This window comes from Condylostylus longicornis, unplaced genomic scaffold (assembly GCF_029603195.1).
Source record: "Condylostylus longicornis isolate FDR11 unplaced genomic scaffold, ASM2960319v2 ptg000026l, whole genome shotgun sequence".
Classification (NCBI taxonomy): domain Eukaryota; kingdom Metazoa; phylum Arthropoda; class Insecta; order Diptera; family Dolichopodidae; genus Condylostylus; species Condylostylus longicornis.
Genome location: NW_026577995.1, coordinates 533,590 through 765,258, shown reverse-complemented (window position 1 = coordinate 765,258; position 231,669 = coordinate 533,590). Strand labels below are relative to the sequence as shown.

Below are 231,669 nucleotides of genomic sequence, written 5' to 3'. Positions count from 1 at the left end.
TAAATTCAATGCCATTTCTGTATAACATAGATTAATTTAATGCAGCGCACATAGACAGCGTTTATTTAAAATTGAAATTCTAGCAATATTTAAATAATGCTTTTATTAAGTTGCAATATATTTGTTAAGTTTTATTAAGTCAAACATTCATTTATATTCTCTTAAATACATGGTGAAGTATTGGGATTCTATTTAGCAGCATTGAGACTTTCAGGACCTTTGAATTTTCCACTTCAAAAGTGAAACTAATCGTATAGTCAATAAAAAATTTCTTTTCATATTGATTCATCCGGCTTACTTTTCACATAGGATTTTATTTACTAGTTTTGACAGCCTAGTATTTGGGCGAATCCGACAATTATAGTTTTAAATACTTAAGATAAACATTCGACAAAAATGTCCTACGCTATAAAAAATTTCATATAGGTATTCCACAATTTCTAACATAGTAAAATATAAAAGACTATTAATTCTTCATTATTTTTATATTAAATTAATAAGACTTTAACTGATTTTTCTTTTTATTACATAATACTAAACATATCTATATGTATTTCTACATAAAACTTAACACAATTTTCACTGTATTACTTTATTTTAATTTTTTTTTTATTCCTTTTTACACCATTATTGATTTGATATACAAAATATTCATACAAATTTTTAATATCTTAAAATTTCGATATATTGGAAATATAGATAATTTCAAATAAATATTCAAATAAAATTAAAGAAACTGATAAATTAAAAATTTTCTATTTATGATGTAATAATTTAATCTTGTGAATTTAAATAGTAAAACAATTAGGTATAATAATCAAGTTTTAATCAAACTATTATTTCAATAAATGTAATTTAATTTCTTTAATATTTAACAAAATGGTACTATGCTGGACTAAGCATAGATAAAATATTCTCAGAATCTTCTACTCGGATTTTCTTTCGTAATAAGCATTTTCTGCAAAAAATTATGGTCTGGTTTATCAATAGTGCTTAAAAAAAAAACAAATAAAATAAACTGAAATAGAACAGTTCTTATAAAACAATTTTATACACTTTTGAATTTAACAATTTAATTTAAATTTGAGGTAAGATAAAATAAATTTGATATCATTTTGCAGTAATTTCTTCTAATTTTTAACAATTCAATAAAGTAATAATGTTAAAAATTAAATACGGGGAACAATGTTAAGCAATATTTCTTTTTATAAGTAGTATGTACATATGCACGTAAATATTATTTCTATAATATTTGAATGAAATAAAATTTTAGCTTTACGTATTCCCTGACATCCAAAACGCAGTATAAATGTAGCACCACATTGTACCTGCGACCCAATACTATAGAATAAAAAATTTACACAATGTATAAATTGCTTAAATTATACAAATTGCCAAAAATGGTCTAAACAAACAGCGTAGTGAAAAAGTCAAGAATACAATACAGCCGTTTTAAAGATTTATACTGTATAAAAAAATATTAATACTACAGCTTAACTGTAATAAAACTTTTTTCACTGCATTTTGGACGTCACGAATACTATTGCTCTGCAACATACAATTATTGTACATATTTTACAAAAAGAAAAATTTAACCAACAGATTTTGCAATCCTCCAAAAGTATTCACAAAATGTGAATTATATAATTAAATTACATTCATTAAACTAACGTCTCCTTTTTTTTTTGTAAAAAATCGTTTACATTATATTTTATTTTGATAGTAATTAATTTTATAAATTTACATAATTAAAAGTACATACAATAAAATTCTCTTTTGTTTAGAAAATGAAAAAAGTTATAAAAATACGATCACAAAGTAACATAGATGTATGTAAATAATATTGCTATTTATAAAACGTTCTCTTCCTTTTTTTTAATTAAATATCAAACGAAAAACTATAATAAAACATGCAAAACAAAAACAAATGTGCGCAAAGCTGTAAAAAAATATCTATGTAAACATACATACATTCATATAAATATATATGTATATAAAAATGAAGTTATAGCCATATAAATATATATATGCATGTATATGTGTACAATCGTTATTCTTTAATTAATCTCTTAATGAATACTCGAATAAACTTAAATTTGAAATTTTAGTAAAAAATATTTAATCTTTCCTTTTTTCATAATGGCTTAAAAATTACATCAAAAAAGGATAATTAACATATTTATACTAGATCGAACAATCCAACTGTTCAATTTTTTTTTAAGTCAGTATTTTTGAAAATATTTCATTATTATTTTTATAGTATAATTTATGGTATATAATATATATGACGTAATAATATAAGTAAATTTTAATTAACTTTACATTTGTGTTTTATTCTATTGCGGTATATGGCAAACTGCTATGCTTAGGTTTTGTTTTATTTATAAATATTTTAATAGCGCCATTAAAATCTGCACTAACTAGTACGTATCCACAACCTTTTTTCCTTTGCTCTACTAGAGGATCAGCTTTTATATTTGGAAGCTAATCAAAAAATAGGAGATATGTATGAACTTATTGAAGTAAAAAATTAATATATAAAAAATTACGTTATCATTTGAAATTTCATCATCTGGTTCTGGTTTTATAACAGCTTCCGGATGAGGAGCGAAAATAGAACAGGTAACTTGGGCATTATGAGCTTTTATACCTTCCCAAAAATCACTTCGATCTCTTCGTACCTATTACAATAAATAATTTCATATTATTACTTATTTTTAATTAAATTTTTGAAATTGATTGATAAAATTTACCGAACTTAATTTAGCGCAATCATGATTTGTTTTCCATATATAAATACATTGATTTTCAGAACCAGCGACAATGTATTTACCGTCGTGACTAAATGATGCTTTTATTTGAGAAGAAACATTTAAATAACCTTTATATTTGCAACTCAAATTTAAATCTCTTAAATCATATAAGCGTATTCTACTATCATTAGATGTAACTAAAATTTTGTCTTCACCTGGCATTGGTTCAATACCACTAATTTTTCGGCCTATACGATTTTTACCCCTTGTTGAACGCACATTTATTTGTGTGTGATACTTTAATTGATCAGTATTATAAAAAATACAACGGCCGTCATATGTTCCAACTACAGCAAATTGCCCATTTTGACAGAAATTTGCTGCTGTTATTAGCTTTATTTGACCGTCAACTTCATTCCAAAGCGCCACTTTTTTATCTGGAATGTTCCACAGCCGAAGTTTGCCATCTAAACTACCACTAAGAAAATAACGATCATCACGTGGATGAAATGCTATCGCGGTTACAAAATCGATGTGTTGAAAACAACATAAACATTCTTTGCGTGAAATATGCCACAATCGCACTGTTTTATCCATTGAACTCGATAAAATAAAATAATTTTTTGACCAAGAAACATCTAACAAATCGGACGTATGCCCAATATATGAACAAAAAGCTTTCGGCATGAAAGGACCTGTTGTTTTATCAGCTGCAGTTGCAGCCATCGCATTTGCAGCTTCCAAATCTATTGATAATTGTGATACTAAAGATTCTTGACTCGGAGTTGGAGAAGACTTCTGATCTGTACTGTATTTCGTACGCATATCCTACGAAAAAACCGATAGTATACTCTATATATTCACTAAAATATACTTACCTGAAAAAATGGATATGCATCTTTAAGCACCCATATACGTAGAATCTTATCCTGACCAGCAGTAGCCAATAAACGAGCACAAGAACTAAATTTCATGCACCAAACAGCACCAGTATGTTCGCCGGAGAGATCCTTGATAAATAGTTGTTTTTTTTTTAATTTATAATCATAAATTCAAATAATTCTTTTTTGCTGAAATTTAAATAAAAACTTACTTGAACATGTTGCAGTTTAGCGAATTCATAGGGTCCTTTATTTGAGCTAGAAGCTTTAATTTTGATATTTAACTCAGGATTTACCACATCCACTATATCAGCAACATCCTCCTTGTGTCTAGCGTGAGAGACTTCAGAAGCTAAAGATTTTGCTTTATCTACTGTTTTCCGCACAGTTGATCCAAAGAACCTCTTAATTTTCTGTGTTCTTTTTTTTAACCTACCATTTATATCTTCCGTCTCCAGTTCTTCCTCTTCGCCTGGCTGAACTTCTACATTAGGTGGTATTCCAATTATACTTTCCTCATCAGATTCTTTTTGGTTAACCGGCAAATGACCGTACAATTTATGAATATGGAGAGATAGGGGGTTCCAACCGTCAGGTGTCGGTGGAGGTCGAATGGAAGATAAAGGCATATTTTCACCGGTATCTAAATTTTTTACAGGAACTTGATCTAATATTTCCTTGTCAGTCAATTGCTTGCCAGAGTCTGTTCTAGTACGTACGTAAATATTCATTTGCTTTAGTACATCCTCATCACCAGCAGATTTTCGTCGTTGTTCATTTGCTGAACTTCCTTTCTGAACTATTTGCGAATTGTATCTAAAATAAAATAATAATATAACTAATAATAACTTCCAGTTGCAGTAAATTTTTAAAGTTCATTAAACAACTTATATCTGATCTAAATACGCTAAAAGTATTTAATAAAGCTTTAATAAAGCTTAAATACTTTACCTGCTCCCACTTCCTAAGCTATTTGAACCAGTGCCAGCTAATTTTTGTCTTGGAGTGTCTTCATTCAAAAGTTTTTCAATACGCTCAATTTCTTCTTGAGAGGGACCTTCAGCTTTGTTAGCGACATCATCCATTGGTTGAACAACATAAACCCCTTGACTAACTTTATATAAATTAAGGCCTTGAGTAGGGTCGATCGAACTGGAAGATGCAATTAAGAATTTCAGTAACATTTAAAAAAATTATTTTCATAAAAACTTACAAATATCGCACTCGGCCGGGAGCTGAATTACTCTTTGCACTATTTGAAGGGCTCGGCTTTGAATATACGGAAGTTGATGAATTACCCAATGAGTGAGATATTCGATTTATGGAGCCGCTACCAATTGAAGAATTTACCTCGACAACAGCAGTAGAATTAGGCCAATTAGTTGTAGAAGAAGTAGTGGTGGTTACAGCAAAATTCCCAACATTTGAACTGGATGGTTGTTGTTGAAGTAAAGCTTGGAATTCTTTTGATTGGTTTTCTGCCACCTGACACCAAGTCTTTTCTAATTCTTTAACAAGATCCCCACATTTTTTACTGATGCTTATACTATGTAACGATATCCTATCATCTTTCTCTATGGGAGGTAACTTAAAACCTTCATTCATGTTAAACTGTTCTGAAGAGCTACTAGATATTTTTCTTGGCTTTTTCTTCTTCCTTGGTGGAGCTATAGGACCGCTTGAAGTAATGCTATCGGTTGTTTTTGAATGTGCCAGCTTTGTACTTGCAATTACGTCCGGTTCTTGTAAAACAATTTTATTGTTACTGTTTGAAATACTTTCACAAACACCACTATTGCTACTATTACTTGAGCCCTCTGGCGAAGTTTTAATCGTACTTTGTTCTTTAACACTTTTGCTTTGTTGACTCAATAATTGTAAATTACTATCTTTGTTAGATATTATTTCTTTTTCAGAATTAGGAACCGCAGATACAATATTTGACGTAGTACTAGAACCAGTAACTGGCTTTGAAGATGTTGTTTGCGTTACACTCAACGAATTTCCTAATAGAGAACTGTGAGCGGATTCCCGATCAATGCTTAACCCTAAAAATGAAAAATGAAAACAAAATATAATTGCAAAAGTAAATTATTCTATTATATTTTATACCTGATGGATCAATACTCCCAGCTAAAATTTTACCAACTCTCCCTAAAGAAGTCATACTTTGAATACTAAGCGTATCATTTTCAATTATACGAAACGGATGAGTCGGTCTGTTCGTATATACTCCATCCGAGGAACTATTCTATTTATGGTTCATTTTTTTTATAAAAAAAAATATATAAAAAAAGAGCTTGGTAAAAACATATATAGATACATATTTAGTTATTTATTGTGTACAAGTACTTGCAAAATAAATTGTTGAATATTTTTATATGTCTCCATATAAACACAGAGTAAATTTTAATTTAAATTATTAAAACAAGAAATAATAGTTAATATTTGCTGTCACACAAATATTTTTATATAAGTTTTCCATTATCATATAAAACTGAATTTCTGCCTCTGGCATAATATATTGTTTTATTTTATAACAGCTTTAAAAACAAAAATACTATGAGTTCAATATAAATACATATGTGATTTTAAGAAAGTGAAGTAACTCATAAGTCATACTGGTTTCAAAATAGTGAATGAGATGAGAGAAAGAGATGAGTTTCGTTTAAATTTATTATGAATGAAAATAAGAGTAAATTTTGAATAAGCTTGTATGCACTATAAATAATTTTATCTTTTATTTTTTTTTCTTTGTATTTTTGTTTAAATATTCTCTGCAACATTAAAATTAACGCCACAAATATGGTTAGAGGAACTCTAATTTGAAATTATATAAAGCAACTTATAAATTTTAAAACCAATTATATAACAAAAAAGTAAGCAATACCTGCGAATCAGGTGTCAGCGTATTTCCAAGATTTTCATCTTCATCATTTTGCATGCTATTACGAAGATCACGAAAGCGTTGTCTACCAGACTACAACAAAAAATAATTTTTGAAATCATTGAAAATGTGCACTTTAAAAAGCTCTTACTTAATAATTTTTTGTTTTTTATTATAAACTAATGTATTATAAAAAAAAATTAAAAGGACTGCCTTTGAGTTTAAAAAAAAATCTGTGCAATTATTAAAAATGGTTCTATTAATGTAGGTGTAAAATTTTTAAATACCAATAACTTTTCAAGGTAAAGTTTGATTTTAATATGATCTAGATAATATTGTTGACTTTAACATTACTTTTTTTGGATACATAAACTGCGTAGGAGATATCTTGCGTATTTCAAGCAAGGTAACCAAAAAGTTCGTAAATATGAAGGTTAAACTATTTTTATAGTAAAAACATCTTACTAGTTTTACATTTTAAACTTCTTACAAGTTTTATAACTGACGTTTATGTGACGAATTCAAAGAAATAATAAATATTTACCTATGTACATAATATAATTATAAAATGCAAATAAAATTATTCCGCAAAAACTAACTATAAAAGAATTCGTGTAATTAAATCATTTTAATATTTTTTTTGTCTTTTTTTAAATTTTACCAGTCCCAAGGGTTTTGGTTCCACAAACATATGTTGATCACTAGAATGTCTGATGGATAAATTAGGACTTCGTGTTGTTGGTGTTTTATTAATTATGTCATCTTCGGTAGTTTGTATTCGGATTTCAGGCTCTGGCTTAGATAAAGTATAGTCGTTTCCAGTTACTGAAGGTCTTTGACTTGACCTGTACAATTAAAAACAACTTTGTACATTTTATAATACAATAAAGTGCTAAAGTTTAGAAACCAATGTCATACTACATATTGATAATATATCTTTATTAAAATTTGATACCTTATTGATAGTCTTGTTGTGTCCTCAGCATCAAAATATTCCTCAGAACTACTATCCGAATCAACTTTTGCCATTGTAAGATTTAGTTTTTAATATCTTAACAAGCATTAAAATACACTCATTTTAAAAAAAATAAAAGTTATTATTAATCCTAATGAATTTGAAAATTTTCTGAGTCATTTCACAAAAATATGAGCTGTCAAAAAAAAAAAATTAAATAGAGACTGTCAATGTCACAATGGTTAACAGAACTGCCAACTTTTAACATACAACTGTAAACACAAAAAGCATATTTTCAATTAGCCAACTTTTTATATCTTCGTCTTTTAAAACAATTTTCTGCTACATTCAAACAATTTACAATTATAAGGAAAAAAAGGATACAAATTTATGATCTTAGATAATGTGGATATCACGGAAAGCTTCAACAGCTTAAAACTTCTAAGTTTTAGTGTTGTTTTTATTAAAAAATCTTATACATATGTAGTATTTAATTTTTCAAATTCATTTTTATTCATTACATGTTCCTCACTAAAAATGATATATACGTATTAATACGAGTAATAGCTCAGTGATCAATTAGGGTTAAACTGCATGCAACAATGATAACAAAAAATAGATCACATTTAATTACAGATCACCCATTTAATTAAAAAACCTATATTTACGCTATGTTTTATCTTATTTCTGTCAAAAATGATTGACAAAAATAGAACCGATTTCCATTTTTTCCTTAATTTAAATTTGGATGAAAATGATTGATCTATGATGTTTACAAAATCAATCTTCATCAATCTCAATCATGATTGTCATCTTTCATTGCATGTATCACCGTTTTCTTTCAAAACATATTCTTAAATGTATGTAGTCAAAAAATAGCTCAATTATTTTTTATTCAATTTAATATTTTAAAACTAGGCAGGAGGCTTTTTATTTATTGAAATTTAACTGAATTCAAAAAAAATAATTAAAGAAAATGTTGATAATTTTTCCGAAATACATATAATTGATTTTAGGCGTATGAAAAGAAAAATCTCTTTTATTCGGAATAAAATACTTTTATTTTTGCTAATATATTTCGTCCGCTACATACGCACTTCATCAAAGCTGATTTTCTCCTTAGAATGAAAATCAGAGGGATGAATTATTTTTTAACTTTTTTCTGGTGAAAAGGCTAGAGATTTTATACAAATTATTAAATGACAGAATAAGCTTTTATTATGTTTGTTTTAAAAATCAGAGATATCAGACCAGTGTTGTTAATTTTACTACAATTGTAGTTTTTTACTACATTTTGACATTCCGTACTACTATACTACGCCAAAGCCATTTTTACTACTTTTTTGCATTTATACTAGAAAACGTAGTTGTATTTTTCCTGCATAAACACTTGTACGATTCTATTATTCTATTTATTCTATTTCTTCTTTTATTAATTCATTACAATATTCTGTTTCAAACTTGTGCTTCTTAAAATTAAAAAAGTTAAAAATACATATAATTGTTTTTATAAACGAAATCTGATTTGAAATCAATTTTAAACAAAAAAATATATTTAGGCAGATTGCTTACTTTTTGTTCGGTGTTAATGATAACCTCAAATTACTACGCTCTCGGCACTACTTTTTTTGAGACAAAATGCAATAATATGCATTCTATTTGCAAAAATTCTTTTCACTCTTAAGTATTCTAAAAAATTTTATTTTCAAAGAGGGTTTGCTCAATAGAACAATATAGGAGTATTATACAATATAGGAGTTTATGTCATACAATAATATATAATATTATGAGAGAATATAATACTCTTTGTATATAAGACTATTTATACACGCTGAATAAGGTTTATTAAAAATTTTACATTTCTGAAGGAGAAATAAAAAATTTCGATATCTACATAATTTTTTTCTCTAAATTAAGGCATTTAAGGTCTTTTATTGCACTGGCGTTTGTATTAAACATCGTTGATTGCTTTGCGACATGTTCTATCTCTATATTCCAAATTCTGTATACATACATATGTATGTAAATACAAACGGCGGTAGGCCCGGTATTGTGACTTGTGTAGTTCACAGATGTTAAATGAAATATGTGTTTAAATAGGTTTTTATCACATTTGATAGAAAATGCATAATTATTAATTATTATGTTTTAAAATTATAAATAAAATACAAAAAAAGGTATAAAAATCTTAAATTAAAAGTATTAATTAAGGATCAAAAAATATGGCAAATAAAAGAAAAACTGATGAGATTGTGCCAGCGGAAGAAAGTGATTTACTTCTCATTAGGCCACTGTAAGCACAAAAAGCCTATTTTCAATTATACATAAAATTAATTGAATTTTAAATTGTAATAATAATGAAACTAGGGGTGCTGGACAAGAGGTTGGAAGATCTTGTATAATGCTTGAATTTAAGGGAAAGAAAATAATGTTAGATTGCGGAATTCATCCTGGTCTTTCTGGAATGGATGCGCTTCCATATGTTGATTTGATAGAGGCTGATGAAATTGATTTACTCTTCATATCACAGTATTATTTAAAAAAAAATCAATTATAAGTTATTATATCAGATATTTTTATCAGCTTCCACTTAGATCACTGCGGAGCCCTTCCTTGGTTTTTAATGAAAACTAGTTTCAGGGGTCGTTGCTTCATGACCCATGCAACCAAGGCTATTTACCGCTGGATGTTGTCAGATTATATTAAAATTAGCAATATATCTACTGAACAAATGCTATATACTGAAGCAGACTTAGAGGCAAGTATGGAGAAAATAGAAACAATAAATTTTCATGAAGAACGCGATGTAATGGGTGTAAGATTTTGGGCGTATAATGCTGGTCATGTACTTGGCGCTGCGATGTTTATGATTGAAATTGCGGGGGTAAAAATTTTATATACGGGAGACTTTTCGAGACAAGAGGACAGGCATTTAATGGCAGCAGAAATACCAACAATGAAACCGGACGTATTGATCACAGAATCTACATATGGTACACACATACATGAGAAGAGGGAGGACAGAGAAAATAGGTTTACGTCACTTGTACAAAAAATAGTTACACAAGGTGGTCGTTGTTTAATTCCTGTTTTCGCGTTAGGCAGAGCACAAGAGCTTTTACTCATTTTAGATGAATATTGGAGTCAGAATCCGGAACTTCAAGATATTCCAATATACTACGCCTCTTCTTTGGCCAAAAAATGTATGGCCGTATATCAGACTTATATAAATGCAATGAATGATAAAATAAGACGACAAATTGCGGTTAATAATCCGTTTGTTTTTCGTCATATTTCAAATTTAAAAGTAGGTGCTATTACTAAATGTTATTGTATTACTAGGCTTCTTGTTTACTGTCATTTTGAAAAAATAGGGAATTGACCATTTCGAAGATATAGGACCGTGTGTGGTGATGGCGTCTCCAGGTATGATGCAGAGTGGTCTTTCAAGAGAATTATTCGAAACTTGGTGTACAGACTCTAAGAATGGCGTCATTATAGCAGGTTATTGCGTTGAAGGCACTTTAGCTAAAACAATACTTTCGGAACCCGAAGAAATTACAACATTATCTGGTCAAAAACTTCCTCTTAATATGTCAGTTGATTATATTTCATTTTCGGCTCACACAGATTATCAGCAGACTAGTGAATTTATACGATTATTAAAACCAGCACATGTGGTATTTTAGTTTAGTACCTTACTCTATATCTCTCTTTTTAGTCACTCAAAAAAAAGATTTCGTAAAAATTTTTGAAACTATAATTTATTAAACTTGTTTTTCTAAAATATTGTGAACGAATTTTTATATACATAATATATACTCATAATAATAGTAAAGATACAATTTAATATGAGCATGCAATTGAAAATTATATCAAGGGTGGGTAGAAGAGAGATACAGAATGAGGCTTCGTTTTCAAATTATTTTTCTCAAACATTTTTCACGTGCAAAAAGGTGCTTGTTCATGGTGAGCAAAATGAAATGAGTCGATTGAAATCAGCACTTCAACGAGAGTACGAATCGGATCCTAACACAAATATTTGTTTTCATAACCCCCGTAACACCCATGCTGTAGAGCTTCACTTTAGAGGTGAAAAAACGGCGAAAGTAATGGGAAGTCTTGCTGCAACTAAGCCTGAGCCTGGAAACAAGCTATCCGGTATTTTAGTTAAACGAGGATTTAAATATCATCTATTATCAGCATCAGATATTTCAAGTAATGATATTAATTATAATTTTTGTTCAAATATTTTTTACTAAAAGAATTATAGAATCACAAAATTTTATTTTACTTACTTCTTATTTCAGAATATACTGACATGACTATTTCAATGGTTACTCAACGGCAAAGCATATCATGGACAGGATCGTTAAATACCTTGAAGCTCTTGCTGGATCGCGTAGGAGGACCGGGAACTGTCGAAATTGTAGAGCCTGACAAAAAAATTCGTGCATTTAATTGCATAGACGTGATTGTTGAAGGAAAAATTATTATTATGGAATGGCAAGCAACACCTGTCAACGATATGTTCGCTGATTCCGTACTTTCTTGCATAATGCAAACTGAAATGGGTGGCACAAATTTGAAAGGATCTACAACAGGAGGAAAACCCGACAAAACCCATTTCAAAGAATGTCTAATAGAAACATTTCAAGATATTTTTGGTGAACACTCAGTCCCAAAACTGTTTAAAGGTGATATTTTACCGGTCACAGTCAGTGGGAAGAAAGCTGAAGTTAATCTTGAAACCTTGGTAAAGTTTAATAAGAAAATTTTTAAATTACTTTTTAATTCCTTACATATTTAGGCTGTTACTTGTCCCGATGACGAATCTTTGCGGCAAATAGTAAATACGGCAGTTACAAAGTTATACCAAGCCTTGGTGCATATAACATAATTATTTTAAGATTTTTAATTGATACGATTTTTTGCATAAGAAATTGAAAAATTTAAAATAATTATATTTAGTTTATATTAATGTCATTTGGATGTAATACAATGAAAGCCTATATAAAAAATTTTATATTCAACAAATAAACAATTGTAAAAATATTGAAATTTATCGAAAATTCATTTAAAACAATTCTTTCGTTTTTTGTAAATTATAATTTTTAACAACTGCACAAATCAATTATATTACACAAACAGAATTTTATATTTATAGAGAGCCCGATACATTTAAAAATCTATTCTTCTTCGCTTTTGCTAATTTACAAGAATTCACTGATTGAGCAAACCTTAATGATTTTACAGATTCAACATAGCAGTCTTGCAATGGTGATACATTAATGAACATCAAGGTTTTAGAATTACCGCCTAAACTTGGCATTAGCAAGTGGGTTAGCTTGGAATTTCTATAAGGTATATAATCCTGCTTTTGAAGTAATGCCAAAATTACGTTTGTTAACTCGCTTAGAGAACGATTAATATTTTTCGTTTCTGTCATCCTTATACTTGTCTTTGGACTCTCAGATCCAGCTAAATCCACTAAATTTATAGTTCCAATAGAAATTTCAGATTTTTTCTCATGATTACCAATCAGATCAATCCTTGTCACAGCATGTGAACGAGATGATCTTTCATTACCAACTGTGGCTGCAGTAGCCCGATTTTGTTTAGCAATTATCATTAATTGCTTTAAGTGATAAGCATTTGTTACATGTTCTTCCGTTATATTACTTACATAAATATCGTTTTTGCTGTTTTTTACCATTCGAATTTCCATATCTTTTTGTTCATTACTTAAAAGGTCATACAGTACCTCGTTATATATTTCTAAGAATGTTGCTTTTATTTCATAAACCCATCCAAGTCGTTTATATTGCTCAATAGACTTAAATAGCAAATCAACTGTTCTCGGGATTATTCCTAAAAAATAAAAAAAAATTGTCATAAAGGTGTTTGAAAACTTATCTTGTAATATACTACCTGGATTATCTGAAACTCCATCCATTGTATAAGTTTTTCCACTACCAGTTTGGCCATAAGCAAAAATACATATATTGTATCCATCTAAAGCAGACTGAATTAAAGGTGATACCATTTCAAAGACATCCTCTTGTGTAGATCGAGGATGAAAGACGTGGTCGAAAGTAAACCCATTTGTAGCAATCTTATTTTTTACACTTGAATTTGCAAAATCCAAATTAGTTATTTCTAAAGAACATTCATCTAAATAATTCCAACCACAAAGAAGTTGTTCACTTTCATTTTCAAGTGGCGGTCTTACTCTACAAAATACTCGTATATTACCCCTTAAATCCATAATTGTGTTATGAAGCTCTTTTCTTTCCATGTTGTAGCGGAACAACTGCTCTACATTGATTTCTAATTCATGAGTTAAAAAGTCAACGTTTTCTGCAAGATCTTTATTGCTGCTACGTAGCTCTGTTACTTCTTTTGTTATTAATTCAAGTTGTTTCGAATTAGTTTCGAATTCCTTTTTTATTTGCTCGTAATCTCTAGTGATATCGCCAAGATTTTTTGTTAAGCAATTTATTTTTACTGTTTGTGCATTATTTTGCTGTTGTAAACATTGTAATTGAGTTCTCTCACGATGTAGTTCAGTTTCTAATTCAAAAATTTGATTTTGAGACTCCTCATATTTCTCCGGCAGACTGTCTAAATTACCAAGCTGTTCTTTTGCAGTTTCGAATTTTTCTTTAAGAACTTAAATTCAAAATGAAAGTTGCAACTTCAATTGTTTATAAATAAAAAAAATTTATTACCTTTATGTTTTTCCAATAAATCTGCAAATCGAGCTTTATAATCATAAGCTGGGATTTTTTTATTTAAAGTTACAACAGTTGTTGATTTATTTGGGGCTTTATTTGTTAATGATGTACTACTGGTCTTGTTTAATATAGCTTTTTTGTTTGTTAGTGAATTCATTTTTTCGTTTTTGGTTTTTGACATGTTTGAAATGTTAACAAGCTTCTTTGTAGCAGCTGTATTTATGGTTCCAAAGCGTGCAACTTTCGCTGGAATGTCAGGTAAAACTTGTTCATGCCTTTTGAGGGGTCTTGATATGTCTTTAATATCTCGAAGATCGCAGACAGAACGACTCCTCCTTAATCTTATACGTTCTGAAGCATTCTTCTTCGGAAGCTCGGGAGATCCCGCCCTTAAAGCTTTTAAAATATTTGGAAGTAAATTTAAATATTCAAATTAAAAGTACTGGGATCATTTACCTTTTGTATTTACTCTTTGATTTAAATTAGTCAAGTCTCTGCTTAGAGGCAAACATTCTGAAAATTGTTTTAAAATCACTGAATTTGATTTTAACCTGTCCGTCGGTAAAATTGGTTTTGTACTTAGAGTTGTAGGCTTCTTCAACCCAGATGGTTTAGGTAATTTGGATTCCATTTCACGCAGTCCTTTAATAAAATATTTCAATATTTTTTTTTAACAATTTGTTCCAATAAACAATTATTATTAGGCCAAAATTAATAATCTTATAATTTGAACCAAACGTTACATACAAACTCTTTTCAAATATAATTCTTTTGCTTTTGACTTTATTTACAACCCAACAAATAAGTACCTTTTTTGGTTTGTTGGGATTTAAATTTCAAATTAAAAAATTATACGGTTTTTATTTGACATTAAGCTATGTTGCAGCGGAAAACTAATGAACTAAATTTGCATATTTATATTAATTAAAAGTCTTTTTATAATTGTATACTGGGGAATACCTTAAAAACTAAGAAGCTAATTTGGCGAAAAAAGCAGTTGTTTTCAGAAATAGTGAATCTAAAATTGTAAATACAATATCATTGACACTATTTTGAAGCAAAAATTTCAAAAACTAAATCGTGTTGTTATAAAATAAATTTACGTCCAAATATCGATTTAAAAAAGATATTTTTGGTATCATCAAAAAACTTCGTAACAGCACATACCATCTACTTATTTGCGGTGTTGAGATCTTTGGTACAGCTAATTGGTGTAAATTGTGCTAGATTAGACAAAATACAATGCTATATTATGCCAAATTTCAAAAACTTGATAATTTAAAAATTTTAGCTAAAAATAAAAAAATATTTTTATTATTTAAATTTTAACCTGTAGATGTGTAATAAATTTGAATCAGTGCCAGTGGTTAAATAAAATAGATGTGATTCAACATTCACACAGTGGAAGGTGTCTATAAAAATGAAACGTTTAGAACCTTTTTTCAAAAATTTCTTAGAACGGTGTTATGTCAAAAATGTACTTGGCATCTTTTAAAAACTCAATGCAAAACTAAGATTGACTTAAAATCAATCTTAGTTTTGCATTGAGCATTATCTCAAATTTGGCATTAAAAATGCTAATATTTCAACTAAATATATTGGTTTGGATACTAACCCAGCATTTACACGTACAAGTTACTTGCAAGAAAGTTGCAATACATACAAAAATTTTACTAACACATTGAAATATTTCTACTTGCTTGTTTACTTGCAGTTCAACTTGCAAGAAAATTTTGCTGCCAGTAATTTGAGCAAGTAATTTGACATATTGAGAAATTCACAAAAAAAAATTTGTTGTTTTGATTTTTTTTTTTTTAATTTAAAATTTTTGAATTTTGTTTTGAAAAAATTAAACTTAGCAAACTTATGGTTTCTAAAATTTATAAACAATTATATATATTGCTAGTTGTTTTCTTCTCAAAGGAATTTTCAAAAATTAACTTGCTAAACGCCTACGTCATAATAGCAAGTAATTTGACATTTCGAAAAACTAATTGACAATTAATATTATACAAACTTGCGTGCAAGTAACTTGTATGTGTAAATGCTGGGTAAGGTTTGCGCAAGAAAATTGAACGCACGTAACGAAAATTCAAAAGTATTTTTATTTACTTTAAAAAAAATTTTACTGCTGTATTTACTTATAGATTACTTTTGATCAGAAATTTTACCCATGTTTTTAAGAACAATATTGTTACAGCATCCTTTATAAAGTGGAAAAATTTCAAAAGTACAATGTTTTTCACTTGTGGCCCGTGGGAGAAAGTTATTGTTCGATTGAAGCAGTTAATTTAGATTTTTTTACTATAAGCACTGGAAACATTGTTATTATGTTGAAATGGCAGCACATTTAAAATCATGGCGGCTTATGTCAATCACATAATTTCGTCATATTTGATATTACTCTTAGTTTTGTCTTTTGTTTGGTTTGTGTGATGTAGAAATTAAACTTCCATACAAATTTGGAGTGTAAGTTAAGTTAAGCAATTAAATGTAATTCAATGGAAGTTGCAAAGAATTTTTTTTTAAATTCGCAAAATTTAATTTAAGTATTAAATTTGTTAAATTATAATTGTAACTCATTACATCAGCTATGGATAGTTATACATCAAGCAGTAATATTTGTCCTACACACTCAAAAACCATAATACACATTGATATGGATTGTTTTTATGCTCAAGTTGAAGAAATAAAAGATCCTTCTTTGAAAAATAAACCTTTAGGAGTTCAGCAAAAAAATATAGTTGTTACTTCTAATTATAAAGCCAGAAGCTATGGAATAACAAAATTAATGCTTGTTGATGAAGCCAAAAAACTATGTCCTGATTTAATATTAGTGCCTGGAGAGGATCTTACACCATACCGACAGATGTCTGCAAAAATTTTTGAAATTTTACATAAATTTACACCGTTGGTTGAAAAACTGGGATTAGATGAAAACTTTTTAGATGTGACTAACATTGTTTCAGAACGTCTTAATGGAAATTTCAGTGATGTTGTTTTTGAAGTAAAAGGTTGCGTTTATCCACCGAATTTCAGTTTAGACGACTGTTCTTGCGGATGTGCACAAAGATTGTGCGTTGGGACTCACATCGCGAAAGAAATTCGTAGTGAACTATTTAGAACACTGGGAATAACGTGTTGTGCTGGAATATCTTACAATAAACTTTTAGCTAAAATTGTTGGTAATAAAAATAAACCTAATAATCAGACGGTGCTTGTTTCAAGTAAAACCGAACAATTTATGAGAGATTTAAATAATCTAATGAAAATCACAGGTATAGGACAAAAGACTGAATCATTACTTTTGGAAAATGGTATTGCCAACATTACAGATTTGCAGAGATGTGATTTAGAAGTTTTAAAGAAAAAATTTGGTTACGAAATGGCAATCAAATTGAAAGATTTATCTTTTGGAAGGGATAACAACTCTGTACGTTCAACTGGTAAACCGAAAACAATCAGTTTAGAAGACTCGTGTCGTCCTATTTCTGTAACAAAAGATATAGAGGAAAGATTTCGTTTGATGTTAATGAGATTAGTGGGACAAGTATCTGAGGATGGAAGAATCCCAGTTGCATTAAAAATAACAGTTCGAAAATTTGATCCTCAAAAAAAAACCAGTCATCGAGAAACAAAGCAAGCAAATATTTTGCCAACACTATTTCGTATATTAAGTGATGGACAAATAATGTTAGCTGATAATGGTCAGGAGAAGTTAATTAAAATCATCATGAGACTTTTCGAAAGGGTCGTAGATATGAAAAAATCTTTTAATATTACACTTTTAGGATTAGCATTTTCCAAGTTTCAAGAACGAAAACATGGAGTTTCCCCATCTATTGCAAATTATTTTATTCGAAAAAGTGATCTTGAAGTACAATCAATTACGAACTTAGTGAATAAAGGCAGCCTTAATGAAGAAATAGAACCAGATTTTCCGCAGAATTTAGAGAAGCCTCTTGAAGCAGGTAAAATTTTCAAAATTCGTACAAATAAACGACTTAGCATAATGTTTTTATCTTTATAAGCATCCACATCTAATGACAGCTTCCAAAAAAGACGTTCAACAACAACAGCTTCACCTATTCCAATGCTTTTAGATGTGGACTCCATGTCATCAGATTTTTCAGATATTTCGGAAGCGGAAGTCGAACCTTCGCCGAAGAAGAAAAGAAGATTAGGACTTTTAATAGCAAAAAGACGGCTTTCCCCTCCAAGTGAATCTGAAACATCATCCCCAAGTAAATTAAGAGTTTCGGAATTACGACTTAATTCCCGTGATAGCGATAAAGATAGTCCAATATCATCTCCAGTAGCTTCAGCCGTACCAATTCGTATGTTTAGTAAAATGAATCAAACAAGTTTTTTTACAAATGCTATCATACCGTCCTCAAAACAAATAACGCGGCCTAACTGCAACAAAAGTGGCAGTTTTAACGCTGCAAAGCCTTCACATAAAGAAACGCTGTCATTGGACAATTATAAAATGGAGCAAGATTTTCAATTATCAAATAAACAAGATCAAACTCAAACACATGTTGAAAGTTCTCTCGATGAAAAAGTGTTAGTTCCCCCAGGCGTAGATCCGGCTGTATTTAAAGATTTACCTCAAGATTTGCAAAAAGAATTGATTCAGAATTGGAGCAGGAATGCGCTTGATGTGTCATTAATGGATAATGTTCCTAATGCTCCTATTAACAGCAGAGCATCCAAAACAAACGGCGCTAATACATTGCATAGATATTTTATAAGAAATAAATAACTTATTGTTTATTCTCTGGAATCGTAGCTAATGAAATAAAATAAAAATTTCAATATTCATTGGAGATTTGAAATTTGCATCGAAAGTTGCTCTCATTTCTTCCCATTATATTTGTGCATGGATTATTTAAACAAAAAATAAGCATTTTTTAGTCTTGATAATAATGTATTGTTTAAATTTAAATACTTTTATTATTTTCAAATTATTTATGTAATTGATCTTAAAAATTGCAAAACTTATTAATTTATAAGATCTAATTTGGGCAAAAATTTATGTAACTAAATTTTAATCGAAAACTGCTTGTAAGAAGGAAATCTTTCAAAATATTCTTTAATATTACATTACGTATTAGATTTATGTCTATGTTTGCTTCAAAATATTGTTCCATAAGATAGGTACTATTGGCATTTATTGTTACTTTTATAGATATAAGTCTTCTTAATGCCTTACTTAATAAAACTTTTTTTATTAGTGCAAATTTGATTATTTTCTTAACCTGAATAAAAAAAATTCTAAAATATTGCAAGGTAAATTATAAATCTTATCAAGTAGCTAACTGTACGGAACCAAGTTTCACCCAATTAAACAAAAATTTTTACATATAATTTCTTTGCTTAAAAGCTTCAAAGCTTTAATAATTTATTTCAATATTTAGAAAAGGAATATCACAAAAATTTTGCAAAGTCTTTTACAAAATTGCAAAAAAAAAAAATTCAAAATAAGCGATTTAATTGAGAAAGTAAAGCAATAGGTTTATCCAATTGAAAAAATAAAGGCCACATGCTAAAGCCTTGAATTTTGTTTGCAATTACTTTACATTTGGGTGGGTGTTAATGCAACGATTGTAAAACGTACTTCATTTGGATCGCGCGCCATAAATTCTTTGCAAACCTTTGCAGCATCCTTCAAAAATGAAGTTTCATTTGTAGATCCATGTTCCACTGGAAATGATTTTCTTCCATCCAATTCGTAAAGAGTACCATCTTTATTAATTAGAGCTATAAAGTGATGATTCACTTGCATCTCTGGATCCGCCGCTGTTTGACCTTCCTGCGCAACTTCTTCATGAGTTTGTGTAAATGTTGGGTCATTCTCTAACATTTTTCCTCTTTCATCTGGATTAAGACCACGAGCTGAATCCAAGTAGTTCTTTAGAATCCCTTCCTTTAAGTGAATACTGGAAGAAAATTTCAAAAGTTCAAAAATTAATATTCAAACAAGAAATAAAAACATACTCTTTGTTGTTTGCTATGCTGTGAACCAAAGCTATGGTACCACATGCATTATGTATTATTTGTTTCATATAAAACAAATCTTCTACTGGTTTCGGTGGTTCTTTCTTCATTTCTTCATCTTGTTCTTTTCGATGCTTTTCGTAAGCTTCTGATACCGGGAAAAGTAATATTACAGCTTTGACTAAATACATGAAAACATTAGAATTACTTTTCGCTTTTAACATTTAAAATAGACTCACCAGGTTTTGGCACCCATTCAAGCATTTCGGGTTCGAGACCGTACACATCAACAATTGACCATTCATCAGAAACGCCCAGTTTTCTTAAAAAATTATTCATAACCTAAAATCAAACAATGAATAGCGAAAGTGGTCATTAAATTTTTTTATATTTAAATACATCAGGATTTGATTCCAATGGTAACCAAGTAGTCATTTTTTTAATTTCGATTAGCGTCTTACAAAAATTAATAATACTCTTTTTAAAAAAAAATTAATGGCTAATACAACTACGAAAAAGCCGAATAATGACTAATGAGATGAATTAAATGAACTAATGTGATGAATTTTTCCGATTTGCAATAAAAATTCTAAAGACAGGAGGGTTAAAATAAAATATGACAGACTTACCATCAAATTTCAATGATAGTGGATAGCAAATTTTTGATCAATAAGGATGAGAGTAATCAATGAAGTCTCTGGAAATTCTATGTATTATGAAAAGAAAAAATGTTTTTCCACTATAAAATAAAGCAAAATAATTTATAGAACTTAATAAAAAATTTAATACATAACAAGGGTTTTTTGTCATAAAGTTTAAATTTTTATAAACAATTTATAAAAAAATATATGTATGTATATTTTACGGTAACATTATTTTGAAAACTGTACAAAAACTATAAATATGAAAACAAGAAAGAAATACAAATGTACATACATATATGTACGAATTGTATTAATGCTTGTTTTGTATTGTATTAATGTATCATCCACTAGGCTCCCAAACGATTTTTAAACTCACAATTTACATAAGTTCTTCTTTATTTTGATGTGGATATGGTTTAAATTGGATAAATACAAAAACTACAAATATTTTTTTCAATATTCAATTAAAATTTTGTGATCAAGTAAGTAGATTTGGGCTGTAAATTTAAAAAAAAAATAAGTTTTATTTTTCATAATTATAATTTGACGCGTTAATGATAATAATGATAACGCCGCATAAATAATAAACCTTTCTGAGAAAAAAAGAGCGAAAATGATGACGGTCTCGTTTTCTCAATATTTAAAGTTTTTTTCAAGTTTTGTAAAGTAAAATTTAGTGTTTTAAAAACTTGTAACTGTCAAAACTTATATTCTTCTTTTTATGTTTGATAAATTTTTTGAAATTTGACGTTTTAAGTATTTTATTGAGTTTTTAAAAGCTTCTAAAACTTTTCCGTCTGGTTTATTAATTAATTTAAAATGAGAAGTTTTTTTCTTTTTGCTAGAAATTACGTTTCTGTTTCATCTTTTTAAAGTTTTTTTAAAGCTTTATACCAGACAGACCCAATATGTATCGTAAATCAAAGATTACGTTACTTCTTACATATGTATGACGAACTGGGCTGCCGTTTTATAATTTCAAAAAGTAGCCGATTTTGCAAAAAAAAAAAAACGGAACTTTTGTGATTAAACGAAGTCCAACATTCTAATACTATAAAACAATAATTATAACTAAGTAGCTACACTAATAGTAAAACTAAGTATAACTAATGTACTTAGTTATACTTAATTCATCATCTAAAATCTAAATTTACATCTATATAAAAGACACACAACATATTTTGTTTTTATTTGTTAAGCTATTATAAATGTAAAGTTGTAATTTAATTGTTCACATATATATGTAAAGGTGCAAAACTTTTCAGTTGAAGTCTCTTTCAAGGTAGCATTCCACTGGAATCTAATAATCCACTAATAGCAAAACTTGTTTTTGAAAGTCAAAAGTTTGGGTTTTTTCAGAAACCTGGTAAACTGTGGCAACTTGGTACAAAAGAGAAAACTTTGTTTTTTTGATACGTGTTTAATACACTTTTGCATGGTTTATTCAAATTTGTTAAATTATGATATTGAAAAGCAAACGCTTTTCCATATCAATTTTTTTCGCATATTACTACTCATATCGTTTTTCTAAAAAGTGCACGGTCCTAATAAAGAAAGTATACTTTCATACTCGTATAACGCATTTCGTAAAAAATTGTATAATGCAATTTTTAGGAATTATAATTAACAACGCAAATTTTTTTTTTAATAAATATTTTTATTCATAGCTATAATTAACAAAAAAAAAAATAATAAATTTAACATTAATAAATATACTAATAAATATACTAATCAAATTTATTATTTTTTTTTAGGTATATGAAAAGAAAACTCCCTTTTATTCGGAATAAAATACTTTTCATTTTTGCTAATATATTTCATGCGCTACATACGCATTTTATCAAAGCTAATTTTCTTCTCAGCTTTGATAATGCTCAGCTTCTGAATAATTTTTTTTTCAAATTTATTCATTGTAAGACAGAAAACGACAAATTAAAGTCAGCTTTATCAAATCTTAATCAAAATGACATGAACACTAACTTGTTTATTATTACTACTATTTTAATTATTCCTTATTCCCTTTTTTTTTATTATATTAGGTTATTTTTTTCCTATTGTCAGTGTTTTCCTTCTCACTTATTTTTTTTCGGGAAAATTTCCGCAGAAGTCAAAATAACTATTAAAAATAAATATTAATGAGTCAAATATAAATAACATACTTTTGTTTGGTACTTCATAGATTTATATAACCTAGGTGCTTTTAAAGATAACCTCATCATTTTTTATATATTCTTAAAATTGCTTTAAACAACCATTCAATTTTTTACGCTATTTTACAAACATCAAATCTTTAACGGTATTCCAACATAAGACTTTAATAATAAGACTAAATGTTGTGTTTCCACTTGAAAACCCCAAACTGTGTCAAATTATCTTAACTATAAACTACTAAAAGTTTCTTTTTTTTAACAAAAAACTGAATTAAATGAAGGATTATCCTTCTCTCTACAAAAAAAAAGTAAAAAAGCCTATTCTTCAAAAAAAAAAAAACAGAGTACTAAAATTTTTTTGGAAGAAAAGTAAAATAAACAAATGTTAAGGTGATGAAAAGTCAACATTTACACTTAAAAGTGTACGAATGGCAACCCTAAGCTATGTAATACTGACATACATACATACATATTCGTTCGAATAATTTCTTTTTATAACGAAACGTAACACATGCTTATATTATAATTCACCCTGTTTCATCTTTTTAAAGTTTTTTTAAAGCTTTATACCAGACAGACCCAATATGTATCGTAAATCAAAGATTACGTTACTTCTTACATATGTATGACGAACTGGGCTGCCGTTTTATAATTTCAAAAAGTAGCCGATTTTGCAAAAAAAAAAAAACGGAACTTTTGTGATTAAACGAAGTCCAACATTCTAATACTATAAAACAATAATTATAACTAAGTAGCTACACTAATAGTAAAACTAAGTATAACTAATGTACTTAGTTATACTTAATTCATCATCTAAAATCTAAATTTACATCTATATAAAAGACACACAACATATTTTGTTTTTATTTGTTAAGCTATTATAAATGTAAAGTTGTAATTTAATTGTTCACATATATATGTAAAGGTGCAAAACTTTTCAGTTGAAGTCTCTTTCAAGGTAGCATTCCACTGGAATCTAATAATCCACTAATAGCAAAACTTGTTTTTGAAAGTCAAAAGTTTGGGTTTTTTCAGAAACCTGGTAAACTGTGGCAACTTGGTACAAAAGAGAAAACTTTGTTTTTTTGATACGTGTTTAATACACTTTTGCATGGTTTATTCAAATTTGTTAAATTATGATATTGAAAAGCAAACGCTTTTCCATATCAATTTTTTTCGCATATTACTACTCATATCGTTTTTCTAAAAAGTGCACGGTCCTAATAAAGAAAGTATACTTTCATACTCGTATAACGCATTTCGTAAAAAATTGTATAATGCAATTTTTAGGAATTATAATTAACAACGCAAATTTTTTTTTTAATAAATATTTTTATTCATAGCTATAATTAACAAAAAAAAAAATAATAAATTTAACATTAATAAATATACTAATAAATATACTAATCAAATTTATTATTTTTTTTTAGGTATATGAAAAGAAAACTCCCTTTTATTCGGAATAAAATACTTTTCATTTTTGCTAATATATTTCATGCGCTACATACGCATTTTATCAAAGCTAATTTTCTTCTCAGCTTTGATAATGCTCAGCTTCTGAATAATTTTTTTTTCAAATTTATTCATTTTAAGACAGAAAACGACAAATTAAAGTCAGCTTTATCAAATCTTAATCAAAATGACATGAACACTAACTTGTTTATTATTACTACTATTTTAATTATTCCTTATTCCCTTTTTTTTTATTATATTAGGTTATTTTTTTCCTATTGTCAGTGTTTTCCTTCTCACTTATTTTTTTTCGGGAAAATTTCCGCAGAAGTCAAAATAACTATTAAAAATAAATATTAATGAGTCAAATATAAATAACATACTTTTGTTTGGTACTTCATAGATTTATATAACCTAGGTGCTTTTAAAGATAACCTCATCATTTTTTATATATTCTTAAAATTGCTTTAAACAACCATTCAATCTTTTACGCTATTTTACAAACATCAAATCTTTAACGGTATTCCAACATAAGACTATAATAATAAGACTAAATGTTGTGTTTCCACTTGAAAACCCCAAACTGTGTCAAATTATCTTAACTATAAACTACTAAAAGTTTCTTTTTTTTAACAAAAAACTGAATTAAATGAAGGATTATCCTTCTCTCTACAAAAAAAAAGTAAAAAAGCCTATTCTTCAAAAAAAAAAAAACAGAGTACTAAAATTTTTTTGGAAGAAAAGTAAAATAAACAAATGTTAAGGTGATGAAAAGTCAACATTTACACTTAAAAGTGTACGAATGGCAACCCTAAGCTATGTAATACTGACATACATACATACATATTCGTTCGAATAATTTCTTTTTATAACGAAACGTAACACATGCTTATATTATAATTCACCCCTAAAAGAAAAAAGATATTTTATTTCTTAAGAAATAATGTTATTTCCGTACAATTTATATAAATAAAAATTTTTCATATTGGAATAATGCTTGCTTTGGCAGGAAAAAATATTTAGTGTAGACCGATTTCTCTGAAACAGAATAAGAATTGGTATAAGTTTTGTGCAATAACTCCAGATCCAAGTTTGGAATATTACCGAATGAGGAGAGTAGATATCGTCATTTACAAACAATGTGACATACTGTACATACACACATGTGCATATATTTTACATACGATGTACGGTTTATGATATTTAATCTTAGTTAAACTAGGATGTATACATGTAACGTAAATCATGGACTAGGATACTAACAAAAATTTATAAACAAAGTACCTAAAAACAAAACATCTGTAACAAATAAATACTTTGGGATTTTATTTAATACAAGTATTTATTAACATTAATTTCTGAAATTCATTTTTAATTGATTTACTAATATTCATCACGAAATTATTCATTTCCTCTATATTCACGAATGTGATATACAACCCAAGCTGGTACAACAAGTAAAGAAGCAACTGCTCCTCCACCTAATACGACTTTTTCCTGATAATATAAAATTGTGTTCCTTTAAAATTTCTGTATACTCAAAAATGATTTACGTAATACTTACAGCAAAACTGATATGTTGGGTTGGTGGTCCACTTACAACAGATTGCATACGGTTTTGAACAGCATTACGAACTGCTGGCATTAATAAGCGTGCTGCGCTATTTCCGAACATTTTAACTTTTATTTTTTAATTTCCAAATAAGAAAATTAAGGTTTGTTAATAAATGATTCTACCAAGAACTTGCTGTTATGGTATCTGTATTCTGTAGACTGTATTAATAGAAGATAAAACAAATGTCAAATGTTCTGAATCTTGAAATTTGAAACTTCAAAATACAGGCTTGCAAACAATGTCATGGTAGTGATGACAACATCAAAAATAATCAGCCATCTGTCTTGTAAGTAGCAAATTAAAAATATATGAAAAATACTATTATATTTTTCTTCCTCTTGTTAAACCCATATAGTATTTTTTTTAACGTGATTTTGTTAACGTTTGCAAAATTACAACGTTTCAAACAGATTTTTTGATATTCAATCATATAATTTTGCAGATGCTCTATGCATATAATAAAAATAATGATGAAAGTAAATAACAAACATTTTCAGAGAAATGCGTTTTTCTCAAAAAATGTTAAGTTAAACAAGAATTATGTAACAGTATGTTTATACATCTTTTTACTTAAAAATTTAAAATAAACAAAATCATTTGCTATTAAAGCCGCAACTAATATAACAATTTTTTTTGAAAAGAAAAAAAAATACTCTATACAACTTGGATGCAATGATTTCTTTATTATCAGCCTATGCAAGTCATTTAATAAAAATATTCTATCTAAAAATGCAACGCAATTATTCATATATATATATGCATATTTTGGTTCGAATATTTTAATTTAAAAGTTTTATTAAATAAAAAAGATTTCAGTTGGTGAATTTAATATTTAAATTCCCCATTTCGACTAGAAAAATAAACACAGACATGTTAACAATGGTTTATTTCATATTAAATACTAAATTTGCTGTTTATTTGAATTGTCAAAATCTATTTCATTTAATGCCGCCCATCTATTCCATTTAATAAAGAGAAATCGGCTGGCAGTTCTGACTTTGTCTATGGAATGCTGCCATTTCAAATTGCATTTATTATTATGATACTGTATTTCTAACAGTATCAAATGTCAATGTCAAAATATTTTTCAATTAAATTTTGTTTACATAAAATATATTGTTTAAAGAAAAAAAAAGAAAAATATGTATTTAAAAATGAATATTTCATAGAAAATACAAAAGAAAAATCAATTGGGGTAAGAAACGAAATTAGTAATAATTTCAAAGACTCAAATGGATTTGAATTTAGAGAGTACGTTAAATTTTGTAAAAAGTAATTTTCTTAAGTTTTATATTATATGCATACATATTTCTAATTTTTTTAATTGCTTACTTGTATTTTGTTAATTTTATGCTAATTTTTCGTTGTTTATGTTTATTTGCGTGTTTATGTATACATACCAACAAAATATCAATATATTACTTACATATGTATGTTTAATAATGTCCTCATAGCGATTTCTTTAACATTAAACGTTAAAAATAGCTTGATGTATACAAATTCTGATTTAATTTTTATAAAATCAAAAACTAAAAATAAGATTTTTAAAAAATGACCTTGTCAAGGTTGTAAAAGAGAATAAATTAAAAAAAAAACAAAGTTAACAGTACGTGTATACCTACCATACCTAGTAAATGTGTAAAATTAATTTTAATGTTTAATTTATGTATCCATGTATGTATGTATTTTTTTAGATACCTATCATATACCTAAGTTACCTATTTACCCTTGTTATTTTAAATATGGTAAATCTGTACATAATTTTCAAGGCGAATTTTCTTTGTACAAATTTGTATTTGCAGTAGGTAAATAAAAAATTTTTTTTTGAAATTACTTAATGTAATATTAAGTAAATGTGAAGAGCACACCGTTATAGAACAAAGTAATTTTTAGGTTTAGCCTGCTTACCTATTATGTTAACTGGACACAGATTTGAAACTTAAATCAACTCAACTCAAAAACAATAGAGAAATATTTTCCTTTATCTTTATAAAACTTGAATTACTTAAAATATTCAAATGAATCTTTATAGGAGAATAATGGACAAAAATGTTACTGAAACACTTCTCATGAAAACTGTACTCATCATGAGCAAGTGATTCTGAGGTCAAGCAGTAATTGTTTTTTTCAGATGCATATCATACGCATACTATAGAAAATTCTATTATTTTTTTTTAAATTTTCAAGGAATATCTATACAAATCCATAATATGTCAGTGAAAAAAGAAATTATTTTCAAAATAAGAATGTTTAGAATACAAAAATATGAAGCAACCTCTGTTAAAACCGTACCTAATGCTCGGCCGTGTGAAACCAAAACGACTGAAAGTGTTAAACTTTTGATTTTTTTAACATATCAATTTTTCTCTTATTTTCCTATTTGGATGTATTTTCTGTACTAATTAACGGTTAAGAAAATCAAAAATGTACAATAAGAGGCAATAACGAAACTTTTTCCACACGAAGTTTCTTAATACATAACGTACATATATGTGTATATGTATGTATATATATATATATATATATATATATATATATATAATTAAGTTATAAAAACAAAAAACACTGTGATAGTATAAGGCAAATATTTGTATTTTTGTTTTTTTTTTGTTGGATAATTATGAATTAAAATATGCTACTAACATGCCACAATATCTTGTTATCTTATCAACATCATTTCCGTTTAGTATTACGATGTTTTATTTGACAAAAATCCGTGAATAACGTCATGAACAATTTGGTTCAATTTACAGGAACTTGAAAAAAATAGACCTGTGAGATACATAACTGAACTTTAACGTAGCTTTTTAATAATTCAACTATTGTTTTCAGTTGTAAGATCAACGGCATTCTTAAAATCATTAGCTGCCTTTCGCTTCAGGACTTCAGAACTCTTTCAATTGTTATCTAAATGAGATTATTAGATCTGGCAAGCAATGTTGTAAACTTTTTGGCAAGATTAGAAAACTACAGTTACATCATGTTAAACTACAAAAGTTTGGCCCACAGAAAATTTGAATAATTTTGGAATGATTTTTATAACTGGATACATCGGTCTTTCAAAAAATTCAATTGTGGCTTCAATTTGTAGTTCTTTTCCATTAAATCCATTTTATAATTGACAAAAAATGAACTGGTTTTTTTTAAAGTTGTATAAGTCCACTTTTTGAAAAGGCTAATTTAATGGCAATTTAAGTGAGTTATAGACACCTTCTCTCCACTATTTACAATCACAATTTGAACAGAGTTCTATGTAGACATAAAAGAAACAAATTACGTTATTATGATCAATATTTTTAAATGGACTCAAACGCAAGCCCCTAAATATATTAATATATAAAGAAATGGACTTATACCACCTTCAAAAAAACCAGCTCAAATATTGTGTGTCAAAGTATATACTGAAATTTTTAAGTTTTTGTTTCATAAGATCAGTAAAAAAAATTTTCGATTTTTTCTCTGTGGCAAGATTAATCTTAGTTGAATAAATTAGAAATATAAGTATGTATGCACATTATTTTCAAAAAAAAAATTATACTAAAGTAAGTTGAAGAAAATAGTATTAAACTAAATACTATCCAAACAATAATATGGATCTATTTTTCTGTAGAAAATATTAAGTAAAAAAAAAATATTTAATAACTAAGCCATGTACATAATATTATGTGTATTTTGTATTAAATTTTTTATCTATACTTTTGTTGATATTAAATCTAATTAAATTGCTCTAACGTAAATATAAATTTTGGAAACTTGTGACGTAAATTTTTAGTTCAAAAATTTTGACTTTATAATTTTTAGTTATATTTAAGCATAAGAATTTGCGTAAAAATTTATGCATTTTGGATTGGAGGGTGTACAAACTGAATGAGTTAATTTACGATAAAATTCATCAAATGTCTTAGCAAAATGTTTTATCATTGATTTTTTTATATTTTCTAAATTAACTTACATTATTTCAAAAGATTTGTTATTGTAATAAGTTATAAGTAAGGAACAATTTAGATCACGAACTAACAATTTAAACAACATAGAAAATTGAGGCTTATAGATCCGATTTATATAGGCAAATATTATCCGATATTTTTGAAATCGGCACTGCTCTACATATTCTTACTTATAATTGTAATATATTAACCTCATTCTATATAAATAGATAATTATGTGCACTAAAAAAACATTAATTTTTTCCATTAAAATTTAAAATTGATCGCAAAAATTATGATTAATAACTTAAAAACAGTTTTTTTTATTTTTGGCGACCTTAATGCACAGTATATTAATTAAAATGCATTTTGTTATGTATACACATATGTGTTGATAAATTGACATTAATTTGAGTTAATTCAATTAATATTTTACGGTATTATCGAATACGAAATATAAAAGAGATTATAAATACGATTACATATATTCGATATTTATAATATATTTTTGTATGTTTGTAAACTTCTATATAAATGACCTTTATATAATTTTTTTTTGCTTTTTTAAATCTGGCAAAATTTCCAATGACAAATCAGTTCAAATAAATTCACTTTGGGATTTAAATAATATAAACATAAACGCATATATGAACATAAGTAAAATCCAAAACGAATTAAGTAAATTATTGATTATACATACATACATATGTATAGTAGTTCAGTTGAGCAGTGTAAATCAAACTCTTATTGCCAACAGAAATATGAGATGACCACTTTTAAAGTCAATTGTTTAAATCAATTGTATTTTAAATGGAGGAATTTAATCTTATGCTATAAGAAAGAAAGGAAATTTTTTAAAATAATTTTTTAAGAAACAATAAGCTGCGTGCTTACAATAAGTTTCCAAATTCAAATATACAATTATATTTTACATAAGTACATACAAATATGTATATTATATACTGACTCATTAAAAGTATACAATATTTAAATTTTAATCGTGATTAATAACTATATATATATATGTATATTTCTTACTCAGCAAAAAATTTTCAAAACATGAAATTTAAAAAAACAAAACTGCAATTTCATGTTTTGGTATTAAATTTTCTAATTGAATACTTATTATTTATTAATAACTAAATAAGTACATTAATTTCAAAAACCACCCCATTTCAAGTCAAAGAAGCTTTAATTTATGAAGTATATAGTGTTAAAATAATTATAATTTCACGTATTTTTATTCAGCCATTCTACACTGTAGATGTTTACTTCAGTCGTGCAAAGAATTTATTAGAAGCAATACTTTTTTTTATATTTTTCTATTTCTATTTAAAAAAAATAGTCTAATGCATAACATTAACGCTAATTGCAATGTATTGCAATTTTATTAAATTTTAATAAAATTTTAAAACTCAATAATTTCGTTCTAAAATGTTAAATAATATTAAAGTGGTTTCAATTAGTTCTGTGCTTATGAAAATATTTTACAAAATTAAGAAGTGAATAAAATAAGAATTTTAATTTTTCTTTTTAAAAAATAAAAAATAAATAGAAAACAGAACAAAACATTAGATAATAGTTTTATGGTTTTGCAAAACAGAAACTGAAACAATGGTAGCATTTGTTATAGGTACGTGAAATACTCGTATGTATGTAAAGTAATTAATTGTAAAATTATTTGTCTTTGGTTTCAGTTGAATTTAAAAAATATGCAGCTACTATGCGTACATGTATTCAAGAGTCAATGCAGAACTTTACTATCAAGTTAATTAATTTGACAAAAATCTAAATTAGAAATTTCAAAATGTAATTTTAATTTTCATTTTTGATTTGTATAATATTTTTTTCATATTATTTTTGTATTGTACAACTTATTACAATAATGGTGTACGTAAAAAATAATAAAATGAATTAAATTTTTTGAAATTTACGTTAAAAAACTTTTTTTTTTTGTCAACATTTTGTTTACTTTAAATTAAGAAAAGACAATATTTAAAAGTATGTTTTGAAAAAGCAGAATAAAAAAATTATGTTTTTTATTTATTTTTAAACAAAATAATACATGTAAGCAATATCAATATTGATATAAATGCAAAACCATATTCTTGCTAACCACGTTGTATACTTGTTGATTACATACTAAGTTTTGCATGTCCAGTTTTTTCAGAAATGAACTTATTGATCAATGTCCGTGCCTTAATGTGCGCATTCGTGTATTTCATTTTCCTTTGAACCGATTTTAATTAAAAGTTCTTATTTGAGTTTGCTTTGAGCATGCTTGATTAATTAACATTTGGAATATGTCAGACGTTGGAAACCGGACCTTTACTACTATGTATTAAAAATTTTTAAAATATTCGTCAGATTATCTTGAAATCTTATACATACATACATAAGCTTCGTAATGAACTAGTGAATTTCAATATTAGGACTCGGAAACCGAACTTTTACTAGGGGCCAACATTTCTTACCATTTTTGAAGAAATTACCGTAAAAATATAAAAAATTAAAAATGTAGAATATATTGACGCAAATTATAAAAAACTAAACAAATTTCTTAAAAACGAACTAGATTTCAAACAGTAGGGAATGTTTGTGCCTTCTTCCTTAGCAAATATTAACAATCATGAGTAGATACATAATGAATAAAAATTATAGTGTGCCAAAGATTTGTATAATTTAATTTGTTCATATTTTTACAAATTTGACCAATCAAAAGGTCAATTTTGTAAAAGGGCGTGAATACTATCCAAAAGGTATTTCAAAAATCTTATGTAACTCCCATTTTACACGAAATTTTGCTATTTTATTTGGCTCTTCAATAGACACATTGAAAATACAGTTTTAATCGCATTTAAATTTAAAAAATTTTTTATCATATGATTCATTATAACTGACATTATTTTATTTTTATGTTTTTTTTACAGCTTATTTCCTATTGGAATAAATTGTTTTAATTTTCATCATTCATCTTTTTGGCTGATCAAATAAATAAAATACATAGATACATATAAGAAGCAAAAATTTATAAAGAAGATAATTTCTATTTAGAATTTTATCTTAAGACAACAAACAAAAGTGATATACTACTTAATACAGCACACTAAATGGAAGAAATATATAAATAAGATAATACCAGCATCATCTACTCTCATTCTGGCAATGAATCTGTAACATTTAAAAACGTAAAACAAAATTTAACGACGATATACATATATAATTAAAAAAAAATATTTTAATCAAGAGACTGAATTTTTGAACAACTTGAACAAAATAGTTACAAATAAATTTTTACCAAAGAAACCTCAAAATTTTGTACAAAATTAAATTTATTTAAGGCAAACAAACTCGATTAAATACGATACACAAAAAAATGGAATGCGAAGCAGTTAAAGTGTATTTTGTACGACATGGTGAAAGCGAATGGAATAAAATGAATTTATTCTGTGGATGGGTGGATGTTGACTTAAGTGAAAAAGGTAAAATGAAACAAAATTTAAAATGAAAAAACTATTAGGTATACATCCTTGCATATTTGATTAAGATAAATTTTAAAGTGAAATAAATTTTTTACTGTTTAGAATTTAAATAAAAATAAATAAGAATAAAAACATTATTTAGGTCTTCAAGATGCGACATCTGTTTCATCAGAAGCTTTAATTACTGAAAAAGTTAAGTTTGATATGGCATTTACATCAGCTTTAAAACGAGCAGATCAAACTCTAAGAATTATTTTAAAAAATTTACATTTAGACAATATTCCTGTTTATTCAGCTTGGCAATTAAATGAACGTCATTATGGAAATTTAACCGGATTTAATAAAAGGCAAACAGCTGATTTATATGGAGAAGAGAAGGTAAAGTATCGCAATACCGAAATCTAAAATAAGACCAAAATCCGAATGTATATATACACATATATTAAATTACATACAAATATTTCGATTTCGAAATTTTAAAAAAGTTTTTTTGGAATTCTCTTAAAAAGCATCTTTAAGCTGCATTCAGTTAACTCCTTTAAACAATAAACTTTTAACTCCTTTTAAATAAATTTTAAAAATTAACTTTTTTGTTCATGTTATAAAGGTTCAAATATGGCGCCGTAGCTATGATGTTATTCCACCGCCAATAACACCGAAGAATCCATATTATGAAGTTATACGCGCGAATCCAAAATTTAAATGTATACCAGAAAATGAATTTCCTGATTGTGAATCATTAGAAACAACATTAAAGCGAGTAGTTCCATTTTGGGAGAATGTTATTGTGCCAGAAATAAAGAAAAGGAAAAATATTTTGATAGTTCTTCATGGTACAAGTTTACGGGCAATCATAAAGCATATTGAAAGTAAGTGCCAATTTTATTTTAGATTATTATTAAGTATATATAAATGAACTTAAATACGTATTAATATATGTATGTTTTTCCTTTTAGATCTTAATGAAGATAATATTATTAAATTTAATGTACCAAATAGCATCCCATTTTTTTATGAATTTGATGTTAATACAGTGAAAATTATCAATAAAATAAAATTTTTAGCTGATGAACAAGTCGTTGCTAACGAAATGGCAAAAGTTGCTTCTATTGGAAAAAGTAACTGAAAAATGTAGAATTAATTTTAAAATCTATCAAGTTATTTTTTGTTTTTTTTTCCTGAAGTACATAATGTACATTCATTGATGTTTGTTATTTCTTACTCAAAAAATCAGTGTTGGTTTCTTATTTATTGTCGTACGATTTACATTGAATATAAGTTTTTACTAATATATATTACACAAAATATGTACATATATTTTTATATATTCAAAAATATATTTTAATTCAGGCTATATTTATTTATTTAAGTGAAATATTAATGTAAAATTGAATTTTAAGTTTTTTGTTTTTTTTTTCTTTTGTTCCTAATGTTAATTGTATTAGCTTTATTTTTGTAACTATGTATATATTATTAATAAAAACAGGAAAGCTTGAATATTGAAAAACAATTTTATATAAAATTCATTACAAATTATTAAACCTCCTAATTTTTAGAAGGTGCTAACCGCTTTTGAATTTTGCATAATAAAGTTAAGGAAATACCTTAACACATTGACTCTAAATCATTTTTGCTTGTGCTTACCAAGAAGCTCACAAAATTTTTTGGGTAATATTTATCTATGTATGTATATATTTAAAAATACGTGTAGGTTTCTAGATACTTCGCATTGCGACTTTGGCAATTAAAAACATCCCTTAAATTTCGTGTTTTTGGTGCTTGGACCTCGTTTCTCTTATTGCTTTTTCCTGAAAATTTTATAAGAGTTACGGCGAAATTAATTAATAAAGCAATAGCTTTTTTTGCAAATATACAAATTAACTAATTTTTATCGTTAATGTTAAAGCTAATTGTTTAAAAATGAATTAACACTGTTTTTCTTTGATTTCAAGTAACCTATGAAAAAATTAAAAAAGGGAAAGAATTAGGAATTATAGTGAAATTCTAAGTACATGGCTTAAAAATTTAAATTTTTTCCTTAAGAATACCGTTGCTATAAATAAGTACCGTTATTATAAATTTTCGATTATTAAAATTTTTAAAAAATAAGGCACAAATTTTATACAGAATACAGATTATATAATATAATATAAGGAATATAATTCCATACAAATTTTATACAAATTATATACAGACACATAAGGTACATGTTACATTTGAAATGAATACTGTATTGTGTATTATTTCTTTCAAAAACGTTCTGCTTTATTCCTTTCAACTCTACTTTCGTTGTGTTAAACGTGTGACGTGTGATGTAACTATAAAAATTTTATGAACAGATGTAGATCATTTACTGCATTTGTCTCTTAAATGTAAATTATCTGTTATGGAAACCACAAAATTTTGCTGTCATTAAATTGCAATATGTACTTGTTGTTTTTTATTAATTTTGACAATCATTGTCAAAACCGATTGTGCGTGTGTGTTTGTGTGTGTGACATATTTATATCAATTTATTATATTTTTCTCATCCAAAAAATTTAGTAAAAGAAAATAAAAAAAAACATTTAAAAATTTTAACACAGTCAAAAATTAAAAAAAAATGTATAAATAAAAAATTTATTCAGTTAATATTGATTTGGAAAATCTCTGTTTAATATTACAAATATAAAGAGTGTTATATTATTTTTATAGCTTTATAAAAATGGATTTTGGATAAAATTTCATATGAGTAATATCGTAAAATTAATTTAATTGGTAACGAAAATTTAATTTTGCATATGAGATACAAAATATGTATTTTGTTATAAAACTAATTGTAAATCTATTATTTTATGAGGGTGGGGGGATAATTCATAAATTTAATTTATTATATCTAAAATGAACTGATAAACTTTGTTTACAAAGGTTGTAAAATAAATTATTTGCAAAATTAATAAAATGATAAAATATATAGTTTCAAAATTTAGAAAAATAGAAGATTAAAAAAATGTTGGTGATTCAAATGTAGTCTAATTAAAAAAAAAAATCAACAAAAATATCTCTTATTTTCTTAATAAAAGGTAAGTAAAAAAAAATATTACGGAAAAATCAATTTACTTGATTAAACTCAAAAGTTTACATAAATTTGTGTACATAAGGACATATATTATGTCTATATAATGTAGAAATACCTTTGATGTGTCAAAGGGAGGTTTTAGTTATGCGCAACAATAAAGGGTTTACCCATCCTGCATATGGTATACTATAAGTTTGTAGGTACCTACCCTAGCTATGCACATACTTATTATTTTACTTTGGTTAGAATTATGTATAATTTACATACATATAGTCTTAGAAGATTTTATAAATTTTATTGAAATTAGCTTACGTGAATTGAATATTTTAGACCAAGTTGTTGTATAAATATCTATTACTATTCCAATTTAAAAAATATATCTTGGTAGTAAATATAATTGTTAGGTATTCCATTTAACACTACCTAAATATTATCTTCTTGTTTTGTAAATTCCACAAAACGATTAAACCTATTTATTTTTATAGCTATATGTATCTAGTTTTGTTCTTATTCTATCGAATAGACTCCAAGCAGAGCTACTACCTTTAGTATAATTTCCAGGAAGCATTGAATTAGTCATCATTTGTATACTGCGGCAGTATAATGAAGTTTTGAAAATTGTAGAAGCTATTAACATACCTACATTAGAGTTTCTGTTTTTTAGTTCTAGTTTACTTACATCTATTATATAATTATAAGTTACGTTGTGCAAAATTAGTTCGTGCATTAATTAAAATCGAAAAAAAAATGTTACAAGTTATACATATATACAAAAATTTTTAAAAATCAAATTCTCAGTACTTCACTAATACAAAATTAGATTTTAGTATATTACGTTAAGTAGGTATCTAGCTACTCAAATTTTAGCTTTCAAAGAATATCCTACAATATTTAAACCAGAAACAGGTTTTTTTTAATTTAAATAATTCCTGGAAACCAAAAATACTAATTTGAAATTTCCGCTGCTTTTAAATATAAACTCGGATTAAATAATTTCTTGATTATGCCAGGTCCCATATTTTAGCAACTTAGAATTAACTATTTCTAATTATAATGTAGATTATATATATGTAAATAAATTTAGTTAAACTTTTCAAGAAGTTGAAGATTAATTAAAGCAGTTTTGAGTATCCTCTTGAAAGTGTGTTTTAAAATAAAAGATGAAAATTTATAACAAATTATAAAACCTGCCAAATACCTATTACTTAAAAATCATAAATTGAAAATGCTGAGAATATATACTTCATGAATATAAGAAACATTATTATCATATTCGTTAAAATTTGAAAAAAGTTGGCACTATTTTAATTCATGTAACAATTTCTAATTTTTCTACGTATACATATGTCCTTTATTGAAATAACAAATGCAGAAGTTGGTTAAAATTTTAAAATTTTATTTTTTTTTTTGAAACACCGAATAAAAAATAATTAGCATTTTATATATTTTAAGTTATTTGTATAAAAATAATGTGTAAAAATTAATATTTCAAAAAATTAATTAGCCCATACATATGTATGTAATTATAACAAAAATCATTATCGAAGTTTTTGGTTTATATTTAGAATTTTGTGAAATTAAAATCATGTATGACTTCTTTCGTAGGCATACAAATTCAGTTTAATTTTATGAATACATTAAATAATGAATTATAAAAAATTTGTTTGGGAACATTAATTTGATTAATTCAAATATAGTTTTTTTATATTTTTATTTAAAAATTGCCTTAATTAAGATTTGTTACAGTAATTCTATTTGCTTTTTTTTTTCTGGAAACCGGTATTCATCTCCATTTTTCAATAATTATTTAAATCAAAATTAAAATCATAAAAAAGCTTTTTTATAAATAAAAGAAATTGATTTTCTTACAATTAAGTATATTACAGTAAATATCATATTTTCCCACTTTTATTTGCTCATTTATAATTTTGGCTTATTTTCTAAACACATATTTAACAAACCCACAATATCATTACAAATTCAAGTACATACAAATTATTTATTGTATTTCAATTAAATTACAATTATATTATATTTTGTGGTTTTCAATTGATTTTTAAAAATAGTTATATAAAATCGTAAAAATCATCCCTAAAAGAAGAGTTATTCTCGCATTGCTTACTAAAGTGTTTGCACTATTTCCACCTAGTTGAGCACTACTTTTTGGTGTAGCACATACTGTTTCATTTTTTATAAATTTGAACATGGATTCAATAATATTGGCAGGAGTAATATCTTCACATTTTTCAAGTACTTTCACAGTGCATTTTTCAAAAGCTTGAATATCATCACATTGTTTTGGCCCGATAACAAATTTTGGCAAAGTTTCTAAAGATTCGAAACCTAAAAAAATATAATAAAATTAGCTGTATAGATAAAAAGTGAAATACTTATTGTATAATATAGTATCTACAAAATTTTTTGATTCCAATTTAGTAAGTAAAAAATTAAATTCTTTTGAAAAATAAAAGATTAATTAATTCTAAATGATTAATAAATTTAAAACAGAGATAAAATGTTTTATTATCGATTTCTTGCACTTGAAGAATACAATGTACAAGATCGTAAAAAACATTTAAATCGTATGTACGTTTTATATTTTCTTTACTTATCGAATGTACATATTAAGTCACAATATATATATAATAACATTATTCATCTAATTGCAAACTGAGTTAATTTTTTATCAATTTCATATTATATAGGAAATTGAAATCTTCCCTTTCTTTTGTTGATTCATAAGAACTTTGAACCTTCAAAACGATATGTAAAATACTGATAAATATTAGAACTCTGATAATACATGAGAAATTAGGAATTTTAAATAATTATTTTCATTATTTACACTCATTTTAGAAGTGTTGACAAAGAAATATTTTTTTTTTTTAAATTATTATAACCTTCTTTTGGTATGTATCCTCCAAATGTGTTATTCAAGCATTTTCCAATTTCCTCCTTGCTAGCATTCAAACATTCTGGACCTTTTTCAGCAATAAACAATGCAATCTGATCTCCTCCCTTATAACATACAAAATTTAGTATACTTTTAAATATTCTCATTAATGTTTCATAATGGCCTTTTTCTTCTTCATCCATGCATGGTTTTAACGTAGTTTCAAATTCTTCAAAACATTGCATAGCTTCTGGTCTTTTTTTACAGTATTTGTTAAAAACCTCATCTAAACGTCCATGTGGGCGAGCTTCTTCAATTTCCTCTTGAATTTTAGTTACATTTACAATATGTGTCATACATTCATACAATTTAGTCCCACCTTCTTGAATATTATTAAAGGCATCAGGATCATTAGACACCTTTTTACATTTTTCTTCTAGTAATCTTTTTGTGTCATCGATTCTTTGTGTTATATTAATATTGGCTAGTTGCTCTGTAACATTTACATCTTTAATACTATTTAAATCGAAATTACTAATGTCTATATTGCATTTAATTTCTTTTGTTAAAATAATCGCAATAAAAGCACTAATCAGCAATTTTATCGATTTTGCCATTTTTTTTTTTTTGTAATTTTTTTTATAAAATTGAAAATTGTATTTTCCTTTTTATGTGGACTTTATTATTGTGTAAATATAAAAAAGTTCTTGAGGTAAAAAAACGATATTTACAGTAAGAGGTTTCTACTAAATAAATTTAAATCTATTTACTTATAGAAATTTCAAAACTAAAATAATTATTGTACTATAAATTTGATCCGTAAATTACGACTACAACAACTAGAATGACAACTTTTTTCAATCAAAATTTCAGAACTAAAATTTTGTAGCCTACCACTCTTGTATTGAATTAATGAAGTATTGTAGTGTTAAATAAAATATAGCAGGGGTGGTATACAGTCAGTTATGCTAAAATAATTTTGATTTCTCATGAAATTTTATAAATATTTGTTTAGCAAATTTTAATAATCACTTGAGTTTCGGTGAAAATTTAGCTTATAAAATTAGTAAATAGGTTTTGCATAAACATACATATAGTCAAAATGTATAAATTTTAAGTTGCAATTTTGCAATTGGTCTAAAATTTTACCTACGAACGTATAAACTGTTTTAGTATTTTTTTTATTAAAAACGGTAAAAATATATTTTCGGAATGAATTAATTGATTAATTTTAATAATAATTTATCAATCAAACAATTTGTTGATGAGATTTGGGATGAATTAACTAAATGATTTCTGAAAAAAAGTTTTTGCTGTTATTCAAATTCAAAAACAAAATTTTATTTCGGCTTCAATATATTTATAATATTCTTATAACCATTTAAAACTTTTACTAATTTTTAAAATGGACTTTCAAATTTAAATGAGTTCCTAAATTTAAAAATTTTTTTTTATGGAAAAGGGGAAGATAACAAATTGCATCAGAAAATAGAGAAAAAATGGTTTCTATTACATTGCCAGTATATTTATAGGTTTATAACTCTAAATAACCATATGTACTCCTAAATACTCCTAATCCAAAAGAATGGACTCACGAAAAGCAATTTCGTTATTTTCTCATACTTGCATGTCATTCGTGATAAGGTAAACGTGCATGAGCCGTCATTGAAAATGAATATAATTTACTATATAAAAAAGTAAATTAGGATGGAAAAGGATGAAAAAGAAGTTCTATTTTTTTTTTTTTTTTGTTTCATTTTGGAATTAAAATAAAATTTGCCGGTGATGTTACTATGCATTTGTATTTTTCTTTATGGTGACAAGCAAACCTATGTTAATTCCTGTGATTGTTTTGCTATATGTATTATAAAAATTAAATACGTATGTGCGTTTGACTCGTATATTGTAAGGTATGGTTGTTTGTCCAATATGCATAACATGTACACATGTATGTATGAATTTTAATTAAAAAGGAATTTTATAAAATAATTGTTTGCTTTGCCACTAAAACAAAGTTTCAATAAAATTTAGATAATATGTACATACATATGTATATTTATCAGAATACAAACATTTTTCGTATATTAGGCATTCATTATATTATTTCCCAGTAAGACTTTAAATAATTTTACTTCAATATAAATTTAATTGCTTTTTCTTTTTTTGTTCAACTATTAAATTTTATTGCTATGGTTTATTAACTACTAAATTTTATGTCTAATAAGTCAATGGTTTTTGAGCTATTTACTTGAGTAAAAATGAAACCAAGTAAGTGAAGAAAAGATATGTCTTTATAATGACTTGGCAGCGTGAAAATGACTATTACTTAAACAATGTTGAAATAAAACCTAAAAAGTCTAACAGGTATAAAGTTTTTGTAATGTAATTGTTTTTAACCTACCAACACATAAATATTGCCAATTATAAACTTCAATTAATACACATAGTGACCATCTGTCCTATACTCTAGAATTTGTCCTATAGTGTACTAGTCTCGTTTTAAAAAAAAAAACATGTGCAAAGTTTAAATTCTTGGGTAATCGAAGTTTACATTTTTTTATACTTTATATTATTACTTCCAGGATTTTTTTTAAGATTTTAAAGAATGCGTGGAATTTTGATTGAGAAAAACATTTTTTCATTTATAAGGAACGAACTTGACTTGCGAAAAACTTTTCAATTGAGAAGACAAATTTTGTACCCCTTTAAATTTAAATAGAACGACAATTTTTTTTTTCTGATTTGATTGAATGAAAAGCAAGCCATTATTACTTGAGAAAATATGGTAACTCTACGTAAGATAATGTTTTAGTCATATCACAAATCAAAATTCACATCAACATGTTATTATATATTAAAGCACATTTATAATTAACATGAATATGTGTATGTATGTATACATATGTACAAGATTCTGACGGTAGCTTGACCGTGAACATTGAACCTAACTTACTTTAATTTAATATTATAACGAACGTAATTTCATACATTTTTATGCAAATCTTTATAGGAAACAAGTAAACAATATTGTGTACATGTAGTACATATACCGTGAATCTACATTTATGCGTAGTGAGCAAATGCATGTAAATAAAAGTTAAATAATATGTAAGCATATTTTATAAAATACATATTATGTACGTTATGTATGTATGCACATAATAACTATTTAATGTTAAATAATATAAAAATTAACCGTTTTTGATACCCCATAAACTCGTAGAATCAGCAAATAGAATTTGCTGAATATTATGTTTTCCAAGCGGCTTTCAATTTCTGAATGTTCTGCCTTTCCTCTCAATAATGAAAAAGTTGCTCTGGACAATAATGATTCGTTTCAACTACTTCCGCATGTAAAACTGTGTTATAGTTTTTGTCGGCTGTCAGTATTACTTATTTACTTATATATGTTTAGTTTAGGTACTTATGTAATATCAAAAAATAAATTGAAAATAAAATGAGAAAATTTGAAACATAAAGTTCTGAGTATGGACAAAAAAATAACCATTACATTTATTTTTATACAATGTATGTATGTACCTATTATATGCGAGTCTACTACATTTTAGTGTTAAGTTTATATACATATGCTTAGTATGTTTCTAATTTAACTTCCTAAGAATAAAAAGCAAAATTAAAAATCAACTTGTGTTTGAAGCGATAAAAAAGTGATTTTCACTGATGTCATCTGTGCTAGGCATTCGGTTACGAATATTTTTCATTAAATAAAAGTTAAATAAAACTTTTTTATGATCCTGTTGTCATTGCATTTCATTACAAGATTTCAAAAAACCAAATAATGTTTGTACATAATATGATATATAGCTATATAGCTATACATATTGAGTATATTAGTACTATATGTGAACGAGTAACTCGTATTTACGTACATATACACATTGAAGCTATTTTGAAAGGTTTATATTATGAGTTAACATTGAATTAAGTAATAATGATCTTCAGAATCAAGAAATCCGAAATACATATTATACCATGTAGTTAAAATAATTTTGAATATACATATACATATGTATATGTATGTATTTGGTGTAGGTAATATGTTTGTAATTTTCGAAAAATTTAATATTGCAAATATTTAACAAAAAAAAAAATTATTTGAAATTAAGAATCGCAATGGAGCTACAATTTATTATTTACAAACAGCATTTACTGTCAACAAACAGGTTTTTTTAGTGTCAGTAAAATTTGCAATAATGTATTTCTTAGGTAAAGTTGTAATGTGAGGCTCTTTCACTACGCTACATTGAATTTGAAGTCCTTTCAACCTTATAATTTTAATATTAATCTGTTTTTACAACGAAACAATTAATAAATTAGAATTTTAAGAAATATTTTCAATGGTAAGATCATTTTCAATATAGAATGATGATTATTCGTTCGTGTACATACTTAAATTTAAACTTAATTCTATAAATTCTTGTAGGATTCCTAAATCAATGTTTTCTTTAAAAAAAATATAAAATAAATTAACATTTGTAATTTAAATTAAATTAATTATAACAAAATTAAATTAAGGTAAAATTTTGATTGATGAAACTTTAAAATAATTCTATTATCTCTACTCTCGTTACTTGAATTTTATTTCGTTAAAAAATTATTGATTATTAAATTGTATGCATTTGTCTGCCATTATAGGTGTAGGTGAAAACCGTAGTGAATTCATTACCAATCGCACATGTACAAAACTTTTTAAATATGTATAAAAGCACAACAAAATTTAAAAATTACTAAAAGAAGCCATAAGTTTTCAATGTTATATATTAAATGAAAAAAAAAACAAATTTGTAGTTTTATTTTTAAATCAACAATTATACATATATAGCATATTAATTGCTATCGTATTAGCTATACCTGAAATTACCTAAAAGTAACAAGTGTTTGTTATTTTTTTCTAAAAATATGTACATTTATATATTTTTAAATAAGTCAAACATTTCAATTACAATAGTATTTTTAGCGTTATTTTTAGAAAATATTTAAAACCTTTTAAGGTTCTGTATTTATATTTTTGTGTGCCGTTCTTTTTGTAATTCATGACAACATTTTTATTTATTTTTTTAATATAAACGTCATTTAAAAATTATAGTTTAATTGTGCGTATATTTTAAACTTATATAGATAAGAGATCCAAGACTTAAGAAATGAAATGTTATAGGAAGCTTAGTTAAATTTTTTAAGCAAAATATAATTTTTTTTTCGAAATATACGAGTAATATGTACTCCTTCTTTTACGTCATTAATTAATTAATTTTACCTTAATCTCTTAATTATTTTTGAACTTTTTTTATTATATTTACAAATTTTAGAAAGTTTCTTGGTTTTAACATAAGTGCAATTTCATAAAACTTAACGAAACACTTATAACTGAGCATAAGTACATATTCATATACATATGTCGATCTGTGTTTATGCGTAACTTTAATTCAACTTGAATAACATTTTTATAAATTTTTTCTGTCTTAACATTTTTTATTTCCGTTAATATCGTAATGACACCTTTCACCTTCAAAACATTTTTTATGTTATAAAAACCCAAAAATAGTGTTTACTTACATACATATATTATACATATGTACATGAATTTGTTTCACAAATTATATAGTACGTGTTGAGGTTCATCTTTAAGAGTGGCAAAATGATCATTTTCCAAAAAATAATATGTAATTAAGTATGTATAAGAAAAATATTTTACATTTTTATACCAGTACAAACGTATGTTCAAAGGGTATACTAAATTTGCCTTACCGTTCGTAACGCTAAGAAATAACGGTCTTAAATATAGACTCAAATGTATGTTTTTGATCAGCGTCGAATTCTGAGTTGATTTAGGTTTGTCTGTCCGTCCGTCCGTCCGTCCCAGCGATAACTCAAAAACTAATTGAGCTAAGTTCACCAAATTTTCGCAAATGATTTATTGTAGCAAGTGCCAGAACCCTATTGAAATTGGACATGATCGGGGTACCGGTTCAGGTAGCTGCCATACAACTTCAAAATTTATTTGGCTATATCTCAGGAACTATAAAACAATGTGTTTGACAAAAGTCGTTGAAATTGCTTCGCTCCTTCTGGTAGCTGTCGTACAACTTCAAAAGTTATTTGGCTATATCTAAGAAACTATAAAAGCTGTAATATTGACATTTCACACAAGCGAATATATTAGTAGGGCCGATGTGCTTGATAAAATTCGTTAAAATTTCTTGGCTCTTTCTGGTAGCTGTCATACAACTTCAATAGTAGTTTGGCACACACAGTATTTTGAAAAACACATAGTACTGAAATTTTGCATAAATTAATATGGTAATACGGCAACTTAAAGTCACAGTCTGTTTCATGGTCAGTTACGGCATATATATTCGCACATAGGATAACAAATTCGTACGGGTATCACAGAGTTGACAAGGTCCACTCTATTTTTTCTCATTTAAAATAAATTAGATACATACATGCATATTAAATGAAAAAATGATTTTCTATTTCTTTATTTCAGATCAAAAGTGCACACTTTAGGTTTGCAATTAAATTTATGTATGTATACATGTATATATGCATGTTAACTGTGCGAACTATATTACATACATACTTACTTGTTTTTCCCAAGTAGTTATTCACTCGGTTCCCTTTGAATCTACAATCTACAATCTAACTCACACAATTAAACCTTAAAATCGAGCATTATGGTAGCCCCACTTTATATTCATTTTTGCTTTATTTCAAAGACTGCATATATATGCATCTTCCTTAGCTTTGTATATGAATGAAAATAATTTTTATAGTGTGATAGGTATACATAGACTGTATTTAAAAGCAGAATTTTTACTTGTTGAAGGGAAAAGTGCTACAATACAAACCATTGGTTTGACCCAACTTTATTTATATTGAATAACAATAAGTAGGTTTTAGAAAACAATAAACAGATAAGATATCATAGTTCAATAAAATAAATTTCAAGTGACATAAGACTCAAAAATAAATTTTAAAAATAAGAATTTAATTTTCTTCTATTAGTACCAGGTACCTATTATGTTGAATTCTTTAATTAGTACTATATGGAAACTTCATTTATATCAGAGTGTTATTGATTTAAATTACGATATGTAATTTAGGTAAAATCTTGTTAATGCCTTATAGTTCCTATGATAGCAATTTAATGTTATATAAATTGAGAACTACATACATAAGTTCTTTAAAGGTATTTTACAAATCACTCATTTCATTGATTCAGATTATGGTTGTTGATATTGTTTAATTATTGCGTGTAATAGGTTTTATATATACATATGTGTAAACAATGCATATTTTGTTGTAAAAATCTGATGCATGTAATGAAGTATATATATGTATATGTACATATACATAGATGCACATACATTATATTAGAATTCACTTTTAATTTCCAATTAAAAATAGAGTCATTTTAAAATACTAAGTAACTATATAGCTAACCAATTATTCTCAGAAAATAAATGAATTACAAATGATCGAAAAAGCTTCTACGTGCCTTTGTTTTTAAATTAGAGAAACGAAAAAGTGTGTAAAATACAAATTATTGCAAAATATATTTGTATATATGTATTAAGTATCTAACTATAAAAAATGTATAACAGATGGGAAAATATACTACATATTTAATTTTGCACTTTGACTTCAAAAGTATAATATGATTAAATCGAAATGTTAATGTTCAATTTTAAGAAGAATTTTCTATTACTATTGTTTTTCGGAAATTTTTTTATCAAATTTAAGACATTGAACACTAATTTGTAAAAAATAATTAGGCATTATAATAAGTACATATGAGTACCTACGTGAGTATTTTTTTCTTGTTACAAATAATGAATGTTATCTTTTGAAAATCTTACGTACTTCAATCAATTTTTAAAGCTTATAAGCCTTTGCAAAAGTATTCGGCTCTTAATATCTTGGAATATCTTGGAATTAACTATAATAATAATTTATAACGCAATTTAAGACATTTGTACTATTTTTTTTTTAGATTAATTTTATTTTTAAACAATTAAGACGTACGTATGTATATGTAAGAATGTGTATGCGTAAAATTATTTCTGGTAATTGAAATCACATACGTATAACAATTTTATTAAAGGGCGTATAATTATGTATGGATGACTTTGTTAAAATTTTTTTTTTACAGTAAAACTCTTATAAACGAAAATTATTTTGGAAATGCAATAATGTACAAAAATTACATATTAATGCAAAAACCAAAAACTCTCGTAATTTATATCGATTACAAAACACAAATTTTGAAAGAATGTTCTTATTTTCTTAAAATAAATTTCGTTACTTAAATTTTAAAATAATAAAAACTCGTTCCGTATCAGAACGAATTTTTGCGTATTATTAGAAATAATAATTGCTAATATTGTTGGAGATCCAATATTGGAATTTGTTTCTAGCTATTTTATAAACTGATTTTCTAATTTTGATTCTTTCTAATATAATTATTGTAGTTAGTAAAGTATCCGAGTTAATTATAGTCTTCTTATATACCTGTTTTACTCGTATGTTTGATTTACACTGTTCTTTGAAAAAAAACATAAGATTTATAAGTATGTAAATCTTATGTTAAATGTGCGAAACATATACATGCATACCTAAGTATTTTTTTTTTTGAATTTCCAAATTTAAATATTTTTTAAACTTTTCCAAATAAATACCGCTTTCGATTTATGTTTACAGAAAATATTTATGTACTGTTGCATTTTCATGGATTTCAGAATAATATAGTATTTCGTGTAATGAAAATTTGTGATTTTGCACGTTTTATCTATTATTTAAAATATGTACGTTATGTATGTTGTTTATTTTCAAAAGTTCTATTTAACCACAACTGCATAATTTATTTTCATTGTTTGGTGCTAATTTTTTGTGGTTTTTTTCTCTTTTGTTTCTTCATTTAAAATTTAAAATCGTTTATTACATCTTAAATTTCATTAAAAAAGGGATTTATAAAACGACATAAAATATAATTCATAAAATCTTTAAATTGTGTTGAACACTGTCAAAGATGTAGAAAACACTAAATTGTATTTGGTACTCATACTAATAGTAGTATTAAACAATTTTTGAATAAAGAAGTTTTCAAAAAAAAATATTCCTGTCAAAAACTTTCAAATCAATATTGAATTACGAAAATTTCTACCTATGTATTTATCGAAAATCTGTTCATAGTTCGAAAAATTAAGACTTTATCATTTAGGTATGGTTCGAATGCATTTAGATTTTGTATACTTAATATGTTAATGTCTTATCCATTATTTTATTAATACATAATTTTATTTATTATTTTCCAGGTTTTAATATTTGCAGTATGTAAGTGTTTTGTTGCCCGAAAAACAGACAGGATGAGAGGTAAATATATTTTATTATTTTGTTATTTCAAAAATATCGGTTACATTACGTTACATTATATTTATATCTGCATATACATATACATATATGAACATTAAAATTTAAAAAATTTTTAAATAGATTAGGTCTTTAAGAAAATGTCAATTGTTTGTTAAAATCATTTGTACAAAATTAAGTTTTGACCAATAGCGCTGTCAAATTTCGAATGTTTGCAATAGATTTTAACACTAGATAGCAATAAATCTACTTGTACAAGATCTTATTTTTTCACTATTCTTAAAAATAATCACCAATAGGAAAATGTATATTGAATTTGAATTTAATTGAAAATAAAACATGTACATATTTCTAATTCATAAAGAATTATTTTTTTTTTACAGGAAGGCGAATACCTTTACCATTACCCAATACGGGTGCTATGTACAGAAGAAAAAATTCATTATGCATCCGCGCTATTTTATTAATTTTTATAATGCTCTTTGTAATTCTACAATTACATTTATTTAATTATAGTAAGTAAAATTGCAATTTAATACTAAAATTATTCAAGTAATAATTATGTTCTATATTTATTTTAATTTTTTAGCCGAAGTTCATGATAATACATTAGTAGATACAACAAATGACACAGCTGCTGCCATTTTATCTATGGTGCCATCAGTTTTCCATAAATTTTTAGCACATAAAAGCAGAAATCAAACTTATGGTAAGGCAAAAAATATCATTAAATATTTTCAAAACCTAATTTATTTGTATATTAAATTGGATAATAAAAATATAGATTGACATTATAATTAAAAAAACTATATATAAGAATATAAATTTCACAAATTTGTAATATCATAATAATTTTTCGTTATAGGCCATGGGAATGGTACACAAAATGGATTTGTTGAATTATACCATCCACCCAACATTTCTGAGATTAAGAAAATGATTGCCAAATATAATGAATTGCAAATAGTTTTAAATGAAGACATTTTTGGCCCACTTCAAAATGATTCTGTGATAATTGTTGTGCAGGTAAGTTATACTATACATATTTGAATATCATAATTTTTAATTTTAACATAAAATTTTATTTCATGAATTAGGTGCACACACGAATAACATACCTTAAGCATTTGATTGTGAGTTTGGCACAAGCTCGAGATATTTCTCGAACTTTATTAGTATTTTCGCATGATTACTACGATGAAGATATAAACGATCTAATACAAACAATAGATTTTTGCAAAGTAATGCAAGTAAGTATTATTAAAAAAAAATTTATCAGTTATTTATTTATTTCTATAAAACGTTAATTATATAATTGTGATTTCATTTATCATATTTCATCTATTCAACCATATATTTCTCATTCAAATTAATACTAAAGTTTTTACTTTTACTTTAATATTTTTTTGTTTATTTTAGATATTTTACCCTTACTCAATTCAAACACATCCTCATGAGTTTCCTGGTGTTGATCCTGGTGATTGCGCAAGAGACATGAAAAAAGAACAGTAAATATAACCTTCATATTTGTATTAAAAAGGATATTAAGGAAATAATTAAATATAAAAATATTTTAAGGGCACTTATTAAAAAGTGTAATAATGCACAACATCCAGATTTATATGGCCATTATAGAGAAGCAGCATTTACACAAACTAAACATCACTGGTGGTGGAAGGCAAATCGTGTTTTTGATCAATTAGAAATAACTCGATGTCACACAGGTACATACGTAAATAAATCTAAATTTAAATATTATAATGTTTTATATTTTTGCTACTATATCGTATTTGTATATATGTATTTTAGAGATTTATACACAAAAATTTTTATTTTAAATTTTAGGCTTGGTGCTATTTTTAGAAGAAGATCATTATGTGGCTGAAGATTTTCTTTATTTGCTAGAATTGATGCAAAAACGTGCTTTACAATTATGTCAAAATTGTAACATATTATCTTTAGGAACATATTTAAAAACTTTTAATTATTACACTTACAATAGTAAGGTAAAATTTTTTTTTGAATTTTTTTGATTTATTGTTCATAAGATTTCAACATGTCACAACCAAATTACAAAAATTATTTATAATGTTAAATTTGATGTGTATTTTAGTTCTGTAATTTTATTTTAAAAAAATCTACTTAAATTATTGTTTCTAACCAAATAGTTTCACAGTTCTTTTTTAGTTTTGAAAACTATTATAAGTTATATAACACTAAAATTTTTAGTTTTTTTTACTATTTAGATTATTTTATTACTACATTATATAATAATCTCCTTTGATTTATTACTTTGTTTTTTGGTTAACAAGAATTTTATAATTTAAATTGTCAATTTGGCTGAAGAAATTAAAACTTTTACATCGTTTAACAATTCACGTGAATTAAAACAATTTGAAAAATTTATAACAATTAAATTTCAAAATTACTATGAGTTAAAAAGTGTGAAAATAACTTAAAAACACCATCACGTTCTAGCATATCACATTTTGAAATCAATTTCAGAAATCATTTTGTTCGATGAACAGAAATCAATGTAATATAATACTTTAAGTTTTCTTTAAAGCAAAAAAAAAAATCAAATTTTTGTAATGGATGTTAATTTTTGTGAAATTTTAATAGGCATCATTAAATTTTTCATTGAAATAGTTTATGTTTTATAATATTGCAAATTACTTACATATATTATGCAAATTATTTGCCGTAAAAATTGAAGTTAAAAATAATTACATTTCTTCGTGTGTCATAACATTGAAGTTGAATCGTTTGATATTAACTTTTGGAAATCATTAATTCAGTAATGCTTCTTCATATTTTCAACATCTTTCACAATCTTTTATTATTCTATTATAAAAAAGGGTCATTTAGTAAGATGATTTGTAACAATCAATAGAAAAATTATTTGCATTTTAAATTTAATATTATAAATGGCATATGTATATTTTTCTTCATAAATATTATCGATAGAAATTTAAGTGATAATTGAATTTTTATCATTAAGAGATACAAATATGGTAGTAATTTATTTAATTAATAGATATTTTAATTTTCTTAATAAAACCATTAATTAAACCACTAAGTTAAGAAACAAGAAAAGTAATAATTTTGAAAAATGCCTTTTCACTTTTTGTTAACTTCCTTAACATTTACATATTTGAGTATTTTAATTAAGAAAAAATTATTGATAAGGTTTAGATTTAGAAATTTAAATCTATAAAGCTATTTTACCATTGTAAACATTATGCAATTAATTAATAGTCAAAACATCTTTGATTATTATTCTTATGTAAATGTTCACATTTATTAGTATTTTAAAGTTTAATATCATTTTTTTAATTTGAGATAATTAAAAATTTCGACTTATATTACAAATAGAATAATTTTATTATTATGTTAGATCAATTTTCACTTGAGTCAGTTAAATCTTCCGAGTTTTGTCAGTTTAATTTCCATTTCTTTTTAGTTCAACATTCATAGTTTTTAATTCAGCATTTTTTCCTTGAAAAGTAAGGCTATCTATGAAAAAGATTATGAGTTTGTTCATTTCTTAAAAAACATTGTTGCCACAGAAATTTACCGAATTCAATTCATATTTTTTCTCTATAATAATCTTACATTATAAACGTTAAAATAAAACAATGAACTAATAATGAATTCTAATAGACAATCATAATTTTAATTATGATCTAAAAATTTTATTACATTTTAGTTTTTTTCAAATTTTAATAATTAAAAATGTTCACGTGAATAAAAAATTTGATTCAAAATTATTGTCTTAATTTAATGTTATTTTCTTTTTTAAACTAATTTTTTTTTTATAAACACATCATGTATAATTATTTTTTATTTAAATCTTTGTAATCACTAACCATGTATAACCACCCACCTCACAGAATAAAAATAAAGCTTATTATGGTCAATATACTGGTTCAAGTGCATCTAACAACATATTAGGAAATTATGGTAATAAATTAAAAACTTATCAAAATCAAAATTCCTTTCATCTTGATCGAAAAAACAAACCAACTTCAAATGAATTAAAGAATTCGAATAATGTGGCACAGCAAACTTGGAGTTATCATGTATTACCATCATTATATTCTGTTTATCAAAAGGTAGAAAATATTATATCACTAATAATTGTCGATCGACTTATTTAACATATTTAAAAAATGTATAAAAAAAAAAAAAAACTCAATTTTGTAAAGTATAAATAGAATATTATTGTGTAATGAATAGTTTATCTTAGCGTATTTATTACGAGCATTTCATTATGTTATATAGAATATTTTACAATTAGAATATTTATGTTTTTGAAATAAACGTGTTTTTTTGATATTATTTTTTTTGAAATTATTAAATATACATTTTAAACTTCTTAATGTGAATATTGTATTCCACTTCATCTTTTAATTCTATTTGTCAACCAAAATTTAAAATTTCATTAAAATTCTTTAAAATTACATTCAAAATTGTGCCAATTGGTAATATCTTAATGACAATATTTCTAAATATTTTTTATACAATATAAAATATTTTGCATTTTCTTATTTAAATTTAAATTTGATGAAATGGTATGAAGAGTATTCAATTTAATTATTTTCTTAATATTTAAATTTACGAATTGTTCCTCAGTGTATGAAAACAGTGCTTAGTTGTAATATAAACAAAATGTACTTAAATTGTTAAAATGTTATTAACCATAATTATTTTTTTAAATAATTTAATTTCTGTAAATGCATGATTTAGTTTTTTATTAATATGTATATTTACTATAACTTATTTTAATATTAAGTACCAAAAATATTAATGAAATAATCGAATTCAATCACATATTTTCATAATTTTTTAATTGCATGGTGATTTGAATTATTCAAAAAATAATGTGAATTTTTATGGTAGTTAAAAATAGGTTAGGTTTTGTAAAACAAAATATAGAGTAGAATTTTTTTTTATAATATTAAGCAATTCACTAAAACTGAGGTGAAGATATAAAAAATATGAACAGGTTAATAATTAGGTAAAAAAAATTTTAAATGCAATTTTAAATTTTTTAATTTGTTTTTTTTTTTTTCCTATGTGGACATTTGCCTTGATTTTATAAATTATATAAGTTCACATATCTTTAGTATTTAAATTGAAAAGCATTTTATTAAAATCATATTTTTATATAAATTAGGTTTCTCCGCAATCCTACAGAATGCTAAAATTTAAAAAAGAAATATTATTTCCAAATCAGGTATTTATGAGCGTGCTGAAAAAATAATTGAAAAATCTGTTGTTTTTTTCTTTTAGAAAGAGTTTTGAGAGTGGGCTATGATAGCTAAATATTTAACAAAATATATTAAAAAAAATGCTTTCAAATTTGTTTGATTTTCCCAGCACTTTAAAAAAATAGTTTAATTGAAAAATGAAATACTACTGCTTTCAATCTGATTTTAATTTTAATACAGTGATGTTCCAATATAACGAATACCAAATATAACGAATGTTCCAATATAACGAACAGCTACGTTTTTTTAATTGTAAGTACTCCATATAACGAATATAAAAAAAATGAAAATTATTCATGATAGTTATAGTAGTCTTTTATTAGGGCAGCTAACTATCCATAACAGGTATCTATAACAGCTGTACAAAGCTACTTTTATTGAGTGGATTGAGCAAAATTATCGTGAATATGAAGATATTTTTTTCAAAAAAATTCAACTTCAAGAAAAAGTCCATTTTTTGCAGATTCCATGCACAACTAAAGAATTAAAAATTGACAGTTATTTTCAAAAAATAAATGATCATTATTTTTTTCTTACATACTCGTATGTACGTATTTAAATTTGAAAATAAACACAATTTACATTTGATTTTAGTACATACCAATATGTTCTTATTTTAGATTCGATATAACGGACAATCTCAATATAAAGAACATTATATCGTTCATTATATTGGAACACCAGTGTATTTAAAAAAATAATTTGGAATATCTTACATGAATAGAATTTGCAAAATAATTAGTTTTTACTTTTTACTAAATAAATAAATGAAATAAGATGTTTGGATTTTCTTATATCTTTAAAATTATATTTAGGTATTTTTAAATGAAAATTTATAAATATAACTCCTAGCCCTATCATGATTTTCCCTCGTAGAATTCCACGAATTACGAACTTAACTTCGATGTAGACTTTTGAATGTGCACAAATTATGAAATTATGTATCACCATTCGTAGTGATTATGAATCAACGATGGCAGTACCATTTTTCGGAGTGTCAAAATCAGTATTTTATTTCAACTATCAAATGTTTATTTATATTTTTTGTATTAAAGTTTTGCAGTTTCTTTAGTTTTTGAATATATTTCAAGAGTGGGAATTTTTTTTTGGCAAATATGAATTAATTTCCCTTCATTGGTATAATCCAAGCAAAAGTAATACAACCATTCTCTTTAAACGTGTGATTATTTCTTTCGTAGACTTTTGAGGGTTATTTGTAATACAAACGTAATTTATGATTACTCTGTTACGAACATTTAGAGCTGAAATTTAGAAATTCGTAATTTCCGAATTTCAGAGCTACGAACGAAATTCATGATAAGGCTGTTCTATTTCTTAACTTCTTTTGTTTTGAACATAAAATATTGTAGTTCTAGGAGAGCCGTTGAATTTTTTGGTGTTATTAGATTTCAAATATTATAGATTTACAACAGTGCACTTTTTTTTATCTTGTAATTTTATATTTAAATGTGTAAATGTTTTTTATTTTTTTATTGCACTTGTTTTTTATATTTACATAAATTATGTTTTATTAGTACTTATTAATAAGGGTTATTATAGTTGTATTGAAAAGTGTTGTTAACACTATAGTTTGTTTGAATTTTAAATTAAGTCTGATAACAAAACAATTGAATGTATATTTAAAAATAATGCAATCACGTTGAATATTACATAAAACAATAAATCTAAAAGTAGTTAAATTTTTCTTTTTTTATATTCTAACAACAAGTCATAATTAATTACTAAAAATATATTTAATTGAGTAAGAGGAATATTGAAATTTTTTGTCAAAAAATGCCGTCTATTGTGTTGTATTTTATTGTTATTTTATTTTTTAGTTTCAATTTTATTGTATTTTAAGGTTAGTTTTCAAAAAATCTGTCCTACAAACAGGCAATATGATATATATAACAGGCAATATGTTCTGATAATTATAACAATATGTTATAATTATCAGAACAAATTATAGCATACATTAATTATATAATTTTTTTTTATTTTACTAATATTTTTCTTTTAATAATTACTAATATTTTTCTATATTTTTATTAGTGTGAGCATATATATTTTTTTTATATATTAATTAAGATTTAAAATTTTAGGGTATTCAATTTTTCAATAATATTAGGTCTCATCATGATTTTAATTTCCTTTAAATGTAATATGTATGGTATAGGGTAGGGTATATTGATTACTTTTTTGTAATATCACGTACATATTTGCAATAATACTTAAAGAAAAAGTGAATTTAATGAAAAATTTTGTTTAAGTTAAGAAATATTCCAATTAATGTAACAATTTGAATTCTTTGCATGAAAAGTCATATAAATATTAAATACAAACTTGAATATTTTTTTATATTATTTTAAATTTCTTAAACACACAAAAAATATGTGTATATAATAGGTCTTATTCTTTGCATATTTATTGCAATTGAAATTAATAATTAGTTAAGATATGTATTTCGAGATATATACTTTTCTTTTAGATTTAAATTTTTATTTAAATTTGAATCTTATTTTTATATTGTTTATTTGTGTTAAGAGATAGAAGCATGTTTTTTAGTATAGAAAAAGAAGTCTAAAAATAAAATGTAATTTTATAATAAATATTAATTTTATTTTTGTATTTTTATTTTTTTGCAAAAGGTTGAAGTTATGCCTTGGATAAGCAGCAAACATAATATGGGATTTGCATTTAATAAAAATACTTGGCAATCGATACGTAATTGTGCTATACATTTTTGTAATTATGATGATTACAATTGGGATTGGTCCTTACAGCATTTATCGCAACAATGTTTGAAAAACAAATTACGTGCTATGATAGTTAAGGGACCAAGAGTTTTTCATATTGGTGAATGGTAAATAATATAGTTTTAAAAATAAATATATTTAAATTAATTATATTTTATAAAAATTGTGCTTTTATGAAATGTTGTAAATTTATTATAATTTTATTTTAAATTGAATCATATATTATTACATGTTTCATAATTTATTTATTAATATAATTATTTTTTTATTTTATTTTAGTGGAGTTCATCATAAAAAGAAAAACTGTGAATCAAATCAGGTTATATCAAAAGTTCAACAAGTTTTAAGAATTGCTAAAAACTCTGGTCAAATGTTCCCGAAAAGTTTAACTTTAACTGTAGCCAGTTTAATAAAACGAACGAAATTACGTAAAGGGAACGGCGGTTGGGGTGATGAACGTGATCATGAATTATGTTTAAATTTTACTAGGGTAAATAGATAAATTCATTTGTAATTCAACTAACTTAATAAATTTTAAATCGAAAAAAAAAAAATTATTTATTATAAAAATTAAAACAAAAATAAAATAACGAAGAAAAAAAAGAAGTATTAAAAAAAAACAAAAATGGAAAATCAATGCACATTTATTAAAAACTAAATTTTGAATAAAAAGCAAAGAAATGTACATATACATATTAAATATAAACAAAAAAAAAATAGTCCAATAGAAAACACATTTCTTTTGTATAATATACAATTATAATAAATAAATTAAATTTTATAGTAAATATAAAAACTAAAAAAAAATAAATGTAAGTTACACTTAATAAAGACATTAAAGAAATGCTTTATACAATATAATTATATAAAATTTAACTTTTGTAACAAGTAATTGCACTTTTTGAATATAAAAAAAATGGGTAAAATATAAATTTGTCACTTCAGGTATTTTTCTAGTTTTTTGTCCAAATGTAATTAAGCATTTGTTTTAAAATTTGATATATTCTAAAATATAAAATTAATAAGTTTTTTTTTACTTTTACGTTTACTTTTAGTTAGTAATGATAATTCCTTCCAAAATACAAAAAACAGAATTGAATTCTAAACATGATGTATAAAAATTATAAATATTTGAATGTCGATTTTCTAAAACACTACTTAATACTTAATTTTTTTATTTGTATAATTATATTAGACTATAATGATATATGTAATTAATATAATTTAAAAAAAAAATTGTATTACCAAAAAGTTCAACCTCGTTTATTTTATATAATATTATGTATTTTTAGTAAAAATAATCTGTTTGTTATGGTTTTTTTGTTTATATATGTATATATATCGCGATTTTTATTTTTTTAAAATTGAATATAAGACTCTTTTGAAACGACTACCTTTAAAAAAAAAATAAAGCGCCCCGAAAATTCAAAAAGTGCAATTATTAGAGTTTCAAAAATCATTTAATAAATTCATAGAAGCACAAATTATTAGCAAATTGTTGTAAAAAGTAAATAACGTTTATGTAAGCCTAATTTTATATAATATTTTACCAAAAACAAAAAAAAATATCTCCAAAAAATTCTAATATAATTTTAATAATATATTTTCTCGACTATAGATAAGATATAAAAAATAGTTAGAAGAATTTTATTTTTATATTTTTAAAATTGAAAATACCACAAAGTTAGCGCGAGAAAAAAAGCAAAAAAAAATAAAAATTTTCAAAACGGATATTAAAAATATTTTATGTTGTTTATTCAAAACACAATTAATTAGATATATTATTCCACCTATAAAAAGAAAGCAGGACATCTTGAATAGAAAATTAAGGAAAACTAAAGAAAAAATTTTAATTGAATATATATGAATGGAAGTTTTGGTTAATTTTAGATTTTTTTGTTTAATAATGACATCACCACTTTTTTTTTAATCTAAAAATTTTGAATGAATTCAAAAATTTCTGGGTATAAGATATTTGTAAAAAAGCTTTTTTCTTACTATTTCATTACGAATATTAAGATCACAAAAATAAGTTTTTATTCTAAGTTTTTAATTACCATATTTTACCAATTATTTAAAAGTAAAGTAAAAGTCCTATAAAACTGCTGCGCAGAATTTTATTTTATTTATATTTTTACGATATTTCTAAATTTTTTAAAATATTAAAATTTTTAAAATTATTAAAATTATTTCTGATATATTTTAATATTGATTTTTTGAATTGAAGATTTTCATTTAATAAGTTTTTTGTTATAAAAAAGAATAATGTATTTAATCGCAATTTATCATAATTCGTTCCTCATAGAAAGTAATCATTTTAACTGTTTTAAATAAACATGCTTTGATAAAATAATTAATTACATATAGTTAATGATTTAAAAAATGTTACACGTATAACAGATAAATTAAATATATAATAGAATAAATCAATAAAGATTTGACTGATTTAATTTGAAAATAAAATTAAAACAAAAGAAAAAGAAAACAAAAAATAACGAAAATAATTAACTGAAAATATAGAAATAGTTTTAAAACTTTTTAAAGCTATAATTGCATCTTGTTATACAGCGAAATCAAATACAAATATCAATTATTTTGGTTACATAATAAAAAAATTGTTTATTTTAAATTAAACAATATAATTGTTTTTATCTAAAAAAATTCACCACAAATTTTATGCAACGTAGGCCTAAAACAGTATATAGCAAAATTTAAATTATTACAATTAAAAAAGTTTGATTATAGTTTTAAATTCTAACATTATGAATATATTAAGAATTATTAATTTTATATAAAGACGTACTTTTAAACTAAATAAACCACAAATGAACATCGGGCAATACTTTATATTTAATTTCTAAAATTATTTATTGTTAATTCTTCATTCAACTCCATTATTTTTAATTTTAAAATAGTTTATAACCGTTTTACAACACATTTTAGAAATATTTTGTTCTTTTTATATTTAATTTACATACAATGGTATCTTATTTCATAAGATTGTAGATCTTATTTACATATAATGTACAATGTTAAATCTTTCTAAATTTAAACAGTTACAATTAATAATTCTTAATATAACATACATATTTAATTTCAAATTGCATTTCCAAAAAAAGATTTTAATTATTTCTATATAATTGAAATAAAATTTTATTTGCAAATATTCAGCAAAAATTTTATATAAAAAAAAAAATACTATGTTCCCAAAAATAATATTAAAAAAATTGCAAAAGACAAATAATTATTTTAGGAATAGGAAAAAAATTTGAGAAAAAAATTGAATTAAAAGTGTGAAAATTTGTTTTTTCTTTGAAAAATTGTTTTTTTTTTTTTAAAAAGGGAGTTTATAAATTCCTTTATTTAAATAATTCGCAAAATATTTATATAAAAATTTAATTTACATTTTTTTTTTAATATTTAAAATTTACATATTATATAAATGTAAAATTATAATCTATAATTAAAAAGCATCACGTAAAACAAAATAAATTTATAAAAAAAATATGTAGAATATTTTAATCAATTTGTGATGATATTTTTACACTAGCTTATACCAAAAATTAAATGATAATACTAGGTTGTGCAATTTAAACTAAGTTAAGTAAGCAAAAACCTAAGAAATTTTTTAGTTAGCAATAAAACATTGAATTATAATAATATTAATATTGGAAAGAAATATTTTAGTAGGAATATAATATCTTATTTTTTGAATTGGAACAATATTAGATTCGAAATAAATTTAGCTAATGAAAATGATACGTGATTTGAAATGAAAAGCGGCGACATTCTTTTTTATTGTTGTGAAAAATATTAATTAAGACTTAATTTACTTAACTTAGAAAAATTGCACAGCTAAATTCAATAATAAATTTAAAAAAAAATTTTATATTAAAACAATAAAGTACGATAATCATATATATTAAATTTTTGAATATTTGTTATTCAATTATTTTTAAGTATTTGCTGTAATTAGTGGAAAATTGCAAAAAAAAAATAAAAAGGTAAAAGAGAAATAAATAAAGTATATTAGTCGAAATTAAAAAAAAATCCATATTATTTCAGTAGAGTGAAAAATTTTAATTGGGACTTCGTGTTTTAAATATTGGGTTCAGGAAAGAGAGAAATACAAAGAACTAAGTGTTTTTAACATTTACCAGCTGCTATTTTGCAATTTTCTGTCGGAATGATATATTTTTAATTAAATTACAAATTTTTATTTGTACATTTATAATTGTAATTTTTTAATTTAAGATTTAATTTAGATTTATTTTAATATTGTTGTGTTATTCCTAATTTTTTTTTAATATTAATTTTGTTATTCAGTTTCTTTTTTGTTAATATATTTTCTCCTAGTCATAAAAATTACTAAATTGAAAAAAAAACATATGTAAAAGTAATGAAATAATAAAATCAATTACATACATATTATTATTTTTGGTTTTTCCTTTTACAGCTCTCTACTTTTCACTTTTATTGTATTTATAAAATTTTTTGAAAAATTTTCTACATCAAGTAATACATAATGTATATTTAATCAAAGAAACTTTTAGGAATGATTCAGGAAGTTGAAAACAAAATGCAGGTGAGAAAATGATAATGTTTGAATACTTTTCTAAAATGCAAAGAAGAAAACTTCGAAAATTTCGAAAAAATTATAATTTTCTGGTGATTAAACAGAGCAAGAGCAATATACATATTTGCATGTATATATTATTTGTATATTGCAAGTCTCGAAATTGTTGAATACATATATTTAGGTTTTTGGATCTCCCTTATTTTAAAATTATTAAAATATAATTGTCGTTATATTTATACCATTAGAATATTTGACACCGACCAATGGAAAAATTAAAAATAAAATATTCACTTTAAATAAAGATATTTTTAGGCAATTATATTTAAATTTACTAGTTTGTATATTCTACACATTTCAATAATTTTTCATTTTACTATTTTATAAAAAAAAATATATGTGATATGAATTATATGCTACATAACTATAGCTCATATCATACAACAATAAAATACCTAATTATACAATATTTTATAATAAAAGCTTGCATAATCATCCCTAAGTTTTACCTTATGCATCTAAATAAAATTGTAAATTTTCAAACTCTTTCAGATTTTAATTCACTGTTGGCAATATTAAAATTTATACTTTCCAACTGAAATAATTGACATTTAAATCTGATTTCTGACATTCTTATTGTCAAATTTTTATTTGACTGATAATAATCAGATACACGAGAATTGCATCGTAGACGATAATAATTTAGACTTCAATCAATGTTTTCAGTTGTTATTTTCGGCAGCCAGCAAGAACTAATTGTATTAAGGAAAGTTAAATATTTTTATTTTAGCGGAATTGTACTTTGAACTTGTTTATTTTTCTAGCAAAAAAAATTGCTTTATTTGATAAGAACAAACAAGAAAAAAAATAAAACGATTTTAGAATAATTAAGTTACAATGGCATTGTTGGTTAAAAGATTATCAATTAAGAATGGTGCTCCGGCAGCAGCATTAAATTTATTGAAATCAAACAATTTTTTCACTTACGTTAATGAGTAAGAGCTTTTATTTTTATAAAAGGGAGAGATATGCAAAATAAAATTACAAATTTACAGGCCTTCACATCCAATTCCTAATAAAAAACCAGATATAACAGATGATCCAAAAGTTGCTGTAAATTGCGTGAAATCCGGTAAGTTTTATCGTATCACATATTTGGCAATTATACATATATATATGTATATGTACCCTTTATTGTAATGTTAAAAATTTTTCAAAAATATTTATCTATTTTTTTATCCAATTTCAATATCTACAACAAATATAATAGATGGTTATGTAACATTTTTATTAACTATGAGCACAATATAAAAGTTATAATATGTATAAAAATTTAGAAATATCTACATAATGTACATAATATATATGTACCTACTTAGAATTTAGATTGCTAAGCAAAAATTCAAATCTGACCAAACGAGTTATTTTAGTATTATATTAAAAATATAATTTGCTTAATATGTAATATAAAATGAGCTTAATTTTTCATCAACAATATTCAGATACACATACAATCTAACTCTTTTATTGCTGTTCTGCGTTTTTTGACATGATCTTGAAACAAAAAAAATAGATAAAAACAAATTCTACTTCAATATAAATATATTACATTTGTCTTAATTACCGCATTAATATTTTATTATCTTTGAAAACAAGGGCAACGTGATTTGAATTTTCAATCACGTTCGTATGTACACATATGTATGTACGTAAAATACTCATAATATGCCTAGCTACTTGCTCATTACATTTTTCAGATTTTACCAAAAAGTTATTTTTGACTATGATAAAACTGTTCGAATTTTAAGAAGTTCAAATTTTATAAGAAAAAACAATCGAATTTCACATTTACATACTATGTACATTAAAAAATTTTAAGTAAAATTAAAATAAAAGTAATTTTTTTTCCTCTCTAATACCACATTACTTAATAGTAATTATCTATATAGGTGCCTTACCTATATATACATATATTATATGAATTAAAAATAAGGTCAATATTCTTAATACTAATTAATATTATGTATGTATGTATGTAAGTATAAAAGTGTTAAAACTTACGTAAAATAATGGACCGAATTTAGACTTGCATATTAAATTTAATTAAATCAATAAATTTAAACATTTTATAAACAATTTATACGAACAATGAGGTATATATAGCATAATCCAAAATATAAACTTTAAACTATTTTATCATTGAATCGTTATAACCCTATGTACCTAATAGTTTAAAAAATCTTAAAAAGCTTCTTCAATTACTCTACATATATGTAACGTACATATGTATTATTGGTACCTCATTGTCGTTATTAAATTTAATTTTATTGTTTATTTTCTTAATTGGTTTGTTAACATGTTGTATTTCATTCAACCTAATAAATTTATCTATTCTCAGATTCATTTTGTCATAATATTATTTTTTATAATTATTTTTTCATAACAAATAAAATATTGTCTGAATTAACAAATATGTGATAACAATTTGTCTAATTAGCAATATTATCATTTTTGGTATAAATTCCATTCCAATGTTTAGATAGATAGGTACCAACAAAGCTTTTTATATATGTATGTACCCACATTATTTATGATTTCTATATAATATTGTAAATATTTACATATTTTTGTACATATCTAATAGACATATAGATCATTTTGAAATATGATTCTGGTACATAACATTCTTATAACTTTCACTCTTACAATCTAAGATTGATTGCAAATCAAGTGAATAACAATAAAATATTTTAAAAAGCTAAACTTAAGGCTAAACTCGAAAAATATGCACAAATCGTTCATTCTAATATATTAATTCCAAAATTTAAATTGGAAATTTTCGAAAATTAGGTTTCAAAATTATGAATCTTTAATATGTATAAATTAAATACTTATACAACTAGTTCCAATTATTTGAATTTTGTTTTTGTCCTTTTGTTTAAATGAATTTCAATATATCACTAGTTGAACTTTACGAAAAATTTATTGTATTTATTGTTTTCATTGTAAAATTTTACTGTATATTGCAATATGGTGAACTTTAATTACTGAATATTTTTTTTTGTTACAGGCGATGTTGTATTTTGTTCTGGTGCTGCATCAACTCCTAATGTGTTGATACAAGCAATGACCGATAATGCTGTGGAAAAGAAACAACAGAATATTACGGTATGTCATATGCATACAGAAGGACCAGCTGCCTATTGCAATCCTGAAGTATCTCATATATTTAGATCATCATCATTTTTTATGGGTGGAAATGTTCGTAAAGCTGTAGCTGAAGGACGTGGTGATAATATGTCAATCTTTTTACAAGACATACCAAAACTTTTTACAACTGGAATCGTAAAACCAGATGTAGCATTTATTCATGTTTCACCACCAGATCGTCATGGTTATTGTTCATTAGGTACAAGTGTTGATTGCGTTCGAGCTGGATTAATGCATTCAAAAAAGATTGTCGGTAAGTTTGCAACATTTTGTATTTGTATTTTGTATTGATTTTTTTTTTCATATTTATTCTTATTGAATGTGTTATATTCTTTTCAGCTAATTTGAACAGCTCAATAATAAATCTACTGAAAAGTTCAATATGCTTTATATCCGGAACGAATAATAATTTGTAATCCTGTGTTTAAGTGGTCATTGTCTGTCTTCTAAGCAAATCGTAAATTTCTTTATGAAATAAGTTTATAAGATCCCTCTTTTAGGTCCTTCCTTGATTATGCTTTTCTTTTTTCAATGGGGCTTCGTGCCATTGTCGCGAAATTAGTTATACCCTGTAATTTCCTCAGGTATCTGCCTCTTTTTTATTTTTCTTATTAATCATTCGAGTCAATTCTTTTACACCATATTTTAACCTTTGATACACAAATATTTGTTGTACTGTTTGTAATACATTAATTTCTAATTCTTTTTTTGATATCTGGTCACAGATGCTTTTCTTTTTTAAATATTTTCTCTATTTTTTTACAACATTTTCAAACGCATCACTTGATGTTTTTCAAGAAATACGCTAAAACATAGTTTATCAGCAAGCTGTGAAACCTTTTTTTGATTATCCAAGTATTAACATAGTTTAAACCTCATTTTTTATTTTAATTTTGAAGAAGATTTTAAGAGTGAATGAATCTTTTGGAACAAAAAATATGAAATCATGATAAAATACAGAATAATTTGCATATTTATTACACGCTCTAATATTTTTGTTACTAAATATATTTATGTTTACAACATTTTTTTTAGCACAAATTAATAAACAAATGCCGAGAACATTTGGAGACTCCATTATTCATATGTCGCATTTTGACTCTGCTATTAACATTGATGTACCACTACCACAACACGGTGGTAAAGGAATATCTGATGTTGAAAATAAAATTGGACAAATTATTGCTGAAAACTTGGTCGAAGACGGTGCCACATTACAAATGGGAATTGGTTCTATTCCAGACGCTGTTTTAAATGCATTACATAATCATAAAAATTTGGGTATCCATTCTGAAATGTTTGCAAATGGAGTTGTTGATTTAGTTAATAAGGGATGTGTAACAAATTCTGAAAAAACAATTCACAGAGGTCGTATTGTCGGCTCATTTTTAATTGGTAATCAAGAACTTTACGATTTTGTTAACGACAATCCATTCATTGGTGAGGCATTTATCATAATAATAAAAATATATAGATTATAAAATAAACTTTTATTTAATTTACAGAAATGTTAACAATTGATTATGTTAACAGGGGTGCAATTGTTGCCCAAAATCCTAAAATGACTGCAATTAATTCCTGTATTGAAGTTGATATAACTGGACAAGTTAATTCAGACTCTATTGGAACCAGATTTTATTCAGGATTTGGTGGCCAAGTAGACTTTATAAGAGGAGCTGCTGAAGGTTTTGATGGAAAAGGAAAACCAATTATTGCAATGCCATCTGTAACAAACAAGGGAATTAGCAAAATTGTACCACTTTTAAAACCAGGTTCTATATATATATAAATTTATTAAAAGAGACAAATATTTGATTCTTAATTTTTCTTTTTTTAGGTGCCGGCGTTGTAACTTCTAGAGCACATGTGCATTATGTGGTTACTGAATATGGCGTTGCAGAATTATTTGGAAAAACCATGCGTCAAAGAGCACATGCTTTAATTAATATTGCTCATCCTGATCATAGAGAAGCGCTTGAAAAAGCCGCCTTTGAACGATTTAAGACTACTCCTTCCCCATAAAGATTATAAAAAAAATTTAGTGAGCGATTAAATGCATTGCAATGCGGAAAATGCCGAAAATGAAAATATTTTATTTTGTAAATTAAGAAGAAACGTAATTTGTACTCTATTACTTTAAAACGATATTAAGCTGTAATTAGAAATTATATATATATATGAACATATCTATATAGAAAATGCCTTTGATCAAAATTATTAGGTGTGTTCGAAATAATTAAAAAAAAAATGTTAAAAATTAGCTTTCCTGAAAAAATTTGATTTTATTATAATACTAAAATTATTGTCTGTGCTTTTATTCTGTTTAACCTTAAACGCATTTCAATTTTGATTCCAGTTTAAAAGTTATAACAGTTTTATATTATCTACATTTATTTATTTGAGTAAAAAATTATGTCAAACTTTTGTAATTTTAATTTCCATGCACATTTTGTATTTTAAGTTAATAAAGTTTTGATTACCTTTTATTTCTATATTTTATTACGCTAGTTCATATGTATTTTAAAGTTTAAAATTTATAAATTAGAAAAAGAAATCATTTTGTTTCCAAAAAAAAAAGAAAGAAATAAAATATTACAAACCAAAAACAAACAAGAGTTTTTAAATCATGTGCTCCCAGTTGTTATCAGATTCACATTATTATTTTTCCTTTATTTCATTTCAAAAATACACACCAACAATTTGAAAAAGTTGTTCAATAATTTACGATCGAGACTCGAAGTTTTTTGTAAGAGAATTATAGCGGCTTATGGTCTGTTTTTAAATTGCATAAATTCAGGAAATGGCTTTGTTGCATTAAAAAAGTAAAGGTTTTAAGAGAAAAAAATAATAGCCATTATTACATTATGTTACAGATTAACCTTTTAAAAAATTGCCATACAGATTAAATTTTAAGAAAGCTTTGCCCATTTCAAATTATAAAAATATAATAAATACTAGTTCTGAAATTGTTTTTATTTCATTTTCTTTGGAAATGAAATACCTACACACTTATGTATGTATCCGATGTTGTAATTTTGAGAATAATGTTTCATTAGGTCCTAAAAACCTTTGTGCTGCTGCAAAAGTTGCAGGTAAATCTTGAAAACTACAAGAAATACAGGTAAATTCTTGAAACGTATCTAAACTAAAAAACCCATTCAAATTTTTGGAAACCTGACATGTACATACATATATAATTGCTTTACCGTTCATTTAGGGTTTAGGCCCTTATTATGTTCGGCGAAACGAATGAGATTTTTGGCGAATATGGATTTTTGGTATTATTAGCGTATTCGCCCAAAATTTAAGCGAATGAGGATTCAAATCTGTCGGATGAAAATTCTGTGTGATAAGCTTCGCGAATGAAACCAGAAATCATAATAATACAAACTTTTTTTTTTCATTGGATATTATAGAATTTATATTGATATAATAAAAAGACCTAAACTATCTGTAAAGTATGTATCTAAAATTCTACAAATTATTGTAAAAATATTGATACATTTAAGCGTAAAAAAAGAACCAAAAACACTTTTGGTTCAGAACAATCAATTGTTTTTGCAAAAAAAATGTACATATATGTGGTATTAACCTTATTATTTTCGGTAGGTTTTCTAATGTCTTGCGGTAGTACCATTTTGGATATGGCAAATGAAAGCAATGGGGATTTTCGTTTATTCCGTTCAAGAATAGTTTCTAACTTGCAGTACACTAAAAATATAGATCATTCGGAAATTACTGGCTGCAATAAAGTAAGTGCCTTCGGAAATTCAATCTGCAATAAAGAATTGTTAGAACCCCCATTGAACTCGCCTAGTCAATTCAACTCGCCTACTCATTCGCTTCGGCGATCATAATAAGTGTATTAATTATTAAATGTGTTTCAAATTTACTATGTACTTAATATTTAAAATTAAATCACTTTTTGGTGATTTAATTTACCTACAATTTTTAGGAATAAATGAAATGTAACTCTAGCAATATATATAAAGTTTCAAAAATAAATGAAATCTTAAACAATATTTTTCATTGCTTTATAAGGGTTTACCCTTATAAGATGGAGGAAACGTTTATCTTCATCAATATCTTTATAATATGTATACCCACATTTTTTATTACAACAATTTTACTGCCACTAATATTAAAATTGAAAAAATAAATAATGAATTCAAAAAAAATAAATTAAAATCATCGTTCATAGACGTTTTAACTTTATTTTCGTATATTATTACTTATATACAGTTCTTTAATGCTTTTGCTTTTTTATTTTGTCTTGTTTAAGTAAAAATCATTCAGTTACACATTTTTTTTTTTAAATATTGAAAAGTCATATGAAACAAAATTTAATACATGTTATTTGTATTATTTATATTGTGGAAAGTAACAAAACTTTTACAAATTTTAGGTTTTCTTATAAAAAAAAAGTCAATATACGTATAATTTCAAATACAATAAGTATGTATGGAAGTATGTATATTAAAAATACATAAAAATTTTAAAATATTTAAATTTAATTGATATCAGTATAAAATTATCAAATAATCCTTTTTTTTTTCATTGTAATTAATTAAAAAATTTTAATTAAAAATCAATTTTTGATTATTTTAAATTGATATTACTGAATTATTTAAATAATCGCAACCATTATTTTATATAAAAGTATTATAGTAAGAAAAAAATTAAATTACAATTGATAAACTATAAAAATTTTGCAAAAATAATTTTTAATTTAAAAAAAAAAAAAAGATGCTTAAAAAAAAAGTTTTGTTTTTTTTTATTATCCTTCTACTTTTGACTTAACATTTATAAAGTAAGAATGTGTTAAAGGGTAATTTTATTAATTCAAATTTTTGTATTTTTTTGTTTTTTTTTTTTTTAATATTATTTTTTAATTAGTTTTTATTTGTTTTTTACTTAATATTTATATTAAAAATTAATTGTTTATTTCTTTTTGTTTTTTCCTTTTGCATCAGCATTGTTATCTAATTTTATTTTCTTTTTGGGTACTTCTTCTTCTTCAGCTTCATCTTCATCTTCTTCATCTGAATCCATATCAACTACTTCAACATCATCTTTTAGATTTTGCCCGAGAATATAAACTGGTCCATTACCCTGAATCAATTTGAATGTAACTGATGTGTCATAAAATTCAATATCTGGATTAACAGCACGGGTTTCACCAGCTTTTAATACAGCAATTGGAATTTTTAGTGAATCTTTTACAGTGTGTACCTAAAAATTAACAAAAAAAAAATTATTATTTTTCATCATTACAAAAGTAAAAAAGTTTATTTAAAAAACAACAGATTCTTATAATTAAATAAGGAACCGCCTCCACTTAAACAATTATTAAACAAAATTTATTTGTTATTTTTTTTTCTTTTGGAAAAACTGATGGTTATTGACAAATTTTATGGGCCTACCTCAAAGCAAAACAGATATTTCTTCAGTAACTGTACTTTAGAATACTTGTAATTTTAGAACAATATCATAAATATTAGAATTAATTAACTAGTTTACCTTATCTTTATTCTATCTCTATTAAAACTTTAATTGCCTCATATAATTTCCAAAAAAAAAAATTTTTAATTCTAAACCAACATTTTGAATTTTTCTTTCTGTAATTTTTACAATTAATTATCATCTAAAATCTAGATTCTAGATTATAAAATAACTGTTGGCACACTGATTATGTGTTTTTTTTGCTTTCAAAAAAAGAATCCAAATTTTATTCTATTTCATTTTCTTCAGTATTTTTTGAAAAAATAATTGATATTATAAAAATTAAGCAAATAAAAAATAAAAAAAATATTAAATTTAAAAAAATAAACAATGGTAAATATTTAGTATTTACGATATTTACAAAATTAAATTTTATAACATCTTTTCCTAAATTATTTGGATTTAAATTTTACAATGAATTATCGTCAACTTTTATTTTATTAACTGGATAAAGAAAAAATTTATATAACAGTCATAAAGTTTTTAGATTTTCTTCTTTTTTTCCTTTTTTAATTATGACAATAATTTAAATTTTATAATTGGTAAATATAAAAGAAATATTTTTCTCTTAATTAATTTTGGATATTATTTTTAAGATTTTAACTTGTTTTTTATAATTGCAGGAAAGTGAAAAACACACGCTAATACATTTAGAGGATTTTCGTTTATGCACGCTGCGCTGAAAGTTCTACATTAAAACTAAAATTTCTAAATCGCAACGTTAGAAACTATAGAAAAACTTTAGGTAAGCTTTTTTTTGTTTACGCAGTCTACAAATTCTGAAACTTCTAAATAATCAGTCGTTCGAAAATAACAGAAATGATATTGTTTATGAAATTGTATCCCAATACCTTTCGTCTTCTAATTCATTGTAAAATAAGGCAATTTTAACAAGATTTGAAGACTTAAAGAAAACTTACTTTAATAATCCTTCAACATCTTAATCTGCCATTTTGAAATTTAAAATTTTTAAGGAAATTTTATGAGCCAGCTACAAACTTTATACTAGAGGTTTGTGCTACATTTCTAACATTTCTTTATTGCAGATTGAATTTTCGAACGCACTTTATAGTAATTTTCGAATGATCAGTGTATGTAGCGTGAATTTTCGAACTTACTACAAAATAGAACTATTCTAGAACTGAATAAACGAAAACTCGTGAATTTTGTAGTATATAGGATCAAACAAAATATTTGGTTTGATCCAATAGGATCAAACCAAATATTTTGTTATTCTTTAAGTGGAAATAAACCTTAAGATTGATGATGTTTTCAAAACAATTCATTAATGTATAGGTTCTTCTGCAGCATGTGCGCGCAATTTAACTTAAAACTTTGTTGCATTAATTGACAATCTTTAACTAAGTTATTTTTAAAAATACACTAGGATTGACATTATTATACTACTAATTGTCATTATTCTATTTGTCTTAAATATGAAAATATGTGTAAAACGGAACTGACCCAGAATGAAGCGAAATTACACTCGCGTTGGCTATAAAATATATACCGCTTTTGTTCTATTTTAATAACGAAAATCGTTTATTTCGCCGCTCTGATTCTGTTTTTACAATTATTAGAGAATTAAATATGTCATAAATATTTCACTTGCAGTTGTTAATAAAGTTGTACATATTTTTAAAAGCACTGCTTTACAGTTTAAGTCGTTCTTGATCTAATCAGTAGTGATCTAATATTAAACTGAACCTCTGAGAAGTGCGTTTCCTGTAGAGCATAATCTTTGTCAAAAACTAATTTAATATGAACACAAATAATATTTCTTTAATTTTTTGTTGAATTTTTTATTATTTTGTAAAAAAAAAACGATAAAGCATTTTTTTTTTAATTTTATATTATTAAGGGAAAGCAGCAAATTTATTAATGAAAAATCGTAAAATTAATTTACAACTTACTACTAATTAGGTATAATTTTTTAATGCCTAAATGAATAAAATCTCAAAATGTCAGAGTAAGTCTGGATCCTATAAGCAGACAAATAAACAATATGGAAACTGAATAAATCTTGCTTAAAAAGTGTAAATTAAAATTTTTAAATTTCTATTTATAATACAAATGCAAATTTATTTTTCTTTTTTGGTCGTAGTTTTTTTCTTTCAAATTAATTACGAGATCACTAATCAATATTTGAGAATTATAATTAATAATAAAAAATTTAAAATTTTTTTTATTTTTAGGTAATATTCGAATACATGTTAATTTTAATTAAATATTCATTTAGCACTAATATTAACAAAATTATATATGTGTATGTATTTATCGATTGAATGATAAATGGGTAGGTTTAAATAAGGAGTGGGAGACAGAAATAAGCAGGAATTGATGCTAAAATTTTCTTTTAAAATGTTCTGCACTAAATTGCTTTCGTTTTTAACAATTTTAATATTAAAAATGTTTTATTTTTTATAAATTTTATTTGAAATTATAAATTAAATCTCAAAAATTACCAGAAATTCCTTTAAAAGAACAGATAAGAAAGTGTTCATAACAGGTATAACAGGCAATATACGTTGTGTATGTAATGAAAATATATTTCTTTTAGGAATTGGCTACAATATTAGAAAATTTATTTGACCTATTTTATTTGACTGAACCGATCGAGAGATCGATTGCTATTTGATCTCATAAATTTGCATAAGTTTGATTGATTCCAAAATAATTAATATTCATATATACACGCTTTAAAAAATGAAATTCGTGAGATAGTTTCAGCAACAAGCAAAACTCAAATTACAAGAAATTCCATCAATTAGTTTTGTAGATGTGGAATTAAATGTAAAATCAGCTCCTGGTGCGGTTCCCAATCCCAGATCTTAAATTTAGAAATTCATCGGTTCATCGTTTTAACATCTCTAATTTAAATATTATATTTCAGGGAAATTGAATGATTATTTCTCTTTATACGTGCAAAAATGAAAAATCGATCCGCAAAATGTTGATCGTGTGTCACACAACCAAAATAACATCGCCCCGCAGACAGACAAACAAACCAACATCTCTTCACATCTCTTCAAAAATAGTTTATTTACACTCCTCTATACCATGGACAAGCGTTTTCCCACCGAAAACTCGACATCCGAAATTTGGTCCCGTCACATGATTTCCCTTTTTGTACGAAAAGCAGTCGGTAAACTCTTTAAAACAACTGAGTTTTTAAAGTGTGAAGTTCTTTTTTATCAGAGTTATTCGAGTATAAAAATAAAAAGTTCTAAATTTTTCTAATAAAAACCCTGTAGAAAACAAAATATTTACATAAATTTAAAATTCGCAAATTTAATATTTAAATAAGTTTTCTTTAATAACTTGCGCTGCAACAATGATTGAAACTATTTTGTTCTATTTTGTTTCTTGTTTTACGACAGAAGAAAAAAAAAATGGTTTATGGTTATTTTTCATTACAATCAAAATATTTGACTACTTTGACACAATTATGAAATAAATTAATAAATTAAATAAAACATTGAAAATTGTTTAAAATAAAATTATAAAATAAAATTTAAATTTATTTACACATTTTTAATAATGATGATTTTATTAATTTATTATATTGCATATTATTTTTACTAAAATTTCAGAAATAATTTTATAACTGTAAGCATTATTATTGTAAGCTTGTAAATATTTATAAAGTTTTTGAACTACTTAAACAACAAAGCAAGGGTAAGAACAATTTTTTTAAATGAGTAGCTAATAAAACTTAATAACAAATAAAATGTTTATATTTACATAGAACTTTCAGGGAACTAATGAAAAGTGAATTCACATCCTGTTTATGAGTTCATGTCCTATTTAATATTTTATGTGTAACTGTAGCACATATTACGACAGAAAACTTAAAAATACTTTACATGTATTTTTAAATTTGTAATTATGAAATTAAACAATATTGCAAAAAAAAAGAAACTTTCAGCGAATATTTTTAAAATTAATTCACAAAAAATTTAAATTTCTCAAAGTAAATAAAAGTTAAAAATATTTTGAAATAAAATATTTTAGTTTACTTTAACAGCCAATGTACATTATAAACACAAAAATAAAATTTAATTAAATTTTATTGCAAATACCGACTAGTAATAAGTTAAAGAATAAAATAAAAAAAAAGGGATGTGTAAATACGTCGTTGTTTATATAACACTTTAAATGTATAACATTAAACATGTAAACATTTTAAAGCACACCAACCTACATAACCAATCTAGTAATTGAGAATAAAATAAAACCACAATAACAGTAGGAGGCTTATTAAAAAAATATTCTTAAAATAAAATATGTCCAGCTTTTCATTCAAAAACTACCCCCCTAAATACATGACAGATAAAGTGCTATAATGTAGTTTGTGGATAGTCAATCGTGCTACATAAATATTACCCAATAATTAGTTAGGCTTCTGATTTTGTTAACTTATCATATAAAAAATTTTAGAATTATTTAATGAACTTGTCACTTTAAACAAAATTATAAGTATTGGAATAAAAATTGTATAGGTTTTGACAAAACGAAAAACATAATATAAAAAACATTTCAATTACTTTAAGTTCTCAAATTTCTTTTCACTCACTTTCTTGCACCGCCCGGTGAATTAAAAATTAATATAGAAAATAAGTTCGAATTAAATATTCAGTTATACATAAATTAAAGGACAAATGTTGCAGATTACTAAAATTCTGATTCAGTGTTAACGGGATATAATGGCTAATATAGAATAGATTTTATAAATCACATGATTGCATTATATTTATTTTTAAAAAATTTAAATCGGAAATAAATTCGTTCTAAATAAATGTGATAATTTGAAAAAAAAATATTTAATAAAATTATATTTACATTATAATAAAAAAAAAATGATTCAATGTAACGAAAAAACCGAATAATCTTAAAATACATTCAAAATAGCAAAAGTATTTATACATACTAGCACTAGCACATTGAAAATAAATTTACTGTTTACCTCAAGCCAATAAAAATGATAATCGGATATGAATAGTGACAAAAAAAAAAAAGAATAATTGCAGTTACATATTTGCCTTTATCTTTAGAAATGTAAATATAAGTGCGAACAACAGTCTGAACTCTGTCTGAAAGAAATAAAGAAAGACTGCATAATATTTTAATATAATTATGACGGAAATATGACGCAATTAATATTATTAACGTATAAAAATGTGAACAAGGGGAGAATTGAAATATAGGAGGACAATATTTTCACCTTAATTCTCGGATTTTTTAATTAAATTTAAAAATTTTTCAATAAATTTTCAGCTAAGTTTTACAATTTTTTGTACATTTTAATGAAAAATACAAAGGGAAAATTAGGATCAATTAGGAATAAATAAAATGAGCTTTTTATATTGTCATATTTGTTAATTTTGACATTTTTTGAGATAATTATCCATTTTTAATTTACAAAATTCAAAATATAATTTGATAAAATTAAAAATGTGCTAATTATAATTTTTACATTTTACAAATTTAATAGATTTGCAGCTGTTTAAGTAGGAAATTAAGTAAAAAAAAATTATACGGAAAATTATATATGTATGTACGCTAGTCAGGGAAATTTATTTAAAAAAAAAACTTGGAATGAATGTCAAATGTCATATAAGTTCAACTACACACTAGTATACACAAATTTTTTTTAGTATATTCGATTAAATAAATATTATATTATGTTTCTTGAATAATTAATTATGTTATACGTTTAAAAATAAATAGAAAATCAGAATTATAATTTACACAAAATATGATTAAGTAAAAAAAAATACGTGAATTAAATTTGAATTTCTGTAAATGAATTTAATTTGAATTTCAGAAATTTTAGCAAATTATTTTAAAGCTTAAAAAGCAATTACTAATGCAGCATTTTGTTTATTTTTACATGGAAGTTATAGTGGAGATTTGTGAAACGAGGATAATTATGTTTTAATTTCATTATAGTAAAATGAATGTAATATATTTAAATAATCTAGAACTAGATTTTTAGTTTTAGATTTTCTATACAATTATTGTGAAAATTAAAACTACTTTTTTTACACTGTTTTAAATTAAAAAATGTAATATTCACTAGCACCCCTCAAAAAAGCAGTTTATCGAGTAATTAATTACAAAAATTATCTTATTCCATAGCATTATAAGCTATACTTATGTACACAATGCTACAATTAAAAATAATTTATTTGGCATCGCCACATGTGAGGCGCTCTGGATATTAGTGGCCTACTTGCAAATATGACATTTCTAGTAAATTGCGATTGAAATATTTAAATACTTAATTTTTAAGAAAATTTTTAAAAAGCAAAAATGAACTACATGAACAGAGTGAAAAATAAAGTGAATAGAGTGAAAAGAGGAGTAAACTAAGTATTTTGAAAATGAAGAACAATTCCTTAGGCCATTACAGCTCTATTGAACACAATAACGAACTTTTGTAAAAATGTTGGATTTCCACTAATATAAAAAAATCAAAAATTTACAATTTAAATGTAATAGCCTATTCAGACTACAGGAGAATAACGTGTTATACTGTACGATTAACATGTTATAGAGAATAAATTCACACTGCATAAGCTGTTTTCATCTGACAGTAAACTTGTCCCGATTAACATTTTGTTTATTTAAAAATTTTGAAAAAATATTTTGGTATTTTTTATTCATGTTCATTTTGAAATATTTTTCGATTTCAATTTACTAAAAATTATTACGGTTTGAAATTTTTTCAAAAACTTTTCTTTTAAAATTTTCTTTTATTTGACAAACAAAAAACCTAAAAAAAAATTCACAATATAAGGGAAACCTGGAAAACGTGTTTTACTTTAACAAATTTTTTCCATATAAAATTTGTAGTGTGAATAGGGTGAGTAAAATTTGATTCAAACTTCAAAGATGTCAGTACTCTTCACTTTACATTACAATATTGTAAATACTGTACAAGAAAAAAAATCATATTATTTATTTACAACTTTAATAAATAATTTCATATACATACATAATTATTATTTAAACACTAATATATAAAATGTAGGTTAATTTGATAAAAAATTACTGCACCATTTTTATTTTTTTACTATATTTATTTTTATAATAATATACGCGATTAATTGTCAATTTTGAAAATCAATTGAAATGAAAGACGTTCTCTTTACTTTTATGACATATCAGTAAATTTTACTATCATAATTCTTATCAAAAATAATTTAAAGTTGGGAAAAACTAAGAAATCTTAACAAAAAAAAAATATGATTTTAAAATTTACATATTTATGATTCTATTTCAAAATAATTTGCATCAAACTAATTAAAACTAATTTGCTTCTAGCTCTAGAATAAACAATAAATTTTAGTTAAAACTAGCATAAATTAAGTTGTATTGGAAATCAAATATCATTGGTCAAAGTCAAAACAATGTCTATATTTATTTAATAAAAAAGCAAAAAAAAATAGTTGACCATAACAAAATTGTGTTTTCAAGGGCAAGAAGAGACTGTATTGAAGCGATTCGTGTGAAAATATCGCATTGTATAGTGTAAAAAGGTTTCTGAAATCTAACTTAATTCGTTTAAATAAAATTTGGTTTCGTTAATACCGAAATATGAGCAAAATAAAATAATTGCGACAAAATTGGTGTCAAGAGATGTTTCAATGCTTTTAAGACGAATTAAATGTGCCCACATAAAACTAATATATCTGATCAATTGAATATATTTACAGATCTTAAAAAAATTTATACTAACATGTTATATAATAAAGTATAATTGCATAATAGAAATGAGTAAACAATGATATTTTTTGAAAAAAAACTTAATTTGACAATTTCTTTCTAATTAAAATCATGAGATAAAAAATTCAATTACTCTCTTAATTCACTTAATATTTTACAAATATCTTTTAGAAAAATGTGTGTATACATGTATGTATACAGTATATGTAAATTTATATATACTATGTAAATATGAATTTGTACTATTGAAATAATCATACAATTATTGTTTAATATTAATTCAGTTTTCCAAATATTTGATATCGACAAAAAAAAAAATTAATTTCAAATAAAGAATTATACCTTTACTTCTTTTAAAATTTTGAACATCACACTACATACATTCATATATACATATATAACAAAGCATTTTTTGCGAAAATATCTATTTATATTATTATTGAAATTGTCTATTTTTTCAAATGATGGAGTGGAAGTGCCACACGTTAGAAATCAGATAAATTGTTTCTTAATCGATCATGTCAACAGTTCTGTTTTAAAATTTAAGACTCAAAATATTTATGTATATTAATTTTAGTTTTACTATTTTATTTTTTATAATTATGTAAATAAATTTTTGGAAATGTTTCAACCATGACAATATTGAGCCCTTGCTTTAAGCGCGGTTTTCTATAAAAACAATTTATGAACTATTTACTCTAAATTGTGCCAAAAATAAACTCCAATTGAAATTTAAACTATAGTTTCTATCAATTTTAAAAATTGCTTGCGGCTTTTTTTTTTGTCGTAGAGTGTACTTATTTTTTCAACAATCCGACAAAGTTAGAAGTACAATTTTCTAAAACACGATCCCTTTATTCATTTCTTTTTATGCAAATTCTTTAAAAAATAATAAATTGCAAATTTTCAAACCATAATCCAAGCTTGCATGAATTTCTTATTGTTGTTTTTGGTTTTTTCCACACATATTTTCGGCAATAACATTTACTATATTAATATTAATCTACCATTAATAACAATAATTAAGCATACAAGCAAATTATTTACAAAAAAAAATCAAACTAATTGTATGATAAACGTATTCACGTAAATTCGATTAAATAATAGTCACTATATTTAGGATAGAATTTCGAAATATTTTATTAAAAATACAGAGTGTTCTAAAACACACTGAAAAAAAAATTTTTTTAATAATGTATTCAAAATGTCAAAAGCTCTATTGCAACTATAAATTGCTGTAAAATAAAAGTTATCAAACTAAACAGTACTAAAAAATATATACAGAAAAAAGAAAACAAAAATATGTAAGTATGTAATTGATTTAAAAATAATAGTGTGGTGCCAAACAACATACATATTGTTTTGTTCATAAGACGTTCAATAATTATTTTTAATTTTTGTAACTAGTTTTTAAATAATGTTCATATAACAATTCAAGAAACATTTATTTATTGCTATCAACTTTCACGTTATAAAAAAAAAATTTCAAATGCCTTTCAGCATTTTAAAAATAAAATATAAAATTACTTAAATAGCTTTGAAAGTATGCAATTGATATTATTTAAAAATTAGTTTTGATTAACTAAAATTATTTTAACAGAATGCCTTTTCTTTTATATTATAGATGTTATATTTAATTAGATATTAAATATAATTATTATTAAATATTATATTTAATAAAAATTGCAATAAATAAATGTCGGCGGTTTGAAAAGCTCGTGAGTTTTACTGCTTTAAAGCTTGCGATACACTTTTTTTAACAAATTCCGTAAAACTTTAATTCTTTATAGATATAAAATACCTAAGACATATCAAAATAATTTCTCAAAATAAGAATTTTGTATAGAACAATTTATAAATAATAAATTTTAAATAAGACATAATGTAGCGATCAGTGCGATTAGATCTTCCTAAAAGTCGCAAAATTTCCAAAAAGACTTCATACAGTTCAACATACTTGCATAATTATTTAATACTAATATATTCAGGATTAAGAGTAAATTAATTAAAATGGAAATTTGTAATATAAAATATTTTTAATGAATCTATAAATTTTATATTTGAATTACAGTTATAATTAATTAATTACAACTACTGCTAAATTATTTGAAAATTATTGTTCATTTATTAAATACAATGATATCTATTAAAGAAAATATAACAAAGTGTCCGAAAATAGGAGTTCGCAATGATGAACACAATATATTTTATTACAATTTGTATAATTTTAAATATTTATCGAAAATAATATAAAATATCAGTATTTTGGTCATACATTTTTTTAATAATATTATATTTTGAATTTTATTTAATATTTTTTAAATTAAACTATTGTATAACACTCTGTAAAATTTTATATATATACATACATTGTTGTCCGAAATTCAACAATGTACAAATAAATAAAAAATATGTAAGATAAAAGTAAAACTACTTTCTCTATATATAAGCAAGTTTAATAATAATAAAAAAAAATATAAAATAATAATATTAATTGTTATAGTAGTTGTTTTTGTTTTATTTTCTCTCCTTCTCTCTTTTTCTCTCTTGCTCCCTTTTTTTTTCTTTAATTTATTTTTAAAAAAAATGTAAATACAAATTTGAAAGATTTATGTCATTTAATGTCAAAAATATTGAAGACTTGAAAATATTGAAATATTGAACACCACACATAAGTAATTTAATAACTGATATACAAAAATTTATAATTGTTAGTAGTTTTTGATTTAATAACCAAATTAAAATTTATATATAAAAAAATTAATATACATAAATAATGTTAATTGAAATTGGAGTTAAAATACTACATTTATAGTATTAAAAAAAATATTGAAATAGAATTTTATAATTTTAATATTTAAAGATTATATTTTATTTAATTTAAATAATTGAAGTGAAATATATAAATATATAAATTATATAAAGTCAAACTAGAAAAATTTTAAAACAATTTTTTTTATTCAAAATTTATAAAATTAATAATAAAAATATTTGTATAAGGTGTAATTTATTTGGAGATCAATTATAATTTAAAACGAAATTTACAAAATAAATTGATAAATTTCTGAATCTGAAATTTAGCAAAAAAAAAATTTTAAATGAAGAAAATTCCATTTATTAAAATTTATTGGCAGGGTATTTCGCATCATGTTTCAAATAATTTCAGGGAGGATTTTTGATCAATTTTCAGCAACCCAGATTTTCTTTTATATAAATAAATGTTAATAGCTTCGGAGTCGTGCAACATAAAGTTACCATTATGCACTTCCATTTACGATTGTTAATAAAGCTGATAGATTTTTATTTTTGTTCCTACAGGTCTCTGAACTGTAGTTTTCGACAAAAACGTATTCAAAATGAGAATTTTGGAAATTCTTTTTTGAAAAAAATTTTTTTTTTTCGAACCGTCACAATCAATGGTAATAGTTTTACATACAATATTTTCTTCACTCTCTCATAGTTTTGTCAGTTTAATTGACAAAAACAAAGTGCAAAAATAATAAAAAATAGCATTATAGAATTGAAGAAAATCAGCTTTGATAATGTCCATTTTTATTCGAAATATACAGGAGGGTTCCAACAAGATTTCGAACCCCAGACTTTTTTTTTTATTGCCTTTTTTTCTCACAATAATAAAACCAAATATTTTCGTTAAAATTATTAAAGTAAGCACGAATCTGATAATTTTTTATACTAATAAATTTTAACTGAATATAAAATTATGTGGTAACAAATTATTATGAAAAAAAAAAAACAAAAAAACCAGAAAAATAAATAAATAAAAAAATATAGCATATTTTAGTTTCAAAATACTTTAAACGTGAAAACCTCTTTTATATTATCAATTATCAATTATTATCAATACAATTTTTTTCAACTAACTTAAATCTTTATCATTGAATAAAAGTAATATACTATAACTGTTATTAAGTCTTTATTTTAAGTCACCTTTGATAGAAAGTAATAAAAGTATTTTTTTTTTATTATATTTTCTTTATTTTTTTCCATTTTTGCAAAATATTTACAGGTAAAAGAAAAAAATAATAATTATTAAGTGTTTAAATATCAATATGTTTAAAATATTATATACAGACACTCATATCTATATTATATATTTATACATAGATATTAACACAGATAAAATATATATTAATAATATGAATGAAAAATATAAAAAAAAAAATAAATAAACATTTAATTAATTTATTGTAATGAAACCTTCAATTACTCAATTTAATTTTTGAGATTTTCATTCGCTGTTGAAAAGTTAAAGAGGAAAGAACGCGTTCTTGTATTTTTGTTTTTTAATAATATTATTTAATATATTCTTTTTTTGTGTTTTTTTTTCTCGCTTTACTTATATTATTTACTGTATTAATTCATACAAAGAAATTTATAATTAATTTTATAAAAGTATTAATTTACATTTTTCAATTTTTAAAATTAAAAAAAAAATAAAAAATAAAAATAAAAATATTAGTAAGGAAATAAATACAAAATAAAAAAAAATTAGTATTACATATTATTTTTATTATTATTGTTTACACAGAAAATAATTAAATAAAAATTAAAAGAAAAAAATAAATAAATTATCTCTATAATTTCTATTCCGAGCGCACATTTTACAATAATAAACAAAAAAAAAATCTATTACAATAATGTAATGATAATTATAACATAATTAAAAATATTAAAAATTTAATAAAAAAGAAAAATATATTAATTAAATTCAGAAATAATATTGTGGCAATATGGAATAATCGGTAAAGTCGATTTTAGTTAAAAGAAATTAGGTAACTACGCTGTAATGTTTTCAATGTTGAAATCTATGCCCGAAAAAATGCATACTTATAATTTATTTTGGCTAAGTTACTAGTTATTTCTTAATTACTACAGTTTGAAATATCGCTAAAATATAAATCTATCGTTAAATATTTACAACATTATTAGCCAAAATATCTTTATCAAACTTTCTAATAAGTGTTTGCTGCAAAATCAAATTTTAATCAAAGTCTTCTTACATAATCCAGAAATAAAATTAAGAAAAATAATTTATATCTAACAAAACTAAAAACAAAAATTTTAAATAAAAACCTAAATAAACTTTTGGCGTCTAAAACAATTTTCGAAACAATTTGGGAAAACTGGAGTTAATAAGCAAAAAAAAAAAAAAATCTTTTAAATTATATAAAATGTACGAAAAGAAAAATTGCAACCATAAGTAGGAGTTAAGTCCAAAATGTAATTAACAACTTTTGAGCCCTCGCTGTGAATTAACAGAAAATTAAAAAACTATAAAAAGGAGTATAAAAAATTATGTAAATTTTAATTCTTGTTTTCATGAAAACTAGCAATAATCAACATACTAGCGATTATTCCTTTTTGCCGCAAACGTGCACATCGAAAATGTTATTGAAAAGGAATTAAATTAATTTTAAATTTATTAATTTGGAATTTCTATATGAAAATTCTATTATTAAAGTCTTCAAAGAATTAATAAATTTTTAATCTACTTATTGTGATATTTTTTTAATTTTCACCCAAAAAGTGAATTAAAAGTAAAAACAAATAATAGGAAATTAAAATTCAATAATTAAAGTCTAAATAATGGATTAAAATAATAATCTATTTAATAAATGACGTATTTAAATAAATTTTTGTAATCGATTCTAAAGAAAAATAATTGAAATATGTAATTAAGGAATTTATGATCATTTCGATTATAATTCAAATAATTTTTGTAGATATGAATAAATTATAATGATAAAATTTTAAATACATACATACATATATTTGTTATATGATATTTTGATAGCCGACTTAATAAAAAAAAAAATATATGTGTAAAATAAAAAGAAAATGTGCTTTTAAGTAAAAAAAAGAAGAGAAATATTTTGTACGATAATTATAGTAAATGAGTAATTAGAAAAGAAAATATGAATGAAATTAAAATATCGTAGTGATCTGGATAAATTCGTTATACATGCTATAGTTGTCAATGTCAAATCTAATTAGTTTTATATTTTAAAAACCTCTTACAAACTGCATATTAGTGTTTCACCAAAATTATTATTAAAAATGTATTTGGTGAGAAATTATTTTCATTTATTTCAAAAGCTTGCTTTCTTGCAAACCCAGATTTTTATATGATTTAAAATGTCCTTAAATTATTTTCTTTATGAGGATTGCAATTTTACAAAAACACTGCAATTCGTTGATTTTTCCGAAAAAATTTTACGAAAAATAGGTTAATTAATTCTTTAAATAATTCCCCCCATTTTTTTTCTAAATTTCAATGAATTCGTAGAATAGAATTTTCGAAAGCCATAAATATATTTTAGAAATAGAAATATGAACTTAGATGTTTGAAAAATGATTTGATCAAATTTTAGAATTAAAGTCTAAATATTTTTAAATAATTTCCAAAATTTTAATTATCAAAAATTTTTTTTTCAATTCATTATTCATATATTTACAACAACAAAAAATTATTACATGTTCATTTTGTAGGAGACTTTACTGTAAACTTGTTCTAATACTTTATTTTGTTGTAAGTTTTATTTTTTTTGTATGTATGTTTATAATTTGTAAACAAACTGTACATTTGCCATATTAATCATTATTATCTAAATAATATGCAATACACGTGATCATAAATTGTACTTTAATATTCCAGAATAAAAATTATCAATAATTATTTTTTTTTTGTTTTGAATTTCTATTTAAAAAAAAAAAACGGAGCAAACTCATATCTTTAGAGGAAGTTAAGTTAGTGCAATAAAATATAAACTAAAAATACCAAATATGTAACATAATTAGATTTCATGTAAGATTCAAGTAAGAATTTATATGACGTTTTATTTGAGAAATTTCCAATTTTTAAATTTTAGTTGTTATTTTCTGTAGTCATTTTCAGATTAGAATATCTATCAATTCTAGTGCATTAATGTCAAATATAGTCTTTTATTTTTTTAAATTAAATAGTAGTAGCTTTTGTTTTTATACAAATTTTATATCGATATTAATTATAGTACCTGTACATAAATAAAATACATGTACATAAAAATTTCACTTTTTAAAATATCAATGCTTATCTGAGAATTCTACAAATACACCGCAATAATTTGATTAAAACTTTTTTCTAACAATATGACTATAACCTATTAGTTGATTTATAATTCAAGAATTAATGAATTTATAACTCATCAACTACTGGTGATTTTTGCAATAAAATATAGAGTATTTTATAATATTATATAATTATAATTATAATATAATTATAATTAATATGAATTTAGTAGTAAATTTGGATTAAAAAACAAATCATTGGACACAATTAAAATTAAAATAGCGGCATTTTAATTCATATTTGAGCAATGCGTTAGAATTCGGATATAATTGCATGATTAATATGCAAAAACAAGTAATGTTTTCTTTGACAAAAAAAAAGTTATTTTAATTTTCGAATTTTTATTTTTAATTATTGTTAATTTAACATTAATTACGCTTACGAGTATGTACGTCAAATAAAAGCTTATTTCATAAATTAATTACAAACTTTAATTTTATTAACTTTACAATTACGAGAATCTTTGAATATACTGAAAAAGAATCATTATACGATTTCATGTAAAACAATAAAAATTGTATTTATAAATTTAAAACTCATTTATTCTGCTAATAAATTTTATATATATATACCGTGTATACCGTATACAAAAAAATTTATTTAAATTTTCTGAAATTAATTACATATAGTATAATTGTATATTAAATATAAGTGCATATATTTTTCTAAGAAAAAAAAATCGAACATCATTTAAATATGTGAAAGATTCTATTTTTTTTTTCTTCAAATCACTACTTAATTACATTAATAGAAAAGTTCGGAAATTTTTTATATTGCAAAATTAAATTTTTAATTTAAATTTTATTTATAAATATTATCAACGTATTTCGTACTGCAGAACACACGATATCGATGATTATTCTTAAATATTTTGTAATTTTACTTTTAAAAATTTTCATCAACACAATACTGCAAAATAATCACTTCAAAATATAACGTCATGAATATAAAATATATTCAATAACTATTCTGATATAAAATCAAATATAATTAATATAATTTAAATCTGTCACTTAATAATAATTTCAGTATACATAATATTACAAAAATTTAGCAGTGTTTACAAACAAATTATATTAGCAACATTTGTTTATGAATATTTATATGAATATTATGAATGGTTTTATTTTGAAAGAGACTTTAAATCTATTTTAATTAAATATTAAATATTACTCCATTTGGGTATAAAAAAATAAATAAAAATTCGGTTAACTCGGCTATTTGTTTTACGGAATATTTTATTTTCCTATCAGACAACATAAATTTCAATTTAAATTCTATAAAAATATTATTCATTGCTTGCAAATAAAGTTGAACTTGCAAATAAACTTAAGTCATTTTCAAAATTAATTATTCATATAACTGCATTTATGGAAATGTCCAATATTTATATTCAAATATCTTTGCAATTTATATAAGAAAAATAATCTATATAACGCGAATAACATAGAAATATTTCAAAATTTAATTGAAAGAATTTCTTTCAAATAAACCTCACATACTTAATATATAAGTAAAATCAACAAAAACAAAACCATCATTATACTGATTAAAAATTAATGTATTTATATATTATATAAATACATGTATACGAGCAGGGCCTTTTAAAAAAAATTTAAGTATTTTAAGTGTCCGGTATATTTAAAACATTTTTTTCTCTAATCAATAAAAAAATATTAATAATCCACTCGCATGTTATTTAAAAAAAAAAAAAATATATATGATAATCATATTTCAAAATCAAAGCTAATCAATTTCAGTTCAATAACATAATTAAAGCACTTTAAATTTTGTTTTGATAATCATACATAATTGGAAATATTCCAATAATTATGAGTACCAATATTAAAATATTTATAATTAGTTAGTTAGCAATAATCGAAATTGAAATTTAATTGTAATTATTAAGTTAAAGACGTAATTAAAATTAAAAAGAAGAAAAAAATTCATCTTCTCAATTTCTTATCTTGATAATAATAATCTGATATATTTTTTTGAAAAATTTACGTCATATTAAAAAAAAAAACAAAAAAATACAGAAATATTTATAGAAAATTTTTAACAATTTTAATTTTTTATATTAAAAATAACTCTTATTATATAATTACTTGCAAAAAAAAAAAACATATTTAATTAATTATAAATTTTAAATTTTAAAAAAGTTTACATACATTTTGTGAATGACATATGAAAAGCATTTCACCAAAACCGAAAAAAAAAAAAGTGAAAATGAAGACGCTAAATGCTTAAACCTTTAGCAAATTTAAAAATAAATATACAAATAAATTTATTAAAGGTGTTAATTATAAATTAATTAAAACAACAGTTCACACTTTTCTTAATTGTTATTAAATTTATATCAATTTATGATTATAATAATAATGACTTGTTTTTTCCCTTTTCTTATTTTATTTTTTTGTTGGAACACAACGGAAATAACTTTTTTTTTAATTCATAAAAAAAACACGACGTACAATAAAAATTGCAAAAAAAAAAACAAGAAATTAAAAATTTTATAAACAATAAAATTTTAAAAAATTGTTCAACCGGCACTTAAGGAAGTCAACATGAGGATAAAATAATATTTATATTTTTTTTTTATTGTAAAATTCTGTCTAACACAAAATCTATAAAAGACTTAGTATGTATACGCATATGAATTTTGTTTACTAAACAAATTTAAACTATTAAACCAAAATAAGAATATTTTTTAATAACACCAATATGATAATTGAAATAAAAAAGAAAAAATTACAAAACAAATTATAAAAATTAATTTAAATGTAAAATCTATGAATTATTTTCTTTAATTTTTTTTTAAAGATTAGTTTTTAATGCGTACACGAAGAATCTTTATAGATTCGTTAATATTGAATTTTAATGTAGAGAGAGAATTCTGTGGTTTTGGTATAATATTCTTTAAGAAAAAGCAAATAATTTGGTATCTCTAACTCAAAACTTAAAATTGTAAAAATTCATTTCGCAAGAGGTGTGCTAGAATCATTTCTCTTTTGAATTACTAAGTTGAAAATCATATAAAAGTTTTTATATCGATTTTTATTTAGAATTTTTGAGTTCACATTTCTAAAATTTCGAAAATTCTTTTCAAATTTAAGAAACTTAACATAAGCATTTTATAATTTTATTTTTCTATTATGCGGGCACATATGAAAATAATTTAAGAATTCAAAATACAATGTAAAAATTTTCTCAATATGATTGCGACATCTATTTTTGAATAGAAAAACCATTACAAAAAAAATTTTACAAATTTCTTTTTATTATTGAGTTTTATAATTTAGAACGTAACTTGGATTTTGATTCTAATTTTACAAATACAATAATAATAATCCTTCAAGTATATATTATTATATACACATATTATTATTATATACATCCAGAAAAAGGAAAAAATTATGCGTTAAACATAAGCAATTTTATTTTTTATTATTTTCGTTTTACAAAACCTATTTTTGGTTTTGAAATCTTAACAGTACTAGAGCTTTTAATATTTTTTCGATCATCCCACACCAACAAAATATTATCAAGAAAATTAGCAAAAACGGATCATTTTTTGTAATTTACGATGTCAACTTTTTTCAACCAAACAAAATTTTCACATTACATTGTCTAATTTCTATTCAAATCTTTGAAAATGTTTAATTTTTTTTTGAAATTCTAGTCCCAGAATAAATATTTTATCCTATAGTAACAAGAGCTTTGTATAAAGTTAAACGATTATAGCCATTTTTTATTTTTTAAAATTTACTAAATGTTCTAATTATTAAAATGTTTGTAAAAATATTCTAGTTCCTTTTTTTTTAATCTTTACATGAAACTAATGAATAATTTCGAATATTTAACCCTTTTATAACTCAGTTATTCTTATTACTTATAATTTATTATAAATAAGCATAAATATACTTTAAAGAAAACTTGTAATTCCCAAAAAAATACATGCGAATTATGGAAAAAAAACTTATTTCTGAAATTATATTTCATAATATTTCTGAAAATATATTTTTAGGAGTTCAACTAAAATTTCTCTCATTTTAATAAAAGTACATAAAACACATGTAACTATGTATGTATGAATGGGTTAAAAATTTATTCAAGCATAAAGCTAACAACTATTCAAATGATCATAATTTCATTTAAGTTCAATTATCTATTAATACTTCTAATTAAATTAAAAAAAGTGTTATTTGTCATCGTAAACCTAAAACTACGTTAAAAATAAAAGCACTATTTTTTTTTTATTTTACCTTAGTGTTAGAAAAAAAAAACGAATGATAATATAAATTATTTAAAAAGTGCGATCATTTAATTTATTATATAATTTTGAATAGGAAGCTTTAAATCGGCAAACATAAAATAAAGGTAAAATTGAAATTTAGTCATCATTATTTTTTTGTTATTCAGAGACTGAAGAGAAAATTTTGTTTTCAATTTTTCTCTATTCAATATGAATGAAAATTTATCAGGTGAGCTGTTTTCCATAAAATCCTCATCCTTTTTTATTTTTGGTTTTTTAATTATAATTTGTTTTTTTTTTTTTTGTATTTTTCTCATAGATGAAATTTATAAAGAACAATTATGTGATGGTAGTTTTATACTTAAACGGAAAGTTGAGAAAACATGTAGTAAACAGTTTTTTTACGATAAATTTCCAATAATAAAATGGTTACCCAAATATAAAATAATTAGTGATGGTACAATGGATTTTGTAGCAGGTTTAACAGTTGGCTTAACTGCTATACCACAAGGTATATTTTTTTCTAACAATTTATCAAATAAAATATATTTTTATATATTATCATGTATCGGTATATCATGTATGTATATAAACATATTTTATATATAGGAATCGCATACGGTGTCGTTGCTCGTTTGGGCCCCGAATACGGATTATATGCAGCATTTATGGGATGTTTTGTTTATATTTTCTTTGGAACATCAAAAGATATTACAGTAGGTAAGAGAAATATAATTTTTATTTTGAGAATTAATATTATTATTGATTAAAGATTAAACTCTTATCATTTCTTTTTAAAATTTTTTCAGAAAAATATTTTCTACCATCTCAAAATACAGTTTTTATAAACTAAAATAACTGTCAATTAAACTATGTTACATTTATTTTGTTTTTTAAGTTTTTTTAATTTATCGTTTTTAATAATTTGTAATATTTTATTCTTCCTATAGGTCCGACAGCAATAATGGCTTTAATGGTCGCTAAATATGTTGAAAGTAGTCCAGACTTTGCAGTACTTTTATGTTTTTTAACTGGAATAATAGTATTTTTATGCGGTATCTTTAATTTAGGATTTTTAGTACAATTTATATCAGTTCCAGTTACAACTGGTTTTACGACAGCTGCCGCCATAACAATAGGAAGCGGACAAATAAATTCATTATTTGGGCTAGCAAGTAAGTTAATTTAATCATAAACTTTTAAATTTTATAAATATGAACTTAATAAAATTTTAAAAATATTAATAATAAGTACATTATAGGTCCTTCTAATGAATTTATAGCATCATGGGAAAATTTTTTCCTTAATATTACGAAAGTTTCATTGTATGATTCCTTACTAGGAGTAGGAACTTTAATAGCTTTATTAATATTGAGGGTAAATACACATGTCTTAAAAAATCATCATTATAAAACAATTTTCTTTCAATTTCATTTACTTTCAGAAATTTAAGGATTTAAAAGGACGTCTTCGTGGTGTTTATAAATATATATCGTTATCTAGAAATGCATTGGCGGTATTTGTTGGAATTTTAGTAGCATATCTTTTAACAACAGATGATTTCAAACCTTTTAGATTAACTGGTAGTATAAAACCTGGTTTGCCAGTACCCAAGATACCACCTTTTACAACTACTATTAATGGAACCACCCTAACGTTTCCTGAAGTTTTGCGTGAATTAAGCTCATCAGTAGTTATAATACCGCTAATAGCAATACTCGAAAGTATAGCTATTGCAAAAGCATTTGGTAATTTTTAAATGCTTATTTAAAATATATGGATTTAAAAATTATTGAAATTCATTCTTATGTAATAATTTGAATATTTCATTTTTAATGTTTTGTTTTTTTTTTATTTGAATAGCTAAAGGTAAAATAATTGATGCATCTCAAGAAATGATTGCTCTTGGGCTTTGTAATTTTGCCAGTTCATTTTTCCATTCAATGCCAATCACTGGTTCTTTTACAAGAACCGCAGTAAATAATGCAAGTGGTGTAAGAACACCCTTAGGTGGCGCAGTAACCGGTACTCTAATATTATTGGCGTTGGCATTATTAACCCAAACTTTTTATTATATACCCAAAGCTTCTTTAGCAGCTATAATCATAGCAGCAATGATACATATGGTTGATGTTGAAGTTATTTCTGAAATATGGAGAGCAAAAAGTAAGATTTTTGTAATTGAAAATTGCACTCTTTAAAAAAAGCCCCATAAAAATATGTATCTATTCATTTTTAGAAATTGATTGCATACCATTTGTTGTCACAATGATATCTTGCCTATTTTTTAGTTTAGATTATGGTATGATAATTGGAATAGGGGTCAACATGTTTTTAATATTATTTAAAAGTGCAAGGCCAGTGTTGAAAATATCGAAAGACAAGGTATTCAAATAATACAATTTTAAATTATCATTTTAATAAATTTATTGAAATTAATTTTTTGAAGATATTGGATGAAGAATGTCTTGTTATTGTTATCAGTGAAAATTTATTATATGCATCAGGCGAATATGTTAAAAGTCAAATTGTAAAGGCTGTTATTCAAAATAAGTGTAAATATGTGATATTAAATGGCGAGGGAGTGAATTTTATAGATTCTACTGCAGCAATGGTACTATTTAATACTAAATTATTGAAATTGTACAATATATTATTATTTTGTATTTTTAGAATTTAGTTTCGGCAAGGGAAGATCTAAAAGAATTGAATTGTGGACTTATTTTTTGGAATTGGAAAATTGAAACCGCAGGTGTATTATACCGATTTAAGAAAGAAATTGAACCAAGTATACGATGCGGAAAAACTGCTGCAAGTGTAATAGACGGAATTTATAATGAAAAAACAGAACAAATTACGGTTTAAGAAAATATATGAATACATACTTATTAAGAAATAAAAATGAGTTTGTTTTAAATCTAAAAATTTTTTTATATGTGTAGTTTCACAAACTTTTACTAAAATAGTAATAAAATAACGAATTTTTTTTTGTACCTCACATATTTTAACATAATACAATTTTTGTTATGATTTATGAATGCAGGTATATATGCAAGATGCAATCCACGGCTTTTGGCTGTTGTTTCGTAACTTATTTATTTTTTCCCCTGCATTTTTTTAATACGTTAATTAAAGCCCTATTGACAAAAAGAAATGAAGAAGAAGTGAAAAAAATAATTTCATGCATCGTAGTACAAATGCGGGCATTATTTGAAATTCGTTTATTTAAAGGCCTTTCCTAAATTTCAATCATAAAGATACAGATTGATTGAAATTTAGGAAAGGCCTTTTGAATAAAAAAATGTTTTTCCCATGTGGAGTACAATATATTTAATTTATGTTCAACCACGTAATTGTCAGTTTTTATACTTTTTACCCGGTTACCTGGAGAAATATTACATACAATTTTTTGATGAAATGAACGGTCAGAGTTGATATTAATATACGATAAACCTTATCTTAGACTTGAATTTTATTCGACGAAAACTCATGGACCTAATCCTTACACACATCTATGGTTTTATTAAAAAAAAAACAATTGTTTAATGGTTAGTTTTGTAAAAAAAAATTTGTAATAAAAATTTCACTCGAAATTTTATATACGTACACATGTACATATTACCTAAATTAATTTAAATTTTATTTTAATACATAGGCACTAAGTTTGGAAAATTTCCTATCCAAATTACGTACATATACAGCTATTCCGGATGATAAATTTTTCTTACTTATATGATGCTACTCCAATTTCATTAATTTAAAAAAAAAAAACCCTACATAGTTAGAAAGGGGTATATTTTGTATACTCTTATTGTGTATTTTATACATATAGGTTATCTACATACATACAAAATAGGTGTATATATAACAAGGTAGGACCCATCAAAAGGCACATACCCTATAATTAATTCTGTATTATGGATGGTTTTTGAATGTTCTAATTTTTAATTATTTCATTATTCCGCCATTAAAGTTACTTTGAATAAAATTTTTTAAAAGTTCTAATAAACATGCAGATAACGCAAATAATATGCATATGTAAATATGTATGTACATATGTATATTCATAATCAAACTTTATATTACATACCTCAACTACATTGAATTCTCCCTCTGCTGCTTCCGCCCCTAACAAAATTTGTTTAATTATCAATTTCTGTCCTCTAGGATAATCTGCATCATTAGACAAAACATCCCATTCTACGGTATCGTCTTTTCCTTTTAATGTAACGCCTAAAACAAAAAAAACATCTTAAAAATGTATACGAACTTTTTCCTTAAATAAAGCTTATTTAATATTCATTCTCAAAATAGAGTATAAACAATCAATAGTTTGTAACAAGTTTTATATTATTTACCATAAAATGATTCCTCAGACATGATGATTTATGTTTTTTATGTGGATTATTTCTACTAAGCAAATTTTTTAAAGATGATTTATTGAAAATGTCTGACAAAATTTTACTTCTTCACCAAATTGTCATCTATTAAAAAAGGTGAATATTGAACCGGCAAAACTGACAACACCAACTCAAAGAAAGAGAAAGATAGATATCGGCGTTGAAATTGGAATAAAGACATTTCTGATTCACTTCATGTCCTGTATGGTGAATGTAAAATAAGTTCACAATACAATAAAATATGACTCCCAACTTTTATTAGATGTAATAACATAAATAGTTGTGTTTACGCGACGACTCATAGGTATTAAACTATACCAGAAAAACAAAAAGCAATTCTTAAATTCTTAACCCTCAAAATTTAAAAACTTTGAAATTTTTAATTCATTTGATTAAAAATTTCTACCATTGGCAAAACTTCCATAAATTTGTTTTTAAATTTTAACTCTATAAGAAAAATAAATCTTTAATCTATAGGCGTGCAAAACATTCAGTACATCTAAACGTTGCATTATTAGTGAACAGTTGTGCTCACAAGGCATTTTTAATGTCAATGTTTGGCACAGGCTTCATTGCTTTTGCGAACAAACTAATCTTCGTTTTCCGTCCAGATATTAACTTTCAGAAATTGAAAAAGTTCGTATTTTTTTTAAATACAAATGCTAGAATTTAAAATATAAGATGTTAAGTACTTTTTCGTTTGACTTTAAGGAAAAAAATATAAATATATACAAAATGCTTATGAGCACATGCTCAGCATTCTAAATAAACTACAGAGCTAAAACTATTTTTTCTTCAAAACATTAGTGGATTTTTTGGAAGCGAGACTAAACATCACAAAATTAAAGCAGAGCGTTTCATAAATTCAAAGCGTCTAAAAAAATATTTTGAAATTTTCAACCCTGAAATACACACCTACATTGTATGGAACTATTACTACTCTTTATCTCCTTTTTAGATCTTTGTGGTGATATTGAAGTTTTTTAAAAAGGATTTGGTTAATTTTTTAATAAATAAATACACGCGGTGTACATTAAAATTTTAATCCGGTACTTTTTGTAAAATACGTTTTCTAAAAAAAATATGGGGGATACAGAAACTTTCTATGGTAAGTGTTAAAATGTGTGACTAAATTTGCCGGTTGATTCTTTAAAATTGATCTACGCATAATTTTAATTCTAAAGTTTTTTAATATGTCCATAATATGATATTAATATCTTTTTATTCGTTTATATGCAAAATTTGTAAGTAGATGATTCAATTTATGTCGCAACCTAACCTCTAAATACTACAAAATTTGTTACATACATACATCTTTCATTAAATATTCTTAGAAACTGATGTTTGGAAGGATACAAACGCTTAAAATGCTTGTTTTGTATGCAATAAACTATATGCACATACATACGTATAAGTATATTTACACAAACTCTGCATATGTACATATATATGTATCCATCTTATGAACATTGTATGTACATACTTTGGTTTATTTTATTTATTGTGACCTTGATCATGAAAATGAACCATTACGATTCACGTTTATAAAAGAACATACTTAAAAGTAAAATAATTTTAAAGATAATCTGCTTCCTAAATGTATGTATGTACCTCCAATATAACGTTAATGAGTTTTATTCTAATGTTAACTCTTCAAACAAATTAATGACATTAAAATATAATTTATTAACTTTACTCTTTTATATTCTTAGCCGTAACATTGAGTGAAACTGATTCTGTAGCACAATTTGAATTGCAGAATGAAGATGAAGGTAAGTTTTACCTACCTTATTGCAGGTTTAAATATTTTTGTTGATTATTATTTTTAATGGATCTCACAAAATTAGTGGTGCTTGAGAAACTCATTATTAGACAAATTGTCTTAGGAGCAGAAGCGGCGGAAGGTGAATTTAATGTAGTTCAAGTAAGCAGATTCGTCTTTTTCAACAAATACTTAATTTAAAATTTAATTTCTAATGTTGCATTTAATTAGGTTGAAAAAGACGATCTAAAAATTCCAATTGCTGTTCTTAAGGCCGGGGAAACTAGGATCTTAAAACCAAATTTAGAATTTCCAAATTCGTCCGTTACGTTTAAATTGATTCAAGGAAAAGGCCCAGTTTATATGCATGGACAGCATGTTGTAAGCGAAGCTGATGTTGTGGATGGTCAAGGCTTGTATGAAGAAGAGGAGGAAGGTAAGAACGTATTTTTTTATACTTATAAAATATAATGTAAGAAGCGGCGTCAACAAAAGATGTAAGGTATTAAACAGTTTTTAAAACGTTTAATGTTATGGTAGGTACATAACTGTGTATAGGTTCCTAAATCTTTCATAAATAATAAAATTAATAAGAATAATAAGATTCATAAGAACGCGATTACCTTGCTTTTATTGAAAAACATTTAAAAGAATAAGAGTTACATATGTATATGCGTGTAGTTTTGAATTTGTTTATGCTAAAAATTTTGTAGGTCTATCTACTAAAAACTTTCAACTTAATTTAGCTACTATGTTAATAAAAGTTCTTGTGATGCAATTTATAAATGTACCTACATACATAAATAACACATTGTATGCATTCCATTAAATTAATATAGAAAACGTCTTTATAAAACGGAGAAATTTAGCGCTGAATGGAATTTCTCCCTCATTTGGAAAATCTTGCAATCTCTGTTAAAATAAGTTATTACATACATATATTACATTGGTATTACTTTAAAAAAACCATCAGTTCAATCATAGGGGTTTCACTAATATTTTAATTTATAAATATTCCGTATTGTAGAGAAATTATTGGCAGAATTTATATACTTAAAATGTCCAGAGTACTTACATACGTAAATTATTTCGAAAAAATTGGAAATGTATAAATATTTATTTACAAATTATATTATGCAAAACACATTTTCTTATACAAAGCATTCTATGGCCGAAAATACTAAAAAACCATTTGAATAAATTTTGTTTATTCTTTTGTCAATAATTTTCATCTGATTAAGAGTTTAATAAAAGTTTAATATGCAATAAAATATTATGTAAGCAATAATTGATAAAAAATTTGTTTTTTTAGGTGATATGGATGAAGAAGAACAAGGAGTTCAAACAAATGGAAAAGATTCAAAAAGAAAATAAAATAAAAAAAAACATTTGTACTATAAGCAGCTTTGTAAACTCAAAATTAATCAGATATGTATGTGAAAAAGTGAAATATGTATTATTTTTTCAATCATAAATCAAAAACAAATAGAATGTAAAAAAATGATGTACTGACATTGATTCAGTAATAAATTTTATCTTCCAAAACTTTTACAAAAAAAAAAATCCTTTTAAAATTTTTTTTTATTGATAAAATGCCGTTATTTAAAATTTAATATGAACACAAGAACATAATACTTAAATCTATGGTTGATTGCACAGTTATATAAGCTTGTTCATTGGGATTTTCTGCCGCGGAACTCTAGAAAAATTTTCTTTTAATATTAATACAAAATTTCAACTATGAAATACCTTATATGTATAACCCTCCGTCGGTCATTCGGGTGTATTAGATCTAATTTTTGACACCAATCTATATTTTTCATCTCTCTCCTCATTTTCTTGCGATCGAAATATGAAACCACACAACTGGCTGGTATCCAAAATATTGAAGTAAGTACGACAATAGCCACTTAAATAAAATAATTTTACGTATATATTTATGCATTTTAAAAATCAAATTTGTTAACATACTGACAATGTTGTCTTTCAAAAATCTTAATACTTTGTTTATATTGATTTCTTCTATAATATCCCAAAATCTCTCGACTACATCTTGAATTGTTTTTTCACAAACACCCTTAAACATTTTACGAATATTATTAAATTTTTACTTTAACTTACAAAACAAACAGAAATTTACTTTGTTACAAAACCCTTGGATACAAGGTGTGCCTATTGAATAAAATTAAAATTACATAGTGTTCTTAAAAGTTATTAATAACATCTTAATACCATCTGGTAGTACATCTGGTGGTTCAACTGGAAAACATGTCTCATTTATACTCATACGACAACACCTGGAACCATTGAATATTATAAATTTACTTTTGCACTTGAATTTTTTTAATCAAAATTTTCTATGCAAAATACCTCTTGCATGCATCTAATATGATGTCACACATACAACTTTGCAATCCTTGTGTTTCGCAATATGGTACACATTTACCATTACGACATTGTCCTTTTTCTTGGCACACGGTGCCATCCGCCACTGAAAACAAATATTTATTAGTTAATTTAATAGACAGAAACACATTTAAATACTTGGTGGAGATTTGGGGCACTCCGCATGTGCACCCGTACATCGAGCTTCTTGTTCACACGTTGCATATTGTGCTTCACGACATTTATGTCCTACAGGCATAAATTGGCAGTTTTGGCAACATGGAGAATTTTTATCACTACAAACAGCACCTTGTGCTCGTCGAAGTTTACAATTTTTATCACAGCAAGCATCATTATCTTCAGTTCCTAGTAAACCAGCATCACATTGTTCATCGCCTTTAGAAAATTAAAATGTACTAAAAATACAAACAGAAAATTTTGAAACTATGACACCTTCTACACGTAAATTTCCACAGAATGATTCCTCCGGCTCCGAAAAGCATCTACCAGATTTTGCTTGGAGAACCTTTCTAATAGATCTCAAAGAGCACGGTGAAAATTTCTTAAAAAAAATTGTTATGTACATATATATTGTTATTTTTTTTTTCTAATTGAAGCTAATCATAAGCATAATTACTTTATTATTAACATCATAACCGCTGACTGAATATGTATACATTAGAAAACTACCGCCTTGAGAAGCACTAGGTGAACATTCTGGTATATCAGGATCATGTTCCGATCCCCAATTATGGCCAAATTCATGAGCTGTTACTAAATCTGCTTCTCTCGTAATCACTCTTTGACCGTAATGATTTCGTGAACTGCTTAACCCCGAATTCAAATATAGTGTGTATCCATTCTTAAAGTATTCTAAAAATAATTAATTTACAGTTACTTAATTCATAAAAATTATGAAATGAAAAAAAAAGGCCTTGCTGAAAGAAAAATTAATAACAATTCAAGTTTATATGCATATAAAAATTCTATGCAAAGCAGTAACAATAGACACATTTTTTATTTATATCTAAATGTGTATGAATATATTATATTAATAAACATAAATTAAAATTAAAATATGTTTTTGAACCTGGAGTGCATATTCCTCCAACTGAATTTCTTCTTGGTGAACCAACGTAAGCCAAACCTAATATTCCACCTTCAAACTTTAGATCAGTAAATAAATGAGCAAGACAAAAATCTTTGTGGCTGTACTCTCTTGAAAAAACCTTTAAAATTCGTTAAAAATATTAAGGATTGTGTATAATAGAATAATAATATTTATACAAATTTTACTTCTAAAAGATTGCGGACGTCCCACTTTTCACGGATCATGTTATAATGCGCCTCACCTCCTCTTACACGGGTGGGTTCAGAATGAACAACAATTTTTTTTATGACAAATCCCATTCCTTTAAAACCTTCAGTATCCTAGCATGCGAAAAGATTAAAATAGGTAAATTTATTGTAAACTTATTTTGTCGTGTATAATTACCGATCTGTCTTGCCAAATTGTGTCGTTATATATTTTGTGTACCCGATCAATTAAACTTATCTAAATTGAAAAAGAATTTTTTGTACTTATATTCATATAACATAAAATAAACTTTAAAAATCATTAATTTTCATACTAGATAGTTTATTGTAGTTTTTGTATTCCCTCCGCCCATTTCCTGAAAAAATCTATAATCTGCTACTAATAACAGTGGGCATCGTGTCTTTGTTGGGGTATATTCATATGTATCAGCTTGACGTTTTCTACGTTTTAGAAAATTTGCTGTATAATTTATTGTGTAATTTAAATTTTGTGCTACATCATCATCTTCTTCAAAAATGAATTCATCAAAAAGATCATCGTCTTCGTCACCTGGTTGGTCAATTTCTTAAAGAGTTGAATAAATACTGTTTATTACAAAATAAAATTACAACAATAATTAGTACCTAATCCTTCTTTTATATAGCCACAGGTCATAGGCGCGTCTTGTATCTCTTCAACATGTTTATGATCTTTATTCCAAATTGTCTTTACATCCGAAATTTTATAAGCCACCATAGTTTGTTCGCTCAAATGCGGGAAATGCCTCCAAGACGGCTATTAATTTAGAAATTTGTTTTACTTTTGAACTTCATAATATTTGTTATTTATACATTGTAAATTTTTATTAAATGAAACTTTTTGTGTTTGAAATAATAAAATCTTAAATTTTATAAATTAAAATCATACTGTTAAAATAAATTTTATAAATTAAAGTGGTCGGCGTTAATAATATCCAAAAAAAATCGTACAAAAATGTATTTGATTGAAAAAAATATTTTTAATCTGAAAAAGAGAATTTTCAGCCTCGAAAAAATATTAATAAAATATTCAAATATTTTACAATAGGTAAAATGTTACATAAAATAAAATATGTATAATTTATTCAAACGCTTATTATAAGAATAATTTTGAACAGTATTAAAAATTAATGACCACGTTACATAGCTCGGAAAAAAATCCAATAAAAAGTTCACAAGGGTTAAAATTCTTAAAAAATATTTTAAAATAGAGTTATATTTTTGTGTTATTTTTCCTCAAAATTTAAGAAAAATAAGTATCTTTTCAAAAAATTTAATGAATGCATTTTATACATACTTCAATGTGATACGTTTCATCATCTAACACAATGGATCCAGTCACTAAACCGTCTTCAATATGAGCTCGAACAGACGAATTCAATGCGCCAAAAACCCTACCAGCATAAAAATTTGTATGATCTAAAATAATTTATATAATTTTTAATGGAATCAACGTTATAAAAATGTATTAAAATTATATTTTTCCATACCTAAATGAACTATAGTTTCATTACCATCTTTGTCAACTGAATAAGCTCGAAAATTACTATGAAGAACTTCTCTATGAGGATTTAAAATTAAGCGAAAATTTTTTCCAAGTACTTTAAATTCGATTTCTTTTATCACGTTATAAGGGTGAGAGCTATGTTTTGTGCCTCTTTTAATAATTTTGTGTTGAATTTGATCTGCGTGAATTGTTTCATAATGCCTTAAGCTTTTGTGCAATGTTGCTATCGTGAGAAAAAATAAATATTTTAAAATATAATCGAATTTCAACAAATTTTACTTACAAGCTTCTTGTAAGATTAGAAAAACCATAAAAATTATATTTATATTATATTTTAAATGCATTTTCAATTTTCGAAACTAAAGCTTTACAAAAAGTACCATTATTGCCATGAAAAATCGATACCCAAATAATATTTGACGCACAATGAATATCGAATTTTTGTCGACTCTCGAATTTTATTCATGTCTAAATACGCATGAATCGTTTTGAATTTTTACTGAGTTACCTGTTGCATCCTAATAATCTAACTATATTCTGCAAACAATCTGATTTTAGCATGATAACTAAAGGTAATCGAAAATATTTTAACAACTTCAATAGCAAAAATGCGTATCACGCTGGCTAAAATTATTTACGTACATAATTTAAAATGATAAAATTGTACATATATTATACTGCATACTAAAATATATTTAAGCATTTGTACACATAACATATATATGTACATATGTATATAATATTATCTGTAAGTGTAAAATAAGATTCTTAGAGAACCAAAAAATATTTTGAAATATTGAAATTATATATTCAGGGACAAGTACATACATATGTAGTACATGAGTTATGTATGTGCTTCTAAGATCAAAAAAGATCTTGATCAATTTTGCTTCAATCTAGAAAATGTACATATGTATGTATATTTCGACAAATTTAATTTCGTATAAATTACAAAATAAAGTGTAACGAAAATACAAAATTTGTATTAAGTACGGAATATTGTTTATTTTGTATTAAAGACTTAAAGTAAATCCTCAATAAGAATATGTACATATGTACACTGGTGAATAGCTAAATAAGACACTCTAGCTAATATTAATCTTTTGGAACATACTGCCTCCCTCTCTCAGAATTGCAAAAACATTGGTTATATATTTTTTTGATGATAGCTTACAGAATTTAAAAAAAAAGTTTTACAGATAACGGGAATTTTTGTTTTCGATATAACAGACGCCTTAAATGTACTGGTTCAATTATACTATGGACATTTAAATAAGACAGTGTGCAAAAGTAGCAATTATTTTAATAATTTTCGAAAGTAAAAGCTAACAATTATTGAATTTTTCGAATTTTAGAGCTTCTATAATAAGAAATAAATATTGCTAAGAAATATTGTGGAAGTATTCATAAAAAAGGAAAATGGGGAGAGGAAAACACTGAACTCCAGATTAAAGGCGGTTAAGTTGGAGTATGTTTGAAAAAGGTACTAGTAAGAGCCAAATTTCGACCCTGGTCGAAAAATATATTATGGACTGATGAAAGTAAGTTTAATAGAGTCTGTAGCGACGGTAAATGCTACGTGTGTTGCCGGAAAAATGAGTCTTGCAACCAGCTCTACTCTTTAGCACGGTGGTAAATATTAAAATTTCCTGTTTTAATTTTAAAAAATTGCGGTGTCTTATTTAGCTGGCCCTTAGTGTATATACAAATAGGATTTAAAGTTTTATTAATAGTTAATAACAATAATTTTATAACAGTAACGGAAATAATTAATATTTCCGCATTTTCAAAATACTCCACTAGTTAATTTCAAGTTATTCAACGTTATATTTTAATCAATTGGACTATTGAAATTTCTGTTAAGGGTTTGGTAACTGGGTAAAAGTGTTATTTGGAATACAAGTATAATTTCGTATTTATTAAAGTATAAACAAAATTTAGTCAACAATTATTAGTTTAAGATTGATCATAAATAATACTTATTATTTATTTTTAGAATACATTACAGTGAGAATTACAATAAAGAGATCGAAAACAAAACAGTTTTATACAGAACATACACTCGCATACTATAGCTATTTATTTGTTAGCTTATTCTATTCTTATAAATAAAACATTATCACGATACAATACATTTTGTTTTATATTATTTTATATAAATTTCTTATCTAATATTCGATTACAGTTAAATATTATTTTATTTCTCGTTCAAAACTAAATTGTTACAGAATAACGAATTCTTCGGTTTCATCATTGTCATCATCATCAGTGCATAATTCTAGTCTCAATTGAGCTAATTGTTCTTGCAAAGGTTTATATACAGATTCTGGTGGGCTATTTTTTTCTTGTTCACAACTTTTTCCTTTAGAAAATGAAAAAATAGGATAATTTACATCAATACTGTTTGGTATAGAATTTTCATCAGTTTGAAGTCTTTCTATATTTGACGCAAATCTAAATGGATGTAAGTACTGCATTAAAAAAAAAATTAAAAAAGAATTATTTTATGTACACACTCCTTTTGTGGTTTTTATTTTTATATAATAACTTACCGGTTGAACACTTGTAATAAAATTATCGAAATCTGATTTTGTTTGGCAATAAAACCCTACACAACAACTAGGATCCATTTTTGAGGCCTTTAATTTCCTAGGAGACTTGCAATGAAAAGAATTTGCTGGAAAATTGTCTTGACTAACATCTACTACTTCTTGACAGTAATGTGGGTCCAAATGAATCATTTTATCTTCTAAAAATAAGGGAAAAAAAAGTTAATGATCCCACCATATATGTTTAGCAAATTTTATATGAAAATTAATTGAAAATTGTGCACTAAAATTTTCTATATAATTTGTAATACCTTGAAAACCTATAAAATATAAAGAATGTTTTGGTCTTCCGCCGATTATACCAATACAATGCTCAACACTAAGTAGCAATTTCAAGCAATGTGCGTAGACAGCATTTAATTTTTCTGCCCCCAATCTTAAAGGAACTAGAATAATTAAAGATTTCCAGTGTAATTGGGATGCATTAGAGCTGGATGACGCTACATTTTTTGCTGGAAAATTATTTTTCGATGTTTGCCAAGGAACGTTTGGATACACATGTTTATCTGGGACTAGACATTGATCTAATACATCTTGTATGTATACTGAAAAATTCAAAATTTTTTGTTTATGTCTATAAATTTTTTCAATTAATTTTAATTACTTGTGCAATCTTTTGCGACATATAAAACTAAGTTATCGAAATCAGCGTTTTCTTGCCTTGCTTGGTCAACAGCTTGTCTAAAAAATTCAATATCATAAAATTCAGAATTTAAAAAAATATATCATTTGAAATACCTTAAAAGATGTGATACTGAAGAGGGACCGTACCAGTCTCCAGGTTTTTTTCCCATCTCTTGACCTAAACTGCATAACGTATGAATTGAAAATGGGTTATTTTTTGATGAACTATCACCGAACCAACGTATAATTTTTCTGTGCATATGATCCTCATATGTAGTATTTATCTGAGTTTCGGGATCCCAACGCCAACTTCTGCCTAGGAAATGACACACTAAACCTTGAGCTAAAAGCATTTGTCCACTTCTAAGCATACAACCCCACCCACAATCAGAAGTGTAATCGGAACCATTCATAGTTTGAAACTCTCTTCTGTATGTCATCCAAAGTCTGCTAAAAAAATCTTTCCGAAACCCTTCAATCCCTTCTTCCCAAGGGTTTTCGCTATTTTCACTTTCCATAACATCCATGCCAAATTCTTGTATTACTGTTTCTTCCGGTCCTCCATCGTTTGTTCTATTTTCAATTTGATTTGAAAATTCTGCTGAATTTTCCATTGAGGAGTTAGGTGTAGATTTTCGATGATAACATCTACCAAGTAGCCAAATGGGCTGCTCTTTTGAAAAATTTGAACGAATTTTACCGCTCCAACCATATTTTACATTGTGCCACATTGACATAAGTTTGGTCTCCATTCCTCTTGTTGGAGTGCGCCCAGAAGGCGATACCCCATCTCCTTCTTCATTTGTAGAATTAATCATACTCCCATTATAAAATTGAGAAAATGCATTTATTATTCTAGATGATGAAATTTTCCTAGACGGTGTATTTATTTCTGGAGTTCTTCTTAGTCTCTCCCTACAATCTTCTCCCTGTTCATACACAGCGATTTCATTTTTTGCATTGATAACTTTATCAATGTTCATCTAAAAATAAATAAGTCAACTTAACAAAACTAAGGAACTACGTATTTTCAAAATATTATTTTTACTTTAAATTAAACTAATCTAAATTAAATAAATTATTTTCACAAAAATCAAAACAATTCCAAAAACTCCTGACTTTGACGTTTTTTATTGGCATTTCATTTATCCAATACTTCATTGGACAAGTTTAATTTTTATTCAGAGCTGCCAATTATTGCAAGTTTTTACTTCTCAAATTTATAGTTAACCAACGTTAAATATAGTTTAAAAACTCTTTATCTGTCCTATCTTATGTGAGCGTTTTCGTTCTTTACATCCGAGTAGATTCATCCAATTCTACAAGATCATATTCAAGTTGTGCTATATGCACTCAAAAAAGCAAAAAAACATTTTGTTGAAGACGTAAAATCTGACCCCCATCTGATAAATTGATAAATTCCATCATGTTTTTTTGAAAAAGATGATGATTTTTGACAATTTTCTAAAACTTAAAAATTTTTATTCTAACAGAAATTTGAAGTTTTCTTAGCATGTCAAAAATTCAAACTTCAAATCAAAATTTTAACTATAATTTTGATTAAATATATTTTCGAGTTTTTTCCATATTTTTTTGTACGGCCATGTCAAGCAACATATCTGAAAAAATTGAGAGTAAAAGTGGTAATATACAAAATAAAAAAAAATTGGGTGATATATTTTTTAGTCTAGAATACACGGCTAAAAAAAAAGTTAAAAAAAATTTTTTAGATTTTAATTTAGACTGTCTGTCAGCCGTGGTTTCTGATGTCACTGTGTCACACTCTCTTACTTTGACACACGAGAGACTGAATAATGAATTGCTATTAACATATTGTTATTGTTAAGTGTAAACATCAAATTTTCAAGTCATAATTAATATACACAAAATTTAAAATATCATAATTTTTTCGTTGCCGCAATGTCTAGTGATAGTATTTTTGAATATTTACATTCCGAAATTGTAAACTATTCTCAATTTAAAAGTAAAGTAAGATAAATATTTTCGATATATTTTATGAAAAAATTTGAGTTTTTCTTACACATATAGAATCAGAAAGATTTAACGATACTAGATAGCATTGGATTCACAACTGGATTTCGACTAATAGAGCGCTTAACTAGGGAAGTACCACGATTTGACGAGCTTGAGGCAATGAAGTTTATTTGCACTGATTTTTGGACTGTCATTTACAAAAAGCAAATAGACAACCTTAGAACAAATCATCATGGCGTGTACGTGTTACAAGATAATTCCTTTAGATTTTTAACCAGATTATCATCTTGTAAATTGGAACATGCACCAAAGGTAAAATAAATAATTTTATGTCAGCAAACTAATGTAAACTGTTCAAAACACTTTCAGTATGTAGCTTTTACATGTGGTCTTATAAGAGGAAGTTTAGCGAATCTTGGTATATCCAGTACGGTCACGGCTGAAGTAGGAAATCTCCCCTCTTGCAAGTTCCATGTTCAAGTAAATAGAAAAAATGTTTAAGGCATAAATCGTGTTTAACCAACTCCTGTAAAATTGAAATAAAAAAATTTCTCAAGAGAAAAACAAAATATAATTTTTTATTAAATTGTTTTATATATTTTGTAGCAAAATGTGTACATATGTATGTACATAATGATAGAAAGAAGAAAATTAATAATATATAATGCGAATTCAGTTCCCAAATTTCATTAAAACTTTGACTTTAATATCAAAGAGCAAAAATCAACTATAAAAATTTTTTCTCCAGTGCTTTTCAACGAAGTTGGGATAAGTTGCATCATCATTTGGATTGGTTTCTTTCGTATCCATTTTATAATCTTGTTTAACATTATTATCATTCGGTTGTATTGTAATATTACATTTACCCGATGTAGACATGTCATCATTATTTACAAATAATATTTTTCTATAAATTTCGGTGGGATCATATTTTTTTTTAAGTTTTTTATTAGCCAATACAGAAATATTTATCGAATTTATGGGCAGAGTAGTTTTTTGGTGGCTTTTATCAATATTTCTTGGTGATAAAACTACATCTAATGGTCTTGCGTTTCCTATGGATTTTATAACTGAACACTGTATATATTTTTTTTCTATTTCTATATTTTCTGCACAATTTAATGATGAGTTTGTCGATTTTAAGTTAAAACTGCCCTCCTTTTCATTTATTGCAACAGTGGAAGTTTCCATTTTGTTTTCTTTTTTCTTTGTTTTAATGGCAGAATTTTCTAAGTTTTTAACGCATTTTGTTTTTAAAATTGCATCTGAAGTTATTTTTATATTGCAATCAGGATGCATATTTCTAACATGCCTTATTAAGTTATCTTTGCGATTTAATTTTGTATCGCATATACCACATTGGTACCCGATTACACCTTAAAAAAAAAAGAAATAAGTTAATAGAAATTTTATTTAAATTCAATTTACTATCATGCAAAGCCATATGCCTCCTTAACGCTTTTTCTTCAGTAAATTGTTTGCAACAAGTATCACATTTAAATTTATTCATATAATTGTGTTTCACAATATGATTCTTTAATGAGGAAGCTCGAAAAAATTTTGAGTCACAGATGTTACATTCAAATAATTTAGCGCGATCTGTGTAAATTAACATGTAATTTGAATTCGAAAAACATTTGAGTAATTAGGTACCTACCTTTCTTATGAATTACAGTATGCCTTTTTAGTTGCGACCTTATAAAGAATATTTTATTACATATATTACAAGAAAAACGATTTATAGACGAATCATCATGAGAATTTAAATGAAATTTAAAAGAATTTTCATCCTTATATTCTGCTTGACAAGTTCGACATACATATTTTTTCTGATATTTGTGCCTCATCAGATGTTTATCGAGAGTAGCTTTATTAGAAAACTCCTTTTTACATAGACTGCAAATAGATTTTTCAACAGAGTGTGTCTTTAAATGATATTTCAAGTGACCTGCTTTTGAAAAACCCTAGAAAATTGCAATCAGAAACTTAAACGCTAAATAAATTGAATAATGCATACTCTGAAACATTCACCACATTTGAATGGTCTTGATTCTTCTGGTTTGTCACAATGTAGATGATAGTACTGTTGCTGTCTGCTACGGAATATTTTATCACATATAGTACATTTATACTGATCCCCAATATTGACAATATGTTGCTTTAAAGTTTTGCTTTTTGACTCGGGCTGGCTTAACTCGGGGGATATTACAATATTTTCAACAACTTTTATTTCAGAATTTATGACTATACATTGTTTACAAGAACTTTCCTCGTTAATGAAACAACTTCTACATTTTGTATGCCCACAGCTTTCTATTATTAACCGATTTTTATTTGTAATTGCACAAAAACACGAAGAACAACTCTTGTTTTCCATAAAATCTTAAAAATAGTTTAAAAGTAAAATGCCACTTTTGGTTTTTTAGCTTCTTCCTCAATTATATTCCTATGGATCTAAATATAAATACGTAAATCTTTTCGCGAACGGAAAATTATTATCAATAAAGTAATACATTAAAATTTTGGAAAGTTTGGAAAATCAAAATTTAAAAACATAGGGAATGTCAAATTTGACGCTTCTGTTGAGTTAGAAATTTTTCTAACCTTTAACCCCACGGATCTCATTGAATAGAAATGCAGACCTGAACCCTTAAAAAAATTGACAGTTTGAAGTGAGTAAATTTTTGCAAGTGTTCTTTTGGAAGCATTATAAAACTATAAGAATTTTTATTTTAGACAAAGTCCAAATTCAATATTTTTCTGTTTTATTAGTATTAATAAAATTACATTTTTGATGGTTTTCTCTTTTAGCAAAATTGATGTGACATCGTATAAGACAACGCATTCAATTTAGTGTGGGTAGTAGTTTTAAACTTGTTTTTTTCGTAGTTTTCAAATTTTTTAGTGCAACCTTATTGTGCTTAGAGTATATGAATTGTTTGTCTATAGCTATCGCAAATGTCAATGCTTTGTTGCTAACTCAATTGCGGCAAAATAGTATATGTATACAATTATTGTAAAGACTAGAGAAATTTTATTTAAATTTTTTAAGAAGCAAAATTGGTATTTGAAAAAATATTACAGATAAAAATATTTACAATCGAGTGCCAATTTTAATTAATTTTACCTTCATGCTAAGTAAAAGAAAACGTGCAAGCTCTGTTGCAAGTCGGCAAGATGAAGACATAGCTGACGATTCGGCACCGGAACTATCTCCTGTCATTACTGTTGGAAGAAAAAGAAAAAGACCTGATGCATCTGAATTATGTCAACTTATTTATGATTCCATAAGAAATATTAAAAAGGATGATAATTCAATGTTATGTGACACATTTATAAGAGCGCCTAAAAGGAGACAAGAACCTGCGTATTATGAGGTTGTTGCAAATCCAATTGATTTATTGCGAGTGCAACAAAAGCTGAAAACAGATTCATATGATGATGTAGAAGAACTGACGAGTGATTTTGATTTACTCATAAAAAACGCTAAAGCATTTTATAAGCCTGGTTCCACTGAGTATTCTGATGCTTGCACTTTGTGGGATTTATTTTTAACGAACAAAACTAAAATTTTAGAATCTAATTGTGGAGATGATGAGCCACGCAAAAGAATTGGTAGACAGCCAAGACGATCCATAGCAAGCGATGGCGAAACGGCTAAATTAGAGGAAGATTTTGATCCGTACGAAGAACTTTTTGCTGCTGTTATGACTGCAAGTGATCCGTTAGATGGCCGACCATTGAATATTCAATTTCAGCTCTTACCATCAAAGAAAGTTTACCCAGAGTATTATGATGTTGTTGAGCATCCAATTGATTTAAAATTAGTTGCTAATAAAATCCAGACAAACGCATATTCTAACTTATCAGAGATGGAAAAAGATTTATTACAAATGGTAAAAAATGCATGCGTTTTTAATGAACCGGGTTCTCAAATTTATAAAGACGCAAAAACTTTAAAAAAAATTTTTACCGCAAGAAAAACTGATATTGAAACAGGTAAAATAAAATCTTTGTCTAAAAAAAGGGGTTTATCGTATAGCGCAACTGTTGCAGCTTTAAAAGATGAACCAGAGAGTTCTACAGATGATGATGAAGATGAAGAAAAGAAAGGTGAAGGACCTATGTGGCAACTTTTTGATTATTTATACAATTATGCCAGTTCATCAGACAACCCCAATGTTACTGGAGCTCCCTTAGGACAATCTCTCTGGAAGCTTCCTCATAGAAGATTTAGACCAGAATACTATGAACTAATTAAAAAACCAATATCTATGGCTCAAATACAAAATAAACTCAAAAAGGGAGAGTATGTAAATATTTCTGACATGACTGCCGACCTTTATCTTATGATAGATAATGCTAAAAAAGCTTTTCCGCCTACACATCGAATTCATAAAGATGCTTTAAAAATGCTGAAAATTATGAATAATAAATTGATCGATGAAGGTCTAGAACAAGAAAACACCGATTCAAATGACACTGATGTTTTGGATACTCCACCTAAGAAAAAAGGAAGACCAAGGCTGTCTTCTGCTGCAACCATGTCTACTCCTTCAATATCAACAATTGCATCAAATCCAGCAAATACATCGCCAAAATTTAAAACTCAAACTATAAATTTCGCAATGAAGAAAAAACTTCTTAATATTCAAAAATATTTAGAAGAGTATACTATTAGCGATCGTCAGCCCATGTTACTTTTTATGGAAAAACCATCTAAAAAACTATATCCAGATTATTATGACGTAATATTACATCCAATCGATATGAATACTATTGAAAATAATTTAAGGAGTGATAAGTACGCAACGTTAGACGAGGTTGTAGCAGATTACCGCTTAATGTTTTCTAATTGCAGAAAGTATAATGAGGAGGGCTCAATGATTTTCGAAGATGCAAATATTCTTGAAAAAGTTCTAAATGAAAAATTAAGAGAACATTTTGGATTTATTGAAAAAAAACTGACACCGAAAATTACAAAGACGGTTAGGAAATTTGTTTCTCAAATGGATTCAAAATTATGGCAATTTTATGATACTATTCGAGATTATCATGAACCAAAAGGTAATCGTCAACTGTCAGTTATTTTTATGAAGTTACCATCGAAAAATGATTACCCAGATTATTATGACATTATTAAGAATCCTGTGGACATGGAAAAAATAGCGCAAAAACTTAGACAACAGTCTTATGAGAACGTAGATGATCTAGCTGCCGATTTTATGCTAATGTTCGAAAATGCGTGTAAATACAATGAGCCTGATTCGCAAATTTATAAAGATGCTTTAATACTACAACAGATTACAATCCAAACAAAGCAGAGCTTACGCGAAAGAGATGAACGTGTTCCAGATGTCCAGTTGGCTGTTCAAGAACTATTAATTTCTTTGTTTACAGCACTTTATAACCATCAAGATGAAGAAGGCCGTTGTTATTCCGATTCACTAGCAGAACTACCAGAATATGATGATGTAAATTTAAACAAAGTCAGGGGTATTTCTTTAGATTTAATAAAACGAAGGTTAGACAAGGGTCTCTATAAGAGGCTTGATACCTTTCAAGAAGATGTATTTTTGTGTCTAGAGAGAGGAAGGAAACTTTCACGAACAGATTCTCAAGTTTTTGAAGATTCCATTGAATTGCAAACTTTTTTTATCAATAAAAGAGATGAATTATGTAAAGGAGTTCTAAGTTCTCCTGCTTTAAATTATAAAATTAGCCACTTAAATGAAACTGTAGAAGCTATACGACAATCGAAATCAATGTTGGAAGAACAAGATCTGGAAGAACCAGACACAGCTGCTACACAAGGAGAAAGTATGACTATTGATCAGAAAGTATTTTCACCGGGAGATTTTGTGTATTTTGATACTCCTGATAATCAACTACCAGGAATTGCATATATTGAAAGACTATACACTGATGTGAATAATGTAAAAATGATGCAAGGAAATATTTTTTTTCGACCTCATGAAACGTATCATGTAACCACAAGAAAATTTTTAGAGCGAGAAGTTTTTAAAAGTGATCAACATTTAGCAATCCCTATTGATAAAGTACAAAATAAATGTTATGTTATGAGTGTTAAGGATTTTATCCGTTTTAAACCAGAAGGTTATCAGGATAAAGATGTGTATGTGTGTGAGTCCCGATATAGTATGAGATTGCGTTCATTTAAAAAAATTAAAAATTGGGCATTTGTAAGAGATAACGACAAAATTAAGTTTACTTTAAGAGAAAAAGTTATTGAGCTAAAGAGAGTTATGTCTGTATTTAAGGAAAGAATTGAGAAACATAAAGGTGAATTAGCAGAGTTACAGTTGCAGGAGGCTCTAATTGAAAAAGAAAAACCAAATGTCATATTCCCTATGAACAATGTAAGCGAAGGCTATGTCTATTACGAACAGTATAATACGGCATGTGGTGGAGCTGTAAAAACAGGAGATTTCGTTTATGTTGCAACGCAATCTGGTAAACAGTCTATTGCTCAGATTCATACAATTTGGGAAACACCAGAAGGCGAATCATATTTTCAAGGACCGTGGCTAATTTTGCCAAATGAAATTACACCGAACATAAATAGAACATTCAATAGGCAAGAGATATTCCTTTCTACCGTTCAGGATAAAAATCCGACTATTGCCATTGTTGGAAAATGTGCTGTATTAGAAGTAGCAGAATATATGAAACAGAGGCCAACAGAAATTCCTGAATGTGATGTTTTCATATGCGAGAATATTTATGATGAATCTAGGAAATGTATAAAGAAACTTCCAAATTCCGCAGGATTAAAAAAATATAAACATAATCCTTCTGTTACTTTAGACGAAATTTTTTATTTTAGAGAAACCATTAAATTGCAAAAAGGTGTAGTAAAAAGTGAAAAAGTAGATAAAATAGAAACTGGCGATGGGCTTGATACATTTGACGACTCTACTGATGGAGGATCACCTTCTGTTAATTCTGATGTGCAAATATCATCTTCTCCAGCTTTATCGATTGCTTCGACTCCAAACACAACCAAAAAGAAATTAAAACAACCAAATAAATCTAAATTCACGGGTTATATTCTTTATTCTGGTGAGGTAAGAAAAGCTATATGCCAAAATAATCGTGATGCTAGTTTTGGAGATATTTCTAGAATGATTGCTAATGACTGGAAAAATTTACCAGCACATATTAAGCAATCATGGGAAGATAAAGCTGTTAAAATAAATGAAGAGAAAAGACTACTTTTAGGTAAACAGGAAGCTGAAGAAAATGAAAATTGTTCAAGTCCCATTCCGGGGGAAACAATCAATCAAGTTTATGAATGCCTTTGGAACAAATGTGATTTTCAATTTGAAGATTTGACAGATTGTATGGAGCATTGTTTAGCTGAAAGCACTGGACACGTATATACGCACTATTCTAAAGTAGAATCAGAGTCTCCAATAGAGTATCATTGTTTTTGGAAAAATTGTATTCGTTTGAGAAAAAATATGCCAGCTTTTCCTCATTTATTGCGTTTAATCAGACATGTGAGAGAAGTTCATTTGAATAAAGGTGGTAGGATTTTGTCGCCCAACGACCGAAGTAAGAATTTTGTTCAAAAAAAAATATCATCAGTTCAAATAAGCAATGGAACTACGAATATGAGCAACAATTTTGTAACTAATCAGATACTGCATTCGTCTCCATCTGTTGTTCAAAATACGCAACTTACTACTAATCCCCCAGAACCAATGTTTGTCAGTGTTCCACCCAGGCCACAAAGAGTTTTACATTCTGAAGCTTATATTAAATACATAGAGGGTTTGCAAAACAACACATCAAATGCTTCTTCATGGGAAAAAACTTTGCAACCTACTCATTTAACACAAAATATAGAACCTCCTAAAGAAATTATGAACTGGTTTGGCTCCGCAGCTAAGCAAAATCCTGAAGCTGTTATCAATGCTTTATGGCATTTAAGAAATTTTATGGTAGAAGAAACTTTGCAAATAAAAAACAAAATTTTTTGAAAGTACGAAGTAGAAATTTTGTCAGTAAAACCTTGTTTTTTGAAGTGTTAATCGAAAATTTTAAAAAATTTAATAAAAAATAAAATAATGTATGTGGCAAACGTTTCTTTTTTAAAACTGGTTGTAGGAATGTATTGTTTTGTAGTCATTACAATTTGAAGTAGGCTACTATCGAATATCGTATTGCTTTGTAAATAGAATCGGATGCAATTAAGCAAACTTATATTTAAAATAAAACATCGACTTTTGTTTAATTAATTAACAGAATTATGGTTTCTTTGAACGTTTTTGTTTTTTCGAATTTTTTACATTAGACAGAATTGCTTTCAAAAATAGTTTCATGCTCTTTTTTTTACATAAGAGAGAGCTAAAAATGGTAACAAAGTTGTAAATTCCTTTTTACGTTTCTACGCGATGACGTCACATTTAAAAAAAACTTATGTAGATCTTGTGAATTTTTATACTATCTATTTGACGTCTTTTAGTTTTATTTTCATCTTCATTTTCGGAAATAGGTTATAGATAATTGATATATAGTATATACATATATAAATATATGATATCTTTGATAGTTTAATCTATTAATGCAAGTAGTTAGTTATAAAATATTTACATTTTGATTTCCAATTTTTTATGATGATTTTGACGAGCGGATATCTTTCAGAAAATAAAGTTTGGAAGTAATAGGAACTATATTGTTAAAGATATAAATTTGTAATTTTTTTTTAGATTTGCAGATTTACCATTCTTGGGGATAATATTCGCTCTAATTGGAGCTCCTTTGATTAAAAAAGTTGTACTAAACTTATTGGTTAAGAAAAGAAGGAAATCGATGGTGGCAAAAGTTGTATTGATAACAGGTGCGAGTTCCGGATTAGGTGAAGCCTTATCTCATACTTTTTATAGAGCTGGTTGTAAAGTAATTTTAGCTGCCAGACGTGAATTAGAGTTGAAACGGGTTTACAAGGATTTACTAGCTCTTAAAGTGGTATGTTAATTGTATAGCAGTTATCTAATCTTCATTATAAGTAAACTTTTGTATTTCTGTTTTTATGTTTATATTGCTAGACATGGGAATATGTATATTGAATATATTGATAATAATTTTTAGAGTACTAATTTTGCATTTTTAAAGGAAGGTCCAACATGTGTTCCAGATTTAGTGGTATTAGATTTAGAAGATCTTAGTGGCATACCTGAAATTATAAATAAGGTTGTCGAAAGACATAATCGCATTGACTTATTAGTCAATAATGGTGGAATCAGCGTCCGTGGGGACGTTCTGTCTACAAGTATGGAAGTTTATAACAAAATAATGACAACCAATTTTTTAGGATCTGTTGCATTAACGAAAGGTACACTTAAATATAAAATTGTGAAAGTATTAAACTGAAATTAAACAATTATAAGCTGTTCTGCCATCAATGATTCAAAACACTGAGGGGAGGATCGTTTTTGTTAGCAGTGTTCAAGGAAAGTTTGCATTGCCTTTTCGATCTGCTTATTGTGCATCAAAACATGCCATACAAGCCTTCAGCGATTCTCTACGGGCAGAAGTTGTTAAGTATAACATTAAAGTTACTTGTATAAGTCCAGGATATATAAAAACCTCTCTTTCAAATAATGCTCTAACCGGCGATGGAAGTAAATACGGACGTAAGATTTCAAAATTATTAATGGTTATTGATTATTATTAGGAAAATCATTTTTTGTCATCTATGTCATCTAAATAAGAATGAAAAAAGTTTTGCATCGTAGATGCCATAATGCAATTTAAAATCCTATATAAGGAAATTATCACTTATGTACTTACATTATTATGTTAAAAAGAAAAATATATAAATTGTTTTTCTTCTTTGCAATAAATATAAAGATTTTATAAAACTAATAGAAATATAGTAATAACCTACAGTATGATGATCATAATGAATCTTAAGGTTCACGAATTTCCTGACTAAAACCTTAAGTTTCTATTTTATATATGTATTGACTTATTGAGCAACGTGTGTGCTTCAACAAAATCAAAATAAACTTTAATTTAAAAAATGATTTTCATATAGAATATCTATGTATCTACATCAACTTTTAAATTTATTTATGTAACTTTTATTGCAGAAATGGACGACAGTACAGCAAATGGTACACATCCTAGTGTTATGGCCAATTATATATTTTTATCTATTTTAAAAGATGAGAAAGATGTTATATTTGCCCAAAAAACAGCCAAACTGGCTTACTGGTTGAAATTTTTATTCCCAACGGCATATTTTTGGATTATGCAGAAAAGAGCAAATTGCAAATAAAATTAACTTTCATAAGGAAATGTTTAAAGAAAAGATCAGTTGAAAATAAAGGTACAAGGCAGTTAATTCAGTTTTATTATAATTCTTTATGAGAAACTATAGGAATTGACTGTAATATGTTAGTGGTCTGATGATACTTTTGTAGAGAGTAGCCACGGCTGACAGATTTTTTGTATGTTAAAAGAGTAACCATCAGTCTTTAAATTTATAAAAAAAATCAAGAGTATAATTTTTACAACAGAATTTTATCTTAACATGTTACTTTGCACAGTACATAAAAAAAATTGCTATGAAAACATATTTGCTTTTTTTTGTTTAAGTCCATTTATTTATGCGAATAATTTTAAAAAATTTATCATCTTGTTGATATTATAGGAATTATTATAAGTTTAATTGTATGTGTGTATACAAACTGTTAATTATAAGTTATAACAATGAAAGCTCAGTTATATTAAAATAACCTACATGTGTATTTACATAGCAAACCCTAAATTGTGATAAAATATCTAATTCGTAATAAAAAATGCAGTAAAAATGTAATAATTTGGCGTTTTCATTTATTACATCAGAGCAGATTTACTGTTGAAAATAAAAAACGGTTTTCGTTTTGCAGTTCAGAGCGATCAAAATAAGGCGATCGTTTAGCTCCGATTTGAAAATTTATGTTCCCGACTCCTCCTTTTACATTTTGGGTCCGATTTTGTTTTTTCCTCAGTTAAGACCACGGCTGACGGAATTGATTTTTAATGTAATGTCAATGTTAAGACCCAAAAAAATATTGATAGTCATCGAATTGTAAGTAAACACTCATCCTATTTGATCTTTTTTTATTTCTTTGACTCGTATTAAAATTATCTACATACGTATAAAATTTATATTTTTGTGTGAGCCATATGTATCATTTAATAATTTATGAATTAGACACAATGTATCTAATTCATCTTGACAATTCCCCTTACAGGTATATGAAAAATTTTATATGAAAAAATATGCTTTAAACTTTATATTTTCTAAAAATTTTATTTTTCAAGTTCATCAAGTGCATCAGAGACACCCGTGTGATTGGACGATCGGACAATATTTTTTAACCAATCCAAACGTTTCATTTTAATAATACATGTGCAAAACCGCAATGGCTTGACAAAAAAAAGAAATTTACTTACAATTACATAAGAGGAAATCGAAAATTTTTCTTGTTTGTAGTTGATTATAGAGTAAAAATTATTTCGTTCGGATTTTCGGCCAAATTGACAAGTGCGTAATACTATAAAATTATTTAAATTTCATATTGGAGTAAAAATTTTATTTCTGAATTTAAATATTACGCCGTTAAAAAACTTAATTTATGTTTAATTTTTTAACATTACAACGTCAATTTAAGTGATCGAAAATGATACGTAAATATTTTATTCCAGTTACTTCCTCCTGGAAATACCACCTATTCAATGCAACATAAACGTGGATGTTTAAATTTTGTGGATTTTGAAGAGGTCTAAATGTATAACTTTAGATTACTCTTATGAAATGAAACAAAAAGATAAGTTATACTCTAGATGTGTGCTAATCCTATCGCAATAGTTGCGCGAATATCTGTCATTGTTGTCGTTATTGCAAATATAAACAATTTTCCAAGTTGACACTGGAACATTCAAACTGTATTTACTCAGGTAATCTGGCAACTTTGAACGAGATGTGTTGAAGTGTAGGGTTATTATTTATTATTCTAATCTACATTTAAAATGAATCCTTTCATCGAAGATCAAAAGAAACGTCTCCGTAACTACATTACCTTACCCGATGTATTCTTGAAGCAATCCGATTTGGAAATTATTTCTAGGACACCAAATCAAAATTTACTACTGAACGTAACAAAAAGTCCGGCAAGCTCTACTTTAAAAGCAAAAAGAAATTATTTAACAGGAGAAATAACTGATTTTGTTGAAAAAGTCATAAGCCATGCAGATGCCAATGCGAAAAATTCGATGTCTTTCAAGAGAGCTCCTAATCCTGAAGAAACTATTAGAGGAAACCCAATGAATTTTCCATTTTGGCCTGGTGGTTTTGATGAACCATTAACGGATCCCGACACAATTTGTGGAAATGACGTTGATTTTGATGAGAAACCTAGACTAGTTACTCCGCCTGGATTTATCAATGGTTACACATTTGAAAATGACACACCATTAGATAATAGAGAAGAAAATAAGGTAGATCTTCTAGAAGCTTTAGAAAAATGGAGGGACTCTATTGATGAATGGATGGATTCCATTGAAGATAACGATAATGTAGAAAACAGAAAAAATGAAGAATCGGTAGTATTTCATACAACGCAAGAAGATGAGCACCTACTAGAGACGGTAGAATCTAGTCCAGTTCTTCCAATTTCGCAATATTCCAGGGAAAAACTGTTTTCCAGTGAATGGGCAGAAATAATAGATACTAGTAAACCAGTTACAAATTTCAAAGAAAAGATTTATGACATGGCTAAAACATTCGATTTTGAATTAGATAATTTTCAAAAACAAGCTATTATAAAGTTGGAGGAGCATGAATATGTTTTTGTTGCAGCTCACACTTCTGCTGGTAAATTTGTGAACCCATAGTTTTTTTTGTAAGGAAGATATAAATAATTTTAATACTTAAACTTATGTATGTATTTTAGGAAAAACTGCTATTGCTGAGTATGCCATAGCTCTTTCTTTGAAACATGGCACCAAAGTTATATATACGTCCCCCATCAAAGCACTGTCAAATCAAAAATATCGCGAGTTTCGCGAAAATTTTAAAGATGTTGGTTTGCTGACAGGTGATTGGCAAATTGAACCCAAAGCATCTTGCCTTATCATGACGACAGAAATCCTGCGTTCAATGTTATTCAATGGAACTGAAACTACGCGAGATATAGAATATGTTATTTTTGATGAAATTCATTACATTAATGACCCAGATCGGGGGCACGTTTGGGAAGAGGTGATAATGTTACTACCAGAAAATGTAAATATAATTATGTTAAGTGCAACTGTTTCAAATTTCATAGAATTGGCCGAGTGGGTTGGAATGACTAAAAAAAGGAAAGTTTATGTTATAACCACTTTAAAGCGTCCAATTGCTTTAGAACATTATTTGTATTTAGATAGTGGAGGAAAAAAAAAAGAAAATATGCATTTGATAGTTGATTCAGATAATAGATTTCGGGTAGAAACCTTTAGAGAATTAAAAGCCGAGTTTGAAAAAAAAAATTCGAAAAATTGGTCACAGTGGGATAACCTTATAAATCATTTGCAGAAGAAAAATATGCTACCAGTAATTGTTTTTACATTATCAAGAAATCGTTGCGATTTCAATGCTCTTGCATTACGTAGTAAGGATTTAAATACCGCAAAAGAAAAATCTGCAGTTCACAATTATTTTCAAAAATATTGTATGTCAAAATTGAAACCAGAAGATCGCAATTTATCTCAAGTTAACTTAATCAAAACGTCATTGGAACGCGGGATTGGTATTCATCATAGCGGCATTTTACCAATATTAAAAGAAATTGTCGAAATGGCTTTTCAGGAGGGTTGGGTTAAAGTATTATTTGCTACAGAAACATTTGCAATGGGAGTTAATATGCCGGCTAAATCAGTGGTATTTGATTCTTTCAAAAAACATGATGGGCAAGAACTAAGATTTTTGAAGCCGTCTGAGTACACACAAATGGCAGGAAGAGCGGGCCGACGAAGAAATGAGGTTGGGACTGTCATATTAGTATGCAAACAACAGTTACCTTCAGAAATTGAATTACAGCGAATGATCTTAGGGAAAGCCGATTCATTGTCCTCTAAGTTTAGATTGCGTTATGCAGCTATTCTTAGATGTTTATGTGTGGATAACATACAAGTGGAAGACTTAATGAAGCACTGTTTTAAAGAATTCAAATATAAAAAACAATTAGTTACTATTACTGAGTTGTTAAAAGCAAAAGAAGAAGAACTCTCTAAAATAAAGAACTTGGATAACAGTTTGCAACCACTTGAGAGCTTTTTTGACTGTGCTCGCAGGTTTTTGGAAATAAGAGAAAAGTTTATGAAAAAATTATTAAGTTCTCCAAACTACTTGAAAGAAATTAAAACTGGCAGAGTAATTATCATTTCGTTTGAAAATCATTACAATAAATTAGCGATAGTCTTAAGTTTAAAGATAACTGGGTCTGATAATTTGAAAAACACTATAAAAGTTCTTATATTAGATAATCAAGAAATTGAAAATCAAGAAACAACTGGAAACGAACTTTGGCATAAAATGATTTCTTTGACAAAAGAAATGCAATTTTTTCGACCCGTAGGAGCTGGGGGCCACAGAATTCTAGAAATTAAATTTGAACACGTAACAGATATAACGAAAAGTCTAATAAAAGTCGAGCCTGATTTAATAATTAAAAATTGGGAGCAACGACAAATTGAGCGTTTTAAAGATTCACCTCCAGGCCAGTCAGTGCTTAAAGCTGTAACTGAATTAAATCAATTGAATGAAAGTTATATATCAAATCCAAATTCTTTGCAAACTATGGACTTGAAAAAAGGATTTAGTTTGAATATTGAGGAAGAAGACGAATATTTGTGGAGAGAATTTAATACATCAAAGAAGAACTTGCGTGAAATTTTACCTTACACGAGCATTGCAAATTTCAAATCTGATTTTAAAACTGTGTTCGAAAAAAAAAATCTTGAAATGGAGGTGGATGAACTAAAGTTTCGCAGTTCTCCAAAAAGTTTGACTCTATATGATGATTACAGTTATAAATTAAAGGTATTGAAAGAGCTTGGTTATGTTGATAAGAATGAAAAAGTACTTCTGAAAGGAAAAATAGCATGTGAAATGGGTCAAAATGAGCTTTTTGTAATGGAATTAATATATTCAAATAGTTTTGAGGATTTAGAACCAGCTGAGATTGCCGCCCTACTATCTGGACTTGTTTTTCAAGCTAAAACCAACACGGAATATAAAATAAATGAAAAACTCAAAGAGGTTAGTGCGTATTTTCATTTTAAATTGTTAGAATACATACATAAATATACATTCATATTATATAATATTATTATTTATACTAAATACAAATATTTCCTAAAAATTTTCAAAGCTAGAAGATAAGACTGGACTTAAAGTTTATAATTTCAATTAAAAAACTCATAAAATTAGAAACTACGATATAGATGATATTAAGTCTTAACATTTTTATAGCTCTTTATGATTATTAAAGCAATTTAGTATAGTTTTTAGTATAGTATATTAACTTTCTTCTTGCAATTAGGCTGCATAATCTGTTCTTTGGTGTATATAATATGTGTACGTATTAAAATGTGTATCTGGGTACGTATTAAAGATTGCCGAACCGCGTCCGTTCATTCATCCATTTCAATGAAATTAAAATTGTGGGATAATTTTAAAGACTTGACGCGCTTAGTGTAGGTGTTCTACCATTTACATGTTAATTGTACTTTTGATTTTTTGACCATAATGTTCACAAGTAGACTATAATACGTTACTAATGGGCTGGTTGCTTTTTTTGTTTCAAATATGTTTGCGAATAAATAGAACGAAAATAGTTTTAAACTTGTATTTTTTACGAAATTTAATACATTTTCATGTTGTAGCCAATAAAATTATATGTACATGTATCTAAATTATGTACATGTGTTTTAATTAAATATTAATATATTAAATAATATTAGAACATTAACAAAATTTTAAAAAACATTTGTATTTAATACTTTATAGTTAATATTAAGAGTGTCAAGTTATAGCTTCCTTTTTTTTACCAAATTTTTTGCTGCAATTATTGTGTTATGCATTAACATTGCCACTGTCATTGGACCAACACCACCGGGTACTGGAGTAATCCATCCAGCGACTTCTTTAACTGAATCAAATTCTACATCCCCTACCAGTTTTGCTTTACCATTTTCGTCAGTAATTCTTGTTATACCGACATCAATAATGCAAGCTCCTGGCTTTATCATATCTGCTTTAATTAATCCAGGATTTCCAGTTGCTGTAATAATTATATCTGCCATCTTACAGTACATTTTTAAATCATCCGGTGGTGTAAACCTATGACAAATTGTGACTGTTGCGTCCATTCCATATGTGTCGTTCCTACCATCTACATGTAAAAGCATTGCTATAGGCATACCAACATTTTTCGAGCGTCCCACTACTACAGCCTTTTTTCCAAATGTTTCAATATTTGTTCTTTTTAATAATTCCTGGACGCCCAGTGGGGTGCAAGGAATTAAAGTGTTCATATCTAAGCAAAGCCGTCCAACATTTCTCTCATTAAAACCATCAACATCTTTATCGCAAGATACAGCATTGCAAATTGTTCTTTCATTTATATGTTCAGGAAGGGGTAGTTGTACAAGAATGCCATCCACGCAATCGTTATCATTCAATTCGTCTATAATACTTAAAAGTTCTTCCTGTGTTACATTAATTGGCAAATTTTTTGTAATGCTTTGTATTCCTACTTCAGCTGCAGTTTTCATTTTGTTCCGAACATATATGCAACTTGCTGGATCATCCCCTACTAAAATTGCTGTTAGTTGAGGTCTACGATTCCCTTCAGAAATCCAACTTTCAATTTCCAATTTCATTTCTTTGCATAAATCTTGAGAAATTTTTTTACCGTCTATTAATTGAGCCATTTTGGCTTTCTAAAAACAAACAAATAAAAGTTTTTTATATATTCAGTAATTTTAAAAAATTATTTTCTTACAATAGGTTTGAACACGTGAAAATAAACCTGTTGGGTTGTAAGCCTTTTAACTACTGTAAGTATGGTACGTTGTGCACTTAATGGTGTTGCCATCCTTAAAATCTTAGAACTGTTTTTTCAGATAAGCTGCAATTTAAAAACTCGATTTGCTATACAATAACAATAAGCTTTAATTCTATAAAATATGACTGAAGTTTCTAAATGTCATTTAGAAAGTAAAAAAATTTTTTCATTCCACACACTTCAAAATACTCTTTTATTAACAATATGTTGTGTATGTAAATTTGTACATATTTTGCGTACAAAAAGGCGTCATCGGATTAACTTAAGTTACAAAAGGTTTTTAATCATATGGATAATCAGATAAATAATTATTTATTTTCACATATCGAATATCTTATTAAGACATATATAGATACACAAATAATTTATATGCGTTGATGTAATTTAGTTAATTGGAGAGTAAGATTTGTGTTAGGGATTTTCCCCATGCGTCATGAAACATAAAATTTGTTTAACAGTTTTGTATCAATACATTTAACAATTCACTTTGATTCACTTCATCGAATAGCCTATTATGGCAATACTTATGTATTAAAATAAATATATTTAATATAAACATAAAATATAATAATATGTGGGTATACATTATATACATATGTACATTAAAAGTTATATAACAAAGGCACAAATTGAGCACAATTCTTCATTTAATTAAAATTAATAGATGTATTCTTTTTGTGAGGTTTTTTAGTGCGAGTTTGCAATGAAAATTGTAGATATGTATGTACATACGTGTGCATGTACATATGCTTTATGATATTAAATGTTAGGAACTTTCTATAATTGTAAAGTCCATACAAAATCTTAAGGATTCAATATGATTTTGCTTAATTGTACAGGAAAAATATTTAAATTCATTTTTAAGTAGTTTTTACTTAAAACTTAAAGATTTTAAGAAATATGACCATTTTTGTTCACACCTACATCATTACGTACACATTATTACGTATTTGTTTCTCTAGAAGTAAATTTTTTTATAGCAAAACTACCGATTAAATGATTTATTTAACAATTTCAGGGTAAAAAGCGTTTTGAAGAAATCAACAAACGTATTGAAGATGCAGAGAGAAATAACGGCGTTAATTCAGGACCAGAAAATCGGCTGAATTTTGGATTAATTGAAGTAGTATATGAATGGGCAAGAAATAAGGTTAATTTAAATTAGTTTGAAAGTTTTTTTTAATTGAATTATTTGAATTTATATTTATTTCCTTTAAGCCATTTTCGGAGATCACTGAACTTACTGATATTCAGGAGGGAATCATAGTACGATGTATTCAGCAGCTAAATGAAACTATTCAGGATGTGAAAACTGCAGCTTCGCGAATTAGTCACACGACGAATTCTATTTTGAAGCAAAAAATGGAAGAAGCTTTGGTAGCAATTAAACGTGATATTGTTTTTGCAGAAAGTCTGTATACTTCAAATACAAAATGATTATTTAAAAAAAAATTTCATATTTTAATATGAACTATGTGCATTAACATAAGCACCAATAAATATAATATTTTATACATATACATATAAATCTAAATTGCTTAAGTCTCTTTATTTATATCTAAAATTTAATTTATACAAATATGGTTCTTTTTCTTATAAAAAAATTGAAGTACACAAATAATTTTTGTAATATTTATGTTTGTTTTTATAAGCAGGTGTTATAATTATTATCTCTATTGTAATATATATATATATATATATATATATATATATATATATATACATATACACCATCAACTTTAGTGAAGCTCAATTTCTAGCCTCAGGCTTCAATTTTGGTGGAGCAAACATACTTCCTGTCATTTTTTTTTTCTTCTTTTTTTGACTTCCAGATTGGAAATCGTGCCAACTATTTACCCGGCTTTGACGAGATTCTTCAAAATTTTTCTGCCATTCTCGCTCTTTCTTTTTTTTCTCTTCTTCTTCGATTTCTGCCTCACGTTTTCTTTTACGTTGCTCCATATCGCGTTGATCTTGTTGTTGACGTTTGCGCTCCATATCCGCAAACAACTTCATTACCATAACATATATTGTATGTTTATATTTGGCGGGATCATCTTCTGGTATTGTCTCTGCTAATTTGCCTTCTTTTTTAAGTTTTTTCTTTTTTTCTAATATCTAAAACAGAAAGACCTTATGATATTTGTTTATATAAAGATTGAGATCAATAAATTAACCATATGATCAGTTCTTTCTTTCGCTTCTTCGTATATTTCAAGACATCTTTTCCTTCCTATATCATTTTCTAGAGTTTTCCAAGCTCTTGTTACTATGTCAAACGCAGCCTGAGCTGCTTCTTTTTTATCTTGATTTTTATCAGGGTGAACTAAAATTGATAAAGCTCGATATTTTTTTTTTATTAATCCTAAAGGTGTATCGGGTTCTACCTAAATCAGTTTTAAAATACATATATTTTGGAATATTAGTGTACAAATCAAATTACTTGTAGGACTTCAAATGGATTTAAATTAAAGTATGTTGAACCTGGGCGCAATAGCCTTTGAATTTGTTGATCTGATGTCAAAACAGAATCTCTCTTTTCTATTTCTTTTACCTAGAAGTTTTCAGCTTTTAAATATTTTACGAAAAATGTGTATAACAATACATACCTCTTCACAAAAGTTTTCAAACGAGGTATCTCGGTTTGAAGAACCGGGTTCATTTAAATCTGACATTTTTAATATATTATGTATTTTTCATGCAAAAAAATATTTTCTTTATTTTTGATCTTAAATAATCGATAGCATCGCGATTGACGGTTTAGTGGATATTTTAGAATACTACTCTGTATGTCAAGGAAAATACGAGTATCGTTTATCAATTTTACCATTTAATTGTCATCCTGCTCGCAAACATCTTTATATAGGAGTTATATAGGAGTTTATTACTGCTTAACACAGAACGAATATTGTCTCTTAAATTGACAAGTGTCAGAAAAGGCATTTATTTTGTTTTGTTCTTCTTTTTAATATTATTTCCATTATATTGAAATCATATTTTAACAAATTTATTACCATTTATTCATGTAATACTTATGATATATTATATACATATATATTTTGTTACTGATATATATATTTAAACAAATTTATTTATTTATATATAAAATCCACATATGCTCTTATAGCGGATATATGTTTTCCTAAGTTTAAAAGTCATTAAACTATGATTATTTTTTATGTCATGTATTACATTCTTTCGTGAATTCAGTCCCCTAAGGTACACGATATGCGGCACGCATTGACTTAATTGGAGCATATAGTTAGAAATAAAAAACAAGAGAGTTAGGAACTCAAAAAACGAATGTTGAAAACATTTCTTTCGATCTTCTTCTTTCGAATATTTCATTTATTGACTTTTGACATGACTTTTGTAACCTGGGTCTACACAAGCATATATAGACTTATTGACAAATTCAGCTAGAATTTTTTTCGTTATGTGTACACATCTTGACATAGCAAAAATATCAAAAGTACATACATACATATTTCTGTCAGCCGTGGTACGAATAGTTAGTAAGGCTGACCGCTGTTTTAATTTTTTATTCAAGTTTTGCGTTCTTCGTTATTTATTTCGGTAATGTCAAAATGATTAAGCATCAGTTACTGGGATTTACATTTTTTATTTGCGGAATTTTTTGTAGTTCGATAATTATTCAATGGTTGCAGCTATTTAATAAACAAAATTTTTCTGAAATAATCTGTCGCATTTGCAGAGACCCGAACTCCGATGAAGCTTTAACTAAGGAATCCAAACCTACGTTTTCTATATACGGGAAGTCCCGAAATGAGGATCATTTAATTCATGTTTTAAGGTAGTATTAAAAATTTTGAATAAACATGAAGTTATAGATATTTTCAGTGTTTTAAAGAGGTTGGGGTTACGAAGAGTACCTCTTCAAGAAAACTGGGATTTATTATGGTCACACGATTTTCCCTTTCGTAATCTATCTAAAAAGTTAAAAAATTTGGAGTCTCATCAAAAAGTAAAAATGAGTTCTATAGAAATTGTTTAATTTTTTTTACTTATTGTTTTAGTAATTTCTTATATTGTTAGGTAAATCACTTTCCCGGTTGCGGTTTCATAACAAATAAGGTAGATCTTTCGGTAACAAATTTGCCTTTCCAACCGAAGTCGTATAGATTACCAAAAGATAAAAGTAAGTTTATTGAATATTCGAAGAAACACTCAAATAAACTATTTGTTGAAAAACATAACGAGCATCGACATATATTTATTAAAGAAAAGAAGGATATAAATTTATCATCCAATGAAGTTTTCATTCAAGAATTTATAGATCGCCCTTATTTAGTTGATGGTTACAAATTTGATATTGGAGTTTATGTGATTTTAACCAGCGTGAATCCTCTAAGAATATATATTTATACTGGAGATGTATTGTTTCGATACTGTACAAAACAATATTATCCATTTAATTCATCTATCCAGGAAAAATATGTGGTGGGGGATGATTATTTACCTTCTTGGAAGGTTCCATCTTTAAAAGTATTGTATAACTCTTTTAAATTTGGCATGAAAGATTCATTTGATGGATATGTTAAATCAAAGAAAGAAGAACCTAGTATTATATGGGATCAAATTGAAGATATTGTGAGGCAGACAATACTATCAAAGGAAAAAAATATAATAATTATATTAAATAATTATAAACACAAAAAAAATTTTTTTGAGTTAATGAGATTTGATTTTGTTGTCGATGAGAAATTGAAAGTTTGGTTGATGGAAGCAAATATGAGTCCCAATTTATCTTCAGCCCATTTTAAACAAAATTCTTTGCTGTATGAGCAATTATTATACAGCATGTTTCAGCTTGTTGGAGTTGGACTTCCAGTACAAAGAAATAGCTTTGAAAAGAGGTAGGTGCCTGTTTTTCAAATTTGAATTTTAATTAGGTACATACTCGTACAATATGTAAACAAATATACATGCTTTGTTTAGAACTGTGGACGAGGAATTAATGATATCTTCTGAAAAAAATTTAGCTGTCTTCGTTCAAGAGTGTTTGAAAAATTCTTGTGAATCCAACTGTAGTAAAAGCAAATGCAAATTTTGTTTGAATTGTTTAACAAAAAGCCGTTTACAAAGTCTTCATGATGCTTACAGAGAGCATATTCATAAAGCTGACACAAAACGTATTTTCCCAAAACCAATTGTAAATATGAAACGTACTTTAATATCTTAAGAGAAAGGGGGCAAGGTTTACATTGTATTCTGCATTTTATCTCTAAAAGAGAATTTATTTTATTCTATTTTCTTGATAACGCATTTATTTTATTTACAGATAATTTTACTAACTTCACATTTAAAATCTATAATTGAATTTCATCATGAATTACACATATAAGTACTTATATGTATATACTTTAATCTGGAAAATTTAATTTACTTTTAGATGAACTATCAAAGTTATGTAATTGAAAACGAAATCAGTGGATTAAGTGAAGAGAATGAATTTATGGTAAAATGGTTTTATGGAAAGTGTCAGAAAGATTCTAATTGGTGTATTTGAAAGTATACTGATAGTAAGTTTCGCTTGAAATAAAAATTAATTCAAACAATTCGAAAATGTAATATTGATCTTGCTCTAATCAAATTTAGTTAATTTCGCAAGGTAATTATCGGAGCCTTTTTAAGGTGAACCTACATATTGATTTAAAAATAATTTTGCTTTTAGTCTGATATTAAATAAAGAATTTTTAAAATTTTGATCTGTTTTATAAAATTGTATTTTCAGAAATTTTTAAATGACCAAAAACTGTTTTAGATATTCATTTTCTAATGGATGCAATTTACTTGAAGGAATAACAAGAGAATGGAGTGGTTTACCCAAGTCGGCGTCTGCCATTTCTTTAAGAGGGCAAGATTGTATAACTTGGCTGTCGTGCCCAACTCTGGCCAAACCAATTACTAAAGAGTGTCCTTTTAGATCGTATTCTTCGTTGTGGTTGCCTTTACTTTCGATTATAGCTAAGAGTTGTTTTGAGGCTTCTGCCACTGTCATGAAGCGGGGAGGCATGTATTCTTTTTTTTTTTTGGTAAGAGATTCTAACGTCGGTTCTTTCACCTTGATATCTAGTAAACAAAGGGTGTGCATATTATTTTTCCTATTATTTCTAATTTTATCATAAAAACTATCTGGCTTCCAGTTCTCTTCCCAATAGGGAATTGAAACAGTTTCTCCAAAGTTGTAAAGCTGTAGTCCACAACATCCTACAGCATTTATAATTGATGCATTATGAATTACTTTATAAGGAATGTTTTTCTCTTTAGCTCTTAATAAAAAATCTGTGTGAGTTGTTGCTCCAAAAGGATCTCCTACCACTAATAGAGCAACATCAGAACTGGCGGCATTTGTTAAAATTTCTTCTGCTCCTTGCTCTACAAGATCTCTGTCAGCAATAATTAATGGTTTTCCATAAAAATTTTCCTATAAGAAGTATATAAACAAAATATTGTCATAAACTTATTTGCATGTACCTACCAAATCTTCTTTTGAGCAACATAATATTGATGTGTATGCTTCTAAAAATACTTTATCACAATTTTTAATTATTTCTAAGCCGCGCACTGTTATATCTTTCGGATCTCCCAGACCAAGTCCAATCAAATAAAACATGTTTTCGAATAAACTGAATCTATCTATGTAAGACGTTTGAAAAGAGTTTAGTAAGTCGGTTTTGTAAACAACTTCTAAGTAAGCTACCACGTTTGTTTGACATTAATTTCAGAATTTTGTTTTTAGAATGACATTCCCTGTCACAGGTGCTGTTAGTGATCATTTTGACTGTACATAAAAAAAAATCTGTCAACTGTTTTACCAATTTTAATTTTTTTGATTTGCCACTTTTTGCAATAAGGTTTCCATCAATTGCATAAAAAAGTCAACGAAATAAATGAAAAAACTGCATGACTTCAAAGTGTAAATACATAATTTGAGCATTATCACAAAATGTTCTTTTTCTTTTTATCTCCAATATGACATTCTTTTCTCCATTCAATATTCGCATAAGGTGAATTTAAAGGACGCGGTATGCGGTTGTCAAAAAAAATTGATTTTGAGTGTTTAAATATACGTTATAATATTAAAAATATATTGGAATTCCCACAAATAGTATTGCGTTGAACGAAACTAAAATAATAAATACACCTGCTTACGTAAATTTACGTGTGTAAAAAAATAAAGCTTATACAATATATGAATACGTAAGAGAAAATCTTAAAGTGAATTGATATCCACTTGTATTCTAACAGTCACAGTGACATATCTAAGTCAAATGCTATTAGTTTGATATGATTAACATTGTCTAAATTGGGCGTATGTTAGTTCTAAATTACTTTTCAAATTGTCAAACGGAACGATAGTAATTACACATTACATCAATATTTGCATTCGACAGGCTATCACCCCAAATTTCTAAAGTTAAAATAAAACTAACCTTTAGCAATTTAAAAAGAATACATTTTATTTTAATATTTAAGTAATTAAAATAATTTTTTTTTTATAAATTTACATAATATTTTTGGTAGTTTTTGCTTCCGTAAAATAATACAAAATGAAATTTCATATGCCAAATGACATGCAAAATAAAAGGTTTACAAAAAAATAAATAACTAAATGAAGAAAAAAATATTTCTAATAAATATAATTTTCTTTTGTTTTTGTATTTTCAGTTATTTTGTGTATATAGATTTGACTGCGAATCATAAAAAGTGACAGTTCAACGCAAATCGATCTAAAAGAGTGAGTTGAACCATTCCAATTATGAATTTGAAAATGAATTTTGTTAAGAAACTTGTACCACATATCGGCACAAACGCATTTATATGTGCGGATTTATTCAGCAAATCTGTTAAAATTATAAAAGTAATCATATTTATGTGTATATACAGTAAAACACGGTTAAGTGGAAATCGATCAGCCAAGAAAATTTTGTCCACTAAAGCGTGTTTTCCACTTATACGAATTCGACTATACTATTATACGAATTCGACTATAATATTATAACTTTAATTTTTCAACACTCAAAATTTGACAATGACAGAAATTAAAATATTTTGTGTAGCTACATAGTGTTGCTTTTCTTATTTTGTAGTTTAGAGTGTAGTTTTTCATTTTTGACATTTATGCTAAATAAAAACAGGGATGTGCAGTTAACCGAATAAATTTACATATTAAGTATTACATGAGGGAAAAAATATATGTGCAGATAAGCGTGTTGTGCACTTATCCGAATTCCACTTAAACGAATTTTTTTATATGAAAAAATCGAAAAAAGTACAAGCCACGAAAATTTGATGCAATTAAGCGTGAAATCCACTTAAGCGTGATCCACTTAACCGTGTTTTACTGTATATGTACGTAACGTATATACATGCATGTATTATAATATTACTTTATTTTGTAGAAAAGATGAAAATCAAATTTCTTATACTAGCATGCACAAAAGTGGAATTCCTACACTATCAGCAAAGTTAAGCTTACAATTGGAATTTTTGTATTTTAAGAAATTTTGTATTATATCACATTTGTGTATTGTGCTTTTAAAAAAAGGTATTTTATATAAAATGGAATTTACAAACTGATACTAATTCTAATACATACATATATACATATTTTACAGAAAATTTTATAAATGCGCAAAATCAGGAAAACAATTTGTGTTGTTATGGTATAAAAAATTAATGTCGACAAAAGCAGTCAATGTATGTATTGTACGAATATGTAACATGTAAAAGTGAGTATGTGTTGTATGTAGTTTTCAATATTTTTTATACATACTTATTTACACTTTGTGTAAATAAGTATGTGAAAAAAATATTGAAAACTAGTATGTATGCCATATATATCAGGCCTCCAAGCTGAAAATATGTTCCGAAATTTTGAATCGGAAAAAAATACAAAAAAAATTCCTTAACGTTTTATGATTAAAGTATGAAATATTTTTTTATTTTTTTTTTGTGAAGTTTTTGAATATTCTTTATGAATCTTATTTTATTTAGTACAGATTTAAAAGGAACCTAGATTATAGTTATTAATTTTTCGCTTTTTATTTAAATTTATTTTTAAATTCTACTCCTTATTCAAAAATATTACTCTGCAATTCGGTACCTTTCCATTTGGAAGACAAGAAAAATTGTCTGCGCTAAAAATTGCATTTTTCAGGTGAAATTTACCAACCTATTTTTTTGAAATTTAAATTTCAAAAAATATGTAGAATCAGTAGAGCCAAAAATATTGATCAATTAATTTCCTTTACACAAATAAATTCCGGCACCGCTTCCATTTAAACTCCATATAAATTTGGAATTTATTTTTGATGCGCTCTCTAAGCTTGATGGCCTGATAGATATATATGGCATTAGCTTTATACCAACAACAATTTATATATAAGGATATATATATAAGGATATATGAGTACATATATGCATATTTCAAATCCCATATGCACACATATGTATATATATATGTTACAAATAAAACTTTTTACCGTTTTTAAAGTTTTTAATTTTATAGAACTGAATTCAGATAATTTCAAAGTTTTCAATATAGCGTTTTTTATTATAATGCTTGCAATGGTGTTCTAAAACTTATTTAATTTATTAGAATTTTCAGTTCTTTAGGTTAAGTCCTGGTTAATTTTCTGCAGTTCTTTAGGTTAACTTTTTGCATTAAATAAAAATGCATTTTGTTGAGTAATAGTAAGACAACAAGTAAATTATGGAAGATGTAATTTTATGATAAAATAAACACTTAAAACGTAAATTTTTGCTAGAATTTTTATTATTGCAATATATGTAATGCAAAACACAACTACTCTGTTTTTAATTATAATTATATACGACGAAAAAAATTTACTCAACCCTATGGCAAAAGTACTTACATATATAAAGCATTTGAAGGAGCTTACAAATGAAAGTTAACGACCAAACATACATATTTAGTATGTACTATAAAATATTAATATATAGCATATCAAAAGTAAATATCTATCTTTCTTAAATATTCAATCAAAAATTTTTGATTCATAAAGTAAATGTTAGCATTACTTAAAAACTCAAGAGTCTTGTATTCAAATGTCTATCATAATTGTTTTCAATGCAATTATGAAAAATTCTTAAATTCCTATATTTTGAAATCCCGGAACCCTAGGTCATATTTAAAAAGAATACTTAAAATTATTAACTTAAGCGTCTTAGTATTTTGTAGTGAACTGTAAAATCTAGCTTCTTTCTTTTTTGAGCAAAATTAATATAAGAGAAAAATTTTAAAAAATATGCTCAATTTTTTATTTGTGATAGTGTGTGTAACTGTTATATACATATGTACACTTATGCGCCCACAAATATAAAGAATAAAAACAATACATCAATGAGAAACCATAGAAAAGCTTCATAAATTTTTCCAGTATCTTGAGCTTGCAACTAATGCTAATAATGTATTTGTTTTCGGATTTGGAAATTCTTCTGTATTTGGAAACTCTTCTTAGTAAATATTATGGTATGGTAACATGAAATTAATAATACTTTTCCGAATGTTATATATTTTCGATACATGTAAAATTGTTAATTTAGGTTGGTATTGACATCATTATGAAGGTGGCAAGAATCTATCTATAAGGTTCTAATTTTTTAACCTATAAATTTGAATTTGAAGTCGCCCTAGAAAAAGTTTTAAAATAAAATTTTATTGGTTGGCAAAAAAGAATATCGATTCTTATAATAAATTATTTTACTGTTACATGTTTATTTGCACCACTATACATAATATACATACATATATACATTATGCACATAATGGCATTCAATTTTAATTTTTTACATTAATATTTTTATTATTGAAAGGTTAGGTATGGTTAATTCTCCAAAATGTCAAATTTTCTTGAGATGTAGACTTCGCTAGCATAATATTATATTTTGTAATATGTATGGTGAATGAATCTATTCGCCAATATTTTTACGAAATGGCAAGCATAATTGTAAAATGTTAACAGTGTTTTTAAGTAAACTATTGTTGATTCTTTTGCAATTTTCACGAATTCGTCCGCGTGCTTTTCACATCATATTTTCATTCATAAAACTTTTCATCGAATTTATAAAGAAATCTGAAGAATTCGTAATACATAATATCATAATGGTCATATTTATAACAAAATTTCTTGTTGAATTTGCCATAAGTCTATGTAAATTTTTTCTTATATTAGGATATTGTTCTAATGTCGTTATACCTTACAGTATACAGCTTAACAATATATTGGTGTCGCACAATTATAATACAATGAAAATTTTGTCTATACATTGAAATATGCATACATGTATAGAAAATAAATACAGCTTTTTCATTTTTGCTTTTTTTATTATTCTCGGAGAAATATACATACATATGTAAATATAATATGAAAATAGGAAACAGGACTCTTTTAATTTAGCTTTGCAGAAATTTGAATAAATAGTTATAGATGGTCAATTGTCAGGCATAGAACAAAATAAATAATATTGCTTCTGGTGAAATTAATCATATTATAAAATATATAAAAATATTATAATTAAAATAATTAATATTTTAGTATATAAAAACAAATAAAAAAAATTATAATTAAAAAATAAATTAAAGTTGATTTTTTTTTATTAAATTTATATATACATACATATATGTATATGAATTCTTATATATATTACATAAATATATTGTAAAAGTATTTTTATGTACAATTAATTAATATTATATTTCGAATTACAAAATTTATTTCGAATCAAAATGAATTTATAATATATACATATAAAAAATTAAATTTCAAAGTACTTACATACATATATTATAAATAATATTGAACAATATTAAAAAAATAATTATAATAATATAAAATCTTAAATAAATTATATAAAAAATATAAAGGAAAATTACATAAGGAATATTTTAAATATTTTCCAAGATTTTTATGAAAGCTTTTTAAAAATTGTTCATTTTATAAAACAAAAATAATAATAATAAATGATCTGTGTATAATACAAAAGTACATACAACATATAATATATTAAAAAAAAAAAAAAAAAACAAAAAATATAAAAAAGGAAAAAACAAAAAGTGTTTGAATAATTTTCATTCTGTGTTTTTTTTTGTTTTTTCTTTCTCTCTATACAAAAAATAATTTTTAAATAATTTTTTTATTTGCAAATTAAAATTAAAACCTCATTTCAGACATCAAAATATTTTGAAAAATCTAATACACATACATACATACATATTTGTAATTCAAAATGAAAGTAATAATTGTTTTATTATTTGGTTTAATATTAACATTAACTGTTAATTTAACAGAGGCAAAAAAGAAGAAATATGAAGGAGACTTTGAGTTTGTTGATGAGGTAAAAGAAAAATTATTTGAATTTTTAAATTATTAAAAATTATATAAAAAAAAAACATATATACATATTCATTTAAATAGAATCTTTATTAATTTATTGATACATTCTATATATATACACATTATATATATTATTTTAAAATTAATTATTCTTTTTCAAACATATTATTCATTGTATTATATTGTAGAAATAAAACGGAAAGAAATTTATTATAATATTATAAAGACACTAAAAAATCAGAAACAATCTTAAATACATATTGTAAATGTATATATATATAAAAAGTATAAAAAATTCTTATACATATATATACTATATGAATATAATATATATACCGATATAATAAGTTGGGATATATTCATTTTTTTGTATAAAATAACGGAAAGTCGAAATCATTATTATAAATGATATTATATATAATATATAATATATATGTATATATATTAATATATATATATATATATATATATATATATATATATATATATACATTTTATGTGTTTGTATTTGTCTACTCTTTTTATATTAAATATATATGCATATATATATATATCCATAAATATTTTATATTGAAATATATTATAAATATCGTATTTAAATACAAATCTATATATGAATGTATATAATGTATGCAAGTGTATATATATGTATTCTTTACGTATACTATAATAAATATTCTATAATATATATATATGGTCACATATTTATGTAGTATATATAAAATACAAAAAATTATGGTAAAAATCAATAAAAATTGTTTGAGAAAAGAATAAAAAATAAAATATGAGGAAAAAAAAAATTAAACAGCGGAAAAATATAAGCGAGATTTTTTTTTTTACATAAATGCATTTGTGTACAAAATAAAAAAAAAAATTATTTCTATTTTCTTTTTTTCTTCTCATTTTATTAATAATTTTGGTTTTTTTTTTTTGAGGTTATAACACAATTTATTACAAAATTACTTGTATATTTATTAAAAAAAGAAAAAATAAAATAAATCTGTCACTATTTGTGTAGGTTTATGTGAGAAAATAAATTTATTTTATTTGAAAAATGATTAAGAGTAATAGATTACACATACACACACATAGTTATATGTATACAACAGAAGGATATTTGACGGGTGGTTGCGGATTACTATTATAATGGGAGACTATTTATAATATTATTAATATATTTTTTATTCTTCTTATTATTATGACAGAAATTAAATTTTTATTTTTTTTTTTTTGTTTGTGGCTATAATACATATAAAAAATATATAATGTATATATAAATATACGCACTTTTCTAACTTATATTTTATGTTGTCCTTATGCAATTAATTAACTTATGTTCGCTTATTTATATTATAGTGAAATTAATTTTTTTCGTAATTTATTTAAATTGAAAACTTAAATACTTTTACCTATATATGTACATAATAAATAAATTGAAAAACAAAACAAAATGGGCAAAAACAAAATTTTGCAATTAATTGAACTTTTATTACTTGTATCCAAAATAATGTAAGTGTTTAATACATTTTAACCATGTTTTACAGACAAATTTCTGATAAACTGAGTAAAATGTTGTATGAAACGAACTTTAAGAATTCATTTAACCGCATCTAGAAAATTTTGAGCTGAATCTGAAATTTAATTAATTATAAAAATAAAAATAAAGAACCTGTAAAGCCTAAATAATTATAAAGCGAATTTCTAATGATTCCGAAAAAACTTTAATTTGTATTAAGGAAAAGTTTTTTTTAATAGGCTGTAGCTCGAGAAAAATACATATATGTATTTGGCCCATTCCTCCCATATATAATTTTTTATTTTTATGACCTAGTTACTGAATGACTAATTTCTCAGTTTTCCTTTTTTTTCTAAAATTGATTTTGATAAATTTTCGATTAACCAGAAAAATACGTACTTATGTTTTTTAACATTCCATTAAAAATATATAGAGAAGTTGATTTCATTTTTAATTAATTTGTACATATATATACATATATCACTAAGAAGTTTAGCGAGTGTGACAATTTGGTATTATGTATGTCGAATTCGACATAGATTTCTTTGCGAATTTGAAAATATTAAAAGAATTTTATTTTTACAGTTTACTTTTATTATTACCGATGTATACTCGTAATGCTGTCTTTGACAATTTGGCGAAAAAATCCATTTGCTATACATAACATGTCAAATGTTATAACAAATTTGTAAGCTCAAGAAAGATCTATTTTGTTTTAATAATTTTTTTCCAAATGATATAATCAAAAATACATATGTAATGTTTAAAGTAAAAATGAGTTACTTTGTAGCTTAATGCACAATACAGAGAATCCCATATTTTTTTTTTAAAACGTTATTGGATCCGACAAAATTTGCTTGTTTATATTTAAACTTTTATCATACAACATATACCACGCAACATTTCAATTATTCAAAGAATATTTTATCAAGATGTTGTTCTTATAAACTAAGCACGTGTTTTTCGAATTACAAAGTTATGTTGGGGGGAAATTTTTTTTAAAAAAAATAATTTAAACTTAACCGAATTTTAACTTAATTTATTAAGTACATTATATGATGTCATAAATTTATTGACAGTTTATATTATAAAATTCATTTAAATTAAAATAAAACATTTGTGTATATAAAAAGCAAAATGCAAAAGCAAAAAAGAATGAAAACATCTAAAAAAAAACCAAACAAGAAACCAAAAATAAACAGTTAAAAAAAAAGAGAAAACAAACTAAGGTTAATGATGTCATGATAATCTCATTTTGCTGTACGCTAGCTACTGCTATATTCAAATATATTGGTGATAATACAAATACAATTTCTAGTCTCTAAGGAGCCTTCATTTATTTTATTATTGTTGTGAATTTTCTTTTTCCGTTTTTTTCTTGTTGTGTGTTGTGTTTTCCTTTATTTTTTTATACATTGTATAGGCATTTGCACATACATATATATATTTTCTTTTTCTATATTATATGCGATAGAATATATTACACGGCCAGGTAAAATATATATATATATGTATAGGGGATTTATATAGCAAGATTACATTATTATTTTTTTAAGTATAATATAGATTTGCCCAGCATTGTATACAAAATAATAAAGGTCATAATGATTTTATATTTGGAAGCTAGTTATGTGTATTATAGTGATTTAGTTTTTTTTTTATACAAATATTAATAAGTATCAATATTGATATAATTTATTAAATTTATTCATAATAATGTTGTTAATTTTTTTTCTAAATAAATAATTTAAATATTTTCAACAATCTTTGCATATTTTTTTCTCTTAAATTATTTGGATTAACGTTTCTCTTAAATATTTATTAGCTGTACCTTATTGTCTCCTAGTGGAGTATTTTTCAATTACAATAAAATTATATTTTATTTTTTTAATTGAATTATCTTTTTTATTATGTAGGGTAATATAGTAGATACATTGCGAATATATTTTAAAGTAGAGGAACAAATAAAAATTTACTGAGTTCTTAAGGAGAATTATAATTATATAAGGTCTAAATACAAAATATGTACACATTTTCGAAATAATAATAAAAAATTAAGTTTTTTGAATAAAATTAAATCATTAAAACTCTAAGAAAGGTCAAAAAATTGTACATAAAATAAAGTGGGGTTTGGAAAACTTTTTAAACGATTGGTTTGTATACAAGGTGCACTTCTCTTTCGAAATGTAGAATTGCTTAAACGCGTCTTGGTTATGCCCACGATTTGTGAAAAACAACGAAAGTGGAAGACAACGATTAATTTCAAGAATCACTTTGAATACCCCATAAAATATCATCCATAAAATTTTACGGATGATATTTTTGTACGTTTGAATCTTGTTAAAATTGTTTGCGATTTGGGCACGACAAGTTATCAAAAAAAAGAATTATTAGTATACTTTCAAGAATTAGCATTTGTACAGCGAGTACAAATAGATTCATGGAAGTTCGAATAGTGTGAAATCAAAAATAAGTACTTTTTATATTCAGAATTTACTATATATATATAGATATATATATATATATATATATATATATATATATATATATATATATATATAGACATATGCTTTTTAAATATGTATGTTTGCAATTGTAAGGATTTATCAATTTAAAATTTAGAAAATATGTTAAAAATCATTGGTCATTTAACGATATCCATTAATTTCAAAATTGCGATAATTTAGCAGTAATATCCAATTCAGAAATTACAATAATTCAAAAATAAAATATTACGTTTTAATACTGTATTATTGCATTTTTGAATTAAGCCATTCTTCGCAAAACGTGGCTGTCAAAATTTGCTGATTTTAATGCTCATTTAATATCAATTGGACTTTTATGAGCTATTTTAATTTTATTCAGCTATTTAAATCATATTGCTGAATAAGTTTACCTGTTAGATCTATATTAATGTTTTAAGAAAATGTGATAATATCTGAAATATATAAGTGATTTATTGAAAACTTGAATACAAAAAAGTTGATATTTCAAGACGTAAATGTATTCAAACATTTTTCTCTGATTTCAAAATTTCAATATTGTGATGTAGGTATACAATTCAGCTTATAACTTATATTTGCTGAATTATTTGGTAATTTTAAAGATACATTTCTTTGAATGTATTAAATAAATCCTTAAAAACAAAAATTTTATTTATACTCGTATAATTTAATATTTAGAAATTTTTAAATTATATAGAATTCTATATACATAATATTTTAAAATTAAAACACAATAATTATCATATGACATAATAAGTATATTAAATTAACATTACATTTCATATCCACCCATTTTTCAATATAAAAGTGTTCACAATTGTTTATAGTACATTAATAAAAAGCATACAATATGTAATACTTCGGTGTATATATAACGTATTTTTGTATATAAAATTTCACGATATTTAATATTAAAAATTTGTAATAAAGAACCCCGTATATGCTTAGATTTATATGTTGAAAGTATTTCTAAATCTAAAATTAAATATTGTTTTTTCCATATTATAATGAAGGCTTTCATTAACCTATTTTTAATAAATTTACCTATACATTATGATATATATCTATTTTACTATATATATATGTACTTACACATATAAGTAAGAATGGTATCCATTGAATTGTATTGTATTTCAGGAAATTCTTTACATTTAAATATAAATATACTAATATGTAAATACATACATGTAATATTGATGGAATATTGTTTATACATGTAATAATTATTTGCATATTATTTTAATTATTATTTTATACTAATCTATATATATATATATATATATATATATATATATATATTCATAAATATGAAATATAATTCAATGAACATATGTTACATTATTATGTACATATATATGTAGTATTTATAAGTACATATATATATATATATATATATACTCATAAATAGTACATAATATAAAGTATATTGTTCAAAAATTATGCTGCAACAGCAAAAAAAAAAAAAAAAGAAAAAAAAATATAGAATTTCATTCGCATAATATTGAATAATTGCGGAAAACTTTTGAATCGTGAATTAAAATTTTGCGTACACCAAGTTTTTTTTTTTTTGTTATTCTTATTATGTAGCAGGATTCAAAAAACATTTGTTCCATATATTGTTTTTTTTTTGTTTTAGAGCTCTATACAGGCCTTTTCATGTCATATAATAATAAATATAAACATATATAGCTTGTATATAAAGTTATACTCCTAATATTAGTGAGGGTATGTGCATAAAATTAAAAATTAAAAATTTTTACACAACATATATTTTATATATCTACTCACATAATTGTACATATATAATCAGAAATATAGACATAAGCATATTGTATGTGTATTTGTATTTGATTATTATTGTACATTAAAAATATTTTCATTTTTTTACAGATTTACGTGAGATAACTTAAAAATAATGAAAAAAAATTATGTACATTCACACATATATATATACATATATATATATATATATATATATATATATATATATATATATATATATATATATATATATAAAATTTATTATAAATTTATAGATGAGTTTATTAATAATTTATATCATTCATTTATTATGAAGTAATAAATAATTTATTAAAAAATATGATAGAAAGATGATTTAGAAAGAAAAAAGGATTCACATTATAAATGTATTGCGTTTTAATAATTTCCTCTACTATAACATTAAATATCATTGGTAATATTGCGATTTTTAATTGCGTTCTGTTATGAAAACTCTCGTTTATTGGCAATATTTTTAATTTTAAAATTATAATTTTGATTTATAGCCATAAATGAAGATAAAATATGAAATCATGATGGTATGGTTTTAATTGCTTCGTAAATGCAAAAAAAAAATAATAATTTTATGTTTAAAGTTTTTTTAAATGTGGCATACTTTTAGGGGCTAATTAATTTTGCATATTTTTCGGGGTAGATGACCAATTTTTCTTAAGAATGTAAATGAAATTCTTTAATATTAAGACAAACATTGAATTTACCTTGCAAGAAAATTATTTAGTAAACGAAAGTTTTGGAAAATTGCATATTTGCTATGTAGCTAGTACTCGTATATCGAATCTTAATTACAGTACTATTTATTAAAGTACTATATAGTTATATAATTAAAATTGAATTTTCTTTTTCTCTGTTATTAAAATTAAGAATAAAGTTTTTTTTTTTTGTTTAAATTTCCGTTTTGCAAAAGTTTTATTAAGAGCAACAAATTATTAATAATAATTTTTAAGTGTTCTTAAGAAAAATTTCTGTATACATACATACATATATATACAGAGCTGAAAACTTGATATAAACTTAAAGTTAATAAGATTACAATTAATATTTTCTTTTAAAAAATTATGGTTTAAAAAAAAATGGGAAAAAAATAATTTTAAACTTCCTCTTTATTTTTTGCCCCATTAGCTATAATTATTTTAATTTTTCTTATGTATTGTTTTTAATGCATTATTTATATAGAAATATTCAAATTACATGTACACATTGAGTTTGAAATTAAAAGATTTTAAAAAATTTTGTTATTTTAAATGAATAAATCTTTTATAAATGTGTATTTTAATAATTAGAGTAGTAAATCAATGCTATTATAATAAAAATACTTTATATTAAAATTCCAAAGGGATATTGAATTTTGTTTTAATAATGCTGGGCCGAGCTAATAGTTTGCAAAGCAACACTTTCAAGAAGGCAAGTGAAAATAGTACTTTCAAAAACAATATAGCTACTATACAATATTTAAATTTTTTTTCTTTAAAATACGAAAATATTTTAAGTACTTGTAATTATTAATGGTGGTAAATGTAGAAATATTGTATTTATTGATCAGTTTATGTGATTATTCATGCTTCAAATTTTCTATAAGAAGAAGATTCCTTTAAAAATATAGTGTAATAAATTTCAGATTAATTTCTAGTTTTGATGTTTGCCAACATATTAAGAACTACGAGAGAAACGATTTCATAACTATAAGATGCTATTTTCTGTTTTGTTAAAATTTTTCAATTCTATTCTTAGTAAAAAGAGCTTTAGGATGGGGCTTTTTAGATACTTGAATATTTCATCTAGTTCTTCTTTTGATCAGTTGCTTATCTGATGGTAACTTATACGGAGATTTATCATTGAATTCTTTAGATGTAAGTGCCTTATCTTGTTATTCTGACCATTTGTTTGATAAGCAATAGTCTGATAACTCTAAAATTATTAATATTTACGTATTAATTACTTAATTAAGTATAATATAATGTCATATGTCACAATATATATATTATTGTTGCAATGACGTATACAGGGTGATTCACCAACAAGTTAGGAGTCATATACCATCGGATAGAGGATCGAATATAGTGTTAAGTACAATTTAACCTCCAATATATATGTCATTATTGCAATTTCTGTAAAGAGAATTTTGTAAGTTTCAAAAAAATGCATGAGAAAGTGCTAGGACAAAAAAAGTTCGAATGCTTGATTTCCGAAAAAGCATGTAAAATTAAATAATCTGTTCTTCTGTATTTAAGGTCCCCTTAAGGCTCTTTTAAAAACTATTTGTTTGATACTTCTATTTTTTTTTGGAATGGAAGTTATATTCAAAAACACTTAAGTATGTTAAAAATTTCACCAAATTTTCTTAATATCACTCTAGCTATGAAATGGTTCCGATTTAACACTATGTTCCGAACAAAAATTTTACTCATTTTCGACCCTATAGTTGGTGGTATACGGCTCCTAACTTCTTGGTGAAACACTCTGTATATATTTCTAGTTAACCAGTGAATTATATTAAGTACATAATATATGAAAGATGATATTTTAAAGCAGCGTTTTAAATTTTCATTGTTAAATTATTTATATTTCAAAATTATTTTATATACATATAAAAATATTTATATTAATAATAAATATGTGCATATATACTGCATTTAGATTAAATGTAATTATGCATGAGTGCAGATACAAAATAAATATTTTTAAATAATATTCCAAATATTAATAAGAAAATTTAAATAAGTACTCATATATGTGTGTATATAAGGCCAAGTATGATTTTTGTAGAAGCGTATGGAAGAATATATGTGACTTTTATATACATACGTACTATAAATTTATATTACAGGTGTATTATATTAAATATTTAATACAATACACATACGTATATATTTATATTATAAAGTATTCATTGTGTGTATTTATGCAAGTATGTACACTTACACTCTGTGTATAATTTGCAGTTTTAATAGTTTTATAGGTAATTAAATTTTGTATACAACATAAACTTTAAATGAATCCTTTTGTAATTTCAAAAATTAATCTCATGGGAACTAAAAATAAAAAAAAAATAAAATTAAAAATATTTTTTTTTTCGTATGATAAAAGAAAAGTTTTATTCAATTAAAATTTTTTCTTTTAATAATAACACGTTTGAGTTTTATCAGAGAAATCATTTCAGAATTATTAAATTATTATTAACATATAGGTTAATTCTAATATATTGAAAAAAAAAATATTGTTTATGTCAACTGCCTTGAAAATATAACAGTATAATAATATTATAACATGAAAACGAAATATAATAACTAAATTGCATATTTTAAGGCTCTCATTTTTGAAGTTGTTCAATTCAACCGAAAATTTGCATGTATTATATAAAAGAACCCCTACATGTATAATGGCCGTATAAGTCTTTACTAAGGACAAATCTGTTACATTTAAATAAGACACGAGTGAAAATCTTTGTTTGAAGAGTTGATTGAAGAGTTTTTAAATGCTGTGTTTTTGATCTGTCAAATATGTTAAGCGGAAAATTACCGTGTTTCATGATTTTGGAAATGTTCGTAACTTTTCGTGCAAAAATATCTTTTAATTTAAAAAACAATATGAAGGAGTGCCAAAACTTCGTAGCACACGTCTTTAGTAATTCGATTAAAACTTTTTTTAAAGCGCGTACCTTTATATAGCAGATAATTGAGTCCGATAAAATCAATGTTGATCTTTAGCTTTGCTATATAATCAGTCTCTTCATTGCTCTGACTACTGTAGTATCTAGAAGATAATTTGGAATTATAAGTAATGAGCAAGTTCTTATAGGAGATTACAACAATAATATCTTCTATTAAAGGAATACGATGGGTTTAGGTACTTTACTCTATAGAACTTTATATAAAATACTCATACTTTGTACTTATAATAGTACAAAGAAATGTTATCATGCTGATTAAATTTAAGTGAGTGATATTGCCGTAAGCTAATAATATCACAATATATAATTAAATATTACTTTAGTTTTAACAATGACCGCTGCAGCTCTGTCTATAACTTTCTCTTTTAGTAAAACAAATTTAATACAATATATTTTTTATCACATACTTGCATAACATTTCCTACTTACAAAACTAAACCTTTATGCATATTTTATAATATTTTATATATTTTTTTTTTTTTGCAATGTACCTAACCTAAATTTTACATATTTATGAATATTGTAATTGCAAATTCTTTGAACGAATAGAAAAAGAAAGTGAGTGAGAGTTTTATGCGTAAAACTATTTTTCATATACATGCAGAATCACATACAAATACATAATGTATTTAGTTGCATGTACTATTTATTTTGAATAGAAAAAAAAGAAACCCTCAAGGTAAAATTCCCAATGAAATCATAATATTCTATATTTTGAAAAAAAAAATAAAGAACAATTTTTATCCCCTTTGAGCGGTAATTAGCATCTATTGTTTTTTTTGCATCAATTCAAATGTGGAATTTTTATTTAAGGTTTTATGCAAGTTTTATAAAAAATTCTTGTGCGTAAGTTTTCATGAAATTTATGAAGGGAATAAATTGTTTACATTTTTAACTGTTTATAATTCTAATAAGCTTAAATTAATTTTCAAGCACAATCATTCAAATATCTAATAAATGTTTCAAAAATATTCCAAAATAGTTGAAATTAGAATTGAAAGAGTTGATTCATTCAAATATTTTTGTTTATTCCTTGAGTCGAAGTTCATTCGGTCTGCTCACACTTCTTATCTAATAAAATTACTTTAACTTGGTTTAACACGCTTTCTTGGTTAACAGGCATCTGTATCATGTCAGTTTATATAGTTCACGTAATATCCCCCGTGTGGTTTTTGAATTGTTTTTAGAGAATCTTATTCTTTCATCGAGAAACTTGTACTGTTTTAAGTTCTAAAAATTTGTTTTTCTTAGAATGGCGTTATCTCAATGCTATATATACTGATGCCAAAAAAAAAAAAGCGAAAGTATAAGCAATTGTTAATCACTTTTGTAAGAATAAAAATAAGAAAAACCTTACTTAATACCATCGTCTAATTTTAATATTAATATCATACTGATAATTTGAAATAGTAGAATTTAAAAAAAAAAACTATCATTTGAAACTCGCCGAAGAGTCCCGAATTTTATAACAATTCCGAAATTAAAATAGTATTTTTCTAATAAAATTGCATTATGGCAATGCTGCTTAAGGGCATAGTGGTTACGTAATACTCATTATTCCGGTAGATGGCTTCACATTTTTATATGTCAAATAAATGTCAATTTTTCTATGTTTAATTTTATAGATTTTATTGTTTTCACTGTTGTAAAACGGGATTTCCATAGAAAGTAGCGTTCTATTTATAAAATTTTTTCAAATTCTTATATGGAATAATTCAGTATATTAGACTGTTATACGAGTATGCTCTTAAATGAATCAATAAAGCAACAATATCAATTTGAAAATGTTCACTTAATTCTCTATTCAGGTGCAGTTTCGGGTGATAAATTTATCATTAAAATTTAATTATTTTTTTTTATAAGTACCTACATACAAATACATTTTTATCAACTATGAAATGATTACTATTTATAGGGACTGCATATTTTATGTTGAACTATTTATATAATTTTTTTTTTTAATTTTATTTCGGATTTCAAAATGATAGAATCAAATTCTTTTTAATTCTTGAGTCTTTTTAATGTAAATATTTTTAATTTTTCAAATAAATAGAACGTATTAAATGTGTCAAATTGAAATGTTTTGATATATACATATATATTATATATACATATGTGTATGTAAATAATAATATTACTTTTATATTGTTATATAAAAATTTATGCACATACATGTGCCTTACATCTTATTATATGTATAACGATAAAAACCAAACCATTAGAGATTTTCCGTGTCATTTTGAACTATGTACCAAAATACATATATTTACTTACTGAAGAAACTACTTGACATACTTATACATACAGACATATATATAATATAAGAAAATTTTCGATAATTTATGATATACATATATGCATGTAAATCTATAAGTACTTACAACTATGTGTATGGAAATGTATATAAAATATTTGAGAGCACTTATGTATATAATATCAGATATTATATATACATATGTCTAAATATATGTATACAAGTTTGTTGGATTATATTACAATTTTTTTTTTACTTTATATTACAATTTACTAAATTTAATATAAATATGTACATTTGTATATATAGAAATAATAATATTGTAGGCGCCATGCTATATATAAAGGATAATTTGAACTAACATATTTGTATAAAAATATTGTATAACAGTTAAATGCGCTGCACTATACGTATATATACATACATAATATATTATAATTTTTAATATTTTCTCATACTTTATATTTCATTTTAGAAAGTTTTAAATTATTCAAAAGTATTAATACTAAAGAACATATACAGTATATACATACATATACAGAAAATTATAATATATAATTGTTATACATGTATAACAATGAATTCAGATACAATGATGTCAGGTTAGAAAAAAAGAAAAAATAAAATGTTAAGTGTTAAAATAGGAAAAAAAAAAAAAATTTTTTTTTAGGTATTATTCAGGAAGGATAAATTGTGAATGCAAGGGAAAATCTGCACAATATGTACAAATAGAGTAAAAAAAAATAATTCGAAACTGAAGTGGTCAATTTTTTTTTTATTTCTCATTTTTTTTTTTGTTTTTATTTTTCTTATATTTTTATAGCCATGTAATGTGGATAAATATGGAAGGTGTATTTTGGCTTGCTTGCATATTAAATTCATATATACTTATTTACATGCATATATATGTATGTACTTGTACATAATTTAATTATTTAAGATATGTTTATCTTGTATGTATACATAAATGTGTGCTTTAGATGTTCAATGTTAACAAATTGAGTAGTTTAGTTCGCATACATTAGGTTTGTATGTGCACAAAATGTGGTCATGAATTTTTTATAAGAAGAATTAAGTTTTTTTTTTTCTTAGAAAAAAAAATTGTTATACATGAAATTCAATTAAAAGTCAAATTAATTTTTTTTTAATATATAAAATATTAAAAAAATTTTTTTTTAAATGTCAAATTTGTATAACTATGTTGATTCAATTGGAAAATTTTTAATATGTATGTACATATGTATTAATTATAACTTATAGAGATTTAGAAAAGGCGGTGCCAGAAAGTTGATATATACTTTATGAAATTACAGCTTGTTATAGAACTCTCCTGTATCTCTATACTTCACTCCTGAGAGCTTTAATATAAATTTATACATATAAAAAATACAAAAAGTTTCTAAGCAAATGCTAAATAAATTGCTAATATTTTTCTTTCAAATTACTTATATAGTTCTTTATAGCACATTGTTCTATGAAAACTCATTAAACTTTATGTGTAAGTGCGGTTAGTTACAGTCATGATTGCATGGTTGCCCAAAAGTTTTAAGTGAAGTAAGTTTTAAGAACGCTCAATTACTTTAAATAGAGAATATAAAAATATACATATGCATTATTTGACAACTGCCTTAACTAAACAAACATGTAGATTATTGTTAGAAAGGTTTGTATTCGCGCTGATCCATAGCTATGTATATCTTCTGCAAATAAATAGCCTTCATATGTTATAATGCAGTTAACTGCAGAATGCTAATCACATGCTCAGGGAAAACTCATAAATGACACACAAAACTGAAGCATCAAAACACAATGAGTTTAATGCAACTGCCTTATACTATCCTTTTTGAGTGTGATTAATGCAACAGCATTATGTTCAGCAGTAAATGCAATTGGAAATCGCACTCTGTATCAAGAATTACATATTTAATATAATATCGAAAATATGCGAAATAAGTATGTTTGTATTATTTTATTGTACTGGACATGAAATATATTGTATAAGTCCTTTGTTATTTATATCATAAGTGTAATTAAAACTTACGGACATTATAATGAAAAAAAAGTTCAAAGAATATTGCAATATAAAATTATAATTAAAATGTCATTCAAAATTTTTTAAGAAAATCATTGTTAATTATAAAGATTCGAGTTTTCTTTGAATTTTAAATAACTTGGAGGATAAAAATACAATATGAATAAATTTGTGTATGGATGTAAAATTCAAAATATGTATATGTAGTTGTATTATATAATAAATATGAATGTAATAAAGAAAATGTGAAACTAAATTGAATCGTTATAAAATTTTTCTATATATAGCAAGTCTAATAGCTCGATTTCCAATATAAAATTACAGTTGAAGGGCAAAAAATTACTAGAACGTCTTTAAATACTGAATTTTGAAAATTGCTTAAAGCATTTTAAACAAAAAAAAAAGCAAATAGAAATAATAGGGAAAAGAAGCAAAAATTTTCTTGATTTTTCACAATACAAGCATAAGAACTTTTCTGGAGAGCGTAGAATTGAAAAATTGTTGAATTAAAAACAAAAAAATTTCTTTAGATTGTTGAATTGACCTCTACCTATTTCCTTTTAAAATATGCATGTACATTTATATATATGTATATATATATACTCTATGTATGTTCGTCTCATAAATTATCAATTTGTTTTTGTATGGATGATCTACATAAGGTTTGTTAAGATTCTATTGTATTTATTGAATTTGAACGCCTATTGTATTTCAAAAAAGATAATATTTTCAGACCTACGTATAAGATTTCGTTCTTAATTAAAATTTTGTTTGAAAAATATCTACTTTTTATATTTTATTGAATTCTTTTATATCTTACACGTATTTCTGTATTAGGCGTATGATAAGCATGAATAACTGAAGGTGAGTCGCGCTATATAGAAATAAATTGCCTTAAGGGAATTTTAAAAGTGAACAAATAATTATAGAATCAAAGGTTTGAGAAAAAATTTGAATTACTCGTAACTTAATAAGCAACTGTTTAATAATATTTTTTAATAAACGTAAATAGTTTTTTAAGTTGTCTGTTTCTAAATGACCTACGACTAAGAATTTAACTGTTTCTGATCGGTTTAAAATGAATAATTAAAAACTAAATTGAACAATTAGGGCCTGATCGTCTATTTCGCTATTTTACTTGGAAAGTGAGAAGAAAGCAAGTAACTATCATATACTTGTATAATGTAATTTTTGAGTAAGAAGAATTACTTGGTATTGATTATCTCGTATTTTTGGAAATGAGCCGGTAATTTGAGAAAAACTGCAAAAATTCAATTGAAAAAATGAGTTATTGGCTGAGAATTCTGATTTGGAAGTGAATACATGATCAGGCTGTTAGTTGGTGATTTATTCAGGAATTTCATTTTGGCCTTAAAAGGTGCAAGAAATTCTACTCATATACTTTATGATAGAGCTCTCCTGTATCTCTATACTTAACCCCTGCGAGCTTTAATAAAAAATAATACATAAAAAAATATAATTTTAAAATTAATTCTTTTATTTTAAATATAATTTTAAAATTAAAAAAAATTTCATAAAACTTAAGCGATTTAAAATGTCTCAAATAATGAAAAGTACCAATTAAGTGGATGCATTACTACCAAGGACAATTTCTGAACACAGTAAAATACTTTTACCTACTCGTTAATAATTAACTTAATTAAGATTTACGTTCGGCTGCCTAGTATATTACAATTTTAAAGATAAAATTACTTAATTACGCTTTTTTATGTCTACAGTTTTTAATATTTTTATACCATGCCTTTTTGGTGGGGTATATAAAAGCATTTATTTTCCGGATGTGCATCTATGTGTGTATTCATAGTAATTCGTTTTCTCACACACGAATGAGTTTTGATATAAAAGAGTACATACATACTGTGAGTATTAATTTGGATAAAAATTTTTTTAGTTCCATTCAAATGCTCTTGAGAATATTTAAAAGTCCTGCGAAATTTATCAGAGTTTAAAGTACAATACCTTAAAAGATTAAAAAGTAATTAAAAACGTTTATACTCGTATGTGTACAGTCAGAGACCGAGTTATAAACACATAACGGCAAAAATTTAGAATTATATTCGTTGTTTATACTTGGCCGTTTTATTTAACATATGTATGGTATGTGAGTTACGTTGTGAGTACAAATTTTACTCTCACGAAAAGTAATTTGAATTGAAATTTTTCTTTAATTTATTGATGTTATTAAAGTTAGAATTGAGTTTTAAATAAAATTGCTCGTATTCGTATCTTCAAATCTTTTACTGTTGCAATTTCGAGATCTTTCATCCATCCCCACAAATAAAAGTCCAACAAATTTGATGATCTTGCTGGCTATTCTATACCTCTTCCCATCCATCGATTGGGATATTTTTCATTTGAAATATTTCTAAAAATGCAACCATAGTGATTAGGTACACCGCTATGTTGAAAAAATAATGACCGTCTTTGCATAAGAGGAACATCCACGAGCAATGTATTAAAATTGTTTTAAAGGAAGTCGAAATAACTACCACTATATTTAAATTTTGTGTTATAATGAAAGGTCCAGTTAACAAATTACCAATTACCATACGTTCAAACTAAATTTGTGTTGGAAGTGAGTTTGCTTTTTAATATGAGAATTTTGCTGAGATTCAATGACTTCCACATATGGTTAAGTGTGATTCATCTGTCCAAAGAATATTTTTTTTTTTATAAAATTACTATTTTGGAATTTTTTACTTATAAGTCAGTTGCAAAAATGAGTGCGTCTATCATGATGTTCTGGTAACAATTCTTATGGACGTTTTGATCCAACTCAATATTTTTTTTTAGAATCACTAATATTAGTAACCATCATTTAATAATTATGTTGTGTCAAATTTTCTTTTTTTTTTGGAATTTTGTGTTTCTCTACTAAGCCTCTATATAATACAACATAATTTTTCACTAGGTTTCTATGAATATTTAAATCTGAATAGGAAAGTGGAAATGATATTATGCGTTTCTCATATATAAAAATTAAAATTTATAAAAGCTACTACGCTCTATGTATTTAAAATACAAAATATAAGCATAATTTTCTCTATTTATTCTAAAAAAAAATTTTTGCATTTTTAATTTTTTATTTTTAATTTTTTTGTGTTTTAAAGAATTCAAATGGAATCCTTAAAACATTTAAATATTAAATTACACTTTTTTTTCCTTTTTTCTTTAATTTTTCATCATAAATAGAATTTTTTTTATTTTTTCTGTTTTTTAATTTTTTTTTTTGCATTTTGTAAAAATTCATACATTTTATATTATGCATAATTTTTGTATTTGAAGAAAAAAAAAAATGTCCTTGAATTTTTTATTCATTCAAAATTTTATTTTTTTTTGTTTTTATTTAGCGCTACGTTACATACATAATTGTTTACGTTTTTTTTTTTTAGGTTCCAGAATGATGTGATGTTAGAGTATGAAAAGAAAATAACAGAAAAAGAAATTTAGATATGAACGACACATGACCGACTACAATATGTACCTGTTTTCTAAATAATATTGAGAGGATCCGCTCTTATAAATTATACGAAATGGTTGTTAAAATTGGTGAAAATTTTCTTTTCCAAAACATACTTATTCTAAATTAGCAAGCTTCTGGTTTAACGCGGCCTCTAAAAATTGTAAAAGTTTGTTCTTACTGGTAGATATCAAGTTGCTTTGAACAGAAATTTCGGAAAAGTCAATTTTCGAAACTAAATTTCAAGAAATTGCCATTGATTATTACCACAGATATTGTTGAATTTATTCAGAATATTTACTAATATTCAGTAGCAAAAATTGAAAATATTGAAAAACGAGTTTAACTTCCAATCCAATTTATTGATTCTTATACATAGGAATAACAAAAATTTGTGTACTCAAAATGAGATATAAGGTATTTTTTTGCTTTTTAACATGTGCGATGCAACACTATATCAAATATATCATATACGATGTATTCTTGCAATTTATAGTAATCTTTTATCTTTAAGTGTTTCCGTGTAGTCGAAAAATAAAACCTATTTTACATGATGAATTTATATAATTGAGCTAAAAATATATCTAACAGATATCAATCAAAAATCTGCAATTAATCCCACACAATGAATTTTCGGTTTTCAAACACTGTCATTACTAAAAGAAATTTATTAGTTCATAATTTTAACAAGAAATGATGCCGTTATAAAATCATTTTTCTATTAAAGTCGGTTTATCTGAAATTGGAATTCAAAGTGCATATGCAAACTGACATGCATGACAGAGAAACAGCAATTTTTTTAAAAACACATATTTAAGATGTCCCTAGCGTATACATGAGTAATGCATTTCCTTTGAAAGCTCAACATGAAAAATTTGGTGCCCTCACATGTCCTCCTTTATTTTATGCAATTTGGTCGGCAAAAAAAAATATGAAAATGAAAATAGAGGTTTTCTGTTTTTATTTTTTTTTTATTTTGTATATTTTCTTAAAAATAAAATTATAATTGTCGAAATTTAAATACACGTACAAGTATTTATTACACACCTAGAAAAATTTTTCATTGAATTAACGTACGAAAGGTATTATAAATTTGCTTTACTATCTGACAGTAGTGTGTGTTTTTGATCAGCGTGGAGTTAAGCTCACCAAATTTTTACAAATGATTTATAATAATAAATGTTGGAATACTATTTAAATTGAATATAATTGAGGCAGCGGGTCGTGCAGCTGCTCTACAATTTCATAAGTTGTTCGGTCATGTATCAGAAATTATTGAAGCTAAAATATTGAAATTTTACGGTAGACTCGTCATATATCTAGTAAATTCAATGACGTAAGAAACTGATTCATGGTTATCTATAATATCATGCATCAGTCTTATGCTCCTCCAAGGAGCGAAGTAGAATAAAAAAAAATATTGAAAGCTAGCACAAGCAAATATATTTCAAGCAAACATTTGTGACAAAAATTTTTGAAATTTTTTGACTCCTTGTGGTAGGTGCCTTGTGGTCAAAAGTAATTTGGTCATATCTTAGAAACTGCTATCTGAAAATGACACTGCCACAGTTTTGAACAAATTAATATGGTAATATGGCAAGTTAAAGTCATAGTCTGTCCCATAGTCAGCTATAATATATTTGTTTATCTATAGAATAACAAATTCATACGGGATCACAGAGTTGACATGATCAACTCTCTTTTTTTTTGTTTTTTTCTGGTTTCTCTTATAAACATTTTAAGCATTATTTACAAACAGGTGCATGTACGAGAATGTGCAATGCAAAACACGCTCAAAAATGAGATTTAAAAAAAAATTTTTGTTTTGTTTTTTAGCACGCTTCCCATTAAGACTTTTGTTATTTTTTTGTTATTTATAATGCATTTTTTTAAAATATTAAATATAAAATATTTTTCTACACTTCTTCTTCTATACTTTGTTAGGATGATTTTTGTTTTCATTATTGTATTTATGTATATAATATAATATGAAGGATGTGATTTTTACTGTTTTTAAAATTAAGTAAATCAGTTCATCATATTCCGAAGAATAATTTTATCCTTGAAATAAATATCCTTGATACAAATATAATTTTTTTTTTCTTAACCATAAAATATTCATATTAAAAGGCAATAATATTTTTTGTATTGTATAAATACTTATAGTATTCTTCGCCTATAAATATGCAATTTATTTTATATAATATCTTTAATGGAATCTTGATAAAAATTTTTGAAGTTATAAAAAAACTGCAAATTGTGTATGAGTTATTTTAGCATTTTGTTTTATTTAAAATATAGTTTTAAGTATTATTAACATAACATACATTTTATATTTTTAAATATTTAAGTATGTATATGTATGCAAAATATGTAAATAACACGGCCTTGACATAATAAAATAAAAAATTGGATTAATTTTGTTGGAACTTTGTATAAATTTTGTTTTAGTGGGGGAAGAGATAGTGACAGAAAGAGAAAATGACAGAAAGAAAGTGACAGAAAGAGAGGAAGTGACAGTATACCGAATGAGAATGACAGAGAGAGAGAGAAATTTATTTTTAATTAAGTACAAAATTTCTTTTCTTTACAATTTCAAATTCTCATAATTTTTTCACGTATCTAAAGAATCCTTTTTCTTTTATATTTATATTTTTTTGTTTTGTATTTCATAAAAGGTTTTCATACACTTTAATATTTCGGTTTCTTTTATACCTTTTTTCTCTTTTAATATATAAAAACAAAAAAAAATACATAATCTTTTTCGTGAAATGATTTTTAAAAGAGTATATAACAGTTTTTTTTTACAAAAAAAAAATGAAAACATTGCTAGAGTTTATGTATATGTAGTCAACCTTCGCGAATACCTGTTCGAATGAATGATTTTTATACTCGTACGAACGTATTAGTATACCCTAAATTTTCCTTACCGTTTGTAACACTAAGAAATAAGGGTCTTAGATATAGACTCAAGTGTATGTTTTTGATCAACGTCGAATTCTGAGTTGATTTAGCTGTGTCTGTCCTTCCGTGCATCCCAACGATAACTCAAAAACTAATTGAGCTAAGTTCACCAACTTTTCACAAATGATTTATTGTAGTAAGTGTCAGAACCCTATTTAAATTGGACATGATCGGGGTACCGGTTTCGATAGCTGCCATACAACTTCAAAATTTATTTGGCTATATCTCAGAAACTATATGAGCTGTGGTATTGAAATTTCACAAAAACGAATATATTAGTAAAACCGATGTGTTTGATAAAATTCGTTAAAATTGCTTGGCTCTTTCTGGTAGCTGCCATATAACTTCAATAGTAGTTTAGCACACACAGTATTTTGAAAAACACAGTACTGAAATTTTGCATAAATTAATATGGTAATACGGCAACTTAAATTCATAGTCTGTCCCATAGTCAGTTATGGCATATTTATTCGCACATTGGATAACAAATTCGTACGGGTATCATAGAGTTGACGAGGTCAACTCTATTTTTTCTCGTATTAATCTAAATTTGTAAAATATACCGCCCTTATAAAGTGAGCTAGATCCACTTGCAATTCCATTAATGCAATTGCTCCTGTATTGTATATACTCGTAAAAAGGTGTATTGTATATACTCGTAGTTCTTTCTATATTTTGATTAATGTAGTGTAGCTTCAATAGTTTCTGACAATATTTGGTCAAATTACTTTTGATATTTTATGAAGGTTATGATACAACTGTTGTACTATAATTCATTTGGTACAATTTGATAAGTATGATTTGATTCATTTTTGAATTACATATGGGACGGACGAATGGATATATCTAAATCGACTCAAAAATTTGAAGCAAAACGAGAATATAGTATACATTCAAGTCCTAATTATTTCAGGCGATTATATTTTAATGACAAAAATCGGGTTATAAATTTATATTACGATACACTACTATAGTTCGTATTTGTATAAGTATGAATAAACATGAGCTGTGAACAGTTAGAAATGAATTGTGCTCGACAAATTACAGAAGAAATGTAATCCTGTGACAAAAATGTTGGGCAATGATAATTTTAATTCTCGTACTGCTTGTATTTTCGAATTTATAAAGGTTTACTCCTAAGAGTAGAAAGTTTGATGATTTAAGTGAGGTTTGACATTGTGGGTCTAATAAACTTAATGTGAATCGGTTTCACGTCCCTTAGTTTTAAACTTAACCCTCAATAATAGTTCCTTACTTTATGCCTTATTTATGATATGTTAAAAAAATGTGCTGATCTAAAAAATTTTTCTGATTGCTTATTTAATTATTGACAAACTAATTTTCTTTTAATAATTTCATTAATTCTATGATTTTAGTTGATTTTTAATATGTATAAGGTTTTTTCTACAATTTTGAGGAAAATTTCTTGTGATTGGTAGTTTCTAATTTAAATTTAATTTACTTGCTGTGTTAAAAATTTTTGAAATTCGCTTTAATTTCTGTGTGTATAACAGTGTATCTGTGTATTTAAAAGATTTACATTTAATTTTATACAACATTGAAGATGGTATGTTTTTTTTTGATTTCCTTTTTAAGTAGTTCGAAGTGAATCGAGTGAATTTTTATATGTGATTAAATCCGAAGATAATATTATTATATATAAATTACATTTGATGTGATTACCTCCCTCTAAAATTTTCTATAAAATGTAAAAATAGTTTTTACCTTATATGTATAAATATTTTACAAAATAGTTACTTTTAGTAAAATATTTATTTTTCACTTCTAATTCACTTCTGTTCTCTCTCTTATTCACTTTTAATTTTTTCCTTTTTCCTCCAATTTATGTATATTTATTCTATAAGAATGTTATATTATATATATATACATGTTTATTTAAACTGGAACCCTAATATTTTAAAATATATATTATATTCGTCCCACGAATTTCGATTATAATGACTTTTAAAAAAAAATTCTTTATTCAAATGAATAAGGGAAGAAGATGGAAAAAAAAAATCCCTGATCCTTTAACATATGTATGTATGTATATATGAATAGCTTTTAACCTATTTTAAAGAGTTTTGATATTGACTTAAAAAAAAATTGGAAAAGATTGTTATTTTTACAAAAATATTATTATGCATGTGTGTGTATTCAAATTGAATTTAATTTTTATTATAAAAAAAAAGTGAGAAAATTATATAGGTGTGACCGAATGTAGTGAATTTTAAGAAATTTGAGTTTTCTAAGGGTATGTGCATATACGTTTTGAATTTCATACCTATACACGTAAGGTACGGTATACGTTAGATAAAAAAGGAATGTCGTAATTTAGTCAGGTTTCGAATTTCTTATATTATAATTATTCGATTCATTAATACATGAAAGTGTATATATGAAAATATGTTTTTGTATGTGTGTATGTAGTATTAGAGAAAGAGATATAGTCAGATTTACTTTTTTTTGAAGTATGATAGGATTGTAGAAAATAAAATCAAATTTAAAATTTAAAATCCAATTTCAATCGGAAATGACTGTCACCTTTTTTTTTTCTTTTTTGTATAACAGTATTATAGTTACATTAATATAAATATTTATATTTATAAAAATGTAAAATAACTGAAGGTGATATTAAAAAATTCTATTTCTATATGGGAATTATGCATGCATGACGGCATGAATTTTTCACGGCACTTGCATAACACTCTATTTTTGTTTTGTATTAACTAAAATACTCGTCTATTGATATACGAGAATTTTTATTATTCACGTAGTAACAATATGGTGCCAGCTCTAGTCCGAATTGTTAGGCGACCCGATTATCATAAATTTTTCAGACTACTCGTACTTGATAGTAAAAATGTTTGCCATTACATAATATTCTATTGAATAAAAATATGGGAGAAATATGAGATGAAAATGAGATGTAGAATAACACAAGGAGTGCCATTAGCCAACCAATTTTTATATTTAATTGTGAAATTGCATATTAATATCGAAGATAAATACAAAATGTTTTCTAAACAATTTATTGAAAAAGGAGTTGGAAAAATATTAATAAATGTGTAAGAAAATTTTATGAAAATAGAAAAGAATTTCATTTCCCTATTACTCGTAGTAATGAAAAATAAGGTGAAATGAATTCAAAATTTGTAAAATGAAAACTTTATACAAAAATGAATTACAGAGAATTCGAAAAATTCCATAAAATACAAGATAGTTCCGTTCAAATCCTTTTTTCTCACATAATCCTGACTAGACTAATGAAAAGGAGAACCTTCGTAGATTCGTAAATTCCAAGGGAACCGAGTGGGACAGGAGTAACCCCCCAAGCCACCGCAGCCATTTTTGACTTATTGTAGCCCCCCACTCTCCCGTCTATAATATCCCCGTCCCAACCACAAAGCCGGAGATATCCCTAAGGGAGTTGGACAACAGCCAGTGCCGGACAGTCGCAGAGAATGTGCACGGCGGTCTCATCGCCACCCCCACAAAATCTGCACAGGGGGGAGCCCGACTTCCCCAGCCTATGCAGGTGGTACTTCAGTGGGCAGTGCCCCGTGAAGAAATTCGCAATAGTGCGAACCCGGCTCCTGCTCATCCCCAGCAACTCTGCGGTGAATCCGCTGGAGCACGCCGAAAGAAACACTTTCGCATGACGGCACCCTTCCGTGTACCGCCAGTGGCGGCCGCATTCCACCGCGAGGAGGCAGGCAAGCCTGGCCCCCACGGCGGAAGAAGGCAGAACGCAGAAAGGCAGCGGCTGCACAAAGTCAGCCCCAGATCCCCTCCACGCCAGCCCATCGGCAACTTCGTTGCCCGCATGGCTACTATGGCCCGGCACCCAAATGAGCGTCACTCTGTTTTCCGATGCCAATTCAATAAGTGCAGCCAGGCAGCTCCAGACCAGCTAGGATGTAACCTGAGCTGAACGAAGCGTCAACAGTGCAGCCCTACTGTCTGAGAACACATAGATGGTGCGGTTTCTATACCCCCTTTCTAAATTGATTCTCAGACAGATCTCTATTGCGTGTATTTCGGCCTGGAACACTGGGCAATACGGGTCAAGGGTTGCATATACACGCGTGTCCGGGCGGATACCGTATACGCCCGAACCCACACCCGACTCCGTTTTGGACTCGTCCGCATACCACACGTCCGAACCTGACCTAAGTACCGGACCACCCCGATCCCACGTCCATCGATCGGGATACAGAACTCTGTACCTATGGTCGAAGTTGTATCGTGGCAGACAGGTATCCGACATGGTTATTCTTAGAATCGGATCGCTCTCAATGAAGTCTCTGTGAGTTCTGTGGGCCAACTTTAGCTCTGCCCCGTCCTCGTCAGAGAGAAGTCGGTAAGTCACTAGCCGAGCTTCGTTCAATATATGGAGGTGCAGTGGCGGCAATCCGATCATCACCTCCAATGCAGCGGTGGGAGCCGTCCGCATTGCCCCGGTCACTCCCAGGCAGGCCAGCCTCTGTAGCTTTTCCAGCTTGGCCCGCACACCCGCCTTACGGCACCATACAATCGACTCATAGGTGACAATGGGTCTAACAAGGGCCGTATATAGCCACAGTGCTATTCTGGGACTAATTCTCCCGATAACTCTATTTATATGGGTATTCCAAGAGAGACGATCATCCAGGGTTACCCCCAGATACTTCACCTCCCTAGAGTAACTAATACGTTCACCAAACAGAATTGGGCTCGTTAATCTATCCCTGCTTCTGCGTCTGGTGAAGGCGACTAAAGTGCTCTTAAAGCGGCCTGCCGTTATGAAGTGAATCGGTTTCACAGCCCGCTAATTGTGAAAACAAAATAAATCAACAAAAACACTACTATATAAAACAAAAAGGAGTACCTTAAACCAGAAGAGAATTTTACCATGGACACAGTAGTTCAGAGCAACATGTTGTTCTTCAGCCTCCTGTAAACAATTATAAATATATAACATCCGAACATCAACAGGTTGCAAAAACTAAGAAGCTAATTAGATTCTGCTACATTTTGGAGCAAAATAAAATGTAATCATCGTGATAAGGTTTTATTTAAAAAGAAGGGATGAGTTGCACCAAGATTTGAGGAATATTTAAGCAAGAGAGAAATTCACGTCGAAATTCGAATTGATTTTATGAAACAGATTTTTTCCGCCTCTAAATTATTATTTTTATTTAATTCGATTTAGGTTTTTAACAGTTAAATGTAGGGATAATGTACGTTTTACAATAATTTTTTATGTTCCTATATTGTATGTGCTTATGACGTCTGTGATTATCTAAAAAATATGAAATAATTATAAAAAAATTTATTATTCAACATAAATGATCTTAAGAAGAACTCGATTCTTCTTTTTCTTCGGGATTTATTTTATTCCGAATAGAAGAGAGTTTTCTTTTTAACTGTACATCAAAAAGAATTTTTGTATTTCGGAAAAATGTCAACACTGTCAATGAAAAATTTTTTGAACTCGATTCTTCTTAAGACTAATTAAATCATTTTTGAGTTTTGAGTTTTAAACCTTAAAATCGAATTACTTCCTATATGCAATAATTTAATCAAAAATATCTTAAAATTATAATAAAAACCAAAAAATTAATTAAATTACAAAGATTTTTGTCTTAACAAATTTATTTTTATATTAGAATTTTTTAAAATTGAAATAAAATTACTAAGAATTTGAAATTACAAACTAGAAAATTAAAAAGGAAAAATATAAAATTGTTGGTGTAAAATTGTAAAAAAAACTGGCAATCCTTTAACATATGTGAAATTGAATATTGTACATACACACATACACATATAGAATGATATAATGTAATGTATACACGCATAATTTAAAAAGAAAATTAAAAAGGCATTTCCTACATTCATTATTCTTTAGTCTGCTTTTTTCTATCAAGGATTTGTTTCAACTGAATAATTTATAAAAGATAATAAAAGCATAATCCAAGAAAAAAAGAAAAACAGATAAAAAGGAAAACACAAAAAGGAAATCAGAAAAGGAACATGGTTTCATATATAAAAGTGTGAGTACTGGGGGGGTTAAGACTGCGGGGAGAGCAATTAGATCTAACTTTTTAATGTGCCTACTTAAATAGATTAATTAAAATTATAGAGAGTTGAAGAAGCGAATTTTTATATCGTATATCTATATATCGTATATTGTATGTGTACAATAAATTAATGAAAGGATTAAAATATGTATACAGGCGTACTATGTACAAAGTATGACTGATAAATTCCTGAACTTACAGTGTTATTTTAAATAAGGAAAAGAGAAATGGATGAAAGTAAAAATTTATTTATTTTTTTTTTTAATTAAATAAAAAATTAAATCTCATTTTAATTTAATAAAATATTAAAAGCCATCTAATTGCGAATTTAATTATAAATATTTTCTAAGTTTATAACTGTTTAATATTCCTCTCAAGAATTTTTTTTTTAAAATAAAAGGAAAAATTATTTTAAATTTGTTTCTTTTTAATTAAAAGCATTTTCGTTTTTCTTCAATAAATAGACTAGACAATTTGAGGTTTTAATCATGCAGTTTCCACATGAAACAAAATATATAATGAATCTTAATTAATCCGGATATTGTTAGGATTAATTTTTATATTTGAGTTAAAATCAAAAGAAAACGAGGATAGATTAAGTTGATCAAGTGATACGCGAACGAATTTTTGATTTTATTAGTGGCATGGGAACTTAAATTAATTTTTTATAAAATAGTTCCATCTTATTTATAATATTTCTAATATTTTACTTTCGAAACTTAAATATTTTTTAACTCAAGAATTTTCTAGTAGGCTATTAATTTTGAGAACGGTAGTTTTAATAAAGCAAACTAATTTTTGTAAAATTTGACTGCTGCAGCCTCGTTGGTTCGCCTCTAATAGAACATGATTTCTCGGCTTAAAAAACAAGTGGCAATTTTATGTACCGGACGTAAATTGAACGGACAAACATTAAATTCTTTAAAATTTAGTTTAGTCACTTCGAAATACGGATATCTTATTCCTTCTTCTAATTGTAAAAATAGTAAGATAGAGTTGAACTATGTTATGCCCGTACGAATATTTTCCAGAGTTTTGTAATATTTGATTTTTAGTTGATGCTTTGTATATTTTTGCGATACAATAATATTATTCTTACAGAGTAGGTACCCTATAAAAAAATTACAATAAAATTATTTTTACAGAACAGATATTAAAAGAATTAAAATTAGTTTTATTGGAGTGGCGGTTTTAGCGCGCTCATTCAATCGAAATTTGAATACGGTAAACTTTAGAATTTTCGAGATATATAACTTAATTATTTTTGAAATTGTATGTCGTAGCTACTCAAATCAAAGCTTCCATAAAAATAAATTTAATACGATTTGTGCTACAAACGTTATTAGCACAGAGAATGTTTAATTTATCGCTGGACCGTACAAATAGACGAACGAACACATAGACCGACGGAGAGACATGGCGAAATCGAATCAAATTTTAAGCTGAGCAAGAATTCAAGAATTGAAATTGAAACTCAGCTAGTTCTCCAACGTGTTTTTATTGAATTCTTATGAAGTTTTCTATTTAGAAAAGTTAAATGAAGCGATATTCAGTATTTTACGTTAAATTACGATATTCAGTAATTTTGGAATTTTATGAAAAGAACCGAAAGTTTTATAATTTTTTGGCTATTACCCCACCAAATTTATAGTATTAACATTCAAATTCCTTGAAAAAATATTGACAGGCACCGTAAAATTATTTTTAATTAAGTAAAGTTAAGGTAACTAATATATGAAAATTTAATAATTTCCAAATTAGTCTATCTTTGCACTTCTACTTTAAAATAATTTTAATTAAAATTATCAAAAAACTTAAGACTATCATGCTGCATTACAAATTTAAAATTTTTAACTAAACTTTAAAATCACTGGAAATATCACACACAATATGTGACCACAAATTCAAATTTATTTTAAGAACTTAGATATTTGGTATGATAACATATGTCACATACAGTTGTACATTCTTTCAGTGCATATGTATGTACATATATTAATTGTGTAATCGGAAAATAATTCTGTATATATTATATGGCATAATTAGCATAGGCATACATGTTTTATGTACATTGGAACAAATATACAGATTGCAACTTGTTGAGTCTCAACATTATTACAAAAAAAAATTAAAGTATGCTTTATAAATAATATTGCTCATTTTGAAAAGTCAAATATATATGTATGTATATGGTAAATACATACATAAATGGTCATAGTATTTGATTTTAAAAAATTTTCATATTTCTTCTTTTTCATATTTTTAATTTAAAAATTGAAGAATTTATTTAGAATTTTGGAAAACAATTAAAGAATGACTGCCAATTAAATCAGACTAACATCACAAGCTTTTCAAATTGTCTTGGAGGCTGGCAATGAAAAATATTTTTAGGTATACAATCCAGGTGACGTCAATAATGTTCTTTCTCCTCACATGACTTTAAATTATTCGAACTAATTGAATTTTTTTCGCAATATTTCAAAGAATGAAAAAAAAAATTTTCACGTTTTCGAAATTAGATTATAATTTTAATTTATTAATTTGATGAAATATGCAAAAATAATCTTCACAAATAATTTCAATCGTAGGTGGATTGACTTGGAGGCTAAAAAAAATTGAGAATAAAGCAAAAAAAAAAAAAGAATTAAATTTATAAAAAAATAAAAAGAGCAGAAAATTCTAAATAAAGATTTGTGATAAGGAAAAGAAAGCTAAGAAAAGTTCTGAGAAAACAACGAATACAAAATATTTGCTATACTAAATGTATTAAAAAATGAAAACTATCATTTATGGAAGATTTTTTGGGGGAAATTTTTTGTGAAGTGGGTTGTATAAGGTTAAGGGTCAAAATTCTTATAATTTGGAATTAAAGGGAGGCGAAGCGTAATGAGATCAGAACTTGAATATTTTTAAAATAGAAAAACTAAATTGAAAATAAATTAACAAAAATTAGGCATTTAGTATAGTAAAATAAACTTACTACTTAGCCAATAACATGGATATTAGTTACTGTCATTAAAATTTACATCATTTATAGATGGGATGGGAAAGGGAAAGAAAAACGAATATTAGTAGTATTTATTTAATATTAATATTTGCAATATTATCAATTAAAACTAAAAAACCAAAACTCAAGAGCAAAATCTACTTCTTACTAGTTGAGAAATAATTAAAAGAATTCTAAGAAAATTGCAGCTTATATTATAATATATTATAGAGTTGCATACTTTATTCAAATATTGGACACCGGTTAAAAAACTCGCTACAAAAATTACGAAATAAGGTTATCAGTCTGTATATAAGATATAAGAACTTCAACTACAAAGATTCAAGTGCAACGCAACATTCTGGCATTGAAAGTTCTCATAAAAAATAAGTTGATAATAAATATAACATTAACATTAATATTTTGCATAATAATAAAGTGTATGGTTATCTAATTTGGGATGCTACAAATTTCTACTGAAAACTCGGTGTCCCACATAATGGTCGGCAAAAGCAGTGACAAAAAATTGTGTGAAAAATCAACTGACAAATTTCTTAGTTTCTTAAAACTTTTCAAAATTTTATAGAAAATATTTTTTTTAAACCGGAAGTTATAATATTCTTATTTACTGCTCTCACATATTTATAAGAATTTATTTTCTAAAAATAAAAAGAATTCATGAAAATTGGTTTTATATTTATAGATTCTAAAAAAAAATTATTAAAAATAAATTCTAAAAAATAATTTCAATACCATTTCGCTAAAAAATAATTTATGGTTTAAGAAATTCCTTTTTGGTTAGAGAGGTTTTCTGAAGAAAATTTATTATCCTTTACGTTTTTGAGGAAATTTTTGAATCAACCGCAAAACTATTTTTCTACTCTTTTCTACTTCTTGTTTTTTTTGTTGCTGTTCTAATATCAATATGTACTCTATGTTATATTTGTGTAAAATTCTGAAAATTAAATGGATAAATACACGTTAACATGTTTGTCAAAAAAAAAAAAAAAAATTTAAAGAAATTGTAACAAATTTTCAAAAAATGAAAAAGAAAAGGGATGAATATAAATTGATCCGTATAAAATGTATGTGTAAGAGTATGTAGAATAAATTCTATTATAGGAATACAAAATATTAAAGGTTTTGGTGATGAATATTGCAAATACCAAAATAATAAATATTTTATATTTCATTGAAATTATTTTTTTTCGGACTAAAGTCCTACTTCACATGCTATAATTCACATGAGAGAAAAGATGACATTGAATTATTTAATTTTGTTAAGTGGAAAAACAAAAAAAATCTCGGATCTACATCAAATTGTACACGTTTCTCTTTGTATATAATTTTGTAGAATACGAAATTATTGTTATACTTGTTATTATTTTTTTTATATTTGTGCAAAAACTCAATGTTATAATTAAATAAATTGAATATTAATGAAAATAAAATTAATATTTTGATTTTTGTATTTTAAATTTTGTTCTTAATTTCAAAGATGAACTCAAATAGTGCCTTTGTATAGGTAAATAAAATATTTCAATATATATTTAGCTTAATACGTTCTGTATTTGTCGATTTTTCTCTTTATCGTATACGATAATTAGAAATTGGGTAGAGCTACCTGGTAAAATGACAAAATTTTAAAAACTTGTATATTTTTCATATTCTATTGTACGAGTACTTAAATTTGTTCATAAAATGAATAAAATTTAATAGCCATATGTAATAATTTTATTAAAGTAGTTAATGAAGCTATTTATCGTAATTATGATCAATTAATTAAACACAAATTTTTTAACATTCAAATTATAGTGGCCTTAATTTTTAAGTTGCATTAACCCATTGAGTCACCAGCGAACATAAAAAAAATATTTACGTTGAGTCTTAATATGTTATCGGTAAACAAATTTAAAATTCTTCGAAGAGCCATTGCTTATCGGTGAACAGAAAAAGTACTATGTTAAGTTCTTAAGTTTATTGCAAATAAAACCTTTAAATTCTTATATTCTACATTAAAACCTTTAAATTCTTAATATTCTACATTATTCTTGACAGAAATTAAAGTTACTCTTTTGTTATTTGACTATAGATTTTTAAGATGTTAACCGGTGGGTACATTGGGACTCCACGTGTTAAAGCAATTCGCATACACTAAAAATGTGATTATAATTTTTCCGAAATTATGAAAATAATTATGAAAATTATTTCTAATTATAGTGCAAGCGTAATTGTGAAAAAAATTTTTAAAGAAAAAAACTTTTATTATCTTGGTTTCTAAGAGATATTCTTCTTCTCGGAAAACAAAATAGAAATTGTAGAGTTTTTATTTCCGAAATGATTAAAATTAATTTTTTTTAAATAACTGTAATAATTGCGTTGTTTTATATTGGAAATTCTTATTTCTTTCAATCTTGGAGAATTTTGTAGAAAACTTAAATTCAAAGTCTCCGTTTAAATAATTACTTTCTTTCTATTTACGACCAAACCACCTAATGTATGCAAAATTTCAGATATAGGAAATAAATATAAATTTATTTAGATTGTCTCACCAAAATTCAAATAAAATTTTTTCAAAATGCTGTCCACTGTTTTAATAAAAATTTAAGAGTGATTCAAGAGTTGATAATTACTTTTAAAAGAAATTAATAAATACCGTTATATAATTTGTGAAATTCTAATAATACGATTTGTGTTTAATTAAAATTTAAATATGCTGTCACATTTCGAAGAACGTGCCTAAGCAATAAAATTTTTGCAATATAAATTAATTTTAATTTTCCATGTATGCATAGGCTACCGACAATTTTTATACTTTTTAATTAATCAAAATCAATATTTAAATTTTTTAAATCGATATTTACAATGTATGATATTTCTTTTCTTTTTCAAGTTTTCCTTAGACACTTTTATAACTTGAGTCTTGTTTTTTTTTATGTGTACGAAAAAAAAAAAACAAAAGATGGAAATCGAGTGCGTTTTAAACAAATAAAAAGACAGTGGGAGAATTAATCGTATTAGCAATGCAAGCAATATAACAAAGCGGAACTGGCAAGAAAAAAAAAAATAAAAAACATGTAATTACCTTCGACTAAAGTACTAGGTACTAGGTTTTTGAATGCATGGGTTTCATTGCAATCGATTTTTGTTTTCCGTTTTTTTTTGTTTTGGGGGCAGAGGTGAAAAACAATAGCCCTGAAGAATTGTTTTACAAGAAAATTAAAAAAAGAATTTCCTATGTGTTTGTGCAGTGAAAAATAAAAATAAAATATTAAAAATTGTAAAAGGTTATATAGAAATAAGGATGTAATTTTTCTTTTTAGCTGCAATTCTTATCTTCAAACTCATTTATAGCCAACGTTATACACAAAAAGTGTTTTATTAAAAATAAGGGTGTATTCGATAAGGAAAAATAATTTAAATATTATTAGATTATATGATTAAGTTTGAGAAAACATATAAGTTGGGTTGGACTCAGTTTCGTTACACTCCAAAAATTGTTTTTTAGGGCTTTGCCTTCAAATTTCGGTTTATCATTAAGAAAAGATTCGAAATTGAAATCGATATGTTTCCAGAACTTTTAAATATTCATTATACAGTTTGAAGAATTTTACGATTCGAAAATTTCATTTAACTCGAAATATTAAGTAATTGACTCTGCTCGAAATTTATTACAAGCAATAACAAGTGTTGCATTCGGCTACCTGTCAAATTAAAGTCGTTTAAGAGATCAAGAAAGAGAATATTCTCTGTAAAATTTGGATAACCTCTCTGTAATTCGAATTTTTGATTTTAAATTTTTTATGAAAATGATGTCAAAATTTTTTTTGACTCACACGTAATTAAATACAAAATTATTCCCGATATGATGCAATAAAGCTAGTGTTTTTATTTTTTATAAATGCAATTAAATAAAAAGTGATGTCATATTGATTTCTTTTGAATACAAAAAAAAAATATGCAATAAAATGAGATAATAACAATAATTTTTTTTTTGCCTTCAAAATTCTCAATAAAATTTTTATGGACGAAAAAGCCTGCGCGCATGTTCTCAATTTATCTATAAAAAAAAAAAAATGAAATTAATATTTATTTTATATGAAAGAAAAATTATTTTTAATAAATTTGAATTTTTGAAATTCTTATGAAAATTTCTTGTTAAAATAATAAATTTTTTTTTGTATATTTTCAGGTATGTTTGACACAATTCCAATGAATTTATTTTATGTGAAAAGAGCTGAGGGGCGGTAATTTTGTCATTAATATTTATACTTTTTATTATATTACATTTTAACATTAAAATTAAATTTAAAAAAGATAAAAAAGTTTCAAACGTTTTATTTTTGGTAAGTCGTAAAAATTTGGCATTATTTACATATGGCAAAATTTGCATGAATCTGGATTAAAGGAAGTTGAAAAATATGTTTTTAATATTTCAATGTAAGGAGGCTAGTATATTATACACTAGTCTCTTAAATTCTTATAATTATTATAAGAATTTCTTTCATTAGAAAATTTAAATTAAATATTTTTAGAATTTTAACAGCTTTCTATATTTTTAAATGGTCAGCTAACTAGCTATCTAGGAATTTACTGAAAACAAAAAATTCCGTGAAATATGGAAATTTCATAAATTTTATGTCTGATTTACACAGTTGTTTTAAATGCTGAATCACAAATTTTGTTTTCCTACATAGATATTAAATATCATCAACAGACAAAGTTAGGCGGACTCAAATCGTTGTTGAACCTATCAATAGTTGGGAATTTTAACCCAATCTAAAATACACCTAATCTGGTCATAACTAACACAAACTTGTTAAGCTAACTATACATCAGTTTCAATATTTCGTGAAGAAAGGCATGGAAGTGCAGTGTTAGCACTTTACTCTGAGTCGACAGGTCCCGTTCGTTTAACTTACTTCGAAGACACCCAGATCCTTATGATATTACTATTACATACATACCAAGGAGCATCCACCATATTACGAAGCACTTTCTTCTAGAAAGTTTGCATTTGTTTAATATGTGCTTGCTTGACACAACCCCATAGCTATATACCATGTGTCCATATATCATTTATGTCATATGTTATTATCTCTCTATATTTGTGTTCTAATTCTATTTTTTCTTTTTAACGCATGTTCTTTCCATCTAAGCTTGACATCCAAAGTCATTCCTAGGCTTAGTTTCGGATTGATACTCTATTATCATTCAAATTTAATTGTGTTGTATTTACTAAATTTTTGTTTGTGAAATTCTTATGCACAGATTTACCTTTATTTAGCTTTTTCTTCCGTTTATTTTTCCACTTACTTATAAAACTATTTGCTCCTGGTTATATTTTTTGTTGATTCTTCAACATTAGTTGCTAGTGGCAATATTGTTCTTTCATCGGTGAATGTATTGTTGTCTTCTTTTTAATTACAAATAATCCAGAAACCTTGAATTTAACACGTCATGTAAGCGTTTTCCACTTGTTTATGATAAGTAAATAAAATCGAAAGAATTCGCCGCACTTCTTTTATTTATAGTTGTTTAATGAGCTAATTTCAATATTTTAAGTTTTTATTGCAAATAAAGTAAAGCAAAACCTATGCATTATACTCCTCATTAATTTTTAATATGTCTAACTTTATTCCGAATAATGAGTGTTATTCCGAATTAATATGCAATTCCGAAAAATTCTGAAAATTTTTTAACAATAAGTGTTTAATGTATTAGTTATGTAATACGTTCTACAGATATGTTAAACCAAATTTTTTTGCAAATATCCACGAATTTTTTCCCCGCATATAAAAAAAAAAAGCCCCGCAAAGTATGCAATTTTTTAAAAAGATTAAATTAGTGCCATATTTTTGCTTGTTCGCAATCGTATTTTTAATTTTTTTTAAATTATCCATTAAATACAATTGTATATATGTATAGCTATTGTGTTTGCATCAAATTTATGCATATCACATTTACATTTATTTTAAATTCTCAAAATGTTACTTCGGTTTACGATTTGATAACATACATATATATGTAACTCATGAATTTTAAGTGTGATACAACCGCCAAACTGTGGTATAAGCATAATATATCTACATTTTATCATTTTATTGTAGAAAGAATTATTTTCTATAGCAAAAATAACCATATAAATTAAAAAGCATGGAAAAATCATTATTCTATATTTTTATATTTTTTATTTTAATATTAAAATTTCTTCTAATTCAAATACATAGCTTTTATACATTAGTACAACCACGTATAACTAAAACTAATTTATGCATTTCTATACTATAGTATACGCCACGCCAGTGTTGTCATTATAGATTTCTTTCATATTCGCATTTAAGTTAAAAAAAAGTCAATTTTTAATGATATGGTGAAATTCATTGGTGTAGTTACTTTTTAATGTTATTTATATTTGATTATATTTTGTATTAGTTTTTTATTTTTACAGTGTATGTACTTATATTTGAATTACATATATGTACAGTCGAACACACTTTAATGACAACTCTTATGGGCAAAATTTCTTCTGCATATATTCGTATTGTGTAACTATATAATATTTCTTATTTGCAAAATTAAATATTTATGTCAACTTTGTAATAAGAATGACATTTTATGTATGTAATATTTACTTTCCATATACGTGATCAACCGATTCAGGTGTAGCCATAACTGAGCAGAAGTATACACACTACCTCTGTCACGTTATTTTTTTTTCGGTAGATAGAAGTAGTGTTTCTGATTTTCAAGAGATGGAGTTTGTCTTTTCGGAATTATTAAGTTGGCATTTGAACAATAAAAAATTTTATTTTAATTAATATTTTCAATATTTTGTCACAGATGGCTCACCCAATTATCATTTAATTGTCAAAAAATTTTTGTGCTTATGAAAGTAATATGTTATTAAGCGGATTGCAAATAAACGTTACAAATAGTAAGAAGAATTAGGGAAATGAAATGTGCTTGCTGCCATTGGACGTGTTCTACTGTATACGCATATTAGTCTTATTTTATAATAATATGAAATGCAAAAACAAAAAATATTATTGCAGGGTAACGTAAGTTTAAAAAATATAGAAGAAAAAAAAAAAGAGGTCATAAGAGGTTCATGTAAATTTGCAATATTTCACTTCGATTTTTTTTTTTAATTTTTTTCCTTTTGTATGTACATTTACCTATATCTACTCTGATTACATTATTGTTTGTACAAATTCTCTTATATTTTTTTCCCACCATATCATGCATATATAGAATTGATTTCTTTATATAGTTGTATTTCATCTAATTTATATTCTGTACATGTTCATATGCTCTAAATTATTAAAGATGGTTTAATGTTTCTGATATAGATATATTGTGTATATGTATATGTATATATATTTACATAATATGTACAATATGATGTATTTGAAAAGAAAATGGCACATTTACTATATTTTATATCTGATAAATTTGTCTTTTTATAGCACATATACATATGTATATATACAAAACCAAAAAGAAGCATTTGCAAAGCTCAATTGTATTTTTTCTCTATACTTTCAATACTTAAGGCTAATCTGACAAAAAATTTTTACATTTTGAAAAATTTAAAATGAAAAAGCTAGCTACTTTTTTATTTGTATCTTTTATTTAAAAAAACAAAAAAAAATAAACAAGGAAAAATTCTTTAGTCAATTTGAAAAATTCTTTATAATTCTTATTAGCTATTTGCTTTAGAAATAAAATAAAATTTTTGTATAAAGTATGAGGTACTTAAACTTCTTTTCATTCAAACATAAAAAAGTAAAATGCATTAGAGTTTTGTGGTATGTTAGAATATTTTGTGGCATTTGAATTTTTTATTATCATTTTTGAGTTTATATATGATTTCTTTTAAGTAAAAACAACCTTAAGCTTAAGAAAATTATACAAAAAAGTAAATTAACAAATAACGATATGACTTCGAAATTTCGAACATGAATCAAACATTTTAAATAAAATGTATTGAATGTTTGAAAGATTAATTATTTTACTAAAAGTCCTGCTTATGCCAAATTTTTTTTCAAGTAAATATTGATATCGACAATTATTTGTCTGAATGACGGATACAGTGTCATCCAAATTGCAAGAAAAACGAAAACTTTGCAAAATTTTATGTTCCAAAATGTAAACTGAAAATTTTTATAACGTCAACTAATCTAAAATGTTTAATAACACCACATAAATAAAAGCAAAAATAAAGCAAACCGCGCCTGTAAACATTTGATTAAATTTTTATTTAAACTGTCAAAATGTTAGTATGCATGTATTGACAATTTAAAGTTTTTATAATTTTTTGAAAATTAAAAAAATATACAATTGACATTTACCACAAATCGTGATCCAAAACATAATAAAGTTGGGTCAAACCAATGGTTTGTATTGTAGCACTTTTCCCTTCAACAAGTGAAAATTCTGCTTTTAAATACAGTCTATGTATAGCTATCACACTATTAAAATTATTTTCATTCATATACAAAACTATTTCTAGGATTGCATATATTTAGGATGACGCATATATGCAGTCTTTGAATTAAAGCAAAAATTAATATAAAAATGCTCGATTTTAAGGGTTCATTGTGTGAGTTAAGAAAAAATAATTATATTTTTTAATTTCACGGAATTTAGCGTTAGCTTCTTGCGTTTATAAAAATTTGGAAAAGCTTGTGGTTTCGGAAATATAAGGTGTCAAAAATTCAAATTTTACGAATTTCAAGAGGCGATAACTTGAGAGGGGGTAGAGATGGAAAAAAATTTTCTTCTAACGAAATAAACTATTTGTTAATGTCTAAAAGCTCCTAAAATTTCAAGCTTCTACAGTCTGGGGTCTACAAGAAAAACGACATCAAAAATTTGGAAGAAAAGGACTTTAAATAACGGTATATTTGAGCGGCCATTTTGTTTTTCTTAAGTTAAACTATAGTATACCGCGCAAGGGCAAGCAAGCCACTGCCTTTCTGCGTTTGCAAAATTTCAAAAATGCTTATGGTTTCATTGCAACCAATATTTAAAAAAGGCCATTTTTAGGGTTTTGGGGGGGTATAACTTATAGAGGGGTGGAGATAGGTAAAAATTTTGTTCTACGGAAATAAGTTTCTAGTGAAGATCTATGTACGTATTAAATTTCAGCTTTCTATCTTCAAAGGTGTAGAAGTTTTGTAAACAGACACACGGACAGATGGACGGACGGGCGGACGGACGGACGGACGGACAGAGTGAAACTAATGAGCACTTTTTTCAAAAAATTTTTTGGAAAAGTGCTAAAAATAAACTTTGTATTCTTTTTTAATGTATTGCTTCTAGGTAACATAAATTTGTATTAGTGCGGTATATAAACTTTAATAAAACTCATAACAATTCAAAATCCTCATAATTGAGAAAATTTGGATAACTTCATTTCAATTATGTATAAATAAGTTTGTGCTGTAATGCAAGTAACTAGTTAATAATGTATGAGTGTATATTAATGCAGCTCAAATGATTGAGAACTGTTTTCTACAAAATCGCTGGCATAAAGATGCTTAAAAATTATAATTCTTGTATAAAGCAACGTATAAATTGCAGAAAATGTCTACATATCTCTGCATTTAAATTAGTAGAACTTTCATTTAGTAAACGTAAGATTAATGGTTCGAGTTCAATTAAAGGAAGAGAATTTTTGTTGTATTTTAAAACTTATTGCCAATATCATTCATCTGTGCCACTGTGTTTTATATGGAAAATTTTTGTTTTCTCTACTTTTTTCATAAATAAAATATAGTTTTTATTACATTGGTATGGCTGCTTCGTATGGTGGGTTTGAGTCTCGGTTAAAGTTCTGAATATTTATAAAATATTCAAAATAAATCATTCGAAATATGTGAAAACAAATGTCCCCTGATGAAATAATGTCAACAAAACGAATGAAATCGATTGAAATTTATATAACGTTTTTCAAAGACTGCTCAAGAATTATTATTATATGTATAGCAAACTTAGATTTCAAAGACATGCAAATATATGAACAATACAGTTTTCTTTAATTTTGATATTATTGATCCAAAAACATCGTTTTTCTATGAAAGTTTAATTCATCATTTTAAACTCTGAAAACCTTAAAAATTCCAAAATTTTTGCCTAAAATAAAAGAAAATGCATTTAAAAGAAAATTGTATTATTAACATAATCTATTTTGGTGTAACCTGATTTGAACTTTTCTAATTTTAAAATTCATTTAAATTTTGATCCAAGGTATATGGTGCAACCGAAATCGGTTTGTATTTGTTTGTATAACTATAGGTAATCAGAATCGTATTACATTTAACAAATTTGTTAATTTATTCACTTTTTACAATTTTCTAACAAAAAATATCAAAAAAATTTTAATTAAAAAAAACAGTAAGATAAATTTTTTATTGAAAAAAAAACGTAAAAAAAAAATGAGCTGCATAAAATTATTTTTAATCTTTCACCTTTCAAATAAAATACGCAAACTTTTGCACTAAATGATTTATAATAAGTTATAAATCGTCTACCAAGTCAATAAGAATTTCCTATTTCTATATGAACGCACTCATATACAACGTATGAATTTTTTAGATTATATCGAAGATTTTTGTATCCAAATGCTTGTAAAGCAAGCACAGAGAAAAAAAAAATAAATTTCTTTTTATGGTGTAATATTTCTTTCTTTGCAGAAAAAACAAAAAAAAAAACTTTTTGGAAATATTTCAAAAACTTTTCATATATCAATTTTTACTCTGATAAAATATTTTATGTACATACAATACATAAGTATATTGGATATACCGAGGCCTTAAATTAAAAGTTTAACTACTGTAACTTCATTTTAAATACATGGCTATGAATCAACATTTTAACTTAAAGAATAAGGCAAAAACAGCTAAGTATAAAGAAAATAATGAATGGGAATAAATGAGGAAAACTTACTTACCTATATAAATATAATGAAAATGTGTGTGTTTGAATGTATGTTCACGTTTTTATGGGGGTCTTTTCTTTTCTTTTTTATTTATCTAAGGATTTTTGCTAGTTTATGTTACATAAAGGAAGTAAAAATACAAAAAAAAAATTATTTTTCTTTAATAATCTTTTACTTACAATAGTGGTATAAATACATAAAATATATGTATATGTGGATTAAATACAACACTAGTATATCGTGTAAGCGATTTTATATGGGCGGATATTGATAGCATATTAAAAAGAAAATTAGATTGCAAATTATATACATATCTACGTAAAGGTATTAGATAGAAAAAATTGAGATGTCTAAAAAAAAATTTTGGGAGGAAAAAATATTTTTCTGTCAATCAAAACTTTGATTTTTTAAGCTTCTGGCCAGATAAATAAATTATAATTAAAGTATGTATGTATAGTTCAATCATTGTTCCATAATATTTTGAAATTTTTAATTATTATTGCAAATGTAATTTGTCATCACACAACTTTTGTCATCACACTTGAGCTTCTTATACATAAAATGTTGAAAATAAAACTGAGAAAATATCGTAAATTTATACATTGATTACTTGATATAAGTTAGCTACGATTGATAATAATAATAAGTTGTCAATTACAAAAAAAAAACTATGAGCTGTCAAATATTCGAATTTCAGGTGAGAACTTGAGCGGTACACACGAAAGTGATTTGACATGGGATTATTATGACATCATATTAAATATTGATATAAGCGTTAATATTGTGTGGTACTCGTATTTTGTTTCTGTCAAAAATAAATTTAAATTTAGTAATTTTTTTTTCACAAAAGTAACTGTGAAAACATTATTACAAATTTAAAAGAGAATGAGCGAAATTTTTGAGTAAAACTCAAATGTCTATTTTCGAATATTTTCATGTTTTGCAGTATTTGTTCTTTCTGAAGAAGTCAACATTGAAAGAAAAATTAAAAATAATGGCAAGAGGAAACATATTTTTTGAGAAAAAAAAATTGCATATCCCTCTCCTAATTTTTTAACATTTAAAGCTAAACTCATCTCTTTTTCAAAATTATATTGGAAAATTTCTCAGTATAAAATCATTTATTACTTTAATATGACAATTGTTATGAAAGTTGCACCCGAGCTTTTCGAATTTGAAACTGACAAAGTTTTTTTTTTTCTTTGTAGCTATTCTGTTTTTTATTTGACAACTTATAACAGAAATATTTAAGAGAAAATGACAGAAATTTTTGTTAAATTATTGTTTACCAAAAGTAAAATATTTTTTTTACTTAACATATTGTGCTCTTCTCTCATAATTACAATAAATTTTGTTGTATATAGCGCCACTGTGTATTCTATATAAATTGATTTTAGAAAATAACAATCTAACTATTGCGATGCACTACTAATTTGACGTCTATATTAAGAAAACTGTCATGACATTTAAAAATGTTCGGTAATTATTAATTTACTCATATGTGTAGCATAAATTGTATTTTGTTTTGTAATAATTTTTGGACAATTTGAAAAAGGTTTGAAAGAAAACTTTTACTATACGAGTACAAATGTGCTTACAAATTTGACAATAGTTGACATTTTCTATATTATGTATATGTGCAATTGAAAGTTCCTTTAATCTTTCTTGAAAACACGGTTATGTCATAGGATTTATTTTTTGTTAGGCTCTATTTTCATCTCATTTTCTCAAAAAGAAAATCTCTTTTTTTTTCTCACAAAAAAAAAAATTTTACATAGAAATTGTTTAAAAGTTTCGTATTATATTTTTATTATTTTCTGAATTTTTCAGAAAATCGCCTCTAGTGTCAAAATGTAAGAGATTTTTTTTTTCATATGTACATGTGTCCGTATATACACAAATAAATACGTTTTATGTCCTTATATTTATACTTTTTACATTCTTTAAGTCCTACTTTTTGTTTTTGTTATTTTTTTTTTATTTTTTCAAATAATCCTTTAGAACATTTGTAAATGTACATAATATATGTACATAATATTACGTATATATACTTATGTATGTATGAATACGTTTTGAATTACATATATGCTTACAATGATAAATTTCTATTGAAAAAATAAGTGATTTAAGAAAAAAGGTTTCTTATCTCTTAAAATTTTTCTTTTTGTTTTGTATCTAAATAAGAAAAAAAATATGAGGGTCCGGAGGCGGAAACGGGAGTGGCAACTAGGATATATGATATTTTGTATGTACATATACAGGAATTAAATGAAAATATAAAATATTTCTCAGATAGATCTTAAAATAAAGAATAAAAATGTTTTATTTTACAAATGTAATTCAAAACTATTTATGCATGTATTTTTATATGTATATGTACATACGTGTGCGTTGTGTAATATAAATTAATAATCAGGTTCTATTCGAAAATAGAAAGAATAAAATCAAAGAATAAATAATTCAATTGAGTTTATACAGGGTTTTTTTTTAGAATTTGTATTTGTACATCTTCTTAAAGTAAAACAAAACTTAATCTTGTTTCAGCTTATAAACCATATGAAAAAAATTTGAAATATGCATGTGTAAATTTTCACTTAATGACATTTTCGTTAAAATTAGCCTTAGAAAAGACTAGCTTTTCTCGCTGGCCTTTTTGACTGGCATATTTCTTAAATTTTGCCATATTTCTGCCAGGATTTTGCGATCTTTAACATTTTTTAATAACGGACTTTTGGACAATAAAATATCAGTTTTAGCTTACAAGTCGTATTTACACACGTCACACACGCTTTGCTCAGTATCGCATTCATCTTCATTTGTCAATCCTACTTTTCTATAGTTGATTAGTTTTTAGATTATTCAATTCCTGAGCTACGATTCTTTCTCATCACAAACTTAAATATCAAAAAGTTTCTACGCATAAAACGATGAAAAAGGATTTTAATTTTAGATATGACGATTATTAAAGGCACTGGGCCCACAATCTGTTAATGTGAGTGTATTAAACAGAATGAATAAAATGTAAGAGTAACTTGCAATAATATATAAAACTTTAAAGGAAATAGCTATACAAAAAAAAAGGTTATTATAATTATGTACTAGATGTACTAGATTAGACAGAGTTGTAGTACTAAACCAAATTACTCAATTTTAATTGACTCCAACATAAAGTTTTAACAATTTTTCAAAATTAAGGTGTATTGGTAAAATTTTTCAAATTATATTTAAGAACAAATATATTTGGGAAAAATAAGCTGCAGTGTGACCTCTAAGAATATTGTGACATTTCATGATTTTTAACCTTCTAAACATTTCAAAATCGAAGGGTTGCTATAATTATATTGGTAATACTATTATACATTCAAAAGCTTTAATTTATTATTTATTTTTTGATGTTTTTAAAATAAATTTATTCTCTCAATTTCCCATAAGCTCAAAATTTTAGAAACAAAATTAAAAAAAAAAAACATTAAAATTTCGGAAAAGAGATTATAGAGAGAAGATAGAGAGAAAATTTTCAAATTATCCTTTCACAAAGTTTAATTTTTAGGAAAAATTATTCATTACACAAAACAAAATTTAAAATATCAAAAGAAAAAAATTTTTCATGTGTAAAATTTTATGACAATATTTGAGTCCCTCTCTCAAATTTATGTCAAAAATGTTGAAAAGAAAGAGAGAAAATGTTAATTTATTTTATGGTAATTTAAAATTAGAAAAAATGAAAATTTCTAATATTCATTAATGCATCCTGTATAACTATTTTTTCTTTATGTTCTTTGATAAAATCGATTAGAATACCCACATTAAATTAGTTTTATGATTTCTAATTGTTGTAAATAATGTATTTTGTCTATTTTTCTTAAAGATATTTGAATTAACATTAATGTGTGCTACACATATACCTACGTGTACATGAAAATATTTTTATTCAAAGTTTTTAAACGATTTATGAAAAAATATTATGTAAACATGAAAATATTAACAAAGATCTAAAATGTATATTTAAGTAAAAGAAATTCTATTTCAAAGAAATTTAATTTTTGTATTAGTTATAGACCGCAGAAAAGAGCTGATATAAAATATAATAATAAAAATAGCTTGTAGTTATAGTTTGAGGGAGAGGATTGAAGAAATACATATAATAATTACTCTTAAATAAACGTATAACTAAGATTATACCGGAAATTTAGTTTAACTATACACTTTCAATTGACAAGTATTTTGACATTAATTAAACTATATACACTCTGTATGTGAGCAAAAATGTCCTCTTGAGATATAAAATAAAATAAATAATATAAATAAAAAATTTTATAAGAATTTATTTTTTATAATTTTCAAGTGACTTTATAAATAATTTTTTCACATTTGGAAAAAAAAATTATGTAAATATTTAGAATTTCGTAGAAATGGGAATTCTAAAAAAATTCGAGAAATAGCTAGAAAAAAAATTTTTGAAAGTTGTTTTTTTCTTCTTTCTTTCTTGTCTAAAGTGTTTATGTATGTGTGTATGTTTATAAGTTATAGTTGAAACTTTTGCATTTTATATTTTTAGTTTTGATATTTTTATCAGTAATGCGGAGTTCAGGATTGTAAATTAAAACCGCTGATCATAGTAAAGAGCTTTTTCAAAAATTTGTGCACTTCAAAATCCTTCTGTCTACACAACAATTTTTGTATCAATGGTTAATCTAAGGGTTACTTTATCTATATAAACAAATTTTGTGAAAAAAATAAAAAACCAGCATTCAATCTAACTTTTTGATTGTGGTTTGATTAATATTGTGCATAATCACAAGGCGCAAATGGTTTTGGCGGGGCTTTCTCAGTTTCCGAAACCTTACTTTCAACTCCTTGAGAGATATAGCCACGTATTTACTTGGGGTATTAATGTAAGTGGTATATGGGAGTGCTATAGCAAGCCATGCTTTGCTACGGTGGTCGGAGAGAGGAGAATATCTCTGCCCATATATCTTATCAATAATCTTTAATATACAAGAGAAGCTTTTAAATTTTACTCAACTTCAATTGATTTGCTCAAAATTAATTTAGCCACTAAAATTTTACATTTTCATATAATATTTAGTTTATCTAACATAGAACATTGCAATTACTTGTCTGCGATCACTTGCGATCCTTTTTTCTACCCACAGTTTTTCCCTATCACATTTTAAGGCGCCATTTTGTTATAATGTTTGTTTCGTTTTTTAGTTCAATAAATATGAAGGCAAATGAGCGTCATTTACGAGTATATTTTTGAATTTCTATTTTAAATAGTGCAATCACAACTTTTCTGATGACGAAAAAATTAATGTCAAAAGTTTTTTTTCTTTTTGTTTTGGAAACCATTTTCAAAAATTTTGTTTACATTTATTGTTTTGAATATGTTTTTAGTGTTAATAATAATGTTCATAAAGTTTAAAATAAGTGAAAAAATTATTATTTTCAAAAATAAAAACAAAAATTGGAAAACTTAGTTTTTGAGAAAAACAAAAGTTGTTTTTGAAAAAGAATTTATTGTTTACATTTAAAAAAGGTGCGTAAACGTGCAAATGTATAATATGTCAAAAAGTATACATACAAAATACATATTATATAAAAAAATTTCATTTAAAAGCAATCAGTTTGTATCGCAAAATATTATTCAATAGCAAAAATAGTTGGAAAAACATAAATTTGGAACATGTTTCTGATTGACTACAGATTACACTACAAACTATTCTGTACATATTTTTGAGTTGTTTCAAATATGTATGTAATTGTATATCAAACACATAGATATGGAAAGGTAAATGAATTTATTATTTTAATTTTACATTAAGGTTGTAAATTGTAGATTGTAGATTGCAAAGAAGGGGTAACAGTGCTGTGTGACCAAAAAATATATTTCTATTATGTTCCACAAGTAGGGACAAAAGCCCTACAACACCCCCTCGAGACATTAAGGTTACATCACAAGTTATTAGCCACGGTGGTGTCTTACTCCGGTTGTCAAATCAATTCAATTAAATTTGAATTTTTCAAACACCAAACCGAAAATTGTTGATGAAAAATTAAATTTATACCCTTAAAATCCCAAACATTATAATAAATGTATTTATAATGCCCGTATATATAAATGCATGTGTATTGTAAAAATATAAGGTCAGGCAGGTTTTTTTTTGAAAATCGTCGGACTTAATATCAAAATTTTATAATTTTGCTAAGAAAATGAATTTTCATCATTTTAATTTTGAAAAATTTAAGTCTGGTGAGAATATAATAATTTTAATTATTCGTTGTCTGATGGCAAACTACATTTACATATTCGATATTCATCAGACTCAGATTGAATCGTAGAATTTGTCGTATATTATGTAAACAGTAACTGAATTATTAAAATTTTTATCTAATTCCATAAATATTTTTAAGATAACACATGTAATATAAATTTTCTTTAATTACAACAAAGGAGAAATATGTCAAAAATCCATTTAATGTTGGTATGTGTGTATAAACATACTTCCTATTAATAGATTTTACGAATTATATTTTTATATCATTACCTATTTTCTACCACGCAATTATATAATATTTATATTTTTATATACTTGTTCCCGAAAAAAAAAACACAAAATTTTTTTCGAATATTTAATTATTTAAGCGTCTAGAAATATTTCTTTATAAAATTATGCATATATACATATACACATATTTAGCAATATAGAATTGGTTTATGCTATTTATAATACCCACTTATATAATATTTATTCTCATATAAATACTCTCCTCTCATATAAATATGTATTTTAATGTTTATTATTGTATATACCATTGCATTAATATAAAATATAATTCAATTTTGGAATATAAAGGAAAACATAGGAATACAAAAAAATTTGTTATCTAAAATAAGCTTCGTTATCATTAATGTCAGTATATATCTATATATATATATATATATATAGTGAGAGGTGATATAAATACCACCTACTCAAGTAGTCAAGTATATAACATGCGTCTTATTAATTGAAAACAAAAAAAAAAAAAAAACAGAAAATGGAAGAAATAATAAAAAAAAATAAATAAACACTCGTTTCGCTCAAAATATTAGACAGTTTTTATGTCATTCTTCTGCCAAACCAATGTTATTATGGTTTGTATTTTCTGAATGTGTAAGACAACGTAGATAGTACTCTGGTATTAGAACATGTTTTAGGTTTTTTTGCCAAGCTATTATCATAGAATTTCTAAGTATACATACTTATATAAAGCACATATACATACATACGTTTGCATAGGTATAATAATTTTTTTGTCATTATACCTAGAATATGAAAATAAAAACAAAAGAAAGAGAACCAAAAAAAAAAATAAAATGTCTCTTCTTTAAATTTTAGGTCATCATGATATCGAATATAATATTTATGTATCTATATAATTGTATATATATATATACAATAACAACAATAAACACGCTAAAGACAGAAAAAAACCATCAACCCATCCACAAAATGTCTAGTCGAATATTAAATACCTTTTCACCATTATTACTTCAAGTAAAAACTATAAATTCACACCAATGATGGGTTCTGTTGTTGTGTTTTTTTTTTGTTGTTTTCTGTAATATTTTGTTGTTGTTGTTGGTGTTTTTTTGATGACTATAAATGCAAAAATAAATTCTTATCGTCATCTATTCAACGCGTCTATTGCCTTTGGCAGAAAATGAAAGAATCAACTGTATATATATATATATAAATAAGAATATTTCAAATAAAATTAATTCAGTTCAACTTTAGGATATCCGCTCTAAAATTTTTCAATAATATTTATGATTTTATATGAATAGTTTATTGCAGAAAAAATATAAAATTAAGCGAACATTTTAGAAAGTAAGCAGAACCTAGAGAGATGAGGATCACAATAATTATATTGGTCTTATGTCCTGTATAAATTTTTAAAGCCCAACCAGAATAAAATAGAAATGTATACAATAGAAATCAGAAAATATCAGATTATTGAACAGATTGGCATGCTAAATGTAAAAATTTGGACATAACACTTACAACTAGTCCTTAATGGCATGGAAGTTATTAAGAAGTTTTTTGTATAAAATATGAACGAATTAAAAAAAAAAATTAAAGAAACTTTACAACTAAGCTGGCCAGTAGTAACTGACGATAGTTTGTAGAAGATTGGCAGAAAGTAAGTTGGTTTTTTGACATTGCCACAAAAAATACATAAGTTTCTGTAGATTAAGTATAAATGTAGTATATTAATCTAGGTTTGCTGTTACACTATTAATGTCATATGAGCTTTTTTTAGACTTTTAGAATTTTTTGGAAAATTACTTATAATATTTAATTTTACTTACTTAAACGTGTTTTAACTGCAGCAGTAAGTAGAATTTTTTGAAATTATGGAATATCTTTTCCATTTAATAAAAGTTGTTCCTTCACGTCTGTAAAGGGGAGTCCATATGTTAAATTATAGGGTTACTAATTAAGAGCAAAAGTTTGACGTTTAAGAATTTGCACAAAATTTAAAAATGCTTTTCTTTTGTAGTTCGATTGGAAAGTTAAGATTATTGATTGTATATGGAAAAAAGTAAATGGAAAAATTCAAGCCATTTGGCTAGTTGTAATATAAAAAAACCAAAAATTAAACTAATGATTTTAAGACTGTTAATACTGCATTTTAATAGCATGTCGAAATCGAGAGTTGTTATATAATTGTATCAGTAATTGGAAACTCCAAAGTACGTATATTTTTCAGAAAATGTCATTATTCCCAAAAAAGCAGCATCACACTATTAAAATTTTATTCAAAAAAAAAAAAATATTTTCTAATTTATTTCAATGCATGAAAATAGGAAATTTCCTAGGTAGATCATAATAGGTATAAATACAACAATATAAATCTCAAATGGGAAACAATTTATCTCATATGGGACTAACATTACAAATGGTATAATAAATTTAATATACCATACCCAATTAGAAATATAATATTAACATAACTCTTAGCTATATACACAAAAACTAAAAAGAAGGTACAAAAATGAATTTTTGTGAAAATTTTTTCTCTAAGGATTTGTCTAAAAGTATTAGTGCAAAAAAATACAATCACATGAATGAAAATGGTACATGTACGTGAATAAATGTAATGTATTTTTTTTTTTGAATAATATGAAAATTTTATTTTATGGAAAATTTTTTTTAGCAATTTCTAGAATTTCTTTATTTAATGTGATATTTTATGTATAATGTAGAATGAAATAGATTTATGAGCTTATTATGTTTGGATATTAAATACAAAACATTCATATATTGATATGTTTATAATATTTTTTCGCTTCTAAGTATGCAAAATAATAATGAAAAAATGAAAAACGTTGTAAATGCCCACTTCAACTAAATCTGACCTCTTGAACTCTATACTCTCTACAGGAAGCTATTATACATATCAAATGAGAGGATATTTTTATCAGGCTCATGTTATTCAAATCTGATTGAGGGAAAATTACAAATTGAATGCGTTCTTTGACTTTTATTTGGAAATTATTTTATATTTTGCAGCTTTTTTTATTTCTAGTTGTTGAATAGTTGATAGTTGTCATTGGAATAATTTTGAAACGCAAATTTTATTAATTGCGTCGGAAATATTTATTTATGTCAATTATTTTCATACAAACACTTCAATATTTCATGCTCTTAAGAATTCGAAAACAGGGGAGAGTAATAAACGAAAGAAATATTCAAACTATACAAATGTATACAATTTTTGATAAGTAACAATTTTAATTTCAATTAACTGAGGTTGTTTCGCCCTTTCAATTATGGCTGACCTCACTTTATAACTTTATATATTAAAATTGCAATTTGTATTAAATTTTAAAATCAAGTGTACTATTAGAAATTTTCAAAAGTCAGTTACTAAACTATGAAATGCAAAAGTAGAATAAATGGAAAATTATCCAAAACTTGAAATTTATGTGCCAAGAATATTAGTAACCATGCTTTTTAATCCACCTCTAAAATTTAATTATCATACTTAGTCAATTCATCATATTTTTATATCCGACTTTTTTCAGAGAAGTTTGTTATTAGTCTTACAAAAGAAATTTGCTTAAAAATAGTTAGTTTTCTTTTGTTCAACAAAGAAATGTGCAATATTGGTTGAAAGCTTGACATACAAGCTTGTATGTATGTATAAAATTTTAGAGTGCCTGATTTATACAATGCAATCGGGGAAAAATATAGTAAATTATAAAAATGTTGGTAATTCGTACCTTTAAATGAAAATAAACTAAATCTTAGATACCAAACATAATACATTTAATTTTGCATACTTTTAGGGGCACTAATTTTAAACACACAATGAAGTTATATATCTAGCGAGGGTTTTTTTTATAAGGGAAAATAAAGAAATATTAATTTTTAGTTACATAATTTAAACGTTCATAATTTAAGCTGTAGAATGTAAAATAGCTTTATAAAAAGCATAAAAATTAGCAGAAGAGCAACAGAAAAGTCAAATTTTAGAAAAAAGAAGAACGTCATTTAATGGTCCTCTCTAACGATTCGAATTATAGAATACTTAAATGATTGCTACTTAATAGAATACTTAAATGAGAATAATAAATTAAAAAATTTTAATTTATTTTACAATTTCAATTGTCAAAACAGTAAAAATGTTGTATCTCTTTCGTGTATGTCATTCAAATTGTTTACTAAATTATTGACATTTAAGAAATAATATTTATTTAGATAAATTTTACAATAATAAATTAAAAATGGCATTTGAGTGAAATTTGACTGAAAAATTGAAATTTTAAATATTTTGATATAGAATAGATAGATTGTTTGTTTTTCAAAACCAATAAATTTATTGTCTATCATCAAAGTTTTATTTCCAGTTCATTTGACATAATTATTATTAGACAGATATGCCATATACAGTTGATTTCCCCTTTAATACTCGTATTATAGATTTTAAATATACAATCACACAAATCGTATAAGAAGGCCAGATCAAAATTTTCTTTGAGAGAAGAAAAAATTATGAAAAGAAAATGAAAATAAAAGATAAATATGAGATAATTTTTTTTAAAAATATGAAAATTTTTTTATAAATGAATAATTTTTCTATAAATTCTTTTATTTTTATTTATTATCATGATAATTTTTGGCAAAAAAGAAAGTATTTTTTTTTTAAATTAGTAATTTTTTAAAAATTGGGGCAAAATGCACAACATTTTCAATTTATCTTTTCATCAACATTGAATTTATCGTTTTCTGATTGGTTTGTGTATGTATGAGCAGTGTGCAAGTGTGTGTATGTATGTGTATTTAGTATATTGTTATGGTTTATGTATATAGCCAAATTATTGACATATTATAGTTATGGCCTTAAAACATGTTCTTAAATTTTTTATAAATTATGAACTTTTAATAAATATAAATTGGTAACTATATATTTTTTTGTTGAATATTCGAAATTTAATGAATTGAAAATATTTTCTTTATAAAAAAAATAATTTGATATGGTCAGCCCATAACCGATCGCAAAGTTTATTCACTAGTTTACAATACCTCCCTTTTTGTGATCCGATTTCCTGAAAAATTCATCAGTTACTGTTGTTAACAAACATAAATCAAATATTAGATTTCAAGAAATCTCAGGTTTCGAATCCTGGGAATACTCCTGAAAAGTCTTATTTTTTCATAGTTTTTGGAAGAAGAGTTAAAATATGAAATTAAAAAAAATGTAATTAATTTTAAATTTATGAGTAAAAATATGATTTCGGCTTGTCCGGCTCGATTGAGGTGGTTCGCAATAGTAAAGGTTTATCTTCTGAGCCTTGAAAGTTGAACAGTCCATCATATTGGTAAAGTAAACTGATATGCAAATTTAATTAAAATCACTTAGGCTGAAATTCAGATACACGGGTACATAGCCGATATTTGGTCAAAAATTATTTATTTAAATTTCTCCATCACGGAGAAACGCAATTTTACGATCACATAACTTCCCTTCTTGTAGGCGATATAGTCGATGAAAATTATTGTGAGGTATCAATAGAATATTTGAGATTTTTAAATAATTAAAGCTGGATAAATTATCAATAATAAAAAAACTTGAATTAAACCCAATGATTTATAAAGTAACATATTTACCGTAAAACAAGTGAAAAGTTAGCAAAATATTATTTTATTTACATTATTTTCTTAATATCGCAAAATGTTCTCGTATTGCATGCTTTTAGAATGAGAACGTTGATGTATGTAGTTGTTAAAGTAAACAATTAAATTAAATTTGAAAAATCTGATCGGTTTTGGAAAAATAAAATGCCGAAAATTGAAATTTGGTCAATATTGAGCGTCGAAAACATCCAAACGCAATGTTTCAATTGACAGTATTATAAGAGTTTATAATGTGTGACATGTGTTACACAATATGTCATCGTAGCTAAGGAATTTTTTGGTAAATAATCTGTTCATATCGTAATCTGTTCATATTTATTTATTCATCGCTTTTTTTCGATGTAATAAAAATTTAAATATTTATATGACAAAAAAAAATTTTCATTAGATTTTTGTTAGAGGACCGCAATATTGGTCTCTTTGTTAAATAAAATAAATAAAATTTGAAAAAATTACATTTTTTTTTTGTTGTTGTGAATAAAATTGCTTTAGGACTAAAAAAATAAACTTTTAGCTAGCAAACTCATTTTCCTTTATTTTCTTCGAGAAATTGTGTTTTTTTTGGTTTTCTCTTTTGCTATTGTAAAATGCCTGATAAAAATTTTTTGACAACAAAACACTGAAATTTCAACAATAAAGAAATTCAATTAATTTTGTTGTTTTCTTTTTCTTTCTTTTTAAATATTTTGGTTTTTTTTTTGTAATATTTTTCAGTTTTTGAAAAGTTGCTGACCTAAAATATTTTTATAAAAATTTTGAATTGATTTAAGCTGACAAAAAAGGAAAAATTTTAAAGTTTTATAAGATTATCTCATTTTTATTTTTTTGTTTTGTATCGCCGCCACAAATAATAAAATTATAGAAAAATTTTTGGGATATTTTAAATTCGAGGAGAAGAAAAATTGCAATGAATGCTTATTATGTGACAATAAAGTGGTAAAAAATGTTTGTGTATTAAAGCTGGTGAAATGAATGTATCAACACTTTGTTCTTATAAGGATTATAGAAACTTTCTTAGAAACCATTAATAAATTTAAGACTAGTGATTTAGTGGACGCCTAGTAAAGAATAAAAATGAATAAAATTTTCTTATAGATAGTTTTTTTGCAATCAACTATTTTGTTGTTTCTTCATACCGATAGGAGTTGTTTGTAGTATTTTTATTCATGTGTTTTACATAAAATATTTGTTAAAACATAAATTTATTTTTGTTCGCAACGAAGCCTTGTTATCAGCTGGTCGTTTCACTAATAAAAACTTAAACCATTAAAAATTTCAACTTCTTCACAAATAGATTACATTGATAGTTCGTTTTATGCAGTGACATAAGCGTAGTACTTTCTAGTGTGGCCGTAGTGTGATTTTTCATACGGACATAATGTATACAATGTTTTTGTATACGAATCTAATAATGACTTAGCTTGTACTCATGTTCAATGTCAGGACAACTTTAATTTTGTTTGTTTAATTTTTATGTTTTTAAAAGAACTGTGGAAAAGTTGAGCGAAATGTGTATTGCATATTTATAGGAATATGCTAAGAGATTTATTTTAAAGAAGTTTGAAAAACTACGTGGCTTGTGCTGCTTTTACAAGTTTCTTAATTAATTATGTTAATCTTAATTCAACAGTTTTTATGGTTTCTACTAAAAAAAATTTCGAATATCTTAAAATTGACTAGACTTTGCAAAATTTTTTTTCATTGTAGTATGATACATATGAACTAATTGACTATAAAATATTGCCGGCTGCCTATTTTCTGGTTTATCTAATCATGGTTCTAATAAGAATATCCTTAGTTCAAATATAATTTAATAGAAATATTGATTTTAGTTATTTCAAACTTAATTATTGTGAATTTATAAAAAAATTTAAATAAAATATTTGTTTTAAAATAATATGCATCATCATTATCAGCGTTACAGGTCCGGATGAGCCTTAGCTTTATTAACCTTTCGTCTCCATTGTTCTCGGTCCGAGGCAATATTTTGCCAATTATTTATGCCCATTTTACGTAAATTATTTAGTACGTCATCTCTCCATCTAAGCCTCGGTCTTCCTACGCGTTTTTAAACGAGGGGCCTAGCTTCGAATATTCTTTTTGGACCTCTTGTGGAATCCATGCGGTAGAGATGTCCCTTGCATATTTCACTAAATCTATACACTATAAATATTCTTATGAAAATTATTTTTATTACTAAAATTTCAAAACAAAATTTACTAAATTTCAAAACATTAACTAGATGACTAAAATTTTAATTTATTTAATTCATAAATGTTATTATTAAATCATCAAATACGTAGACAGAATCTTAAATTACCATGGCAGTGGTTTTAATTGTGTTCTTTTCACAAAATTATTCTTTAAGAAATTCTACAAGTAAAAATATTCAACTTGCTTAATTATCATTTAAATATGCAATTAATTATGTAATTTTTCCATTTATTAGTACATAAATAATTTTATATATTACACAATAGCAAATATGTTATGGCCCAACAAATAATATGTAAGATGCATAAATAAAAATTTTCCTTTTCCTTGTATGTTTACAAAAAATAAAAAAAAAATTAAAATAATTTTTTCATATTTTTTAAAACATCCTGTAGGATAAAGAAAACATACATTGTAGTTGTATAATGTATTAAAGTAAAAGAGAGAGAGAGAAGAATAAGTAGAAAATAAAGTAGAAAATAAAAGATAAAATATGAAGAGTGCATCCTCAACTAAAGTTTAATTCGGTCAAGTTAGTAAATATTAAAAAGAGAAAAGAAAAGAAGATTAGAGAGAACTCTTGCGGAAGAAAAAAAAACTTTTATTCTTTTATTTTTTTTCTCTTTTTATACTTCGAGTCTTATATAGATCGTTTTAAGATGCGACATAACACAACAATATACATGTGGGTTCACAATTACCAACAAAATCTTGAATTAATGGGTAGATTATATTTTTGCATGCGTTTTGTGGAGGACCTTTTTAAAGTCTAGTTATAGTGGGTAGTTCTATAAATCTCTAAAGTTTCTTTTTTTTTTTTGGCTTTTACATAATTGAAAACATTTTTATGAAAATTCGCTTAGATAATGAAGTTTTAAAATGTCGGCAAAAAAAAACTATGAAAATTTTGCAAAACGTTAACGCGTTTTTGATTAATTAAATAAAGTTTAAGTTGCAATTTTTATAAAATTTTTATTAAATTTTTTTTAAAAAAAAAATTCTGTAATATTTTTTCTATTATTTGTAGGTTATGTTGTGAATGGATTAATGTATGAATACTAAATTAAGTTTTTATTATATACTTTATAAATTAAGAATACTAGCTAGCTATCTAAAATTAAAACTATTCAAAAACAATTGTGATAAATTTTTATCGTAAAATGAACTAAATGAAAAGACAAAGTCGGACCCAACTTATTTTGAATCGGTTTCTGCAATCGGACGTCATTTTTTTATGTTATTGATTAAATTTTAATTAGAAATTTTTATTTGTTTAATGTAAAAACACTCTTTCATATTGCATACTCACAGGAGGAAAACAAAAATTAGAATATGCATCAACAAAATTCGAGAAAAATGCAGAAGGCAGAGAACAGAACAGGAAATACGACACTACTCTTATTGCAGGTGGTTGTTGAAAATCGGGTCTGTGAGGCCGAAGGTCTCGAAAATTTAATTTAGCAAAAAACATGTTAAACATAGTTCTATGCACCGTACGGATTTTGTAAAAACTTTTTTGTAGATTTAAGAAAAAAGACGCTACTCATGATCACAGAAAGGGTAAGGGCTTTGAGGTCACCAGAAATTTTAAACATAAACAAAATTACTGTACAATCTCATGTGTAGTATCAAGAGGAAGATCTTTAACCATTCAATTAATTTTTAAAATACTGAGATTGCGGAAATACGCAACAGCTGATCTAATTTTGTATAAATCAATTTTTTTTATTATTGTCAATTGAAAAAACGTAAAAATATTTTTCTTTTAAAATTACATAAAAATCTTTAACACTTTATTTTTGATTCTCATTTTCTCTTATGTTAAAATGACGCGGTGTTAAAAGTTAAAATGTCTAAAAAAAAGGAGCTAGTTTGACTATAATGTAAAAAAAAAATATTTTCTCTCTTTGTTTTCATTATTTTTTTTTTATTATAAAAAAAGAAAAACTTTATAGGTTTTCCTCTCAACATGTTACAAAAATTTTCATATAATATTTCGTATAGACTCGTTTGTAAATATGCATATATGTATGTGTTGCCAATGTGCACGTAATTTCAAATAATCATACTCTCTACATGGAAAAACTTTAATGCTAATGATGATGATCATGATGATAATGTAGAAGATGCGATAATAATATAAAAAATGTACTTAAGGCAATTGAACTGAAAACCATAGAAAAAAAATGTTTATGTATTGTGAATGTGTATTTGTTAGTAAGGTTATGTGCCTGTGTATGGATGATAAATAAATAAAATATTAACGGTAAAAAAAATATTTATAATATTAAAGTTAAATTTTATCCTGCAAAAATGTTACACAGGATTCAAAAATATTCAAATTTTATTTTATAAAAATTATGGAATTTTTGGGAAAAATAATAAAAGTTTTTGCTTTTTTGAATATTTGAAATAAAATTTTCAAAAATTTTATCAAAAAAATTTTTTATTTGGAATTTCTTTATTTTATAAATTTGGCTTTAGTTATACTGTAATGTAGTAGCTAAAAGGACAAAATCTACCAGAGGCCACCGAGATAATTAGGTATTTATGTTGTTCTTTATTTCATTTTTTATTTTTATTTTAGTTTTTGTGTCCTCAATTACTTTACCGCAATTTTGTCTTTTGACCTAAATTTATCTTCTTGGTTAATCAACCGCCAGTTATCCTATATGTATGAATAAAGGTATACAGATATGAATATCACAAAATGTACTTGATAGTTAATGATTATAATATTAAATAATTGGGGGCTTTAGTTTTGGGCATTTTCTTTCCATCTTTTATTCTTTGGGAAATAAAATTGAAGGATAGTCATTTGTAGAAAACTATTTCTACTTTAAGTGTAGTGCTAATGCAATTGTACTTGAAAATTATTAATGCAATGTTGGCAATATCAAAATATTAAATCGATTTTTTGCGGTATAACTGTTCAACAAGTCAATAGGTATAGTTAAGGACAAAATGAGGCATTTGAAATTTGGAAAATTATGAATGTCTCCTTTTGTCAATTAATTTGTAGACGAGCGCCGATTTTGGAAAAAAATTTAGAAATGAACCATTTCCCTGTTTTATTATTGGAATATGACAATTTTCAATGAATTTTTAATTTCGGAAGAGTTTACAATTTTAAGTGAGGTTGAAAAATTAAATACGAATTAATAATTTTCAAATACACTACTTGAATTTGCAAGAGATTGGTTTACTTAGTAAAATTTTTTATATTGAGAAAAATATGGAGGCAATTGTCATTTAAATGTCGTAAAAATTGTTCGTGCTAGAGATAAATTTGGTTTATGGAAGTTTTATAATGGTGTATCAAATATATAATAAAGTTCAGTTCATGTTGCAAAATACAATATAATAGTTCGTGTTATTTCATCTTACGGGAGTTTGTGCTTTAGAACTTTAAAAGTAATGAAAATTACTACGATTAATTGATGTTATGGCCGAAATATAATAATTGTCTATAATTTGCCTAAAATATTTCAATTAATATGATAAAATTGTTATACAGAGAGTATAACAAAAATTTATTTTTCAATTTCCGAAAAACAATTTTCCAACAATTTTTATCTACTTTTCACAATTCTTAAGATTCTAAAAACGAGTACCGGTGATCGGAGAGAATATGGAAGAATTCATTTAGAAAATAATATTTAATGTATGTACCAAGGATAACAAGGATTAAAAAATTTCTTTTGAATATTATTTTTTAAACTTGTAAATTCACAAAATCCTTAACATATTCTTTTCCTTTTAAGGAAAAATATATTTAATAAAATAACAATTTTCATATTTTCTTATTTTGCATAATAATTTCAAAAAAAATTCTAGAGAAAAGAAAAACAGTGGTCTTGACAATAATGAACTTGAATTATTTCGAAATTATTTATGCATGATTTTATAATTTTCTACGATTTTGTAACTAAAATAAATGCATGTAATTTCTTAATTCCTGGAATTTAACTTTTATTTTTAAATTTAATTTGGAAATTTGCGAGTGTCACCATTTATTAGATTACTCTTTAATGTTTTGATCTGAATGAAAATCGTATTCAGAATCTTTGATTAATTTGATGAGAACTTATTCACAAATTTAAAAATTGTTAGAGTTTGAAAAGACACAAGTTTTAAGAATAAAATACTGTTAATTCTTTTAAACTTTAAAGTATGGCTTAAGAAAATTTGTTACAAAGCAATATCTTCGAATTAAATTTTATAAGAGTTTAATATTTCACCCTAAATTCAAGAGTATGCTAATTAACTTTGATATTTTTAAAATTTTCAAAATAGCGTTGCTTAACCTTTCAAAAATTATGTATAACTGGAAATTTCCAACTTAATTTAACTAGTAACAGTTTCTAGATAAAATAGATGCTTCATTTTATCGTTAATAACTATTAACGATAAAATGAAGCATAAATACAAGTTTTCCACTCCCTACACTATCGTTTAAAATTTTATTTTACACATCCATAGAGATTGAAAATCGATTTAAATCTCATACAATATTCCAATTGTCCGCAATTGTACCCAATAAATTAAATGAAAAAATTTTCTGTGTAATCTCACTGTCTCTCTATAGAAGATCTGAAAATATAAAATTGTTGTTTTTATTTCTGTACTTGTATATTAACTATATACTTAAATATAATATCGAAATATTTCGAAAATGTATTAATAATTATTTATGTGTAAGGTTTCTATAGGGATTATTGCACATAATATACGCATATAATTAAAAATAAGAAGAAAAAAAAAACATTTCTACTATATGCATATTCAGCATAATTACGTATTAAATGAATATTATAATAATAAAAGTGTAAAAATTGGAAAATAGAAGTGTTTTTAAATACATATATATTCAGTGGTTAAGAACCTTTACAAAAATGCGTATACATAGAAAGAAGTGTAAATATTCGAGATAGTGATTTGTTTAGAGTATAGAATTTAAAAGAAATTAAATTAGAAATAATTGAAATTTACAACTATCATAATCTTAGTTTCTGACATGGTAAATATCGTTACAAAACGGGTACACCATATTCAAACTATTGGAGAATAACACATTTACATGAAATCTCCATAAACCAAATGTTACAGAAAATTGAGTTCACACTATATCTTAACATATTTCCAGATTTTTACCAAAATAACAAAGTCAATTGTTGTCAATTTTAATTTTTTGAAGTTAAATTTCAATTTTAAATATTTGAAGTTTGGAAAAGCATGTTGTCTCACATAAAATTTGTATAGTTAAATATTTTTTATATTTCATTCGATATAGTATGTAATAGTTTAAAAAAATTAAATTTAAAAGAATAATTAAGCTAACTAGCTATAATGCTGTTGCAGTTAAAAGACCATCTTTTGTTAATTCATATAGTTTAAAATTTTATAAAATTTTGCATATTTTTAGGGGCACTTTGTTAATCATGAGCGACAATTAGTTCAAGGGTAAATATACGCTTATTAATTACCTAGCTATGTTCTAAAATTTCAAATTTCCAAAATATATAAAAAAAAAAGCTTATGTTTCTTATAATTTCAAAATTATTATTTGAAGAACCATTCCTAATTGATATTTGAATATTTTTTGTTTAAAAAAAATTTATTGGGATATTAATACTGTCTATTAAGATATAATTTTTGCTTGAATTCTGAAAGATGACCTCAGATTTTCATGAAAAAATAATTTTCAAATTCATAGTACTTAAACTTTTGCATTTGTTTTTAACTTTTCTTTTACAAAATTTTAATAAAAAGTTTTGTGTTCTTACTCATTTGAAATTCACAATCAGTCCTTTTGCTCATTTATATTCTTAGCAGTGCTGTGACAGTACATATAGTCTGGAATGCAATCGTAAAACATTTAATAATTTAAAAGCTACAATACAATTAAAATAAACCTTATATCTTCTATATGTAATTTTTTTATTTCTTTATCACTTCTTTTAATTCTTAAACTTATATAAGAATTGTTCACATTAATGCGTCTCTATATATATGTGTATTGCACTCATTCACTCTTATCGAAGACAATAATAATATTGTAATATAATATATTTTAATTTAAAAGATACCATATAAACTAAAAGGTGTACATGATCCCATCAACCAACTATAAAAGTAATAATAATAATCGTTACGAATAATTACTATAACAATTGGATTGCATTTACAATAAAAATGGTTTGTAAGGGTCTGTTATACATTTTTTTTCTTTTAAGGATTAAAATTATCTGTGTGTGTATGCCCCCATGTGAATAATATTAAAAACAAATTTGTATAATAAATCACGAATTAACAATTGAATTAAAAAAGTCGATACGAAATTTTTATGTCCTTTTAAATTTTTATTCTTCTTTTTTTTTGTATTTTGTAATTTTTTACAGATTGCAGATAAAATAAAATTATAAAAATAAAAAAAAAATTTTTTTTAAGTATTCTGTGATTGTAAATTTGCGTTTTTTTTTATTTTTAGTTCACCTGATTTTTAAAAATTTTTAATTGAGTAATTATTGTAATAAAGGATATTTTTTAATTACATTATCTTTTTTTTTTCGTAATATTTTATTGTATATCAAATTGGATATAAATGAAATAGGAAAAAAAAAAAATTTGGTACATCAAACATGAATAAATTTTGTATTGGAAAATTAATATTATTCTCTCATTTTTTTCTTGTTTTTTTAGTCCACTGAATAATAACATTAAAGTCCATATAGAGTAAAATTATATTGTATTGAACCCACATTGGACATACGTGTGTACTTATATTCGTATATGATCATACATCATAATATTAAATCGAAATTTCAAGGATTTTTTTTTAATGTCTATATTAGATAAATGAACCTTAAACTACGACCGGCGAACCAAATTCATCCCTTAGGTTTTAGAATGATTATTTGATTCATTGGAGCTAATGTTGAAAAATGTCTTGTTCAATTTGTAGCTCAACGTAAATATTGATAATTCTGATTCTTTAAAATTATTATACTTAAATGCTATAGAAGTATAAAACATAAAATTGGTACTAGTGTAAATGTTATAATTATAAGTGAAACCTGGACTCTTGATAATGAGCAAAGTTTTGTTTCAATAACTAAATATACAAAGGTACTTTCGTGTGCAAAATCAAGACGAGGGAATAGTGTAGATTAATTCGTATATACATAAAATTATTAATTAAACTGCTCGAGATATATTTTGTGATGAGCTCATAAAATTAGCATATAAAGAATATGACATCTCTGCAATTTATAGGCCGCCTGAAATTTCACTAAATCTGATCAATATACCTTTTTTGTTTAATTCGAATCACATATTATGTAGAAAACTTAGAAAACAAACAAAGTCTCTTTGATTATTGAAAACTTTAATTTTTAATATCAGAAATACATTCTGTACGAGCTCTGTATACAGTCTACTTCTGAGATAATAAATAAATAAAATAAAAACAATCACTATAATTGTTGTTAATGCTGACTGACCGTTTACACAGGCGGCTTATTAGGAAAGAAATGTGTATTAATCGTATTTAGTATTAACTGTAAATTTGAAAATGCCAAATTACTGGCTACAGTGACATAGACGTGAATCAAATTCATTGAGAATGCAAGTGCTAGCTAGATTTGTGGCAGTTAGATAACAGACAACAGATTTTGGTAAGTTGAAATATTTCAGTGAGCTTACATACAATTTTTGAATGTATATTGAAACTTTCTTGCTATAGTAACTCGCTTGCTTATGTGAAAACTTTGCGAGATAAGTTAGTTTGTTAGCGTTTGATGGCAAGTAAATCATGAAGAAATTTTAGATTAAGCGTTTAACAATTAACAAATAATTGAGATTGGTGCATCCTGATAAATGGTATAATAATGTCAACCCGTAAAAGTACTGATGTCAATAAATCCAGTATATTAAAAACATAAAGATAACTTAACGTTAATTTTCCAGTCCTGTATAATATAGTTGTATTACATTGACAATCCAAGTAAAACAGGTTTAAATAATTTGCAACTTATTTTTATATTTGCTCATATTCTACTTCTGGAATGATCCAGTGGCAGAAAAAATTACTATGCTATCTGTAATAGTGGCTCCGATGTTGAAAATTTTGGAAATACCTGCACTATAGATGAATATTTTAGACCTAAAATAGAATAAAGTACACCTATTTATTTTTATTATTTTTTAAAGAATTGTTATTTATTTTTAATTTTATAAGGCATCCATAAGTACCTGTACATACATATATAAAATGTAAAAGTTAAAATGTTTTAGGGTTAATCCTGTTTTATGTCAATTCAATACCAAACAGAATGAAAACAAAAAATGAAAATAAAAAATAAGTAAACAAAAACCAAATAAAATGATAATAAAATGACAACACACATTTATACCTGACTCTTTACCCATTTGTTCATACATATATATACCTACACACGTACACAACATAATTTTGTGTATTTTATGCGGATATCCTTTAAGTATCTCTAGAGTAAAACAAACATTTAAACACATGTTTTTTAAATACAAATTTATACCTTATATATATTAGAATTATTCCGTTATTTTGTTTTCTTTGTTTGTTTATTTTTTTGACATAAAAATGTTGTAGGCATTGAAAAATACCTTTAAATTATATAAGCGAAGTATTATTTTTCAATATACACATATACACAGTTACTCTTATTTCTGTTTCTTTTTCTAAAATTTTTGTGTTGCCACCATCATTTGAAAATAGTAGAAAATATTATATGGGTAAACAAGGTAATAAAGTACATTTATTTTTCTTTTTAGATATAAGAAAAATATTACCCAAATATAAAAAAAAAAATGTAGAAAAAAAAGATTCAAAAGAAACCAAGAAAAAACGTATAAGTAACCTGGAGACGTATAAATAAGGAAGTTAAAACAAAAGATAAAAAAATACGAAATAAAAAATGGAAAGAAATTTCGGAAAACAGACATAAAAAAAAAATTTCTTTTTAAATAAAAGTTAAAAATACTTTTGTAGCATAAAATGACAACAAAATGATTTAATATTTACGGTTACGACTAACCTTTTCTCTCTTTTCGAGTAGTATTATAATAATATATGCATTGACATTCGTAATGACATCTATTTTTTAAAGTGATAAACCCAAAATGCACACGGTATGCGGAAACGTGAAATCTATTCTTGTATTGCTGCATAACTTTAGCATTTTACTAACAGGTTCAGGTTTTCGATAATTGATCTTACGAAGAGGAACTAAAAATCGCGGGAACGAAGCTCAAGTAACAATTTCTTTTCAAAAATCACGGGAGATTTCAAAGGCTGGAAAATAAATAACATGATACCGTTCCGGCATGCTGAAATTGAACAGTTGGTTTTTATATATTTTGTTGTTACAAAATTATTATTGAAATTGGTTCAAAACGAATAAAACAATTAAAATAATATTTTAGTTCCAACAACGCACGCTTGCAATTGGAAATTCATATCCCGTACGCTTCCCATTCTACAAACATTAATCTTAATGGTAAGAATTTAATTACACACCAATTTTTAAAAAATATCAAGTCAATTTTTTTGTTTTTATTATTTTAATTATAAACTAGGTTCGGATTAAATTTTTAAACTATAAAATAAAGGTTATTTGCATTGCAAAATGCTGACAAACAGTACACAAGTTGTATCATAATAATAAGTGAATACGAACGGATATGTCGCGTCAAAAAGATGTCGCGTCAAGAATTATCTTGTTTATTTTGCTTTTTTTCACACGTCGTACTTAATAACGTACACGCACACGTGAACATTTTTTTTTTGTAATAAAGTACGTAAATAGAATAATTACACATTATTCTTTTTAATTACACTTTAAGTGTATGGCGTAAAATATGTAAATTTTTTCTGTTCTTTTATGTAATAATAAACAATATTATAAAAAATGTCAAAAGCTGCACTGCATTTCTTGTTGTACTTATAGACTGCATATATCCACAATATACGATGGCGTTTTTCTTTTATATTTCAATTGAATTCGAATATGTTTGTGAGTGTAATGATGTTTTTAAGATGATTTTTTTCTTATTTTTCGTGTTCAAAAGAAGCTCTTCTTTCAATTTATCACTTATTCATGTCTGGCATTTTTGCTATTTTATGCATATATAAACTCATTTTTTTGTAATAAATTAAAACTTATAAGGTACTTAGATAAAAAAATTAAAATTTTTCTGTTGCGAGTGTTCTGTTAAAAGTATTAAAAATATAGAAAAAGTGCCTTGTCTATTTTGAATTTGCTGTCTATTAAGATTTTTTGCGTAAATGAAATGTCAAATATAGTTCTAATTTTATTTTCTATTTATTATGTATCAGTATTTTTATTTTGGTTTATTAAACAAAATTTAAGATTATTAATTTATTTTACTTTTTTTAATATTAAAAATCTGCTCATTTCTTTGATTTTGCGTTAAAATATTATCATAACATAGCAGGCCATATTTTGTTCATAAACAAAAATATTGCATTTCAATTTTTTCATATGCTGCTATATTCCCAACAACACCTATAATTAAATTTGTTTTGCTTTCATAGAATTGTCAAAAATATATTGAATATCTATCAGGTTATGTTTTTGCAATACGCGTTTATGAAAACCTTTATATTATGATTCAACCAAAATTTCCTTGTGGCGAAATTTCAACAAATAATTCCTATTCGAGGAATTAGAATTCTCCGTTCCAGTACTAAAATTTTGTTTTGTATTTATTAAAAATGTTGAAGAATTTTATTTAGGTGTAATAACGATTAATATTAAAAACATCCGCAAAGTACGGACCAGATTTTATTAAATATTTTTTTGTGAATTTCTTTTGTAATTTAAAGGAAATTATACAAAATCTTATGTAATACATAAACATTTTTTTACTTATTTTTTTAATGCACGCACCAATTTACTTATATTATAGAGAAGCTATACTGTCAATCAAAATTATTTTTATGATTTTTAAATAAAGATGCTAAAATTATGATGTTATAAAACATGAGCGAGCAATTAACCCCAGTTCTATAAAACGATTTGATCTATTTTAAGTTTATAACTTTTTCTTATCAAAATTTCATTAAAATTATATTGAGTTTTCAATATGAAATTTACCTTAAGTATTTTATAGGTATATTACATATTATGAGTTTAGAAATAAAAATTTTTTGTCAAATTTTATTATGCAGGATAGCACGAAATTTGTGTGACATTTCGAATTTTTTTGTTATGAAAATAGCACTTATAACTTTTTGCAATTATGCACAGCATAATATATTAGGCATACTATTTGACATTAATAATATTTGGTTGTTTGATGACCACCGCCTATTTTGTACAATTCATGTATTTCTAAAAATACTGTCAGAGTTTTGTACAATTAAGTTTAAAAACTTAATTGAAATTCAGTATACATAAAATTCTCTAATCATGAAATAATTTTTGCCCTCCTTGTACGATCAAATATGTCAATTATAAAATTATTTATTTTAAATATTGTGTTTTTTCTAAATATGTGTGGATATTAATAATTATCTTGATTGAATCTTTTTACTTTTAAGTTAATGACATTATTAAATAAATTTATTTTGAATAATTATGCTATAGGTAATTCATAATACTTACATAGTTATAGCCGAAACTCAAAAAAATCAATTTTGTATCTGAAATTACTTCCATATAAAATCGTTAAAAATTTTTAATTGTTATATTTTTCACGTTAAAAACAATTAAGTAAGAGGTTAATTAAAAGTTTTAACAATTATTGTTCTGACATTATTACCTAATTATCTAAAAATGTATTAGTTTTAATTACTCTAAAAGGTAAAATTGAACGTGATTTCAAACTTTAATTAGCAACACAATTAAATTCTCATTTTTATATTTATATATACTCGTATATAACAATAAAATTATTATTAAATGTCAAAATTAAATTTTATATTAATCGGGGTGTGATTTAATAATTTTATTCATATAAATTAAAATATACGTGGGTTCTTATAGGTTTTATATAACAAGACATTATTATGACAGTTTATTAAAAATTATCTATGTATTTAAATATTAAATGTTAAAATTATAAGAAAATGAAAAAAAGCATTTGAAATATAAAATTGATATAATAATCAATTATAAAGACGACCATCATCAACAAATCAATATATAATAATTTCAGTTAATTATCAATGTCAACTGATTGTCAATGTCAATTAATTTCATCTTTTTCTTTTCATTGGTTCAAGTACATTTGTTCAAGTACAACTTGAAAGAACAATTGCAATAATAGTTTATTGAACAAAATATGTCAAAGGATATCTCAGAATTTAAAATAATGTTAAGGTTTTAAGTAGAAAACTAACTGCATATATTGTTATTGAGTAAAATTTTCAGAAATTTTATTTGCTTGTTTATTAACTTGCAATATTAATTATTTCAATTAGTATATGAGTAATATCTTTTTACCAAATTTGTTAATTAAAAATTTCATTCAATTTACATACTCGATATCCGAACAAATTCAATTAAGAATGATAAACAGCTTTTAAAGAAATTTTCGGAAAATTTAATATTCTAAATTAATATTTACTAAAGTGTTAACTGCTCTTCTAATTTTACCAACGTAATATTATAAACGTACATATATATAAAAAAAATTCTAATTTATTTACATGGCTACATAATTTTAACATGATTCTTAATAAACATTATTATGTCATGTATGTATGTAATTAAAAGAATTTTGTCCTAATTGCTAACTTTGTTGTAAATTTAATTTTATATTTTGTAATGCATATAATTTTTTTCTAGATTATTATTTTTATTATGAAAAATGAATCATTAGTCATTTTTAATTTGCTTATATTAAAATAAAGGCAAAATTTTCTTTGTTTTGTATTATGTATGAAAACAAGAAAAAAATATAAAAATAATGTTGTAATGTTTTGTAAACTTTTATATACAAGTCGACAGATGGAGGCAAATTAAGTAAAAAGAAAATAACATTTTAAAATAAAATTTACTTATACAATAAAAAAGAATAAGAAAGAAAAAGTTAACTATTCTTATAAGGAGAAAATGTATAAGAAATATGTATGCATGTATGTAGGAGTATGTATATATGTTTTGTTTATGTTTTTGACATATTTTGTGTAAGCGATGGTACATTAAGTACCAAAAAAAAATAAAGAAAAATAAAAAAATTAATACTTGAAATTGACAAAATAATGATTAAGTACTTGATAGTCCGATCGATGGCCATTTTACATCATTGGTATTTACTGGTTCTTTGTACTTTCTTAACAACACAGCAAAAGCTCTTCCGCAGCGTTCTGCAGGACAACAGCATAAATGTAGTTACCACTAGTGTTTTGCATCCAGCTGTTGCTTTGAGTGTGTGAGTAAAAATTTTAATTTGAAATTAGTTTGAAGAGGTAAACAATAAATACGTAAGAAAATGTGAAGTTTTTACGTCAAGCAAATTTCTAACTTGTAGATGAAAGAATATACAAATGGAGAGGAACAGGAAACAACATCGCAAATATACAAAAGGCTATTGTTTATTAATTATTGCTGAAAAGTATCAAATGATTCAATAATTTGGCAGCTCGGTATTTTTATTTAAAGATATATTTAATTTAAGCAAGCGCAACCCATACTAATAATTTCTTAAATAAAATATAAAATAATTTGCATATTATATTTTTATACTTAACCACAAATATGAAATATGGTTGCGGAATTAAGGATACAGCTGCTTTCTGTACCTATGTACATACTATGTTTCGAATTGCAGCCACTTAATAAAGTTTTCTCCACTTATGAAGTTTTTGTACGTGTATAAATCGATAAAAGTTGAATTGAAAGCAATTTTTCTAGTATTTACATTCTTGATGTTTTGCAAATGCATTCCCATGAAAACTGCTCATAAATTTGTAAGTTGTTCTTTCTTAAAATAAAAAATTAAAAACATATTAAATACATTGTATTTTAATTTATCAGGTAAGAACCTTTTCATATTTATAGAATTCTTATTTCAATTAGTTATTTACACAATCAGGCATACATTATGAATTAATTGCATAAATAAAAAATTTTACTAAATACGCTCAAATAAATTAGGGTTAAAGAATTGTGCTGCTCTAAAATAAAAAACAAATTTTTGAATATTTTTTTTATAGTTTTCAAATTGAAGGCAAACTAAAATCGCATATAAGTTTGTTCAAAGTGCCATTACAAACGCATAAATACTGCATATACAATTATACATAAATTTATTTTTATTTAATTAGTCAATATTACTGCGTACATAGAAAAATATAAAAAAACTAATTTATTTTGCAACTTTATAATAATTGCTTCAAAATCCAACCATAAAGTGATTTTAAAAATCCTTATAAATTTTAACTTTTTTATTTCGAAAAATAAAAAAATTTAAAAAAAAAAAACTCTTCTTTTGTAGGGTAAACCAATAAAACCAACAAAAAAAAGAGGAAAAATCAAAATGAATGACTGTACACATTTTAATTTTATAAATTAACTTTGACGTTCAATCATGCATTCGAAGCTAATGATTTTGTTGATTGCATATTTCTGCATGCACGTATAGAGCCACTTTAAATTACCGCGGTGTTTTTAATTGATCTTGAATTCTTTTTATAGAAATTAAATTGGAATTTTTTTTTTCAATTTTTTAAATATTTGCATTTGAAAAATTTTATTAAAATTTTTCAAAATCGTCTTATGTAATCAAACAATTATAAATAAAAAAAAATGAAACCATATTATATTCAATGAGACACTTGTGAATTATTTATTAATCGCAATTATTAATTGCAATACAATTTACGGGATTGCAATAAGTTTCAAGGTACGGGATTCACTGATAAGTCCATGTATGTATTTAAATGGAAGCGTTTGAATCGATTTGGTATATTTTTTTAAAAATTTCATTTAACAAAATTTCAAATTTAGCGTCAATCAAATTCAATAAGCATATGCGATTTTAAATTACACTCATATAGCTGATGCGATTATATAAAACGTTGGGTTGAATTTTTTTTTATTATGTTTCTAATAGGGTAATGTAAATAATCTGTAATTATTCGTACGAATGCACTTTTAAAACTCTTAATTTTCTTCAGTGTCAATTTTGTTATTATTATGGAAGTGTTGCTTGGTAAGATGACGCAAAGTGTGTAATGACATTCCGTTACATTGACATCTCTTACAGTACAAAAAATTATTTAAAATGACAAGCTTAGTGGCAATCGAAAAATAGAAGGTTGTGAATAACGGAACTACTTTGACAGAAATTAAAAGTTATTTGACATAAATTTTAAACGAAATTTTTGTTTGTTTTATAATTTTCATGTCATTTAACTGCTTTCGTTATTTTGTTTGACAGTAATTCATTTAAAACTTGAATATTGTTATTAAATATTTGTTATTTAATATAAACGACATCTTCTTACTAATTACCAGCAGTATCACAAACATTATTGATTTCACAGTTCGCATCATATACAATTGGCATAAAAGTAGTATTCTCTCGTGTGGTAATTGGGTTGCAGTTTAAACAAATGTAACGAATAATAAAAAATACCTAAGTATATAATTTAAATGAAGCCACTCTCAAGTTAAATTTACGTTTAAATTTATATAATTATATTAAAAAATCTAGTCAAATATTCCACGTTAAATAGGTTAAGTAGTAAGAGATTTTTACATATAAAATTAATTATACGATATTATAATATTTCATTTTTATTTTGATAATTTAATAAAAAAATTAAGATATTCAGGCACGCGTATTATACTTGCATTTATTATACAATAACAAGAATAAGAAAAATAATACTACATAGCTTTTATTACTAAAATATTAAATAACAAAAATATTCTTTTTATTTTTAGACCATTATTGTATTTTTGCATACATGTATACGCAAAAGAAAACATAATTCCCTTCAAAGAAAAAAAAAAGAAAAGGTCCTCTTTTATAAGCTGATATCAAAAATATTATAATGAAATAAAAAGAAAAGAAAACAAAAAGAAAAAAAAATTTGGTATAAGGAACACGTTTTCTAAATATGAGAAAAATTTCACCTGATTCCTTATGGCAATATTGTTTACCTACGGGGTTATGAAAAATGAAAAATATGTAAAGCGGTTGTATTTCTAAATTAATCCTGCAATTTCTGCCTTGAAATATTTTCATGATTTTTTTACTTTTTGTGTTTTATTCTGTATAATTTTTTTTTTAGTTTTTATTTTTTTTTAAGACTTTCTTTACTTTATAAATTCTTATTCTGATCAAATGTCCTTTAGTAAACTTACTACACAATAAGAATATTGTATAGGCGAAGAGAATAAAATGGCAATAGGTAAAAATTTTACATAAATTATGTATGGCATACCCTAAATAATTCTTTGTTTTATTTTTTAAATTGAAGTGTTATTTAGTATATATAGAAATTCAAGTAGTATAAAATATAAATTTATAAAATAAAGACAATATAATTTAGAATGGTTTTATTTTTTATTATTATTTAAGGACAACAAGGAAATAAATATAGGTTAAGGTGTTAATATTATTTTAGTTGTCTATTTCATATTATTCATGAAATTGTTCTTTTACTCCTTGTATTTTAATCTTACGTATATAATTTAATTAAATGAAAAAAATGGTATCATCAATATTATTGTTCATACAATAGAATTTTTAAAAAATATTTACTTATAATTTTTCTTCAATATAAAATTGAATAAATATACTAAAATACTTTCATTTCATTATAATTGCTATCCTTGAGGTTATATTTGAAGAATATAGTGCTCTAAATACTTTTCATATGTGTACTCACCTTATTGATTATTGGAAAACTTAAAAAAAGAAAAGGTGGCCTTGAGAAGATAATTAAATAATAAAATAGAAAAGAAAAACTATTCAAAATGCTTTTGTTCGGTTAAATTTTTGGATTTTTTTTTGTTTGTAGAAAAAACAGACATGACATTGCAGTTCTAATATGAATTGAAGTTATTCAGCAACTAAACTTGGTTTTGGCTGAATAAGTAAAAATTTTTAGTTAGGTTTGCAATTTACTAAAAATTACCAAATTTTTATGTTTATTGTATTTGTAAATTTTCGATATATATGTACGTACGTATGTGTATTGCAATTAAACTGTTTTGAAATCTGACTCTACTTTGATGCCAAATTTCGAAGCAATAAACGAAAATTTTAAAATTGAATTTAATAAAGTTGGGTCAAACCAATGGTTTGTATTGTAGCACTTTTCTCTTCAACAAGTGAAAATTCTGCTTTTAAATACAGTCTATGTATAGCTATCACACTATTAAAATTATTTTCATTCATATACAAAACTATTTCAAGGATTGCATATATTTAGGATGACGCATATATGCAGTCTTTGAAATAAAGCAAAAAGTCATATAAAAAGGGGTTAACACAATGCTCGATTTTAAGGGTTAATTGTATGAGTTAAGAAAAATAATTATATTTTTTAATTTCATAGAATTTACCGTTAGCTTTTTGCGTTTATAAAAATTTGGAAAAGCTTGCGGTTTCGGAAATATAAGGTGTCAAAAATTCAAATTTTACGAATTTCAAGAGGTGATAACTTGAGAGGGAGTGGAGATGGAAAAAAATTTTCTTCTAACAAAATGAACTATTTATTAATATCTAAAAGCTCCTAAAATTTCAAGCTTCTACAGTCTGGGGTCTAGAAGAAAAACGACATCAAAAATTTGGAAAAAAAGGACTTTAAATAACGGTAAATTTGAGCGGCCATTTTGTTTTTCTTAAGTTGAACTATAGTATACCGCGCAAGGGGAAGCAAGCCACTGCCTTTCTGCGTTTGCAAAATTTCAAAAATGCTTATGGTTTCATTGCAACAAATATTTAAAAAAGGCCATTTTTAGGGTTTTGGGGGGGTATAACTTCTAGAGGGGGGGAGATAGGTAAAAATTTTGTTCTACGGAAATAAGTTTCTAGTGAAGATCTATGTACGTATTAAATTTCAGCTTTCTATCTTCAAAGGTGTAGAAGTTTTGTAAACAGACACACGGACAGACGGACGGACGGACGGACGGACGGACGGACGGACGGACGGGCGGACGGACGGACGGACGGACGGACAGAGTGAAACTAATAAGCACTTTTTTCAAAAAATTTTTTGGAAAAGTGCTAAAAATGCATTTGAGCAGTCTTTTTTGAAAGTGGTAAAAATCCACTTTTTAAAAAGACTAAGTTAATGGTAATTCTGATCAGCTACACCTTTCTCTCCACAGTTACAATCACAATTTCAATTGAGTTCTATTTAGATATAAAATAAACAAAAGCGGTTTTTCTGTACAATACCATCGCATATTGATTCAAATGCAATTCTCTTAAATATCCCAATACATGAAAAAATGGACTTAAACCACTTCCACAAAAAATCAGTTAATTTATGTTTTATGGTTCGTGATTCATTAGAAGTTTAGCAGTCTTTCTTTTTTTGGAAAAAAATATGTATAAAATGAAATAATTCGAAAAAAAAATACTAAAATCGTCTACCTAAATACAATTTTAATGTGAAATTGATTTAAATTCAGCAATACAATTTTAATTGCTGAATAAGTTAAGTTGACATTAGATCAGCATTTGCTAGCAAATTGAATTTTGAAACTTTTCAAGAAAATATTTCAGAGCAGAATTCTCAATAATTTGAAAAAAATAAACAATTTAATTGTAGCAGAAATAAAGGTATTGAAATTATATGAAAATATTGCATGTATTTGGGCTGAAACTATAATTTTTCTAATATTTTCGTTTAAATATTAATTACGTGCATAGTTATAGGTGTGACTAGTGTAACGTAATAAATAAAATTATAAATGTTTATTTAAAAAATAAATTTCCTTGCATGTTAAAATTTAAAAACTTAATAAAATTGACGATCTACTATATGTACAGTGTATGTTCAAAATATAGATATTTTGATGTTAAATATATAGTGAATATTTCACAATTAAGTTTTTATTAGAGACACTTATTAAAAAGGAAAATGTAATTAGCTATAATATATTTTTTTTTTGTTTCTAAATGAAAGGCTTAATTTACATGTAGATTAGCCGCATTAAATTTTATTTTTGCAAAATTTTGGTAATTCCCATGCTATATTTTCACTTTCATATTATGTACAAATTGCTTTCAATACAATTATAGCGTGACACAAATTATTACAACACAGTGTGTAAAAAATAGTCACGAATTATATTTTCAATATCTTCTATATTGCATATACATACATTTGTACATACTTATAAATGCCTATACATTAAACTTATAGAATATTTGAGTATATACGAGTTTCTCTTGGTATTTATGCAGTACAGAATCATTGTGTTTGAATGTTGGACTAATTGTATAATAAAAATATCAAATCACATTATTAATCACCTTGACCTCAGTTTGAGTGAATCATTTTCGAAAAAAAAAATATAATAGGAAAAAAATGGGAAAAATCAAAAATAATCAATATAAGAACAACATAATTTAAAACCAGCACGAGTTGGAAAAAAAATTATTTTTACATATCCAACGCTAATCATATGAAGAAAAGGATATAAAATGATTTTTTTTATTCTTTTGAATTGAAATTTAAATAAGAGCAAAGAATTTTTTGTGTATTTTTAATGTAAGTTTTACTTTTATTTGCTCTTCGTAAATATTGCATAATTTTCCATCAAGTTCCCAAATTTTTGTTTAAATTAAAAGTTTTTATAGTTTATAATTCAATTTTTATTCTAGCATAATTTTAGAAGGTAAATAGCTCTTTGAATTAAATCAAATGTATACTATATTAAAATCGCAAGTATGAAAATTTATTTAATCTCACCGTGTGGACAGCACTTTTCTTAAATATGAGCTGTCAAATGACTTTTTAGAACTTATTTTAGGACGTATAGGTATAATTTTAAATGGCATTTGAGTTCATTGAATAGTTTAAAGAAAGAACAAAAATGACATCTAGATTGATTGACAAGCTTAAGGCAACACAAATAATCTGTCAAATAGTTTCTCTATCTGTCAAATTAATGGCTTTATGTCAAGTATGTAACGGCAGTGTGTCAAGTAATGTGCATTTATGGCAAATCATTATGCGCTTTCACACCGATGCTTGATAAAAAATAAATATGAATGCAGAATTTGTAATGCTTATCGCAGATATCACATAAGAGTCACATATTTTTATACATAAAAATATAATATTTTCATAAATGAGAGAATTTTTTTACCTTAGACTTCAAATCTAGCATACATTCCTCTATTGTGTGAGACGAAAGCCATAAAACAAAATAATATCATGCAAAGTATATGTGATTTATATGTATAGTAAAGGTATAACAACTGAGCATAAAGCAAGCACGTATTAAATTCAGACAAGGTTATTTACGATTAATAAAAAATCAAAAACTCACAACAAATCCAATTTATCTCACAATAAATCTAATTAATTTGGAAAGCATATAATTTTCATTTAAAATCCCAATATTTTATTTATTAGTTTTTCCTTAAATGCTAAATGATACAAGATTTATTTGGGGCCCAAGTAAACCTTATTATGATTTTCCAAAAATGATATAATATTAAACATACATACATATTTGCCAATTAATTACTATTAAAAAATTAAAAACCAAATAAATAAACAGAATTATATGCAATAATTGACACCGTCACGAGACGAGGGTGCAAAATTATCTTCTCGCTACAAAATTTTAAAACATAATTTCCAAAAATGTAAATATTATCCTTTTCTTTTTATGCTAATTTTAACCCCAAAATGCTTAAGAATTAGTTTCTAAATAGCTCTTAGCATAAATCAAAGATATTATCTCTTATATAATTTATTTTTTGGTTTTTTTTTTTTCTTGCATGAAGAATTATTTTAGGCTCGCTTAATATTACTTATTTATCCCTAAAATTTAATTTACAATCTCATTATGTAATGAGAGTACGACCATTATATAAAAGGCTTCATAATATTTTCAAAAATAATTTTTGTTTTTATTTTTAAGTGCTCCAAGTATTAAAATTTGGTGTCATAACTAGCTACAGAAGAAAAATTTATACTTATAAATTTATTTATTTTTTTTTTCTGCATAAATTATAATTTTTTTTAACCCTTTGTAATTTTATGAATTTATTTTTTATAATAAATGTATTTTAATGATGATAAATATTATGTACATACATTGTACATACAAGTTTTTTATTACTGGTTTTATTGTGTACTGAAAATAGTTGATTATGCAATAATAAAAAAATAACCATTGTTATTTGATAATGTGAAAACTGCTTTAGGTGTTTATTAAATATTGCAAATTTTATTGCCCTCTCTGTAAATAAGTTGAAATAATTTAAAAATTATATGTTTTTAGTCAATGTGTCACATTTAAATATACATAGATATTAAATGTACATAGACGTGAGATGGTCTTTTGAGTTAAAACAAAATGCAGTGTGAGTTGCGAACACTTATGTGAATTTTAATTATTCAAATTATTTTGGTGTAGTACTATATGTATATGGAACTGTATTGGTTTAAGCCTACCCTGGACTATGTAAATTCAATTAAGGTGGTGGTATTTCAAATCCTCTAAAGTGTATTGTATTGTTAGAATCAAAGTTTACCTACATAGTTATGGCCGTCTGACTTGCAATAGATGTTTATTTTTCTTGTGCTGAAATCGGTGTCGCAAATGGTCAGAATCAATTTGCTTCAATTGTTATATGCATACGTTACGTTTATATGAAAGAAAACGTTTGGAAAGGTCTCAGTAACAACTTTTCAAGAATTCAGCAAAAATATAATTTTTATTCAAGGCTTGAAAATTGGCTATGGAAGATTTTAGATTCCAAAAATGGTTCTAAAAAGATTTAAGCGAATATCATGTGGCATATACATATGATTAAAACGGTCTCTAAATATTCTACAGTCCTTTTGTTCAGTGATGAATTTAAAAATCGCTTACATGATATTTCATTGTTATGAAGAAGGCTTTGATGTTTAAGGTCTTTTATTTTGAAGAAATTGTTACATATTTTGAAATAGGGCTGAACTTTTAATTTTGATATAAGGCCAAAATTATCTTTTCACAGTTGTTTTAATTTAATTTATCACTTCGTTTTCTGTATAATAAAAAAAATTTATTATTGTATATCACAACTAAAATTTCATTTTATAAATAATGAATTGAATTGCGTTTTCAGCAGAACACTTATTTACAAATGCACATAAAACAAATAATATAATAATAATTTTCTATTCGCCTGAATTATTTCATTTGCTATGCAACTTGCCTTATAACATACAATCTTAATAAAATCAGGATGAGAGCTACTTGCATATATTCATTTAACCCAATTTTCAATACTTACTTTAAATTATTTCTGTTCAAATCTTATGCTTGTACGTATATAATAATGTATGTCTAAAATGAAAATATTCTTCATATTATGCGAAAATTTAAATTAGGTTATGAAGCAATCAATTTCACACTATTATTATTGTTATTATTATGATAACTGTCAAATAGAACATTATTTGACAAATGGGAACATGATTTTCTTTTTATTATAAGAAATTAAATTTTTTTTTTATAAATGAAAGATAATATTTGTTTACAGAAATTATACAATATTTTCTATTTTTACATACATAATTTAAATTGCTTTGAATTGTTTGAGTAAAATGGCGACTAAATTCTGTCTTTATCTATTCCCATTTGTATGTACATCATATACATAATTATGTGCATGTTGAAATGTATAACGTATACTTATTTTACAAGTAAGTACAGTTAGATACTTATACATTTATAACAGTTTTCTTGTACAATAATGTCTGCATTATATAAGATTGGTATGTATAGTATATATAAGTATGTACTTTATAATATTTTAATAACCGCACAATTTAAGGAGAATAAATAAATCACAACAGCATATAGTCTAATTTAAGGACATTAGATGTAATTATAAAATAAAATATTAAAAAAATCTTTTTTCATTCTATAGAGAAATTACAAGAAATAATCATAACATTAGAATTTGTTATATATCCGGTTGTATAATATTTAAGGTGGCGTATTATACTTGTAATGTGAGTATACATCGAATGTATTTGAAATAAAAGGTTATATAATAACCATCTTACTTTCCATTATTTTTAATTGGTAGGATGCAGTATTAGAAAAATTGTAGATTGCCAAAAAATTTTTTTTATTTTTAAAAATAAAGAACTTTATTTTAGTAAAGTTGCCAAAAAAAAATTTTTTTCTCTTATTTTCTATCTTAATTTTGTTGCTATTTTTTTTTATATAAAAACAAAAATTGAGTTCATTTCATAAACTAAGAGGGCACATAATATTATTTTGTTCACATTCTATTCCAATTTAATAATAACAAATATGTATGTATGTGTATACAGGATTTTTCTTAATCCTTACAAGCTTTTACAGAATTACATAGTCACGTATATGCGGAGGAAATTTACAAAAAAAAAGCACTCTAATATCGCATATGATATGAATATATGAAAATATTTTTGATTTATTTATGATGGTATGGTGACCCCTTTTGCAATGTCATATTATATTTATTGCCAACTTCTTTTTGCAATGACATTTTTGTACTACATTTCTGTTCGATAATAAAAACAAAACAGAAATAACAAACGATTAACAAAAAAAAAAACAAAGAGAGAGGGTAATTATGCTCAAATATTATTATTGTGAGATTTTGAATTATAAGAGACAAATTTCTGTGACTGCTTTAGAAATTTAATTTGTTTTAAAAATTTTTTTTTTATTTTATAATTTTATGAATTCTTGAGAAAATTTATGAATTTTTAATTTCGGCAATATTATACCGAAAAATCTTTAAGGTATAATTGTTATAATTAGAATTTTGAAAGTTTTAAGTTGCATTATTATAATTCCATTCTACTGTGGGATTAAGATTAATTTATTAGCAATAATAGAAAACGTAACTTTAACGAAATCGTGAATCTGATTAACATTTAGACCTCAAATGATTTTATAGTAATGTTTTTCTGTACAGTTATTAATAATGTTGGACTTAGTAAAAATGACAACTATACAATTTACAAAATATGACAACTATACAATTTACGTATTCAGTATTGTTTAACGTACACAAACGTAATTTGTTACGTTTTTTACAAACAAATTACAAATTTAATTTAAAAACCTACTGAAAAGTAATCGAATTTTGATTTTGCTCCCCGATTAAGATTTTGATTTTGTGCTTGGCTTTGTTTATAAATTAAGGATTGTTTTACGTTGAACTTAAGAGTTACGAATTTTAAATGATTAATTATTTTTTTGAAAGAGATTTTTAATTATTTACTTTGAAAAATTAATCATTCCTAATTTAGCACTGAAAATTTGGGAGAAAATTTTCATTATAAAATCAGATAGAATAGTGGTGTCAATGAAATATATCGGTAATGGAGTTTGACACTTACCATAAGTACTCTATTCATTATTAGGAATAACGTAATTAGAAATTCTTAACTTAGTAATATAATTGAGAAAACAACACCCTTCTGTATGAGAGGGTGTTAGTAACCAATTATTATTACAGTAAATTAATTGAATTTTCTCATTATATAACATCCACTTATAGTTTTCTTTATTGCAATTTCCCTCAATTATAATATTTTTTTAAAGCCTTTCTGGTAGTACCAATTAGTACCACCAGGTACATAATTAAATTTTTTTAAAGAGTTTTTTATTTCACATTAAGTTTAAAAGTTTTTATTCAATTTATTTCCAATCAAGGAACAAAGTATATCAATTTATGTTTTTGAATATAGGTAAAAGTTATTTTAAATGTGGAATGCTTGTATACTTAAGATTTTAATGTGAATTTCGATGAGTTTACAGGAAAACTGTTATTAATTTATTATTGAAACTCAATGTTTATTAAATTAAAATTCATATATCTTTGTGTTCGAAATATTAATATTGCCGTTCCTCTATTTGAAATGAAAATAAATAAAATTCCTGTAAATAATTTGAATTTTTTTTATTTTATTTTCAGGATGACAAACAAAATCTCTCAAATGAGAATCCATCTGTAGAGAAAAAACGATATATTCATGATCCTTCCAGTAAGTATTTCTAAAACCTATTGATAACATTTTTGATTTCAATTAATATTTAAAAATTTAAAAATTAAAAATTTTTAAAGGTGATCTTTGTCGTCCACTCAATTGTAAGAAACGTGAAATTTGTTTATTGGAAGATGAATTTAGTGCTGTATGTGTTTCTAAAAAGGAACTTCATAAAAACAAGTATGCAAATTATACAAATCATTTAAAGAAAAATTTCTTACCTTGTTGTATATAAATTTAAGGGATGAAATTCTAACAAAATCAAAATATATGAAAGAAGAACTTAAACGAAAATCAAATCAAATAAAGGAAACTGCTAAAGAACAGGAAACCGGAAATTCTGATGAAAATTCAAAAGAAGATGATGTATTTTATGAGAATGATCCAAATGATAGAAATGAAGAGTTAGTATACCTGCTATATAAAATTAGAATAAATACCTTATTGTAAATTATAATTTAAAATTTCTTTATTATATTTTATCTAAGTTTTAATTCTAGTATATATTTATGTGAATATTTATGTGTATATAATGCAAATTATATTTTATAGCAATTGTAAACCATGTCCAATTGTTAAACCAGTATTCTTATGCGGAACCGACAATCGTACATATTCATCACTTTGTCGCTTAGATTATCATAATTGTATACATTCAACTTCAATTAGGATAGCATGTAAAGGATTCTGTCCTTGTAAAGGTATAAATTTATGTTACTTTAATGCATTTTATAATTCTTCATTTATTCATTTTTTTTTTTCATTTAAAATAAATTATTAATAATTTTCTAATTATATATATATATATATGAATGTGTAGATAATATGAAATTACAACGTTTGAATGCAAAACAAAATAATGTTAAACATAATAAGAAGCTTGTAATGCGTGAACAAAATAATGAATTAAAGGATATGAAATATGAGGTAATTTATTAAAATAAAATAAAATGTAATTTATTATTATTTTCAGAAAATAATTAAAATTACTAAAAAAATCGAATAAAATCATGGCAATTTTAAATAAATTAAAATTTACTGCTCACCTAATATAGTTTTTACTCTCCTATATGAAGAATGAAACTTTGTATTGGTATATCTTTTTTTCCGTCACGCCATCTATTTTCAATCACAAAATTTTTATAAATTATTTTCGAAAACTATGTTCAATTGCTCTGCGAACTGAACTACAGAGGTATGAAGACATTTTTAGCAAATTGCTCCCCACATGTTTAATTGGTTTGTGAGAAGAACAGCGATTCAACTAGTTCTACAAAAAAATTGTTTTCCTGAATGCTTTGTTAAGTGTAACTAATTGCTTTTTATTGAAAATTTTAGAAATCACTTGTTTTTTTTTTCTTTTTGCAAAATCTAACTTACATTTTAAATTAAACAGTTTAAATGTAGACCTAGAATAGAAAACAAACAGCAACCTACAAAAACATTTTCAAAATTTTTAATATTTTTCCTTCAAATAAATTAAAATTAAAAATTTGACAACATTCATAAAATGACATTATAATTGATTTGACATTTTAAAGCACTCCAAACTAATTTATGAAAAAGTATAGGTTAACCGGGGTGGTTTTTAACACGCTTGCTCGCAATTACGATTATTGACCCAGATATCTTATTACCCGGAAGTACTTGCTTTAGTATTTAAAACAATTTGAAAAACAATTTTAAAAAATTTCTACCTAAACCTAGGTATTTAGTTAAAAAATTTAATTTGTAATTTCAAAAATTACTTTTATAATAATTACTTTTATTATTTATTTTTTATATTTTTAGGATGATAACAATCAACAATTAAATCACATTGATTCACAAATTACATTTACGCCTGAGGAAATAAAATACGATAACAAACATTATAAATATTTGAAGTATAATTCATTTAAAAAGGTGAAAGCAGCAAAAAAAAAAAAATTATTATGAATTTTATTTTTATCAATTATTTTGCATAAAATTAGGATATTAGAAAATTTTGCTATACGATCGTGTCGATGATAATAAATTTTTCTGCAATTGGTGAATTTGATTTAATCTTTCAATTTTTAAATTTCAATACTTACTATTTATATGTAAGGAATATTTATTCATAGATATGTTGAGGCAGACTATAGAATTTATTAAAGTCTTAAAATTTTAAATTTTATGATTTTATTTCTTCCGATAATGAAAAGCGGCCGACTTATATTTGATGGTGTTTTAATGAAATAGCAAATTTCTAGAATAGCACAGCTTAAAAAAGCTTCCGAATGCAAAACTATGTTAAATGTTTTGTTGTGCCTAAAAATAAATTGGTTTTTAAATAAAACTCAGAGTCTCTCTGTTCTCTTGAACAAAATGATAGTGTAAATGTCATATATTTTATTTATTTAGAAACAATGAACTAATTTAGCTACTATTATTACTTATAGCTAATATTATTATTTAAAATCATTAATCCTTAATAAATCAACTAATAAATACTAACATAACAATAGAAATATTTATTAAGGCTTAAATATTTTTAGGATATGCAAGAGGATAAACATAAATCCAGAGGCTATAACGAAGTTATTGATAAAAAATCAAATAAAATACCAAATACAAATTCAAGTAAGTTTTGGGATTTATTTCTTGGCAATAAAAAATTTAATTCAATTTTACTTTTTTACCCTTTTTTTATAAAGGATATCCATCAAAATCGATTGAATGTAAACCCCAACAATTGACAGCAATTGGTAATCGACTTTTAGATTGGTTTTCAGTAATAATGGCTGATAGTAAAAAAAGACGTCAACATAGTCAAAAATCAAAAGCTCATTTTCCACCAGCATGTAAAGCAGAAGCAAAATGGATGTTTGGACATTTGGATTTAAATAATGATGGTTATTTATCATTACAAGAACTTTATGATTTAGAACATGATCAAAATGAACGTTGTATTAAACCATTTATTGATACATGCGATTTGGATAAGGTAAAAATCTTATAATAGTTAATTAATAAATAAAGATGATGAACAAGCTAAGAGTAATTATTAAATGTTTTTAATTTTTAAGGATAACACAATTAATACACGTGAATGGTGTAGATGTTTTGAAAGAACTGATCGTCCCTGTGCTGCTGTAAGAAGACGTATTTCTGGTGATTATATTGGTAAGTTTTTAAATTAATAATGTAAATTAATTTTTTAATATTGTACTAATATTAAAATTTTAATTCTAATGAACACAATATTGTCTTTTTTTAGGTGAATATGCGCCAGATTGCGATGCTCAAGGTTTTTATAAACCTACACAATGTCATAATTCAGTTGGTGTTTGCTGGTGTGTTGATAAACATGGAGTAGAGTTTGCTAATACACGTACTAGAGGAAAGCCGAATTGCGGTAAATTATTTTTCTTATTGAATTTACTTATACAAGGTTGAATAAACTAACAATTAACTTTTTTTTAAATATTTTTGGAAATATTATCCGTTCGTTAATTTATATATTGTGTAACTAAAACTGCACTTGAGTTAAACTATAATTTGAAGTTAAAGAATTTTAATTTATGGTTGTTAACTGTCAACTATTTTTTTTCTTGAATTTTTTAGCATTCTAAATTTAAACTCTTTGTAAATAACAAATTTAATTCCTTAACAATCAATTCCGTATCGATTTCATTCCTTAACACATTATTCTTCCTTTATGTCACTCATTATAATATATTTTCGATTTTTTCGATTCTGATTATTATAAACTTGACATATTTGACATATAAAATAATTTAAACAATAAAGTTAATGTTCAATAAGTGCTGTCATTTTGCTATTACTTGGAATTTCACTGATTACATACCAGATGGCATTTATAATATTTATATTAAGGCAAAACGTGAATGATTTCAAATCAATCTCAATTTTTTAATAAAAAAAAACAAAATTTAAAATATTTTTCTGGAACAAATTATAATTTATATACAAATTTTTTAACTCATTTTAGAACATCTAATTAGTAACGCAGCATCTATAACATCTGACGATGAAGATGAAGAAATTGATGATGATGACAGTACGGAAGGGAGTGCAGATCAATTATTAGTATTTTAATAAGAAAAATCACCAAAAATTTAAGGAAAAAAAAAAACAAAATATAACTTTTCGCTACGTAAAATAAAACAAAAAAAAAAAAAACAATATATTATATATATAAAATAAAAATTACAAAAAAAAAGAAAAAAAAATATAATATTAAAATTGAAAGTTAAATGCTGCTGTTATTTAATTGAATGAAAAAGAAAATAAGTGGAAAAGAGAAAAAAATTTTTAAAAATAAGGAAATTACAAAAAAAAATAAAAAAAAATTAAAAAATCTGAAAAAATCTGGCACAGTTTTTTAAGAACACCGTTAATTAAATTTACAAAAAAAAAAACAAGACAAAAATAAAAACAAAAAATTTATAAAATTTTTTTTTCTATATAAAAAAAAACAAAAATGAAAAATCGATAATTTAAATGTTAAAAGAAACTAAAAAAAAACAAAAGCAAAGAAACAAGAGTATTTTAAGCAACCGTTAAATAATTGTCACCATACTTGTTTATAATCCAATTTTTAATTTCATAAAGGTTACACATTTCATATAAAGAAATCTAAAAACATTTTGTGGAGTAAAAAAAGAATTAAATGTAATTAACAAAAATTTGTGAGCAAAAAAAACCTAAAATTTTAATATTTTCCACCATTTTGATTATTAATTTTGTTGACAAATTGACATTTCTTCCATTCTATTCCCATATTATCTATATAAAAAACGCGTCGTTTACATGTGTGATAATTTAAGGCTGTTTCCGAACGTATCGCACGTCGCACTAAAATCTAGTTTATCACATTATTTTTTTTTTTTTCGAAAAACTCTAAATTACGTAGTATCTTGTGTGTATTGAAATTATATCGCGCTTTCGCACTAGATTATCTAAAAAACCTTCGTATTTGAGACTTCAATTCTATATTCTTAAAAATAAACTCTTTTTCGAAAAAAAATTCGATTCAATTTCTAATATCGTAAAATTTCAATTTCTAATATCGTAAAATTAATTGAAAACCAAAGAGTATTTCATATAAATTTCAAATTACAATAATATTGCAATTATTTAATCAGAACAGAATCTAATAAAATTTAATATAAAAATATTTCCTAAAAAAAAATCACTTAATATAAAATATTAAATTGTTTTAAAAGTAAAACTTTTTAGGAAAGGAAATCATGCGTGTACGTCAAAAATATAAACAAAATTAATAAAAAAATGGGATATAATTTATGGGAGGGTTTTTGAAATCTTTAACAAATCTTAAAAAAATGAAAAAATATTTTTTAATTTTCTTCTGTATTTTCTGTATCAAGCATAATAATATTGTTCATTCATTAATTTATTAATTCATTCATTTATTTATTGGTTTCTTAATATATAAAACAAAAATGATTATATATATATTATATAAAATGTAAAACAATGATATTTTAAAAAATATAATTCATATTTAAATATTTTAATAACTTTTTAATTAAAATAAAGAAAAAAAACTAAAAGAAAATAATACATACGTCATATTTATATATATATACAAAAGTAAACACTCATATATTCAAGTATATTATATAACATTATGTATAATATAGATTTTTCTATATAACTATTATAAAATAATATTAAAAATGAATAACAAATCGAAGAGTCTAAAAAAATTTAATAAATAATAAAAAAAAATTAAGAATATTTATTACCTATATAAATATAAAAATTTTTTTTTTCGAAAAAAAAAAAGGCTTATGATTAAAATAACAAAAAAAAAAATGAAAAATCTAAAAAATAAAACCTAACCTTTTTGGAAAATTATTTGCAAAAAAAGAAAACAAATAGCTAAATTTAAATTAGAATTCTATATGAAAAAAAAATGCTTGATAGTTGTGTAATGGAAAAATATAAGAAACAAAATTATGTAGTAAAACAATAAATTTGTCAAAATCAAAAATTTGATAATATTCAAAACAAAAAATAAAAACAAAATGTCAAATTTCTTATATGCTGTACACTTTGGTCTTAGAACAAGCAAAACAAATAGAAAAAAAAATTCTAGCTTTTATGAAAATCATTTTGAATTCATATATTTTATTTCCATAATTATTCAATTTGTTATTCTTAATTCAATTTAATTAAATTCAAAGATTAATTTAGAAATTCTGAAATGTTCAGATTCAGTAATTTATTGCAATTAGTTTTATATAGGACGTTCTATAATAAAATAATAAAATTGACAATAAATAAAAAAATTTGTCAATAAAGGTTGAGTTCATATTCGAATACCTCACCAATTCAGGTCTTATATACATACCTAGAGCTAAATCAGGATAAACCCAAAACAAATTAGAGTTATAAACCAGTAAAAAGGTCTATTTGCAGTAAATGTCAAAACTAAAAATATGCCAGATAAAAACAAGGCAAATATATTGCCAAAATAAAAAAACAGAAATTGCTGCACTAAAGTATAGTATTAATTTTTTTGTGACAAATTCTTTTGAAGAACTTTCACAGAACTACAAATTAAAGCAAACTACTTTTTGAAAAATAAATACAAAAACGGTCTGCAAACGCGAATTGAATAATCGTACAATTACTAATTAAGTAGTTTCAATTCAAAATGTAAATTAGCAATAATTTTACAATTTCTGGCTGCAGAGTAAGTTTTAAATCTGTAAAATACGTAAACTAATATGTTGATTTTGCAAAATGATAATTTCATAATTAATATTACATATGAATTTCAAATTATGAAATTAAATGACATTGCTGACATTTTTTCTGATATTTTTGCATATAAATTTGAACAAAATACGCAAGAACCGGTTGTATGACATTTGAGATTTGAATGTTAGTTTGCATCACATTTAATGTTAAGTTGAAGTTTTTTAATTAAAAATAAATAAAAAACAATAATTTCAATTACCATATAGTTTATCTTAAAATAATTTGAATAATGAATTAAAATTCATTTTAAATCATGCATAGATGTTATTTATAATATTTATAATTATATCTGATGATTTAATAATCATCTCTTAAGTAACTACATTTTCTAAAAGTATTTTATTCAATTCATAAAAAATTTATTATTAATTTTAAATTATTGGAAAAAAAAATTTAAAAATTTGTAATAATTATAGAATGAATATTGAATTCAAATTATTTTCATAATATGTGCTTTAATATAGTATTCAAATAAATAAATATAATATATATATATATATATATATATATATATATGTATGTATGTAGAATTAAAGTGCTGCTTATAGCTGCAAAATTCATATTATAAAAACAAAAATAAACACATTAATAAAAATAAAATCTTTATATAGGCAAAATATTTATAATGGAATGAATATATGTATATATATATTATATATAAACCAATAAGTATATTTTCCATAAAATTATAATTAAAGAAATACAAAAGAGAGAAAAAAAATAATTAAAAATCATGAAAATATAACAATAATAAAGCATTTTCATCAAAAAAAAAATAAAAAGTAAAAAAAAAATATTTTCTACTATAATACTCAACTCATCATACAAGTAGTGTCTAATTTTTAATTCAGAAAAAATAAATAATAATTTTTACTATATATATTTAATGACTTAATTACATATTATATACATACATCCAATTATATAATTGCATTTAACATTAAAAAAATCAAAAACAAAAGAAAAAACCTATATAAATTTTTTTCTGTGCATAAATAATTAAAATTTTTTTCATATTATCATTTCTAACACATTTATTTGTTTTATCTGTCATAATTGTCTTTTCTATCACTCTGTTTAAACTATTCATGATCATCTTAACTATTTGGAAATGACATTGTTATGACGTTATAATGGCGTTATTATGGCGTTATTATGACGTTAATATATATATATTCCAAGGTCTACCAAAATGCTAAAGATTTATTGGCTTTATTTTATTTGTTCAACAATTCAAATTTAATTGGTAAACAAAATATAGATTGCTGATCAATTTGCATTGAGGTAAATGGCCTAACCCTAGTTTTTCAAAAAATGTTCACTTAGTGTACATTATTTTTACTATTCAATGAAAACGTTCTATTTTAAAATGGAATAGTGATAATGATAAGATGAAATGCTTTAAGAGGGTTGTAAGAAATAGCGATTTTTAGAGAACTGTTTGTTGTCACTATACGTACCGTTATAAATGTTAATATTATACCCTATGTGGTAGTATAAAAAAATATTTGACAATTTTTTAATTTTTTTCAGAATATTTTTTTTATAGCCATGTCCATATTATGAAGAAATTACGGATTCTAGCTGAAATAATAATATTCTTATGAGTTCTCTGACATTCATTGCATTTAAATTGTATAGAAATTTTTGTTATTTCCAATTCTTTATAGAATTGAAAGCTTTCGCGATAATTTTTAAATGATGTCTAAAGATATGAGATTTCATTATAGCGTATACTTATCAAACCTATAACTTGATTTCTAAAAAAGTTTTGCTAAAATATATAAACAATTTATATATTTGAAAAAATTTCTAAAACAATAGTGACAAACAAGTAAAATGAAATTGAATTGAGTATCAAAATATCGAATAAAAATAATTTTGTTCAATTACTTTTGTTTTGAATAATGTTACAATTATACTACAAAATAAATATAATCGGCGCAAATATGAACAATTTGCATGCGTGTGACATTATAAAACTGTCATATAAAATATAATTTGATTTATTTAATTTAAATTGGTTAGATTTTTTAAATTTAATAAATATTGATTGAAAACTATATTGTATATTATTATAAAAAAAAATGTGCAGTATGTAAAATATTAAATGAAAACAAAAAACAACGCAAGAAAAGAATTAAATTCTATAATGGCTATAATTAAACGATAATAAAAGAAAAAAAAATTAAATTTTAAAAAATTTAAGGCATTTATTTGGCATAAAAATTATATAATAATAAATATAACAAAAAAAAAATGAAAACATTTATATGAAATTAAATAAGGCTTATGTAAGTAACCTAATCAAAAATATGAAAACTGAAAAAATACTTCATGTAATTGTAATTTATGTGTATGTAAATATATATATATGATAATATAAGTACACACATATGCACGCATACATACGTATATTCAATGATAAAGGAGTAGTTCAATTTAATTAAAAGAAAAATTTACAAAATATTTAAAAAAGAAAAAAAAAAAAGAATAGCCATTTAGAAATGAAGCAAAAGAAATGAAAAAAAAGAGAGAGAAATTTTTAAAAGATATATAAAGACAAAATATGTGTAGGTGAAGAAAACATTATATAATACAAAAAATACAAAAAACAAAAAACAAAAGAAAGAAAAAACTAACAATCTTTAATTTAAATAAAAAACCCAGTTAAATATATGCGATTGTATATAAAATATTTATTTTAATTTATATCTTATACAATGTATAAACTTTAATATAAATATTAAAATATTCACTAATTTCCTCAATGATATGGCAATAATAATCTGAAATAACTCTTAAATTTTAGTATTGCGTCTGATTTTACTAATAATATTGAGCAAGTCAACCAAATGCTTTTGATTGTTATGACATACTTGTCATTGTCATTATATAAATACAATTTATCATCTAAATTTATTACTTCCGATATGAGAGAATAACATCACATCATATGTCATTCTCCTGTTTCATTGTTTTATAACAGTAAAATAATTTATAGGGAATGTTATAATATATTATTAATAATAATTTATTCAGCTGTCTAAAAATAATATAGTACTGCAAACAATTTGCAAAACAATTAATAATATTTTTAATATTATCAATGCTAAGTAGATTTTTAAGGCAGGATCAATATCATTAATTAAAATAATATTAAATATATACTTTCTGTATTGAAAAATTAAGTCCAAATGTGTGAATACCATGCCTAATATACAAGGAAGTAATTTAAATACAGCTACTTGACATACCCAATTTAAATCATCGAAAATCTCTAATTTTAAAGTGTTGCCAGTTTAAAATTATATATTAACTTTATATAACAATCGTATATATTAACATTTTTTTATTAAAATTTTATTTAATTATATATAAAAAGATTTAAAAACAAAAAAACAAAAAAAAAAAACAAAAGAAAAATATAATATGAAAAAAAAATTGAAACCAAAACTTGATATATGAGAAATTAAAACGTCCTTTTTGTTCTAATAAGCTATATAAATACATATATATATATACATATACTATTATAAATTAATAATAAAGAAATGCATTATATATACATATATAAACAATATATATATATATATATATATATATATGCATATATATATATATAAAAAATATATATTAGAATGTAAGTGTATGTCTTTTTTTCTATATAAGACAAGAATAAAAAAGAAAAAATAAAAATTTAAAAATTTATTTTAATATTAAATATTATTTTACAGCATAATATAAATATAATAATTTATAATTAATTTATTAATTTAATTAATTTGTTTTTTTTTTGTTAAATAATTTTCAATTCTTAAATATTAATCCTCACTTATTTTTAAATAATTTTGTTAATTATATTTTTAATTTTTTTTTCTTGTTTTAATTATTATAAATTTAAAAGAAAAAAAACTATGTTCCAAAAATGTTAATTTAAATTTATTATATAAAATTTAAAGCAATTTAATTATTAATTCTGAATTATTATTACTATTATTATTAATTATTAATTATTATAATTCTTATTATAAATAATTAATTTTAAGTCTCCATTAATAATAAAAATATAAAATAACTTCCTAGGAAAAATTTTATTATTGTGTTTTTTTTTTATTATATATTAATACTAATTATAGGTAATTGTTATTATGATGAACTTTATGGGAGGAATGACTTTTAACATATTTCCAATATAATTTTAAAACAAAATGGACTTATTCGACTATGTTTTGAAACGTTCTTATGTGCATAACTGCTAACAAAATCTTACTTAATTGAATTAATTTTTCGAAAAGTTAATTTTTTTACACCCTGCCTTTCTCGCTAAAATTGTTTACGAGAAATTACACAAATTTATAAATAATTGGTCTTATTTTAAATAAGTTGTCGGTAACAAGAATCGCAATTGAGCGACAATATTTTGATTCATCTCGAAATCATGAAATTATATAATTTTGTATACGGTAGTTAGTCCTTTTTTGACAAGTGATTAAAAGTAATAAAATTAAAAATTTTGATATACATACATGCATACCAATATGTATATGTGGTTAAAAACTTTAAAGAATATTATATATGATTGGGAAGTGTTTTTCCTGTCAAAATTTCTAAAACCTATTTAAGATAATAAGTTTGAATTTTCAGCTAAATATTCTTAAAAATTTTTATTACATTTACAATAATCAATAATAAATAAAATGAAATAAATTAAAAGACTATGTATAAAGGAAATTACTATTAAAGTACAATAGCAATGTTCGAAAATATTTGAACATTTAAAAGTAAATATTAATGTCTAAAGTAGAATTTTATATGCTCAATTATGTGCTATTAAAGATACTACAAAATATATAACAATTTTATTTCTCTGCACTTACATACACAAGAATACTGCTACCATTTATATAGAGAGTAGATACACATTACATGCTACAGTATTATATATAATTTATTTACTGCTATCATTTACACTATATGCAACATTGTGTAAAAAATTCTATACTTCTATTAATAAATTTTCAATAATAATTTATAAATGATCAAATAACACACATTTAATTTTCATTATCTTGTAAAACAAAAAAATTAACATAAAATTCATAGAACACTTTTGTTTGTTTTATTTATTCTCTTTTTTTTTCTATAATTTTTCTATTCATAATAATTATAATAAAACGCAATGATAAGTATTTTAGCCTTGATTAAAAATTTTTCTCACAAATATACAAACTCATAATAAAAAATATCATTTTATTAACAAGAAACACAAAAATTACAATATACAGCTGCTGGCATAACATAAGTATAATAAGAAAAATAATAAACGTGAAAAACAGTAGCCTCTGCTTAATGCGAAAATATTATAAAAGCATGATAGTATAAAAACATAAATAATACAGATGAAAATCAGGTGAGTAAATTTGCATAACAATACAAAACAAAATAAAAACAATAAAGAAAAAAGAGAGAAAATAAAAAAGTAAAATGTAAACAAAAACAATAATAATAACAAGAATTAAACATTAATAGACGTCATGTTACTGTTAGACTCACTTCCAGTGCTCTCTATATTATAATAAGATGAATTTTATTTAAAATTGTTGTGGTTCTTTTTATAAAATTATTATGTTGCATCATGTGGTCACCAAATGGGTATTATTAATGAAAGTTTGTATATTTGACCAAAATGTTGATTAAATGACGATCTATATTACACGAGTTAATATACCACAGGTAAGGAGTGGTTATATTAATTGGGTTAAATTTTAAATTGTATGCAATAAAATGGGTTTGTACAATAAAATTTCGTATTTTTAGACAAAAAAAAAATTTCAATCAAATTAATTATTTTTCTATACAATATTTTATTAGGTCAAATTTTATTGAAAATTCAATTTATTATTGAAAATAAAACTTAATTTTGTGATTATTTTTAAAAAATAATCATAGGAAAAATTTTTTTGATATTTTCTCTTCCAATTTTTTATTTTTAGCATGAATGAATTTGACACCGATTTTTAATGTTTTGTTGAAAAATCATTAAGTAAAAATAAAAGTAAATTTTTTTTAGAATTCTTTAAAAATGTTATGAATTTTTCAGTTAAATTGAAAACAAATGATTTTTTGGCACTCCATAAGGTGATTTTTTTTAAATCTAATTTAAAAACAAAAATTTGTTGGAATATTCTCTCTTATTTAGAACAAAGTATTCTTTAATTTTCTATAATAAAATTGAATATCTAAAATATACATAAATAGAATAGAGATTTATCGCAGAGAAGATTTAGTCCTCACTTAATATTAAAGTTGATTTCCAATATGACAACTGAGCATTGAATCAGCTGTCAATGGTATGATTTATGCGTTTTGGAAAATATTTCAAAAACAACTACGCATTAACTGCACTAGATGCATATATGCAGAATGGAAATCAAACTACCCAAATAAATTACGCGCCTACGCAACATATTGGAATTTTGATAACGCGTAAATACATTTTTTTTCGTTTTTTTATTGTTTTTTTTTCTCTAATGTCAAATTTATATTTACATCCATATGTAAAAAATGCAAACTGAAAATTTAACAATTTAAACTGCTTTTTGAAAATAATTTTGAATTTTACGAAACTAAAATTTTTGACAACAAAAATATCAGATAACTTGGTGTTCAATTCTGTCACCTTACGCGCATATACGTATTTAGTACGTGTCCTACGGTGCCATTTAGGTATATCACTGAAAAGTGAAAAAATAGACAAAATGTCAATACCTATAGTAGACATTCATGACATATTACGAAAAATTTTGTTGACACATTATATATTCATAACAATTAAGGCCATTATATTTATTGTTAAGATTATTTATAGATTCTATATAAATTAGTGAAATGAAAACCTACAACTTATATATTCAATTTAATATTCAATAAAATTAATCTTTATAATAAAAATTCAATACTTCCGGAATTTTCATTATTAGTTTATCTTATACAAATTTTAAAGTTTAAATTTTTAATTCATAATATATAGAAAAATTTTTCTAATTACGCAAATTACGTGTATATTGTCAAGTTCATTAAAATCTTAATTTCGATAATTCATTTCGCGTAAAGAAGAACTTGAATTTGTTTCGGATTTTATTTTTATTTTCATTTATATTATAAATATCTATGTATATAGAAACAATGCAAAATTTATTCGTGCATACCATAATATTAAATTTTATTTGAAAAAAAATTACTACTGTATGAAAATAAAATTTCCTAATATAATCACGGTTTTCATTATACTATTTTGTATACTGAAAAGTATATTTTAGTTAAATAATAAATAATTTTTGTGTTTCTTTCTTTCAATTATAATTATAATTTTTATATTCAACGTGTAAAAATTTTTATTTTATATAAAACCTATAATCTTTCATGAAATTGTTAATTAAAGTTTCTATATATATTACCAATGCAATGCGATTACAAGTGAAGTTAATTTTAAATATATACGAGTAATAATTATAGTTTTAATTTATAATATAAGAAGATGCTATATATCATTAAAATAATAAATTTTCATGAATTTTCAAAATGTATATATATTATTAAAAATGCTCATGTAACTATAGTTAACCTTACTGCATTTTTAAATATTCTATGTATTGTTGTATACATTATATCATATCTAATTTGAAAATAAATGTAAATTTGTACAGTTTATAAATAAAACAAAATACATAATTAATTATGATAAATTATTCACACTTTAAGAGTTATTTTTAAAAGTGTGAGAGGATATTAAATTAACACTGTTATCATAAATTTCAAAAATTTTCTGCATAGCAAGGTGCGTATCAATATATGTATACGTATGATTTTCTAAACATAGAATTAAATTTTGCATTGTTGCCAGTAAGTATTATTTGAATATATTATGTTTATATTTGAAATTTTATTTAATTTATTGCTAAGCATAAAAATATTTAACTCAAACTTTTAAAGCATTTTAAAAGTTTACCACATTTGTGGTAGGTATACATAAATAAAATTATTTCTATGCATTTGTCAGACATTTAAATTAAAAGCAGATCAATAATTGTAGTATACAGAGAATTTGACATAATATATGTATGAAGAAATGAGAATACACAGAGTTAGAATACATAACTTTGCATATACAACAATAATTGTTTAGGGAGAACAGGTTTTTTTAGTTACGTTGTAATTTATTTGCGTACAATATAAGAACTATGATGACATTTTACATTTAATTGTCAAATATATTGTAAATCTTATTTATACCCTCAATCATGTCAAAAATTACATCATCTAAATTAGCATTTTATTGCTATATTTTCTCGTTTTTAATTTTTTTTTATTTATCACTTGTATTTCAGATACAATTTTGTAATTAATTGACAAATTAATAGAAATTTTTTAAATTTTAATATAGTGGACCTTAAGATGCTTCCTCAAGACTAAAACATAGTCCAGAAAGCCGGTATATAAGAAGCAGATAATTAAAAATTAAATTTTAGTTGATTAATTTTGATTTATGATTTTTAAGACGTCTCTTTTTCACCAATCAAAAAAAAAAGTTATTTTCCAATGAAATTATTATAAATAGCACTGCACAATTTTACAGCAGTTTTTCTTGCAATTTTCTATTTATACGAGTATTAAAGTTAATAAATAAAAATTATTAATAAATCTGATCTTATCTACAATTAAATGCGCAAGCTTATGAATTTCTGATTAAAAAAATTTTTGTTTTTTCTTTGATGGAAAAACCCCGTTGAATTATTTTAATAATTTTCACTTTTAGAGCAAAAGTTTGCTATGTATACCTAATTAGTGTCACGAAATGTTTAACTTTTATTTTTCACTCAAAATTCACATAAATAATTTTTCATGTGTTTTGAAATTGAATTTAATAAAAATAATGAGTTCGATAGGAAATGTATAAGAAACAATTTCATTAAATAATTTCAGCGTTTTTAAATATTTATCTAAAATTTAAATAAAATTGTATGAGAACAAATATGCATTTACACTTTGCATAATATTATGTTAAAAACTGAAATTAATTGTATTTCCCATAATTTTACATATTTGCTACAACATCCTATTCATTTATATTATAATTTTATTTTGAATATTAATTAATTACTATAAACGATCGACTTTAAAAGATTATTATAAAATTACTTGTCCGTTTATAATGGTTATCAATTAAAGTACTATTTGTTTTTAAGTTATATTTTTTCGATATAATCGTTCGATTCTGCTGCTTTTCCGTATAACAATAATTGAATACCATATTCAAGACTTAAACTATTTGCAGAGAGAAAATTTAAATAATCACACGCTATACAGCAGAAAAATAAGCGACAAGAGCGCCTGTCTCTTACAAGGGTACTCATAAAAATTATTTAGTAAGCTACAATTCAACAAACATAATCTTATAACTAAGGAACTAAACAATATCAATATTTCACTACTCCTAAAATGTACCTATTTTAAATAAACTTGGATTGTATTTCGGACATTATGGATTTTTATTACAATTTCTCACGTAAATCTTATGCGTTTTTTACTATTCAATTTATTTTAAAATTTCAAAGTTAAAATTATTATTTTTGTTAAT

General features: G+C 24.9%; 25 protein-coding genes across 32 annotated transcripts; 13 read left to right on the top strand and 12 right to left on the bottom strand.

Moving 5' to 3' along the window:
• Window positions 1–657: 657 nt before the first annotated feature.
• Window positions 658–7,664, bottom strand: LOC129607014 (WD repeat-containing protein 44). The gene is made up of 11 exons (XM_055517703.1): window positions 7,477–7,664; window positions 7,183–7,366; window positions 6,525–6,614; window positions 5,747–5,885; window positions 4,848–5,682; window positions 4,586–4,786; window positions 3,847–4,450; window positions 3,632–3,763; window positions 2,754–3,581; window positions 2,550–2,681; window positions 658–2,484 (listed from the first exon to the last, which is right to left on the bottom strand). The coding sequence occupies exons 1-11, from the start codon at window positions 7,548–7,550 to the stop codon at window positions 2,332–2,334; spliced, it is 3,372 nt and encodes a 1,123-aa protein (XP_055373678.1). The 5' UTR covers window positions 7,551–7,664; the 3' UTR covers window positions 658–2,331.
• Window positions 7,665–9,524: 1,860 nt separating this feature from the next.
• LOC129607054 (cleavage and polyadenylation specificity factor 73) lies at window positions 9,525–12,522 on the top strand. The gene is made up of 7 exons (XM_055517751.1): window positions 9,525–9,769; window positions 9,844–10,005; window positions 10,060–10,783; window positions 10,851–11,156; window positions 11,433–11,694; window positions 11,787–12,232; window positions 12,287–12,522. Exons 1-7 carry the CDS (start codon window positions 9,699–9,701, stop codon window positions 12,374–12,376), a joined length of 2,061 nt encoding a protein of 686 aa, XP_055373726.1. The 5' UTR covers window positions 9,525–9,698; the 3' UTR covers window positions 12,377–12,522.
• A 113-nt stretch (window positions 12,523–12,635) lies between these two features.
• LOC129607055 (protein claret segregational) lies at window positions 12,636–15,591 on the bottom strand. 3 transcript variants are annotated; one of them, XM_055517753.1, is made up of 6 exons: window positions 15,544–15,591; window positions 15,381–15,436; window positions 14,670–14,855; window positions 14,208–14,609; window positions 13,408–14,148; window positions 12,636–13,347 (listed from the first exon to the last, which is right to left on the bottom strand). In XM_055517753.1, the coding sequence occupies exons 3-6, from the start codon at window positions 14,842–14,844 to the stop codon at window positions 12,638–12,640; spliced, it is 2,028 nt and encodes a 675-aa protein (XP_055373728.1). In that variant the 5' UTR covers window positions 14,845–14,855; window positions 15,381–15,436; window positions 15,544–15,591; the 3' UTR covers window positions 12,636–12,637. The 3 variants fall into 3 exon arrangements, with proteins under 3 accessions (XP_055373728.1, XP_055373729.1, XP_055373727.1); XM_055517754.1 differs by lacking the exons at window positions 15,381–15,436; window positions 15,544–15,591 and having other exon boundaries at window positions 13,408–13,650; window positions 13,732–14,148; window positions 14,670–14,971; XM_055517752.1 differs by lacking the exons at window positions 15,381–15,436; window positions 15,544–15,591 and having other exon boundaries at window positions 14,670–14,971.
• A 1,033-nt stretch (window positions 15,592–16,624) lies between these two features.
• LOC129607052 (DNA polymerase iota) lies at window positions 16,625–19,042 on the top strand. Its single transcript, XM_055517749.1, has 2 exons — window positions 16,625–18,184; window positions 18,245–19,042. Exons 1-2 carry the CDS (start codon window positions 16,807–16,809, stop codon window positions 18,976–18,978), a joined length of 2,112 nt encoding a protein of 703 aa, XP_055373724.1. The 5' UTR covers window positions 16,625–16,806; the 3' UTR covers window positions 18,979–19,042.
• A 541-nt stretch (window positions 19,043–19,583) lies between these two features.
• On the bottom strand, window positions 19,584–20,765 carry LOC129607053 (ubiquitin carboxyl-terminal hydrolase). Its single transcript, XM_055517750.1, has 4 exons — window positions 20,613–20,765; window positions 20,453–20,555; window positions 20,214–20,394; window positions 19,584–20,155 (listed from the first exon to the last, which is right to left on the bottom strand). Exons 1-4 carry the CDS (start codon window positions 20,646–20,648, stop codon window positions 19,792–19,794), a joined length of 684 nt encoding a protein of 227 aa, XP_055373725.1. The 5' UTR covers window positions 20,649–20,765; the 3' UTR covers window positions 19,584–19,791.
• Window positions 20,766–25,759: 4,994 nt separating this feature from the next.
• Window positions 25,760–26,249, bottom strand: LOC129607156 (uncharacterized). The gene is made up of 2 exons (XM_055517910.1): window positions 26,024–26,249; window positions 25,760–25,956 (listed from the first exon to the last, which is right to left on the bottom strand). The coding sequence occupies exons 1-2, from the start codon at window positions 26,132–26,134 to the stop codon at window positions 25,861–25,863; spliced, it is 207 nt and encodes a 68-aa protein (XP_055373885.1). The 5' UTR covers window positions 26,135–26,249; the 3' UTR covers window positions 25,760–25,860.
• A 940-nt stretch (window positions 26,250–27,189) lies between these two features.
• On the top strand, window positions 27,190–35,333 carry LOC129607119 (phosphoglycerate mutase 2-like). 2 transcript variants are annotated; one of them, XM_055517857.1, is made up of 5 exons: window positions 27,190–27,325; window positions 32,931–33,482; window positions 33,625–33,860; window positions 34,090–34,351; window positions 34,439–35,333. In XM_055517857.1, the coding sequence occupies exons 2-5, from the start codon at window positions 33,377–33,379 to the stop codon at window positions 34,606–34,608; spliced, it is 774 nt and encodes a 257-aa protein (XP_055373832.1). In that variant the 5' UTR covers window positions 27,190–27,325; window positions 32,931–33,376; the 3' UTR covers window positions 34,609–35,333. The 2 variants fall into 2 exon arrangements, with proteins under 2 accessions (XP_055373832.1, XP_055373833.1); XM_055517858.1 differs by having other exon boundaries at window positions 27,210–27,269.
• A 998-nt stretch (window positions 35,334–36,331) lies between these two features.
• Window positions 36,332–59,039, top strand: LOC129607087 (alpha-1,6-mannosyl-glycoprotein 2-beta-N-acetylglucosaminyltransferase). Of its 3 annotated transcripts, none has more exons than XM_055517812.1 (12): window positions 36,332–36,544; window positions 48,769–48,826; window positions 49,207–49,338; window positions 49,413–49,532; window positions 49,689–49,849; window positions 49,921–50,073; window positions 50,243–50,331; window positions 50,402–50,547; window positions 50,669–50,829; window positions 54,003–54,062; window positions 56,745–56,959; window positions 57,132–59,039. In XM_055517812.1, exons 2-12 carry the CDS (start codon window positions 48,820–48,822, stop codon window positions 57,352–57,354), a joined length of 1,467 nt encoding a protein of 488 aa, XP_055373787.1. In that variant the 5' UTR covers window positions 36,332–36,544; window positions 48,769–48,819; the 3' UTR covers window positions 57,355–59,039. The 3 variants fall into 3 exon arrangements, with proteins under 3 accessions (XP_055373787.1, XP_055373786.1, XP_055373788.1); XM_055517811.1 differs by lacking the exon at window positions 54,003–54,062 and adding an exon at window positions 52,717–52,938 and having other exon boundaries at window positions 57,132–59,034; XM_055517813.1 differs by lacking the exon at window positions 54,003–54,062 and having other exon boundaries at window positions 57,132–59,033.
• On the bottom strand, window positions 38,165–40,262 carry LOC129607088 (27 kDa hemolymph glycoprotein-like). The gene is made up of 2 exons (XM_055517814.1): window positions 39,441–40,262; window positions 38,165–38,883 (listed from the first exon to the last, which is right to left on the bottom strand). The coding sequence occupies exons 1-2, from the start codon at window positions 40,048–40,050 to the stop codon at window positions 38,597–38,599; spliced, it is 897 nt and encodes a 298-aa protein (XP_055373789.1). The 5' UTR covers window positions 40,051–40,262; the 3' UTR covers window positions 38,165–38,596.
• A 3,093-nt stretch (window positions 59,040–62,132) lies between the features above and the next one.
• Window positions 62,133–67,124, top strand: LOC129607092 (4-hydroxybutyrate coenzyme A transferase). Its single transcript, XM_055517820.1, has 6 exons — window positions 62,133–62,423; window positions 62,484–62,560; window positions 64,499–64,891; window positions 65,674–66,078; window positions 66,144–66,410; window positions 66,476–67,124. Exons 1-6 carry the CDS (start codon window positions 62,326–62,328, stop codon window positions 66,658–66,660), a joined length of 1,425 nt encoding a protein of 474 aa, XP_055373795.1. The 5' UTR covers window positions 62,133–62,325; the 3' UTR covers window positions 66,661–67,124.
• Window positions 67,125–69,400: 2,276 nt separating this feature from the next.
• On the bottom strand, window positions 69,401–93,780 carry LOC129607050 (nucleoplasmin-like protein). Its single transcript, XM_055517746.1, has 3 exons — window positions 93,614–93,780; window positions 93,346–93,488; window positions 69,401–69,870 (listed from the first exon to the last, which is right to left on the bottom strand). The coding sequence occupies exons 1-3, from the start codon at window positions 93,633–93,635 to the stop codon at window positions 69,580–69,582; spliced, it is 456 nt and encodes a 151-aa protein (XP_055373721.1). The 5' UTR covers window positions 93,636–93,780; the 3' UTR covers window positions 69,401–69,579.
• LOC129607049 (sodium-independent sulfate anion transporter) lies at window positions 89,343–92,290 on the top strand. Its single transcript, XM_055517745.1, has 10 exons — window positions 89,343–89,484; window positions 89,575–89,766; window positions 89,865–89,975; window positions 90,206–90,430; window positions 90,517–90,632; window positions 90,700–91,003; window positions 91,119–91,421; window positions 91,495–91,640; window positions 91,705–91,869; window positions 91,929–92,290. The coding sequence occupies exons 1-10, from the start codon at window positions 89,466–89,468 to the stop codon at window positions 92,118–92,120; spliced, it is 1,773 nt and encodes a 590-aa protein (XP_055373720.1). The 5' UTR covers window positions 89,343–89,465; the 3' UTR covers window positions 92,121–92,290.
• Window positions 93,781–94,574: 794 nt separating the features above from the next.
• LOC129607064 (nucleoplasmin-like protein) lies at window positions 94,575–96,903 on the top strand. The gene is made up of 5 exons (XM_055517768.1): window positions 94,575–94,763; window positions 95,368–95,427; window positions 95,503–95,579; window positions 95,649–95,853; window positions 96,730–96,903. Exons 1-5 carry the CDS (start codon window positions 94,739–94,741, stop codon window positions 96,789–96,791), a joined length of 429 nt encoding a protein of 142 aa, XP_055373743.1. The 5' UTR covers window positions 94,575–94,738; the 3' UTR covers window positions 96,792–96,903.
• Window positions 96,904–96,980: 77 nt separating this feature from the next.
• LOC129607063 (ADAM 17-like protease) lies at window positions 96,981–101,054 on the bottom strand. The gene is made up of 17 exons (XM_055517767.1): window positions 100,928–101,054; window positions 100,628–100,867; window positions 100,435–100,556; window positions 99,744–99,894; window positions 99,434–99,684; window positions 99,298–99,357; window positions 99,099–99,233; window positions 98,893–99,031; window positions 98,440–98,675; window positions 98,256–98,364; window positions 97,962–98,198; window positions 97,788–97,908; window positions 97,650–97,714; window positions 97,558–97,589; window positions 97,389–97,494; window positions 97,167–97,326; window positions 96,981–97,116 (listed from the first exon to the last, which is right to left on the bottom strand). The coding sequence occupies exons 1-17, from the start codon at window positions 100,986–100,988 to the stop codon at window positions 97,077–97,079; spliced, it is 2,265 nt and encodes a 754-aa protein (XP_055373742.1). The 5' UTR covers window positions 100,989–101,054; the 3' UTR covers window positions 96,981–97,076.
• A 1,556-nt stretch (window positions 101,055–102,610) lies between these two features.
• Window positions 102,611–105,011, bottom strand: LOC129607114 (cysteine protease ATG4C). Its single transcript, XM_055517851.1, has 6 exons — window positions 104,926–105,011; window positions 103,992–104,860; window positions 103,858–103,934; window positions 103,505–103,798; window positions 103,197–103,393; window positions 102,611–103,115 (listed from the first exon to the last, which is right to left on the bottom strand). The coding sequence occupies exons 2-6, from the start codon at window positions 104,858–104,860 to the stop codon at window positions 102,867–102,869; spliced, it is 1,686 nt and encodes a 561-aa protein (XP_055373826.1). The 5' UTR covers window positions 104,926–105,011; the 3' UTR covers window positions 102,611–102,866.
• Window positions 105,012–105,702: 691 nt separating this feature from the next.
• LOC129607098 (trafficking protein particle complex subunit 6b) lies at window positions 105,703–106,428 on the top strand. The gene is made up of 3 exons (XM_055517831.1): window positions 105,703–105,866; window positions 105,927–106,184; window positions 106,242–106,428. The coding sequence occupies exons 1-3, from the start codon at window positions 105,798–105,800 to the stop codon at window positions 106,371–106,373; spliced, it is 459 nt and encodes a 152-aa protein (XP_055373806.1). The 5' UTR covers window positions 105,703–105,797; the 3' UTR covers window positions 106,374–106,428.
• Window positions 106,429–106,432: 4 nt separating this feature from the next.
• LOC129607097 (zinc finger protein 415) lies at window positions 106,433–108,421 on the bottom strand. The gene is made up of 4 exons (XM_055517830.1): window positions 107,890–108,421; window positions 107,530–107,836; window positions 107,301–107,471; window positions 106,433–107,248 (listed from the first exon to the last, which is right to left on the bottom strand). The coding sequence occupies exons 1-4, from the start codon at window positions 108,247–108,249 to the stop codon at window positions 106,596–106,598; spliced, it is 1,491 nt and encodes a 496-aa protein (XP_055373805.1). The 5' UTR covers window positions 108,250–108,421; the 3' UTR covers window positions 106,433–106,595.
• Window positions 108,422–108,871: 450 nt separating this feature from the next.
• On the top strand, window positions 108,872–113,967 carry LOC129607015 (protein polybromo-1). Its single transcript, XM_055517704.1, has one exon. It carries the CDS (start codon window positions 109,004–109,006, stop codon window positions 113,876–113,878), a length of 4,875 nt encoding a protein of 1,624 aa, XP_055373679.1. The 5' UTR covers window positions 108,872–109,003; the 3' UTR covers window positions 113,879–113,967.
• Window positions 113,968–114,420: 453 nt separating this feature from the next.
• Window positions 114,421–116,661, top strand: LOC129607137 (dehydrogenase/reductase SDR family protein 7-like). The gene is made up of 5 exons (XM_055517885.1): window positions 114,421–114,558; window positions 114,608–114,866; window positions 115,014–115,233; window positions 115,289–115,534; window positions 115,994–116,661. The coding sequence occupies exons 1-5, from the start codon at window positions 114,512–114,514 to the stop codon at window positions 116,179–116,181; spliced, it is 960 nt and encodes a 319-aa protein (XP_055373860.1). The 5' UTR covers window positions 114,421–114,511; the 3' UTR covers window positions 116,182–116,661.
• Window positions 116,662–117,866: 1,205 nt separating this feature from the next.
• LOC129607167 (SKI2 subunit of superkiller complex protein) lies at window positions 117,867–124,622 on the top strand. The gene is made up of 4 exons (XM_055517931.1): window positions 117,867–118,764; window positions 118,844–121,191; window positions 124,020–124,151; window positions 124,220–124,622. Exons 1-4 carry the CDS (start codon window positions 117,921–117,923, stop codon window positions 124,436–124,438), a joined length of 3,543 nt encoding a protein of 1,180 aa, XP_055373906.1. The 5' UTR covers window positions 117,867–117,920; the 3' UTR covers window positions 124,439–124,622.
• On the bottom strand, window positions 121,612–123,187 carry LOC129607169 (bifunctional methylenetetrahydrofolate dehydrogenase/cyclohydrolase, mitochondrial-like). Its single transcript, XM_055517935.1, has 2 exons — window positions 122,939–123,187; window positions 121,612–122,876 (listed from the first exon to the last, which is right to left on the bottom strand). The coding sequence occupies exons 1-2, from the start codon at window positions 123,029–123,031 to the stop codon at window positions 121,962–121,964; spliced, it is 1,008 nt and encodes a 335-aa protein (XP_055373910.1). The 5' UTR covers window positions 123,032–123,187; the 3' UTR covers window positions 121,612–121,961.
• On the bottom strand, window positions 124,532–125,753 carry LOC129607171 (dnaJ homolog subfamily C member 8). Its single transcript, XM_055517938.1, has 4 exons — window positions 125,611–125,753; window positions 125,445–125,555; window positions 125,179–125,388; window positions 124,532–125,119 (listed from the first exon to the last, which is right to left on the bottom strand). Exons 1-4 carry the CDS (start codon window positions 125,674–125,676, stop codon window positions 124,751–124,753), a joined length of 756 nt encoding a protein of 251 aa, XP_055373913.1. The 5' UTR covers window positions 125,677–125,753; the 3' UTR covers window positions 124,532–124,750.
• A 759-nt stretch (window positions 125,754–126,512) lies between these two features.
• On the top strand, window positions 126,513–128,728 carry LOC129607168 (probable tubulin polyglutamylase ttll-15). 3 transcript variants are annotated; one of them, XM_055517934.1, is made up of 6 exons: window positions 126,513–126,815; window positions 126,863–126,986; window positions 127,058–127,878; window positions 127,961–128,174; window positions 128,304–128,366; window positions 128,415–128,537. In XM_055517934.1, the coding sequence occupies exons 1-5, from the start codon at window positions 126,589–126,591 to the stop codon at window positions 128,364–128,366; spliced, it is 1,449 nt and encodes a 482-aa protein (XP_055373909.1). In that variant the 5' UTR covers window positions 126,513–126,588; the 3' UTR covers window positions 128,415–128,537. The 3 variants fall into 3 exon arrangements, with proteins under 3 accessions (XP_055373909.1, XP_055373907.1, XP_055373908.1); XM_055517932.1 differs by lacking the exon at window positions 128,304–128,366 and having other exon boundaries at window positions 128,415–128,728; XM_055517933.1 differs by having other exon boundaries at window positions 128,304–128,728.
• A 14-nt stretch (window positions 128,729–128,742) lies between these two features.
• LOC129607170 (diphthine methyl ester synthase) lies at window positions 128,743–129,753 on the bottom strand. Its single transcript, XM_055517936.1, has 2 exons — window positions 129,504–129,753; window positions 128,743–129,449 (listed from the first exon to the last, which is right to left on the bottom strand). Exons 1-2 carry the CDS (start codon window positions 129,636–129,638, stop codon window positions 128,763–128,765), a joined length of 822 nt encoding a protein of 273 aa, XP_055373911.1. The 5' UTR covers window positions 129,639–129,753; the 3' UTR covers window positions 128,743–128,762.
• Window positions 129,754–135,076: 5,323 nt separating this feature from the next.
• On the top strand, window positions 135,077–219,427 carry LOC129607101 (proteoglycan Cow). Its single transcript, XM_055517835.1, has 12 exons — window positions 135,077–135,385; window positions 215,180–215,249; window positions 215,330–215,432; window positions 215,495–215,656; window positions 215,805–215,953; window positions 216,073–216,179; window positions 217,044–217,157; window positions 217,772–217,856; window positions 217,931–218,220; window positions 218,303–218,399; window positions 218,494–218,631; window positions 219,229–219,427. The coding sequence occupies exons 1-12, from the start codon at window positions 135,278–135,280 to the stop codon at window positions 219,333–219,335; spliced, it is 1,530 nt and encodes a 509-aa protein (XP_055373810.1). The 5' UTR covers window positions 135,077–135,277; the 3' UTR covers window positions 219,336–219,427.
• Window positions 219,428–231,669: the final 12,242 nt, after the last annotated feature.

Bases quoted from the DNA above. Each gene is read 5' to 3' on its own strand.
- LOC129607015 (XM_055517704.1), top strand. From the start codon at position 109,004: ATGCTAAGTAAAAGAAAACGTGCAAGCTCTGTTGCAAGTCGGCAAGAT.
- LOC129607156 (XM_055517910.1), bottom strand. From the start codon at position 26,134: ATGTTCGGAAATAGCGCAGCACGCTTATTAATGCCAGCAGTTCGTAAT. The intron at 25,957-26,023 runs GTAAGTATTACG...TTATATTATCAG, and splicing joins CCCAACATATCAGTTTTGCT to GAAAAAGTCGTATTAGGTGG.
- LOC129607098 (XM_055517831.1), top strand. From the start codon at position 105,798: ATGTCTAGTGATAGTATTTTTGAATATTTACATTCCGAAATTGTAAAC. The intron at 105,867-105,926 runs GTAAGATAAATA...TTACACATATAG, and splicing joins ATTCTCAATTTAAAAGTAAA to AATCAGAAAGATTTAACGAT. The intron at 106,185-106,241 runs GTAAAATAAATA...AAACACTTTCAG, and splicing joins AATTGGAACATGCACCAAAG to TATGTAGCTTTTACATGTGG.
- LOC129607052 (XM_055517749.1), top strand. From the start codon at position 16,807: ATGGATAGTTATACATCAAGCAGTAATATTTGTCCTACACACTCAAAA. The intron at 18,185-18,244 runs GTAAAATTTTCA...TATCTTTATAAG, and splicing joins AGAGAAGCCTCTTGAAGCAG to CATCCACATCTAATGACAGC.
- LOC129607097 (XM_055517830.1), bottom strand. From the start codon at position 108,249: ATGGAAAACAAGAGTTGTTCTTCGTGTTTTTGTGCAATTACAAATAAA. The intron at 107,472-107,529 runs GTAGGTACCTAA...TAATTTACACAG, and splicing joins TACTGTAATTCATAAGAAAG to ATCGCGCTAAATTATTTGAA. The intron at 107,249-107,300 runs GTAAATTGAATT...TTTTTTTTTAAG, and splicing joins GCATATGGCTTTGCATGATA to GTGTAATCGGGTACCAATGT.
- LOC129607050 (XM_055517746.1), bottom strand. From the start codon at position 93,635: ATGTCTGAGGAATCATTTTATG. The intron at 93,489-93,613 runs GTAAATAATATA...TTTTTGTTTTAG, and splicing joins GTCTGAGGAATCATTTTATG to GCGTTACATTAAAAGGAAAA. The intron at 69,871-93,345 runs GTATGTAATATA...GTTAATTTTTAG, and splicing joins GAGAATTCAATGTAGTTGAG to GTACACACTGTAAAAGATTC.
- LOC129607054 (XM_055517751.1), top strand. From the start codon at position 9,699: ATGGCAAATAAAAGAAAAACTGATGAGATTGTGCCAGCGGAAGAAAGT. The intron at 10,006-10,059 runs GTATTATTTAAA...TATTTTTATCAG, and splicing joins GATTTACTCTTCATATCACA to CTTCCACTTAGATCACTGCG. The intron at 11,157-11,432 runs GTATTTTAGTTT...ACGTGCAAAAAG, and splicing joins TATTAAAACCAGCACATGTG to GTGCTTGTTCATGGTGAGCA.
- LOC129607055 (XM_055517753.1), bottom strand. From the start codon at position 14,844: ATGGAATCCAAATTACCTAAACCATCTGGGTTGAAGAAGCCTACAACT. The intron at 14,610-14,669 runs GTAAATGATCCC...ATATTTTAAAAG, and splicing joins TCAAAGAGTAAATACAAAAG to CTTTAAGGGCGGGATCTCCC. The intron at 13,348-13,407 runs GTAGTATATTAC...TTTATTTTTTAG, and splicing joins TGGAGTTTCAGATAATCCAG to GAATAATCCCGAGAACAGTT.
- LOC129607101 (XM_055517835.1), top strand. From the start codon at position 135,278: ATGAAAGTAATAATTGTTTTATTATTTGGTTTAATATTAACATTAACT. The intron at 135,386-215,179 runs GTAAAAGAAAAA...TTTTATTTTCAG, and splicing joins ACTTTGAGTTTGTTGATGAG to GATGACAAACAAAATCTCTC. The intron at 215,954-216,072 runs GTATAAATTTAT...ATGAATGTGTAG, and splicing joins AGGATTCTGTCCTTGTAAAG to ATAATATGAAATTACAACGT.
- LOC129607114 (XM_055517851.1), bottom strand. From the start codon at position 104,860: ATGAACATTGATAAAGTTATCAATGCAAAAAATGAAATCGCTGTGTAT. The intron at 103,799-103,857 runs GTAATTAAAATT...TGAATTTTTCAG, and splicing joins TGTCGCAAAAGATTGCACAA to TATACATACAAGATGTATTA. The intron at 103,394-103,504 runs GTATTACAAATT...CCTTATTTTTAG, and splicing joins ATATTTTATAGGTTTTCAAG to AAGATAAAATGATTCATTTG.
- LOC129607168 (XM_055517932.1), top strand. From the start codon at position 126,589: ATGATTAAGCATCAGTTACTGGGATTTACATTTTTTATTTGCGGAATT. The intron at 127,879-127,960 runs GTAGGTGCCTGT...TGCTTTGTTTAG, and splicing joins AGAAATAGCTTTGAAAAGAG to AACTGTGGACGAGGAATTAA. The intron at 128,175-128,414 runs GTAAATATGAAA...ATTTACTTTTAG, and splicing joins GTATTTTCCCAAAACCAATT to ATGAACTATCAAAGTTATGT.
- LOC129607092 (XM_055517820.1), top strand. From the start codon at position 62,326: ATGGCATTGTTGGTTAAAAGATTATCAATTAAGAATGGTGCTCCGGCA. The intron at 66,079-66,143 runs GTGAGGCATTTA...TTTAATTTACAG, and splicing joins TAACGACAATCCATTCATTG to AAATGTTAACAATTGATTAT. The intron at 66,411-66,475 runs GTTCTATATATA...TTCTTTTTTTAG, and splicing joins TGTACCACTTTTAAAACCAG to GTGCCGGCGTTGTAACTTCT.
- LOC129607063 (XM_055517767.1), bottom strand. From the start codon at position 100,988: ATGCATTTAAAATATAATATAAATATAATTTTTATGGTTTTTCTAATC. The intron at 99,358-99,433 runs GTATGAAAATTA...TTTTCAATTTAG, and splicing joins AAACTACAATAAACTATCTA to ATAAGTTTAATTGATCGGGT. The intron at 98,365-98,439 runs GTAATTATGCTT...ATTTTTTTTAAG, and splicing joins GTTATGATGTTAATAATAAA to AAATTTTCACCGTGCTCTTT.
- LOC129607170 (XM_055517936.1), bottom strand. From the start codon at position 129,638: ATGTTTTATTTGATTGGACTTGGTCTGGGAGATCCGAAAGATATAACA. The intron at 129,450-129,503 runs GTAGGTACATGC...TACTTCTTATAG, and splicing joins GTTGCTCAAAAGAAGATTTG to GAAAATTTTTATGGAAAACC.
- LOC129607049 (XM_055517745.1), top strand. The intron at 91,004-91,118 runs GTAATTTTTAAA...TTATTTGAATAG, and splicing joins AGCTATTGCAAAAGCATTTG to CTAAAGGTAAAATAATTGAT. The intron at 91,641-91,704 runs GTATTCAAATAA...AATTTTTTGAAG, and splicing joins TGAAAATATCGAAAGACAAG to ATATTGGATGAAGAATGTCT.
- LOC129607167 (XM_055517931.1), top strand. From the start codon at position 117,921: ATGAATCCTTTCATCGAAGATCAAAAGAAACGTCTCCGTAACTACATT. The intron at 118,765-118,843 runs GTAAATTTGTGA...TATGTATTTTAG, and splicing joins TGCAGCTCACACTTCTGCTG to GAAAAACTGCTATTGCTGAG. The intron at 121,192-124,019 runs GTTAGTGCGTAT...TAACAATTTCAG, and splicing joins TAAATGAAAAACTCAAAGAG to GGTAAAAAGCGTTTTGAAGA.
- LOC129607137 (XM_055517885.1), top strand. From the start codon at position 114,512: ATGATGATTTTGACGAGCGGATATCTTTCAGAAAATAAAGTTTGGAA. The intron at 114,559-114,607 runs GTAATAGGAACT...ATTTTTTTTTAG, and splicing joins TCAGAAAATAAAGTTTGGAA to ATTTGCAGATTTACCATTCT. The intron at 115,535-115,993 runs GTAAGATTTCAA...CTTTTATTGCAG, and splicing joins CGATGGAAGTAAATACGGAC to AAATGGACGACAGTACAGCA.
- LOC129607087 (XM_055517811.1), top strand. The intron at 50,074-50,242 runs GTAAGTATTATT...TGTTTATTTTAG, and splicing joins ATTTTTGCAAAGTAATGCAA to ATATTTTACCCTTACTCAAT. The intron at 56,960-57,131 runs GTAAATAATATA...ATTTTATTTTAG, and splicing joins GTTTTTCATATTGGTGAATG to TGGAGTTCATCATAAAAAGA.
- LOC129607169 (XM_055517935.1), bottom strand. From the start codon at position 123,031: ATGGCAACACCATTAAGTGCACAACGTACCATACTTACAGTAGTTAAA. The intron at 122,877-122,938 runs GTAAGAAAATAA...GTTTGTTTTTAG, and splicing joins TTCACGTGTTCAAACCTATT to AAAGCCAAAATGGCTCAATT.
- LOC129607088 (XM_055517814.1), bottom strand. From the start codon at position 40,050: ATGGCAAAATCGATAAAATTGCTGATTAGTGCTTTTATTGCGATTATT. The intron at 38,884-39,440 runs GTTATAATAATT...ATATTTTTTTAG, and splicing joins AGGATACATACCAAAAGAAG to GTTTCGAATCTTTAGAAACT.
- LOC129607064 (XM_055517768.1), top strand. From the start codon at position 94,739: ATGGGGGATACAGAAACTTTCTATG. The intron at 95,580-95,648 runs GTAAGCAGATTC...GCATTTAATTAG, and splicing joins GTGAATTTAATGTAGTTCAA to GTTGAAAAAGACGATCTAAA. The intron at 95,854-96,729 runs GTAAGAACGTAT...TTGTTTTTTTAG, and splicing joins GTATGAAGAAGAGGAGGAAG to GTGATATGGATGAAGAAGAA.
- LOC129607171 (XM_055517938.1), bottom strand. From the start codon at position 125,676: ATGTCAGATTTAAATGAACCCGGTTCTTCAAACCGAGATACCTCGTTT. The intron at 125,556-125,610 runs GTATGTATTGTT...GAAAACTTCTAG, and splicing joins TTGAAAACTTTTGTGAAGAG to GTAAAAGAAATAGAAAAGAG. The intron at 125,389-125,444 runs GTAATTTGATTT...AAACTGATTTAG, and splicing joins ATCCATTTGAAGTCCTACAA to GTAGAACCCGATACACCTTT.
- LOC129607053 (XM_055517750.1), bottom strand. From the start codon at position 20,648: ATGACTACTTGGTTACCATTGGAATCAAATCCTGAT. The intron at 20,556-20,612 runs GTATTTAAATAT...GTTTGATTTTAG, and splicing joins CATTGGAATCAAATCCTGAT to GTTATGAATAATTTTTTAAG. The intron at 20,395-20,452 runs GTGAGTCTATTT...TCATGTATTTAG, and splicing joins TGAATGGGTGCCAAAACCTG to TCAAAGCTGTAATATTACTT.
- LOC129607014 (XM_055517703.1), bottom strand. From the start codon at position 7,550: ATGGCAAAAGTTGATTCGGATAGTAGTTCTGAGGAATATTTTGATGCT. The intron at 3,764-3,846 runs GTAAGTTTTTAT...CTATTTATCAAG, and splicing joins CTAAACTGCAACATGTTCAA to GATCTCTCCGGCGAACATAC. The intron at 2,485-2,549 runs GTAATTTTTTAT...TTTTTTGATTAG, and splicing joins ATGAAATTTCAAATGATAAC to CTTCCAAATATAAAAGCTGA.
- LOC129607119 (XM_055517857.1), top strand. From the start codon at position 33,377: ATGGAATGCGAAGCAGTTAAAGTGTATTTTGTACGACATGGTGAAAGC. The intron at 33,483-33,624 runs GTAAAATGAAAC...AACATTATTTAG, and splicing joins TGTTGACTTAAGTGAAAAAG to GTCTTCAAGATGCGACATCT. The intron at 34,352-34,438 runs GTAAGTGCCAAT...TTTTCCTTTTAG, and splicing joins AATCATAAAGCATATTGAAA to ATCTTAATGAAGATAATATT.